The sequence below is a fragment of the Biomphalaria glabrata genome, chromosome 7 (assembly GCF_947242115.1).
Source record: "Biomphalaria glabrata chromosome 7, xgBioGlab47.1, whole genome shotgun sequence".
NCBI classification, from domain to species: domain Eukaryota; kingdom Metazoa; phylum Mollusca; class Gastropoda; family Planorbidae; genus Biomphalaria; species Biomphalaria glabrata.
In genome coordinates, this window is record NC_074717.1 from 29,062,178 (window position 1) to 29,311,182 (window position 249,005).

Here is a 249,005-nt window from a genome sequence, read left to right on the forward strand (position 1 = left end):
TATATTAATTTCGATCTAGATTTATGTTTTAATTAAAAAATATTTTTTTTTGTAAGCCTTAAGTGTAGTATTTTTAGATCTATGTTATTACAAATAAACAACAAGAAACTTACTTTTTTCTTTTCAAATCGCAGAAACTAGAACTTTATACGGTTATCCCCATATTGACCTATGAATAAGTTGGGTGGTTTGCAATTTCGCGGCTGTGTGTATGTGTTTAAGTTAACTTCTATTAAGTTTTGTTAAAGAGCTAATTGTCTCCCCTTTTGCCGCGTTATATCAATGTTTTCTAACTTATCCTCTCCCATCCCTCTTTTTCGTAAATTTACAATGGAACCACCAAAAGACGGGTGAGGGAAGGAGCAAAACAAAAAATAGGAGTGCCATCAAAGGCCCATGCCGACCAGCAAAATGATCAGGCCAAACACAGTCTCGAAGACATCAAAGAAATGTTGAAGGCCATGCCGCTCATGCATAGCAGAAAGTACGGTCTAACGTTTTACAAATGATAACACGTACAGTGTAGACCCCTATAGTGTATTTTTCTTGATATTCTTGTTGAATTTCAAACAAAATTAATTGTAATAATAGTTTAAAAAAAAAAAAACGTGTTCGGGCCTTTGTGTCTTGCTGCTGTCACTTTTTTTAAAAGTTGTCTGCATTTAATTTTTTTTTTATTTGGTCGTGACCAGACCGGCCCATCGGGCATTTGCCCGTTTGCCCATATAGCCAGTCCGCCCCTGCTAAACAGTCTAAAACCGCTAGCAGACAAAATTATATCAGAGGAATAAACTGGTTTTAGACAGGACCCAAACAAATCCTAAAACTCAGGATACTCTGAAACACCAACAGAATCTCGTTCAAGCATTGTTGATTTCAATGAGCCTTTTGACAGAGTCTGCCATGGAGCACTATGGGCCACAATGAAAACATACTAGATCTATCTAAATAAAAATCTAATTAAAATAATCTAAAACTTGTACGTGCAGACCAATTCAACAATAACATTGGGGAATTATTTAAAACCACGTTTTGAGTGAGACAAGGCTGCTCTTTAACAAACACTTTTCAATATCTTCCTTGATATGATAATGGAGGATGCTATTGAAGGTTATAAATATATGTGTGTGTGTGTGCCTGTGTGTGTGCCTGTGTGTGTGTGCCTGTATGTGTGTGTACATAATTAATCTTTATTACATTCTGACCCTTCATTCTTTCGGAAGACGTTTATTGTATCCTAGAATAGGTTCTTCGTGGAAAAATTGTAGATTCCTCGCTCTCACTAGCACTATTTTCGGTATTGAAAGCCAATAAAATGCGTATTCTGAGGTATATACAGTGCATAATGCGCATTATCCTGCTATTAAAAAGCTTTATTTCAAAAACCTAATCTGCTATTCTTACTTAGATCATCCCGCGCGGTTCGGCGCATTGGGCGGCAGCCTGCTTCCACAAAAATCTGTCACTGGCAATGTCTGAAGCCTCTTCCCACAGGATCTAGGACCTCCAAAAAAGTGTGGCACCAAGTTGTACTAGGATGTCCCTGTTTGCGCTTTCCTCGAAATGGCCTCCATGTCATCGTAACTCTTATTATGCGTAATTCATTTTGAACATGTCCCGCAAACCTTATGCGACGCTCTGTCACAACTTTACTAAGGGGTCAACTCCCAGTTCGGCATAGGATTTCCTTGATTGAGATCCGATCTCTATAACTGACTTTTAAAATCCGTCTTAGCCATCTTTGTTGAGCCACATTTAGTCTTTTTCAATTTCGGCAGATGACAAATCACTGCACTTTGTTAATGGAGCCCAGCCACTGGTAAAAATGTATAACCTCTCTTGGCTACGCTCTTGGGATTAGGTGACTGCAGTGGCGTCAATAGGCGGGGGTGGGGGTGCTGGCCTCACTGGGTGACACCCACCAGGAAGTGACACCCAAGTCGGAAAAAAATGCACTTTTCCAAAAGTTTCTACCTCTAATGTCTCTCACAGTTTAGTATCAACATGTCCTGCTTAATTTCATTCTATTTGACGTGTAATCTTCCTAGTATGAGAAAAATAATGCGTTCTGTCACCACTTGCCTTAGACGGCGAATGCCTGTGCGGAAAAAGATTACATTATCTCGGTATGTTATTCGTGGGATCCTTCTCAGCCATCACTGCTCAGTCTCCTTTTAGCCTTCCACGTCTCGAAGTTAGATGGCCGTTGGGAAAATGATTGTATTGATTAGGGTAATTGCTTTGCTTTGCAAGACGGCTCAAGCTTTCCAATCCGACATGCAACGCCATGATATGCATCTCCATTACTTGACATAACACTGCCTAAATAGGTGAACTTTTCTATTTCTTCAGGATCTATATGACTAATGTTGATGGGATACTGGGTAACCTGCACCCAATATGCATAAGTTTGAGGGCGTCTTTAACCGTTATCTCGTGTATACATTTAATTGTATAAGTAATGCTATGTCGTCTGCAAAATCCAACTCGGTTTGGTTTACGCCATGGGAAGCCGAGTGCAGCCTGTTTATTTCGTTGACATCGTCGATAGCTACAAGAAGAGAAATGGGAATAAGATGCACCCTAATCTCATAACCGTCTCGATGTTGAAGAATTCCACCATCTGTTGTGACACAAAAGCTTGATTTGTTTGACATGTTGCTGAATTTGGACAAATTGTTGCGAGATGCCTTATTCTCTTGCTATTTTTCAGAGTGGTTCCGAAGGAAGCTATCAAACTTTTTTTTTACAAAATAGATCATAATCGTTTATTGTTATTCCAGGGTTTGCTTGACGATGTTTCGCAGGACATAAATCTGTTCAGTGCTTGATTTGTCTTTTCAGAAGCAGCTGAGAAACACTAGTATACTTTAAAACCTTTTCCGAGAGGAGCTCTTAAAAAATCTCTAATAAAAAAATAGGTTCAACTCAATTTTTCTCAATTCAATAATTGTACATTTTTAAATTTATATACTAACTTTTGATAAAATATGAAAGAAACAACATTTTAAAATAGAATCAAAAAACATTTTCGGGTTTAACCAGTTAATGAATTAGCTAAAAGTTTTATTGTTCAACGTAAAGAAGCAAAATAAACAATAGTTGTTTTTTAGGTGGAGGTTTTTATCCTGGGGGGGGGGGGGGTGACACCCTGAGCTTCCCGCACCGGGTGACACCGACCCTATAGTGACGCCACTGGGTGACTGCAGATTGCTTTAGATTTTATATCGAAAAGGGAAGTTTTATTGTCAAAATCATCTGTTGGGGGGGGAGGGGTTAAACTATAAAATCTCTGGAGTTTTTTTTTTTTTACAAATCCAAAAGCCTTCTTAGCTACGCTCATGGAATTTGGTGACTAGTTTGCTTTAGAATAATATTGAAGAGAGAGCTTTTCAACCTCAGAACTCTCTGTAGGGAGATTTTAAACTCAAAAATAACCTTGGCTTGGCTACGCTAATATAATTTTTAATGTATAATTTGCTTTTTTTATATTAAAGAGGTATTTTTAAGCATCAAACCACGCTGAAATCGGGGGGGGGGGGGGGTAAACTTAAAACCCCCTTTGGCTACGCTCATAGAATTTTGAGTAATTTGCTTTTTTATATGGAAGAGGTATTTTTGGCTTCAAACCCCGCTGAAGGCGAATTTGTACCCAGTCCGCCCCTGGTCACAGTATATGTATTAAATAGATATTTGTTTAATCCCGTCTATAAGGCCTATACGTTTATTATGGACTCATATTTTATTTGATATTTATAGGAAACAGATAGGCCTACTGATTAGGGCCTATTTAATTATATTTTTTAAAAAGTATTACACTCGACAGTGACGTCAGTGACCTATAATTTGATTGGATTTGTAGTACAGAAAGTAGGCTGTGTCCTTTCAGTCTATTCACTCAACCATGTGAAGCAAGTTGGATTAGAACTTTTGGCAAGCTTCACCATTTCATTGAGGTGTCAGAATTTTTCACTTTTGTTTGGATTCCAAAATGTAGGCCTAGATCTGAGTCATGTAGGCCTCTCACTAGTTACCTACTAGTGATGTAGGGCCTACGTAGATTTTACACTCATCTCCAGTTCAAGACTCTACAGTAGTAGCTTATTTTAAGTCATTTATTAACCAATTCATAAGCCTTCAGGTCTCTCCAACACTGATCTAGAACAAGATTCTAACTTACATAACAATATGATAAATAAGCCTAGGAGCAATTAAATTTTGGAATCCAATAAAAAAAAATGTTGCTAATAGATTTTTCAATCCTAGAACTGGATTCTTCCGTGTGTATTTTAAAGCTACTAGACATACATTGATTAGATATTTCAACAGTGGCGTAGCTAAGGAATTTGCGGGGGGGGGGGTGCTTGACCTCATGGGGACCCTGGATTTTGACATGATGATGATGATGACATGAGATAATGGCGTAATATTTAATATAAAAACAAATTTCGGACACTCTTTTGGGGACCATCAAGTGAGGGCCCGAAAGGGGGGGGGGTTGTCAAATTTTGAGCCCACCCCTTTTGATTCGTAATTCTTTTTTTAAACTTGTATTTTCTTAAGCTATTCTAGCTTAGGTCTATGTAAGGCTAAAAATAGATTTAATTTAATGTTATCCATCGGTGACAATCTATTTCGATAAACCCTAAAGCTTTGTTTAGAGTTTCACGAGTTTATTAACATGTGGACACCATAATAGCTTTTTAAGGATAGAAATATAATCTCCAATTCTATTCCTATTTTGCGAAATTCTTCGTAATATTTTTAACGCTTGTGCTGTTTTTATTGTTAAGTCAGACAAACAGGAGGGGGGGGGGGTCTCAATACCTTGAAGCGAATGAAGATGAGATGGTGTGACTCATACAGTCGAAATAACATAGAAACTGGTTGATCCACATTATGGGGTGTAATGGGCTGCATGTCTGTTGATACACTGATGAGATGGGATATGAATGAGAGTGGCGAAGAACTGGTTATCCACTGTTGCAGTCAAAGCTTAAATGATAATTATGAATGTTCTCATGGAGTCACTTCTGTAGAATTCATGAGAAACACTAGAAAATTGTGTTTGTTACAGTGTACTAAGTTCCTGTGGCTAATGTAGAACTTTATTGATTACTATGTTCTCTTTACCCATTAAGAAATGTAATGGATTGTCAAAACATTTATATTTCTTTAGTGTGGTCGGATGGAATACAATGCTTTAGAGAAGTCTAATGAAATGGTTATGATTACCAAAACTGTTTGACATTTCATCTAATAAACCATAGCCATATTGGGGTGGACTTTGAGCATTTGTAGCTGATGAGGGCCACGTGGCCCAAACTTCTTTGTTTTGCTTGGTCCGGCAGGGTCACACATATGCATGTTCATTGTACCGGTATTTTCTATAATTAAGTGAGCCTGACAAAAGTAGTTTGAATATTGGTGATAGCTCATTTATTAGTTCTTTCAGTGTCCTAATGGTCCATTTGGCTTTGTCATCTAGGGCAGATTACTTATCTTAAAGCATTTATTAGTATTCTCTTGTTTAATTATTATAATGAGTTATCATCCTCTAATTGGGTTGTAACAGTTACAGTTTTTGTGCCTTCATTAGTCATTATTGTTTACATAGCAGTTATGATGTTCAGGTTTGGGATTTGTTTTATTTTTTAAATATTTTTTTTTATACTCTTGCTTGTTATTTTGTCTCAAAAAGCTTTTTGAACAAAGTTCATGCTTCTTAAAGAATTTCTTTGGTTCAATGTAGAATCTAGTATTAAATTAGAATTTAAAGTTGTGTTTCTTTGACAATTGTTGAGACTAAATTATCATAATTTAACATATTCAACTGGATAATTTTTTTATTATGTCCTGTTGATTTGGTGCATTTATGTCAAATATTAATTTATTTTCCCCCTTAATTAGTGAATTACTTTAACACTGTTTTGCTAAGTTAGTTTAGGTTTAATGTTAATTAATTTGAGCACTTAATACTTTCTTACTAGTAAATTATTTTTATTCTTAAGAGAACCTTATAATTTCATAAGTCCTTACAAACAGTAATGACTTTTCACTTAAATATGTTATAAAATATTAATAAATATATATGTTGTATGCATTTTCAGATAAATACGTTATAACTTGCTGATATATATTGTTTTTTTTGTAACAGTACCATTTAACCAATAATAATATATGTGAATTATAGTGCTCAAATGTAATCATTCTAAAATCTGTTTACAAACAGTACTTTATGCAAAAAGTATTTCTTTTTGTCATGTAAAAAATGAATAAAACTTATAAAATTTTTTTTACCTTAATGTATTTGGTTCTATCAGGTGGATGTTAACATAAAACTATTTGTGTGTGTGTTTAAACTGAAAAATGTTCACCATTTACTATTTCTAATTGTTCATTAACAAAAAAATAGCAGTGAGACAAAAGTTTGAGACCCTTTCAAATTGTTAACTTATTTCTTGAATGGTTTACTTGACATAATTTCTTGAAATTCATTTGAATGACTCTTCAATATTTATGTTAAAACTCTGAAAAATAGGACTTTTTTGTCTTCTTCTTGATAACATGCTATTTACATCAAAATAACACCCAATACAGATTGTTATGGTAATCACTTCTTTCTTTGTTTAATTTAGAATTTATTTTAATTTGACGACTGACACTAATGGAGAAACAGTTTTTCCTACCAGCACATGGGGGATAACAAATCTCTAGCTTCTTGATGTATCAGGCGTACACCATGAAGGAAGTGGTGATGTCGAATGTATTTTATTATAAGATATCATTTTGTGTGCATTTCATTAGCACTGCAGAATCAAACGTTCTAAGGTCTTAGTTTTTGGCACAAAATAATTTCAATATTACGTTCACTAAACAACTTGAAACTTATCTAAAAAAATACAAAACAAATGGGCAACTAACTAGTGTTAATAAAGATATTTGATACTAAGATCAACTGCCACACACATTGGATATTGTTAAATCAAAGCTCAATTCTTTTTTTTTAATTTAGTATATCATTAAAATGTCAATAGCCATTCTAAGTATTGTACTGGTACTTTTGTACAAAAAAATTAGCCCATTAACATGTCAAAGTTGCTATTTAATGCATGTCCATATAATTGTATTAAGCACTTGTATTTAGGAAATACTATGTTTAGTGAAACACTGCACAACAAAAGTCAATTGTCTAAAAACAACCAAGAAAAGGTCATTCATGGTTTCAATTTCAATCCATCAGATTATTTTATTATTACTTCGAGAAAAACAAAATAAACAGCAACATAGAGATAAGAACCAAAACAACCACATGCTCGTGTCTGTGCAAGGAAGAACTCAATGAAACATATTTTTTTTGAGTTTTCCACTCTATTTTAAAAAGTTAATGAACAGTTGGTGTGCCAGTCTGGACTCACTCATCTCACTCACACAATTTCATGTTGAATTATTCCTTAGAAGAGGGGGGGGGGGGAATTGGCTCTCACTCAAAAAAGTTTATACCATAAAAAGAGTCAGACAACATACATTAGTGACAATGTTTGTATATGTTTATATAAAATGATTAAAATATATTTATTTATCATACAAACTGTACACAAATCATCAAAGACTTTTTTTTTTGCCTAGTACAATGTCTAACTGTGAGACAAAGGCACAGATAAGCTTATCACAAAGTTACAAGTGTACAATAACTCAATACAGCACAAGTCCTACTTTCAGAGCTGTGTAAGAGAGGAGGATGTACAGATCAAAGTCAAACAAACATGACCTATATATCAAATACAAATCAACAAGTGGATATATAAAACACGTTTTGTAGCTTTCATTCATAACATGACATGATAAAACTTTTTTTGTTTGTTTGTTATTTAAAAATGACTCTTGAGATTGAAAATGAACAAAACAATTTGCAGAGATTTAAATGAACAATTTTAAGAGCATAAAATGAACATTAATGAACAAAAAAATTGTTTACCCTATAAAAAGCACAGATGATTGAACAAACAAATGATATCACAACTAACAAGTCAATGCAAGTTTGACCTACCGAAAAAAAACAACAATAGTATTTTTCTTTAACTAATGTGTGTGTTACATTAATCCTATTCAGAAAAGAGTAAAGAACCAGAAAAGCTCTAGGTCTTCTATTATTAAAAAATTCTCTTACTAAAGACTACTTCAAAATTAAAATTAATATCAACCAATTCTTTTGCAGAAAATAATGTTTTAAAAAATTACAATTCCTTTAAAAAGAAAAAAATATTTTTTGCCAATTAGCTTTGTACTCTTTACACCAGAGAGAATGGATCACAAGCTAATTTGGAAAGACTTTTCCTTTATGATGGGGGGAAAAAAATGGGAATAAAAGCTTAATTGCATTAATTCCTTGGAAAGACACCTGAATACATTTCACATGTAAGTGTGGATATACAATTATTTATAGGGCCTATACTGTATAGACCAGTAGATTCAATGATAGCAAAATAAACCATTCGAATTATTTGCCAGTTTTGATTATGTCTATACAGTGTATATATATATATCGTTGAAAAAAAAAAAAAAGGATTCAAAGTTCTTTTGCAACTTACCGTACACAAAAAAAATGAGATCAAATAGTAATTTTTTTTTTAAATAATAATAAATACAATGCTAAAACTTAAAAATTAATTTTCCCATTAAACTTGCAGATTTGATAATAAAGGCTAAAACCATAATGTAACTTTTATATATAAAATATTTTTGTTTTATAATTCAATATAATTAGTTTTAAAAAAGATGATAGAACAGAAATGCAAGATGATGAACAAAATTCCTAGATAGTGAACTCTACACTTTCCAAGTAGCAAAGATTAAAAAAGCAGCCAATGAATGCTTCACAAATTAGCTGCCAGGTGTACGTACGTTACAACGCCAAATAGTAATCATCACACAGAAACAAAAATTGGTGAATATGTTTTTAAAAAATTGACAATGTTCTTGGAAAACTCAAAATATGTAAGGAATTGTTTTTCTCAAGTAAAACTATAATGTTTATTTTCTTTTTCAATTTCATATTAAAGTTGCAATTCATTCAGGGAGATCTTTTTAGCGCACACTAAAAACAGATAACCAGAAATTTATGTACCTTTAGAAATCTGTAACTCAATTGTTACATCAAGCTGGCACTAATTTCATTATAAAATCATCATAATCACAGTCCAAAAGTGACACGAGATTCATAGTAACAGTACATATTTTATATATGTATAATATAGAGAGAGAGCAAGGAAATTAAATTAAATTATTTACCTTTTCATATTCATTTTTCAGTAACAAATATTTTTCTTTTTATTTGTTGAAAATAAATGTTAAAAATTAAAAAAAAAAAAAATTCTCTAACAAACAATTAATTAAAAAAATGACCCTAACAATCATAAAAACTATCTAAATCTATATGGTATCTAATCATTATTTGTTACAGACAATCCTACTATTGAAAAGACAGGTATATGTAAATATAATTATATATATATATTTTTATATATATGCATAAATCTTAAACAATCTCCTATACACCAGTCAAAAAATAAAATTATTATACAAATTTGCTTTTCTGGTTAACGATTTGAGGTATATAGCATTGGTTTACCTGTAAAATATTGAAGGAAAGATTTTTTCGAAATAAAAAAAAAAAAAAACAAACACTGTGAAGTTTAGAAGTTTCACCATTCTGTCACCGTTCCATAGTCAGCAAAGTAACTATCACAGAGAGTTGCAAACAGTAACAAAAAGGGGCTTGAAAAAAAAAAAGAATTTGAAAATTAAATTTTATCAATGAATCGATATTGCAACAATTTGTTGTTTTTTTCTTCATAGTCAAAACCCTGAAAATATTATCAAAGCAAAGAGCAGAGAAGAGAGGGGTTATCAAAAATATAACAAACCTGCAGTTAGTTCTCAAGAATCAAAAAGTCAAACATATATATACGAGGGTTTACAAATTTGTGTATATATCTCAAGTAAAAAGATAACTTTTTTTTTATCACATGCTGACAATACAAATGTTAATTTTTTTTTTAGTTTATTTTAGATATTTACATGCATAAAAAATGAAATGGGTTACTGGTTGACGAAAGACTTTATAGTGTGCTTCTTAAGCGCAACAGTCTGATAAAACAAAAAAATAAACATAGGGAGGTCATGATCATAATTGTTCACATAATAACCATTCAAGCTGTCAATAGTATTGCGTAAACAGTTAAAAAAAAAGAGAAACAATATATAATATATTAAAAAAAACAAGCTTTAGAGTTTACACAAAAGCATTTTTGTTTAAATACTTCTCGTAATGCCATTTTAATGTTGGATGTACTAGTCAAACAAAGATGAGAATTGACTACTAAGTAAAATGATCATTATAATTTATTAAATAGTATTCATAGAATAAGTTATGAAAACTGTACAGTAATTTAATTGCTCAAAGGAAAGAATTCTTAAGAAAAACTTTCGGAATAAATTAATTTTTTGTGACAGTACAGATATCAGTTTCATCAAAATACCTATATCTATATCTTAGATGGAACTAAAAGAGTCTAAACTATAAGAGAACTGTTTTCTTTAATGAACCTCTCTCATGCACTACCATTAAATGTTGGAATTGAAAAAAAAATTTTTTAAACTAGTTAGTGTGAAATCTCAAATTAAATTGCTGCCTCTCTGACTTGAAGATAAAGAAACAAAGTGTCAATCGGTTACAAAAAAATAAAAAGCTTACATCAACTCAGTAAATGTATTGAAAATGACGCTGGGACATCTTTTCAACGTATGATGAGTGACAGGATAATTGACAAAAAATAGAAAAATATAAGTTTCCATGTTGCTGAGATTACAATCTTCCCGAATGAAATGAAAGGCATTTTTTAAGGGCAGTTTATCACTTGTACTGTTGATTAAATGCCAGGCAGCATTATCTAATTGGTGAATTTTCAAACGAGTTTTAATGCTTTTTATTTTTCATAGGTTTATATATTTTTGAAATAAATGCTAATAACCTAATGATCACAGGTGAATAACAACAGATAGCCTGCATTACAAACCGTCGACATATTTTGTGTACAAAGTACATTTTTTTTTGTCCCTTTACTTTTTCAAGTATAAGTTTTATATATAGATACCAATTATTCTTTAACAATGCTATATTCTACATCTTTATAATAGGTTTTAGATAAGAAAATTGTCCGTGCCATTCTGGGCTGCCTTAGAAGTTAGCACCTGCTGGCTATTGCTGGCACCATCTTCCTCTTTAATCCTAGCCATAAATTCAGCAAATCCAGGCTCCTTCTGCAAGTGTGAAACTGCAACACGAGACGCCCTGACAAGCTCTGTCTTAAGCAAATGACAGCGTTGCTTGTAGAAATCTCGCTCTCTTACTGAAGCACTCAGCTGGCGCTTCAGATCTGCTATCTGCTGCAAAAGAGACTTGTTAGTCGTTTCAAGCTCACTCTTTTGCTGCATTCGTTTTGAACGACAGTTCTGAGCATAGCCTCTATTTTTTAGAGTCCGTCTTTTCTGCTTAAGACGCTGAACTTCACTTTTGGGGCAACCTTGTAATCGCCTGTTCAACTCTCTAACTGGTAACGAGACCAAATCATCATCATCAATTAGAGAACTCTCAGGGGACAATGGAGAACTAGGGGAGTGGGCAGAACTTCTTCGAGATTGCTTGAAAGATGTAGCTGAGCTGCTGGCAACACTTTGAGAATCATCCTCCACATCCAATTCATTATCCTCATCATAGTCTAAGTCAAACTCATTATTGCCACGCCCTGATAAATCTTGACTTTCTGATTTGACTGAAGGCGAAACAGGGTTGTGGTGATTAGCTGGCTCTAATGATTTTAACAGTTCATCTAAAGTGTTTGTCTTACCGTCTAGTTTGCCAGTTTCTGAACACTGAGAACCTAACTTTAAAAACCAGTCCTCGAAATAGCCTCTGTCTCCAAAGGTGCTGCCAAAACTGGATAACGATCGGGTGGGGGAAGGAAGCGAGGTCTGAGATGAAGGGTGAGGAGTGCTAGGGGACGGTGGGATGGAGTTAATAGGGGTACTCTGGGTGCTGCTGAAGTTGCTGCCAGTAACAGCTGACAATGTCGGGCTGTGGGGGACGTGTAGTTGGCCGTTGACCTGACCCGTGACCCCAGCACCAGAACAAGTCTGCTGCTGCTGAGGGGTTGCCGCACCAGTGCAGAGACCCAGCTCAGTTTTAACAATGGTATTGTGCAACTGGTGCAAATCGTGACCTTCCATGAAAAGATCGAAGCTCTCGATGTAACTTTCTGCGAGCTCGTCCATGTTCTTTTAGTTAATTTACAAGAACTGTATAAAAAAAAGGTCCAGAAAAAAAAAAAAACCTGGTGGTTGCCTCGCTCCCAAGACTAGGTCACTGTTTCAACTGTTAAATAAAAAAAAAACAAGGTCACAAAACTTTCACTTCAAGAATTTGTATTGAATAACGGATGAAATCCCTCTTGTTTTAAGTTAAATAGAATATCACAATCAATGAATAAATTGAAGCTGTGGTTTAAAAACTAGATCAAGCTAGAGCCAATACAAATGAAAACGAAAGACACTAACGGTTTCTTCTACTAGCTGTACAGCTCGTTAGTACCGCTCTGTCTGAGAGCTAAGGCAACGACAGACCAGGAGGGGATCCCCGTCGACTTTTATACCGCCGGCAACGTCACCAGCAACTATTTCAGGATCGATGTTAAGTTCAACCAATCGTTGGGCTCAGAAAACAATATTTAAGGCGACTTGCTCAAGGCCTTACGCGATAACGAGGTTAAGGTGATATATGCTGGTTTTCACCGGTTCGAGATTTTAAGGCATAGGCTACATTCATGTAACTTTGTAGTTTAATTTAAGTCCAGTATTTGTATTCCTACAAAATTTAAACAGAAATATCTCAATTATAAATGTATCGCTAAATTTATTATTATTTTTTTAATACAAAATTTTTAAGTTGACCTCTCGCGTTGATAACGTTTAGAAAGGACCACGAAAGATATTTCGATTTTCTGTTTTACCTCGACTATGAAAACCAAAGAATGAAATATGTTAGCAATGTTTAGTGAACAATTTTAAAATCTATTTAAATAGTCGTATCTGATTTGAAAATTGATTTCTAGAGTAACCGGCAAAAAACACGTGCCTTTGGCATGCGAAGAAATACGGCCTTACCCCTTGGGGTCGGCTTCGTTGATTAATAGACTAGTGATGACAGGATCATAATCTAGTTTAATCTAATGTTGGTATATGAACATAACCATTCTATTAACGAAACATGGCCCACATTGTTTAATGTTTTATTTTTTTTTTTAACTTTCTAGAACAGATTCGAACATTCTAGTCCTGTGCTGTCCAGTATGCTAACACCAACAGATGGGATCTACTTTACAGGTCATCGCTATTTATAGATCTGATTCTGTAACCCCCAGCTGCCGGCTTCAAGCTTAGCCTTTGATTGTTGGTCACGAGGATTTTTAAAAAAATACAAATTTTATTCCACCAACCACCAGCATACACAAATTAGAGATGCACGAATGAACGAACTTTAGTGACTATTGTAAAAACAAGGCATCCATAGAGGTTTTATGTAGATCTAGCCTAGCGTAGTGAAGCAGGTCTACATATTGACATTGTTTACTTTAAAGACTGCCGTACATCACTGTTGTGCCCAACTTCTGTAAAAGTTTAGAAAAAGATTCGTTTACATTCATACATTTTACAAAATAAATAATTAATTAAAGATTTTTTTTTCCATGGCCTATTAAAGAGAACATGTAAGATGGTGGGAATAATGAAAGCAATTTCGGAAATACCCGATCACTCAACACATCAGGCAGTGAAAGGAGTCACACGACACAACACATTACACATTAACAACACAGTCAGTGTCAGTCGCCACTCGTGCTCTTTTTTTTTTTTTATTTATTAATTATTTTGTTTTGTAAAGGCGCGCAACGCCAATCTGGATCTAGAGAGATTTAGATCCCAATGATTTGAACGCTGTTTCTTGATATAATAAATAATGTTTCAAGCCGGCCTTTAGGGTAGGCCCTATTTACCAAGCAATACTTCAATGCGAAGTAACAGCTGCATTGATAAGACCATTTTGGGCGCATATCCAATAACAAATAATAAGCATATTGGCTTAACTACGCATGTATACCTCCACTCCATTGCGCTTTTGAAGCTTAGCGTAAAACGATACATACACGCATTTTTTATTTTAAAAAAAAGGGGGGGGGAATTGATTAGCTTGAATCCGTCTCTGTCACTTTCTGTATCAACAACAAAGACGAGCACACATAGCCTACAGAGAAAATGATGCTCTGTTGCTGTTTTAATGTTTCTTCTAAAACGCGTTCTTATTATATAGATCTAGTAATGTTTTACTATTTAAAAAAAAATAAATCTGAAAATTCGATTGTAATGTAAAACAGTTCTGTACTTTTCTTTTAAATATTATTTCATCCTCGAATCAGAAAGATCCACCATTTGAAACTAAGCTAAGCTAATAACCTATACCAGTATTACTATAAATATTTTAAAAATTTAGCTGTTACACATAAACAGTAGAGTAAAAATAATGTAGATTATACGGACTCTCAAAACTTATTTAACTACAATGCTAACCAGATCAAGATATTGTAATATAAATTCACAGTAATGACATTTATTCTCAGAACAGAACAGAGGAATGATGGACATGTAAAGATACAGAGTTATAGAAGCAAGGCCGACATTCAGTGATTGGAGGCCCTAGGCGAAGTGAATGTCATTGCTCCAAATGAAATATTAAATCGATGCGAACCAAAAATATAAAATTAAAGACTTTAAAAAAAAGTACGCAATTTATTAAAAACCTACCTGCAGGATATACAGCATATCTTATTTTTTCCTCTAAATATTTTTTTGAGTCCTGTGCGAGGCCCTTATCAATTGGATGCTCTAAGCGGATGCCTACTTTGCCTATGCCTGATTAGGTTATTGACAAAAAAATAAATAAATTAACAAATAGGTCAGTGGGATCGTTTTTTTTTAGTGTATGTAACCATTTCCATAGAGGTAATGCTATTTATTTTAAAAGCTTTGGTTTCATAGTCCTACTAAATAGAACACTTCAGTTGATTTATTACAATGCATTTTTTTTACTAAAAAAATCTGAAAAATGTAATTTTTAAATAATTTAACAAAACATTAGATGCATTAAAAATGTTAAGGGATGACATTATTGTGGTATTGTATTGCACCATTATTCTAGAAGTATGACCTCATTCTCATTTCAAAAACTGTCTTGCATTAAAAAAAACACTTTCCATTGGGATTATACAATATATCAGATATTGAAATCTTCATCTTGTGAACACATTTTTCAATAAGCATTGCTGAGTGGTTAAGATCTTGGCTTCCGAATCTGGGTTCGAATCTTGGTGAAGACTGGGATTTTGAATTTCAGGATTTTTAGGGTGCCCCTGAGTCTGCCCAACTCAAATGGGTACCTGACTTTAGTTGGAGAACGTAAAGGGAGTTGATCATTGTACTGGCCACATGACACCCTGCTCATTAACGGTTGGCCATAGAAACAGTTGACCTTAACATCATCTGCCCCATAGATTGCAAGGTCTGAAAGGGGAAACTTTAATTTTTTTTTTTTTTACTTGCTGATGTTATAACACTCTAAACATGTTCAATATTATAGTACACGCCTCATTGCTCCTGCAGAGACTATGATGACAATCTTAAAGATTCAACAAGTTGAAGATGGAACCAGTTCCAATAAACATTTATTTTGAATTTTGTTGTGTCCACTTTTGTTGTAACAATAGTCTGAATTTTAACTCTGACTGCTATCCTGCAGGAGGTTTGGGAATGAACACAATTTCTTAAGTGGCATTTTCATATTTAAAAACTCCCCAGCTTATTGTGAGAATTATAAAACCCAGTTAATTGTAAGAGTTATTTATACAGTTTGTATGCATGCTGCAGAGGAAAGCACAACTAAAAAAAATCTTTTTATTGTACAAAAAACAACATTGTAATTTGTTTCAAAAGAAGTAGTGTCCACCCAATTTACATAGGTTCTTGATAGGGAGTCCTGGAGACATATCAATCCTCAGGGTGACAAGAGTATTCATAGAAGGTACTTTTAACTTAAACGATTCTAAAAAAGTCTTTCCAGTATCTAGAAGGCATCAGAACTGTATGTGAAGGCACAAGATATTTGGGAGACCATTAAAAGACAACATAAGATTTTGACATCTGCCATTCATTACAACCAAAGTCAAATACAATTCAATTATTGATGTGTATTTTATTCATTTTTCCACTTTCTATAACTTTTTTTTATTCATTGTTTTTTATATATAAAAACATTTGATAAAACAAAACAAACATAACCATATGATTAGAATAGAACACTTTATATTTAAAAAGAAAAAAAAAACAAGCATCATAAGCTATTAAGTAACCATTGTGTCTGTTAAATGACCTTCAAGTCAGCTTCAGGTTGGAATACCTTGACTCACAGCTTGCTATCACCTGCTGTCAGTTCATGTTCATTTCATTGCTATTAGTACATGGGAAATCCAATCACCAGTGTTTTTTATGCAACTCTCACAAATGACCATATATCCACAGCTGATTTTAAACAGTCTATTTAATAATTCCATTGCAATAAAAGTTTCTATAAGACAATCTGGCTCTATGCTTGGTCAGGTACTAGAGCACACAAACAAATGATGTTGGACAAAGCTTGAAAAGAGTTGTAAGAAATGATGGCAGGATGCCTTGGATGAGCACTGATCTATCTTTCCTTTGACAGCCCTAGAAAAGTTTCTGCAAACTAAACTACAGTTTAAGTCTAAGTCGAGTGAAATCTAAGTTAGGCCTGCCTAAGTTTTAGTCCTATCATATGTTGGACCTGGATCATAGCAGAGTGTAGGAACAGTAAGTATGAAACACATGGCCAGTCAGCTAGTTGACCAGTGAAATACACTGAAACTATTAAAAGGGTAAAAAAATATGTCCTATCAAGTGTAAACAAAAAGTCTCCTATCAAGGGTTGATAGACAAGTTTTCAACCAAGTTCCTCCACAATATCTGAAAAGATTTCTGTGACCGATGTCTTCTAAATCATGCCCAGAGTCACCTAAACCCAAAAGTATTAAGTTCATATAAATAGATGAATACCACCAAACTGGTTTTAAAATAAATTTTTATGACAATAAATTAAAGAATTTTTATTTTAAAAAAGTCTGTCCTATCTTTGTAATGTTAAAGACTAATTCTTCAATGTTTTATGAAGTGGATATTATAATTTCAAAAGTACTTATGTCTAACTCATGGACCAGTCACCTTGATGTAAGTGGTTATCAAAGTCTATACATAAAAAAAAAAAGACTTTCTAAGCTTTGATTTCTAATTCTTTGGGCAAACAAACTCCTTTGCTTAGGATGATACAATGTGGAAAAGCTTAGCAACAATCTTGTCAAACCTAAGCTCACAGATGAGTGAATGAATGGATTAGGAGGAAGAAGACTCTATAGACTATCTTCAATACTGAACAGAAAAGCCTAAACTTTTATATTTCAACAAAAAGCTTACTATTCCCTTTCTTGTCTTTTAATATTCAAGCAAGTAGCAGGGTAATCAGTGCTAAAGTGTTCCATCAGATTCAATTCAGAATTAAGGTCCTGTGTTATTTTATCACCTGAGGACAACAGTATATCCTCTTTTGTCAGCTACTAAAACTATTCATAGAAATAAATATAATGCACTCATGGCTCAACATTTGAAGGCAGTCCACAAATGGTCCTTACATCAGACACTTAAGAATTATTTCTAAACAATATGGACAAAACAAAAATTCCTGAGTTGATATGATTTTGATAAGAGCTAAGGCATTAGGGAGTCATGAAACAAAATTATCAAGTAGAATTACATGTTCTATACAATCAAACCTGATTCGCTCAAACTTCATGAAAACAAATGCAGTTGTCTAAAATTCTATGAAGTTCAATACATTGAACAAGATGACCAACCTCCAAAACAAACTCATAACCCAGGTTGTGAAACATATTAAATATAAATGAGTTTGATTTAACTAGGTTTGATTGAAATAACAATCATGCTATATGCTTAGAAAGTTATGAAAAAAAAATGAAATCAAAAGAATGAATATTTGAAAACAACCATTGGTCTAAATATTAGAATCAATGTTAATACAGCTCCAAATAAATTGTATCTTTCATGAAATATAATTAATACTTACCTTACATTCCATGGTGAAACATTGTTAAAAGATAAGTCCACATTTTCTGTTCAGGTCCCTATTAAAGACTGGAAGCCTAAATAAAATCTAAGCACTAAGTTTAAAGCAACCACTGAATACTATTCTTCTTTTACCATTTTCAAAATGTAAAGAGTTGGCCAACCTACATAAGTATTTATGCCAAACTAACCTGATAAGGCCTTCACCTAACATGGTAAATGATAAAAAAAATTAAGTAAATAAAAAATATTTTCTAAAAAAGTAAAAGTACATGAGTTCAAGAGATACTATTAACTAGAAACAATGAAGATATTTTTCTGTTAGAAACAAATCAAGATTTGTGGTTTATTTAGTGAAGTATTCTCATTAACAAATCAAGATTTGTGGTTTATTTAGTGAAGTATTCTCATTAACAAATCAAGATTTGTGGTTTATTTAGTGAAGTATTCTCATTAACAAATCAAGATTTGTGGTTTATTTAGTGAAGTATTCTCATTGTTGTTGCACTACACCCTCAGTATTTATCTGAGAGACATAAGATGATTCAAGTTTTATAAGAAATGATATCAAAGACATGCCACTAAAGTTGATAGAATACAAACAGTTTTCAACAAGATATGACAAATGTCACAAGTTACACATATGTGCTAAAACTAGACATTACATTCTATAACATTTCATCTCAAATGATCTCTGTTGTTTTTAATTTTTCTTTCTTGAGTTTCAATCCTTGTTTTCATGCTTAATTTTTTAGTGACTGACAATAACAATGCATTTGTTTGTAATTAGTAGAAAAAAAAAATAAAAGAGGTATATACCGGTACTAAAATTTACAAAGCTGCCTACAAACTTATAGAATGGCTATCACAGTAAGATTTCATTTTGGTTTTCCAAAGTAAGCTGTGACAGTCTCGCTTCATTTTTACTTCATTCTTTTTGATAAGTTTGCTTAGAATGGAGGAAGGAAGGAGTTATTTTGACTGAAGTCACTGACTCATTGAAATGACTTGTGCCTAACAGGTTATTCTGCTGTGTATTACCACTGGTTCCTGTAGATTCAGGCTCAGATTCATGTCTTGCCTTGTCAGTTGTCTCAAAAGATATAAATGATAATTGAGATAATGTATGCTGCTTTTTTGGTTCTGTCAACAAAGACATTGCGGGGGTAATTAAAGTGATCTCCTGGTTGGTCAGAGGGATGACTGCTGACTTCCTAGTTAATGAGCTTAAACTTGATGAGCTAGTACAATGAGATTTAGTGCTTTGATTCAATTCAAGAGCTGCTGGAATTACTTGGTTGGAATCAATGGTAATGTTGGTCTTGTCAATAGACCCAAAAGATATAAATGATAACTGAGAATTCATTTTTGTTTTGTCCAGTGGTAAGGAAGTTGATGAAGCTGTCATGAGAGTATCTTGTTCAGTCACTGGGATACATGATTGTTGTGTATCTATTAAACTCAAACTTGAGGAAATGTTAGACTGAGTTTCATAGAGAGGTGAGAGAAATGCAGGCCTAATTCTAGTTGAGTCATTAGTAAGGCTGGCTGTAGGCCTGCTTAGCAAAGACAGAAGTGATGAATGAGCTAAAGTTTCAGGGTTTTTTTCTTGGGGTGACACTGATGAGTTTATGGTGACTCGGGAATTATCTTCTGTGGTAAGCGATATATAAGATGGCTGTGCAGCTATTGGCTCAGTCCTGACTCCAATGAAAGGTTTAATTTCTGAAGTCTTTGATTCTCTCTTGGCCGGCACACTGTAAATAAAAAAATGAATAGATTAAAAAAAAATAATTGTGTATTAAATAAAAAAAAATCTTTCTGTCCTCTATTTAAATCCTGTTACAATGATGTAACTTAAGTGATACTTGGTGACACTGAACCTGAACAGACTAAATAGTTTTGATGGAACATATACTACTAGATAACCATGATTAGCATGGCATACATTAAAAAAAACAAGTTTTGTATAAGGGATGGGGGTCACAGCAGCAAAGTAGTAGCACTTGGATTAGCCAGATAAAAGATTTTGTACATCAAACCATTTTGCTCTGATGTTTAAGACAATTAAGGAGGTTTGCAAGTTAATCATTGGTCAAAAATCTACTCAAATGTTCTACTAGGTGTCCAAAGTTGTTTTTTTTTTTACATTTTAACATGCTTGTTGAATTCTTAAGATTGGTGTTGGCCTTAGCTGCAATGTAAGAGACTGTGACAGAGGATAAGGTTGGGAGAACCAAATCTCTGCCTTGCAAGGGCACTTCATTTGTTCGTGTGTTTCTTCATTTGAAAATGTTAATTATATCGCCTGGTCCTAATGTGGTAAACATATTCAATTGGAGTTAAACAATCTACCAGAATTAGATCTAGAGCTCCCCCATTTGAGAGGCAAGCATTGCCTGCCTTACAAGTACTGGTGTGTTTACTTTGAAGTGATTAAAACTACTTTTCTTGAGTTTACTTCTTTTTTGTATTGCTGGTGATAATTGTGTCCTGTTGTTAGGCATGATATATCATTTTTTTTAAAGCATTCCTATCATTGGGACAGAAAGGAGTCATTTACAAAAAGAAATTGTAATCACTGAAAGGCCACTACATGATTACCTAATTGAAAACCCATAATCTTTGCCATTTTGTTTTACATACAATGATCATTTTTATACAATGTTATAACTGCACTTAAGAAGGTTGTTTATAACATAAAATTTATAGTGCACAAGAGCTATGCAGCACAAACTATTACTAGTGTAATGTATTGTAATACTGTGAATGACTTACTCTTTAAAATAACAACAACTCATATAAACAATGAGTAAAATAGAAAGACAGTCAAGAGAGAAAAAGAGAAAGTGAAATAAAAAAAAAAAAAGGAAAAAAAAGGGGGAGGGGCAGTAAAAAAAAAAAGAAATAAATAATAAAAAAAAAAAAAGAGAGATGGCGAAAGAGAATCCCCTAGTACTGATATTTTAAGGTTAATAGATGCTAGCAGCTGCTCCATTTGTTGACAAAATGTGTGTGTATGCTCCAGCTGCTGGCTAGACCTTTATTCTGAGAAACAATTATAACCAGCCCCTCCCACACACAAAAGACAACTTGAGCTGGAGTGCCATTGTCATCTCTTAACAATAAATCCTTTCTGCAGTTGCTATAAATGTAACAGAATTTTGTTGCTAATGAGGCATAGACTTCCATAATTTCACTCATTATTTTTTTTGTTAAAGAAACCAAATATTAGAGCATATAACTTAAATATTTTAGGCTGTATATAATTTTTTAAAAATCTATTTAACCCTCTTAAGACGGAGCAATTTAGCATGTCTTGTGCCAAAAAGACAGAGCACTATTTCCAGCCTTAACACTTCTCTTACAAAAAAATTCCTAACAAATAAACTAATTACTTTACATACACAAAGCTATATATATTATTGAAGAAAAATGAATGAACTAATTTAATCTTATGGAATTTATCTGAAATATTAACATTTATTGAATAAAGCCAAGCTTATTTGCATAATTTATGCGCATACAATTCCAAAACAATACAGAATTATAAAGGTAAGAGTTTTTTAAGAAGTTTTAGGCTTGAATAAGCCCTAATACATGTCTTTAGAGAGACAAGGCACATTGAGATCCTTCAGACACTTCTATCACATTATTTTACTACTTTTCTCTCCCCCCCCCCCGGGTACCATGGAAACAAACACCTTCATTATTGTCACAGTGACAGTCACCCATTTATGACCCAGGGATAGTTTTTTTTAGCTCTTTGTTGTTCAGAAAGTTGGCATCATATTTATTAGTCTCCCTGACAAATGTTTGAACTAAATTGATAGTAAAAAAAAGAGAATAAAACGGCATATTGGGTGCTAATCCCTTGGTTCTCTAATGGGTCTTCTCTATCCAGCTACCCACCCTTACCTCTAAACCATGTTACCAATAATAGACATCGTCAAACCATACTAGATCTAGTATTAGTGTAAACTTAGATCTAAAGTTTTCCTCAATTCTGCTCTTATTTTTATTAATTCTAGCATATTTAAAATAAAATCAGAGTCAGTGAGTTTGTTTTTATCAATATCAATGGCTGATATGTTAAAATTTTCACCTCTCACTAGCTTACTTCAAAAAATCAATTTAAAAAAATTATCGCATTAAAACAGCAAAGGAAGCCGCCATTACAGTCTACTAATGTGTAAAAATAGTAAGAACTAATCTGATTGGATGATACAAACACTGGCAAGCCAATCCTTTGGTTGGAAACATCGCGGCCGATATATCGGCCGGCTTGTCTTTTTCGCCAAATAGCCTTGGGCCGATATATCAGCCGCGTCGTCTTAAGAAGGTTAATTACAAATAGCTGTTTGAAAAAAAAAAACGTTTATTAGAACCCATGCTAGTCTAGTCAGTCATGTTAACTAGATAGACCTTGCACTGTCTTGGTAACTTGTTGTTATGTTGGAATGTCACCCTGAAAGAAATAATTCTTAGATGTTTCGAAGTCAACATAGTAGTTTTCTTTTTTACTTAACAGTGAAACCTGGAGGCATTGATTTGGTGTAACAACTATGCCTAAAAATTTAGTTGGTGAACATTACCAATTGTAATAGAGAAGTCTAATTAAAGGGCAGTTTCTTTTATTAGAATTTTTAACAAAGTCATCTGTCACAGCACAAAACATTAATTAATGGAGACATGATCCAATACTCAGAGTCTAAGCTGAGAACTTTAAAAGTTTAATTCATGATGATGGCTGTTTTTTTTTTTTTTTTTTTTAATTGAAATTATTGGACATCTAAAAGTACACCACGTTCAGAAAAGAGACTTATTAGGTAACATAAAAGCAGTTGATTCTTGTAATGACTACATGAAAGCATTGTTTCTAATTGACCACACAAATTTAAAAAAAAATCAGGAATGGAAAAGTAAGAGCATGCAGTAAGGGAAATATTGATGATCAAATAATCTAATATATTTGAATTGACATGCAGTAAACCCATCTCTGATGGCCACTTCTGCACTACAATGGTATTTTTATAATTTAAATAATTTTCAGTAGATGCTAATAGGTAAACGTTGTCTATAATTTCCAAGTCAATTTTTTTTTCTTAAAGGCATTTGCTTCTTTCTAGTCTATGGGTTCCTTACTCTGTTTATGTGACATGATTTTTATTATACATTTACAGTTGCCAAATATGAGTTAGGCTCTAAGGGAAGCCATTAAATGTTTACCAAGAGAATAGGCAAGCTCTACATTCTACATCATCTTCCTAAAAGAATTTGTTACAGCTTACCCAATTTAAAATCTTATTATTGGTTTTATGGTTTAAGTTGCCAAGGCAATTAAATAAATGAATATTTGTATATTTTATCTTATATAGCAATATGTTTGAGGACAATCTGCCAGAAAATATGGGCCAAAAACACAGCTAGAAGAATGGATCCAATCTTGAATTATTCCACTGCCCAAGAAAGGAAACTTGAGACAAAAGAAACTAGAACCTATAGAACAATAACTCCAAAAAAAGTTTTGACCAGGTTCGGCATGATGGCCTATGATGACAGAGTTCAACATTTATTAGAACACTATCAATGTTATCAAAGACCTATACCAAAATGTGAATAGCTCAGTAATTCTAAAAAAAAAACAAAAACAAATTAGAGAAAGTTTTAGGACATCCATAGGTGTGCAGCAAGGATGTATTCTCTCTCCAGTTCTTATTAACATATCTCTGGAGCATATCATGATGGAAACTCTAGCTAGAAGGATTTACTTCTATCTTGACCATAAGAGGGCGGCCAATTTCCACTCTTAGGTTTGCAGATTATATAGACCACATTGGAGAAAATTCAGACCAGGTACAAGATCTTCGTTCAAAACTACAACTGGTACTTGAATATGGTTTTGAAGTTGAACACTGAATAGTGAAGCTGAAAGAATCCAAGCTTTTGAGAGTAAATGCAGCAGGAAATTGCTGGGTTCAGATAACAGGAAAGGAAGACAAATGAGTTAATACTTTTACTAGAAAATTGTGTTGGTAGTGGAGCATTCTAATAGAGGTCGTTTGAGAAGTTAAGAGCGTTCTGAGCAAAATAAACATATATGCCAACTATTTAAACTGTAGTGTAGCATGGGTATCGGATAGTAGAACATTAAGACATAGAATAAACTAGATTTGAAAAATTTAAACATTGGACAGGGTGAGCAAAGTGACACCATAATAAGGGTTCTTGGAAAACAAACATTTGAAAAATAAATTCAGCCCAACTTGATTCAATTTATGACATGAGTAAAAAAAAATGGTTTCTGAATCAGCTTTTGTCAAAAGCTAAACTACTTCACAGAGTGTTTTTTTTTCTATGACAATATAGCTCAATTTTCTCATGCTGCCAAATTTTTAGATGTATAATATATATAAATAATACATTTATTTAGTTATTTAAAATATAAATAATATTTGAAAAATTAAAAGATTTACCTAATGGGAGCTTTTTGCTTGGTACTGACATCGTTTTGTCGCTGTCTATGTAACATTGGACAGTTCACACCTCTGCGACAGGAACCAGTGTAAGAATATGTTGGGCAAACAAAGGAATGCAGCCTCTTGCACTGCAAAAAATGGTTTGTATAAAAAAAATTAAGGGAATACTTTCATAAAGTAATTAAAAAAAATATTTAAAAAAAAAATTGTAGTTTTTCATTTCTTTCTTTGGTTTGACATTTTCAAACAAAGTATGAACAATTAATTAAACATCATGTTAAAAAAAAAAAATGAAAATGTGCAATTAAATTGGTGACTGTTGGATGAAAAAACAAAATGGGACAATTCAAGTAGTTCTAAACTTTGAACATCCAATTATTGTTAAGGGTTTTGTCTGTAACACTCTATGATCAAATGTTTGTTCTCAGCATTTGTCAGTTTCTGGTATTGTTGTGTATTTATGTTCTTGTTGTGTGTTGTGAACTGATCTGTTCTTGTGTGTCAAAATGTCTTGGTGTCCAGGTCAGCTTGTGTGTGTATGTGTACTGTGTTATCGATGTGAACTGTTTTGTCATTCTTGTTCAATAAAGCCTAGGGTCAAGACATGTCTTCTTGTAGTGTTTCATTAGGTCATTACAGGTATCTTGTAAGTTGATTAAATACCAGTAAAAAAATCAAGACTAAGTTCCTGTGTATCAAACTGAACTTTTAGAGTCATGCCTTTAAAAATTTGAACTGTATCAATAGAGGAACTTTACATCATCTTCCCTACAAGACCTGAAAGGGGTACTTTACTTTTTGTATGTCTTACAGTATGATACCAGGTCAAAAACAAAAAGGTGGAAACAAATGAGGAACAAGTTCATGAAGCACCAAGTCAGGAAACATCAAGTCATTGTAAGAGATTCTATTTTGTGATAACAGTGTTAAAAGTATTTACAAACGATCATAGAATCAAAATAGTGAGGTACCTTATCACCTAATGAACAGAAACCATTCAAAAAGTCTTTGCAGGTGGGTGCATCAGGATTGACTTTAACATGTAGGTAGGGACAATCATCTCGTGAGCATGCGCCTCTGAGGTAGTACATACACACTGGCATTTTGTGCACAGACGCTTTATGGGAGAATGGGCAATTCACAACATCACATCTGCCGCGCAAGAACCTGTAAATAAAGAAAATATTTTCTGTATTTGACAACGTACATAATATAAATTAACCGGCCCATCTAACATCAAGTCATTACAGTGATAATGTTAATAAGTTATTTCTTAATAGTCACATCTATTACATGTTTCAATTGTAAGCTTCAACTTCAGTAACTGTTTGATAAACAAGGAATTTTGAGGACAAGTATTTTAGTTCAAAATAAAATCTATGGATATTTTTCACTTAAAATTGAACTACTTATTAATGTAAATTGATCTTACTTTGAAAACAGAAGCAAAAATATAGGTCTTTCAACAATAAGCTTTAAATAAAATGTAGTTATTTACTTTGATCTTCAAATTTATTTATGCCAGCAAAATGTCAACATTTTCAGTTCAACATTCTCAACCTTAGTAAATTTAAAGTACTAACTAACAACCCTTTTTTTTTTTTTTAAATATATTATATCTTCAAGAAAAATTTTGAGCAGCACAATGTTAACAATTATAACCAAAAATTGTCAGTGTTTCTATTTTACCTGGTGCATACAGCTACTTTTTGTGGGTCATGTAGGTATGGACAGTTGTCCCCTCGAAAACATTTACCAAAACGACCAAAGAATATGCAATGCTGTTTCTGAATCTTCTTCTTGTTGTCTTTTTTAAACTTGACAGCAGCGATGGCAATACTCCGATAAACTGCACGACTGTGAAATTACAAAACCAGTTGTTTTTTTTAAAAAAGTATTTTCTAAAATCAAAAAGGCAGATGGAGTTCAGTTTCTATGGACAACATGTTATTATTGCAGTCAGTTTAGCTCAAATGTAACACACAAGTCAACAGTTGGCCAGGGAGATGAATGAAATCTGATTGCTTCAATGGACTTTTTATTCTCAAGAACATCTTAACTGTCCAGCATTTGTTGTTGACAATGGGATATGAGTGCCAAATTAGTGATTAAAACAAAAATCTTTTCAACCCTATACCAGGAATAGAATCAGATATTACTAACTGATGAGACTTGGTTATTAGGTCCTATCAATAAACCAACCTGGCAGCAAGTCTTGCATTTTCATCTGATCGCTTCTGATCCAATGCTATTTTGTTTACATGAGCAATACTTTCATTAGAGTTTGTACTACTTTCTGTGGAGAGTTCAGAAAAGCGTGTGACTATATACTTATTTTGTACAGAGTGACATTAAAATAGAAAAGAAATTGAAATTTGTTATAGCCTTCTAAGTCGTTAAAGTAAGACAGACACACACAAAAACACCACTAAGAGTTGTCTTACTGAAAACAGCTCGGCTTAATTTTTTGCCCTTTGAATCAACATTAAAATGAACACCTTGTAAAGAAATTAATTTCAATTTTTGCATCTTCCAACCTAAAATAAAGAGAACAAAATTATTTGAGAAACTTCAGACCAAATTTAGCTTTAAGTCTAAAAAATATATATATTGCAAAATTGCTCACTTCTTTGGGGTGTGTTATCTTTGAAACTATGTCTGCTGCTTGAGTCATGAACAGATGAGAATGAAGTTGACCTTTTAATTCTGGTGAGTTGCCTTGAATTGGATTTGTACAAGTGATCTCCAATCTTCACCAAACTTTTGTTGTTTCTCTTTTGTTTAAAGTTTAAAGCAGACGGCCATGAAGACTTGTTTATTTTAAAACTACAGACAATGAAAAAAAAATTAAAGTATCTCAATCAAAAAGTTTACATATGTAATAATTTATAACTATTTTTCTCTTTGTTCAATTTCACTCATATGTCAGGGGCTTGAAGAACAAGGGGTAAACTACTTGGCTTCCCAACTAAAGATCATAAATTTGATTTTCAATGGAGCTGTGATTATTAATTAGGGAGTAAAGTAGAGATGGGAATCGAACCCAACTTTTAAAGTTCGGGTTCGGTTTGGTCAGATTTAAGTTCGAGTTCAGTTTGGTGACGAGTATAGATCGGGTTCGGTTAGGTCTAAAGTTCGGGTTCGGCTCGGTTCGATGTTATAAAATTATGTAATAGCAAAATTAAGTTATAAGGTTTTATACAATTTATCAGATAAAACACTTTAAGTTTAATTTTTACATAAAACAAATACTTTGCAACATATAATAGGCCTATGGGCAATACTTTTTCCAAAATAATGTTGCCTACATACATTTTAAGCATTGTAAAAATTTCTTAATGGAGATAGAATTGAAGATGCGGCATGTTTTCGCTCAAGTCGGCAAGTGGTTTAATTCTGGGCATGACTCGGCGCTAAGCGTATTCTAACCTTTTTCTCTTAGTAAGAAGAGATATTTTTTAAAAAAGGCTAATATCGATGTGCTTTCTTTCAGAACGCACTATTCACATAATAAAAAAAACAAATATTCTTCGTGTAAAGACGTCTCTATCGAGGATTTTATTTTCACAAATAAGTCGTCACTATAATAAATTGCAATATACGGAAGAAATTCGACTATTCTGAGACAAAAAATGCAGAAGAATCTCAATAGCGGAGATGTTTTAAAATGTTTTCTTCAAAACGTTTTGACCCATATTGTGCATATGCGCCTAGCAAAAAGCAGTCTACAGTTGACAAGGTCTTATTGGAAGATAAAATGACATCTCCTACTTAATATATTTTAATTTTTAAACATGTAATTATACTAATATTCAGATAAATTAAACTAAAAATAAAACTTTTTTTTCGACGCCCCCTCTCCTTGTTAGTTGGTCGTTGGTTTGTCGCTGACAAACAGGTAGTACAATTGAACCAATAAAGGCGTTTTATATTTTTACCGGTAAGGATAGTTTAGAGGGACTTCTTATGGTCCGTCAGTTACGTTGGGCAGGGCACATATCTCGTATGGGAGACGAACATATGCCAAAGACAGTCTTATTTTTTTTTTTTTTGTGAGCTAAAAGGTGGCCGCCATAACAGAGGCGCCCCACGGAAACGCTTCAAAGACCAGCTTAGGCGTCAACTTTGCTTAGCTGACATAGAAGAGAGCACCTGGTTACATGCGGCTTCAGAACGAGTCAGTTGGAGTTCACTCCCGAAGGCCGCGGGATACACATTTGAGACCAAAAGAAAATCTGCTGCCGAGGACAAACGCAGACGCGAAAAGAAAAACTAAATGGACCACCTGCGGACAGTGGTTATGCTTGCCCTGGATGTGGCAAAATATGTAGGTCACATTTAGGAATGCGCAGCCATGGGAAAAACTGCATTCCTCACTAATCTTCGGACTCGAAGACAAGCCTTATAATAACATATAAACTTAATAAACTTTAAAATAAAGTTCTTATGTGAACAACTCAATATAGCCTAACTGTTATTACAATATTCACATATTTATCTTTTGATAGAGATGTAATATTAATGAAATATACTGATATTTAAACGAAATATAGGTCAACGTCTTTACTCTTTCATGTCTCAAGATTGTCTGCCACACACACACACTCTATGACACCCCTTTTTGTCAGGAAGTTGCATCTCCCCATCCCCAAATTCAAGGTACTCGCCATCCCCACCCACGGGGGAGGACCCAAAGTTTGAGAAACGCTGCATTAAAAATAGTGATGATCAATAATGCAAAACAAAATAATAGTAAAAATATTCAGGGGCGTTGCTAGGAATTTTTCATCATTTGGGGGCCCGGGAGGGGCTGGACCTCTTTGAGGGCCCCTGCATTTTGCGTAATATTGAATATTGTAAAAAAAAAAACATTTGGGGCCCCTCTCAAGTGGGGGCCCGGGGAGATTTTCCATTTCTCCCCCTTCTCCCTCACCCTTGCTACGCCACTGATAATATTCTAATATGGAATACTTCAAAATTTTGTAAAAATAAATCACTTAATAGAAGATAATTAAAATTTATTTTAAACTAAAACACAAATGAATTTATTGTAGATTTATATCTACACTCTCTAATCGGCAAAAACTATTCTACTCTCAACTAACAGCCATCTCAAATAAAAGTGACAATATTTTAATGTTGACTTTCTACTTACTAGGAACTAGAGTCTAGATCTAGATTAGAGGGCGGCTATTCAACTCAAAACCAATATTGCAAACAGCCCGCGAAAATTCAAGGCCAGGAGGGAGTCAGCACATACGGAAAAACCCATGGGAACCCCAGCGCGCCGCTTTTTTTTTTCTTTTTTGTTTTCAAAATACCCCCCCCCCAAATTTTTAAAGTATAATGGAATCATTAGAATTTAAATAAAATATTTAAGTAATTTTTTATATTTTTTTAAAGCATAAATAAAAAAAAAGGATGTACAAATTGCAAAATTAGTTCGGTTAAGAAAAGGAGGGTTCGTTCGGTTCGGTTCGTACCAAGCAGTTTCAAAGTTCGGGTTCGGTTCGGTCATAAGTGAGGTTCGAGTTCGGTTCGGTTCATTTCCCATCTCTAGAGTAAAGGTGATAAGTTCTAGTGCAGGCCACATTACATCCTCTTTAATCATGTCCATTCCCCTCAACTGCTCCATGGACATATTGGTTTTAATGTACATTTTAAAAATGTCTTTCTTTTATCACATGACACAAAAATGTTAATAATATACACTTTCATTATGATGACTGTGAAGTCTACAACATTTCTGGTTAATGTTTTCTGTACTGTCCTAATGAGAGGCACAAAATATGTCTTGTGAAAATCCCAATTTAATTGTTATTTAACCAATTATAACAACAACAAAAATTCATTAGCAATGGTATTTGGATTAAAGATTTAGATATTCACTTTAAAAGAATAAAAAAAAAATTGTCCTATTATTAGTAGTAATAAAGATTACCACATAATGCTAATATACAAGTTTTAAAGTTGATATTGCTCTTGACAAACATCCTATAGTACAACCATTAAAGAGGCTTCTAGGATTAGTTGTTACAGCAAACAAAAATAGTGAAGTCATTCATTTTGAATTTGCAAATGCAAGAAAACTTCTTGTCTTCTCTCAACACAGACAGTGACACTTACCTTGCATATCTATGAGTACCCATAAACCCTAACCTCAGTTTTTGTCTCATTTTCAGCCTCCAAAAGTTATTAGCTTGCAGTGTTGGCCTTGACCATTTATAAAAGGAACCTGTATTATAATCTGAGCAAGATATAGTCATTATGATGTTTTTGTACCAATAAATAATATGAATTTGATAGGATATGTCTAAGAGAAACTAAGATTATTAGACAATTGTTTTAACTATTTATATACAAAAAGTCAATTTTTTAAATTGTTTGAGGCATGAAGTCTTTTTATGCAAAAGATGCTAATCTAAATAGTACATTTATTTCAAGCAGACAAAGCAAATTCAATAAAGAAACTATAAGAAACAAATTTACTTACAAGAAAAAGGAGCAATTCTCTTAAATGACTGGTTCCCCTGTACTTTCTTGCTAGTGCTAGTAGTAACTCTTCTGTCCAACTTTATCAGACCTCTCCCTCTAGATGGATCACTTCTGATTTTCTCTGGATTTCTTTTGTCCAACTTTAACTTATTCTTGTTGAATTTTGTAAAAGTACTAGAACGCGGAAATGAAAATTTATGATGCTGACTGGATGTGCCTTGATAGAAAATTGGAGCCTTTTTCGATGCTGATGTTGGAGAAATTCTTTTCAACTTGTACTTGCTAACCAGCTTTGCAGCACTTTGTATGATCAAGGGAGATTTTTTGAAAGAAAAAAGGTTTTGCTTTTTGGAAGCTGGGGTGGCCATTAAAGAGTTAGAGCCAGACTGAGAGACAAATGAATCAGATTTAAGATGGCCATTGATGGAAGGTGCCATTTTTGGAGCAGATGTTGGAGAAAGATGCTTTATCTTGTACTTGCTGACCAGTTTGGATGCATTTTGGACATTTGCCATGGACACTTTCTTAAGTTGAGCAGTCTCTGACTGTGGTCTCAGTGATGTTGAAGTGGGTACAGTGTTATTTGAAACACTTGATTGAGCATCACCATTTGCTGCTTTACGTGATGAATTTTCAATATTTTTAACAAGTTTGAATCTACTGGTAGCCGTATTTGAATTATGAACTGTAGAATTTTGTTTACCAGCCATATAAGCAATGTTTTCTGGTGAGATACCTTGAAATAAAACTTTTCTTACTACTGGCACTGACTTAGTTAAGTCTTCAGAAGATTGGGAAGAGAAAATAACCTTCCTTTTATTAGGGGAAACATACACAGGCAACTGAGTCTTACTGCTGCCATTATTTGACTGGGCGTCTGACAGCAATGCAACCTGACTACTTTTTGAAATACTTTGTACAACTGCTGCTTGTATTCTATCCACTCTTTTTGAGGGTACCGCCTGATGGTTGTGAGATTCAGGAACCAAGGCAGGTGGAATTTTTTGTTTAACTTTTTCATGGGCATGTTTTTTGATATGCTGTTTGTATGATGCTTCCTCACCAGGATGGGTTCCAAAATTGTGTTTATGAGTCCTATTTACTAAAGTTTGTCTACTTTGATTTCGATTAAGTCCTAAGTTATTTCTTGCTGAGATTTGATTTTGTTTGAATTCTATGTCATTTTTCATGTAACGTATTTTGAGTTCCATTTCTTCCAAATAATCTAAATACTTAACAAATGTTTTGGAAGTTTCATTGGAATTTTTCAGAGATGAGTTTTCTTGAACAAATGTTTCTTTAGATGGTTTTGTTGATATCTGAAGTCCTAGAGGCTCTAGAATGTTTAGTTGAGAAGTATCAAAAGTGGTACCTTTATCTCCTAATAAAACCAATCTTGTAGGCTCTGCCACTGTAGTCATTCTGTCTCCTTCAAAGAAATGCAAAAAAATGGTATACACCAGGCTTAAATATTTCAGTAAAAACAAAATAATTATTCTTTCTTTTAAGAAAAAAATTTACTTACCCAACTGATGGCAGTTGTTTATAATCATTAAAAATGTATTTAATAAGGTATGTGCATGATACAAAATAATTACAATATTCTTAAACAAAGTTTAATGGAGTCAAAACTCATTAATTAAATCCTTCACTTGTTCAGGCATCTTGAAGTACCAAAACCATCTTGTAACAAAGACATCTGACCACTCTGTTTGTTAAAACCATAATGATTGCACCTCACAGTGGGTGTATAAACCAGAATTGACCAGTACAGTGATCCCTCACCACTCTGTACAATGATAAGTACACTTAACAAAAATGTTTACTTTATGTACTTTAGTGAATAAATACTTAAATAAATATACAATTTCTATTTTGCAGATTCTCTGTTATTGTGTGCGTTTCTGCAACACATCTCCCCCAATATATGAGGGATCACTGTAAATTATATATTTAAACTGAATTGATTATTGTTTTTAAAAGAAACTCATAAGACTTAAAAATACTTTTGCAGATCATGATTCATGTAAATGGTTTTCAAAGAAAGATGCTAATTGTATAATTTTATATATAAAAACTAAAAACTTATTAAAACAAAATCTATACTACTTTGTGGAGGAATAACAATTCTCTTGAGCACTTTATCACCATTTAAACTTGACACGGATGTTTTGGCCAAAGGTAAGACCAAGCGATTTGAATTGGGCAACACAGATTCCATATCCTCACAGCTGCTTCCTAGCGTCAAATCAGAATCAGAGTAGCCACAATCCAGAGTGTTGTACAAGTGACCAAAGTTGTGCTGGCTACTTGAAGAGAAGTTGGGAAGTGCATATAAATGTATGTTGTTAACCCTAGTTAGGTTTTATGCCTGAGGATCAACTATTTGCTGAGCTTCTTTGTGTAAAGATTCTTTTTTGTGTAGAGAATCATAATTATCTGGCATTTCTCACTTGTCACTGCTGAGAAGAAAAAAAAACTAACATAAGGGTATTGAAACTTTTTTTTTAAAGATTAATTATATATGTCGAGAGAGGATGTACCACTAAAATATTTTAGAGTAGAGAGCAGAAATATAAATAAATTCCAAATAACAAAATTGCTTGACGGATGGTTAATACAAAATGTTTTTTTTTGTCAAGCATTATTATGACAAAGACATTCAAAAAACAGACAAAAAAAAAATTTATGTATGCTGACAACCAGCTCAAAATATTTATCATAATAAATATGGCTAAATTTAATATTACAGAGAAGGAGGCTAACAAAACAAAATATTTCATTGAAGGAGGCTAAGGATAACAAATTTGGTAACCATGAAGATGAGCGTCTTAAAGTAATGGAAAACGAATTTTAGCAAAAATAATTTTAAATACATTTAAGTAATGTTTTTAATAGATTTGGTTATAAAAAAGAGAACCTTTTATTTTATAACACTCCAAAAATGACTTAGCCACTGATGATATGTGTGCTGCTATTTGTTGTCAATATTTTGTTTTTGTGTTGTCACTAACATAAAGTGTTTTTTTATTTTGGATATATTTTTTTTTCTTCATATTTTCTTACAAGAAAGGGAGGTGTGTTGACTGAGTGGTAAAACTCTAGGCTTCTGAACCGGGGGTCCCAGGTTCAAGTCCTGGTGAAGACTGCGATTTTTAAATTCAGGATCTTTGGCCCCTCTGAGTCAACCCAGCTCTAATGGGTACCTGACGTTAGTTGGGGAAAAGTAAAGGCGGTTGGTTGCTGTGCTAGCTACATCACACCCTTGTTTACCGTTGGCCACAGAAATAGATAACCTTTACATCATCTGCCCTATAGACCACAAGGTCTGAATGGGGAACTTTACTTTTACTTATAAGAAAGGTTGCTGTTAGCGTGTATTTAAACGTATACAATTTATATAATAATAATAAAGCTTGTCTTCCAGTCAGAAGATTAATGAGGAATGCAGTATTTCCAGTAGCTATGCAGCCGCAGCTGTGACCTACATATTTTGCTACATCTAGTGCAGGCATAACCATATCTGCCGGTGGTCGATCTAGATTTTCTTTTGGCCGTCTACATCTATCCTCAGCAGAGGAAATATAACTATTGAGTCAACAAAGCAGCATAATGCTTTTCCTTCCTGGGACCAGAGTTCCTTCCCTCCTATTAGAGACAGCATCGAAAGCATAACAAAAATATCCAATTCCAACCTAACAGCGCTCAAGGAATTAGTGAACTAATTTCTAAAATTCCATTACCCCAACAACCAATGGGTCAGAGTCTACACAAATGTATCCTCCCAAAAATCCAATACAAACGGAGGAGCTGGCATACTAACTGAATGGCCCAAATATGGAGAAAGACAGGAAAAGTCAAATGCAACTGGCGATCTCTCAGACAGCCAAAGAGCAGAAAGGCAAGCACTGGAACTAGCAGCTACCACACTAATAAACTACCCATGTACACCAAACAGCCAAATTGTCTTTCTGACCAATGCCAAAACAGTCCTTCAAAGCCTAAAAAAACTCAGATACTTCCTATATAAACATTAACATCAACAGCAAAGAAACTGTTCTTCAATGGATTCCAGTACACATTGAATTAGAAGGCAATGAAAAAGCTGACATACTGACCAAAGATGGAAGAATGAACAAGCAAACTAAAATCCCTCTCTACCCAAAAGAAATGATGAAAATAATAGTATAGAATAAATGGGAATTGGACCAATTGCAAGAAAAAGGACGCCTATTATAAGCTATCTTGACATGACCAATGCATAAATTTTCGACTCAGAACCAAACACAACAGAATGAGATAACAAAAGTTCCGGAAGCTTAAAGTCGGGACAAGCGAAAACCTGCCCTTGTGGAGCATAACCAGAGAATTTAGACCATGTCCTTTAAAGCTGCATATTATATCAAAAGGCCTGAACAAGACTCTGGCCCTAAATCCCTCCTATAAAACAAAAACTATAAGGAGAACTGCCTGATCTGGCAACCACTGCACGGTTCATCGAAGATATAGGATTACTGATCTGAACTCCCCAACATGTAAAATGAGAACTGAGAACGAAGAAAGAAGAGGCTTGCATTAAGATTAAAGGTTGGGTGTATTAGGATTAAAGGTTTAAAAACAAAATACCCAAACGGAGAAGGGGGGGGGGGGGTGAATCACTGGGCATTGAAATTTATATAAGATTTAATAGAGAAGCAGAAGAAAAGTCACAGTCAAATATCTAGATCTAGACCTCCCCTCCCCTCTAGATAAATCTAGAGTCTGGATATAATAATTCTATTATTAGTATTATTAGTATTAATTTTTTATCGACTATAGACAGTATAGATACACAATATTATTCAATATATTATATAGATATAGTACTCTAGTAGATCTATATATTTATGACTGTATGTCTAGATAGATCTTTGTTTGAATAGTGGCAGATAACTTTTTAGACGACTTTTTAGTAAATATAAATAACTAGCCATATGTTACCCGCGGCCAGCGGGTCTTAATTTGCGTATCACTTTCGATGTAGTCACAGAGCGTTTTGTAAACAATTAAACGAAATAATAATGTTATAAATAAAGCGAATGCGGAATACGTGAATGTAAAAATATTATGAATGGAGCTATTTAAACAGCTAATCGACCTAAATCCTTTTTTTTTTCAAATAAAAACATTTGCTTATAGGCCTACATATATTTGATTAAAGTATGAAATGAATAGAATAGACTTTATTTAGTACCAGTTTATCTGTGGGGTCAGTGCATTTGTCTTGGTCTAAGTGTAGACTGCTATTGAAGAAAGTATTTTTTTAAATTATTATGTATAAAGTGTACGTTAATAAGTAGATTGAATCTAGACTTGACTAAGATAAGTATCATCTAAAGGCTACATTGATGACAGAGATAGATAGTTTACCCAAGCGGAGAATGATTGTGTACAGATCTATATTCTAGACTCTAGATCTACTTTTAAAATAAATAAGTTTTTGTTTGTTTTTGTTTCCATTATGTAATCTATACGTAGACAAATAGTACCTACCGATAGAAGTTAAAATGTTTTTTGTATAATGGTGTAGATCTATAATTAGTAAAGATATAGATCTAGTATACGTTTACGTTTTATAAAATGTAAAGTAGATTTTAGATCTATTTTTAAAATGTGTATTCTTAAGTAAAAGTATAGTCAAGTGAGTAAAATATTGAACTCTCAATGATCTAAATATTACGCAAAATAGAGTTTATTCAATTGATTAGTCAAAAGCCAACATCTGTTTTTAATTTTATTTAGAGCTGAAAGTTCATGACCTCAATACACATTGCCTTGGTGCATACTGCAGGCATATAGGTGACAAAATGCAATAAATATATAAATTAATTTTATAATCAAATCGAACGTGTGAATATAATTGTTTATATTAGTTAGTTTAATTTGATGTAGCTCTAGATTCAGAATCTAAACAATTTAAATGCCACAGTAGTCTAATCAATAAATAAAAACTTTGAGCCTATTATAGTAAAAGACTATCAACACTGTGATGTGAGCTTGTGTCGACTTGTGTGACTTTTAAGACTTATTTTATGTTTGCATGATTAGATGTGTGTTGAATGTTTGTGTTTTTTGTTTATTCATTTAATAAATTTCTAATACAGATGATATTTTGTAGTATTATAGTATAGTACAGGTTAGGATGGCCATTCTTGCCTATATAGCTGAATCCTCTATATTCTCTCTTTATAAATCTAGATCTATCTAGAAGGTCTATATCTAGGCATTTTACTTCATTCAATGTACCAAGTTCACTCCAAACATTTGCCCATTTATTCTCTATAAAAAAACAACAACAACAAACAAACAAATATAATATAAGATCATTTACACTGATGTCCAAAACTGGCTGTCTGAAATAAATTTTGGTAAGAAAATCTTAATTTAATTTAACACCCTATTTAATTTTTTTTTTGTATGGAATCAAACAACTTGGCTTATGAATCAAATAAATCAGCTCCAAAACCAGAAAAAATATTGCGGGCTCATTAGCATAGACTTAAGCCAACCAAAAAAATATAGCCTTAACCCTAGGAAGAGGTACATGGTCATAGGAAAAAACAACAACCTGACTCTGACTTACAAATTTGAAATTCTTTTATTCTTACATAATCATGATAATGATGATAAAAAGATGGCTAAATGATGACTTGATGAAGGAAATTGGAATAGAATCATTGGAAAATGGACAAGCACATTATGATTATTTATTATGATTATACAGCGCATTAGTTTCATATTAAATATATATAAAAAAAGATTTAATGATAAATTAATGACCACGGCACAAAAACAGCGAGTGTCCGAAATCATGTAAAAATGTAATGTCCGGATTAAATAAACTAAAGTTAAAGAGTAAAGACACTAAAGTCTGTAGTAACAGTAGATCTAGAAATACTAGAATTAGATCTAGAATCTACATCTAGTACTCTACTACTTGAACTAGACTAGTCTATTATATTAAATTATTATATTTTAACAGTAATAAACAGTAAATTATACCCAGATTCTGTATTGATTAATTCTAAATCTAGATTTGTCAAGACAAACACCAATGTAGATCTAGATCTATAACTAGATCTATAATATATCTATCATTAAGTGTCATAGAGTCTATAATGATATAATCTATCATCTAAACTTCTAAACATATTGACAATAACTTGCAATGAAAACATTAAACAACGTAAAAAAACAACTTAAAATAGGCCAAGTTTTTTCAAATATAGGCTCTTGAATTGAATCGAAACAAACAAAAATAGATGAGAGCTGCTAGAGTAAAAAAAAAAAATCTTACACAGTATCTAGATCTTGCAAAATAAATAAATGAAACATTAAATGTGAAATAGTTCTAGATTAATTCACGTTCCATACTCATACTATGACTAATTTAAAAATCTAAATGAAAAGTTAAAGTTTAATTTAATTAAAATAGACCTAAATCTAGACCAGACTAAACCTTTAATTTTTATTCCGCATTTAAAACACACAAAGCATCCATACGTTGTAAACAAAAAAAAAAAAACAAAAAAAAAAAACACGACACCTGTATATTTATGGGGAAAAAATAATTCTTTGAGAATGTATAGATCTAGATTCTAAATCATTGAATGAACAGAAATAAATAATAAAATTATCAAAAGTATTTTTTTTCAATCCAAACGTATGCCCGTTGTCCTGACCTAAACTTTAAATGACTTTAATTTTATAAACTTTATTATTGTTGGTTCCCTTTGATAAAATATAAAGAATATATCTAATCATGCAGTCATATATATCTAATTGTGTTTGTTGAAGAAAAGGTTTGAACCAAAGTTATCATATTATCAGTATTTATTTTAAAGGGAATATAAAATTATAATGACAAAATAATATAAATGGCCTTTTATTTCATTTCGTTTCCAATAGCTGCACAGGACGCCGAAATGGCTGTTACATTCCTTCCGGGAAAATTCTTGTTAGGGTTGGATATAGATTTAAAAAATAATGAGTATCGTTTTGGAAGTGGGATATCTTTTTCGATTTGTATAATTTAATGACATGAATACAGTGAAATAAATATTCCACATGTGAATCTAGATTTTAATGGTAAATTATATATAATTGTAGATCTAAAGATATTTATATTTAAAAAAAAAACTACACAATTATTAGATCTAGATCTAATTACAAATTCACTGTAATTCAGACAATTCAGTGTACAGTGTACTGTAATTCATGTCTGAGCTTGAGCAATTGAAAAATAGATCTAGATCTACTATCTAGAGTCTGGATAAGTCTAGTCTAGAGTTTAGATCTAATGAAATGAATTTTATAGGGTCGATCAAGCTCTATTTTGTCTATTATTTTATTAGTAATCTGCATCATATAAACTTATCTAGTCCTAAGCCTAAGCTAAAAATACTAGACTCTTACTACACTGAAACACTCTACACTTCTACACACTTATTAGTCTTAGTCTCTTAGTCAGTCTTATTAGTCTTAATAAGTTTAATTATGACAATTGTCAATTTTAATTATGGCAGTTATGCTATAGTATATTGCTATAAGTATAATATTTAGTCTTAGATTTTTTTATCATAGAGTCTATTTACTTCTTGTCATTCTATAATCTAGTCAGACTACATCTTGTAGTAAACTAAATCTAGATCATGTAGAAGGAAATGATAGTGAATATAATTATAAATCTAGTGTAGTTACTATATTCACCAATAATATTTATAGCCTATAGCATTACACATGGGCTATGCCCGTTGATTTGTTCCCAGGCTTTATATTGTTATTATGACCAGAACACCCCCTCCTTTTCTTTTTTTTTTATTTTAATATACGGGCCACATTTTAATGATCCAGCTAACACACTTTTTAGCCCATGAATTAGTGTATCTGTTACAATGAAATTTAAAGGCCAGCTCTCTTTCCTTCTCTTTCTCTTTTTTTTTGCTTTCTGGAACCCCATTTTGTTTTGTCTTAACCTGCACATTGTAATTTCTCTGAATCGACTTTTGACTTGATTTGGAAAGACCTGCTATATCTTATCTTATGTTACAAAATACAGATATTACTTCAAAAAAGAAGATTACATCCTTCGTGTCATGCATCTAGTCATGCATGTTAACAATGACCTCAATACAAGAGATGGGAGCGGTCAGGGTTTGAATAAGCGCGCAAACTGCATGAGCAGTCAGCCATACTGCGCCCCTAACACATACACACACACATCCTTTGGGTCTGTGAATTCTAGTATCACTTTTATTTATCTGCTTCCACTCCACCGGCCTACAACTAAAAGGTTAGTCCTACATACAATCTGACTTTTCTATTTATACTTTATATATATATAGAATGCTGCCTTTTGGGGAAATACTGTAAATAAAATACAATAGTTTGATAGAAAGCTTGCGTTTTTTTTTTTTTTTTTTTTGTGGTGGTCAGATTACAAATCTGTCAAAACCGTTTCTTAATGAGCACATATAGGAGGTAAAAACAACCTGTGTATGAAAATACACGGGAAGTGGCAGTCACCGGTTATAAGCTCAAATGCTCAATTGACGTAGAGCAGGGCACCAGGGGCCACTTTCGTCGGTGGGAGGAATCCTAGGATTCCAATGGACAGCTACCGCCCGCCTCAAGCTGGGCAGCCCCCAGCCAATAAGGTGCTGTCTCGTCATGCCTGTCTTCCTCGTTTGGGTACACGAGAATAGGACAAAATCTGAAAAGCAGGCACAAAGCCAATGTACTAGTCGACATGAAGAAAAAAAAGAGGAGCTCCACTCTTAAACTGGCCTATGGAATGTGCATACTCTACAAACTGGACTTAATGAAAACTTGCCAGACATAGAAGATGTCAGAAAATCTGCAATAATAAACGATGAACTGTCCAGGCTCAAAGTAGACATTGCCGCCCTACAGGAAACTCGTTTAGCTGACTCTGGTTCAATCAAAGAAAAAGACTACTCCTTCTTCTAGCAAGGCAAAGCCGAAAGTGAAGTAAGGGAACATGGCGTTAGTTTCGCAGTTAAGAACACACTGCTGAACACAGTAGAGCTGAAGTGCAACGGTTCAAAAAGACTCCTATCACTACGCCTTAACACATCTATTGGACATGTGACTTTGATATGTGCCTACGCTTCTACTCTGAGTTCCACACCAGAGGCCAAAGATATGTTTTATGACAACCTTTCATCTGTTCTTAGCGAGATCCCAACTACGGAACAGGTTATCATCCTCAGAGACCTCAATGCACGTGTTGGATCTGACAACTCTGCATGCGACAGCTGTATTGGGCATTTTGGGGTCGGAAAAGTAAATGAAAATGGACAAAGGCTCCTCGAGGTTTGCTCACTACACTCCCTCTGTGTCACTAATACCTATTTCAAGACTAAACCACAGCACAGGGTATCTTGGCGGCATCCTCGCTCCAAATACTGGCACCAACTAGACCTAATCTTGGTAAGACAAAAGTGCTTAAAATTTGTCAAGCTTACCAGGTCCTATCACAGTGCAGACTGCGACACAGATCACTCCTTGGTATGTTGTAAGATCAATCTTCTCCCCCAAAAAATCCACCATACCAAGCAGATTGGAAGACCCCTATCGGATGTAAGCAAGATGTGTCACCCTGATCTCCAGATACAGTTTGCGGAATCTTTTGAACGCGAGTATAAAAATATCTCTGGAAATACAGCAACAGAAAAATGGGAACACCTCAAGTCCACCATACAAAAGACTTCCCTGGAAATCTTTGGAAGAAAAATTACAAAACAAAATGATTGGTTCGACTCTAAAGCAGCTATTTTAGCACCTGTCATCAGAGCGAAGAGAGATGCACTCGCTACTTACAAGGCAAAACCTACCCAACACAACCTGTTAAGTCTGAAAGAAGCTAGAGCCAATGCACAGAGGACAGCAAGGATCTGTGCCAATGAATACTGGGTAGAGCTCAGTGAGAATATTCAGCTCAAAAGCCCAAGTGGGCAACATAAAAGGGATGTACGAAGGAATCAAAAAGGCTCTCGGACCCTCCCAAAACAAGTCAGCACCTCTTAAATCAACCACTGGGGAAATTATCACAGACAAGTGCCAACAAATGCACAGGTGGGTTGAACATTACTCTGAGCTCTATGCCACAACAAGCTGAGTCTCTGACTCAGCCCTTAAGGCCATCATACAATTACCTACAATGAACGAGCTAGATGAAACACCCACCCTTTCAGAGCTCAACAAAGCCATAGGCAACATTGCTGCCCGCAAAGCCCCCGGATGCGATGGTATCCCCCCAGATCTTCTAAAACAATGCAAAACTACTCTAATCCAACCTCTACACGAACTGCTTTGCAAATGTTGGCAAGAAGGTGCTGTGCCACAAGACCTGCAGGATGCTAAAATCATTACACTATATAAGAACAAAGGTGACAGAAGCGACTGCAACAATTACAGGGGAATTTACCTCTTAAGTATTGTAGGCAAAGTCTTTGCTGGAGTGATACTTCCCAGGCTACAAAAACTCGCTGATCGGGTCTATCCTGAATCACAATGCGGCTTTCGCTCAGGGAGATCCACGATTGACATGATTTTCTCCATCCCCCAACTCCAGGAAAAGTGCAGAGAACAAAGGATGCCTTTATACATTGCGTTTATTGACCTGACAAAGGCCTTCGGTCTAGTTAGCAGAGATGGCCTCTTTAAAATTTTACAGATAATAGGCTTTTCACCCAAGCTACTAAATGTAATCATATCTTTCCACCAAAATATGATGGGTACAGTGCAATTCAATGGTGCCAGCTCTGAAAGTTTCAATATAAACAGCGGAGTTAAACAAGGATGTGTCCTGGCCCCTGGAATACTATTTTCACTGCTAATCCACAACACGTTTGACAAATCCACCAAAGGCATCTATCTCCATTCCAGATTTGATGGCAAACTCCTAAATATTGCCAGACTGAGGGCCAAAACTAAAATCAGAGCCACCCTCCTAAGAGATATGCTATTCGCGGATGATGCAGCGGTAGTGGCACACACGCAAGAGGAACTTCAGTCACTAATGTCCCGCTTCTCTCAGGCCTGTAAAGAATATGGCTTGACTATTAACACGAAGAAAACAAATGTTATGGGACCACCTGCTACAGCACCACCCACCATCCTCATTGTCAATAACAAGCTGGACGCCGTAAACGAATTCTGCTATCTGGGATCCACAATTACAGATGACCTGTCTCTAGAAGAGGAGATAAAAAAACGCATAGGGAAGGCTGCCTCAACCTTCGCTAGACTGAGGCCAAGAGTTTGGGAAAACCATAAGCTAACTTCGGTGACCAAAATGGAAGTCTACTAGGCATGCATTATGAGTACTTGGACCACCTATGCAAAGGAAGAGAGAAAACTGAACTCATTCCATTTGAGATGTCTCCGTAGGATCTTGAATGTCACATGGAAAGAAAAAGTGTGCAATACTGAGATTCTTGCGCGATCAGGTATTCCCAGCTCTCAGACAATGCCGCTTGCGCTGGCTTGGACATTTTCACCGGATGGAGGACAAGCGCATCCCAAAAGTCATCCTCTATGGTCAACTCGCGACTGGCACGAGAAAAACTGGTCTCCCCCACCTCCGTTACATAGATGTAATAAAACGTGACCTCAAATCAGTGAACATCAATACTGACAATTGGGAAGACATAGCTCTAGACCGCAACAGATGGAGAGAGACAGTGACCAAGAAAGCTATGGACAGTGAAAGTACATGAGTCTCAGCTCAGGAAGAAAAATGTACAATCCGAAAAACGGCCAGTAAAAGCCACCTTAACCTGCGCTATCTGTGGACGGGAGTGTCTCTCCAAAATAGGGCTCCACAGCCACATGAGGAAGTGTGCTCTGAGATGAACCATAGTCATTCTACGACTGAAGGAGGCCAATGATGATAGGAGGTAAAAACAACCTGTGTATGAAAATTTTATATGAATCCCTACTACAGTTGATGAGATCTCTTGATCAATCAGTGGCATTTTAACATTTATTGTAGATTAAACTAAATAGATCTAGGCTTCTACTTATAGTGTGTATTAAAAATAATTGAAATAGAGTTATCTAGACTAAATTAAATATTTAATATCGTTTCCCATATATCTCTTTCTCTCTGTGGCATTTTACGTCTCAAGAGATGATCTTTTCCTTTGCAACTTCCTTGATACACAGCTGGTGGCCTCTTTATTTTTAGTATATCAAACTTCTTTTTTATAAATTCTAGCAAGGTCTAAAAGGTGTACCTTTACCCTCCCTCCCCCCTACTGAAAAAAAACCCCTTTAGTGCTCCCCTTAACCATCAAGGGGTCTAGGGTGAGCTGTAGTTTCCACACTGGGTTCTGGAAAAAGTTTTTTTTATGTAATAAAAAAGAAAAGAAATTTATAAACATTTAATTATATTTTTTTCTTTTGGAAATTGTGTTTCATAGATAATTTTAAAGTATTTTGTGTTGGAGTGCACATACATGTGTGTGTTCATCATAAGATCATCATCTTGTTAAGTAACATATCTTGTTAAGTAACATATCTTGTTGAGGAATGTTTTCATCATTCAAAAGTCATCAAAAAAAATGATACAACATTTGGGAGTAATGTGTCCATTATGACATAGAAGAAAATCAAGAAACATTCTCCTAGTGGCATTGTTTTTAATTGTCTTCTTTAAAAAGTTGTGAGTTACCATTTAGTCTGCATGCTACAGTTTGTTTGTTTGTTTGATTTTTTTTCCAAATATTTTTGTCACATTTATCTCAAGAGTATTTTGGAAATATCTTTATGCATCAAGGATGCTTTGTAAATTTACTTATAAAAGCACTAGTGGGTTACTTAAAATTCCAACCAATTAGGCTCCATATAGTCAATACTATACTCCTTGGATCACTTGATATGATCATATTGAAATAACATAAGGGAGCATACTTCTTGGACAAAAGGGAGGTCATACAACAAGGGGAAGTCTGAATGGATGATAAATGTTTATTTATAGGTGATATATTAACATCACAAACATTCCACCTTCAACATTGTGTGTTCTTAGCTCCATTTTTTGGTTGGAACTCTGTTTTAAAACTCTAAACATTGCTTTTAAGTTCAGTCACTAACAGTGCACAAGCCAGTGTGCGCCTTATACACTATGAATCATAAGATAATTGAGCCCTCTTTGTAATTAAATACATTTCTTTCCTATAAAATCAAGATATAAACTGAGATTCCTTTATTTAATTTTTTACCATACTAACTAGTTTTTCATTTTCCTAGATGTGCTTGGATTAAAAAAAACATTTATTACTGTCTCATTTTTTTAAAATCAGGGACTGAACTGAAGTGTGAAAATAAAACTGTACTATAAAAATGGCGGATGATTTAATTCCTACCAAAGATATTAGCAACAATGCTAACCGCAATTTACCTAATGAAGGTAACTTTGTTTATATTCTTAGGAGAAAAATGTCTGCTTACTTTGATTTGTTTACTATTTATGATTGCTTGTAAAGTTACTTGTGATTTTTTTCAATGGCTTTCTAAACACTTTTTAAAAATATCTCTAGTGCTGTATGAATTTTTATTAAGTTTAAAAGAAATAGTTACTGCAATATGATCCTTATCCTAAAACAATGTCTTACGTTTAATTTGATAGTGAAGTAAAAATATCTTTTATAAATCTGAATAAAAACACTTTTAGAAATGCTTTAAATCCCCTATTATGACTGACAGTACATGAAAAGTTGAAGCTGAATCATTTTTAGAGTGTTTACATTAATACAAGTTTTTATGTTCAAACATAATATGATTGTTTTTTTTTTCAATAATCTATGAAATGTTTTGAGAATTTTTGTTTTGATTGCAACATGTTTTTATTTGATTAGCCATCCTGAAAAAGTCTCAGGTTAGTAAATATTCCCGTGATGAGCTTGAAGACAAGTTTCTGCGAATGTATGAAGAATATATCATTCTTAAGAAACATGCTCGCAAGCAAGAAGATAAAATCAAAAGGTAAATAAAGTTATCCTTTCTGAGATTATGAAAATAAATAATTTTTAATTTTGAAACAATTTAGTTTAGTTTGAGAAAATTCATTTTTAAGCAATGGCTCTGTCTTATTTTTAAAGTATTCTTTATCTTTATAAATTATGCCACATTTTGATGTCATATATTAATTGATTGGTAATTTAATCTTCCCTTAATTCTGAAGAAATTCAACCAGAATCTAGTAGTTCTTCCACTTGTATTGATTATTCATTATTTCCTTTAGAATGGCTACCAAACTTCTCCGTCTTGTCAATGATAAAAAGAAATTAGAAAAAGAAGGTAAACTTTTGATGTTGTACAAACAGAGAACTAGAGAAAGATGTTAAATTATGAAACAAAATGTTAAGTAGAGTTCCAGTCCCCTTTATTTACATATACATTTCTCTAGATCAACGTTTTTCCTATTGCTGTTTAGGAAAAGGTGTCAGGAGTGTTGAAGTAGAAGAAAAGTTTGAAGAAATGACCGCCCGTATACAAGCTCTAGAAAAACAAAACAGCCAACTTAAAGAAAAGGTGACATTTTGTCTGTAACTTTGTTTTTTAAAGTACTACTTATTTTATTAAGCAAAGTAAAAGAAATAAAATAAGCTTAAACTAATTTGTAATTTTTTTCTTTCTATCTGATATATTCTCAGCTAGTAGCAGCCATTTTTTCTAAGGAGAATTTTAGTGAGATATTGTTTAGTTTAGTCAATACTTTAATATGTCTTCAGATATCTTCAGGCTGTAGCTCTATAGTTAGCTTTAGCTTGCACTTAATAAATGACTATTCCATTCTTATGTCACTGTTCATGGGTGAAAAATAGAATATTATAAATAATTTTTCTTAAGTTCCAATTATAATTTTGTTCTTAACTTTCCTTGACATTTTTCTTTAAAACCTTTTACTAACTCTTTTCATAGTCATTTCACCATTAGTCTAGTCATTCTAGATTAAATAGTCACCTATGCTCATCACTATCTGATTTTGGTCATAAATATTGCTCAACAAGTCTTCTAAGAATTTTTGTTTACATAGTTACAATTTTTTTTTCCCCCTTCCCTTTAATTTCTTCACTCTGACAAGACAGCCATGACAGCCAATGGGCCTTACATTGAGATTATCTTTTGAAGTTACTCTGTGTTGCTTCCATTCATACTTAGTATTAGGTCTTGCAGCTCTGTCATCAATTCATATATTATCTTCTGTCCTCAACTTAAATTGATACAAGTAAGTTATAGTACAGACTACAGTTCTTTAACTCTTTCAGTGCTAATTATTTTGATAGATTAATTTTGAACTTAGTACCTAAAAGGGAAATATATTAAAAATTCATTAAAAAATCGATATACTTAAAGATTTAACCTTTTAATTAAACATTTAATCCATATCCATAAATCCATAAATCACAAAACTAAACACATTTTTTCACTTCAAATTTCATATAAAAAAAAAAGCACTAAAAAATTTTATTTTTTACATTTTTCGGGTCCCGGGATTTTAACTAAAAATAGGAACCAAGGTGCACTAATACAATGTTGTTGTTTTATTTTTAAAAAATGTGTTTGTCCTTCATACTATTTACTACCATAACCAAGAACAATAACACTCATATCTGGAAAATTAAAAAAAGAGAAATATAAAAGTTTAACATAAAAAGATAGTGAAATAAATTGTATATACCTAGTTACTCACTGAGAGTATCACCGCACTGACCAGCGCTAGCAAAGTTACTTGCACTGAAAGAGTTAACTTCACTAGAAAATTACTAAAGGCCAATTTATTCTAGAAATTTTGGAAAATGTGTGTGTGTTTAGGGGGATATGCTATTGAAGAGTCAAATATATTTCAATTTTGCAGTTCTAAAAAAGGAATGTCAGCTATTGAATGAAGTGGTCTATGCACTGTGTTCTGGAAAATTTATTCACTGGATTTAGTGTTTAATGCATATGATCAAACTTAGGTTAATAAGACATATTGCCTTAGCTTCACATCTAAAGTAATAATTTTGAATTCTATTCTTTCTCTGTGTAGTGCAAAAATGTTTTTTGTTTGTGAAAAAAAGCTGCAGTGATATTAAATATTCTGTTCATATTACCAAATAAAACAATTATTAATAACTAATTGATAGTCTGACTTCTTCCAAAGATAAGGCACCAACAATTTCTAGGACAATTTTTGTGAGGGGTAATTTGGTCAAACAAACTCAAATGATTAATGCTCTACTTCTCTTTATGGGACTACACAGGACTAAATCTGTACTTCTCTTTATGGGACTACACAAGACTAAATCTCTACTTCTCTTTATGGGACTACACAAGACTAAATCTCTACTTCTCTTTATGGGACTACACAAGACTAAATCTCTACTTCTCTTTATGGGACTACACAAGACTAAATCTCTACTTCTTTTTATGTGACTATATAGGACTAAATCTCTACTTCTCTTTATAAGACTACACAGGACTAAATCTCTACTTCTCTTTATGGGATTACACAGGACTAAATCTCTACTTCTCTTTATTGGGTTACACAGGACTAAATTAGCCATTAACTCAGTATTTATTTTTCATTGTACAGTTAACACTAACTAAACAGATGGCTTCTGTTGGTCCTAAGAGAGGAACCTACACACATGTCCGTGCTGTGATTGATACAGTAAGTTTGTTCATTATTTTCATATTTAGAATCACTTCTGATAGTGGATGCTTGGGGTATATCCCAGGCTTCATAGTTGCACCCACATAATATTTGTTAGGGAAGACAGATAGGCTAGCTTGGAAAGAACACTTCTTCCTCCAGTGGGAGCCCACAGCACATTCTATTGAACAAGCATTACATATGGGGAGGATGAAAGAAAGGCTCCTCTAATCCATCTTGTCTGCCACCCTGTTCCTCATGGAGGGCCATATGCTGTGAGGATTGCTCTCTCTCTCTCTCTGTCAGTGACAGTACAGTATAGGAATATGTAAATATTATGAAAATATTAAACTCCAATGGTAATGGAAAGTTACTTGTTTTATGCTGTTTAATAATTCATTTTACCACAAGTTTCAAATTTCCTATGCTTGAAGAAGCTGCAAATGTTTTTCTTCTTCTTTGAAAATAACTAAATGTTATAAATACTGTTTAGGTCTCTATTTAGAGCTGTTATCTTTGAACAACATTACTATTCATTTTATTTTTGTCACCATTCTAAATTATTTTGGTTTTGTGTAAGTATAATTGTATCATTAGAAATACTTAGCTTTTTTTGTCTATTAATAAGATAACAATTAAATATCATATCTTTCACTTCATTTATTTTAGAATCGCATTCCCAGTAAACATAGTTCCACAGTACAGATAGACCCAAGAATCACTCACAAAAATTTGAGAGTCATGGGACCTCATCCTACACATGTCACAATGACCTCTTCTGAACAACAATTACTGAGAAGGTTTGTCACATAGTCTAGTTCTAAATCACTAGTATTCCTTTTATTATAGTACATTATCTAATATTTAAATGTTCTATATCACTAGTAGCTCTTTCATTATATTAAATCAGTGTTTCCCAAACTGTGTTCCATGGATCCCTAGTGTTCGCTGAGGCCTCAACTTCTGTTCCACAAACAACTGGATTAGTTCACTAGTAAGCCACCAGGTGAATTAACTCTCTCTCTAAAAATAATAGGCAAAATGTTCTGCTAAATACTCAGAATGTGTGAAGTTTTCTGTTAAGGATAAAGTTTGGGAAACACTGTATTAAATATATCATGTTTAAACAAGTTCTACATTAACAGTAGGACTTTGATTTACTTTATCTAATATTTAAACATGTCCTAAATCACTAGTGGTCTTTTCATTATATTAAATTATCTAATATTGAACCAGGTTATATGTCAAAAATATTTCTTGCATTATATGGGTTTCCAAATATTAATCTCTTAATTATACACTGCATAGGTCCTATTGTATATGAAATATTTGCTAAAACCATCAAAGTTAACTTTTATTTCTGGGAAGTTTAGCCATACCTAAATAATGGACTTAGACATTATGGATTTAAATATATTTATATCGATATAAAATTTTAACTATATAGAAATATTATATTCTGGTAAAAATTGCAGACTTATAAAATTGAATAGATTTAGTTCGAAATCAAATAATCATGTAGATTGATTTTGATCAAGCCACTCATAATTTTAAATGTCTATATAATTTGAAAATAAATTTTATCTTGCATCTTATAGCTCTCCATCACCACAGTATGGTCACAGTATTTTAGAAGCTACAAGAGCTGATAAAAATAGATTGTAAGTTTGGTTCACTATTTTCAGTTGTTAAATAAAGCATTATGCTTTTTATTTTAATGTTTAAAGTGCAATTTAAGTTGAAAGAGTCATATACATTTGTTACACATAAAACTAGGCACCAGATATTTTGTTATGTTGTTATAGAGAAGACCAACTGGCTCAGATGCGAGAACAGGTTCAAGTTTATGAAATGGAAATAGAGAATTTAAAAGAACAAAACAAACTACAAAAAGCTGAATTTGATGAGGACTTGTTGAAAATTAAACAGAAAATTACGACTGATCAAAAGTAAGCTTAACATCATTTTTTTAGTTTCTTCTTCTTCTAGCCAGTGCTTTGCTGCTGAGCTGTGAGCTCTTTAGCAGACTGTGCAAAGAAAATTAGTGTGCTGTTCTCTTCAGTTGTTCAACACTGTCATACAGGGTGTTGGTTATGTTAGGCTGTAGTGGTCATAGGGTCTGCCTAAGGTGGGTTAGGAAGGGGCATTCAAAGAGGATATGGTTTACGGTTTCATAAGGGTGGGTGATAATATTGTATTTTAACAGAGGTGTGTGTCCTGTTCTTAATTGCAAGATTGTTTGGCAAGGTCATTTTTTTTGTACATAGCTATACTTGTGTTTCCTGATGCCCATTGGTTGAGCCACTCCTTTTTGTGATTTTTGACTAACATTGACCTTAGGGTGTGGTAGTTAACAGGTCTATCTGGTTGTTCCATAGATGATCCTGCCTTTGATAGTTTATCAGACTTTTCATTTTCCATTATGCCAATGTGTCCAGGGATCCACTATAATGTGATGTTGATATTTAATTTTGACATCATCTGATGGATTATCGCAATTAGTGTTGTCAACTCTCTTGGGGAAGACCAAGAAGGCACCAAGACCAGCATTGATGCTGATTTTGAAGGCCAATCCATCATAGCTGTTTTTGGATAGCTTTCAATGTCTCAAGCATGCCTACTTTGAGCTCCACTGGATTTTATTCTTTTGTTATTCTACTATTTAATAAATGTCTTTTATTGGTTAAATGTTTGTAGTTAAGTCCAGGAGTTATGTTAAAAAATCTGGAAATTTTTTCTTTGTTGTTGGGTAGATAGTGTTTTTGGGCTAGTTCATAAGTAAGTTGGATCAGAATTCTTTACTTTTTTTGTTTGTTTTTCCTATTTCTCTGTATACAGGTTATTGCTCCCAAAACTTTTCTTGGATCAAGTCAAAACTTTACACAATTATTTGTTGTACCTAACAAAACAGGAATCAATAAAAAAAACAACCAATAAATTAATTAATTATTGGTAATTAGTTATTTTGTTTTGTATCAAAAAAGGGAAAATGATACTTATTGAGAGATATGGCTGTATATGTGGAGCTATTTCTCTTAATTTGTTTATACACATTTTTTTTCTCCCATATACCATTCTTGGTTGAAGTTCAAATTTTACATCATTATTCATAGTTGATGACAATACATGAATGAATAAAAAAAAAATTAGTTAATCAAATAGTGGTTATTAATTAATTTGTTTTATATAGAATTTATAATTTATGCAGTATTGAGATATGTGGCAGTGATTTTGTGATTTTTCTCACTAGATCAAATTAAAAAAAAATATTTTTGCTTGTTTAGGCCTATAGTTAATTTGTTTTGTTTTTTAATGCAATAAAATATTATCTTTTTTTTTTACAACAATGTTCAAGAAACTTTATTTCAATGCCATATTTTATTTTTTGCATTGAGATCTGCTTTAAGTTTTCTTCTTTTAGGGATTTGATGTCAAATAATACAAAATGAGTCTAATCAAAAAGCATTCAGAGACATTGATAACCAATAATGCACATGTAAATACTATTTTTAGGCACAACTTACAGGAGAATATTGACATGATCAAGTTACAGAGAGAAATAAAAGAGAAATCAACAGTGTTGACAGTGCTACAGAGTAAATATGAGCAGCTGGAACAGGTTAGGGTCAATATGATTATTAATTACATATTGCTATGACAGTGCCATGTTTAGACATGAAAAGGCCGTAAGCTATTTGGGGCCCTTTTTAGGCCATTTATAAGTTCAGATATTATATGTCTGTGTGAAATATTTCTCTAGGACCCTAAGCTAAAGCTTATGTTGCTTATAAATAAATCCTGCCCTGGGGCTATGAGTAAGGACTGTCAATATTTGTATGCTACAACATATAAATTGTTCTGAATTAAATGTGTTTGTACTAGGGGTGCACCGGATAGTACTTTTTGATATCCGGCCGGAGCCGGATATAACCGGATAGTACAATTAGATATTCGGCCGGAGCCGGATACCTACATGACTCAAACAGCTCGTTTTACTGAAGTTTTTGCAAATCTTCTATATAACATACCTATATTCATATTATTTTGTTATTTACTTTCTTACTTTAAACTCTATCACTGATTGATAAATTAAAATGAACAGCATTTTTTTTTACAGATATGCTTATCATAAACTAATCTTTGTAACATGAGATGGTGTGTGCGTATGTATTGTAAAGTAGAATGTGGGATAACTCATGCAGAATATATAAACATATATGTAACCAATGTAAATCTTTCAAAGGTAAAGTTCACTCTTGGTTTTATAGCGTAAATCTTTCTTAAGTACAATCTAAGTTGTAGCCTATAGTGGGTAGATGTTTGTGTTCATGTATTTGACACCATCAACTTGTCATTAGGCTCGTGTTTTAAAGGCCACAAACCGCTTCTGGTTTGTATCTAATACAGATAATGGCTTAGTAAATATCTTAAGTACAGCAAATTTGCAGCCGTATGCTGGCCATTAAATTTTGTACAATGCAAAACATAGCTGCTTCGGTCAAATGACTCATTCAACCAATGGGCAGTTAAACCAAAATATGATTCGGTGGTATTATCAGCTGTCCAAGTGTCCATTGAGAAAGCGATGCTTTTAGCATCAGATAGCATTTCACAAAGCTTTGAGGAAATATTGTCGTATATATCTGGAATAACACGCTCTGTAAAATATTTGCGACTAGGCACAGTGTATCTTTTCTCCAGTACTTTATAAAGTCCAATAAATCCAGACTTCTCAACTACTTGGTAAGGTTCCATGTCAGTTGCAATCATCTTTGCTATGGCCAAGTGAATGCGTTTAGCATTATCACTATTAATATCCCACAATTTAGCTTTGTCTAAGACCTCTTTAATCCCTGGTTGCTGCTTGTGTGTGAGGCTTGACGAATCACTGGAGCTCGTAGATTACTGGCACAGGCAGTGATATTACTTGATGCTGATTTCAATGCAGTCATTTCGTTGAATAAGTCTGGGTGTTTCGAGCGTAGATGACTAATCATAGTGGTGGTTGAGAAGTCTTTAGGTTTGCTGGTTTACCATGTGACAGTATTATTTTACAAGCATTGCAAACTGCTTTAGAGTTGTCCATTGTTTTGACATTAAAGTAACGCCATATAAGTGATGACTTTTTATCAGCCATTATTATTATTATTTAATTTACTAAATGCCCTTGCAAGCCACTTTTATACCCGTGGCTTGTGTAACAAAATACTTGTAGGGGTGTGTCCTGTAGTTCAGCGCTCTAATTTACATTTCTCTTCAAGTAAACAAACTTAGTGTCATCATCTAGTGACCTCTAGACAGTGTCAATATGTCTTAACAATTTGGTTTGTGGTCCAGACCCTTGATTGACAACCTATCTCAATAAACAAACTCATACCAGATTAACCTTATAGAGATTTGGCTTGTAGTCCCGCCCCTAATAAAAATTCTACTCCAAGTAAACAAACTCAGTTCCCTCATAAGATGTGACCTCTAGAAAGTGTCAACACGTTGACATCTGGCTTAATGTGGTCAGCTGCCTATCCGTGAACTCAATGTTATGGACTAAACAAACAAAAGGAGATGGGGGTTGCTCATCTCTACCTCTGGAGATATACCCGCACATCTAGACAGATTATCAGCGTGACGTACTTAAGGAATATTACGTGTTTACAAGACCACTCAAAGGTCAAGACAAGCTTTTAAAATGTGCCAGACATCGCTGCTACGTATGTAATACGAATTTATAATGTAAAGTCTAGCCCCCCCCCCCAATAACAAACCTAGTTCCCTTGTGTGACCTCTAGAGAGTGCTTACATCCATCGTATCTGACTTGGGGTCACCTGTCAATCAATGAACTCAATGTGATGGGCTAAACAAATAAAAGGGGAAGGGAGTTGTTCATCTAGAAATATACCTGGTTACATTAGAGGTGTGGCTCTTGTAGTCCAGCCCCCCCCCCCCTAATAAAGATTAACTACTAAGTAAACAAACTCAGTTCCCTCGAAAGGTGTGACCACTAGAGAGTGTCAATACGCTGACATTAAACCTACGTCCATCGTATTTAACATGTGGTTACCCACCCATAAAAAACTCAATGTGATGGACTAAACAAATAAAAGGGGGTGGGAGTTGTTCATCTCTACCTCTGGAGATATACCCGCACAGCTAGACAGACATCTGGTCAGCATGATGTAGTCAAGGAATGTAGCATTTTAACATGTTAACTAACTTTCTCACTCAAAGGTCAAGACAAATTGAATTAAAGTGCCAGCCATTGCTGCTCTGTATGTAAAGCGCATTTATGATGTAAAGTTTCATCTCTATTTATATTAAGTTATTAACACGCCTTGTCTTTATAATAAACGATGTTTGGTGTATATTCATAATGGCGCTATTTTTAAGCACATTATTTTGTTTTCATATAAACATTAATACATTCTATAACAGACAGTAATGGAACTAGGTCCACTTTATGCATATTAAATTATGTACTTTTTACTATCCGGTAGTGATATCCGACCGGAGCCGAATAGCACCGGATAGTAAAAAATGCCGGATATTCGGCAGAAGCCGGAGGGACTATCCAGTGCACCCCTAGTATGTACTGTCAATAGCAATTTTTATTTTTGTCAAAAGTTTTGTTAGAGGACATTTTTCAGTTTCTATATTTAATTTGTGTGTAATTATAGTTAGTGTGTGGCAGATAGAGTTAAAAATGTGTATTGAATTTGATTCTTTATTTTCTGTCTTCAAAGTTGAAATGAAACAATTATAGTTGCATTGAAAAAAATATTTAGTACTAATAAATATGATTAATAGCTATTTATCTAATTTTATTGCTGGTTGAGATCTTCATTATCAAAATTTGGCTTCTTGGAATCAATTTTGCATTATTCACTGCTATATATAAACAAATTTAATGATCCTTTTTATTTTCAAAGCTTTTTTTTTTTAAAAAAAAGGAATATTCTATTCCTTTGGACAGATTTATTCCCTTTTCTTAGAGTTTCTTTATCTTCACAATAACTTGTAGGATTTATCTTCACAATAACTTGTAGGATTTATCTTCACAATAACTTGTAGGATTTATCTTCACAATAACTTGTTATTTAAGCTGATTAATAAAAAAATATAAATGAATATTTCTTAAAATCTAGTTTCATCATATTTTAATATTTTTTTTAGGTCTTAAAATTTATATTTTTCCAAAGCATCATACTTTTAACTGGCTTAAACATTGATCTAAGAACACTGCCCAATGCCAATGTTGAACTCTATCCAACAGAGTAGCCGAACCGTTAAACAGGCCCATGAGCAGATCCTGAGAGAAATGGAACATTTGAATCTCCAGCTTCAGGAGGAAGAAAACAGGAATCTGACTTTGCAAAACCAGCTGAAGCTCTCCAATAATAATGAGAAGAAAGTCCTAGAGGTAAAATTATCTCTCAGCTCTGTGATATACTGCATTAACATAACAATCATGTACAAAATTAATAAGCATTGTTAGTTTTAAAAAAATTAAGCTAATAGTCTTATTCTATTGTGACCTACTCAATCTTTACTATTCAATAGATATAACTCCAACTCCAGTCTTTTAAACCAAACATTATAATTTTCCAATGTTTACTTAATGGGACTAACCCTTACTTTAAAAATTATAAATATACATTTTGGGGGTTTCTTAATATAGGATAGTCATCACAGCACAATACGTAACTTAACAAGGTTACAAAGACAGTTTGTGTGGAAACACAAACTTAAAATCGGCCCCCGAAGTGGTCCTTCCAGGCTGGCTTCAATATTTTCAGAAAGATCATCAAAATGAAATTATATCAAAGACAAATGAGAGATAAGAATGGAGAAAGAAGGTTAACAGATCTTGTGTAGTGCCCCAACGGTGCAGCAGATCAAAGGATAGGTGAAAGTGAATGTAAAGTTAGATGTGAACCTGGCCTAACTAGTTCCCCTTTCAGACTTGTGGTCTATAGGACAGATGATGTAAAGTTCATCTGTTTTGTGGTCTACGGTTAACGAGGGTGTCATGTAGCCAGCACAACGACCAACCGCCTTTACTTTTCCCCAACTAATGTCAGGTACCCATTAGAGCTGGGTAGACTCAGAGGCGCCCAAGGATTCCGAAGTTGAATACCCTTGTCTTTACCAGGATTCGAACCCGGGACCCTCGGTTCTGAAGACAAGTGCCTTACCACTCAGCTACCGCGCCTCTCCAGGCCTAACTGAAGTCTTATAAATAATTTAATTGTTTTCAAAAGGCTCAATCTCTTATTCGAATCCTCAAAAAAAATTTTTTTTTTAATTCCGCAATAAAAAAATGTTCAAGAAAATAAAGTTTCTAAGATTACTATTCATTTTAAGTTAGGTCTAACTTATAATCATACTATGAGCTTTTTCTCTTTAAAAAACTGCTTGCATAACTGATTTTAAAAATTAGATTTTTCGCTTTCAGGAAAAAAAAAGTAGCCATTGCATCAGAACTTTGAATGGTCTAAAATATTGTGATGTCGGATTTTCAATATCTTTTCTAGTTTACGAGATCTAAACGGGACGGACGGACAGATGGTTAGACGAACAGACATTTCACACAAAACTAATAGCGTCTTTTCCCTTTCGGGGGCCGCTAAAAAGTCTTTATTGACCACCTGATCATCCTAAGTTTTTGTTTTTTTTCGTAAGTGAAGAAAGTAAAATAAATTACTGCTATTGTTTTTTTATGTTTTCAGCTCCAAGAACAAGTGTCAGACTTACAAAAAGAATGCAATGTGTTGAAAGAAGCTAATGAGAAGCTGGTCAGCAGGTAATACTCCTCAAGACTGATAGTCTTTTACTCATCCTAGTTTACATTTATTGATGTGTATATGTGTGTGTGCTTTATATTTCAGTGTAACATTTATTGATATGTGGGTGTGTGTATTTCAGTGTAACATTTATTGATGTGTGTGTGTGTGTGTATTTCAGTGTAACATTTATTGATGTGTGTGTGTGTATTTCAGTGTAACATTTATTGATATGTGTGTGTGTGTATTTCAGTGTAACATTTATTGATGTGTGTGTATGTGTGTATTTCAGTGTAACATTTATTGATATGTGTGTGTGTGTGTGTGTATTTCAGTGTAACATTTATTGATATGTGTGTGTGTGTATTTCAGTGTAACATTTATTGATGTGTGTGTGTGTGTATTTCAGTGTAACATTTATTGATGTGTGTGTGTATTTCAGTGTAACATTTATTGATATGTGTGTGTGTGTATTTCAGTAACATTGATTGATATGTGTGTGTGTGTATTTCAGTAACATTGATTGATATGTGTGTGTGTGTGTATTTCAGTGTAACATTTATTGATGTGTGTGTGTGTATTTCAGTGTAACATTTATTGATATGTGTGTGTGTGTGTATTTCAGTAACATTGATTGATATGTGTGTGTGTGTGTATTTCAGTGCCTTTGACTTGGAGAGAGAGAGAGAGTGGAGGCAAAGAGAAAATACCTTGAAAGTTCAGATTGCTCAGTTAGAGGCTACACTCAAGTCTGATCTTGGGGAGAAGGGAGGTATCATTGACAAATATGCCATGGAGAGAGGTAAGCAGAGACTAAACATTTTTTTCTCCTTGGTCTCAGAGGAAAATGCTGTTAATTTCACCTGCTTATGAAATCCATTGTTATTGAAAAGTGATGTTTTGTGGTGGTCTACTAAGCAAATAGCAATCTTTAAATTTCCAAACTCAATTCCAGCACCATCAGGTTGTACACAGGGAACATCTCATTAAAAGAGTCAGTCCACAAAGTTGTTATTATCTTGGCTGTGAAGATTTTCTTTTAGCTCTACTTCAGAGTAAATTTAATTATATTTTCTGTGTGACCAGTGTTTGAGAATATTATAGTTATCAAGTGTTGTAAATAAAGAATAGATGTTTTAAACCTAAATATAAAAGTCATTACCTTCCATTATTGCTAGATGCTCATGAAAAACTGCAAGCTGAACACAGAGAGCTATCAGTGAACTATTACACCTTGAAAGAACAGATGGATGATTTAAATGAAAAGATGAAGTTTTTCACAAAGGTTTGTCTTAGATTGTACAGTAACATATTTGTTCAGACTTTCAATTCTAAACATGTTTCTAAATCTCTCTTTGACAAAAAAAAACTTTTCTGAAGTGTAACAAAAATTTACCTGATGCCCTCAAAAATCTTTAAGGCAGGACTAGTACTGACATGATTCCTAAGTCATGCTAGAGCAATCTACAATCTTCCAACTAAGAGCAGGGCACACACCTTTAAATTTTCACCATAACAGAATAAATCCTGCACACCCACCCCTCTGTAGACGATTGCACTTACCCCTATAAAACAGTTAATCATTCCCACTTTAAATGCCCCATTTCATTTCACCTTAGACAGACCCTATGACCCCAACAACCCAGCATAACCAACCCTCAAAAAAGCAGATGGGAAACAGCTGAAAAAACAGCCTTGGCATAGACTTCAAAAGCACTTACATCTCAACAGCAAAAGACTGGCTAGTAGAAGAAGGAGAAAAAGTAATTTCCATGGTCGAGAGTTAATGATGGCTTTAAGTGACCAACTTAACAAGCAAAGGGCTAGCCCCAAAAGATACGACTGCCTGGTCGTTCGGTATGCGTGCTGGACTTCTCTGTAGTCCCAGGCTCATACTCTGCCCACTGCCATACCCTGTAGTCCTGCTGGAGGTTTGGATTAGGAAGTAAATTATCTTCAACTCTCAGGGAACATGTAAAACATTTTACATATATAGATATAGGACTCAGAAACAGCCTAAAATTATGAGTAAAATTCCAATTTAGGCCAGCTTTGAACTCTTGATCTTTAGTTGAGTAGCAGTACTCGAAGTATTCCTTCATCATATTTTATACTGTATGAGTTAAGCATAGATGTTTCAATAAGTCCATAAAGATAATTTGAAATGTGTCATCCCCTTCACAGGAAAGTCAAGTTGATTTCACAGAGATAGAAGAAGCTTTAGTCTTGATCAAGCAGAAAAAACAGAGAGATCAGAGACCACCAGATTTCTTGCAGGAAGTGGAGGATGAGTTCCACAAAGGTCAGGGTTGGCTGGAGGATATACATGTCATCTTTATCTTTAGTTTCTTGGATTTTAGATGCTCTGAACATTTGTATTTACTGTTTGCCCCTGAAAAGTTAACTTTCATCTTTTAGTCCTAGTGAGGGTGTAAAAATATTAATAAATGTTTTAAATTTTTTTTTTGTAAATGAATTATTATAGACTATATATATATATATATATATATATATATATATATATATATTAGAACAGAGGTTCTCAACCTTTTAAGCTCAGCGACCCCTTTTTAAAATCCCCACTCTGCCTCGACCCCCCCACACACACACACACACACATACAGCAATAGAAGAGTAGACAATACCAATCCATATTTTCGGAGGTCTTAGGCGACCCTTGACAAATAGTCAATTGACCCCCAAGGGGGTCGCAACCCACAGGTTGAGAACCCCTGTATTAGAACATTTCTTAAACAAAGTAAAGACCAGAAGTAAATTTTAAAAATATTACTGGCATAAACTGATTTAAAAAAAGCACTTTTCATTTTCTTTCTTTGTTTCTAAAGATCACAAGAAAGCACTTCTTGAACTACAGGCTGAGTTTGCTGAAACTGTTCATGAGTTGGAAAAAACTCGTAACATGCTGATAGTCCAGCACAAGATCAACAAAGACTACCAGACTGAGGTCAGTTTGATCAGATTTACAGTTGAAGTTTGTTTTTATTCTGTTATTTTCTTCATCTCATCTCATCTCTGCCTGTGGTACCTTCTGGGGCATAGGCCACCAACCATCTTCTCCAGGCATATCGGTTCTGGGCTAGTCTCTCCAACTGTCCCATGTCTTGCCCATCTGGTTGGCATCTGCTTCCATTGTCTTAGAGTTATAGAAATAATGGTACATACAATGAAAATCAGCATTTGCATGCATTACATTGTTTACAGTTCTGTGACTTCTAAAATGGCACTTATCTTATAAATTATAGATGTTCTCTCAAAGAAGATAATTATGTCTTACATGAATCCATTGTCAGTCTGATCTTACTCTTAAACTTAGATTTATTTTTCAAACTTGCTTTCAGGTGACCCTGTCGACCAACAAATTGGATGAGGTTAAGAAAGAGTATGAGATGAAACTAGATGAATATGCCAGGTTGTTGGACATACGAGCTGCTCGTATCAAGGTCACTTTCTTAAAAAAAACATAATGCCTGCATATATTATCATGATAGAAATCACTGTATCAAAAATTTTTAAACCAATTTTATATTGGCTTTATATAGAAAGGTTATGGGCATTCTTCCTTTTTTTTCTTGATTATTTTATATAATTTATATTTTGAGTAGTATCTATAACAATAATTTTCCTAAAATTTGTTTGTGCATTCATGTATGTCATGTTTTATTTGTAGCTTTATAGTTAAGTTGTTGTTAGCATTGTGCTTGAAGGGCTTTTCTGTATCATATGTTGTCACAGAAATTGGAAAGTCAACTGCGTGATGTTGCCTATGGTACAAGACAGTATCGTATACCTCCACCAGATGATGATGTGAGGATTGGTTCATTTTTTTATCCTAATTAGCACCAATAAGAGTCATGTTCTATAATCATCCTAAGACAACATGAAGCTAGATATTCTTTAATTTGTCTCTCTCCTCTGCTGTTTGTCTCTATTCTCTGTTGTTTGTCTCTATTCTCTGCTGTTTGTCTCAATTCTCAGTTGTTTGTCTCTATTCTCAGTTGTTTGTCTCTTTTCTCAGTTGTTTGTCTCTATTCTCTGCTGTTTGTCTCTATTCTCTGCTGTTTGTCTATTCTCAGTTGTTTGTCTCTATTCTCTGCTGTTTGTCTCTATTCTCAGTTGTTTGTCTCTATTCTCTGTTGTTTGTCTCTATTCTCCACTGTTTGTCTCTATTCTCTACTGTTTGTCTCTATTCTCTGCTGTTTGTCTCTTCACTGCAGCTCCATAAAATTGGTTAGTTTTTATATCATATTTTACTTATATAACAATCATTTTGTTTTGTATCCAGGCTGAGTCAACTATCACAGATTTTGATGAGACTGTCAGTTTAGAAAGAGGGCAGAATCTTTTTGAAATTCATATTGACAAGGTGATGCATTTACATACACGAAAGTTCTTTTTAATTTTTTAAAAAAAGATACAAAGAATATAAGTCTAGCATGTATAATTATTATATTTAGAATATTTACATTCAAATAATGGATAATGTTCATGACTGTTGTCTTTATTGAGCCTATTTTCTTGAAGATCAATCTGTCAAAAGATGCTCTTGAGAAAATTGGAGATGAGGAACCAAATCTCTTCTGTACTTGGGAATTCTTTGAGTTTGAAATTCAGTCTACTCCAGTTGTTAGAGGAGCAAGGTTAGCTGACTGCTTTTGTTTCTGTAGTAATTTGTAGATTAATGTTGTTTCTTTAAATTACTTTTTTTTAACCCAAGTAATAAGCAGCCTATCATAAGCAAAGACTGTATAGCCTATCCTCTTTCTTTTCACCATTATACACATATGGGTATATATATACATATGTAGCTAATTGTATTAATGGTTGTCCACATTACCAGAACTTCATTAGAGTACTCCTATCATGCATTCAAATTTCCATTGATGCACATTAATTAAAAGTTGAAAATAGATGTATTTTTGTAGGAATTGATTACATTTGTGTGTGTGTGTCTACTTATCTGTTTATATTGTGCACTACAACTCTACAGACCTGTCTTTGACTTCACTTCCCAATACATCGTCAGAGTGGATGATTTCTTTCTACATTACTTACAAAAGGTAGGTCCATCCATAGGTCCATCCATAGGTCCATCCATAGGTCCATCCATATCAATTTTTTAATCTATCACATTTTGTTTATTTTCAGTTTGAAATAATTTTATTTTCAAAATTATTTTTTTTTAATTTAATCTTTTAACTCTCTGAATCCATGAAGTTAATTTTATTAATAAAGTTGACAAATGTTACTTTTAATTTACATATAAGTGAATCAAATTGTCTCCAATTCCTGTTTGCTTATTGCCTTCTAAATAAAAATAAAAAAAAAAATTTTTCAAATATTTTGGGGAGCTTCTGAGAGCTTCTGGGTTATTTAAATACAAGTAACCTTAAGCTCAAATGATTTAAGAGATTTAAAATATATATTTGGTTGCTAAAATATAAATATTGTGATATTGATTTTAATGAGCTAACTACTATGTTGCCAGGATTCCTGCACAGTGGAGCTACACCAATCCTTTGGCCAGGATTATAAAACCATTGCTGCTTGCCAGTTGGTATTTAGTGACATTTTTGACAAACTGCATGGCAGAATTCATGGCACAGCAAGTCTAACAGGTACATTTTACAATTTAAAACAGCTACATTTTCCTAAATAAAAGTTTCCTCAAGATTTTTTAAACCATTATTTGGTAAATCTTTATAACATAATGCAGTAGTCAGTAAAATAAGCAACTATTTTACTGTTTTGTCCATATACAGGCTGTATCCCTAATCATATAGCATGTGCTCTGGACAGTTGTCTTGATAGTTTCCAGTTCAAACCTTGCTCACCACCATCCCCCGCAATCCTCCTGGAGGTTTGGGCTAGGGGTGTAATAAATTCTGAAGGAACATCTGAAACATGTCAAACAAATAAATATACTTCTACCACAGTAAGCTCAAACAGTTATTAACTACTTACATGACAATCATAAATAGCGCAGGATTCTCTTGAGATAATAAACAAACACAAGCTGTATTTGAGTACACATTATCAGAAAAATACATCTGTTCTGTTCTGTTCTGTTTGAAAATACAATGGGTATCTTATTAAGTATTCATCATAGTTTGTTCAATAGTTGACAAACAGTTGCTTCAAAACAAATGTCTGACTTTCTTAACCAATGAAACCCATTCTTAAATAAAAAAAACAACATAGTCTATATTTTAAATTTCATTCAAACAAGACAACTGAGAAGAAAAAAAAGTATACTATTCTTTCTAATGATTCTTTAAAAATTGCTCAAAAGCATTGACTCTAAAATTACTAAAACACCTAAATAAGCTATGGTCTGAGTCATCCTGCAACACACAGTATTGACAAACTCTGTTAACAATACGTCATCAGTTTTCTAATTAACTTTTCACATTGTTTTCTCAAGCCTTACAAGGCACATGAACAAAGGGTTCTATGCAGATTTCTCTGTCAGATTTCTTAGCAACATTTCTTTCTCATTTATTATTGTATGCCAGAATTGTATTGAACTCTTGATAATTGTGTACATTTTATTACAAAATTCTTCTTGGCTCATTCTTTTAGCAGAGGAAGAAAACTAAGTAGGGTTCACATTCAGAACCATTCTGAAGACTGTTTATAGTGCAGAACACATGACAAGTTGGCAGCTATTTGATCTGCCAGCTTCATGGTTTTCTTTTCTTCAACTTTTTGTTCTTCAGCTCTTATGTGTTCCTTATTTTCAACTCTGCAGGAATCACTGATGGAGAAACTGGAATTGGGTATGGTACTATTGATTACTGGGTTCGGATGAGAGTTCCTATGGAACAGGCATTAAGGCTGTACAAGGTTTGTAATTAGATCGCAAAGACAATAACTGCAGCTACAGAGGTTTTGATGTAATAGTATGTTGTAGTTAATGCATTGCTTAAAATTTAATTTTGTACTCATTGATAGGAAAGAACAAAAGCACTTGGATACATCATGACCAACGAGAGACTGACAAAGCAAGCCCTGGAGGCATTGGATGAAACAGCTGCAATGCGACCTCCAGATAATATCAATGAGCTACATGTCAAGATCATCAGATGTTCCAGACTTCAGTCTCGCAGACCAAGTAAGCTAACTCTTCGACTTAAAGTTTTCATGACATATAGTCAAACTTGTTAGATCAAACTCATTGCACTGAATCCAGCATTTTGAAATAGGCAATGGTCTTGAATAATAATGTTTATATGTAGTTTAAATAATTTAAATTGTCACTAAAAATGGAAGTAAATTTGGTATTAAATACATTTTGTAGTGCTGTGTTATTTTAAATCTCTCTCTCTTTATCCAGATGTTCAGCCATCTCCGTATTGTGCCTACAAATTGCTAGACTTCCCTGACCATGACACCATCATCCTCCGGAACACCAACAATCCAGAGTTCAATGATCACAAAATTTACAGTGTCCCTGTGTCTGCTGAACTGGACCAGTATCTACGTACTACTGTGAGTATTACAAGAGTAAATTTTTTTTATTTATTTCCTGTGACTTAGTTTAAAATTACTAGTACATTACATACTACAGTTTTTAATAAATAATATTTGTCTGCTCCTTTTTAGAGGTCTAATAAAAACTAATTGATTTATAAATTTCAAGTCATTGGCTGAATTGTAGTCAAAAGACTCAGTATTGCATGTAAATTGTAGTTGTTTTATCTAATACTTGCATATTTTTTAATTTCTGGAATACCCACATAAATGTGCATTTGTCCATAATGACTATTTCAGTTTTTTATTATGCAAACAAAAGTTTTTAAATTAAAAATGAATAGCAAGCAATAGGAGTATATTGACATTCTGGTGTACATATACTTCATTTGTGACATATCCATTAACACCTTTTGGTTTATAATGTTTATAGAATACATTGATGGTTATAACAACAAATTAATTTTGTCATGTTTCAGAAGCTTCAGTTGTTTGTATTTGACGACACTGACCCGGATGTTGAGTCCTACTTGGGTTTGGCTGAGATACCCCTATTGCCTTTGGCACACAACAAGCCTGTCTCTGGAGAGTTTCAGCTGACCAGAGGAGCTGGTAATGCCCAGTCAGGGGTGATTGAGGTGGAAATGAAATGGCAGTACATATACCTTCCTCCCAAGCTGCCAAAACATGAACCTCAGGAAGTGAGCAATAGCTGTTTGTCAACCTAGCCTATATACTTTAGACATTAATTTAACATTCTTCCTGCAGACAATGACAAATCAAAGTAATTTTATATACTTAACTACATTACTATTTCAAGATTGAGCAATAAATGAATGAAAAGAATAAATTGAAGATTTGATTATTATAATCTTTATTTATATAGCGCTGTTAATAAACAGAATGTAGGTGCTCTGAGAACATAAGAGACATAAGAAAAAGAGTTAAAATGGCAAACTAAGCTAAATAAGTTTACAGCCCTTAAAGCTAATATAAGAGATCACACTTATCTAGTTATCCTACTTAGTACTGTGAGCTTGAAATAGAGAATACTAAGGAAACAGATTTTTACTGAATTTTATACTTAGATTGTTTTACTTTATTCTAAATATCCAGCCAGAAACAGCAGATGTAAAGATGCCACGTCCACCAGTTGACCATCCCACACCTGAAGAACTTGTTGGTCCAGTCAGACCTGAGGCACCACTGAGTCCCAAGAAACAGAGAGGGCCAACAGCTACATCCACACCCTTAGACAAGAACAAACTGAAAGCTGTTGAAGACCAGATTATTCCTGCTGGGGTAACTGATCACATTCAACTGTAGTAAACTGTGTTTAGAATAACATTTGAAATAGTAGTAGTAGTAGAGAAAGTTTATGGAAATAATATATAATAAGTAACATAATATACATATATAAATAAATAAATATATATATATATATAAAATATATACACATATATATTTATATTTATTCATTTATAGATATACTTTTGAAATATTTACAAAATTTCCTTTGATTTTATGGTTTATCTTTAAAAAGTAACTACAATTATAATAAAGCAGTGAATTGTATCTACATAAAATAAATTTCGTGTAAAAGTCTTTGAGTTATTTTTATTGTAACTTAAACCTGATAACACCATTTGATCTCTTTTTGTTTTCAATGTCTAGTCTCATCAGCCAAAAGCAGCAGCCCGGCGTAAAGTTCAAATATCTGAAGATGAAACTAATTACTCAGAGAACAAGTCTAATGCTGTCAATGACACAGTGTCTAGGGTGGTGTCAAATTTTATGCCAAGCATGTCAGAGTCATTGACTGACACTTTGCAAGGTAATTTGCTGAATTATATCTTTGGATCCTATAGTAACTAAAACTAAACTATGTTTGGAAAATGCATTGGTAGGCCCCTTATAGATAAAAAAAGAGTTTTTAAAAAGTTTGATGTAATATTCAAAGTATGCAGATATAAATAGTTCCATACTTTTGGCATTTGTGACAAAGTAAAATTTTAAACCACTAATGACGTTGCTTATATGTTATTAAATAAAAATGATGAGCACTCATAATGAGGGGTAATTTTTTTTTATATAATTATTTTCAGACCAGAATCATCACATGCCTTCTACTATATTAGAAGAAACAGGTAGAGTCACTAAGTCATTTCAATCACTTTTCATTGTCTATAGAAGGCAATGGTTTGTAAAATTTAAGTAGTAATGGGCTTGAATATCTGTGAACATAGTGATAAATTTACTTAGAATTTATTCCTAAATTGGTTTCTGAGATGATCTAATTTCAAGTCAGTAACTAGCTTCAGCTGGGGGGAAGTTTCATTTTACTAAGTTTGTATCAACTTTTATACCAACTCTATCTGGCAAAAAGCTTGTGCATGTTATTTCTCCCACACCCAACCTCGGATCAAGTTTAAATTTTGCACAATTATTTCTTGTATCTAGCAAAACAAGAATCAATTTAAAAAATTAACCAATTATCTTCTCTTATATAATACAGACATTACTTCAAAAAAGAAGATGATTACGTCCTACGCGTAATGCATTTAGTCATGCATATTAACTAATGACTTAAATTCTGCTAAGTCACTGGTTTTCCTGGCTAGCTCATGCAACCCATTCCATGCTCTTATAGCACTAGGGAAGAATTTGTACAAATTTGTGCTAGCATATGGGACGAGGAATGTGCCTTTATCTTTGTGTCTTTCCGAGTATTTTATTAGATTTTGTTTTTGTATTTGAAGATTATGGTTCAGAGTTTTATGTATAATTGCTACTTTACTTTTAAGTCTTCTATCCTGAAGGCTTTCTAAATTTAGTGATTTTACTAAAGGTGTTACTCTAGTCAAATGTGAATATTCGTTTGTTATGAATCTCACTGCTCTATTTTGTGTCTGTTCCAGTTTCTTAATGTTTTCTTGAGTTGAGGGGTCACAAAAAGAGGATGCATATTCTATTATTGGCCTAACCAGGGTTAAATAACATTTTAGTTTTATGTTCTTATTTGATTTATAGAAATTTCTTTTAATAAACCCTAATGCTTTATTTGATTTATTGATAGTTTCATCAATGTGGGGATTCCATGACTGTTTTTCATTTATTTTAACACCTAGGTATTTTGCGTTTTTAGTCTGTGTTACTGGTTTAAGATAAGTGGAATTAATTTGTTTTAGTTTTTTGTTACTCTTAATAACTGACATTTTCCTGAGTGGAAAGACATGCTCTAAATAGATTACCACTTCTGAAATTCATCTAATTCTCTTTGTAAAATTTCTGTATCTTGTGTTGTTTTTATTGTTCTATATATTATGCAATCGTCTGCAAATAATCTGACTTTTGTTCCTGAACTAATGCAATTTGGTAAATCATTTATGTAAATTAAAAATAGTAGTGTACCTAAGACTGTTCCTTGAAATACACCTGATTTTACTGTTACTGGTGTTGATTTAGAGCCATTTATTATTACGGTTTGTTATCTCCCTATCAGAAAATCTTTAATCCACTAATGCAATGGAGCATCAATGCCAAAATATTTTAATTTTTTAAGCAAACTATGGTGGTGAACTTTGTCAAAAGCCTTGGAAAAATTTAGTAAAATAGCATCTAATTTGCTCATATCATCTAAACCTTTTGAAAAAACATCAATTAGTCCTATTAGTTGTGTTTCACATGATCTATATTTCCTAAAGCCATGTAAGGACATTATGTTTGTCTAAATGGTTTATGATGTTGCTACATATTATGTGATGCTGGTAAGTGATACTGGTCTGTAGTTTCCTGGGTCAGATTTTTCTCCTTTTTTAAATAGGGGGGTGACGTCAGCTTCTTTCCTTTCCCTTGGTACTCTGTCCTGGTTAAGAAATGCCTGAAAAAGTATTTTGAACACTGGTGCTAGCTCATTGCTTAGTTCTTTGAGTAATCTAGCTGGAATACCACCAGGTCCAGATGCTTTATTTGGTTTGATGTTGGCTAATAGTTTTTGGATTCCCTTTTCTTGTACTTCTATATCTCCTATGTTGTCTACTTGGTTCAAATTAAGTAATATGTCTTTGTCTCCTGGTGCTGAGAATGCTGATGAAAAGTATTTATTTACGATGTTAGCTTTAGTTACTTTATCATTATGTGTTAAGTTTTCTTCTCCTTTTAATGACGCTATGCCTGTTGTTTCCATTTTCTTAGACTTAATGTATGACCATAGGTTTTTGTTATCTTTAGATATTACATTGTTTATGTATTCACTCTGCAGCTGCCTGCTTACTTTTTGGGTTAGATGTTTAATTTTTATATACTTTTTATAAACTCTTTCTGCCTTAGTTTCTTTAAATTTTCTGTATAGGTTTTCCTTCTGTTTACAAAGCTTCTTTAATCTATTATTAAACCAGCATTTATTTATTTAATTAGTTAATTAACTATTGATAATTAATTATTTTGTTTGATATCTAACAATGGAAAGAAATTGTAATTGACAGATGTGGTGGTATAAGTTGAATTAGTCCCCTTAAGGAGGCTTGAGCCCTCAAGTTCGAATTCAAGTCGCACAACATGTAAAACTATTGCTAATCGCACAGATTTATTAATAGTCTAAATCTATTACAAATTTAATTAAATGACTGATCCAAACTAAATTTTTTTTTTTTTTGTTTAAAGTTGAAAATGACTTTTAAAAAAATTATTTCTATAACACATATCCTTGGAGAAATGTAGTCAGTCATGTTAATTATAAATGTAACAATCACATCCAATCCTCAAGTTTGATGTAGACAGAGAATGGTAGACTTAGATTGACCTACTTTTTAGAACTTGAGATCTTAAAGGATTTTTTCAACATTTTTTTTTTCTCAATGCAGGAAAAGTGTTTTTTTATTTTTTATATCAATTGTAACCATTTCAGAATGAAGCATTTGAAAGACATTAAGTTAATATGGCGGTTTCTTATATCAATGTTGTATTTTTGATTGACAGCATCAAGATTGCCTAGAAAACCTTCTGTGGAGAGTGAAGAAGGTGAAGAATTACAGGCCAGACCTACACCTCCAAGGTCAAGTCTGCAGATGGAATCTGGATCTGAAGATGGTAATAATTTAATAATTGTAGTCCTTGGTTATAGAATTTTGTTTTCATTCTTTTTCATATAATAAAAATTTTATTTTGTTCTCATTATTTCATAGAATGTTTTTTTAAGTCAATTATTTCAATTAGATCTAACTGTCCCATCTAATTTTAGAATTTGTTTTTTTATTATATTTATATAATTGTTTTCTTTTTTTCACATTTTAAAAAATATATTATTTTATTTATTTTTTGCTTTATTTATATTTTTTTGCTTATTTTTATTTAATTCTCTTTAAAAAAAAAGTTTTTATTCTTTATTTCTTCTATGTTTGTCTCTGTAGAGTCTGAGCGTTCACTTTATGAACATTACTCCAAAGTCTCTTCCTACAGTATTCCTAAGCCAATGGTTCGAACAAAGTGGTTAACTGGTAGTAAGGATATGCATGTTGCATGCTGAAATATTTGTATTGCTTCTTGTTAAATAGTACAACTACAATCTAATGTCATACAAACCACATTTGAGATTTGTCTAATGTTATGTGCATGTAATAATGGCAATTTTCTAATTACCAAAACATTTAACCCTAAATCTATTTCAAGTAATCAACTTATAGATAGTTTTAATTGCATCGTAAACTTGAAAAGTATTGGCTTACATTTCATTTTACCCTGATAGTTTTAATTGCATCGTAAACTTGAAAAGTATTGGCTTACATTTCATTTTACCCTGATAGTTTTAATTGCATCGTAAACTTGAAAAGTATTGGCTTACATCTCACTTTGCCCTGATAGTTTTAATTGCATCGTAAACTTGAAAAGTATTGGCTTACATCTCACTTTGCCCTGATAGTTTTAATTGCATCGTAAACTTGAAAAGTATTGGCTTACATCTCACTTTGCCCTGATAGTTTTAATAGTATTGCAAACTTGAAAAGTATAGGATTACATCTCACTTTGACCAACTTCTCAGTTCAGAGTCTACCAATCATCAACAAATATCATTTAGATTAGCTAGTGATTTCAGAATTACATTTGTTTGAAGAGGTTTTGGAAAGTTACTTGCTTTGCTTTGTACTGTGAGTAAAACAGTATATTTATTTCACTGCCCGGTTAGTCAAATAGTAGTTGTTGTGAGTTAAATAAATTTTATCTTTTGATATAAAGCTGTTTTTTAAGTCTCTGCAATTAAAATGTAAATTATCAAGGTATTGATCACTAAAAGGCAACTAGAAGACCAAGTTGGTATATTTATCAAAAAGTATTAGTGGGCTTGTTAGATAAGATGCTCAACACAAAAACGCTTGTGATATTGTGAGCTATGGCACAAAGCTGTACAAACTACTGTATATTTAGAATTTATTTCATATATTAATGAGTCTAACTTTGTTATGATAGATTCATCTATGCTGAAATTGTTTTTCAAAAGTGCATTCTTAGAGCAACTATTGAATGGCCATCTGCTATCCTTAATCCTGTCTGCCTGACTAGCTCTGCCTACACTCTAAAATGCAGTGGTTGTTCATATTTATTCATCTAGTTAAAACCGAGCCATAAGTTTAATATAACAAGGTTAATCTCTGTAACATGTCTTCTGTCGTGGTTGGGCATTATACTGAATGTAGTTCAATTATTGCATGGTGGGTGTGATGTAAACAGTGTTGGCACACATTCAAATTTATTTCAACATTTTGTTGTTCAATCACTTATGTATTTATTCTGTTGTAGTCTGTCGGTTGTAATTATAATTTTTTATGTTAATGATCAAAGGAATTTTCCCTTTCCAAATTTTGTTTACAATTCTGCTCTTTTAAAGTCTATACATAGGCCTACATTTATATATATATATATATGCTTATGCTTTTATTTGCATATGTCAAAATGTGACATATAGTTTTGTCACTTACAGCCAAACATTTTTTTTTATTCCAGAAACTATGAAAGATGCTTATCTGAAAGTGAGTTTTTAAAAGAAACATAACAATGTTGCTGTTGAAATTAATCAGAGATTTAAATAAATTAGTTTCAGCTAAATAATGCATTGTAGAGAGTGTTTCATATGATTATAAATAATACATTTCATCTTTTTAGTGTTTATAAAATAAATAACATGTTTAACTTTTTAACTCTTTTTAGCCAAAATCTCCAGTTAGTTCCACACATGAAGATGAAGGTAAATAAAGTTTCATTAATTATTCCCATACAAAAGTTTGAATCAAATACACAACATTCATTGAATGAAAGTCTCTGAAATGTTTGCCTAAATTAGCCAAAGCTAAAAAGGAAAAACTTAAAAAATACTTTAACAAAAAACAAAGCCTATTCAGTGTACTTGTATCATTTAGTTTGGTTTAGTCATGTAATTAAATTTGTAATAGATCTAGACTAACTATAAAAATGCATTTTTAAAAAGCTTTTAAAAAGGGGGAATGATCTGAATTTGAACTCATGGCTCAAGCCTTCTCAGGCTACTTAAGTCAACATGTAATCCACTCTGCTAGTGGAGAGCCTTTGAATATGGAAGATTGTATAGTTATCTATTGTTTTAATAGTCTCGTCTATTTTTCATGTTGTGTTCACTAAGACTCAGTCAACAGTGTATAAAGTGGACTAATTCAGCTTATACCACCACTTCAGTCAAGTACAAATTCTTTCCCTTGAATGAGATACCAAACAAAATAATTAATTATCAATATTTAATTAACTAATTGGTTAATTTTTTTTTATTGATTCTTGTGTTGTCAGGTAAAAGAAATAATTGTGCAAAATTTCAGCTTGATCCGAGATAGGGTTTGGGAGAAATAATGGGTACAAACTTTTGACCAGACAGAGTGACTTGATAAACGCTTCGTAAAAACAAGTTTTGACATTGGTTTAAATAGTATGTAAAAAATAGATTGACTAAAAAATAATGTTTTGCCCCAAGTCAGACACTTTATGAAAGACTTCAGATAGTCTCATGTGATTAATGAACTAAGTCAAAATGTACAACATTTCAGGTTTTAGGGCTTGATATCTTGAAGGTCAAAATAGAGGATTAAGGATCATTATAAGAAATGTTTTGTTTATTTATTAACCACAGCTAAGCAAGTGTTCTTTTTAGAGTTTATTGATGACAGTCTGACAATTATTGAAAATGAATTTTACAATATGAACTTTATGCTTGTGTTTTTAGTAGTACTTAGTTGGTTGTAGTTAGTCATTTAGGGTCTACTAATTTCAGCTCAGTGTGAGTTAGGTTTTAAGCAGACCAAATTTCACTCCATTACCTTGTGTAGCCTCACTTATGACATGTTTTTCTCAAGACCTGAATAGACAGCTAATTTGTAACATTAGTTGTAACATTTTAATTATCTGCATCACATTAAGTGTTAATTAAAAAAACAACCTTTTAATTAGTTAATAAAAGTTAGAAAGGTAATTGTAAACTATCCAGTTGATTTGAGAAGCAGAATTGTGAGCATTGAGATGTGCATTATCCATATAGAGAATTTTTACTAATCATTATTGCATTATTCAAAGTAAAGTATTTATGGCTACTTCATTAGCAAATTAGGATTGTGTAATATGATTTATATATTCACAAGCTTAAAAAAGGCTATCAAATTGTTGACATGTACTTTAATCTAGGCAATATTGAAGAGGAAATTGAAGAGGACATTGAGGATGAAAGTAAACATGAGGTGGTTGACTCAGCCAGGAGCTCCGAAGTTTCAGAGACTACAGCTGTTGAGTCTGACAGTGAAGGAGTCATGCTTCAGATGTCATCAAAATCAAAGAGAAAAAGTAAACAAACAAAGGCAGTAAGTGGAGTTTTTTTTCCCCTAAGATATTTATATCAAAATAGTTGAACTCACATTCAAGAAGAACATTAAGGCCTATTTGTTTAAAACTTTTTTTAGATTAGTTTATCATTTTAGCTCTTGTGTTTATGTTTGTAATGTTATCACAGCGCCTTGAGCCTACATTTTGTTTGTTAACAGCGCTCTGTAAATTAAGTTATTATTATTAATGACTGATTCTTGTTTAGCCATTAGGTTTGCCTGGTTGGCTTGTCATTTGATGTTTGAAATTTTTAATAAATTGTAATAATTGGCAAAGAAGCTTATTCAATTCATCTCTACAATCCTGCTTTGGATAACCATTTATATTTACATTATACATATATCACAGCAAAAAGATGGAGTAAAAATGTCATTGTTGTCCATGATAACTAATGCTGTCTTTCAAATGTGTAATAAATGTAAGGTGAAATGTTCAAAAGTTGAAAATGTTTTGAGCACTTCTATTACATATAGTGCTAGTAATGACAAGTTGCAAAGTTTATATTTATAATTGAATAAGTATCATTCTAGTATCTGAACTATGTGCTTCTCACTATAGTCCAACACAGTGACTATAGTCATTGCAGAGTTATCTCTAGATGAAGACTCTCCACCTATGCTTGATGAGAATGTCAAGCAGTTGTTTGTTGAGTACAGGTTTTATGGAGTGGACCCGAGTGAGACAGAGACTCCATTCTCCTTGCCCAAACCAAAGCCCCATCAGCCCATACAATTCAACTTCAGTAAAAGTAAGTCATTGTTCTTTAGAAAGCTTTCATATAGGCCATTTCTTGTTTCCTTAATTTAGCAATTCACTGCATGTATAAACATTGTAAGTTATGTCTCTATGTTTCTACATCATGTTCTGCACAATGTTGATGTTTTCCAACTCTAGCAATCCCTGTAGATCTGGACACACACTATGAACGTAGGAGATACTTGGCCAGTATGTTGCTGCCCAATCATCCGGAGAAAGGGAGGTAATTATAGAGAAAACAAAAGTCTGTATTTTTTTACACATTCTCTCTCCACTTCCCATTCTTGGATCACATTGAAACTTTGAACAATACTCTTTGCCTGTGACAACACATGAATCAATAAAAAAATTAACCAATTAGTTAATTGATTTATGGTATTAATTTAATATTTTTAGGAAAAGGAAATAAATCTTGAAGTATTGTAAGATATTGTAGTAACTGTGCAGTTCTTTGCCTTAATAAGTATTTTTTTTTTATATATTTTGCTTGTTTAACTGTTTGCTCAGTCCAAAAACTTTCTCTCAAGTGTTGTGTAAAGTTAAATTGAAAGAAATATTTTTTTGTAATTTTAAAAGGTTTTCTTCTTTGAAGTAAACTTATGATAAGCAAAGTGGTGTTGGTGTTGATGTAATACTAGACTATTCAACAAAAAGAAATGTTATGATGGCCCACAAAATATTTGTGCAAGAGATTAAGTTATTGATATAAACAAACATGTCTTTTCCTGAGGTTATTGTAATTATCTTTAATATAATTGTGTAATTAGATAAAACATTTTGCCATTTCACGCTAATTTGACCTTAAGCCTCTTCTGCCCACTTTTCAAATCATGTTCATGGAGCCTGTTTAGAAAACAACTTAGAAATAACCCTCACAAGTTTATTCATTTTACATTAGCTACAGTCATTACAATTCCTACTATTAGCTGAACACTGAATGTGTATTTCGAAAATGGCTCTAATAATTTTCCTAGAAATTTGACAGTTTATATATACATATATATCTTTGGGGAAAAAATAACTACTTAATTGACCTCACAGTGAAAACTCTGGTTTGACCATTTTTTGTTTTCAAAAGATATACATCTTAAAAATAAATTTGACTCAAATATTACTTTGTATTCAGTTAAGAATTGAATAAATAAATAAGACATACTCAAACATTTTGCCCATGGCCTTGTGTAGAACTCATTAGCTGGTCTGTTAATAGAAGAACTTGATTAGGTAGAGCTCACTGGTAAAACTCCTTGCAATAAGGAAGCAGTACAAGAATAATTTGAATGAAAAATAACAGACCACCATCATATTGATAAAGAAGGAAATTATGTTACTTTTTATTAGCAGCCCTCGAAAGGGGAAAAGACGCTATTAGTTTTGTGTGGTTTGTCGGTCGGTCCGTCCCGTTTAGATCTCATAAACTAGAAAAGATATTGAAAATCCAACATCATAATAGTTTAGTCCATTCAGAGTTCTGATGTAACGGCTACTTTTTTTTTCTAAAAGTGAAAAATTTTATTTTTAAAATCAACTATTCAAGCAGTTTTTTTTCGTAAAAATACACCATTTTTACAACTATTCACTATTAATAGTAACAAACATGGGAGGCTATTTAGTAAGGGAGATGACTATTTACCATATTTTTAACACATTTATGCAAACGTCTTTAGATTTTTTGTAAAAAAAGTATTATTTGTACAAATGTATTGCTAAGTTAGGTAAGTTCTGTCATACTAGCTATTACATTTACAATAAAATGTTTACTTTTTTTTTTTTAAAGAGAAAAAATCTATTTAATATGCATATAAGTGGAACATTATTTAAAACAACAATTAATAAGTAGTTCTTTATATTATCGCGTTATGCATTGGCTGGTACGTCACATAACTAAAGGAATTATTTTTTTATTACGGAAATGTTTTTTTTTCCTTGGGACTTTGAATAAGAGATTGACCCTTTGCAAAACAATGAGATCAGTTAGATATATATATATATATATGACATCAGTTAGACCAGGTTCACATTTAGCTTCACCTTCACTTTCACCCATCCCTTGGTCTGCTGGACCATTGGGGCACCACACAGGATCTGTCAACCTTCTTTCTTCATTCTTCTTTGTCATCAGCCTTTGATAGAATTTCATTCTGATATTCTTTCTGAAAATATTGAAACCTGCCTGGTAGGACTACTTCGGGGGGCCGATTTTGAGTTTGAGTTTCCACACAAACTGTCTTTGTAACCTTGTTCATAATATTATAAACAAAGTGTGAACCATTCATGATATATCTATATGTCATTTGAAACATCTATCAGTGGCTGCATAAGCATGTGATTGTTGTTTTTGAAATAGACATTATTTTATTGTTGATTGACAAATGGATGTTGAAAGTGCAATGTGCTGCTGTACATTTCTGTTCAGGTTAAAGTTCACAGTTGTGTCTGAGCCCCCAGAGTCTACAGATCTCGAATGTGAGGATGTGGCTGTGGCCTATGTAGATCTCAGGAAAATGTTAAGGGAAGATAAAGATTTGAAAGAGCAGAATATTGAATGTAAGTACTTGTGACTTCACAAATAAACAATGGATGGTTTTATCATCCATTCCTGCTGGACACACTATATTGTAGTTGACTAATTTGAACTCCAAATTTTAAAATATAAATAAATCAGAACTTTATAGTTTAATGTATTGTTCTAAACTTGGTGGTGGCACAGAGAGGGGTAGTGGTGTGTGTGTAGTCAGCCGACGCAAATCGCCCCAGGCCAGCGCTAGACGAGCGGTCAACCGTGACGAGCTATTACGGTCAGCCGAGTCGAGTGTCAATAGGACAGTTCGGGAAGGATCGCCTTTGTGAACAGAGCTCAGGAGCGTCACGAGAGTTGTAGTCATCTGACCACCTAGAAACGTCGAGCGGCGTTCTGTCCGGTTCGAGAAGGCCAGTAGGGACCCTATATAAGAGCGGAGGTGTCGAAGTCAAGACGGTTCACGGCAGGGGTTCAAAGCCCGGTTCACTACAGTCCGGTCGACTACAGCACAGTTCAGCGGTGTGGTTCTGTACGGAGCATTACGACGGTTCAGTGCGGAGTACTGTCAAGTACAGTTGAGACGGCTGGCGTCTTGATCTTGGTCTGTGATCGAGTCCGACACAACGAGCCTAGTGTGTGAAGTCAGTCCTGAACTGTTGAACCCAGTGCAAGCCCGGAACGAGACGTTGAGGCCAGTGCAAGAGTTGATACGGCGGAACGGTGTTATCGGAGAGATATTTGTACAGTGTACGTGTTGCCAATTGTACAGTATTGGCTGTTATTTATCGACATTAAACTATTACGTTACTTTGGAGCCCTGAGTTGTCAAGTTCTTTAGGTTGGTGGTGTATGGTGCAGTTTGCAGAGAGCCTGGATAGTGAGATTCGTAACAGTATTTATCTTTTTAAAATTGTTTATTTAAAAAAATATAAACTGACCTATAAAGTTGTACTCAACCTCCACTGTGCATTATCAAACCACAGAGACTAGGGCCATAGGTCTTCAGCCTTTTTTTTCCTGTGGTGTGGCCTGTAGGAAATGTTTATGTCTGAAAAGGTTGGACAACATTGGGATGTAGAAACTAATTTGTAGATGTAACTCATTGAATCATTCTAGGCCCTACTCTATATCTGTTCACACACAGATGTTTAGTGAAATTCAAGTTCTGGAAATGGTTGGGTTTAAAAAAAAAAACAAAAATGGGTTTTGCATCTACAAAAACTTCTTTTATTTCGATTGGCATTGTGCACCTTTCACTAAAATAATGGTATGTTCTAAGGCTGAATAGATTCAAAGAGCACTATACACCTAGCCTGCAATATTACGATGAATATTAGCTGGTACTATCCCCTTAAGTGGTTCTTCTGGTTTAAGTATAATAATATTAGGTTTTAAATGAGAAACCAGATTTATGATCAGAATGTCGCAATCATTTAAGCCTATTTTTAACCTGTACCCTAGGTAAATGAAATATTCCTTATCCAACAATTTTATTTTCTTTATTTGTCTGTCACCTACTTGCAAGAAATCTTTGTTTTCATCTCATACATTTTTACAAAATATTTGATTACTTTACATTTTGGACAGTGCTGGATGTAGCTACAGAGAAAAATGTGATTGGTCACTTGTTGGTCACTGTGGAGTGTGTGGCTGTCATGAAGGCTGTACAGTCAGAAATGCAGACAGATGGCACAATTTAATGGCACCCATATCTTCATAAGATACAATATGTTGTCACTGATAGACAAATATCTACAAAGTAGAATCATAGCTGTCTTCTAGATTTGTGAAGACACAAAGCAATGTGTAGTGTTCCTTTATGCCAAACATTTGCTTCATTCCTTTTATCCATCCGTCCTGTTTCTGTTTTGAATCTAAATAAGTTCTTTGTTTCAAGAACAAGTATTTTTAATGAACTATGTCTTCTACATAATGATCGACAGCCAAAATACAATTGTTTTCCATTGTCTTCAATCATGAAGAAATAGTGCAGCTAGTACAATATATGCTTTGTAAATATCCATTTACATAATAGATCTAGATCTGTTTATCAATGAAAAATATTTTTACAAATTCCAACTGATAAATGCTTATAGCGAAGAATCCTGTTAAGTGATTATAAAATACATATCTTGAAACATGTCGATGCTTTTTTTTTCTTCAAATATTTGTTACAATTTGAATTTTACAAAGTTATAATTCTACCTCCAAAATAAAAAGTGATAACTATAGCATTCTGAGTTTTTTTTTCTCCTTTGTATCAGAAAAGTTCAGAACTGTTCCAATAAATACTTAACTTTGGGTCTCACTAACAAATCTTACAATAAGGTATTAGAATCAACAAAAATGTAATGAGCTCCTCCACCCTGGAAGAAAGGTTGTGCTCCTTCCATCCTCATGTTTCTCTATTTCTATTGCAATTGTTATTTGTTTTAAATGTTAGTTGTTTTTTTTCCACTCTCCCATTCAGTTTGACCATTAGTTATTAAAAAATTATTTGATTTTTGTGTATAACATAAAAATATTTAAAATAAAAAACTTTTTAATGCAGCCATGAATGGAAATCTTTTTTTTTCTTGTCTCATCTCATTTGTGTGTACATTTTACTAGGACGAATGTGCTCATGGTAGAATAGTTGTAGTTCTAGGTCAAGTGTAAGAAAACAACACTAATTGTGTGATGAGCACTCCAATATCAAGGTTGAAATAATATCACCATTGTTCAACATAAAATGGCAATGCCAATAAATGAAAACAAGAACATTCTTAGTTGAGTGTTATTTTTATACAACTGACATCAATTTTCTTCACACATATACACACACATGAATCTTTTAAACACACTTAAATTGGCTTTTTACAAACCAATGAAAGTGTACAATTTCTTTTCAAAATGGACTATGCTTAAATGTATATTAATGCCACCTAAGACTTCCCAATTCTAAAATATTGTAAATGTAACTTTAATGAATAGGAAATTGACTACGTGGCCTACTAAATAAGGTGTAATAAATACTTTTATTAGTCTACTATTTTATTGCATAGCTGTTTCTAAGCTGTTTCATTCTGCCAGTTAAAGCTGGAGCAATAGATATAGGTCATAATTTAAATACAAAAAAAATATATAACTTAGCATATACATTCATTAAAATGTTATTTCAACTTAGGTGTTTTGAACAATTACACTGACATTTTATGAACTAGACAACAGATGGATTTACATGGGATTTAGACACATTGAAATTGACTGATGCAGGCATTCTTATCTCCTAAGGTGCACAATAAGGAACACACATGTTTAGAAGTTTAAACCTCAATCTGAAATTGCTTGAGAAAACAAAAAAAAAACATATACCATATTTCAGTCACACTTTAGTCAACCAACATTCTAGAAATAACCAAGTAGTAATTATCAATTTTATTTTTTTTAAATGTATTTAAAAAAACAACAATTTTTTTATTTTATCATCACTCATCCACTACTTTATATATAAAATCTGAATATGTAGAGGCACAGACCTTGCTCCCATTATTGGGACATATAATACATTATATAGTGATTGTATCCAATTGACAGTGAAGTTAAAAGTGGATCTTAATAAATTGTATGTCATATTACACTGCTGCAGTTCTTTTATGTTTAGGAACTTTCCAAATTTTCACTGATTTTTCTGAAGTGAATACATTATTGTACTTCATATTCATAATAAATACCACAAGAAGAAATCTGCACTTCCACTCCACCAGTATTTTATTAACTGAGATTTTTTATAAAGTTCTAATGGAATATGAATATAAATTACATTTTGTTTTAGTAACCTGGGGAAAAGGAAAGCCAATGTTATTGTGAAAAAAGTCAAGGAATCACACTCATTTCCGTAAATGAAATGAAAATTTTGATGTTTTTTTGTTTTTTTTTAAGAATTAAGATTTACTTTAACATAATAATTTTTTTTTTAATCCAGAAAAAAGCAGGTAACTAACGAAATAATTCCTACTTATAACAGAAAATGTCACATATATCTCTCTATATATTAAAATAAAGAAAACTCTTCAGATATTATCAAAATAAAACAAAAAAGGTGCAAGTTACAAGAAACATCTATTGTCTGATCAACACCAGTTCATTTGACATTGTGACGTCAATGAATACCAATGCAAGTTGAGAGAAAAAGTCACAGTTTGACCAATAAATTATCCGACACCAAATTTATAAATATTACAGACTAATTGGGGGACAGAAGTCTAAACTTCATAAACAAAAATTTTTCCAGCACTCACTTAAATAAACAACATTTTTTGTTTAAAATAAAGCTAATTATACATAGCACTACCAATCTTCACATTTCATACACTTTTCTGTAGACTTGATGTACTCTACTAGCCATGAGAAACTCTTCAGAAAGCTACTTCACATTCTGTCAGACTCACAACACTTGCTCCATTTTCCCTATCCAATGAAGTATTTGTTCACTCTATTGTTAAATGCCTTGAAAGAAATTGGTTATTTTCTGAACACAGCCAAAAAACATAGAGTCTTGTCCATGTAGATGTATAGTCCAATAAATGCCAAACATTGGTTAAAGAAAGGACGCATTGCTAAAGTCTCAAATGTAATGATGACCTCAGAGGTACAATCCTCCACCTGACCATTCCATCCTCTGAAATACATATGGTAGTTTAAATAAACTTGATTATGGTTAAATATTATAAAGGCTGAGCTATTCTAAAGTAAAGGATCAACATTTACAGAAAGAAGCTACAACTACATATATTAGTATGATTCAGAACAAGTAATATAATCTTTTTAATGAGCACATTTATAGTTAAGTCTGACCTTTCTTTAACTACATGTTTCAGAGACATATAATATGAACACTTTAATAGAACAATTAAATACAAATTTAAATAAGGTTAACCATGATTCTTGCTACTTCTAAAAATATATTTATTTCTATTAGTGTCATAATAAATTGTAGTTGTATTTTTTTTAAACTAATAGACTCTGATCCACCACACTACAATGACTAAAGGAAGAAATAACTGAAATTTCAAATTTCGTGTTTCCTTATAATTACTATGCTTAGGGTATAACTTTAACATGCTTGAAGTAAAGAGTGGATAGCTTAAGGTGGTCAGTCAACAAAAGTCCACAAAATGAAGTAGTCACATTATTTATGTATGTTATGTATGTATGTCAACAGATGTTAGTTCTCTAGTGTATCCCGATGTACCAGCACTATGCAACCATATAGATATAAAGGCCTACTAGGTCAATACTGCAACAAATGATGTGTTTGTTTAGTCTAGACCTAGCTAATCTACCTGACTGCAGGCCCATGGTTCCATCTTAATATATATATAGTGTAAGAGTACATCTAAATGCTTGACTAACCATGCCAGTGTATTTTTTTTTCACTAACCTTATATATAAAACTATTGCATAAATAACAAACATGGTGGTCTTTTCATCATCAACAACACACACATAATCATGTTTTTAAAATCAGTGGGACACACAGCCTATTTACTTTTTAGGCAAAAAAAAGGGGGGGGGGGGAGGGGGGATGTGGATGAAAATATTATGGTGTTTTTTTTTTTAGAGTTCATTAACCAAATGCTCTGAGTAGATCAATAGAACTGTAGATCTAGACCTAGATCTACATAATAGGCCTACAGACTTAATCTATCATAATCTTTAGAACCATCCATCTAATGGGTGTACTTGTTGTTCCTGCTGTTTATAAATTATTGCTTGCCACTTATGCTTATAAAAGAATTAAAACCACTAAACATTGACCTACAACACTTCCTATTCCCCTTATCATCTAAGAGAAACTAAGTGAGGTGCAAGATGTAAACACCACCATCAGATAACAGGGAAGAAATACTGAACAACCCCAATTAATTCTTTAAAAAATCACAAGAAATTAGTTACAAATGGCAGTGCATGGTGTCCAATAATGAGAGAAGCAAAGAAGTTGAACAGGAAAACTAGAACACAGTTTAGTAAAAAAAAAAAAAAATCTGCCCCCAGTACCTCTTGAGGCTGAACAAAAGCTAACCAGTCGGATGCATGTGTGGGCAGTAATCCCATTGTCTGACACTTATAGACAGCCATTGCTAAGCACAAGATATTTCCAATGCAATACACAAGTTTTTGGAATGCTGCTTGATCTCCTTCAATACTTTTGAAAGCTAGAGGAAGAAAAAGTGTATTTTAAACAATTAGAAAAGTAAAAGTAAATTTAAATAACAAAACCATATAATATTTCTAAAAACATTTAAATAGAATTTTATACTTAAAAAATCAATTACACTGGGTATTTATTTAATGGATCAAAAATGTTTTTGGAACACTATTTCAAATAAGAAAACAAGATGAGCCTTGTTTTGCATTTGTCTGTTGGAAGGATATTAGTTGCTTTTTTATCCTATGTTTTACTAACTCCTATGTTCAGTTGTAGCAAAATCCCATTCACATAATCTTAAAAACTAAAAAATACTTTTAAAAAATGAAGAAAGTCATTTCTCACATTTGCTTTCCTTGAAATGTATCTCTCTAGTGTTTCCAAAACATTGAAAGATTAATTTTCAAATTGAATTTAAAACAAACAAATTATCAGTTTTTATAAGAGTATCATAATATTCTGAAAAAAAAAAAAAACTCAACTGTTTTGTATGGCTAACATTGCCTGGATTGGCCTGAAGAACATCATTCCCACCATCATAATTGGGAAGATTGAAATGGAACTTCCTGCCATCCACATAATAAACATATTCATTGGGACTTGTTTGATTGGACCTAAAGCTATATCCCATGAACGCTGTAACAACAACAATAAATTAAAATGCATTCATATAAGCTTGTTACTGCATATAAATTAATAGAAAACACAAAATATTTTTTAGCAATAATCAGTACATAAATCATATTATATTCATCTATAAAAAAAAAAGTATGGGGAAAGTGGATATGTCCACATCAGATCAAAAATTCTCTTATAAAATACACAAAGAGTTAAAAGACAACATTCTGGCACAACAGATTTAACATTCAGATATGAATGAGTTTGCAATGGACCACTTTCAGCTTTGATGACATTACTGCAAGTTCTGAAGTAATTCTGGATATAAACTCACTTTAATGATAAGACCAGGATCAGCTTCTTTAGGCTTTTCTGTTGCAACTGAAGAATCCATGAATCCTATTGGGGCAGGCAAATTTTCTGGTGGCAGAGGAACTAAAGCTCTTTCACTCCTCCCTCTGTGATGTAAAATGAAATGAGGAAATATAATTGGAAACTTATTCTGAGTTATAATTAACTTTAACTACAACATTGGTCAACATTGGCCTTAATTTTTAAAATTAGATCTAGATCTAAATCTAATACATTAGTCTTAAACTAATGACAGTAATGTTAATAATGTTAAAGCGCCACTTAAATGAAGTCTAAGAATCTAGTCAATCTGAATCTACTAGATCTAGATCTAGTGTTGCTAGTGGACTAGTGCACAATCACAAGTGCCACAACATCTAGATCTATAAACAAAAATAAGACTAGACCCCCATTTAAAGTAGATCTGCAAGTTGAAGGTGTGAAAGACTTTTGTCTTTGGCGACATGGGCTTCTTGGCACTCTGAGAATAACTAAACTAAGTCTACTAAGAATCCTGTATGTAGGGAGTTGAAATAAAAAATTTATACTAGAAAAAAAACAATTTTTTGCTAGTACATCATTAAAATACTATAAAAGAACTTTCCAATGATTTTTTTTTGTGGCCTTTTGACCTAACATTGGTTGACATTGAACAAGTAAGATAAGAGCGTCTCGCTGGCTAAGCCGGAAGAGAGACACCTCAAGATCAAAAGTTAAAAAGTTGGAATTGAGTTTCATAGACGATAGATCTACTTATTAAATAAAAAATTTAATAGTAGATCTAGCATTAGTAGTAAATTTCTAGCTCACAATTATCTCATTTCATTTATATTTATGAACTTCACTTGTTTAGAATGTAAATATTGATGAAATAAACAATTATCGGGTCTAGAGCTACAAGAAACGTCAGAGAGGTGTTGACAAAATAGCGGTGTTGTGATGGCAGAAAATAACAAAATATTTAAAAATTTGGACCAAAATCGCCTGAAACATTTTTTTTTCAAATGCGTTTTTTTTTAAATTGCAAGGTAAAAACTCTTTAAACAGTATCTAGATCTTTAGCTAATAATATCTGCTAGAAGATTTTAATTTCACTTGTTGATGAAACACAATATCTTCTATAAAAAAAATAATAAAAACTGAAATGTCCATTGAGGTCAGAGTTGTTTTGTTTTTTCAAGTTTGTAAGATGTTGACGATGGATCAATCTGAAAATTGATATAGCCAGACACATGATGTACTATTAGCAGGAAAAATATCAACATTGTAGGACTTAGCTGTAATGAGTATCAGTAAAAAAATTTATATATACTTTCAATGCAAATATTTAAATAAATAATTTTTTTCAAAACATTGTCAAAGACAAAAATATTCTCCATCATCAAAAGTAATCGAATTCACTCCTTTTAGCAATGATATCTTTACATATACTGAGCATTTAATCAATTTCAAACAAAGACCTATATAAGTATACAGCAGTAACGAAAACTCTGTCTCAAGATTTTACTCCATTTTTTTTACACGGGAATTTCACCTCCCTACAGTAGGGCCTACTGTATCATATGTACTAATTAGATATGTGAAAATCCGTAAGACCGAAGTAAAAAAATGGCGTCAAATTTTGAGTTCCGTTTTTCTTACTTTCTGTTCATAGGCCCTTGATTGAAATTGATTATGATTTTAAATCCATTGAATTGGTTGCTAAAATGGGTGAATATGGATACATTTTATAATGAGGAACATTTTTTTCATGTGGACTTTAAAAAAAAAGGTGTATTTTCTTACTTTTTTTAAACTTGAAAGTATACGTATTTTTATTTTTACTGATACTCATTTCAGGTTATGTTTTAGAACTTGATTTTTTTGTGTGCTAATAGAATATATATCTGGCCATATTTCTGCCAAGTTTTATCACGATACCTTACTCACTTTAATTGTTATCGATTATAATGTTGATGCATAAATTTGCACTGCTCCCTATGGGATTTTTTATTTTTTACTCTTTTTGAAAACTAAACAATTTTATGACTTAAATCTTGCCTAGGCTAGTAGATATAGCAATTATGTATAGGTATAAAAAGCTTTTAAAGAGTTTAATTTATTTCTTCAATTTTTTTTAAATTTTAAAGCGCATTTGAAAAATATTGTTTTAGATGATTTTGATCCCACTTTTTAAATATTTGGTTATTTTCTGTCATGGCGGAAAACAGATTTGCCATTGAAAATGCATTTTTGAATGTCAATATTCATTATCTCTGAATTTAAGCCACCTGTAACGTATTTTTTAGATCTGATACGTAGATCTATGTTTGTGTAAGCTTCATAAGCAACATTTTGTGGAAATTCGTTTTTATTAAGATTTTGTGCCCTTGTGAAATTCACCAAGTAGGCTATTCACGACAGAAAGGTTTTACTTATGGTTTTATGTGATCCCCTTTGAAAAGGTAAGAAACATATTATTTTTATAGTTATATGAAAAAAATTGCCTACTTATCATTAAAAAATGGTTGTTGTAAATGTTCAAGGAAAAAAAAAGTGAATTGAATGGTTTGTTTGTCTTAGATTTTTAAAAAAATAGCCTCGATGCAAATACGAAAATTGGCTGTCGCGAATGTACGGTTGCCGATATTTATTTATTTACACTTAAATATTACCAATTTTAATTAGGAAACACATATTTTTTTTTAGAAATCATATTGCAATATTTTCGTACTTAAAAAAGAGAAAAAACTATAAAAAATAATGTTTTATTACGTTTTTTATAAACCAATCGGAAGTGGTGTCGTCGAAATCAGAGGGCTTACGTTTTTTTAAAAACTTGTTTTTTCAATCATTCGCTCTGAATCCTCGAGAAAGAAACATCGCTAAAAGCGATCTCAGTCTGAACTATCCATAAGACAATATTTTTTATAATATTATCAACTATTAAGGTAATTATTGTACTTTAATACTACGTTGTCGCTTTCGAACAACCGATTTTCGAATAACCGGACATCGGCAATAACGCACGCGTGCTAAACAGGCTAAACACTACACAGCGTGATGCCGCATGGAGATCGATATCTTAATTTTAACTTATATTTTATAATCTAGATCTAGATTATAGAATACCTAGATCATCTAGTAGATCTATAATCTATAATAATAGAGATTAGACCTAGCCCTAGTCTAGATCTAGGGATTATATACTGTCTAATAGAGGCTAGATCTAGAAAAACTTCTACGGCGACTACGAGTGTTTTTTTCCTTTGTAAATTCTTTTTACTAACGCCAAGAAAACCAAGATCAGGATAAAGATTGGATTGTAGATATAGAATCTAAATTTTAGATTAAAATTAATTACGGTATTGCTAGATTAGATCTAAAAAAAATGCTGACCGGTAAAAAATCGAGTGCTGTATCACTTCCATTGTTAGATCTAGACTCTAGATCTAGACAGTAAAATCTAGATCTAGAGGTACTAGTAGATCTAGACTAGAGATATCAAAATAACGCAGATACTACATTTTTCTTTATCTAGACACTTGATCTAATAATACTTGTTATGTTTGTGATTTATAGATCTAGACTAGTCTAGATCTAAGACTAAATAGTAAATTCTAAATCTCTATAGATTATAGATTACTATAGATAGATCTATAGACTATAGAAGAATAGATCCACTTATCATCTTATGGCTTAAACTTAAGACATTGTTAAAAATAACAACAAACACATATAAACCAAATATAAATGTTATTTCTTTTCTCAGCAACATTTACAACAGATACAAAAATTGAGATTATTTGAGATAGTAAACAGAAAACACCATGCACTTCTAGCTTAAGCCTATTATTAGGTCTAGAGTCTAGACCTCAAATGCCTAGATCTAGAAATGATCAAGAACAAGATCTATTTATATCTTGATAATAATTCATTTAATATTAGAACTTTTCTAGTCTAAAATACATCTATATATTATACTGTATTTATGTAAAAAAAAATGAAGATAAATATATAAGAAAAAAAAAGTGACTTTTTATGGTAGGGTGGGCCGAAGAGGAGACTTATTTATTAGTTATAAATACATTTCAAAGTTGTTTGTTTGTTTTTTCAAATGTTGTATAAATATACTTTACTTTGTGACACAGTTTTAGTTTTATGTTAATAATATTGTGAATTTGTGAAATTCATGGAATATTGGACATATCTTCTGTGAATTTTGGATTTTTCAATATTAGGAGTAAGTGTGTTTGATCTCATTTTTTTATGTTAAATACTTGCCTGATGTTAATGAATTTACTTTTTTTGGATTCCTCTGTTCTTGGGCATTAAAATAGATACATATTATGTCAAAACTGATAATGGTTTTGTTATTCAGGATGATGATAAAGTATAATTTGCAATTTTTTTTTACCGAGGGGGTGGGGTCTGGGTAAGTGTGTTTGACCTCATTTTTCAAGTTAAATAATTGTCTGCTGCTTCTGATTTTATTTTTTTTGAATTCCTCTATTCTTGGGCAATAAATTTGATATATAATATGTCAATAATAGCCAATTTGAAATTGGTCAAAAAAATGGTCCTAAAAGTAGAATGTTGAGAACTCAATCTGTTTTCCGCCCCATCACAAAGCCGACATTTTGTCCACACCCCTTGACATTTCTTGTAGCTCTAGACCCGATAATTGTTTATTTCATCAATATTTACATTCTAAACAAGTGAAGTTCATAAATATAAATGAAATCAGATTTGTGAGCTAGAAAATTACTACGAATACTAGATCTACTATTAAATTTTTTATTTAATAAGTAGATCTATCGTCTATGAAACTCAATTCCAACTTTTTAACATCTTGAGCGGGGGGGGGGGGGGGGGCAGTGCCTAGCGGGCTGAGCGAGCTAGACGCTCTCATCTTCATTGTTCCATGTCAACCAATGTTAGGTCATACCACAAAAAAATCATAACTTTCTAACTGTTTAACCTACATTCATAATTTATACACCATTGGAAAGTTCTTTCAAAGTATTTTAATGATGTACTAATGAAAAATTGTTTTTTCAAAGATAATTTTTTTATTTCACATCCCTAGAATACGACTATTAGTCACTATTAGTACTGATTACTGACACTGTTACTACTGTAGTCTGTAGTGTAGTTAGTAGACCATTGTAGTGACACTGACAAAAGTAACTTAGTAGTCTAAGTAATCTGAGTAATCATGAGACAAATTAGAGCTAGATTGACCTAGATCTATTCACAGATCTACTTTGACTTTGACAAAGTAAAAGTGAATGTAAAGTCTAATGTTTGTCTTTCAACTTTCACTCTTTGTCTTTGAATTTTGAGAAAAACTTAAAAAGTTTAGTTACCTGCTAGATGGGACAAATTCTATTGCCCATTTGTGTCGCCTTTTAGACATTGTGTATATAATTAGATTTTAAATTGTGTGATAACTTAATGCGAATTATTTCGCAATCTAATCTAGGAGTCTAAGCCGTCTCAGTAGAAAAGAGTAGGAGTCTAGTTAGATCTAGAATAGAGTTTCTAGATCTTGATCTACGTCTACTTTAGTCGCTGCAGGCCTGTCTGTATTGATTCGTTTCATCGACACAAAAGAGTTCTATTAATTTTCAGGATCACTTACCTATGTCAATCTCAGATGTCCATCTAGTTTTCTAGTTGCCGTGGTTACAACTTAAGCCACCTAGGAAGTTTGGGTAGCAGGGCACACCCCTTCTAGCCAAGCGTTGTTGTTTTTTTTCCTGCGCTCTGAGCATAAATTCATTCTCTTGGCGTCTATAACACAATTTTTCTTATAGTAAAACGGGTGTAGGTCGAATGGAGTTAAAAAGGGAAGGGGTGGAGTGGGCCTATCTAGATGCGTTTTCCTGAATTACCACAGAAATACATCTCCTGGCGCAGTGGCGTAGCATCCATGGCGCGAAGGGGTTCAATGAACCCGGGCCCACGACCCTTAGTGGCCCACAGTACTAACCATGGTGCAAAGTGATTTATTGCGTTTGGGCTCATGACTCATGACCAGTTGGGGCCCACATGAGCCCTTGGGATGACACCAAACTGGAATTCATAGTTGCACTTTCGTAAAGGCCTTCCCAAAATATCATTATACCAAAGATTAAATTCAATACCTTAAACTGTACTAGAGTTTGTATAGGCCTACCAGCGGCCTAGACTGCTTTGATGTAAGGATCTGCTTCCTTTTATCTGGTTTATTGTAATGGCGGCTAGTGCTAATCATATTAGCATTGGTGGTGACAATTGTTGCCAGCTCGCCCGATTTTTACTAAGCTTATATCAAACTCACTCTGTCTGTTTGGTAAAAAGGTTTGTACACGTTATTTCTCTGTCACCCAATCTCTGATCAAGCTGAAATTTTGCACAATTATTTCTTTTATTACCAGACAACACAAGAATCAATACAAAAAAATTACTGTCACATCATTATTTAGTTGTATTGTGACATGGAATAGTTGTGAAGCACGGAATACACTTTATATTGGTGCTTAGGATGTTTCACGTGGGAAATAAGCATCCACATTTGAAATGTGGGCAAGAAATCTCGTTTTGGGAGATTGACCACAAGGTTGGAGAGTCAGTAGTCGCCATGTTCTTAAACTGTATGGAGGTCTAATATAGTTGGTTCAATGAGTATTACCAGTTGTGTACTTAGAATATTTCATTGCATATAAATGAATTTGTGAAACATAATATGTATTTCTTTATGGCAGGATTTGCCAGTTTAAGGTGTATTCTATTTTATGGTTAATAAAGTAAATGTCTGCTACTTGAAGACTTCATTGATTAGACCTAATATTAATATTTGTTGTGCTGTGCTAATTGAAGTAGACATACGAGATAAAAAGTAGTATAACAACTCAAGTGAAACAAGGCTTTAATTACTTTAATATGCATAATCAAATGTCACTCAATAAGAAGTGACAATTACCCAATTTTTAAATTAACTATTGGTAGTTACTTATTCTGTTTAGTATCTCGAACTAACGACATTTGACCTGATTGACACGAATACAAAATTTTGACACAGTTGCAAATTATTCAACTTTCGCAAAGCTCTATCTGTTTCTTTCTTTTGTTCTGCAATAAAAGAAGAATTGTCTCTAATTCTACAGAGAATACAGTGTAAATTACAACCTGTGTTATATACTAGCAACATTTATATATCGTATTCAGTTGCAATGTGATCGTTTGAGACTGACCAATGGTAATTGGTTGATCATAGTTCAACATCATATTTATATAAAATCTTCATTTAAAATTGATACGAATATAGAAATATTTGACAGAAAAGCAATGCAAAAACGAGATATCCCAAATTGCCAGGCCAAGGCAATGATAGGGATTTCAATATGAGTGGATAATAAAATGACCCTCAGGCATTGCTTCATCAAAAGCTCTGCATTATGTTTACCGTGCTAACCACAACTTATACTTGATCTTAAAGAATTCCGCCAGCCGTGTTCAAGAAGTTGCAGATCTCAATGACTTTGTATAAAATGTGCATAGGTTTTTACTCACAGCATCTCAAGATGGGCGCTTCTTGAATCCAATAGGGAGAATATAGTTTATAGGACACTCAAATAATTGTACCCTACAAGGTGGTCATCAAGGAATGATGCTCTAACTGCAATGAGATACAGATATTTTGATGTACCAAAGATGCTTACACAAAATACTTTCTGTTCCTTAAAGAAAAAAGAACGCCTGGAGGCTGCAGCACTTAGGGGAATATTAGATACTATTGTTCTGTACAGAATTGTGAGCGCAATCAAAGTTGTTTCAAAAATGTTGCAACGTGAGCATTAAGATCTACGCAAAGCTGCGAATCAACTCACTGTAGAAGATTTAGGCTGAATTTGGCGACAACATTTGAGAAATGACTTTTGAGAGTGTGAACATGAGGCTGCTGTAGTAGATCTTGGGATGTTGATCCTTTTTTCTTATTGTTTCACATGATTGAGGAAAGTTAAAATCTAATTTGATGCAGGGGCGGACTGGCTATATGGGCAAACGGGCAAATGCCCGGTGGGCCGGTACCAAATGGGCCGGTCTGGTCGCGACCAAAGAAAAAAAAATTTAACGCAGACAACTTTTAAAAAAAGTGACAGCAGCAAGACACAAAGGCCCGAACACGTTTTCTTGTTGTTGTTTTTTTTAATTCTTATTACAATTAATTTTGTTTGAAATTCATCAAGAATATCAACAACAAAAAATACACTATACAGTGTATGTGTTATCATTTGCAAAACGTTAGACCGTACTTTCCGCAATGCACGGGCGGCATGGACTGCTTTGATGTCTTCGAGGCTGTGTTTGGCCTCATCATTTTGCTGGTCGGCATGGGCCTTTGATAGCAATCCCATTTTGTTTTGCTCCTTTCCTCCCCCGTCTTTTAATGGTTCCAATGAAATTTAACCAAAAAGAGGGATTAGAGAGGTTAAGTTAGAAAACATTGCTATAAAGCAGCAAAAAAAAAAAAAAAAGGCGCGAAAATTAGAAATTAACTTTAACACATACACACAGCAGCGAAATTGCAAACCACCCTACTTATTCACAGCTCAATAGGGGTATAAAGCTATTCTTTCTGCGATTTGATAAGAAAAAGTAAGTTTCTTTTTGTTTATTTTTAATAGCATAGATCTAAAAATACTTCACTTAATTAAAATATTTAATAAAAAAATAAATCTAGATCTAAATCAATTTTTATACAATTATAATTAATGGCAAATTTATGCTTAGTAATAATAATAAGGCTAGTCTTCGAGTCCGAAGATTAGTGAGGAATGCAGTATTTCCCTTAACTGCGCAGCCCCAGCTCAGACCAACATATTTTGACACATCCAGGGCAAACATAACCATTGTCCGCAGGTGGTCGATTTAGATTCTACTTTCGCCGTTTGCGTTTGTCCTCGGCAGCAGATTTTCTTTCGGTCTCAAATGTGTATCCCGCGGCCTTCGTGAGTGACCTCCAGCTGTCTCGTTCTTTGGCCGCATTCAACCAGGTGCTCTCTTCTACGCCAGCCAAGGAAAGTTGACGCCTAAGCTGGTCTTTGAAGCGTTTCCGTGGGACGCCTCTGTTACATCGACCACCTTTTAGCTCACCAAAAAAAGACTGCCTTTGGCATACGTTCGTCTCCCATACGGGATACGCGCCCTACCCAGCGTAACTGTCGGACCAAAAGAAGTTCCTCTATACTGTCCATACCGGCGTTCGCAAGGACATCGCTGTTTGTAGTGCGGTCTTGTCACCGTATGTCCATGATGGAGCGCAAGCATCTTTGGTAGAAGCGCTCAAGAAGTCTAAGATGTTTCCTGTATAGTGTCCATGTCTCAGAGCCATACAGAAGGGTTGAGAGAACCACCTCCTCGTAGACACTGATTTTTGTAGGCAGGCGGAGCGATCTGTTCCGCCAAACTCTCGCCTGAACGCGTCCAAAAGCGCTACTAGCCCTGGCCAGACGGTTATCAACTTCCTTTGAAAGGCGTCATTTGACACTATACTACCTAGATATGTGAAGTGGTCTACCACATTAAGGGGCTGTCCGTTTACGGTGATCCTTGGGGCTGAGTATGTTTTATTGGGTGACTTCTGGAACATGACTTCTGTTTTCCCGAGGTTTATACATGGACATAAAGAGGCGGCAGCGTATGCTAATTCGTTTACCGCGTTCTGGAGGTCATGTTAATTGTGAGCTAGCAGGGCGCAATCATCGGCATAGAGTAGCTCCGTTATGACCATCTCCTTTGTTTTTGTATGGGATAGTAGACGTCGAAGATTGAACACATTGCCGTCAGAACGAAACCGGATATAGATGCCTTCGTGTAATCGATGCCTCATTAGACCCAGCATTACGCCAAAGAAGATAGCGAATAGAGTAGGAGCAAGTACACAGCCTTGCTTCACACCATTTTCTATTGGGAAGTGATAAGAAAGGGCACCATTGTGTCTGATCTGGCCTCTTTGTCCCACGTGAAGCTACTTGAGAATGGAAAGGAACGTAGGTGGGCATCCCAGCCTAGCTAAAATCCTCCTCAAACCATCGCGACTGACCGTGTCGAAAGCCTTGGTGAGGTCCACAAAGGCAGCGTATAGGTTTAAGTTCTGCTCTTTGCATTTTTCTTGTAATTGTCGCAGAACAAATATCATGTCAGATGTACCTCTACCGGCTCTGAAACCACATTGGCTTTCAGATAAGACCTCGTCCACTAAAGAGTGGGTTAGTCGGTCGAGCAACTTAGTATGAAGTCATTAATGATGAAAATTATTACAATAATTAAAATAATTTATATGGCGCTGTCACATCCGATATTTAATGAAAGGAGTTTTATATTTTCAATAATGGGACATGGCATATTCCTATACAAATGGCGTTTTTGAGAATATACTAGGAGGAAGCAAGAGTTTTTCACATTAAGTAAGTGCCTCTCTAACCGTTCTACTTTCTCTTGTCTTTTAATGGAATGGGTTGCCTGAGTCAGCCAGGAAAACCAATGATTTAGCATATTTTAAGTCACAGATCAACATACCTGACTAGATTGACACATGAAATGCGTAAGACGTAACAATTTTATTTTTTGAAGAAACGTCTGTAATTAGTAAGTAATACCAAAAAGCTTCAAACTCATTAGGCTGCTATTGTATTGTTTATAGTTTTCAGACTACATACATGTATAAATAGAATACATTATGTAATCCTACGAATGCATACATCCAGTTTTCGATGCGTTATCAAACTTTATATATTTTGTAGAGAATTAGGCTTACACCTATAATATAACAGATGGGCGTAGCCGGGAGGGGAGGGTCTTCAAACCATCATTTGCCTCAAACCTCATTGTCTGAAAGGGAAATTTTACTTACTGCCCAGTGCAACCAACTTAAGCAAACTACAGTCACCAAATTTCATGAGCGTAGCCAAAAGGGGTTTTGTGGTTTCCCTTCCCCCTCCAGTACAAAAAACTAAAGCATTTTACCATTTTCTACCAGTCGCTGGACTCCATTGAATAGCAGATTTGGTTTTTGAATTTTTTTGTAGAGTAATAGGTTAATTGCACTGTAGATACCTCAGAATATGCATTTTTAAAGCTTAAAATAACGGAAATAATTCTTTTCCCCTCCCACCGAAAATATATGACATGCCATTTGTGGGACGGTTTATATGGTAATGCCCGGGCCGATTTTGATACCCAGTCCGCCCCTGATTTGATGAGACTATCACTGACCACTGTAAACTTGTGAAGAGAAAAATTGAAGATACAGAGATAATCATTGTGATTTACCGATGAATCGATGTCATTGTTTCTCAATTACTAGACAGACCTTACGGACATAAAAATTGTCAATATTTTTAAGTTGTTCATTTAAGTCGTTTCATTTTATATGCAAACGATGATGCACACATGCGTCTTGTCTCATCTGACACAGATGGTTTTGCCATAGAATATTATTCAGAGATACAATCCTTGAAAGAAGCCTTCTATAAACACATATAAAGTCTGTGTTAAGTACTAAATTTTGTTGTTATATATACCATTGACAACTAGATTTTATCGTCAAGCTTTCCATTGTCACAGTATATGTGTTATTTCTTACTTTGTCACAGATTGTTCAGCTGAGCGGTTATTCTCGAAGATGCGACTGATCAAAAATGATTTAAGAATTTCTATGACACATGGAATGTTGGCTTCACTTTGTGTGTGTGTGTGTGTGTGTGTGTGTTTTCACTGAGGGAAAAACTGACTGGTTTTCATTAAGTAAATGTGTATAATAGGAAAAATGACACAAAGCATTTGTTTGTTCATTTCCTTTCAAACGCCTTCAAGTCGTATAATTCTATTCAGAAGTTGTAAAAAACATTGCCATTTAAGACACTATTACTTGATAGAGTCCGAACTGAATAAACTTAATGAATTATTGCTTATAAAAAAGGCACAATACTAACACTTGAATGTCGTTTTCTAAATACATTCAGATTAATCAAGTTTTTGGTCACACACTAAATTAGTCTTATTGGAGGGGGGGGGGGGAACCAAGATATTCTTGAACCCGGGCCCGCGGCTACTTTGCTAGGCCACAGTCCTGGCATAAAGATTGCACCACGGCATGGCCTAAATTGTGCCGATGTGCCAAAAAAACAAAATATCCCTATTCATTCTAGTATGAAATAAATGTTACAGATTAAAAAGAAAGTCAAATAATGACGTAGGCCTACGCAGAACTGGCCAATACTGTAATGCGATGATATATTAGGCACACACGTATGCGCTTGGCTTCTGAATCGAGAGTCTTGAGTTCGAAAACTAGTAATGACTTCAATTTTGAACTTTGGAATTTTTAGGAATGCCAACCTGGCATTAGGTGGGAAAAGTGAAGGCTTTGCTGGCCTAAGTAACGATCGTCATAGATGAGAACAATTAAACGACTTGCTAACATGGCTTTTCAAAGAATAAACAACGGAAGTGTTACGGAAGTAGATAACGCTTTAAAAGAAATCTTATTTCCAGTTACAGGAGTTTGTGTTCATTTATTTTCTAATTTTACTCTGTTTTTTATCCTGTTTTTTTTTTCTGTTTCTTTTGCCACAGGCCAAACACTCCTTGATGGGTGAGCCCTTTAACTGTACTCATTGCTTGAGCGGCACTTGAGCCCTTTTACTTGCCAGCTTTTCTGCCTTTGTTCAGATAAATTCTCAGACCATTTAGGTGCATGCCAAGGTGCGTTTTTTTGGCAGATTCCTAAACGTAGTCTGTTCAAGATAAATTTGTCTAGTCCTCCAGCGAAATTTAAATTAATTTTTATTATACTTTGAAAAAATTGTGATAGTCAAGCTAGATTTTTTCCGGTGCGGCCAAATAGCTAGTAGTTTTTTTCCAAAAGATGTACATTAACTGTCAAGTTTCTAGGAAAATAGTTAGAGCCGTTTTCGAGAATCTTATATGTATATATATATATATATATATATATATATATATATATATATATATATATATATATATATATATATATATATATATATATATATATATTTCTCTTCATGGCTCAACCATTCCGGACACCACCAAGAAGTCATGGAAAGATCACTTTTATTTCTGCAAGTCGGACTAGAGTTACCCCAAGTAATTTTAGAAGCGAAAAAAAAAAGGGGGGGGGAGAAATAGTAGTATTCACCAGTCACTAAATAGCAGGGCCGGACTTAACCATTATGACCAAGATGTCATGGAAAGAGAACAAGTAATCTACTCTGTATTTATCTATCTTCTAGCTATATAATTCTCTTCATGGCACAAGAGTTTGGACACCAAGTAATGGAAAGATCACTCTTTTACTTTTGCAAGTCGGACGGACTAGAGTTATCCCACGTAATGTTAGAGGCTTATATTTTGCAATTTCAGGAGTTTTCCAAGAGCTCCTGGTAAATCGATAGGATGCCGAGGGAAACCTATTATAGGTTATAAAATGGTTTAATTTAATAATTTATACAACTAGAATTAGCGCGGTCCTATGAAAATGTGGGACCCACTGCGGTCGCATAGGTTACAGTGGCCAAAGGCCGCTCCTGCAAAATAGCGGCGTATGCTACGCCGCCGGTGGACTAGTAGCTAGTAATTCTTTTTGCAAAGATATACATTAACTGTCAAGTTTCTAGGAAATCGTTAGAGCCGTTTTCGATAATCTTATCTATATTTGTAATTCTCTTCATGGCTCAACCATTCCTGACACCACCAAGAAGTCATGGAAAGATCACTCTTTTATTTCTGCAAGTCGGACTAGAGTTACCCCACCACATAACGTTAGCGGCGAAAAAATGAGGGGGGGGGGGGAAGAACAAGTAATCTTCTCTGTATTCACCCATCACTAAATAGCAGGGCCGGACTTAACCATTGCGGGGCCCTACGCGAAACAGATTGCTCATGGCCCAGTAAGGATACGGATAATAATTGAAAACTAAGAGTTTGTATTAGAAAATAGATTTTTATTTATTCTTTACAACGTACAGTATTACTTTACGAGCCTTGAGTGTAGCGAAATCACACAATATATCATAAAAATTTTGTTTGCTAAATAGATCAAGCTCAGTAGCAAGAATGACCAAATGTTTCAATCTATCTTCGATAATTGTTGACCTCAAGTAATTCTTCATTAGTTTGAGGCGCAAGAAGCTTCTTTCACTAGACATTTTCGGAGATTTCCAGGACTTGTTCTTATATTTTGCAATTTCAGGAGATTTCCAGGAGCTCCTGGTAAATCAGGAGGCCGCCGAAAATCTGTTATAAAATGGTTAAATTTAATAATTTAAACCTAGGATTAGCGTGGGGCCTATGAAAGTGCGGGGCCAACTGCAGTCGCATAGGTTGCAGTGGCCTAAGGCCGGCCCTGCAAAATAGCGGCGTATGCTACGCCGCAGGTCGACTAATCTTATATATTACAGACGTTACTTCAAAAGAGAAGATAATTACGTCCTACACATTTGATGTGTTAATCTCTCATGAATATTAATCAGCGACTTAAACTCTTCTCAGTCGTTTATTTTCCTGGCTGATCGAGGCAACCCATTCCATTGTTTAATGTCGCTATGGAAGAAGGAGCACTTGAACGTATTTATCCTAGTATATGGGATTAGAAATGTGCCTGTATCTTTGTGTCTTTCTGAGTATTTTATTAGGTTTTGTTGTTCTATTTGTATCTTATAGTTCAGTGTCATGTGTATCATTGCTACTTTACTTTTTATTTTTCTGTCCTGAGGTGTCTCTAAATTTAGTGATTTTACTAATTAAAACAAAACGATATAAAAAAACTTGTTTAAGGGGGAAAATTCCATACTTACAAACCATATATCACAATATTGTATGCTACATTTCCCTTTTTCGATATCAAACAAAGCAATTAATTACTAAATATTAATTAAATAATTGGTTATTATTTTTTTTATTGATTCATGTTTTGTTAGGTACAATTAAGCATTTAATCCAAGAATAGGTGTGGGAGAAATAACATGCACAAAATGGGACCAGACAGAGTGAGGGAGTGAGTAAATATAAGCTTTTTTTATTTATTTCTTTTTGTAAAAAAAAATGTAAGAGCTATTTTCGCTCTAAGCTGTAGCCTAGACACAAACTTCAATAGAACATTTGCACCAACTTGAACGTGGTTTGTTTCACTTGGGGGTCACGTGGTGTCATGTGTTTTGTTTCTCTCTTTACACAACCTCACGCGCTTGTCGTCAGTTTTACACATGAAAACAGTTACACACACACACAAACAGGCGAAATTAAAAGGACCCAGAAGTTTCTAAAGATTTAGTTTTCTGTATTGTTCCCGTCACGCTTACTTAGTCATTGTTTGTTGGGCATTTTTTTAACAGTTAAAACAAACAGTTCTTCTCTCTGAAGGAACAGGGTTGACTACAAAAAAAAAAAAAACAGCAGTGGTTCTTACTATTTTGGTTGTGAAGTCAAGAAAAGTTTCAGAATCAATGGCGCATCGGGAATTTCTGGTTGTTTTGTAAGGAGAATTGAATAAAAAAAAAAGCAATTAAAACAAAATCGATGAAAAAATGCAAACATACAAGAAGCTTACACGATATCTACTTAATAATCGATTGTACAGAAATACACGATATCTACTTAATAATCGATTGTACAGAAATACACGATATCTACTTAATAATCGATTGTACAGAAATACACGATATCTACTTAATAATCGATTGTACAGAAATACACGATATCTACTTAATAATCGAAGTCTTGTACAGAAATACACGATATCTACTTAATAATCGAAGTCTTGTACAGAAATACACGATATCTACTTAATAATCGAAGTCTTGTACAGAAATCAAGAAAGTTACTCAGTCAGAAGTCGAACTCAAGCTTCCACGTGAGCTCTCCAAGTACTTATGAAATAGAAGATTTTATAGGCTAGTGTTAGGGTTAACTTTTCCAATTCTCTACACAAGGCCTATATGTCCACTTAGAGTAGAAAATTTTCTATATAAAACAAATAATTAATTACGAATAGTTTATTAACTAACTAATTAGTGTTTTTTATTGATTCATTTGATGTCATTGGCAATGAATAATCGTGCAAAGTTTGTAACTGGATTTGAGAATGGGAACTTGCAGAATTAACGTAATTCCACACAGACGGGACGGATCTTGGTAAAAAAAAAAGTTGGGGGGTTGAGTGACTTACTACTTAACAAATCGTTATGGGAATAATTTTTGTGCAGATAACTCCGGCATCGCCGGTCCCAAGCCAGGATAAGAAAGAAGAAGGGTTTGGGGTGGGGCTATCGACCCTTTCCTGTAAAGCGTCAATTACTTCAGAAACAGAAAACTTTGAAAGTAGAGATAATTTTATATGTGTCGAGGACGGCCAATTCCCGATGACGGCGTTGAACCAAATCCGACAGGACGTCCAATGCCCGATGCGAGGTAAGCCTTTTGAAGCAAAACCTAATTGGCACATGAAACGTAAGGACCATACTAAAATGCGGTAAACTGACCCAAGTTTTAAAAGAATTCGATCATGCCCTTAACCGAATGGGCACTCGTCCCCTGAGTCAAATGGGGACCGAATGTTGTATCAGATTCGTCGGACATATCCGTAGACAAGACGGAACACGTTTGCCACAGGCAGAAATGGAAGCCGAAAAGAGAAAACAAGGCCGTATTACATGGCGTCGCAACTTCTTAGAAGATCTAAAATCTGTGGGACCAGCTATGAAGAAGCTGTGGAAGTCGTCTGGGAGCGATCTCAGCAGAGAAAGCTTGCCGCCCTAACAGCGCGGGAAAGTCTACGTCTTGGGGCAGATCGGTATCTTTGTAGTTCCCCTTACCAGTCACAACCCTACCCCGCCTGCGCCCCTGGCCACTGCTCATTAAACAATATGAAGAGGAGTAAAAACATTTTATAATTTGCCTTTTCAAATTGATTGATCGTGTTCGATAAACTAAAGAATGGTTGATGAAGTTTTAATATTGACAAAATGATTTTCCAAGTTTTTTTTGGCCATAAAATCAAACTGTATGGCGCTAGCGTATATCTACAACACTACATAATAAGTAACATACACATCTAGAAACTCGAATGTAAAAAAAAAATGTATATAAAAATACAGAACAAAAATGTTGGTAATGAATAATTTGAGAACATCTGTAAAACTTGGACCAAAGTGCACTTTTAGTAACGACTCAACTTTAGTTTGTGCTGGATTTTAAACGGCCACGGATTTTTATCTTAGCATCTAGTGGAGACTAGAAGACAAAAAAAAAAGAAAAAGAAATGGAACTAATTGAGCGCGTACTTCAATATGTGTTTCTATTCTTTTGTACACTGCTCGGTCTGATGGAGCCTGGAACTGCACAGAATTTCACATTTCGTAATGCTATATTTTGGTGTCATTTAACTTATAAGCGTCTTTCTAGTAGAGATAACGACTTTTTGGACTATGATTCTTTTCAGTACCGAAAATAGTTTGTTTTTTTCCACTATAAGACTTTGTCATAAACACAACAGAACGATACCAATGCTAAATAGTTGCAATATTATGGTCCAAGTTGTATGTTGACAATATACATCAATGTATCTATCTTTTACTTTAAAATAAATTTTTTTTTACAGCAACCAGCGTTTTAATTATTTTTTAAAATAATCATGTAAACATAGAAATATTCAACTAGATTTATCCAACTTTCTTTCTAACTTTCTTCTAACTTTGTTAAGAGAAAATCATAGATAATAGGCCTACATGTAACGACAGATTTCATTAATACGAATATTGTTTTAAAAAACTCATTTTAGCTCACTAATAGGCTCTATTCATCTACATTAAAAAAATAATTTAAAAAATGTTTTGTCTTGCAAAGTTGTGCTTTTTCTTAGTAATTTGATTAGATCTATATGCACACAGATCTAATCAAGACATAGTCTGCACATTTTTTTATGTAGGATATATAGGTTTAAGTATATACATTTTTTATTAAAAACAAAACCACCGACTTATGGCTGCCTGGTTGTGCGGCATGCGCTTGATTGTCGTTAGGACAACTCTATGGTCCCTGGTTCATGTCCTATCCGATGCCATCCCCCCACCCCCATAGTCCTGCGGGAGGTTTGGACTAGGAAGTAGATTAACTTCGAATCTGAAGGAACATCCGAGACATGTAAAGAAATTAATACACAAACAACATTCGAGATGAAATATCTAACTAGTTTAACAGGAACATTAGTCTAGATTGAAACTTTGGTTGGTGTAGGAAGGAACAATCTTTTTAAATGAACGTCCATAGTTGGAACTTTCAGTTGGATTATAGAGCTATCTACTGGACCTTTAAATAGAGGCATAAGTAATTTTATTTTTTATTTTTTTGCTTTCATTTGATAGCTAATAGTAGTCGATGTGATCCATTGATGTTGTATCGTTACGGCTCATGCAGAGTTTTGACTTGTGCTAGAAACGAGAGAATCCTACCTGGCAACTCGTACTGTGATATCTTTTCTCGGCCAGCTGGTCGGCGCTTAGTGCGGTGCATTTCTAATTTACGTAAGTTGATAGATGCGTTTTTTTTCCTTTATTTACGTTTTCAGTGTTAGTGAGAAAGTCTATATAATTGTTGATACTATAGTTGTTACTTGGTAGAAATCGGGCCTAATCCGAGTTTCTTTGTTAATTTGTGTAAACCACGATGATACTATGTGTTTGCAATCAGACTTTTAAAAATGCGATCTTACAACCCTCACTTAGCTATATAGGCATCATTTTTACTTTCACAATCTAGGCCTTTTTTACACTCATGTCCGTCAAGTTCGCCACGGCTAAAGATTTCTGCAAGATTCCGCCATGTTCTCAGAGTTTCTTCCTACTTGTTGATCTACTCTAATACTTAATATTGAAATAATTTAAACCTAGTTGAAATACAAGGTGTGCTTCAAATTGATAAATTAACTATTTACAAAAAGTTACATATGTAACTGTAACAGTGGAAAGTCTTTTATTTTGTGTGACGGCCATCTTTATCTATTTGCTAGCGTGTTGTGCGTATGGTGGAACGTGCAGGCAGATCTGTAACTCGACAGAAGAACGTTTCGCGTCAACCACAGAGTGCAACACGAGGGTTGGTTTCTGCTGCATTCCCAAAAACGTCCTCGTAGCCGGACCAGTGACCAACACGAGTTCTTCAACAGTGACTCAGCGTCAAGGAAGTGAGCAACAGCTTTTAGTAACCTATCACAATCATGACTATCAGCAATCATAATCTCATAGTAGCCTATTAGCTGTCATCATCTTTTTGTAATCTATCAGCAATCGTATTCACAGATAAACTATTAACAATCATAATCTTTTAGTAACATAGCTATCTTAATCATTGAGTAGATTATCATCAATTTTAATTATTGAGTAACCAACCTATCACCAATTTTATTCATTGATTAAGAGTAAGATGCGTTATTGATCCTTATTGGAAATTTGTTGTCACTACAAGACACTTTTCTCAAGTAAAACAATAAAATTCCACAATTTTTTGTTTGCGAACAGAATGAAAGCAATCACTGTTTAAACGTCAAGCTCCAGTGCGTGGAAGGTAAAGAAAAATATTCAATTGTATTTTCTCATTATGTCTTGTGTAGTGGCGGCTCTATTCAGTTGACTAGGACGTTCTCTAAGGTATGAGATTGGGTGTTGGGGAGGGCATGCAAGTTCATTTTATGCAGATAAATGAATGAGAACATGCTGTTCTGAAGAAAAAAAATTATACGCTCCTCCTCCGAGGTCGAAGATGAGTACAACCTCATTTCCTATAAACACGAAGAGGTCTGAGAAACCCGATATTCGCCTCTAGAAGAAAATGGAAGTTGGAAATGTGGCTTGCGCGTTGAAACATTTTTTCAGGTGACGGAGATTTGTGCTGCGTCAGGCTTACTCTCTAGTGGCCCCTTTCTGGCTTCCTCCAGTGGCAGAGTTTAACTGGAATTAGTTTGGCGTGCAGTAGTTTATCGTATGCTCTACACATTGACTACACTCCCTACATTGCTCATAGCGCTCCACGTTTGATAGGTGTCGCCTTGCAACATTGCATTTCAGATAGTATGGTACACATGACCAATACATTTTGATTTAAGGGGGAATGGTAGTTAAAATGCATATTAAAAAAAAACAAAAACTTAGCTATTTATGTTTTTGAATGTTTAATAGTAAAAGTCATGTTGCCTTTGATGCAGAAAATCGAGTTCAAATACATTTGTGTACATTTTTGAAGAAACAATATATTTATTTTTAAAACAATACTTGCAAGAGTCCAATGGAACTTTCCAAAATTATTCATACTAACACTTTGTTCAAAATATATTGATCAAAATTAAAATAAAAAGGAATTTTATTTTAGAATCTTTTTTTCGCATGCTTATAAAAATGTATTATAATTATTAGTTTTATATTGCATTGCAAAACCTTTTTTTTTAGTATTGAACCAAACTATACAAGATGTAGGTCTAAAATTGGAACATAATATGATATTTTAGACCTTTTCTAAACAAAAATAACTGATTTATTCACCGAACCCATTTAATACGCAAAAACAAAAATTCTAGCAAATAAAAAAAAATTTCAACAGTCTAAGCGATATAAACGTATCTTCTTTTAAAGCGATACCAAAGTCTCATGTCAAATATCTTTTTTTAAAAAAAAAACAACGTCTGGAACCTACAAGATAAGATGTTAAAAAATTATAAAAGTATAAACTTTGTGAAACAAGGTAAACGTTTACAAATATCCTCAAAATAGTTTTTAAAAAAGTCTTTTTTTTTTAAATGGAATATCAGAAAAACTACATTTGTTTGATGTTGAATGTAGATACTCATGATATAAATTAGTGCTAAGTATTTTTACACATTCGAGATATGCACTTGAAAGAATTAGTCTTCTTCGACAAACATAACTTAGTTCCACACGAACTCGTGTCACTTGTATATTGGTATGAAAAGTAATTATCTTCTTGTAATTATTCTAACACAGAGTCAACTATTAACAAATATCTTTGTTATTTTAGAAAACGATACAGTTTCACATGCTATAAAATATGAATAGTTTAATGTCCCCCTTTTACTATTGACCCACTCTCGTTGCTATGAAAACTTTATGAATGAGATTTTCTTGCTGAGCAATAATAAGTTCTGGTCTCTTTCTTTTTCTTTTTGCCTCTAAACTTTTGTCTTTTTTTAGATTTTGAAACAATAAATTTCTGACATGAATAACTGTAAGCCCAAGCTACCAAAATTAAACTAAGAGACTGTCAATGTTGTTCCTATTTCTACACGATTTCCCCCCCCCCCCTTTTTCAAAAAAAAAGTTTGTTTAGGGCACCATGCCTATATTCTAGAATGTTTGCTTTCCTTGGAATGTTTCGTCATGTCTGACACCTCTCAGGTAGGATGTCTGTTGTCAGCCGCTCATAAAACGGCATCAATTAGTCATCAACAGTGAGATCAAGCTGCTGCACTTACCCTTACAAGAGGATGGAGTTGGGTTGGGAGCCAAAACTGTAAAAAAAAAAAAACACCAAGAGACGTTTTCAAAAAGGGACAACCATCATGCTGTGGCTTTTCATCTGTAGAGTTCGCATTTTGTCATTTTGTTTTTTGCGGAGCTCCTCTGTGGTCGTTTATTTGCTGGACACTGTTTTCTTGTAATGGCGCTGGAGAAAATTGATTTTAACCTGCAACAATAGAGAAGAAATTATCAGTCACTTTCAGAATAGAAGAAATAAAAATACTAACCAGATTTTTTTAGTAGAATATAGTCTCCTGGGCTAAGTTACCAGCCTTTCGGCTACCAAGAGTCGTTTTAAAATTTCACTTCGTTTGACACAAGATGTCTCAGTGCCGTGTCATTTTGACATGGTTTGTGCATTTTTTATTGGGACACTGTACGGTGCCAGAGACTAAAGTTCATTGTAGGTCATGCAGTCTCCATCACTTACTAAAGTAGTATAGCCACAACACTTTTGCAGCGTTAACCTCCATCAGGTCAGAAGAAACAGAATGATTGTAAGACCAGTTTCTTGTACCAATCATCATGCCATGCCTTCCCTTTCTTTATAGGACCGGATATATTCTTGATAAGGCCCTAAGCTATTTGAGATATGGTAATCAACACAAGGCAATTTATTCCTTTGCTTTTCTTCAAATCTGTATTTGAGAGGCCGCCAGGCAATTGTTGCCACCATATGAAAATCAACAGCTAATACAGTGGTAGTTTCTATAATAACTCCAGCGCCATGCTTTGTTTTAATGTGTGGCCAAGAACTGTCCAAACTAAAGGTAATGTCAACAGTGTCTTCATCCCTTGTTGTTACTTGGTGATTCTTGTCCTCATCAGTGGCGCGTCTTGTCCTCATCAGTGGCGCGTCTTGTCCTCATCAGTGGCGCGTCAAAGTCTGTATTCAAATGTATGTATTTGATCGTGTCTCTCAGAACGTGCACCGATACCAATTCATGACTACTATCAGATCTTCGGCTCTGAACTTGTAGGAGAAGCATTTATTTCAATTAAAAAACAACACACGACTACGTTTGACAAAAACGGTAACACATTAACATCACAGGTGACGACCAACAAACTAGAGTGCGTTATAAAAACACGACTACAAATATTAACTCTAAATTCACTGATTACATTATATACTAACACTGAATACAAACACGATTACAAACACTAACAGTGAACACAAACACGATTACAAATACTAACAGTGAATACAAACACGATTACAAATACTAACAGTGAATACAAACACGATTACAAATACTTACACTGAATACACTCACAACGCAGTCCACAGATCTAAGTTCATGACTATTGGAGGTCACGATAAACTAAACAGTGTCAAGGACTCTCCATTGAACGTCACTGTTGCCAACTACAAAACAAAGGATTAATACTGTTTCAATGCCTGGCAGGGAATCCTCATATCGAATCTCCTGTATTACTTTTACTACTTAAATTCTAGTTAGTTGCCCATTTATTTTGACATGAGATGAAGGTGAGAGAGTGAAAGTCTAATGCTTTCACCATAATAAATTGTGTGTGTGTGTGTGCTACAAACGTAAGAGCTTAGAACATTTGTTTCGGCAGTTCTACAATTTTGCACACACATTTTCCTAAACTTTTTTAGAAACCTAGCTTATCAACACTAACTTTAGATTAGCTTATCAACACTAACTTTAGTTTAGCTTATCAACACTAACTTTAGTTTAGCTTATCAACACTAGCTTTAGTTTAGCTTATCAACACTAGCTTTAGTTTAGCTTATCAACACTAACTTTAGTTTAGCTTATCAACACTAGCTTTAGTTTAGCTTATCAACACTAACTTTAGTTTAGCTTATCAACACTAACTTTAGTTTAACTTATCAACACTAACTTTAGTTTAGCTTATCAACACTAACTTTAGTTTAGCTTATCAACACTAGCTTTAGTTTAACTTATCAACACTAACTTTAGTTTAACTTATCAACACTAACTTTAGTTTAACTTATCAACACTAACTTTAGTTTAGCTTATCAACACTAACTTTAGTTTAGCTTATCAACACTAGCTTGAGTTTAGCTTATCAACACTAACTTTAGTTTAGCTTATCAACACTAACTTTAGTTTAGCTTATCAACACTAACTTTAGTTTAGCTTATCAACACTAGCTTTAGTTTAGCTTCTCAACACTAGCTTTAGTTTAGCTTATCAACACTAGCTTGAGTTTAGCTTATCAACACTAACCTTAGTTTAGCTTATCAACACTAGCTTGAGTTTAGCTTATCAACACTACCTTTAGTTTAGCTTATCAACACTAGCTTGAGTTTAGCTTATCAACACTAACTTTAGTTTAGCTTATCAACACTAACTTTAGTTTAGCTTATCAACACTAGCTTTAGTTTAGCTTATCAACACTAGCTTGAGTTTAGCTTATCAACACTAACTTTAGTTTAGCTTATCAACACTAACTTTAGTTTAGCTTATCAACACTAACTTTAGTTTAGCTTATCAACACTAGCTTTAGTTTAGCTTCTCAAAACTAGCTTTAGTTTAGCTTATCAACACTAGCTTGAGTTTAGCTTATCAACACTAACTTTAGTTTAGCTTATCAACACTAACTTTAGTTTAGCTTATCAACACTAACTTTAGTTTAGCTTATCAACACTAGCTTTAGTTTAGCTTCTCAACACTAGCTTTAGTTTAGCTTATCAACACTAGCTTGAGTTTAGCTTATCAACACTAACTTTAGTTTAGCTTATCAACACTAGCTTGAGTTTAGCTTATCAACACTAGCTTAAGTTTAGCTTATCAACACTAACTTTAGTTTAGCTTATCAACACTAGCTTGAGTTTAACTTATCAACACTAGCTTGAGTTTAGCTTATCAACACTAACTTTAGTTTAGCTTATCAACACTAGCTTGAGTTTAGCTTATCAACACTAGCTTGAGTTTAGCTTATCAACACTAACTTTAGTTTAGCTTATCAACACTAGCTTGAGTTTAGCTTATCAACACTAGCTTGAGTTTAGCTTATCAACACTAACTTTAGTTTAGCTTATCAACACTAACTTTAGTTTAGCTTATCAACACTAGCTTTAGTTTAGCTTATCAACACTAACTTTAGTTTAGCTTATCAACACTAGCTTTAGTTTAGCTTATCAACACTAGCTTATCAACACTACCTTATCAACACTACCTTATCAACACTAACTTTAGTTTAGCTTATCAACACTAACTTTAGTTTAGCTTATCAACACTAGCTTTAGTTTAGCTTATCAACACTAACTTTAGTTTAACTTATCAACACTAACTTTAGTTTAGCTTATCAACACTAGCTTTAGTTTAACTTATCAACACTAACTTTAGTTTAGCTTATCAACACTACCTTATCAACACTACCTTATCAACACTAACTTTAGTTTAACTTATCAACACTAGCTTTAGTTTAGCTTATCAACACTAGCTTATCAACACTACCTTATCAACACTACCTTTTCAACACTACCTTATCAACACTAACTTTAGTTTAGCTTAACAATTCTAACTTTAGTTTAGCTTATCAACACTAACTTTAGTTTAGCTTATCAACACTAACTTTAGTTTAGCTTATCAACACTAACTTTAGTTTAGCTTATCAACACTAACTTTAGTTTAACTTATCAACACTAGCTTTAGTTTAGCTTATCAACACTAACTTTAGTTTAGCTTATCAACACTAACTTTAGTTTAACTTATCAACACTAACTTTAGTTTAACTTATCAACACTAACTTTAGTTTAACTTATCAACACTAGCTTTAGTTTAACTCATCAACACTAACTTTAGTTTAACTTATCAACACTAACTTTAGTTTAACTTATCAACACTAACTTTAGTTTAGCTTATCAACACTAACTTTAGTTTAACTTATCAACACTAACTTTAGTTTAATTATCAACACTAACTTAAGTTTAACTTATCAACACTAACTTTAGTTTAACTTATCAACACTAACTTTAGTTTAACTTATCAAACTAACTTTAGTTTAACTTATCAACACTAACTTTAGTTTAGCTTATCAACACTAACTTTAGTTTAGCTTATCAACACTAACTTTAGTTTAACTTATCAACACTAGCTTTAGTTAAGCTTATCAACACTAGCTTTAGCTTAGCTTATCAACACTAACTTTAGTTTAACTTATCAACACTAGCTTTAGTTTAGCTTATCATTACTAGCTTGAGTTTAGCTTATCAACACTAACTTTAGTTTAACTTATCAACACAAACTTTAGTTTAACTTATCAACACTAGCTTATCAACACTAGCTTGAGTTTAACTTATCAACACTAACTTTAGTTTAACTTATCAACACTAACTTTAGTTTAACTTATCAACACTAACTTTAGTTTAACTTATCAACACTAACTTTAGTTTAGCTTATCAACACTAACTTTAGTTTAGCTTATCAACACTAGCTTTAGTTTAGCTTATCAACACTAACTTTAGTTTAGCTTATCAACACTAGCTTTAGTTTAGCTTATCAACACTAGCTTTAGTTTAACTTATCAACACTAGCTTATTAACACTAACTTTAGTTTAACTTATCAACACTAACTTTAGTTTAACTTATCAACACTAGCTTTAGTTTAACTTATCAACACTAACTTTAGTTTAACTTATCAACACTAACTTTAGTTTAACTTATCAACACTAACTTTAGTTTAACTTATCAACACTAACTTTAGTTTAACTTATCAACACTAACTTTAGTTTAACTTATCAACACTAACTTTAGTTTAACTTATCAACACTAACTTTAGTTTAACTTATCAACACTAACTTTAGTTTAGCTTATCAACACTAACTTTAGTTTAGCTTATCAACACTAACTTTAGTTTAACTTATCAACACTAGCTTTAGTTTAGCTTATCAACACTAGCTTGAGTTTAGCTTATCAACACTAACTTTAGTTTAACTTATCAACACTAACTTTAGTTTAACTTATCAACACTAGCTTATCAACACTAGCTTGAGTTTAACTTATCAACACTAACTTTAGTTTAACTTATCAACACTAGCTTTAGTTTAACTTATCAACACTAACTTTAGTTTAACTTATCAACACTAACTTTAGTTTAACTTATCAACACTAACTTTAGTTTAACTTATCAACACTAACTTTAGTTTAACTTATCAACACTAACTTTAGTTTAACTTATCAACACTAACTTTAGTTTAACTTATCAACACTAACTTTAGTTTAGCTTATCAACACTAACTTTAGTTTAGCTTATCAACACTAACTTTAGTTTAGCTTATCAACACTAACTTTAGTTTAACTTATCAACACTAGCTTTAGTTTAGCTTATCAACACTAGCTTGAGTTTAGCTTATCAACACTAACTTTAGTTTAACTTATCAACACTAGCTTTAGTTTAGCTTATCAACACTAGCTTGAGTTTAGCTTATCAACACTAACTTTAGTTTAACTTATCAACACTAACTTTAGTTTAACTTATCAACACTAGCTTATCAACACTAGCTTGAGTTTAACTTATCAACACTAACTTTAGTTTAACTTATCAACACTAACTTTAGTTTAACTTATCAACACTAACTTTAGTTTAACTTATCAACACTAACTTTAGTTTAACTTATCAACACTAACTTTAGTTTAACTTATCAACACTAGCTTATCAACACTAGCTTGAGTTTTTACACCGGATACACCAAAACAGCGTTGCTATTTATAGTTTTTCAGCCATATATGAAAATCTCCAATTCAGTTGAACCATTCTAGTGACCATTTCATTTCATAACTTAAAAAAATATAAATCTTTATAACAACTTTAAAATTGTATCTATTGTTGTTTTATTTTTAACCAGATCTAGAGTGTGGCATCAACAATGCTGTGGCGCCTCGTATTGTGGGAGGAACTGTCTCCAGACCCTCAGATTGGCCCTGGATGGTTCGATTTGTTTTCAGGCAGTCCCCAAGGAACATCTGCGCTGGTGTCCTCGTGGATGACGACACTGTGGTCACTGTGGCTCATTGTGTGAATGGGTAGGTCAAAAAGACCATATATTAATGACTGTTTCATTGAACTCGAGTTTGGACAGTGGATATGATGAAGTCAAAGATTGTCCACTTTTTCTGTTATTTTCACATTCATGGAGTCACCGTTTTCTTGTTCTTCCACTTGAAAGAAAACAATTTGTTTTGTTTTAGCTAAACTGAACTAGTAAATTTTGTGTGTGTTAGGTCGTACGTTAGCAAAGTGGCAAGGGAAGTGGTTTATTGATGCCGATGTCTATACGTGATCTCATCTGTTTTTGTTTGCTGTTCTTACGTGATCTCATCTGTTTTTGTTTGCTGTTTTTACCAGGTCTCGACAGCATTTGTTTTGATGTTCTAACGTGATCTCAACTGCGTTTGTTTGCTGCCTCATGCGTGATCTCTTCTGCTTCTTTTTTTTTTTATTTTCCCGAGTGGGTTGATGTTTAGTTTTTTCTGCAGGCTGGCACTAGGATATCCTTTCACCTTTGGCCTTCAGGGGCTAATAGGATCCTCATGATACTTATCTTCTATATTGTAATTTCTGTTTTATTTTACACCATTGCTCGTTCTTTAAACAGCCAGCGCTTAAGGTTTTAAGACTTAGCTATACAGTAAGAAAGGCAAAGTAAGATTGAAAAAAGTCTTCATATATAAAACAATAGCGTAGTCATAGAGAATTTATTTCTACACTGAACTGGTGAACAGAAAACAAGCCTTAATTTGTATAACATATACTAGTACTTTTGTACGGTGTATGTGACCTAGTTTAGTTTAGAGATTATGTTAGTTTTGTAGATAAATACATTGTGCTTTATATTCAGCGACGGTAAAAGTAGTGACGTAGTCAGACAGACGAATGACGTTGCAGAATAGGAGTACACGAAAGAATATGGCTAGGGCTGATAGAAAGAAGGATATTGCTAGGGACTATAGAAAGAAGAATATTGCTAGAGACTATAGAGAGAAGAATATTGCTAGAGACTATAGAGAGAAGGATATTGCTAGAGACTATAGAGAGAAGGATATTGCTAGAGACTATAGAGAGAAGGATATTGCTAGAGACTATAGAGAGAAGGATATAGCTAGAGACTGTTAAGTAAACGATGGATAGTGAGACGATCATCCCCATCTGTAAATAAATACCAGCTAAATTCTTCATCTGTCTTGATCCACGATATATTATTGTTAGTTGTAATAACCCTTGGCTAGTATGAACTCGCGCAGTAGAATAAGTGAAGTAGTGTTTTAGTTAGACAACACACAACATCCAAGTCAGGACACTAGTGTATGTGGCCATTGTGGGGAGGTAATTTGGCAAGGTCATAACACGAGGAGTCTGTCTCGGCAAATCAGTCCATTCTTTTTATTCGTTCTATCCTGTTCTTTTACGGATGTTGTCTGTCTGCAGACTTATATGTATTTGTATATATAATAGTTTTTGATCCGATTTTTTTTTCTTTACATGTGCAACTTTGATTCAATTATATTAGCACATTTTCCCAAACAAGAAAATAAATTTATTTCCCTTGTTCTACCGACTTATAGTAGAAAACAAACAACAACAATAACTTTACCCATTTACATTTTATGAACAACTTGTTTGATGTCTTAACAAAATACAAACTAAACTTAATAGATTTGCTGCCAATCAAATGGACGTCATAGTGGGTGACCATGACATTGGCAGAGTGGATCCAGGAGAAGAACTGGTGCCGGTCAGTGGCCTTGAGATCAGCCGAAACTACGTACCAGGCACACGAGGTAAGTACTGGTGGATCATTGTCACGTGGTGTACGACGTCAAGGTACCAAGAGAACTGTAAACAGTAAGTGTATTTACACATGTCATTCTAGAAGTTTCGAGTTTCTACACGGAAGAGATATAATCTAAGGGAAGAGATTGTATTTGGTTTCCAGTAGAAAACATCAGTCTGTTCAGTGTATACGTTTCAAGTATCATGTTATACCTTCTAACGGGAATTAAATATTGACTATGAATTATAATGATGATAATCGATGATGACTGGGATTTTGAGTTTCGAATTTTTTAGGGCATCCCTGAGTCCACCCAACTCTAATGGGTTGGCCGGACTTAAGTTTGGGAAAGTAAATACGGTTGGTCGTTGTGCTGGCCACATGACTGACAACACGCTCGTTAACCGTTGGTCATAGAAACAGATGACCTAAAGGGGAAACAATATAGTGTATAATGTATAATGTATACAATGTTTTCATGGTTTGTACTCGATGATATAGTGTATAATGTATATAATGTTTTCATGGTTTGTACTCGAGGATATAGTGTATAATGCACTAGCGGATCCAGAACTTTAGAGTGGGGGGGGGCGATTTTTTTTCCAAACCCTAACCCTAACGCCCAGTAAACCCTAACCCTATGCATAAACGTGTGTACAGAACACACACACACATATATATATATATATATATATATATATATATATATATATATATATATATATATATATATATATATATATATATATATATATATGAGAATTTTAAAAAGCAGCATTTCTCAACCTTCGGCGAAAAAGTGGGGCAACGCTATAAGGTTCCCTAGTGGGGTTTGGGGCAAAGCCCGACAACAAAAGCGTTTTCTTGCATTCTTCACTGCAGAAACGCATTCTCCTGACATCTACAGCTCATTATTCATTAATGAAGTTCGGGGCGAAGCCCCGACGACAAAAGCATTTTCTTCTATTCTTCACTACAGAAACGCATTCTCCTGACATCTACGCTTATTATTCATCAATGGAGTTCGGGGCGAAGCCCCGACGCTAAAAGCATTTTCTTGTATTCTTTACTGCAGAAACGCATTCTCCTGACATCTACGCTTATTATTCATCAATGGAGTTCGGGGCGAAGCCCCGACGACAAAAAGGTTTTCTTGCATTCTTCACTGCAGAAACGCATTTTCCTGACATCTACAGCTCATTATTCATCAATGGAGTTCGGGGCGAAGCCCGAAAGGACAAAAGCGTTTTCTTGCATTCTTCACTGCAGAAAAGCATTTTCCTGACATCTACAGCTCATTATTCATCAATGGAGTTCGGGGCGAAGCCCCGACGCCAAAAGCGTTTTCTGGCATTTTTCACTGCAGAAACGCATTCTCCTGACCTAAAGCTCATTATTCATACTATTAAAAAAAAGGACCTTTTGAATAATATTGTACTTGATAGATATTCTAATATGAATTTATAGGCCCTTAATACATTGCAAATAAAACCGATTTGTTCCTTGAAAAAATAAGATACCCCACATATTTAGATTTTGGCTTTGAGGATCGACGCCGAAAAAAAATTATTCGATAGATAATATTCAATAACATTGTAGTATAAGTTGTGAGTTATAGACCCAAATTTATTTAACTAGAAAAATATCAGATTGAGTAAAGGTTGGGAAAAGGCGACTATAAATGTATTTTTTTCGGTTTAGAACTCATCTCAATCATGATTCTTATACTGAAAAATTTCGTTTGAATTCGAACTTTTCCAATGCAAAGTCTTTCTTAAAAATAATTATGATAAATTCATGTGAAATTACATAAACTCTGGAAATGGGAGGGGCAGTAGAATGAAAACGATTAATCCTCGCTCCTTTAATAATTTCTGCTAAAGATTGCATTTGGCATTAAAGAATAAAAAAAAAAGTAGGGCGACTCGATATTTAATTTATAGTATATATAAATTATATTAGTGGCAGATTTTTTACATTTTGTAATTTCTAAACTAGAATACTAAAAGAAAAAGTATTGGTTTGTCTGATGGGGGAAATGCAATTGCATATATCGCCCTTCCCACCTGGTGCAACCTTTTTTCATTTAAATTTACTAATGATAAAATTTGAGATTAGAGTATGGTACGACATAATATACAATGGGTTCACATATCAATACGTAGTTTATATTATATAGATATTCAACTAACTTTGTTCACAAACTATGATTCTTCATAAAAATAGGACCGCCCCCCTTCCCCACTCAGAGGGCTAGAGTGGGAAGGGCAGTACATGCAATCGCCCTCCCCCCAACCCCACCGAATCGACCAAGATACCAGAAAGGGAGCGACATAATATAAAATTTATAGATTAATTCAACTAATTTTGTTCACAAACTATGATTTCTCCATAAAAGTAGGACCGCCCCCCCCACTCAAATGGTTTAGGTGGGAAGGGCAGTAGAGGTATTCGCCCCCCCCCCCCACCCCAAACGGTAAACAGGGAACGACATAATATAAAGATCGGTTAAAATATCAATAACAAGTTTTAATCATATAGATATTTAATTGATTCTGTTAGCAAGCTGTGATTTCTACAAATAAATTGGACCGCCCCCCCCCACTCGAAAGTGTATGGGGGGGGGCGGGATTGATACCATTGCCCCCTCCCGACCCCACCAAATCGGTCAACATACTAGAGGAGGGGGCGAAAAAATAAAAAAATAGGTTGAAATATAAATAATTAGTATATATTATTAACATAAGTAATAAATTTGTATACAAATTGTGAGAATTATATACTAAAATTCGTCCGCCCATCGCGTATTAAATAAAAGTGTGCTGGTTGTTGATCCCGTTAGGTTGGAGGGTGCCTGACATGTAAATAAGTTTGTTTTCGATCTGCGCGATGGGCACTAACACTACGGTCTCCCCTTTCCCATTCATCTTTGCCTGACATCTCCGCCCCCTTCCGTTTTCCCGCGCTTTTACACCAGCGTAGCTCATTTCTTTTCTGCCTCGATAGAGAACAACATCGGACAGATAAGATTACTTAAGACTATTTTGTGTTAATTGTTTTTTCATTTTTTGTTTGTTTTGTAGCTGATGAAGGCCTCGTGGCCCAAACGTCCTTTGTTTTACTTGGTCCGGCAGGGTTACATATATGCATGTTTTTCGTATTTTCTATACAGTCGTTTACCCCGGCAGCAGTAAATCTTTGTTTTTTTTGAGTCTTTGGACATTAGGTCATCAGATTTAACTTGATGCTTTGGACATTAGGTCATCAGATTTAACTTGATACTTTGGACATTAGGTCATCAGATTTAACTTGATACTTTGGACATTAGGTCCTCAGTTTGAACGTTATATAATATAAAGTCATAGTAACCAGCCAATTCCTTTGTAACAGTCAGTCAGTCTTAGTTATCGGCATAGATCAAGTTGTAATCCGTTAATCAGACATAAATCTACTTTACACACAATGTGAACGTTAAGAAATCGAGGCTGTTGAATATAGTAGACGAGACTAAGACCTTAATTAAATAGGTTCCTAAGTACCATGATAGTAGTATTCAAAGTGATTGTTGTCAACAAGTTTACTGACATAAATTAAAGTGAAGAAAAACAAACAAACGATGTGATAACTTGAGCACTGATTCTTGCCTCAGGCTTCAGGAAATTCACCCACTTTGATATTTCCATTGACTTTCGTCCTAGTGGTGCTGTGAGTCCACTTTTCCCGGTTAGCAGCTGTTCTTAGCAGGATATCAAGAAAGTGGACGGTCCATTCTTTTGCATTGTCCAGCCAGTTTTTCTTTGAACGACCTTCGTGCTCTCTCCACTGTACCTTGAAGGATGACTTTTGACAATGAGATATGTCTTACAATATGACCCAACCATGTCCAGACTTAGGATTGGCCACACCTACATCACGCACTCTTTTGTACTGAAGAGAGAGGAGCCCCCACTTTGCGAGTACTGTGACTCTCGCCTCACCGTGGAACATATCCTCGTTGATTGCCCCAGATACCAGGATGTCAGGGCGAAACATTTTAGAGCCACTAATCTAAAAACACTATTTAATAATGTCGACCCTGGGAAGGTACTGGGCTTTATTCGGGAAGTGGGGCTATCTACGAAGATCTGATTTCTGAATTTGTGAACATGCACTATTTACATTAGATTTTTACCAAATATTTAAATTTTTACTACCTTTACTATTTTAACTGTGAATAGACCTTAATTTTAATTATATGACTGTATAGAATCTGGCCCTTGTTGTTTAGAGAGAGAGTAGTCCTTAAGGGACTGCAGGCACGACATGGCCTAAATTGTGCCGATGTGCCTCAAATCAACAAATCAAATCAAATACAATATGACCGAACCAGCTCAGCTTTCGTCTCTTTACAGTTTTGAGTTCTTCCTTTTTTTTTTTGTCAGTCAGAATGTTGACTGTAACTGAGTGTCTCCTTTTCCTGGTATGTGATACCCAGCTATTTCCTGGTATGTGAGACGCAGCTATTTCCTGGTATGTGATACCCAGCTATTTCCTGGTATGTGATACCCAGCTATTTCCTGGTATGTGATACCCAGCTATTTCCTGGTATGTGATGCCCAGCTGTTTCCTGGTATGTGATACCCAGCTATTTCCTGGTATGTGATACCCAGCTATTTCCTGGTATGTGATGCCCAGCTATTTCCTGGTATGTGATGCCCAGCTATTTACTGGTATGTGATGCCCAGCTATTTCCTGGTATGTGATGCCCAGGTATTTCCTGGTATGTGATGCCCAGCTATTTCCTGGTATGTGATGCCCAGCTATTTCCTGGTATGTGATGCCCAGCTATTTCCTGGTATGTGATGCCCAGCTATTTCCTGGTATGTGATGCCCAGCTATTTCCTGGTATGTGATGCCCAGCTATTTCCTGGTATGTGATGCCCAGCTATTTCCTGGTATGTGATGCCCAGCTATTTCCTGGTATGTGATGCCCAGCTATTTCCTGGTATGTGATGCCCAGCTATTTCCTGGTATGTGATACCCAGCTATTTCCTGGTAGTATTTGCTCTCAAGTTTTGAATATTTCTTTCCGTACATTACTGGTACTAGGAAATAGATTTAACGAGATCTACTATGAAGAGAGAACAATAATCTATATATATATATAATTAAGAATAGTTCGACTTTCACAATCGACAATTTTCGAGATTTAAAAAAAGCGAAAAAAAAGAATTTTGAAGAAAAAAAAAGTTGTTCAATAGTTGTTTTTTTTTTAAAGTGGTTTAAAATGAAAACAAAAAAAATATACTCTCCCCGGCGGGGAATCGAACCCCGGTCTCCCGCGTGACAGGCGGGGATACTTACCACTATACTACCGAGGAGATGTCTATATGTGTGAAAACAAAGGTACAAATGTCTATTTGTGTAAAACAAAGGTACTTATGTTATAAAGAGATCAAAATGGAAACACCGCTGCTATAAAAATAAACAAACAAAAAGTATGACCCGAAAGAGTTGCAATCAACGATGCACAAGGTTCTCCCATACAGCGGAGCGAGCATTGCTGGTACAAGGCATTTTATATTCTCCCCCTCAGGAACAACACAAAGTATAACAGGCCTAAATAATAAATTAATAAATGTTGTCCTACCTCAACTATCATGTTATACCTTCTAATTTGAATTTAATAACTCAATTTGAATTATAATGTATATTATATAGTGGGTGCGCACAACCTTTTCATGCAATGGGTTGCCTGAATCAGCCAGAAAAAAAAACAACGACTTTGCAAAGTTTAAGTCACTATAATTAACATGCAGTAGCCTACAGATAGCTCGGTAAGCTGGCTGGTTTACCAGTGATGGGCACTCTTTTAGGGGGGAGCAAGCCAAAAAACTGAAAGGAAATAGTATATTGTTATATTTTTAATATATTTTTAAAAAATTAAACCAATGCTTATATAGGCTATAGCCTACTAATGCGTGTTACGAATCTCCAAGTGTTTTGAAAAATATAGGCCTGAGCTTGTCATAATGCTGCGGCGTAGCTATTCTTAAGAGTGAAGTTAAGAGACCCCTCTTCTGATTTTTTGATAACTATGTCTAAAAAATAATTCGATTATTATATCAACATTTAGTATAGGCCTACAACATGCATAGGAAGCAACTCAAATGGAATAGACGACAGAGGGTTAAACGTACGATACATAAAATATGTTAACCCTTTAAGTCCTACATCTTTAAAAGCCCGAAACAATGGCCATCACCGATAGTGATAAGCGGGCCCAATTAGTAGCAATTGGTCAAATCGGCCTATTATGATGCAGATCCAGTTACAGACACAAATGAAATTAATGGTCATGGCTATTCACAAAGTGGACACAATTATAGACTACACACTCTAGATCAGTGTTTCCCAAACTTTTTCTTTAATTAACGGAACATTTTGCACATTCAGAATATTTAGCGGAACACTTTGCTTATATTTTAAAAGTGAGATTACTTCACGTGTTGGCCTACTAGTTAATTATTCTAATAGTTCGTGGACACACCTCTTTAGGCCTGGTGGAACACTAGGGTTCAGCGGAACACAGTTTGGAAAACACTGCTCTAGATCTATATGTAATATGTGCTATTCTTTCACCAGGAAACGACTTTGCTATTGTCAAGTTGGCCAGGAAAATTCGTTTCACTACGACTAAACAACCCGCCTGTTTGCCTGATCCCAGAATCCCTATTCTTCCAGACAACAATCCCAACTCTCAATGCTTTGTGGCTGGCTGGGGTGTGGACGAAAGTGGACGAGGTCAGTTCATAGAGTTGTTTCATAATCCTTCCTTCCTTGGCACCCATATTCACCAGTAAAATTTCTAACAAGACAAAGACCGTAGAAATTTGATTTTACAGTAATAAAAAGCGTAAACCTTTAAAAATTCACAGTTTTTCAAAACTTTCTATATTATGTAGCAAAAGGCTAGTTATAGTTATCGACTATATATAGGAATCTTCGAGACCTGATGTAGTTAATTTGCAAAGAAAACAAAATAATTTACTAATATGCAGAAATACGGGAAAGTGAGCATTTTAAAATTTTCTAGCATGAAGGCGAATCCATTAAAAGTCCGAAAATATGAGCTAAGAATGTTAATAAAGCATATAGAAATGTTTGTAGGGCTACACTGTTCAGCACTTTCTAGAATCAAATCTCTAAGCTCGATTGTAGCTCAAAGGAATTCTTAAATTATTATTGTTGGCAACCTTGATCTTAGACTATAGCGTCCTTGACATTGTTAGTTGTGTCTATTTGACAATCTCTCCCAGCTTCTTGTCATTTCTTATGTTGTTTCATATATCGCCACCACCGCTTTTTTCTTTATCTTACTGTTGTGTGGCTTATAGTAGGCTACTTCAACTGGATCTTCAACACCAAAGTAGGACATAATTATCTTCTTTGTTGAAGTAACGTTCTGTACTTATAAGAAAAGTGTAATCGAGCAGAGTTTTAGTGTGACAATCCCTAATACATAATAAGGTTTGATCATTTTAATCTTTAAATACATGTAAAAATAATCGTTCTTTCCCATAGTAAGTTCCCAGCTTAGATCTGCTCCAGTGCAGTTGATGAACCTGAGTACCTGCAACACAATACTGAATTCACTTGGCGGGAACGTCACTCATGTTCCATCAGATATGATCTGCACGGATACGTCAGCAACAAGGACCGATGCTTGTCTGGTGGGTGACTTGATGTAGCGATTGATTGATGGATGGATGAATGGATTGTTGAATCATTGAGCCGAAATCGATTCTTTTGAATAGTGTCTTGTAGTAACAGGTAAAAAAGTATGTTTTGGTATTCAATCTTGTCAATACATGAAGATTTACTGTTGCAAAGATATAGTATAAAGAAATCCAATGAACATGCTGGACCAGAAAAAAAAAGAGCATTTGGACCACGAAACCTTCACCAGTTACAATTAAAGAAACAAACTAAACAATGAATATAAATTAGGCTTACAGTCCCATGTTGTGACTATCGAGGAAGAAAGGAAATCTCCATTAGAGGCTGGCTGAAGCATCAAATTAAAATACAAGACAGACACAAAGGCGCAGAAAGAAATGAAAAAGTTCAAATACTGAAAATAAAGGGGGATTAAAAAAAGAATGCGCTAAAAACAATACACTATATTTAAAAATAGAAAGAAAGATTTAACGATACCTAGCTGGCCACAAGTGTTCAAGTTTTTATTTCATGCTTTTCAAGTACTCTATGTGACCAGTGACCACCACCAGCGGCACGGATACCATCAAGCAGATATAAAAATTTCTGCCAAATGCACTTCAGGATTTCACCGTCCGCTGTGTTGATTGCAGATGTTATTCGATCTTTCATGTCATTGGTTTCTATTGGCAACGATGGCACAAACCCTTTGTCTTTAGCATACCAATCATGAGAAAGTCGCACGCAGTGACAAGCCAAGAGCAGGGAGAGCAAGGTCTTCTAGTACCTCGCCAACCTTTGATCCCCCGCGTTTGGATTGGATGAGCAGAAGGTAGAAAAATCTACAGCGAAAAATCTGAAAGATACAAACATGCAGGGCCGCCGCCAGGGTTGTGGCCGCCTGCGTGCGAAATTTTAAAATGCCGCCCCCCCCCCTTTTTTTTTTTCTAGAAAAAAAATTCATTAAGACTGAGCTGGACACTGTTCCAAAAGTGGCATTGGATTAGAATCTATTTTTATAGGCCATTTTATTTTTCCCTTTATATTCGCACTGTTGTTGTACCCCTCAAGTACAACTATGAATCATGAATCTTGCACTAGGAACAATTTCGGATATACGTACTCACAGAACTCTAACATCTTGATGTTGTTTTTTTTTGATAAACTTTAAAAATCTTATCTCGCTCTGACTACTAGCTCTTGTATTTGCGAGGATGAATTTTGGAGAGATGTGCATTGGTCGAGAGGCCAAGTGCGCTTGAACTTGGCTTGGCTTTGCTACCTAGAAGGGGGCTCGAGGTTCGACACCCGACTCGGGCAGAGTTGTGTTTACTGAGCGCCTAAAGGCAGCACGGAAAACCAACTCCTAGATACCCCCTCCCCCACACTGGTCCACAAATGAGATTGGACCAAAAGCGCCCTGAGCATGCTATAAGCATGAAAGTAGCGCTACATAAAAGCTATAATAATAATCATCTGACATACACGGATTCAGAGGTGCCTATAAATTTATCCAAAAAATGAATCAACTTAGCGCTGAATATTTTTCTTGAGTTTAAAGAAAGTAAATAATCCTAAGTACAAGTCACTTAAACAATGACTTGTAAGTAAAAAAAAAGGTAAGGCAGTGTTTCTCACATACCCGGGTGGAGACTCCCTAGCTGACATTTTCGTTTAAGCCCACAATAGAAGTTAGAGCCCAGAGGAGCGATGTAGGCCTCGACAGTGAGGCCCTTGAGTTTTTAAAGAATATAATAAAAAAGAAAAGAAACTTGGTCATAATTTTGTAGGTTTTATTTTTCCTTCATATTAATTGAACACTGTGTATAGACTCCAAAGTGACGTCATGAAAGTTCACTAAAACGTTGTTGTGTTGTTTTTGTTTCGGACATTGCCTACATCATTTTTAAGTGTTGTAAAAAGTTATTCCTGGAGATAGAATTGAAGATGCGGCAGGTTTCCGCTCAAGTCGGCAACGGGTCTGAACCTTTTTTGCCGTCCCCCCCTCCTTGTTGTTGGTCGTTTGTTGGCTTGTAGCTCCAAACAGCTAGTACAACTGATCCGATGAAGGCGTTTTATACTTTTTAATAAATAAACTTTGAATAACTTCAACAAACTCAATTTATAATTGTTATTATTCACGATTTAACTTGAGATGAAATATAGATCTAAGAGTAATGAAACAAACTGATATTTAAATACAATCTAGCTCTCAAAAAAGATAAAGTCTTTATTCTTTCATGCCTTAAGATCGTCTCACATTTGTACTAGGTAAATTGATTTCATCGTCACTGTGTAACAACCAATCAATCACTTAACCTCTTCTCACCAACGCTTAGGAAACACACACACTCCATAACACACTCCATAACACCACTTTTGTCAGGACGTTGCGCTCTCCCCCTCCATATGAGAGGAACTAACCCCCCCCCCCCCCCCCACTAATGAAAATGTTTTTTTTAAATTACCAGTAATAGATCTACTCACAGAGCGGGCCATTGGACTCAAAACAAAAATTACAAACAACCCGCGAAAATGTAATGCCAGAAATGAGTAGCGCTTTTGGAAAGAACCCGTGGGAATCCCTCGGCCGCTGTTATATTTTATTTGTTCTAGTTTTCAAAATAATTTCTTATGTACGAATTTCGTTTATATTTTCAAAGAAAATTGGAATAATTAGAATTTATTTAAAATATTTAATATTTTGTTATTTAATAATTTATTTATTTTGTAGAAAGCTAAACACATTTGTGTTTTTCTTTTTCAGTTTGATGATGGTGGAGCTCTGACTTGCCGTGATGCAAATAGCCGCTTCACTTTGCTTGGTCTAGTTTCTGAGTATACCTGTGGCAGTCTTCCAGCCGTCTATACAAGAGTAGACAATTACACTTCTGCTGTTTTGAACCGATTATAGAAAACTGGGAAAAAATCACAATGTATTTTGTATATTGTATAGTACATTTGTATTATCTCCCCTTACGGGTACCTAGAATAGCTCAACTGCCTCAATATAAAAAATGATAAATATGTTTCAAGTTTATGTACACAATCCATGATGATATTTGTTAAGTATTTAAGCACACTTTTATTACCATATTTGTTTAAGTATCTAAGCACAGTTTCAGTGATGACATTTATCTAGTGCTGAAGCACACATTTATTACTAATAAAATTTGTTAGATGCTTAAGCACACTTTTAATGATGATATTTGTTGGCTGTATCTGAGCACTTTTTTAGTGGCCACCGATAGGGGAAAAGACGCTATTAGTTTTGTGTGGTTTGTCTGTCCGTCTGTCCATCCCGTTTAGATCTCGTAAACTACAAAAGATAGGGAAAATCCGACATCATAATATTTTAGACCATTCAAAATTTGATACAACGGCTATTTTTTTCTTTTATGAAAACGAAAAATCTAATTTCTAAAATCAAGTATGCAAGCAGTTATTTCATAAAAGTACACCATTTTTACAACTATTCACAATTAATAGTAACAAACAAGGGAGCTGACTATTTACCCAACAAATACAGACATTTTGCCAAATTTTTTGTTTTATTGTCATACTAACTACTACATTTATGCTACAAAAAATGTTTCATGTTATTTTTAAAGAGACAAAAATCTATTTAATATGCATATAAGTGGAACATAATGTAAAACAACAATAAGTAGTTTTTCATATTATCTTGTGAACTGCGGTATGCTTCATACATAGACGAAACTCTTAACTAAAGGAATTCTTTTTTTTTACGGAAATGTTTTTTTTCTCTTGAGGCTTTGAATAAGAGATTGACCCTTTACAAAACAGTTAGACCAATTAGATAAATCATTATACGACATCAGTTAGGCCAGGTTCACATCTAACTTCACCTTCACCTATCCTTTAGTCTGCTGGATCGTTGGGGCACCACACAAGATGTCAACCTTCTTTCTCCATTCTTCTCTGTCATTAGCCTTTGATAGAATTTCATTCTGATATTCTTTCTGAAAATATTGAAACCTGCCTGGGTGGACCACCAAGGCCGAAAGTGATGATATTGTTTTGAAAGTTTCCTGAGAGATTTTCATGCGCGAACCCCCCCCCCCCTTATTTTTAGGCGGTATACTAGATCTAATAATAGACACATTGTGAATTTATAGGCGGCATACTATATCTAATAATAGGAACATTGTGAATTTATAGGCGGCATACTAGATCTAATAATAGACACATTGTGAATTTATAGGCGGCATACTATATCTAATAATAGGAACATTGTGAATTTATAGGCGGCATACTAGATGTAATAATAAGCACATTATGAATTTGCAAAGGTTTGAGGACCGTAAATATATTGACTTTTTACAAAATCCAGTTTAAACTGGTATTTACATGACTCCTGAAGTTTTTATTTGGGCTTTGCACATACCAATATGTTCCTGCATTTTTATTCAAATATAATGCATGCAAATAGGCCTACTCAAATGTAATACATAAACTTGAAAGTAATGGGTACAATAAATAATTGTTTGAAGTTTAAACCAAATTAGGGAATTCGTGAGGGTGAGGAAGAAACAGCGCAAACAATTATTCAAGGGGACTAACCCAACAAATTAAGCCATATCTGTGAATACTGAAGTAATAGTTTCCTTGTTGCTATTAAACAAAATAATGAATGAATTAATGAATTACAATAGTCTAATTGGTTAATTTTTTTTTATTTATGTCTGTCTATGCCAATGAATAATTGTGCGAAGTTGCAGCTTGATTCAAGAATGGGTGTGGGAAAAATAACATGTACATACTTTTTACCAGACAGACAGACTGACGAGTGAGTTGATATAAGCTTTGTAAAAAATAAAAGGCTAGATTTGTAACTAGAAAAACATAAAAATTACTTTAAAAAAATAAAAACAAAGCTTATACGAAATGTAATTGTATCAATTATTTTGGATCAGTCATAGTCATGGCTCACACCTCCTTATGACATATGACTATAGAAGTTACGCATTGTTTGTTTCAAACCTACTTTAAAGTGGAAACATATAAAGGGGACTAATTCAGTTTATACCACCACTTCAGTCAAGTACAATTTCTTTTCTTTGCTCAAGATACCAAACAAAATAATTAATTAACAATAGTTGTGCAAAATATCAGCTAGATCCAAGATTGGGTGTAGAAATAATGTGTACAAACCTTTTACCAGACAGACAGAATTGATATTTGTTTTATAAGAAAAAGTAAGTTAAGTTCCTTGAAGACTATTGTCCATACAGAAAATATTTAGGTCACTTTCTTTCCAATGGTTTAAAAGTGTGCTATGTAATCATAACAACCATCAACCGATTTGACTTTTTTTTCCCGCTTGGCCACTTTAGGACTTAGAGAATACAAACAATTCAAGTAAGTCCATAGGTCATACTAATACTGGTTCCATCAACAAGATTTGAGCCCATGTCAATCAGATTGAAAGTCAGGTGCTTAATAACTTGATCACACATTTTAAAATAACAACACATGAATGCCCTCTAATTCAATCCAAAACAAAAATTGTAGACCATTCAACAGACACTTCTAAAACATACACACACACAGAGTAAAACAAAACATGAAAAAAAAAAAGGAAATACTCAAGGTCTGATAATTAAGTTCTTTAATGCTGAGATGTCACACATGTCATTAGCCTGACATCACAGGGACACACAAGCCTTTATAAATGACAGTGCTAAGTACAGTGGAAATGTCAACCCCAACAATTGGACACTTTGATTTGTTAAAAACTAAATGCCAGAATTAAGTGGAGAATAGGACACTAAAAAGACAAACTGGGGAAACATTGGAATTAAATAATGTCAATACAAAGGGAAAATAACTGTGAACCTAAATGAAAATGTTTCTCATGAGAGAATTACAATATGAAATATTTGGAAAATGATTTATTTCCCTTTTTTAAACGTTTTGACAAAACAGTAATTCTAGAAAGCAAAAACCAATGAGTTTTTAGAAAAAAATTTCTCCCACTAGTAAGTGAATATTAATTTACCAGCATTTTAAAGATTGCTAAATTGCAGCAAAATAAAAACAATTAGGATCAAAGCATTTGCTATAATAATTATTACATAATTCACTGAGCTCTATATTTTTAGACACCTTTATGGTTAACTGTACTGGAAATAATGTAAAAAGCTAAATATTTAATCATGTTGTAGGAGCATTTAGCAATTGACTGATACTGAAATAATATCATTTGTATATATTTTGAAATTAACTACTGGCTATATCTTGAAGTTTCTGAAACTGCATATTTTTTTAAACTGTATAGTATACCAATATACTTCTAATAAATTTAGTATACTAATAGAACACAATTAATGGCTATGTTAATTTAACACAAATGAATTTTTTAAGGGAGTCACAAGTCCAAACATATTTCTATTTCCAATACTTAGATTTCCCTTGGTTTTTCCTTTCTCCACAAATATCAAGGTGGCTGCTTCAAGGTTTTATGGGTATTATGTTAATTTTAAAATCTAAATACCAAGATAATTCTATATAAATTCAATATAAAACTCAGTGGATATATTTTATTTTGCATGTGTGCAGTTATAGTTTTTTATAGACATGATTATCAATAATGAAAATGTTGATTAACAAAAAAAATATTAATAAGTTATATTAAAACGATGACATCAAATTGCATTGAGCATATTACAACGATCCTTTTTAATACAGTGTTTACACATTTGGCAAATTGTTAATACACATGGCTCACAATCATAAACTTAAAGAAAAAAATAACTCAGCAATTATTTAAAAAATCTGTCCATCTATTTACACCTTTCTCTTCAAAAAGCATGCCTGTAGTTTGCCTGGTGATAAACATAAAAAAAATGCCACAAGTGTATTTTCTATTGAAGGCTATGACAAAATATATATATATATATAAATGGGCAGCTTGGTAACAAGAATATATCTTTGTTAATTCATGAGGTAGATAAACCTTCCATGGCTGATTAATATCATCAGTTCAACCATATTTAATCCTCAAAATAATTGAACAAACACTTTGGAGAAAGAGGGAACTATAAGACCAATTGCAACAATCTAAGCACAGGATTTTACTCGAGTGTGTTGGAATTATCAAACATGTTTCTCTAACAATAACAAATAATTCTGTTAAATAATAAAACTGACTCTCTACTTGAGAGAACTAAGAAGAAATATATCAACTGATAAAAAAAAAAAGCAATAGTGTCTGCTACAGACTTAGCAACAAATATCTAAAACAAACAACAAAAAGAAAGAAATTCTAGAAACACATATTAATACTACAAAAAAAAATAATAAAGAGGCACAACTTTAGAAACTAATTATAGCCCTATTTTGGTCAATTCTAAAGGCAAACAAGTGAATTATGATAATTGTAAAATGACTTAAATTCTGTATCAGATTGTACACACTCAGAACAGCATTCAATTGACTCACAAAGAAATTTAGTATGAAAAATTTCCCTTTGCACAAAACTGTTTACTTAATATCAATGTTGATCTTGTAGAATTATTTTCTACGAGTAAGCGAAAAATAAATAAATAGCTTTTACTTGATTTAAAAAACAACAACAACAAAAAAATATGGCTGCTTTATAACCAAAATTTTTATTTAGCAAATTTAATTTGTTTCCTTAAAAGAAAAATCTTGAAACAAAGAAATGATGTTGATATGGTTTGATAGCCTATAAAATTGTAAGGAATATGGGAGCTGATTTTTAGCAATAAGCAAAGTAATTTAATTTATTCTATAACATTTTGATTTTTTTTTTTAAATTAAAACTAACAACATTTTGATATTATTTAGGACTTTCTAAAAAAAAAAACTTTCTAAAAAAAAATTTAATAAATTGATTAGAGCACAAATTTAGTTATGAAATGTTTCCCGGTATGTTTATTTTCCTCTGTTCATTCTTGAGAAAAAAAATGTGAAATAACATTTCAGATATTGTTTTATTTGTTTAGACCTAATTACTTGATTTTATACTGTTTTTTTTCACTACATTAGAGCTAAAGAAATTTAAATTGTTTTAAAAATAAAAATGTCAAAATTCAACATTACATAGCCAATTTTGTTTTGTCATTTTTTTTATTTAGAGCAAAAACAAAGTAAATTTTAAATATTGGAACAGAAATTGTGATTAATGATATTTATCATGTATTAGCCAGTTCATGGAGTCTATCAAATAAATAAACTAATCACAGCACACAGATATATATATATATCTTTCACAAAAAAAATTATCTAGAAAATATTGTAAACAATTGGCCATGTTGAATTTTATCTACGAATCAATATTATAAAGGAAAGCGCCAATAATGAAATAAAAACATGATATTCTTAACTTGTGTATCATTAAAATGAAAAATTAATTTGTGGATATGCTTTACCCTCAATAATTTGGCAAAATGATTAAAATGGAGGAAAATGCAATTTTTCATTAAAAATATTTTTTTTTTTTATATAAAACTGAACTGGATACAAACAAATGATCAGAACTTGAACAAGAGTTATCCTTTGTAGTTCAATTCCAATCCATATTCAAGGGAGATGAATTAGCTTCCAAGAAAATAAACACTAGCATGACTTTGATAAAAAGAATGTAGTGCATGATTAGTTGTATGTTTTTGTAAGTTATGTTGACATACTCATTTCTATACATTTTAAAAAGCTTTTTTAAGCTCAGTGACCATGACTTTTTTTTTGTCTATTACTATAATTTTGTCCAATATCAAATGTTGTCAGTGAAGACAAAAGTGAAACTACAAAGAAATATTACAAGTCTCACTAAAATACTGACTTTTATATCTACGCTATGGAAATGTGTTAAATAAACTGCTGGTACATGGACTAGATAGAGTAAGTGGTGGTTCCCACTGTAGATAATAATACTGTTTAAAAAAAACACTGTTTCTAATGAATATCTTGGCCCAGAAGGAAGCTCAAGCCTCATGGTAGTGGTGATAATGGTGGTGGTGATGGTGCTCATGAAAATGATGGTGTTCATGTCTCTGAACCACCAGACGCTCACCATCCATATCCCAAGCATGCTCTCGCTCTATCCACTGAGCCACCTGCTGCATGGCAAGGTCATGGTCCTTCTCTCTATGCCGATGCCGCCTGTGATAGTGAGGGGAGATAGTAGCAGGCACATGGCCAGGCAGGCTCACTGGTCTAAACCGGTTGTGTTTGTTTATGGAGAATGAGGTAACCTGAGGGTCTTGTTGTACTAAGGGTTTAGCAGATTTTTTTCCAATGTTGATTTCTTGAGGGTCAGAGGATTTAGACCTGAGGTGATCTATTTTAGTGTTAGCAGGTTTACCAGCAAGTCTTTCACTCTCTCGCTTGACATTATCACATTTGTCTGAGTTGATATTCAGGACAGCATCGCATGGGTTTAATGCTCCCACCTGCCGATTGTCACATTTGCCAGAGTTGCCAATGTCGTGTGACCGTGACCTATGCTGGCCAGAGCCTGTCCTCACGCAGCCTGAGCCTGCCACAGGAACTGTGGGATTGTATTGAAACTTTGAGTTGTCCACCCCAGCGAGGTCGAGGTAATAATTCCTTCTGTCCTGACTCTCTTTGGGCCTGTCCTCCTGCTGTTCACCCAGGACAATCACAGTTGAGGATGTTGGGAGTGTAGTCAGGGCAGCACCTGCAGTGATGACTGGGCAGTGTGCAGCTGTGGTGCGATGTCGTCTCTTGTAGTGGTGCTGACCTTCATTTCTGTCACTATGATGTCTCCTGAAACAATAAAATAAAATAGTGATACAAAAAAAATAACAATGATAAAGTACATTATAGTTCAATTTATTTTTTTTCAATGTTTGTTAAGTATGTTATAAAATTGTACTTTTTCAGACAACTACCATAAAAATAAAAGAAGTAAAAATGTCAAAAAAAAAAAAGAAAAGGTAGTTTTACAAATCTTAAGTTTATGAAACAGAGAATTTCATTGTGTTGATAGTTGCAAATAAAGGTATTGGATGAGTTCCCATGAACTGGTTAAGATGGAGATGTAAAAGTTCTATTTTTTTTTAAATCTACTTTTGAAAAAAATTTGTCATTGGTTTAAAATATTTTAAAATCAAAGTTCAAGTGATAAATTTAGTTGGTTTCAAGTGATAAATTTAGTTGGTTTCAAGTGATAAATTTAGTTGGTTTCAAGTGATAAATTTGGTTGGTTTCAAGTGATAAATTTAGTTGGTTTCAAGTGATAAATTTAGTTGCTTTCAAGTGATAAATTTAGTTGCTTTCAAGTGATAAATTGTGTTCTTATTCTTTCATTGAAGCAGTATTTTCCTACCCTTATTGACTTGCACTTTTTACAGGTTGAGATTGAAGAACATTCAATATTTTACATTCTGGATGAAGTATAATGTACAGAAGGTCTACCTAATGTTTTGAACTACCTTTAAATATAAAGCTTTAAGTCCCTTTCCAATAAGGTTACAAAGTCATAGCAACATTCTTAACTTTACATCTTGTCTTAACATCTAATTATTTCCAATTTATAGGCCTAATTATATATCAATGAGCTGACCTGAGTTGTTTAATTTGATTTCTTTCCATATTTTCATGTATCAAACTCGCCAGTTCCTGGTGATCAGGCACTAGACTCTTTCTAGCTATCTCCTCAGGCTTGCAGCTCACTGCCTCCAGTGTGGCTAGACCCAAAACCTGAGCCTGATTTTCATTAGTGCATTTAATTTGTGTCCTCATCAAGTTGTTCAGCTTGGAAAAGTCCCTGACTTTATTCTTTGGTGCCTTGTTTGTGTTCCTGCATCGCTCTGAGGATTTCACATTGCTGACTCGCTGGATCTCTGCAGTGCAGTCCTGGCCCACAGAAAGACGCAGCTTTAATGTTTTGGCTCCATTGGGAGGAAGTTTAATGGAGGAGCCAACTGCATCATATAAAGCTTTCAACAAACTGGCCAAATCCTGAAAAATGACATGAAATTATATCATGACATGAAATTATATCAGGTACATAGCAACAACAGTTAAAACTATCTTCAAGCGAAATAGAAACTTCCTACATTAATATGGTGGATGAGTGGTTAAACCAGAACCAGGGGTCCTGGGTCCAAATCTCGATGATGACTGGAATTTTGAATTTCGAGATTTTCAGGGCGCCCCTAGGAGGCGCAGTAGCTGAGCGGTAAAGCGCTTGACTTCCGAACTGGGGGTCCCAGGTTCGAATCCTGGTCAAGACTGGGAATTTTAATTTTGGGATCTTTGGGTGCCTCTGAGTCCACCCAGCTCTGATGGGTACCTGACATTAGTTGGGGAAAAGTAAAGGTGGTTTGTCGTTGTACTGGCCACATAACACCCTCATAAACCGTATAGACCACTAGGTCTGAAAGGGGAACTTTACTTTACAGGGCGCCCATGAATCCACCCAACTCAAATGAGTACCTGACGTAAGTTGGGGAAAGTAAAGGCGGTTGGTCGTTGTGCAGGCCTCATTACACCCTGCTCATTAATCATTGACCAAAGAAACAGATGACCCTAACATCATCTGCACTACCGTAGGGTCTGAAAAAGAAACAACTTTTTTTTTTTACATGAATACTCATACTGTTAAGTTTTGCCTATTTGTGTGGCCAAAATTGACCAAGTGTTCTGTGACAGACACAGTGAACAACTGCTGTGATTGGAAGTTAAAATAAATATTAAACTAAGATGGTGTTATGGAGTGTGTGTGTGTGTGTTTCTATGGTGACGGTGAGAAGAAGTTAGCGATTGGTTGGTGGCCATGCAGTGTGAATGATGCAAGATAAGAGGATAAGGGACAATGTCGTAGGCTGTCTTGGTTAGGGGAGACGACTCCAGAATTCCAGTGAAAAAAAAAACGAATTTTCGTAGTGAGTTAGATTTTATTTTACATTATTACTAATGTCTATTAGATTGATTTCAACTCATCTCATGTTAAATATGTCTAGATTGTAATACAAAGTTATCATTAGTTTTGTTCACTTAGAAGTTATTCACGTTTAACAAGGTAAAATATAAAACGTCTCCAGCGATTTAGTTGTCTACCAGTTCAATGCTAGCGATCAACGACCGTCTACAAGAGGTGGATTTTGAAGATAATTTACAATCGCAGTCATCGCCATGGATTCTAAATAAAAACCCAGTGATTGATCACATTTAGCTTCAGTTTGTCATACACTACAACAGCAATACTTGACTCTATCTACATGTCATACGCTACAACAGCAATACTTAACTCTATCTACATGTCATACGCTACAACAGCAATACTTGACTCTATCTACATGTCATACGCTACAACAGCAATACTTGACTCTATCTACATGTCATACGCTACAACAGCAATACTTGACTCTATCTACATGTCATACGCTACAACAGCAATACTTAACTCTATCTACATGTCATACGCTACAACAGCAATACTTGACTCTATCTACATGTGATACGCTACAACAGCAATACTTGACTCTATCTACATTGTCATACTTGATTTTTTTTCTCTGTTTTTACTTTAGATTTTGCTCATCATAAAAATATGGCATAAAAATCTTTCCTTCCCTAAAGTTATCTTTCCCTGTCTCCAACAACGCCAAATTGAATCTGATCACATGAGAAGACTTATGGGACACAGAAATACAACTGGCATTGAACTGGAAATATTGCCCTGCCCAGTATTCGAGCTGGTTCTCTTCCTTCTTTTTTATGTTCACCCTATCTGTTTTAGGTGATAGCTACGTAAAACTCCAGGGGCCTTTCTCAGCGTGGCTAGTTTACAATGCTTAATAACTAGCCCCCCCCCTCCCCCTTCTTTTTTCCATTTTTTTTTTTTTTTTTTTTTACATTTTCAATCAAATCATGTGTTTGTTTTTTTTCTATTTGTTTTGACAATATTTTTAGTTGTTTAGAGACGAGGCTGGGATGGGGGAGTGTTACAAACAATAAAAAACAAAGTGCTAGAGTGTCATGACGTCACGGAATGAGCTCACCGCACCAGAGAGAAGATCGCTGGTGGCTAATGACAACAGGGCATTTCCGCTATGGTCAAGACGAAGAAGAAGCCGAACACTGGATTACATACATAGGCAAGGTGTTAATGCTAACAAAGTGCCAGATGTACACAGACTGTGACCCAGAGAGCGTATATTGTGAACTAGCTACCGGCGAGATACTTGTATCCCATTGATGCTTAGATAATATTTTTTATTTGGACACGATCATAAAAAGAGATAGTTGCCCTGGGAGGCCGGTATGTTGCCCTGGGAGGCCGGTATGTTGCCCTGGGAGGCCGGTATGTTGCCGTGGGAGGCAGGTATGTTGCCCTGGGAGGCCGGTATGTTGCCCTGGGAGGCAGGTATGTTGCCCTGGGAGGCCGGTATGTTGCCCTGGGAGGCCGGTATGTTGCCGTGGGAGGCAGGTATGTTGCCGTGGGAGGCAGGTATGTTGCCCTGGGAGGCAGGTATGTTGCCCTGGGAGGCCGGTATGTTGCCGTGGGAGGCCGTTATGTTGCCCTGGGAGGCAGGAATGCACTTTGAATACTACTACTTCTATCTAAAAGTAGGCCATATTTTAGTAGAAAGAAATAGAGTAGCGGGTACTTGTACATTTCATCTCATTTTTCCTTTTCAACAAATATTTAATATGCATGTTTTAGTTTATAAAATGTAATGTGGAGGTAACACCCTGCACTAACGCCAATGCAGAGCTACATTAATAGATAAACTACCAGCAGACACTTCTAGATCACCTCAGTGTGTTGCCAGCCCTAAGATTTGAAGTATTGGCGCTAAAAATGCGAAAAAAAAAATAGTAAAGAGAGTTCGTTAAAAAAAAAAAAAAGTATAGTTTCTGACCCGTCGAAATTCGGATATTTATTTTTTATTGTGGGGGCCCCTTTCTTGCGGTTTGCTCTGGGCAGTAGCCCCACCTGCCCTCCCTTAAATCCCGATATGTCTCTATTTCGTCACTCTTTAACAATTTTTTTAAGTTTTCATTTTGAAGTTTCTCACAAAAGAAACCCAAAAACTGTAATCAAAAGCAGTTAAGTTGTGTAGAATAAAGAAGCTATAAGAGACGGGAAGAAAGTAGCGATATAATCAGTAGTGCTCACCTCCTTTGTTATCATACCATGTCCATCAAAGTCATACAGTGTGAATGACCATTCCTGCTTGGAATTCTCAGAGCCTTCCAACTGGACGCCGCACTCGATCTCCTGTTATCAAACAAGTATTAAGTTTTATTCATATGGAAAGATTGTTTGTGTTTTTAGAAAATTAAACACAAGAAATAGTAGCACATATCGATAAAACATATTACCACTTTGTGATGTCACTTTGAAACACGGACATCAAATCTGAATGACAAGAATACACAGACACAGCAGGAAGGATACACTCAAAGACCCCCCCCCCCCAAAAAAAAAAAACAGCATATACTACAGAATGCCAGTATCGGAATAGTGAACACTGACTAATTAAATATCAGCAGAGACATCGATATAATATCAACAAAAGGTAAAGTCACTTATAAAAGCTATTTTATGTTAGCTTAAAGCCAAACAGATCTGCCTGTATTATCCATCACTTTAGCTCCTGCAGCCAACAATCATTCACTTTAGCTCCTGCAACCTACAGTATTATCTATCATTCACTTTAGCTCCTGCAGCCAACAGTATTATCTATCATTCACTTTAGCTCCTGCAACCTACAATATTATCTATCATTCACTTTAGCTCCTGCAGCCAACAGTATTATCTATCATTCACTTTAGCTCCTGCAGCCAACAGTATTATCTATCATTCATATTAGCTCCTGCAACCAAGAAAAAGTCTACAATTCTCCGGACAATTAGTTCAGAACTAACCGCCAGTATTACCCGAAGTGACCAAAGCCTTTAGTCTGATGATGACCACCTTCCCGTTAGCCCAATCTCCATTGTTGAGTTCCAAGTCAAAAGGCCAATGGACTTGATGCACTGTGCTATCGTGTAATCGCTCAAATTAAAGATAATAATGTCATTAATTTCACAGATAATCGCCGCACATGGCAAGCGGCTTATAATCCGGGGTTTTATCTTCACCAGATGCGCTCAAGAGTTTTTTCAAAACTAAAAAAAAAAAGCGGGGGTGGGGGGATTGTGAAATAAGGTCAGATGAATCATGGGCTGGCTAGTTTGACACTTTCCAGCCTCCCCCACGCTTTTTTCCCCTGGCCAGTTCTCGGACCTACTAACCGGGAAGAATCGATACCTCTTTTATTGTGATGACTAACCTCTCATGGCATGCACCTTGTGCATTTTTTTTAAAGTTTTTTTTCTTTTTCTGTTTCCCGCGGTCTTTTTAAATTAAGAAAATGTCTAAAAAATGCGCCTGATTCTTGCAAGGTGTCTTGTTGCACATTTTAATTAACAGGTATAATGTTGTTATTATTTAAAAAATGCTCAATGTTTAATATGTCTAATTAGCAAGGATTGTAAATTTTAAAAAAAATTGCTATTTTATAAGTAAAGCAATTACGTTGATTGGTGTACAAACTCTTCACAGTTTAGCGGCCCCCGAAAGGATAATAGACGCTTTTAGTTTTGTGTGGTCTGTCTGTCCATCCGTCCGTCCCGTTTAGATCTCGTAAATTAGAAAAGATATTGAAAATCCAACATCATGGTATTTTAGACCATTCAAAGTTCTGATGCAACGGCTACATTTTTCTTTTCTGAAAGCAAAAATTTTAATTTTTAAAATCAACTTTCAAGCAGTTTTTTCATAAAAATACACCATTTCTACAACTATTCACTATTAATAGTAACAAACACGGGAGGCTATTAAGTAAGGGAGACGACTATTTATCATATTTTTTAACACATTTATTTAAACGGTTTTAGATTTTTTGTCGAAATTTTTTTTTTTTACATTTGTATTGCTAAGTTCTGTCATGTTAACTACCACATTTACAAAAACAAAAACAAAAAAAATTTTTCAAAGAGAAAAAAATCTACTTAGCAAGCATATTAATGGAACATAGTTTAAAACAACAATTAATAAGTAATTTTTCGTATTATCATTTGAACAGATGCGTAATAATGTGAAACACAGGACACATTACTAAAAAGGGGAGTTAGGGGTTAAACCAACCAAGTGGACAGACACATTCACGCATTTACACAACAAATACATAACACCCAAAGCACGAGAAGTGGCCTACAGATTACTCTTCGGGATGACCCCAATAAAAGGAAGACTCTCAACTACAACAGGGTCCAAATATACCTGTGTAATTTGTAAAAAAAGAAAACCAAAACCCAGAGAAACACTTATTTAGTGAATGTGAGCTGGTTGTGGAAGCAAAAAAAAAACAATTTGATGTAGAAGCTTGTTGAGATATGAGGTTATGTTGATGCTCAATATTAGAACAACAGAAGAAGAAGAATGACTGTAGAGAATGTAAACGTCTGCAAGGTAGTAAGAAATAATATATTTGTATGTAGACTGCACAGGTATGCACAATACGGATAGTGGTGGTATTTTTTCAATATTCGTAAAGAAGTCACTATATCATTTAAGTTTCTACTTTCACTCTGATTGTTTCTATTTAATTACCTATTGTTGACATTCTCACCACATATATTTTAAGAGCCTTAAATTTCAAAAATTTTCATTATATGCTATTGGAAAAAAATAACGCCATATACAAAGAAATTTAAAACGTTAAAATATTATGACAACCTAAATGTAATTATATGCATTGCTATGTTTTGCAATCATTGTACTTTAAAATGTAACTACTTAATTTGTACGCTTACTAATAAAATATGCATCTTTTTGTTAAAAAATAAATAAATAAATAAAGCCCAATAAAGAGGCCAATAGCCCAAAAAAGAAGCTAAGCCCAAAAAAGAGGCAAAGAAAAGAGGCAAAGGCCCAAGGATTCCTAGGATGTAAACAGCTCGACAACTGAAGTCAAAAGCTAAAAAGATGAGGTATCCTAAAAGGGGAGATTTTTTTTTTGTACGAAATTTTTTTTTCTTGAGCCTTTGAATAAGAGATTAAGAGATTGACCCTTTATAGAGCACTTAGATCAATGAGATAATCATTCTATGACATCAGTTAGGCCAGGTTCACATCGAACTTCTCCTTCACTTTCTTCAATCCCTTGGTCTGCTGGACCGTTGGGGCACCACACAAGATCTGTCAACCTTCTTTCTCCATTTTTCTCTGTCATTCGCCTACGACAGAATTTCATTCTGATGTTCTTTCTGAAAATATTGCAACCTGCCTTTTTTCCTGCCTGGGTTGACCATTTCGGGGGCCGATTTTGAGTTTGTGTTTCCGCACAAACTGACTTTGTAACCTTGTTTATTTTATTTCCATCCTACTTAAAACAAAATTGCTGTTATCAAGTTAATTTGTCGACACAATTCTCCCTTGTAGAGCAACACATTGTCCAACCAAAAGAAATATTTCTAATGCTGTATTTTGAATACATTTGAATCACAATTAGATCAGTGAAGTTTTTTTTTTCTTCTAACGTCCTTGTGTTAAATACATCAAATATCAGACAATTAGAGACAATTCAAACAACAAGTTCCAGACGCCAGAGAGATGGCGAGATAGTGAAATGGTTCTTTCTTATCGAAATGGTTCTTTCTTATCTTGAGTTGCTGAAAATATAATGGTAGAAATGACTCCTACATATTAACAAGCCCCCCCCCTCTCCCACGTTTTTTTTTTCTTTTTGTGTCTACGTCTCTCTCTCTCTCTCCCTCCCCTTCCTCCCTCCCTCTCTCTCCCTCCCCTCTCTTTCCTCCCTCGCTCTCTCCCATTTCTCCCTCTCTCTCCCTCCCTCTCTTTCCTTCCTCCCTCCCTCTCCCTTCCCCTATCTCTCTCCCTCTCCTTCCCTCTCTCCTTCCTCCCATCTCGCTATCGCTGTGAAGAAATGTTCTCATTTCTTGGACATCAAAATAAAAGGAAACGTTGGACCTATGAATTCTTCCAGATCAAGATGCTGCCAGGAGACACAATTTACGACCATTTTGTTTCTTCCGTTGTGGAAGAGGAGGAGAAACCCGGGGGGGGGGGGGAGACACATATACAAGGAGGTGACGAAACAGGAGGGCAAGGGCGAGTAAGCGCGAACCATAAAACAAAGAATTGGAGAGAGGAAGAACAAAAAGTCAAAGAAACTGAGAGAACATTCATTCGAAGGAAAAAAAGAAGAGCAACAAAATTCAGACATAAATATTCCCCTTTCCCCCAGTTTTTTTTTTTTTGTGTTTCGATTCCAAATTAAAACTAATAGCATGGCTAACTTAACGCCAAATATTTTTTGGCTGGTGCTCTGAAGCGAAAACTAATTAAATAAAATATAATGTAAAAACGGATAGATGTCCATTTTTTTTTTTTAAAAGGTCATTCTTATTCTATAAAATAAAACTGTTTTTTTTTTAGTCTTATGTTTCTTGTAGTCAGCTGATTACAAAATGATTTCGTCAAATGTTTATTTTCAAGCCACAGTGTACTTAGCATTTCATCATTTTTGACCTAACATGTTGTGTCCTATCACTTCCCCATATCATGTTATCTACGTCCTAAAGCATTCCTTAAGAGAACAGTGGTGAGTTATTTAAGTCACTGCATCACTCCACAGGCCATTCAATAATTGAACAGGTCGGCCATGCACTCATAAAATCAATCATTCATTCGCCGTAATTCATTTATAGTCAATCATTCATATAATATAGCCACACTTTATACCTTCATTACTACAGTCAGTCTATTAGCTACCGGTCAACCTTCTGGTCATTAGTTTGTCACGTAGTCCATTGATTCATTTGTTTCCAGTCTACCCGCACAACATTCAAAACACAAGCGCCCTCTAGTGTGTCTGTCTGAATGCCACAAGACAAAGATTTCGTAGGAAGGTGAGGGTGAGATAGAACTAACCACACTTCAGTGATAAGGCTGAGTCCAGACCAAAGCCAAGAAGTAGCATATACTCACTGATAAAAGACAACAGTAGCTAGAAAACTCCTTCCTTGTAGCTTCCATATCTGCGACCATTCACCGAAAGATACCGAAAATTACATTTATCTAATCTCAAACTACTTGTCGACAGTATGTTGTCTTTTTTTCTTTTTTTTTGGGTCAGGAAATAGGGTGGTGTGGCTCAGACACCGATGTGGTAGGTAATGACATGCGTTATTCCAATACCTGATATGATAGGTTCTTTTTTTTTTCAAATACTAAATGTGTTAGAAGAGATTGTTTTCTTATTCAAGTATAACAGTCTCCGAATAGACGATATCTTTAAGTGATGTCTCAGAATAGACAGAACTTTATTTCGCGATAGTTTCAAAATATTTGATCGTTATAATTTCTTGTAACAAGATGATCGCCTACTGAAAGATGTTAAAGTTAGGAAGATTTCAAAGAAAAAAAATATCAAAGAAGAAAGACTTGGCACCTAGACTTTCAAGAAATCAACATGATCAAATAGAGTCGTTTTTACGGTTCAGAAATCAACCATCAATAGTTGGAGATTCTAAGTCTTCTAGCTGAGGCGGACGGAAAGGGGGGCGAATGGGGCAACCTCCTCAGGTCGCGCACTTTCGGGGCCCCGCGATAAGGAGAATCTTTTGTCCCCGTTAGCCCGTCGTACAAATATTGGTGGCTCTGATATGACACTCGTTGAGGGCCCCAAGAACGGCTTAGGCCGCCTCTGCTTCTACGCAGCTTTCTGATGCTCATTGCAGTTTTAGCCAAGGAAAAGTAGCAAACTGTTCTTCTCCTCTGTTCCACACTGCCATACACGTTACGCTGGCTTGTTCTCCTCTGTTCCACACTGCCCCACAGGTTAGGCTGGCTTGTTCCCATCTGTTCCACACTGCCCTACAGGTTACGCTGGCTTGTTTCCATCTGTTCCACATTGCCCTACAGGTTACGCTGGCTTGTTCCCATCTGTTCCACACTGCCCTACACGTTACGCTGGCTTGTTCCCATCTGTTCCACACTGTCCTACAGGTTACGCTGGCTTGTTCCCATCTGTTCCACACTGCCCTACAGGTTACGCTGGCTTGTTCCCATCTGTTCCACACTACCCTACACGTTACGCTGGCTTGTTCTGGTCTGTCTTGAGGTGAATTCATTGGACTTACTAGGGGCACTCAAAGACAGTTTCGTAAGGGTGGACGCAGAGTCTACAGAGGGGTGTGTGTTTGGGGATTATTCTGTTGGGTTAAGAGATAAATCGCATTTGATCTTAAAATTCTGGTACGCCTTCTATATCCTAGAAGAATTATATGATTATGAATACAGATAAGTGCAAGTCGCCTAGACCACACGGAATTCGTCTTCATTTTGATTTTAAAAAGGCTTGAGACAATCCTTTGAGGCAGATAATCAGCGCGCGTAGAATAGGACAGTGGCGCCCTCAGACTTTCCTTATCCTTAAACCCCTCCCCTATCGAATTTCACTTGACGCCGCCTCCGAGTAGCAGACGTGTGACTGATGAGTAGGTCTACAACTTCCCTAAGATAATGGTCATCAGTTTATCTCAGGGAGAGCGCGCGTGAGAGAACTCATTGCTTCGCAGTTAACCTTGTGACCTCACGTAGGTAGCGTCGGACAATGAAAAAGTTTTGGGTAGGCGTTTGTCTGGGGAGTCAGGTACTGTGAGGTGTCCCACTCCAAAAAGACGAAGATGAATTGAAGGTGGGATGACTGCAGCCAGACATTTTACCGGAGAGGGGGTGGGGTGGATTCCAAGACTTTGATATTTCGCCTTCCTGATCTTCCCCACTCCTCCACACAATCGCCTTAAGTCTCTCACACATACCTGGAAACAGCGTTTGATCTATAATTAGACTCTGACTTGACAGGCAAGTATGCTACCTTAAATATCAGGCGCTACGAATCTAGTAAGTTCTACGCGCTTATCCCCATACAGCCCCCACTCTCCTCAAAGCGAGTCTTCGAATTCCACCCCAGCCCCCACTACACCGAAACACACACGCACCACCCAAAGTTCAAAGGAAAACCAGTTATCGTCTGAGCAATCAGCAATAATTACAGGCTGTCCACGGGATGAAAGTGCATGCGCAACAAAAGACCAAAATGACTTTCAAAGAAATACGAATTAAAACAAGTTGAAATAACAAACGCGCCCCCTGGTGGGAAACAATGCACAGAGCAAACTCGGGTATCGATCAGCGCGCTTCGCCGGCAAACAAGTGACAAGAAGCACGAATATTGACTCCGGGTAAATTGTTTTTCTTTCTTCGTTTTCCGAGCAAAGAAATGTAATATTTGGCGCTGAAACGTCTTTTGAACTGGGTACATTATTACAAATAATATGATAATAATTTTCAGGCTAATGCTTTTATAAAAAAAAAAATACATGTATGCTGAAGCATTTGGTCAAACAGTTAATTCGTAAAATACTTCAAGTGGTGGTTAAGAGGAAGTGGCTACAAGGGTTCAAATCCAAAAGATGGTAATTGAGGAAGTTATTTGGTCCACCCAGCAGTGCTGAACAGACTTAGAGTTAGAATGCCTATTTGCAAAGGTATAGTAAGAGTACTTCACGATGGACAATCGCTTAATTTGAACAATGATGTAACAGTCTGAAGTTCATAGGTGATTCGAAACTAACTGGGAATTTTAACAATACATTTGAACACTGCTATCGTATTTGTCTTTTCTTTTCGAAGTTTAAGATTCGTTTTATAAAGAATAAAATACAGAATAAAGACAACAGACAACGAAGACAAAGCGACATGGGTAAATACGGGGGGCAACACAATGAAACCCTAAGAAAAACCCAAAAACTATAACAAGAGAAAGATTGGGAGAGACTAAATAGATAAACTAAACCATGTCAATGACGCCATAGTAAAAGATCGCGAGTGCCAAGTAAATAATACTAATGACGTGGTTGGCACTACTGACAAAAGGACTGGGATACAGTGCTCAATATTAGTGCAAGATTAATTAAACTAGTTTGCTAATCAATACTTTCTATTCTCTACACCGGATACACCAGAAACTAGTGATTTATAAATTATCTTTCATAGATACAAAGCTGCAATTCTTTAGGAAGTTTTTTTTTTTTTTTTTTTTTTTTTTGGGGGGGGGAGGTCTTTTTAAAGAAGGTTTTTTTACTTTATTTATTGTAATGATTCGTTTATGTCACGTGGTATAAAATCGTGTTTATAGACCCTAGAGGTATAATTCAAACCGTTCTGTGCAGAGTGGTCAAGATAATCCAAGGAAACCGCTTGGCTCCTGCAGTGTGATTGAATAAGTCATAATGCCTAAAACCTCCTACCGATGAAGCATAGAGAGTATCAAATAGCCATCTGGAAGTTTCTTTAATTCATGAGCACATTTCCTTCTGTCGCGAGCGCTCACCATTTCTACCGCTACAGGACACGACGGGGCGCTGAGAGTTTTATCCACTTCTCTCGGGAGGTGGGGGGGGGGAGGGGAGGTGCGTTGGGGCGATACGACAAAGGACGTTTTGAATGAAGTTGTATAACATTCATGAACTGTGGCGGACCGGAGAAAGAACGCCAGATGAAAATACAAAGAACCGGAACCGGCAACTGAAAAAAACAATGGGGGCGCGGCTACGCTGAATTATTCACCGATTTTTTGATGGGACTACTTGACTTGTTTCGGTGAATTGAAAAAAAAAAAAAAAGTTAAAACGGTAAAGCGATATAAGGCCAGTAGAATGAATGCCTGACATATTGATTCAATCATCCACATGAAATGCTCTTTTAAACTTATTGTGCGAAATGACGTCATCAAAAAAAAGGGTTTTGTTCTAAAAACTAAGCACGGGGAAGAAAAGAACGATATGTGTTTGAGAGAGAGAGACAGACAGAAAGGCAGGGAGAGACAGACAGACATAAAGGCAGAGAGAGAGAGAGAGACAGACAGAAAGGCAGAGAGAGAGAGACAGACAGAAAGGCAGGGAGAGTGGTTTGTATGTGTCTGTGGCTGTCTGAAAACTTGATGTACTTGCCTGTCTATTCAGAAAATGAACTACATTTCATTCACTTCCGGTTAACGCGATATCTCAATGTAACAATGATCCAACACATTTCGATTCCTCAACAAATGTAGGAGGCTGTCACAGCGTGTGTTGTGGTGCCGGGATTTCACTTGAATTAAAATAGTCGAATAAATGACGATCTAGGATTCACAATAAGATTCTTAGTTAAAACACAACTCTGGAACTTTATTTAAATATAAAACGTAAGTACAGCTTATGTACAAGTTACAGATCAACAAGCACAAGTAACATTACAAAGGCTTTAAATCAGAGCTCTTAGAAAACGCGACTGTCTACTAGGAAATTTTTTCATCGACTGGCGTTCTTTCTACTCTCGTCAATTCTCTGGCGCTAAAATGTCTTTATTTATTTTCAAATCAACCAATAGATTTGCAACATCGTAATTACGTCTCGGGTAAAACCTGAGGCGCTGTCAAGGATCTAGATTTGTGGGGTAATTCCTGAGGCTCAGTCAAGGGTTTATATTTCTATTTACACATAAGCTTTTAAATGTGAAATATACAAATAAATCTATAATGGCATCTGTGACAGAGGCTATGAGAGGTCCATTAAAAGTCAGGAACCTTTAAAAATTAGATTCCCCACAATTGTCTAGAACCTATAAGAATTAGATTCCCCACAATTGTCTAGAACCTATAAGAATTAGATTCCCCACAATTATATAGAACCTATAAGAATTAGATTCCCCACAATTGTCTAGAACCTATAAGAATTAGATTCCCCACAATAGTCTAGAACCTATAAGAATTAGATTCCCCACAATTGTCTAGAACCTATAAGAATTAGATTCCCCACAATTGTCTAGAACCTAAAAGAATTAGATTCCCCACAATTGTCTAGAACCTATAAGAATTAGATTCCCCACAATTGTCTAGAACCTATAAGAATTAGATTCCCCACAATTGTCTAAAACCTATAAGAATTAGATTCCCCACAATTGTCTAGAACCTATAAGAATTAGATTCCCCACAATTGTCTAGAACCTACAAGAATTAGATTCCCCACAATTGTCTAGAACCTATAAGAATTAGATTCCCCACAATTGTCTAAACCTATAAGAATTAGATTCCCCACAATTGTCTAGAACCTATAAGAATTAGATTCCCCACAATTGTCTAGAACCTACAAGAATTAGATTCCCCACAATTGTCTAGAACCTATAAGAATTAGATTCCCCACAATTGTCTAAAACCTATAAGAATTAGATTCCCCACAATTGTCTAGAACCTATAAGAATTAGATTCCCCACAATTGTCTAGAACCTATAAGAATTAGATTCCCCACAATTGTCTAGAACCTATAAGAATTAGATTCCCCACAATTGTCTAGAACCTATAAGAATTAGATTCCCCACAATTGTCTAGAACCTACAAGAATTAGATTCCCCACAATTGTCTAGAACCTATAAGAATTAGATTCCCCACAATTGTCTAAACCTATAAGAATTAGATTCCCCACAATTGTCTAGAACCTATAAGAATTAGATTCCCCACAATTGTCTAAAACCTACAAGAATTAGATTCCCCACAATTGTCTAGAACCTATAAGAATTAGATTCCCCACAATTGTCTAAAACCTATAAGAATTAGATTCCCCACAATTGTCTAGAACCTATAAGAATTAGATTCCCCACAATTGTCTAGAACCTATAAGAATTAGATTCCCCACAATTGTCTTAAACCTATAAGAATTAGATTCCCCACAATTGTCTAGAACCTATAAGAATTAGATTCCCCACAATTGTCTAAAACCTATAAGAATTAGATTCCCCACAATTGTCTAGAACCTATAAGAATTAGATTCCCCAACAAAACAAAAGTCTGGAAGATGAAACACGACTTTCAATCTGAAAAGACTATTTTTACTCCAATATGGTACATTTTTAAACACTGGTAATTATTTTATGGTGAATTTTCAGACATGCAGTGATGACTAGAATGAGTCCCCCCCCCCACACACACACACACACGTTTTATTTTTTTTTTATCAAGATGCCGCGCTCCCCCCCCCCTCCCCCCTGAATAACGTTGCACTATATGATGCTATTGTCTTCAATACAAATGTTAGCTTCCATCGAGATTCCAGTCTTTAATACAAATGTTTGCTTCCATCGAGATTCCAGTCTTTAATACAAATGTTAGATTCCATCGAGATTGCAGTCTTTAATACAAATGTTAGCTTCCATCGAGATTCCAGTCTTTAATACAAATGTTAGCTTCCATCGAGATTCCAGTCTTTAATACAAATGTTAGATTCCATCGAGATTGCAGTCTTTAATACAAATGTTAGATTCCATCGAGATTGCAGTCTTTAATACAAATGTTAGATTCCATCGAGATTGCAGTCTTTAATACAAATGTTAGCTTCCATCGAGATTGCAGTCTTTAATACAAATGTTAGCTTCCATCGAGATTCCAGTCTTTAATACAAATGTTAGATTCCATCGATTGCAGTCTTTGATACAAATGTTAGATTCCATCGATTCCAGTCTTTAATACAAATGTTAGATTCCATCGAGATTCCAGTCTTTAATACAAATGTTAGATTCCATCGATTCCAGTCTTTAATACAAATGTTAGCTTCCATCGATTGCAGTCTTTAATACAAATGTTAGCTTCCATCGAGATTCCAGTCTTTAATACAAATGTTAGCTTCCATCGAGATTCCAGTCTTTAATACAAATGTTAGATTCCATCGAGATTCCAGTCTTTAATACAAATGTTAGATTCCATCGAGATTGCAGTCTTTAATACAAATGTTAGATTCCATCGAGATTGCAGTCTTTAATACAAATGTTAGCTTCCATCGAGATTGCAGTCCTTAATACAAATGTTAGCTTCCATCGAGATTCCAGTCTTTAATACAAATGTTAGATTCCATCGATTGCAGTCTTTAATACAAATGTTAGATTCCATCGATTCCAGTCTTTAATACAAATGTTAGATTCCATCGATTGCAGTCTTTAATACAAATGTTAGATTCCATCGAGATTCCAGTCTTTAATACAAATGTTAGATTCCATCGATTCCAGTCTTTAATACAAATGTTAGCTTCCATCGATTCCAGTCTTTAATACAAATGTTAGCTTCCATCGAGATTCCAGTCTTTAATACAAATGTTAGCTTCCATCGAGTTTCCAGTCTTTAATACAAATGTTAGCTTCCATCGAGATTCGAGTCTTTAATACAAATGTTAGATTCCATCGATTGCAGTCTTTAATACAAATGTTAGCTTCCATCGAGATTCCAGTCTTTAATACAAATGTTAGATTCCATCGATTGCAGTCTTTAATACAAATGTTAGCTTCCATCGAGATTCCAGTCTTTAATACAAATGTTAGATTCCATCGAGATTTTAGTCTTTAATACAAATGTTAGATTCCATCGATTGCAGTCTTTAATACAAATGTTAGCTTCCATCGAGATTCCAGTCTTTAATACAAATGTTAGATTCCATCGAGATTCCAGTCTTTAATACAAATGTTAGCTTCCATCGAGATTCCAGTCTTTAATACAAATGTTAGCTTCCATCGAGATTCCAGTCTTTAATACAAATGTTAGATTCCATCGATTGCAGTCTTTAATACAAATGTTAGATTCCATCGATTCCAGTCTTTAATACAAATGTTAGCTTCCATCGATTGCAGTCTTTAATACAAATGTTAGCTTCCATCGAGATTCCAGTCTTTAATACAAATGTTAGCTTCCATCGAGATTTCAGTCTTTAATACAAATGTTAGCTTCCATCGAGATTCCAGTCTTTAATACAAATGTTAGATTCCATCGATTGCAGTCTTTAATACAAATGTTAGCTTCCATCAAGATTCCAGTCTTTAATACAAATGTTAGCTTCCATCGAGATTCCAGTCTTTAATACAAATGTTAGATTCCATCGATTGCAGTCTTTAATACAAATGTTAGATTCCATCGATTGCAGTCTTTAATACAAATGTTAGATTCCATCGATTCCAGTCTTTAATACAAATGTTAGCTTCCATCAATTGCAGTCTTTAATACAAATGTTAGCTTCCATCGAGATTCCAGTCTTTAATACAAATGTTAACTTCCATCGAGATTCCAGTCTTTAACACAAATGTTAGCTTCCATCGAGATTCCAGTCTTTAATACAAATGTTAGATTCCATCGATTGCAGTCTTTAATACAATTGTTAGCTTCCATCGAGATTCCAGTCTTTAATACAAATGTTAGCTTCCATCGATTGCAGTCTTTAATACAAATGTTAGCTTCCATCGAGATTCCAGTCTTTAATACAAATGTTAGCTTCCCTCGAGATTCCAGTCTTTAATACAAATGTTAGCTTCCATCGAGATTCCAGTCTTTAATACAAATGTTAGCTTCCCTCGAGATTCCAGTCTTTAATACAAATGTTAGCTTCCATCGAGATTCCAGTCTTTAATACAAATGTTAGATTCCATCGATTGCAGTCTTTAATACAAATGTTAGATTCCATCGAGATTCCAGTCTTTAATACAAATGTTAGATTCCATCGAGATTCCAGTCTTTAATACAAATGTTAGCTTCCATCGAGATTCCAGTCTTTAATACAAATGTTAGATTCCATCGATTGCAGTCTTTAATACAAATGTTAGATTCCATCGAGATTCCAGTCTTTAATACAAATGTTAGCTTCCATCGAGATTCCAGTCTTTAATACAAATGTTAGATTACATCGAGATTCCAGTCTTTAATACAAATGTTAGATTCCATCGATTGCAGTCTTTAATACAAATGTTAGATTCCATCGATTGCAGTCTTTAATACAAATGTTAGCTTCCATCGAGATTCCAGTCTTTAATACAAATGTTAGCTTCCATCGAGTTTGCAGTCTTTAATACAAATGTTAGCTTCCATCGAGATTCCAGTCTTTAATACAAATGTTAGCTTCCATCGAGATTCCAGTCTTTAATACAAATGTTAGATTCCATCGAGATTTTAGTCTTTAATACAAATGTTAGATTCCATCGATTGCAGTCTTTAATACAAATGTTAGCTTTCATCGAGATTCCAGTCTTTAATACAAATGTTAGATTCCATTGAGATTCCAGTCTTTAATACAAATGTTAGCTTCCATCGAGATTCCAGTCTTTAATACAAATGTTAGATTCCATCGAGATTCCAGTCTTTAATACAAATGTTAGATTCCATCGATTGCAGTCTTTAATACAAATGTTAGCTTCCATCGAGATTCCAGTCTTTAATACAAATGTTAGATTCCATCGATTGCAGTCTTTAATACAAATGTTAGATTCCATCGAGATTCCAGTCTTTAATACAAATGTTAGCTTCCATCGAGATTCCAGTCTTTAATACAAATGTTAGATTCCATCGAGATTTCAGTCTTTAATACAAATGTTAGATTCCATCGATTGCAGTCTTTAATACAAATGTTAGATTCCATCGAGATTCCAGTCTTTAATACAAATGTTAGCTTCCATCGAGATTCCAGTCTTTAATACAAATGTTAGCTTCCATCGAGATTCCAGTCTTTAATACAAATGTTAGATTCCATCGAGATTTTAGTCTTTAATACAAATGTTAGATTCCATCGATTGCAGTCTTTAATACAAATGTTAGCTTCCATCGAGATTCCAGTCTTTAATACAAATGTTAGATTCCATCGAGATTCCAGTCTTTAATACAAATGTTAGCTTCCATCGAGATTCCAGTCTTTAATACAAATGTTAGATTCCATCGAGATTCCAGTCTTTAATACAAATGTAGATTCCATCGATTGCAGTCTTTAATACAAATGTTAGCTTCCATCGAGATTCCAGTCTTTAATACAAATGTTAGATTCCATCGAGATTCCAGTCTTTAATACAAATGTTAGATTCCATCGAGATTGCAGCTCAAGACTCTTGAGTAAATGAGTCAAGCACTTTACGTCCAAACTTTATGTTCTGTCGGTGTCTAAGGGATAGAAATAAATGTTTCTGGGTTCGGGTTCGCGTTCATTCAGATTTCATACTTTGAGCTCTTTCAGGTTTTCATTCCAATGCTCAGATCTATACATTAATTGGTGTCAAATTTGATTGTACTGACCACACACTGTCATTGTACACTGTTGGTCAACAGAGCCTGGACATCAGTGACATAGACTAGGATATTCCACCATTAGTTAAAAGAGAACTAAAACACCAGATGTCAAACAGATTGTAAGTCTTGATCCCAACGTTACTATCTGTACACTAGGTGTCGCTCCAAGGGGAGTGTTGGGTTTCTCTAGATTCTATCTTCACAGTGGAACAGACCTTCTAGCTAGAACTTCTCGTAAATTTCATAAAAGCTTCCAACCCCTATCCCAGCTTACAAAGTGATACATTTTGTTATTGTAGTTTTTTTTTTGTTTTTTTTTTTTGCCTTGCAATGATGCTTACAGAATCAAAGGACAAGTAAATATAAAAACAAAATACTTTAAAAAACAACAAAGATTATATTTAGTATAGTTGTATCAATTAGTTTCGATCCGTTACGTAATTAAATTAGTCATCGATCTAGACTAACAATTGAAAAAAGCATTTAAAAAAACAAAAAAGGGGGAATGACTTGAATTCGAACTCATGGCTCAAGCCTTATCAGGTTTCTCAAACCAACACGCTAACCACTCTGCTAGTGGAAGATTATTTTCTATAGTCTCGTTCTATTGTTCATGTTGTGTTCACTAAGACCCAGACGAAGACATATAAAGAAACTAATTCAGTTTATACCACCACTTTAGTCAAGTAAAAATTCTTTCCCTTGTTTGAGATACCAAACAAAATAATTAATTACCAATAGTTAATTAACTAATTGGTTGTTTTTTTATTGATTCTTGTGTTGTCAGGTAAAAGAAATAATTGTGCGAAATTCCGAGACTGAGTGTGGTAGAAATAACGTGCACAGAATTTTGAGCAGACAGACATAAGAAATGAATTAATATAAGCTTTGGAAAAAAGCAGCAATGACACAGGTGCACTTGAAACAGCATATTGGTCCCCAGAGAGACTTGCAGCTGTCATACTGAAGCTAGTTGCGGTCAGTTGAAGATAATTGTCTGTTGGATGACGAGTGAGTGCAAGAATTTATTTTTCAATAATTTCCACAACATCTGTTGGATGCAGGGCCGGTCCTAATAATTGCGGGTCCTATGCGAAATGGATTGCGCGGGGCCCATTCTGGGTAGGAATAAGGATAATATGAGCAAATATTATAGTAAATCAGTCTAGATTTAGATCTATGTAAAAATAGATCAAGATTTTTCATTCTAATTATAGATTTAGTTATATAGATCTAAATATGTAAATAAAAAAAAATCGCTTTTGATTTTTTAAGAGATCGAGAAAGGTTTAGATCTATAGTTATATAATTCAGTGAAGTTTTTGTGTATTTTGCAATTTCATGAGATTTCCATAAGCTCCTGACTCCTGGGAAATAAGGAGGCCGCAGAAACCCTGTTAGAGGCTATAATGGTTTAATTTAATTTATCGGGGTGCCCATAGGTTGCAGTGGCCTAAGGCCGGTCCTGGTTGGAGTGAATGCAAGAATTAAAAAAAAAAATAATTTCAACAACAGAGTTTCCATTGTCTCTTGACAGCTTTATGTATCCCAGACACAATATTCTAAATACATAATCCGGCTTATCAACAAATAACACAAAAGTCTGCTAAACTTATACCAGTTTTTGTTTGTTTTGGCCTTCGATTTATCCCAGTTTTTTTGTAGGTTCTGTCTAAATATTTTTGTACAATAGGTTTCTAGAAATCAAAATAACGTCAAGATTTAGATCTATGTAAAAATAGATCAAGATTTTTCATTCTAATTATAGATTTAGTTATATAGTTCTAAATATGTAAATAAAAAAAAATCGCTTTTGATTTTTTAAGAGATCGAGATAGGTTTAGATCTATAGTTATATAATTCAGTGAAGTTTTTGTGTATTTTGCAATTTCATGAGATTTCCATAAGCTCCTGACTCCTGGGAAATAAGGAGGCCGCAGAAACCCTGTTAGAGGCTATAATGGTTTAATTTAATTTATCGGGGTGCCCATAGGTTGCAGTGGCCTAAGGCCGGTCCTGGTTGGAGTGAATGCAAGAATTAAAAAAAAAAATAATTTCAACAACAGAGTTTCCATTGTCTCTTGACAGCTTTATGTATCCCAGACACAATATTCTAAATACATAATCCGGCTTATCAACAAATAACACAAAAGTCTGCTAAACTTATACCAGTTTTTGTTTGTTTTGGCCTTCGATTTATCCCAGTTTTTTGTAGGTTCTGTCTAAATATTTTTGTACAATAGGTTTCTAGAAATCAAAATAACGTCAAGATTTAGATCTATGTAAAAATAGATCAAGATTTTTCATTCTAATTATAGATTTAGTTATATAGTTCTAAATATGTAAATAAAAAAAAATCGCTTTTGATTTTTTAAGAGATCGAGATAGGTTTAGATCTATAGTTATATAATTCAGTGAAGTTTTTGTGTATTTTGCAATTTCATGAGATTTCCATGAGCTCCTGACTCCTGGGAAATAAGGAGGCCGCAGAAACCCTGTTAGAGGCTATAATGGTTTAATTTAATTTATCGGGGTGCCCATAGGTTGCAGTGGCCTAAGGCCGGTCCTGGTTGGAGTGAATGCAAGAATTAAAAAAAAAATAATTTCAACAACAGAGTTTCCATTGTCTCTTGACAGCTTTATGTATCCCAGACACAATATTCTAAATACATAATCCGGCTTATCAACAAATAACACAAAAGTCTGCTAAACTTATACCAGTTTTTGTTTGTTTTGGCCTTCGATTTATCCCAGTTTTTTGTAGGTTCTGTCTAAATATTTTTGTACAATAGGTTTCTAGAAATCAAAATAACGTCAAGATTTAGATCTATGTAAAAATAGATCAAGATTTTTCATTCTAATTATAGATTTAGTTATATAGATCTAAATATGTAAATAAAAAAAAATCGCTTTTGATTTTTTAAGAGATCGAGATAGGTTTAGATCTATAGTTATATAATTCAGTGAAGTTTTTGTGTATTTTGCAATTTCATGAGATTTCCATGAGCTCCTGACTCCTGGGAAATAAGGAGGCCGCAGAAACCCTGTTAGAGGCTATAATGGTTTAATTTAATTTATCGGGGTGCCCATAGGTTGCAGTGGCCTAAGGCCGGTCCTGGTTGGAGTGAATGCAAGAATTAAAAAAAAAAATTTCAACAACAGAGTTTCCATTGTCTCTTGACAGCTTTATGTATCCCAGACACAATATTCTAAATACATAATCCGGCTTATCAACAAATAACACAAAAGTCTGCTAAACTTATACCAGTTTTTGTTTGTTTTGGCCTTCGATTTATCCCAGTTTTTTTGTAGGTTCTGTCTAAATATTTTTGTACAATAGGTTTCTAGAAATCAAAATAACGTCAAGATTTAGATCTATGTAAAAATAGATCAAGATTTTTCATTCTAATTATAGATTTAGTTATATAGATCTAAATATGTAAATAAAAAAAAATCGCTTTTGATTTTTTAAGAGATCGAGATAGGTTAAGATCTATAGTTATATAATTCAGTGAAGTTTTTGTGTATTTTGCAATTTCATGAGATTTCCATGAGCTCCTGACTCCTGGGAAATAAGGAGGCCGCAGAAACCCTGTTAGAGGCTATAATGGTTTAATTTAATTTATCGGGGTGCCCATAGGTTGCAGTGGCCTAAGGCCGGTCCTGGTTGGAGTGAATGCAAGAATTAAAAAAAAAAAATTTCAACAACAGAGTTTCCATTGTCTCTTGACAGCTTTATGTATCCCAGGCACAATATTCTAAATACATAATCCGGCTTATCAACAAATAACACAAAAGTCTGCTAAACTTATACCAGTTTTTGTTTGTTTTGGCCTTCGATTTATCCCAGTTTTTTTGTAGGTTCTGTCTAAATATTTTTGTAGAATAGGTTTCTAGAAATCAAAATAATGTCAAGATGTATCCTTGCAGAAATGTTGTTTTTTTTTTCGCATCACAAAAAAAATAAAATAAACAAAGAAAGTACAGTGCTAAATCTAAACAAATGACAAGAGAACAATGCTAAATCTAAACAAAAGATATAAATAACAAAAGACGATCCTAAATTAAAATCTAAACAAATGACAAAAGTACAAGAGAACAATGCTGTACCGGAGAACTTTGCTAAATCTATGACAAAAGTACCAGAGAACATTGCTAAATCTAAACAAATGACAAAAGTACCAGAGAACTTCGCTAAATCTATGACAAAAGTACCAGAGAACATTGCTAAATCTAAACAAATGTAACAGATAGCAAAAGACAATGCTTGTCAAGTGAAACACTTACCTCTATGTTGACTTTATCACATCCCTCACGAATGTGGTCTAACTTGGAAGTGACTGTGTCTAGTTTCTGGGGTGGCAGCTCAACTAGAGAGTAAATTAAAAAAAAAAGATTAGTCACCAAAATCAAGTTAGTCATTATTAAATTGACATTTTCCCATGTACTATCTTTAAATAGGCCAAAGGCAGATATCGTGTATATCTGTTCTGGATGTAGATCATATCTAGGAATGTGTAGCCACATTGATATACTGCACTCCTCCTTAATCTTCGGTCTGTGGTGAAGGCTGGAATTTTAATTTCTGGACCTTTTGGGCGCCCATGAGTCCACCTAGTTCTAACGGGTGCCTGACATTAGTTGGGGATAAGTAAAGGAGGTCGGTTGTTGTGCAGGCCACATACCACCCTCGATAACCGCGGGCTACAGAAATTTGTGAACTATACATCATCTGCCCTGTAGATCGCAAGGTCTGAAAGGGACTTCATCAGATCTTTCAAACGAAACATTGTGACGTAAAAACACTTGTTTTCAGAAGATACAAGAGCCTACACGTGATCATATCCAGCTTCTTTGATTGGACAGAGCAAATTATGCAAAGTAAAGGGTTAAAGCGCAAACATTACGATTGGTTGGGACAATAAGATAAAACTTGTAATGGTGGCACTGCGACTGTGACAAAAACTCTCACCACTGACCCTGGCGTATAGGCCTGTATGACTTGTCGACCTGTTTTATACAGTGATAGAAGAATGTTTTTATAAGGCCAAGTTTTTCTTGTTTCTTCTCATTAAGACATAGTCAATTATTTTAAATGTTGACTAAAAGTCTGTTGACGTCTACAATGAGATGAACACTCCCATCCACATGAGCAAGTTAAGAATGAGGTACTCTTTCAATATTGCGTATGGCTGTCATAAATGGGTGAACCCTAGTGCTATAAGAAGCAGTCTTTTATTTTATTTTTTTGTTTCGCACAGAGTGCAATATAGTTTTTGTCACGTGACCTTCGAGTCTGCTACTTTGAGAACAGCAGACACAAGAACACACTGGCGCGCGTGAATGCACTGACTGCAAAGCTGAGGCTCCCAAAGAATACAGTGGAGAGTTGACAATGGAAGAAAAAAGAAATTGTAGCGTGAGAATCAGGAATCAATTGCTAGCCGCCATTGTTTGGGTGTTCAGTTCAACCAGTGATACGATTTGTAGTACTAGTGTGTGTGTGTGTGTGTGTGGTGTGAATGAGTACGTGAGAGGGAAGCGTGGTGTGTGTGTGTGTGGTGTGAATGAGTACGTGAGAGGGAAGCGTGGTGTGTGTGTGTGTGGTGTGAATGAGTACGTGAGAGGGAAGCGTGGTGTGTGTGTGTGTGTGTTTTACGAAAGTAATTTTCTTCTCTTGGTTTTGTTGTGTGTTACTTGTGTAGTTCACTTTATGTTCTTATGACGTGGTCTTGTTAAGCATTTATGTCCGAACAGAAAACGGCTAGATTGGACATACTAACCTATATACATACATAACATTTACCGGTACATGAACAAAATACAGGGAGGGAAATGGAACATAACTTAAATGGACATTATGGATTTCTTGAGAATGGCTGGAAACTGTTTGTGTCTGCCTGTCTTTGGTATCGCCATTTTTATGAAATAAAGAGAAAATGAATAAATGTTTGTGTCAAAACAAACTATAACAAAAATGACTGACAAGGAGTAAGGTCATATTGGGAAGTACGACGCCCGGTACCTCTCCAGAGCCCCAGTCGTGCAGTACCTCTCCAGAGCCCCAGTCGTGCAGTACCTCTCCAGAGCCCCAGTCGTGCAGTACCTCTCCAGAGCCCCAGTCGTGCAGTACCTCCCCAGAGCCCCAGTCATGATTGAGTCGTTCCTTGCTCGCCTCAGTCTAACCCTTTTTTCTGTGTAAATGTGTGTGTGTGTTCATCAACTTCATTATCATTATCATCATCTGTCCATTGACTTTCGTCGATGGGTGCTGTGACAGTGCGCTAAATCAAATTCCTCCACATTACCCGCTCAGCAGCTGTTGAAGAGAGAGCCCCCCCCCCATTCTAAGTTGAAAGTTTAAAATGTATCTACTCGTTGAAATTGTTCTTTGTAAATATTGTGTCAGGACTTTTTACACAAATATATTTATCAAATAATACAAAATGACATATTAATCCTAATTTAATTTTAGAACATTCCCAGCTCCGTGCCACACATTTCTAGAACGCTTTGCTTGAAAGTCAATGAAGAAAATAAAAATGCAACAACAACATTTGTATTGTTCCGCGCTATGTCTTACGCAGATAAGCCAAACGAAGGCAATTCTCAAATAACGAACTCAAATAACACCGACGAAAGGTCAACAATAGAAGAAGGTCAACGCTGATAGTGAATGTCGAACTAGACGTTTAATAAGAAGGGAACAGTCGAATGTGGTCAAGCTAAATCTCTACGTCCATAAACCTGCCTCTCTCTGAAGCCTTCAGAAGTTCTCTACTCTGTTCACATTTCGCTCTCCTTCCTCATATCCTGGTCTTGTGTTTACAAGTCCCCCGTCATTGTCTCTAAGTCAAAACTTTCCCTTTCTTTGAAACAAATAACTAGTTTCTAATCGTGCCAAAAATTCTATAAACTTAACATTCCAAAAGACAGAATCCGTTATGTGAAGACCAAAGATGAATGCGCTTTGGGCTGTCTTGAAGGTCCTGAGACCTAACCTGGCCCGCTGACATTCATTTGATTCACGCAGAAAGGAAAGGACAAAATCATGTCTGAAGAAATGTCTGATCAGTCAGTCAAAAGTGATTTAGTCCTTCTACATCACTCCCTTTCTTTCTTATTCTTTATCTCTCTTATTCACACACTCTCTTCCTCTCTGTCTCTCTGACTATTCTCCCTACCTCCCCCCCCCCCAAACAAAAAAAAAAAGTCGTATTCTCTTTATTCTCCAGATTTTTGAAGAGATTTTTAAAATGTGGGAGAAATAACAATAAAATCCCTGACCGACAAATATTCCCAATCTGTTGGTTTGGCCAGCAGAGTCCTCTTCACAATTCTGCTGGACAATTCAGAAGAGTTTGCGCTTCGCTAACTCTGGCCTGGTGACGTCCCTCGACCAGAAATATATTCCCACCCGCCCTGGTCCCAGTTTGTCCAGAGATCGTTCCGTGTGACAACTTGACCTCCAGTGTTAAGAATGTCCCACGTGACAAGTGCCCTCTAACAGACCGCACATTGCACAATAGATGTGGTAGTTGCCCTCACGCACCCACATCCCGTCATACATAATACATTCAAAAAAAAAAACCCACTTCCATGCTTCCTCTCTTAAAAGCCCTTGTTCAAAAAGTACTGATGGAGTTATCTGTCCTTGATTGTCCTTCTGTGAATCTGAATCAAAAATGGCATCACGCATCTTCCTTCTTAGTGGAATAAATAAATAAATGATTCGGAGATCGGTCGTGTGGGGACTTGTCACATTCAACTGGCAAAATTACGTGGAGGCTTAAGGTAGTCCAACATTCTTTCTCAAAGTCGTAATAAAAGCACACTTACGAAAACAATGGGACAAAATATATATTTATAATTTATATCCTATTTATATCTTTCTTTACAATGAGTTGGAGTAAAACTTGAACACTTTCAATAAAAACCTAACAAAATATTCCAAAGTGAACTTGACCTTATTAAGATCCTCTGCTCAGTTCATTTCTCGCTTGCCTTTACAAATGATCTCTTACTCACATGCCTATACAAATTACCTCTGCACACTGGCCTATACAAATTACCTCTGCACACTGGCCTACACATATTCTGTCCACAATTCCCAAAACAGGAAACAGAAGTTTAGATGTGAGCTAACAAAGAACAGCCTGACAACTGTAAGAAGTGTTGTAAACTACAGAATATAGCTTCAACTCAACGTGAGTACATTGTGAGATAGACAGGGATGTAGAAGGAAATGAGCAAGTATTTGTAGAGTATGAGATTAGGCAAGTATTTGTAGAGTATGAGATTAGGCAAGTATTTGTAGAGTATGAAATTTAATTAATGAGATTTTTTTTTTAAATTATGGGAGTATTTTTTTATTTAGATTTTTTTAAAATTTTGAGATATTTATAAATAGGAGATTAGGTGAGAACTCTGTAATTATAAGATTAGGCAGGAATTGTAAATGTTTTAGCGAAAACTGAAAATTACATCATAACATGAGAATGAGATTTTTTTTTTTGTCTATTATAAGATTAGAGAGAAATAGTAAATTATATTATTAGGCAAGATCTTTAAATTATTTGATTAGGTAAAATTGTAAATCGTGAGATTATTTTTTTGTGTGTGTTAATTACAAGATGATCAAGAATTGTAAATTATAAGACAAGGCCAAAATGGTACAATATTGACTTAGAATGTGAGTCAACTTTTGAAATAGAAGACAACTACCACGTTTTCCCTATTGAATAACAAATAATTGGATTTCCACTTTGACATTGAAGGTTCATCCCCACCAAGCAAATCAGTTTAGCAGAGCATACTACAACTGTATAGGCCTCCAAGTTGGCACGAATCCATAGTTCTCATTTGTTATTCAGTCAGTCCAGTCACGTGGCTCTCCCCGGCATTCTTAAAAAGAATTAAGGAGGAAGAAAACTGACCAGTTAGATCGACCACACAGAATATAAAACAGTCGTCCAGGATACGGGCTACAATGACCTCAATGGCTTGATTCCAGTGATAACGGATCTTGTCGGTCAGTGAGTGGACCCAGTGAGTGGACCGCGTTTCCGGAGAGGTTAGTTGGTGAGTAGAGAAAAGAGGGAAACATCGAGTGGACACGGGAGAGGCTTAATGTGCGGGAAGATAACCTCCATAGAAAAAAATTATCTGCCCCTGTCAGTGGTATCAACCTTTGACCTGTCGTAAAGCCCTCAAGACCAGGGAAGATAACGACCCCACAGGATTTAGATCGAACCAGTTCGTTTATTTCCTGGCCACAGTTTAACTCTAGGTTCAAAGTTTGCCACATTGGCCTATAAGTATTTCTCAAATGGAATGTATTTTCGACAAATTATTTACGTAAAGACAAATGCTAGATATGCATTGTTACGACTCGGCGCTGCGCACCGCAATCAGAAAGCGCGCACCATGCAGACTTGAACTGAAATGCTGTATTTTTTTAAAAATTATTCTTAAACCCTGTCCTCCCAAGAGGGAGGTCATCGTACCATTCACCGCCATTATAAATAAACATCCTCATTTCCTTGATTACCTCCCGTTTTACCTGCCTAGGTACATCTCTCTCTCTCTCTCTCATATATATATATATCTATATATATATATATATCTATATATATATATATATCTATATATATATATATCTATCTATATATATATATATACATATATATATATATATATATATATATATATATATATATATATATATATATATATATATATATATATATATATATATATATATATATATTGTTATGACTCTACATTGCGCACTGTCATTTGGCGCGACATTGTGTACCAGAGGACACGATAGAGAACAGAGGAAGGAAGATGGCCGATGATTAGCGATGTAAACAAGAAGGCCTGAGCTGTGATTCTAAGTTTGACTCTAGATGTAGTTTATAATTGATTATTAAACGTTCTGTTTTATATCACTTTCGTTGAGGTTAATTGCTAAGTTATAGCAATATATACATATGCGTGTTAAAGGAAAATGTACACTTTTTTTTTCTCAACTTAATATTTTAACAAGATTCATAGATAGATAGATAGGTAGATAGGTAGGTAGATAGGTTGGTAGATAGATAGATAGATAGATAGATAGATAGATAGATAGATAGATAGATAGATAGATAGATAGATAGATAGATAGATAGATAGATAGATAGATAGATAGATAAGTAGAGTAAAGGTGTGCCTTTCAGACCCTATGATATAAGGGAGTAGTAACAGTAGTAGTAAATTTCATCTGTGTCTATGGCCGACAGTTAACTTGGGTGTCATGTATTCAACACAACCGCCTTTACTTTCCAAAAGTATGCCAGGCACCCGGTAGAGTTTTGTGTAAAAAAAAATTCGAAGTTTAAGATCATTGTCTTCACCTAGATTCGAACTCTATGTAAGTATCTAGAATTAACACAACCCGTTTCAAAGCTATACAAAGATAAGTTTTGAACACAGACACGTGATTATCTCTCGATTAAGTGGTGGGGTGAAAAAGAAATTATATATGCATACAGGCAAGGTCAGTGAAGGTAAGAGGCAGAAGGATACATTTCTATAAATAACTAAATGACATGTAGCAGCATGCAGCAGCACACGACCTGAGATAAATCCAAACAACGCAACATCCCCCCCCCCACCCCAAGCCAGTCCACACCTCTGAGCTATTGACCGAGTCAAGTGTTGGACATAACAGAATAAATATTCAGGTCCAAGTGTCGCGTGCAGAGAGCTGGTTGGACAGCACGGTGTCCTGCAGACCACCACTAGGGTTGAGCCCTTAACATTGCTAAACTAAAAAAACGTTTTCCAGGATAAAAAAAAAAATAATACAATTCTAATAAGCGCATTCGTAATCGATGCTTACAAATAGCAGTTCTTTTGTGATTCGAATATATCTCAAACAGACTTGTTTATTTGTTGAGCACAATAATGACATGTATTGTATCGTATTATATTGTACCTGTGTACGCGTCAATGTCCCTAAGGAAGTGTAATCAGGATGTTTATTTACACATTGCATGGTTGAAACTTCGAGTTTCTACAAACAAGAGTAATATAATGAAAGGGAAATAATTCGTTTCCGGTAAGAGTATATTCTTGAACTTTCGTTCTGAAAAGCTATACATAGAGAGAAGACCAGCTTATTTTAGGGTCTGAAATCAGTCTGTTAAGTTCATAATTTTCATGCTTGATGTCTACTTTTGTGAATTTATTTTAAAATGTGTTACTGCTTCATACATAGCATGCTCTAGTTTTATGTTTTAAACTTGAATATTAAAGTATTTGAATTCGTAATAGAATTAATTCAACTCAATTTATTTTCCCAAACCGTATATTAAAAAAAAAATACATTCTGTAGAATCCTTCTATCTTTCGTTTATTTAACGGGTTAATCGTAATAACATGTGGTGGAAGTCTTCAAATATCTCTTCTAGATTTTAGCCGAAATGCCAAAGGAAAATGATCAGCACGCCTTGACGCAAATCAAACACTATAAAGATCAAGGGATAACTTTAATTTTTGGTTACTAACAAAAGGATAAGTCTAGAATTAGATCTGATCTGCTCCTTGTCTTTTGGTGCTGAGACATTCGTAAGGGTGCTGAGACATTCACAGGGGTGCTGAGACATTCTGAGGGGTGCTGAGACATTCGTAGGGGTGCTGAGACATTCTGAGGGGTGCTGAGACTTTAGTAGGGGTGCTGAGACATTCGTAGGGGTGCTGAGACTTTAGTAGGGGTGCTGAGACATTCGTAGGGGTGCTGAGACATTCTGAGGGGTGCTGAGACATTCGTAGGGGTGCTGAGACATTCGTAGGGGTGCTGAGACATTCGTAGGGGTGCTGAGACATTCGTAGGGGTACTAAGACAGTTCACGTAACCGAATCCCTCCAATCTTTCCGGTCTTAGACATCTAGATTTTTAAAATTGTAACTTTACCTAAAAATAATTTCTCGTTCCAAATTGCCGAAAATGTGCGATTGATCCCAAGTCTACATATATAGGCACGTGCCTAGATCAGTATATCGAGACTAGACATCATGAGATGCAACTTGGTGCAGTTGTTAACCTCCTTCAGCTGTAGAACGATTATGGTTCATCTCGCACAACTTTTCCATGTGACTTTGGAACCCTATTTTGGAGAGACACTTCCGTCCACATATATCGCAGGTAAAGGTGGCTTTCGCTTTGGTGGTAGAGGAGCCAGACATTTTTCATTCCTCCTAATCCTTGCATATTAAAAGTCATTTCAAGTCTGTCTCCTAACCTTTGCATGTACGTTGTAATGACTCAATAGTAAGATGCGTACAAGTTGGGTCAATCGGGGATTCCCTTAGTGACGCGACGGTATATTAAAAAACTTAGAACGGAAATAGGTAAGAGACAGACTAACGGACGAGAGAGAGAGAGACCTGTTGTAGTAACACTTAGGAAAAGACGTGTTTTCTTTAGCTGACGCCGTGGACTGTGCCCTTCTTATTGGAATAAATTCCGAATAAATGTTATATTTCTAAAAGGCAGGATTAATTTAGTATATCTGTTCTGTTGTTGGAGTTATTTATATTTTAGAACTCGCGACTGTAAATAACATCATTTCAAGTCATATTAGATTCACAAGCAAGTCAACAGAAATAATATCTTACTCAACAACGGGCACACAGACAGCAAGCAATCACTTTTTTTTTTTCGAAAGTTCCTTCTGTTCAGATTAGTACGAAATTTTAGAGATTTAAAACTGTACAAAGTCAGTGATTTTCTTGGCTTATTCAGGAAATCGGCACCGTGCACATGAAAAGATTTCCTAAATTAGTTAGTCCTAGCATATGAATTAATGCGTCATAACATGTAGCAAGCTGTGGGCTGATAAAGGTGAGGTTGGCGGGGGGGGGGGTGTAACAGTATAGTAACTGAATATATTTCATTTGTTGTTGCGGCACATTTTAATGTCAGTGATAAGTCGACCCCCCAGGTAATGGAAACGAATATCAGCAGATCGCGAGCCACGATGTTTCACCAGATCACGAGCCATGATGTTTCACCAGATCACGAGCCATGATGTTTCACCAGATCGCGAGCCATGATGTTTCACCAGATCACGAGCCAAGATGTTTCACCAGATCGCGAGCCATGATGTTTCACCAGATCACGAGCCAAGATGTTTCACCAGATCGCGAGCCAAGATGTTTCACCAGATCGTGAGCCACGATGTTTCACCAGATCGCGAGCCATGATGTTTCACCAGATCACGAGCCATGATGTTTCACCAGATCACGAGCCATGATGTTTCACCAGATCACGAGCCATGATGTTTCACCAGATCGCGAGCCATGATGTTTCACCAGATCACGAGCCATGATGTTTCAGCAGATCGCGAGCCACGATGTTTCACCAGATCGCGAGCCATGATGTTTCACCAGATCACGAGCCACGATGTTTCACCAGATCACGAGCCATGATGTTTCACCACATCGCGAGCCACGATGTTTCACCAGATCGCGAGCCACGATGTTTCACCAGATCGCGAGCCACGATGTTTCACCAGATCACGAGCCATGATGTTTCACCACATCGCGAGCCACGATGTTTCACCAGATCGTGAGCCACGATGTTTCACAAGATCACGAGCCACGATGTTTCACCAGATCACGAGCCATGATGTTTCACCACATCGCGAGCCACGATGTTTCACCAGATCGCGAGCCACGATGTTTCACCAGATCACGAGCCATGATGTTTCACCAGATCGCGAGCCAAGATGTTTCACCAGATCGCGAGCCAAGATGTTTCACCAGATCACGAACCACGATGTTTCACCAGATTGCGTGCCACGATGTTTCGCCATGCTTCACACGTGTAAGATACCATTGTTTCACTTGCACTATCTTATTAGCGCCAATCTGGACATACGCAAACGCACATGCATACTTGCATGACATTTCTGACAAATAGGCCTACACACATTCACACGCGAGAAACAAAAAAGAAGGGACCCCACACATTAAGCTGCATTGACAACTTAGACTCGTGTTTCACTAGCTTAACAGAAATGTCAGATTGGTGAACATTCCATTTGTTTTCTTGGAATGACTAGATCTAGATCTACTTCATCCAAAGTGCAAAATGTCTAATGCAGAAAGATGTCTAATGTAGAAAGATGTCTAGTGTAGAAAGATGTCTAGTGTAGAAAGATGTCTAATGTAGAAAGATGTCTAATGTAGAAAGATTTCTATAAATATGATATACATAATATACATTAAAAGAAAGAAAAACAAAAGTGAAGAAACTAAGAGACCCTCATGGTAAACATTACATAAAGTATTTCAGGACTGATTCCAACTTTAAGATGACGAAATAATGTTTTAAAACAACGCTTTCAAATAGTGATATTTAGATACAAGTTTGTTTCTAGCTAGTCTACAGTGAGATTAAATGTTGCAGAAACATTTGTACAAAATGAGTTGGTCAAAACACGGAACAGCAGCAGAAGTACAAAGTAATTCATAATACTCTAGGGCTAGTTATTGTTTGAAAAATATTGTTTTCAGTGTCTTCTGTTCACACACACACACACACACACACAAAAGAATGTCGAACTACAATGATGACATTTTCTTCTGGTTGTTCTATTGAAAAATAAAAATGTCGCTCACTAGAGAATCTCATGTCTTTATTATTGTCACAAAAAATGTACACCAGAGAACATCTTGTTATGTATATATATATATATATATATTTGAACAGCTTTTGTTTCTTCAAACATTGCTAACACGTGATCAAGTTCAATGTCATGACAAGTAAACTCTTATATTTGTGACACACATGATTATCAGGTTCACCAGAGATCTTTCCCATTGCACAGTGCGGAGTTGAAAGAGAGCTTCCACGTCCCTGTCGATAATCCATGCGCCGTTCCTCAAGAGACCGTTACACTAAAGGCGAGTCCTGCACGGTTAGCGTGGTACAACATAGGAAAATGGCGGAGTTCCCGGTGTACTCGGCCTTCGGCTATGCATTCTAGCCCATGTGCCCAGAGTGCCAGATATATAGGAAATAGCTATGCTTTACATTGGCATTCCAGACAGAACGGTTGTTCAAGCAGATTTACATGCCTAGAGCTCGAAGAGCCTTAGGCTCAGCTTTTTTGACAATCAAACGGTTACTATTGAATAGAAATACTGTTCCGAGAAACATGTTAATTTAAACAAACAAAAATTCGACATGTCACAATTTGCCTGAAAGCAGCTCTAGGATTCACAAATTGGTGCTGCCATTTTGTTTGTTAGTCTTGGGCTTGGTTTCCGTGCTTAGGGCTGCGAAGCTGATAGAACATTTAGGGCCCATGGGGGAGTAACTAAAGCTGAAAGAACATTTAGGGCCCATGGGGTAAGTAACTAAAGCTGAAAGAACATTTAGGGCCCATGGGGGAGTAACTAAAGCTGAAAGAACATTTAGGGCCCATGGGGTAAGTAACTAAAGCTGAAAGAACATTTAGGGCCCATGGGGTAAGTAACTAAAGCTGAGAGAACATTTAGGGCCCATGGGGTAAGTAACTAAAGCTGAGAGAACATTTAGGGCCCATGGGGTAAGTAACTAAAGCTGATAGAACATTTAGGGCCCATGGGGTAAGTAACTAAAGCTGATAGAACATTTAGGGCCCATGGGGTAAGTAACTAAAGCTGAAAGAACATTAAGGGCCCATTGGGGTGAGTAAAGGTTCGGGCTAATACCGCGCTTGAATAAATTGTCACGAATGAAAGCGTGGAGTTGAGTCTGGCATCTAGCGACGCGAATACCTACGTTGAATAAATGATCACGTTGTAGATGCAGCCTCGAGATCAGGTCAAGCATTTTATTAGCAACGCCTGTCAACGGTAAGCAGAAGAGGCTTTGTTTTGAGCCTTAGAGTGGAATAAAGAAATGGAAAGTCTAAAGGAGGAGAGTAATTAGAAAGTCATGCTTAGTGAACTTATAATAGAATAATTGTTCCGACTAAATATAGACTGTTGTAAGGTAGTATTAAGTATAAGTATAAAGTTTGATTATTTCTATGTTTTTCTTTAGTGCTGGAAAACTTTGAAACTAAATTTAAAAAAAAATTGTAATATTGTATAATTTGATCGTACAAATTTTGAATAGTATAATAAATTGGCATACAGTACCACACCTAAAAACAATGAAAAAATCATCTGTCAGAGACTCAGAATACTAAGCTCCAATGGATAACACATAGACTACACAATGTTTTCTCCCTTTATATATTTTCCGATCTAAATTTAGATCCTTAAAACAACAAAAACTGTGCAATACAAAATTGTATTTTTTTAAAGCTGCCTCGGACTTTCATGAGCTATTTAAAACTCTTACCACTCAGTGGCTTCTGTACCAATAAAGTATCTCAACAGTCTCCGTTATACGTGTCTTAGTACATGAAAAGTAGGTTCATTTCAACTACAAACCATAAAATGACAAGCGCAGCAGATATTGCATCCCTTTCCATTTAAGCAAGGCTGGAGTTGTTGTTTTTTCCCGTAGAATACATAGTGTCGTCAACAATCTTCCTCCAGACCCCCACAAACGCACCCAGACACACAAAAGGTCATAGTACTATTATTGAACTCACTTACCTCTTAATGGTGAGGTGTCACTCTTCTCTTCCAGGCATATGGATAACTCCTGAAGAAACAGAAACACGAGAATTAAAATGACTGGAGATTTTAAATAAGGTTGACACTAAAAGTTTAAAAAAAAAAGAAACAACATAGACACTAGAAACAAGAAGAACCGGGGTTCTATTCCACAGTTTTAGCACCTTCTACAGAGGTGAAAAGTGAGATTGAGCATGTACACAGATGGTCTTTTAGAAACATGTATATGGAATATATGCTTACTGTTAGGGTGAGATATTATTATTATAATTAAATGAATTATATTTTTAGAATAGTTTATAGAAATGCGCACTTATCTTATCTTATAAAATACAGACGTTACTTCAAAAAAGAAGATGATTACGTGAAAGATATAATCATACTAGCACACATTTCTGACAACTGAAGCAACATACAAGTTCAGCGATTTCAACCAATGACTGACTCAGTGTGAAATCCGTACAGAATGCGTACAATAAAATAGGCCTACCTCTGAAAGATTAAAGCTTCCTTCCACAACTTAAAAAAAAGACAAAAAGACGCAATTAGCCAATGAACTAATTCATATCATCATATCAGGTGAGCGTTGAGTCACGCGACATTTAAAATGCAACAAGATCAAACAACCTGAGACATCTGTCAAGCACATCATTAGAAACAAGACAAAAAACGCTGCACACACCTGGTCGAACAAAGGGAAAGGTCAAGCAAAGGTTAAGTGATGAATGAGATACCTGTCACGCGCCAACTGCGCTGCGATTATTTCTCTCTATATTGCGAGAGAGGAACATCCATATCTAATAACATTGAAATAATGTTTTAGGAACAATTTAGTATGGTCAGTACATCGATGAGGAGCAGTCTCGTCTAGCATGTGTTTAGTAGCCCTGGGGGGAGGTGCTCAGAGGTGGAGGATAGGCCGTGACCTTCGTGAATTTCAGTTCTGCCCCATTGCCCTTGACAGAGGATTATTTGTGCGCACTAGGTCCAGCTGCGTCCCGTGCAAATTAAAAGTTTTTGGAACTGCTTCTGGTACTGATGATCGTTAGTGTCTGGCCACTTTTGCTTCTCGCCAGGCTTAGAAGGGCGTCTTTAAAATCAGATCAAGTCACAGGCGAGAGCTTAAATGACAAAAATACACTTAGCAAGGTATCTGAGGAACAATCATTTGAAGTGACAAATTTGGTAAGTCACCGCATAGTTCCTTAATTAATACCTAGACACTAAGAATACCTTTGATTCATATGACGATGATGCGAAAAAATGAATCCAACGTCAACAAGTGATGGTCAATGCTTTCCCTTACGTCCTCCACTAATCAGCTTCTATCGACAACAACTGGTTTTGTTTCCATACTCACACACTGTTTTATTGTCTTGCAATTCAATAGGTCAGAACTGGAGGTGGACAGTGAGAAATCGGTCACCCGAATAATTTCACTGGTCATTTGTCTTCAGAAACTAGAGAAATCTCAATAATGGTAGGTCGCGATTCTGTAATACATCAGCACTGACCAGTGATCAATTGGATCTTCTGCGTCATTAGGACTATCAGGCTGAAACACAATCTTTTTAACTGAATGAACTCTTAGATGGACGACAATGTGAATATTCATGAAACAAACACCGTACTGGTTTAACAACCATTTGTTTTTCTACCCATTTAGGACAAAGAAAAGTTGAAATAGAGACAGTCTTTAAACAAAAACAAACCCACCGTTACCATAGTGTCAAATTGGTTTTCAATGCTCTGTTCAATCCGACGATTCAATAGTGGTCTAAGGCACAGACGATTTGGCGCCAGTGGGTGTCACGTGACCAGCACAAAAGCGCCACTGTCTATAAATTCCAACACAAAGTTTGCTCCGTGAAAACTGTGGGTCTAGGGACGGACTAAAGTCGTGAAAAAAAACTGTACTTAGATTCGAACCCCAGACCATAAACTCAGTAGCCTTGTGGTGTACGTCTACCGCGCCTGTAATTATTTGTTAAGTATTGATTTCAAATAGTTTCTGACAATATTTTTTTTTATACGAGACCGACTTAAAAAGTCATTATACAAGTAAAATCCGATTGACCAATACGACTTTGCTGGGACCGCATACCAGTAACAGCCCGCAGTGCAAGATTTTTTTGCACCATATTAAAAGAAAAAAGCTTAACGCAGAGCGGTTACCGGTACCACCCGACAGCTTCACATTATCAGCCCTCCGGATACCACAAAGAGCAGAGGCCGGCGCCCGGGGGAGTGACAACAAGCGATAGAACATCATCTGTTCATCTGGTCGAAGGTATTCGACGTTCCGCCTTCAGACCAGGCGCTGGCAGCCTCATGAACACATGCGACTCTCAGACATCTGGACCTTGTCTTGGAGAGAGATTCCTTCTGGTTCCTTAACATCACGTGTTTCAGATATGTTGCTACAAAAAGGGGGGGGGGGAGGGATAGGTGTGAACACCGTAAACTCTGCAATCAATGGCTCTTCATATAACTCTTATGACAAACAGATTATTTTAACACACTCGGTGTTCGGAATGAATTCAACTCGTACGCATGCGCGAGGCTTGTTTAGATCAAAGTACGTGAAAACATTGTGTGTCCGGGGAGAGTATTAATACATTCGTTTTACCAGTGCCGGCCTTAGATAATTGGAGGCCCTAAGCGAAGACATTTGGTGGCCCCAAAAGAAACAGAAAGATAAAAATATAAAGATAAAAAATTAAAATTAAGACATTTAAAAACCTAATGTGCCCCAACAATAACTTTGGGCACATCTTTCGCTATTTCCTATTGTTTTGACACCTGTGCGAGGCCCAACACATCGGACTCTAGTACAAACTGGCGTCATTGTTGATCATTTTGACTGACTGGAGGGACAGCAAGAGCATATCTAGCCGCAGCAAGCCTACCAAACAAGGTGGCCGACTTCAAGCCCGAGCTGAAAGTAAGAGACCCCCGCGATGTTTGCTAGTTGTTTAAACGAAAGACTAGTCATTACTCCTGGTTTTCATCTTTGATGTTGGGTCGTCAACAACTGAAATCAAAAGAAGAAGACTTGAGTAAAATAGCCTACATTACAATAGTTACCCAAAAAAAAAAAAAACCCAACAAAGTTTACTTTCACAAAGTTGATGCTCTCCCAATCCAACAACATTGTAAATTATCCTGTGATTTTGGATAAGACATACTATTAATAAGTAGATGTATTGATTCATTATCATGATAAAGAAAAATATTCATACCCCCTCTCTGATTTTTAACGAGAGCACTTTGTGTGTCAACGCGTTATATAAGTATGTGCTAATGCCAGTTTGTCAATACCAATGGTAATGCCAGTGTGTCAATACCAGTATGTCAGTGTCAGTATATCTATATCAGTGTCAGAGTCAATGTCCATTGTCGATACCAGAATCAGTGTCAGGTCTCAATACCAATCATCCAATGTGTGAGAGCCAGTGCCAGTTTGTCAATGCCAGTGTGTCAGTTTACGACGCTGAACCACAGTTGATGAGAAAAGAAAACAGCAGCTCCCAACGTGGGGAAAAAAAAAGGGGGGGGGGAGAATAAAAAAGTGAAGGAGAGAATTGATGACAGAATGTGTAAGAGAGAATTGATGACAGAATGTGTAAGAGAGAATTGATGACAGAATGTGTAAGAGAGAATTGATGACAGAATGTGTAAGAGAGAATTGATGACAGAATGTGTAAGAGAGAATTGATGACAGAATGTGTAAGAGAGAATTGATGACAGAATGTGTAAGAGAGAATTGATGACAGAATGTGTAAGAGAGAATTGATGACAGAATGTGTAAGAGAGAATTGATGACAGAATGTGTAAGAGAGAATTGATGACAGAATGTGTAAGAGAGAATTGATGACAGAATGTGTAAGAGAGAATTGATGACAGAATGTGTAAGAGAGAATTGATGACAGAATGTGTAAGAGAGAATTGATGACAGAATGTGTAAGAGAGAATTGATGACAGAATGTGTAAGAGAGAATTGATGACAGAATGTGTAAGAGAGAATTGATGACAGAATGTGTAAGAGAGAATTGATGACAGAATGTGTAAGAGAGAATTGATGACAGAATGTGTAAGAGAGAATTGATGACAGAATGTGTAAGAGAGAATTGATGACAGAATGTGTAAGAGAGAATTGATGACAGAATGTGTAAGAGAGAATTGATGACAGAATGTGTAAGAGAGAATTGATGACAGAATGTGTAAGAGAGAATTGATGACAGAATGTGTAAGAGAGAATTGATGACAGAATGTGTAAGAGAGAATTGATGACAGAATGTGTAAGAGAGAATTGATGACAGAATGTGTAAGAGAGAATTGATGACAGAATGTGTAAGAGAGAATTGATGACAGAATGTGTAAGAGAGAATTGATGACAGAATGTGTAAGAGAGAATTGATGACAGAATGTGTAAGAGAGAATTGATGACAGAATGTGTAAGAGAGAATTGATGACAGAATGTGTAAGAGAGAATTGATGACAGAATGTGTAAGAGAGAATTGATGACAGAATGTGTAAGAGAGAATTGATGACAGAATGTGTAAGAGAGAATTGATGACAGAATGTGTAAGAGAGAATTGATGACAGAATGTGTAAGAGAGAATTGATGACAGAATGTGTAAGAGAGAATTGATGACAGAATGTGTAAGAGAGAATTGATGACAGAATGTGTAAGAGAGAATTGATGACAGAATGTGTAAGAGAGAATTGATGACAGAATGTGTAAGAGAGAATTGATGACAGAATGTGTAAGAGAGAATTGATGACAGAATGTGTAAGAGAGAATTGATGACAGAATGTGTAAGAGAGAATTGATGACAGAATGTGTAAGAGAGAATTGATGACAGAATGTGTAAGAGAGAATTGATGACAGAATGTGTAAGAGAGAATTGATGACAGAATGTGTAAGAGAGAATTGATGACAGAATGTGTAAGAGAGAATTGATGACAGAATGTGTAAGAGAGAATTGATGACAGAATGTGTAAGAGAGAATTGATGACAGAATGTGTAAGAGAGAATTGATGACAGAATGTGTAAGAGAGAATTGATGACAGAATGTGTAAGAGAGAATTGATGACAGAATGTGAGAGAAAGAGAATAAAAGATGGAAATCGAAAAACAAAAAACTAAGAACTTACGACAAAGAAATGAAAACAAAGAAGTGAAAACAAAGAAGACCAGAAGATGAGAGTGGCCCAATTGTAGGGCCGTTTCAAACAGTCAGAGAGAAACAAATCGTTTAGTTCGACAACGTTTTGATCTTTCCATAGAACAACTCAAACAAGCCCCCCCTCCACACACACACACACTTATCGTGAGGCTGACACGTCCCTTTCGGGGATCACGGACAGAGTACTGTGCGGCTTACCGGACCGACAGGAACGAGCTGTGAATGACCACTTAGCACCTCGGGGGCTTTCTTTTATCTTAGCCGCAGCAAGCCTACCAAACAAAGTGGCCGACTTCAAGCCGGAGCTGAAAGTAAGAGGCCCCCGCGAGGCCGAGGGACATTTGAAGCAATGTTTGCTAGATGTTTAAACGAAAGACTGGTTTTCATCTTTGATGTTGGGTCGTCAACAAATGAAATCAATCGAGTAAAACTTGAGTAAAATAGATACATTACAATAGTTACCGCGTTGATAGTTCAACAGATCACCGAGATTAAGATCTAGTATCAAAATTATTTATCCATTTTATTTTAATTGCGTATGATTTGTATACATGGTGTAGTGAAGTGATGAGATTTGTAATGCGAAAAGTGAATGTGGGTTGGTTCCACGGTTGTTCACCAGACATCTCGTTCACACCACGATTCGTTCACCAGACAATTGGTTCACGATAAATCGTTCACTAGATAGTAACATATTGTTAATATTATATTCTCGTCGCGCATTTAATTTGTTTTACATTTAAAGTACATACAGGGGATTGATGGTATTATTTCCAAAATAAGAGAGGAGAGAGAGAGAGAAAATAATAATCTGGGAGGGTTCACAAGTTTCAAGATAAGTTTTTTTGTGAATCAAATAGTACTGTGTGTAGTCATGATTTCTACATGAGTCATTAAACTGTTTTATTTCATAAAGTGAACTTGTGTAATCTCTTCCGCTAAACAACTCCGGTAAGACATTGAGACCTCAGATTTAACATGTGTTAGTACAGACACGTATTTATTACCGAAATCCATGGTAACGATCCAATTGAAAATGGAGGTATTATGAATCTTTTAAATTGTCGCGTTAATAGGACAATCACTCTTATGTCGCCTAACAGTACACTGTGTAATAGCCAATGGGAAGAGAAAAGAGTTAAGAGAAAAGGACGAGACTTACAATGAGAAGGACATGGAAATAGAGAGAAGGGGACAGAGAAAAAAGAACATACGTACGTAGATGGAGAAAGAAAGAAAGTGACAGAGGAAGAGACAGGAAAAAAGAAATAGATACAGCAACATACAGAGAAAAAGAAAGAAGAGAGAGAGAGAGAGAGAGAGAGAGAGAGAGAGAGAGAGAGAGAGAGAGAGAGAGAGAGAGAGAGAGAGAGTTACATATCTAGTGGAAGCCATGTTCAATGCACGCCAACAACACACACACACTCAAGAGGTCCTCATGAAACTTCTAATAAGTGTTGACATAGAAATGTTCACTTTCGACCTATCTCATTCCAGGATCTCCATTGAAAGCAAATGTCCATAGATTAACGACCCTAGCCCTATACATATATAACATAATCAAGGGATCATTGCTCCCTGTATCTAGACAATCGCGATTGGCCAGTATCCACTACGTCAGCTAATTGTTCCTCAAACCAGCTAGTTTCGGCGAAACGAACAGCAAGAAAGGTCACCGGCTCCCAGATGACCTGAGCTCCAGAAATAGCCTAAAGCTATTGCATGATGCACCCTGGCATGGTCGATGCTCTGGCTTGCCAGATACACTCAACAAAATCGGCCAATAAAAGTAATTAGGGAAACATTGGTGGGTGCGGCAAGGAGGGGTAGTTAAACACGTGATCTATAAACCTCACCTTCTATCCCTTAGTTTGTTGGGGCAACACACAAGATTTGTCGACCGACTTTCTCCATTCTTTTGGCTTGAATAAAACCTCTATCAATGGCAGGCCCGTCCGTTCTTATATGTTGTCTTTCCATCGCTTTCTCTGTCTGCCTCTTCTTCTTTTTCCTGGTACTGTTCTCTGAAGGAAAGTCTTTGAAAGCTCCGAAGACCTTGTAACATGGCCATAGAGTTTTAGTTTGTGTGTGTGTGTGGGGGGGTTGTTATTGTTTCTTTTTTTTTTACAATAATTAGCAGGTCATCGTGGAACAAGCTCTAGTAACATGTCTTAAATCTCTTCTTTTGTGATGTGGTCTTGAAATGGGATACTAAGGATCCTTCTATAGTATCTCAATTCCATTGCTAGGATCCTCCTCTCTAGCTCTACAGTCAGCGCCCAAGACACGCAAGCATATAAGAATGTTGCCATGACCAGGGAGCGCATCAGTCAGATTTTAGTATCGAGGGCTATAAACTATAGATCTAGACACTAATTAAAACGGGAGGGGGGTGGGTTGATAACAATTTTCTCCTCTACCCTTAGCCCCGGACAATGCATACTGCATCTTTCTTGCTGGTTTCTACTTTCTAAAATATGACTACGATAATTGACATGAAGATCTTTCTCACTGGCTATTTCCTTACTGAAGATCTTATTGGATTTGTTCTTCCTGGTTAGATTTATGTCCCCCGAACCCCATTTTCTGGACTGACTTTTAGTATCTCTAAAACTTCCAACTATAAAGACAGACAGACAGACAGACAGACAGATAGATAGATAGATAGATAGATAGATAAGATAGATAGATAGATAGATAAATAGATAGATAGATAGATAGATAGATAGATAGATAGATAGATAGATAAATAGATAGATAGATAGATAGATAAATAGATAGATAGATAGATAGATAGATAGATAGATAGATAGATAGATAAGATAGATAGATAGATAGATAGATAGATAGACTCAACAAACAAGAATGTATCCACTAACTAACAAAATAAACAAGACGACACAGGTCTGTGACTGGCTGTTGTGACACAAAACACGCTAACTATTGTTTTGGCATTTTTTGTCACGACGTCTTCTTGGCTTACATTCTAGCGCCCTGCACCTCCCGCCCCCCTCTCCTTTCCCACTTCCATATCACTACATCTCTAGTAACTCAGTAGTTAGCTGACAAACTTTTTTTTCTCTCCGAAGGAGATGAACTAGGGTGGGAATGTCTCGTTTTTACCTGGCCAGTCGGCACGTTCCTCAAAGATCAAAACACGACATTTTTTTTAAAAGAGCTGGTATTTCAATCACTCCTCATCCAAGGTCCCTCCCTCCTCCCTCCTCCCCTTTGTGTTCTTCTCGTTTCTTCTTCTCCAGACTGGCAGCTCATAAAGAAACATGTAGGGTGGTCGCTGCAGAGAATGGTGTAACCAAAGTCAACCGTTGTTTGGCACAACAGCTAAAAGGATTGTTAAACTATGCCGTCAACAATGGGGATGGCAACTAACACTTACACAATGCTAAAGTACACACTGACAACAACAACAAAAATAATTAGGGTTTTGTAGTGGGGGGAAAGGGAGAGAAGCTAAAGCCATAGATGTAATATACAGTGAAGATAGAAGAATGGAGAGAACAACAAGTACATAGCGTCTTGTTCTCCCGTCTTTTAGTAGCTCATTGAAAACTTAAAGTGCATTCCTGTCTGGGCGCAATTGTTAGGATAGCTAGGACCGGTAGGAGGTAGATCTAGTGTCCGAGCTAAATTAAATTAACTCAATCCCCCATGACGTCTCTGGCCATGTCGCCCCACCTCCCCCATTTCTCCACCACTGACTGCACGCGCGTTCGTAAGGTCACGCGAACACTTCGGTATGAAATTAAAAACGATGAATTCCACGCTCACTCCCGGGCAGATTCTAGACTGTTTCAAACGTAATTAGTTGATGGGGAACAGGGTGTGAGTATGTGCTCATGAACACACTTGATAGGGTGTGAGTAGGTGCTCATGAACACACTTGATAGGGTGTGAGTAGGTGCTCATGAACACACTTGATAGGGTGTGAGTAGGTGCTCATGAACACACTTGATAGGATGTGAGTATGTGCTCATGAACACACTTGATAGGGTGTGAGTATGTGTTCATGAACACACTTGATAGGGTGTGAGTATGTGCTCATGAACACACTTGATAGATATATAATGCATCGTTATTTGGGAATGGGGGGGGGGGCGCCAGTTTAAAAGTGTTAAAAAAGGAAAAGGGGTTAGGCGGACGAGGTGATGTGAAACACCACAGTGCTCAAGTGCTCAAGAGTTAATTTATTTTACTGTTACACTCACTCCACTTGCACTTCAAACTCACCCCTGGCGCCAAGGTGTTGCTATGAGCCAACGTATGTTCTTTAGTGCGTGATGACTTATAAGAGATGAGCGCAGTTACGATTCCAGGAAATATTTCAAAACCAAATACTTAGAAAGTGGAAAACCACGCATTCGAGCACAGTTAATTTTGTCGTAGATATACATAAATACATATATACATACGTCTGTGTGTGTGTGTTAAGTAACATGGAAACATGGCTGCCTGGTCGTGCGGTTTGCTCGCTGGACTGTCGTTTTGGATTTATTGATGGTCCCGGGTTCAAACCCTGCCCGCTCCCATCCCCCGTCGTCCTGCGGGAGGTTTGGACGAGGAAGTAAACTATCTTCAACTCTGAAGGAACATCCGAAACATGTAAAACATTTTTACAAACATCTTTCTTTGTCTTTATTGAACTATATACCCCATAGGCGTACCTTCGAAAAAGTTCATTAAGGAATCGGAGCGACTCTCGTCTCAATTGCCCCCTTGACCATTGGAAGGATTTCTCATAACGTGGACCGGGAGCTCTTCACCAGAAGTCCTATCTGAAGGTTGCACAACGGCAGCAGCTATTACTTCTGTTGGGTCGTGGTATATACAAGACGTGCATAGGTGTACACAAGTCAATAGTATTTCATTACGCTAGTGAATAATTCTTCTCTTCCATTCGTCAAATAAAAAAAAAACAAAAAAAACAACAATAAGTCAAAGTCTATTGAATAAGTCTTCAAGAGGTCTGGTAAAGAAGTCTGAGTAGAATGCACTAATCCTATTTCTTAATAGTCATTGTATATTTCAAAGGCTGAATGTACTTCAATGTATCGAAAAGAAAATTTATTCGATCAAGATTCAAACCAAGGACCTTGGCAGATGATTTTTCTATATTACCGCCAAAGTACGTATAACACGCGTATCATCAACGCTGGGGGATAAGAAGGGATGAGTACATAAAGAAAGGGGAACACACACACCCGAAGGGCGATTCTCGCCAAAAAACATTGTGTGTATAGTATAAAGTTAATGTCAAGGCGCTAAATGCCTCATGAACCCAGCTGTAACAAGGTTACAAAGACAGTCCCGATGCGGTCCGCTCAGGCAGGTTAATTAGCAGCTTTAGGTATGTCCAGAAAGAATATCAGAAACTCGACTCTGTACGTTTGATTCTACAATTAGTTACAGCAAGTACAAAAAAATATAAAACTTTGATGTTGAAATGAGGAGAAACCATAAACTGAACATGAAAGCTTATTAACATGAAGACATCAAAATTGTTTTCCAATGAAAGCTAAATCAAAGGGAGGTAATGATATTCAGGGAGGCAATGACAGGAACAAGGGGAAAAAACTGCTTAGAGAGAGGGGGAGAGCCAGGGAGATACACAAACACATAGCACTCGTCCCTTCATTGACCTATGCAATGAAAACATTAGTTGGAAAAGAAGAACCTCTGGAACAAATGGGGGGGGGGGGGAGGGGACGAGGGATAATTCGAACATTTCCCGTCAAACAAATCCTGGCATGAAGATCAAAGCGAGGCTCAATGGCGGGAAGTAGCCAGATTAAAAGGGGATCTCCTCTGACATGCCAATCGCCATGACGATTAGCCAGGTTGGCTTACACTTACGGCAATCCAAGGGTAAACATAATGAAATCTGTTGACGTACCGACTAAACAAGTTATAACCCAGACGTGCCGCCAGTCAAATCGTCCGCACAAACCGCACACGAAAATCTGGCCCAGATCAGAGATCTAGTCTTGTTTTAAAAAACGTGTTATATGACAAATAAAAGGGAAAAAAAAAACACTAGATAACAAAAGGTTTGTGTTTTCAAACAAACTCATTGGCGGCTCAGACGCCCTGCTCTTTAAATATAGTCCTGGAGTGGATACATGAAAAATAATTGAAATCCTGGAAAGAATCCGATAACAACCGTGGTGGCACAGCGTATGCGCCGCCTAGAGTAAGACAACCCGTGAAATAGGAGCAATGAAATTTCAAGATCTCAATGCAGATAGGGACACGGCCCCATTGGTGCGGCGGTCATGATTGGTGCATACTTTGCTCGTGTCTAGCCAAACTGATTCCCAATGTTCCCACTGTGGGAAATCATGAATCACTGGAGCATAATTTGTCTGTGTCCCTGGCTTCGAGAGATGATGGCATAATAACTAACACATTTATAGGACCGGAATTCAGTGCCTTAGTACATATAGAGGGTTAGAAACAGGATAGAGAGAGAAAGATATATAAAGGAAGCGGGAGGGATGGGTTCGAGTAGTATGTACTGTTAGGCACTGAAATACAAAGAATACAATGTCAATGGACGCATGTATAGAAAAGAGACGATACAGCCCAGCGGACAGCCCAAGTAACAGCCCAGCGGACAGCCCAAGTAACAGCCCAGCGGACAGCCCAAGTAACAGCCCAGCGGACAGCTCAAGTGTGGCCCCAATGAACTATTAAAATATTAGCACAGCAGACAGTCCAAGTAACAGCCCAGCGGACAGCCCAAGTAACAGCCCAGCGGACAGCTCAAGTGTGGCCCCAGTGAACTATTAAAATATTAGCACAGCAGACAGTCCAAGTATCAGCCCAAGAATCACCCAACATGACAGGCCTAGTTTTAGTCCAGCGGACAAGCCAAGTTTTGGCCCAGCAAACAGCCTAAATATTAGCCCAGTGGAAAGACCAAGTATTAGCCTAAAGGCCGAAAGTATCAGCGCAGTGAATAGACCAAGTATTAGCCCAGCGGATAGACCAAGTATTAGTCCAGCGGATAGACCAAGTATTAGTCCAGTGAATAGACCAAGTATTAGTCCAGTGAATAGACCAAGTATTAGCCCAGCGGATAGACCAAGTATTAGTCCAGTGAATAGACCAAGTATTAGCCCAGTGAATAGACCAAGTATTAGTCCAGTGAATAGACCAAGTATTAGTCCAGTGAATAGACCAAGTATTAGCCCAGCGGATAGACCAAGTATTAGCCCAGCGGATAGACCAAGTATTAGCCCAGTGAATAGACCAAGTATTAGCCCAGCGGATAGGCCAAGTATTAGTCCAGTAAATGGACCAAGTATTAGCCCTCGGTCTCTAAATAAAAGAAAACTAATTTGAGTTCATGTAACCCAGGGGTTCTCAACCTGTGAGTCGCGACCCCATTGGGGGTCGATTGACGATTTGCCAGGGTCGCCTAAGACCATCGAAAATATGGACTGTTTTTGTCTATTCTTCTTTTGCTATATGTATGTGTGTCGGGGGGGGGGGTCGTGGCAGAGTGGGGGATTGTAAAAAAGTGGTCGCCGAGCATAAAAGGTTGAGAACCGCTGATTTAATCGAATATGAAAAAAGGACATTTTAAAAAGCTGTTAATATCGAGAATGTGACACACATGCAGGCTACATTTAGATCTAACCGAAGAAGATGACATCGAAGACCTTTCAAACTACATGCAACATTTCTTTTTAGTCCCGTCCATTGGTGCAGGAACAAAACTGAAACCTGGAGAGGGTTGCTTTTTAAAGGTGATGGAATGAGTGAGACGATCCATTGTGGATAGGGAATACTCAATTCAAAACACACAAACACACACACTTTATAACCAAACACACACATTTCTAGAACAGTTGATGATCTCCAGACGTACTTGTACAACTTGTGCAATTGGCTGATCATCAAGTGAAACTTTGAAAGAGTTCGAATGATTGTCCCACCTGTACCAGGAAAGTGAAAACAATTGGACGAAAAGATCGAGGAAATGATACCCTGGGTTGGATGGCTTACAGCTGGGTTTAAAATAGCCATGAATTTGTGTTGTTTTTTTTTTTGTCTTTTGTTGATATTGTTACGAATGAACAGTGACAGTTAGAGGTCACTACGTTTGACCTCGGCGAGATGACACTGCAGCAGGTATCCTCTGGAATCGACATGTATAAACAACAACAGGATGTGATGTTTCCTCCCATGTTGTTCCAGAGGGTACTAGCAGTGTTTTTGCAACAATAGACAAGCGATTAGGGACTCTTTATAAACCAGAGAGTTCATGTGAAAAGAGTCAGTACAGTCGTCGATACTGTTCTCTACTGTGCGAGACAGTAGAAGAGAGTGGACTTGAGCCGTTACAGTCGATACAGTCGATGTAAGACGTATACGCTACATGTTACAGTGACGAATTGTTATAGTTATAATTCAATAAAGTTATTTAAAGCTGAAAGTTGAGTCGTCAAGTTCTTTGCAGTGTTTCTTTTATTTGTGTGCCTAGTACATTTAGCCAGAAAATCAGAAATACGTAACAATATCATCATTAGGCTATAAAAATTAACGGTGAGTGTCGTGAGAGGGAGGGAGAGAGAGAGAGAGAAAGGGAGAGAGAGAGGAAGAGAGAGAGAGGGGGAACAGAAAGGAAAAGAGGGAAGAAGAGAGAGAGAAAGAAGAGACAGAGAAGGGAAAAGAGGGAGAAAGAGGATATATATTTAAAGAGAAACAGAGAAAAGTTAAAGGGTCAGAGAGGGAACAGAGGAAGATATGACATGAAGATCTTTCTCACTGGCTATTTCCTTACTCAAGATCTTATTGGATTTGTTCTTCCTGGTTAGATTTATGTCCCCCGAACCCCATTTTCTGGACTGACTTTTAGTATCTCTAAAACTTCCAACTATAAAGACAGACAGATAGATAGATAAATTATAGATAGATAGATAGATAGATAGATAGATAGATAGATAGATAGATAGATAGATAGATAGATAGATAGATAGATAGATAGATAGATAGATAGATAGATAGATAGATAGATAGATAGATAGATAAAGAGAGAGAGAGAGAGAGAGAGAGAGTATAGTTATTCAAAGATAAAAACAGCCAAACATTTGTATATTTGCAAGATGTGTGACTTACGTGGAGAACTGAACTGATTTTGTTTCCATTGGGCATGGACTAGATGTAAATCGAAATGGCGGACACTTCCTCCATACTTTATACCCGATCACAAGAGATTTACTTTTCATAACCAGAAAGTTACAAAGTTTGTAGAAGTGAGAACATTTTCATATTGTTTACAGACAAAAATACATACTAATATATAAGTCTATGTCTCTCCTTCATTGTACGCGCATGTGTAGATGTCTGTGAAAGCGAGAAAAGAATCAGGAGATGCTGGTGTGTAAAACACTAGAGACTAATGAAAGTTAAAACAATATTTTTAAAACATTGAAAAAAAAAAAGAGAATTGACATGATTTCAAAATAGATTATTCTTTACATTTAATAAAAATGTCCAAAATGCAGTTTTGTCGACATTTCTGTGATCTATGTTTAGGTACAAAGGGAGGATAATGTATGCTTACCCTCCCTTGTGACTCACTAGTCAGTTAAAAGCAATAGATATCGTGGGATTTACTTTTTCTTCTTCCATTTTAGATCTTAGCGCGTGTTTTTTTTTCCCATCTTTCCAAAGAACATAACATTAGCCGACAGTGAAACAACAGTCGAAAATACCCCCCCCCCCTCCTTTTTTTAGCCCAATGCGAGCTATGTCTATAAAAGATATATTTAGCACCACTGACACAAATAACGAAAAGGGGATGGGGGGGATCTACGTCTTTGCCAAAATAAAAAAAAAACACACATTACATTTCTTGAAGGCTAATGGAAGACCTAGATTTGTAATACTGATTCCAGTACAATCCTAGATAGCAGCTTACAAAATATAGGATGCCGTTAGACTCTGTGGGGCTGTTTACGCTGTCGCTTCGATAAGGAAAGAAATGGGAAGGGCGAACAACTCTTGTCTCTCTCGAACAGCTTTTTTTTTCTCCCCCCCCCCCCATTTTTTTCCTTTGTTTTTATTTGAGCCTAGCGATGAGAGGTGATTAGGTGAGGGGCAAACTTCACTAATAAATAAACGTTCGATGAACTTGGTTAGGGGGAGGGGCGAGAGGAAGATAGAATCGATCTCACGTCAGTCCCAGGGAAGACTCTGGCGATTTATCGGAGGTTCTGGTACGCTCTGGAAATTTCGTTTGAGGTGTGCAGGTTAACATTAGAGAAAGTACTGAAACAACAAGTCAACTTTCTGTTAGTTATGTTCACATTCTAGTACTGAAACAACAAGTCAACGTTCTGTTAGTTATGTTCACATTCTAGTACTGAAACAACAAGTCAACTTTCTGTTAGTTGAGATATGTTCACATTCTAGTACGGAAACAACAAGTCAACTTTCTGTTAGTTGAGATATGTTCACATTCTAGTACGGAAACAACAAGTCAACTTTCTGTTAGTTGAGATATGTTCACATTCTAGTACGGAAACAACAAGTCAACTTTCTGTTAGTTGAGATATGTTCACATTCTAGTACTGAAACAACAAGTCAACTTTCTGTTAGTTATGTTCACATTCTAGTACCGAAACAACAAGTCAACGTTCTGTTAGTTATGTTCACATTCTAGTACCGAAACAACAAGTCAACGTTCTGTTAGTTATGTTCACATTCTAGTACTGAAACAACAAGTCAACTTTCTGTTAGTTGAGATATGTTCACATTCTAGTACGGAAACAACAAGTCAACTTTCTGTTAGTTGAGATATGTTCACATTCTAGTACGGAAACAACAAGTCAACTTTCTGTTAGTTGAGATATGTTCACATTCTAGTACGGAAACAACAAGTCAACTTTCTGTTAGTTGAGATATGTTCACATTCTAGTACTGAAACAACAAGTCAACGTTCTGTTAGTTATGTTCACATTCTAGTACCGAAACAACAAGTCAACTTTCTGTTAGTTGAGATATGTTCACATTCTAGTACGGAAACAACAAGTCAACTTTCTGTTAGTTGAGATATGTTCACATTCTAGTACTGAAACAACAAGTCAACGTTCTGTTCGTTATGTTCACATTCTAGTACTGAAACAACAAGTCAACTTTCTGTTAGTTGAGATATGTTCACATTCTAGTACGGAAACAACAAGTCAACTTTCTGTTAGTTGAGATATGTTCACATTCTAGTACTGAAACAACAAGTCAACGTTCTGTTCGTTATGTTCACATTCTAGTACCGAAACAACAAGTCAACTTTCTGTTAGTTGAGATATGTTCACATTCTAGTACGGAAACAACAAGTCAACTTTCTGTTAATTGAGATATGTTCACATTCTAGTACGGAAACAACAAGTCAACTTTCTGTTAGTTGAGATATGTTCACATTCTAGTACTGAAACAACAAGTCAACTTTCTGTTAGTTGAGATATGTTCACATTCTAGTACTGAAACAACAAGTCAACGTTCTGTTCGTTATGTTCACATTCTAGTACCGAAACAACAAGTCAACTTTCTGTTAGTTGAGATATGTTCACATTCTAGTACCGAAACAACAAGTCAACTTTCTGTTAGTTGAGATATGTTCACATTCTAGTACGGAAACAACAAGTCAACTTTCTGTTAGTTGAGATATGTTCACATTCTAGTACGGAAACAACAAGTCAACTTTCTGTTAGTTGAGATATGTTCACATTCTAGTACGGAAACAACAAGTCAACTTTCTGTTAGTTGAGATATGTTCACATTCTAGTACGGAAACAACAAGTCAACTTTCTGTTAGTTATGTTCACATTCTAGTACGGAAACAACAAGTCAACTTTCTGTTAGTTGAGATATGTTCACATTCTAGTACGGAAACAACAAGTCAACTTTCTGTTAGTTATGTTCACATTCTAGTACGGAAACAACAAGTCAACTTTCTGTTAGTTATGTTCACATTTTAGTACGGAAACAACAAGTCAACTTTCTGTTAGTTATGTTCACATTCTAGTACGGAAACAACAAGTCAACTTTCTGTTAGTTATGTTCACATTCTAGTACGGAAACAACAAGTCAACTTTCTGTTAGTTATGTTCACATTCTAGTACGGAAACAACAAGTCAACTTTCTGTTAGTTGAGATATGTTCACATTCTAGTGCGGAAAAAATGGCGTTTAAAAAAAGGTGTCTGGTTCTCATTAAAAAAAAACGCCAAATAAAAAAACTTAATAAAAAAGTTTACTTAAGAAGAAGAAAAAGAAATTACTGCCACATCTCTCAATAATGTAGGGTTTACCCCCTTTTTCTAAATAAAAAATAATCATCAATAACCAAAAAAAAATAATTAACTGGTTTGGTTAATTCATGTATTGTCATAGACTATGAATTAATTGTGCACAATTTCAACTTCATCAGAGAATGGGAAAGGGTAGAGAAAAAAAAACGTGTACAAGATTTGTGCTAGACTGATAGACGAGAAATAGTGAGAACCGTTGAATTGAGAAATCTTGCAAACAGTTGAGATTAGAAGCCTTGTAAGCGAAATAGTCACCTTGATAACGATACGTACTGAGACGCCTTCCATGCTCTTCTCTACGTCATATCTGAGGTGCGTACACCGAGTCAGTACCGCTGAAGGTATTACCCAAGTTAGAAAGTTAACAATTGCGAACTGACGCTAAGACATTTCCCAATGTCATGTTCCAGATGCAAACTGTGATGATATATTTTTTTTGCCTAATTTGTGACGATTTTATATTTACGATTGTGTTACAAAACAAGGCTTTTTTGTTTTCCTTTGTGTATATACCATTGCACAAACAGAATCACTTGTAGGGGAAATATCAAATCATTCAATACACTGAAGAAACAATACTTCTTTCTTTTTCAAAGAACTTCTTCAAAACATTAATTTCAATAATTCACACTACAACACTACTTGACATATATTCCTTACAAAACCACTGAAATAATAAATCCACAAGGTAATAGCACTTCAATCTACTGATACAACTGAACAACTCTTCTATCTTCTTAACTTCAACTTGACTTTCACTTATAATTGACTCCAAAGATATAAAGTACTCAAAGACTTACTACCATTTATGGACCAGCAACAACTGTAGGACCTGTGACAGCTCAAGGACCCCAACTAACTCACCATACCCAAATGTATACCTTTATAAACAGTCTTTTCTAGAATCCCAAAAACTTCTATATTATTAGCTATGACCTTCTAGAAACTGCCTTTTTTTTTTCTTCTGATCTCTTTCTCTGATTGCTTAGTTATAATTACCACATGCTTACTCATAAGACTTTATTTTTACCTCACCTTTTCTAGATAGAAGTAGAATGAGGTCACAGTATCCATTCGTGACACAAACATAAGACGCTGTACAGCTGAAGGCATAACCCATTTAGAAACTAGATAGATTTCAAACCATCGACTCGACGACTCAAAGACTTTCCCTCACAGTTACCTCATCACCATTCACAGTGAAATGGTAGATTGAAAAAAAAGTATAGCGAGCGAACTATTCAGTAATACGCATGTACTTTGGGAATATATACCAAATAGTTTACTCTCTAGTTTCTATAGAGTTGTACGTTTTTTTATTTGGATTTGGTTTGAAAGTACAGGCAGACTGCGCTAACACTTAAAGCATGAGTACTAGATACCTCTCTATACTGAAAGTACAGGCAGACTGCGCTAACACTTAAAGCATGAGTACTAGATACCTCTCTATACTGAAAGTACAGGCAGACTGCGCTAACACTTAATGTATGAGTACTAGATACCTCTCTATACTGAAAAGAATGTAGAAAATGAGATAACGATGGAAAGATGAAAGCAGAACAGAGGGCACCCCCTCCCTCCATCTTCAGAATAAAGGAAGAGAGACAGGGGGAAGTTCAATTTCACGTTTATTTAAAACTATCGATCTATTTCCGGCTTTAACGTCACTTCCGCTGTATTTGTTATCCCGTTAACGTGGAACGTTTGTCGTCTCGTAGTTTCCAAAAAAAAATAAAAAAAAATGAAAAAAAAAAACAAAACTTCTTGGACCAAAGCCCTGGCTGCACAGGTGGCCATTAGATTCAGGTAGAGGCGAACAGCAAAGTGTCGAGTGTGGACAATACAAACGGTTTATCTTCGCTCTTTGAAGTTTTCGGTGAGGACTTTTGTGTGTTCAAGAAAGGGGGCGGGGCTACGTCAATTAAGCGTCCACTTTATGAATGAACATTTTATGCTTTATCAGGTTTGTTGTTCCGGTCCAGAGATTTTTTGTTTGTTCAGTGAGAACGTGGGGGGAGAAGATGAATTATACTGGAATAAAGATCATATCTCGTCAATATAGTTTCGAAAAGAGTTGAGTTTCCCAGTTGGTTTGTTATTTGAAAAAGTCTAATCAAAAGAAGAGGAAGTTGTTTGCCTTTTCTTCTTTTTTGTTTTTTTTGAGACGCCCTCATTTTATCAAATGTTGCAACTTTGCAACTTAACAACTAAAATACGATTGAGTTGGTCATTAAGAGTGTGTGGGAAATGAACCTAAAAATGCAGGAGAAACAAATATAGCCTTCAAGCCTTGACCTACTTGACTAAATGCGGACACTTGAAAAAGTTGCCAAAGAATGATTTTTAAAATGCAAATAATTTAGAGATGAAAATGATCCCATCTTTTTTTCAACAAGGTCACTAAAAGTGACTACAGGATAGGATGCAACAGTCAAATCTAATTAGTAATAAAATAGTTAATAATTTGATTTCATTCATTCCGATATAACTAACCTGATCGGCATCTTTTTTTTTTTTAATGTCGTAAAACAGAAGCCTCTGTGTGACAGAAGACAGCCAATCTTTACCCAAAATATAACCCATTTTCCAATCTGACACACACATTGTCTACAAGCAGCCAAGATACGTAGCGCTACGCCACTAGCACCACACGTAAACACGTGATCATCCCTTGACCGTAGTGTCGGCCTCAAGGAAACGTCAACGTTTTTGGAAAGAAGCAAATTTTTGGGGAATACGATACTCCCTCTCCTCCTTTCACAGTCTCTCCACTCATCACAGAGATAAGCAAGAGTGAATGCCGTGGTATGAGACAGAGATAAGCAAGAGCGAATACCGTGGTATGAGACAGTTACAAGAAATGTTTGTGAGATAGTGGTGGTTGGGGTTGGGGGGGGCGCAACATGATTTGAGGAACAAGACCAATGACAAGTTCCAAGTAAACAAAACCTAACATAGTAACAGGTCAGTTCCCAGCAGGTCACACATTTCTCTGTTTGTAAGGAAGTGTGTTTTCGTTTGTATAGTATAAACATTTTTGTTTAATTTGTTTAGTGACTGTGATGGTGAAATGTAGCGAACAGTGCAGTAGGAAGACTCCCTCATGGGGTTTGTTGCATTTCGTAGACGTCACAGCCGACTCACAGCTAACCTGAGCTTGTAAAAGTAAGTGTATTACTCCTTTCAGACCTTGCCATCTGTAACCAAAGGAAACAGCAGCCTGATTCCATTTATTCAACCAGCACCGTTGTGATAGAAAGTGTTTGAGTGTTTGTGTGTTTGTATAGCCTGCTGATGTAATTTTTAGGACTGCCGCATGTGTGTGTGTTTATATAGCCTGGTGATATATTTTTTAGGATTGCCGGCATGTGTGTGTGTTTGTATAGCCTGGTGATATATTTTTTAGGATTGCCGGCATGTGTGTGTGTTTATATAGCCTGGTGATATATTTTTTAGGATTGCCGGCATGTGTGTGTGTTTGTATAGCCTGGTGATATATTTTTTAGGATTGCCGGCATGTGTGTGTGTTTGTATAGCCTGGTGATATATTTTTTAGGATTGCCGGCATGTGTGTGTGTTTGTATAGCCTGCTGATGTAATTTTTAGGATTGTCGGCACGTGTGTGTGTGTGTTTGTATAGCCTGCTGATGTAATTTTTAGGATTGCCGGCATGTGTGTGTACGTGTATAGCCTGCTGATGTAATTTTTAGGATTGCTGGCATGTGTGTGTGTGTGTTTGTATAGCCTGCTGATGTAATATTTAGGATTGCCGGCATGTCTGTGTGTTTGTATAGCCTGCTGATGTAATATTTAGGATTGCGGGCATGTGTGTGTGTGTTTGTATAGCCTGTTGATGTAATTTTTAGGATTGCCGGCACGTGAGTGTATAAAGAAATGGTGAATGGCTTATGAAAGACAACGGAAACGGAAATACATATGAATATTGATTGGAAGGAACAAGTAGGCTAGAAGTGAGTTGAGATCTAGTTTTCAAATCGCTTCACATCTTGTGTAACTTTATTCTTATACATTTCTACAATAATAGTAAAAACCATGTAAATATTTGTGAAAGAAAATCATATGAATTATGTTTAAAATTCTAGTGTCTATAGAGTTTTTTTTTTCAAATATAATCGAATCCGGTTAAGCGGATAACCGGTTAATCGGACCAGTCACTTATTTTGGACGAATCCTCAAGTACCGAACAAATCCTATTAACTAATCGATTCCGGTTAAATCGACCAGCCGGTTTTTAGAACCAAAACGATCGCGACCTGATGTGGTCCGATTAACAGGATTCGACTGTTTGTATCAGAATTAAGTTAATTACTACCCCTGCAGGGCTAGGTTGGATGAACTCTATAGACTCACTATAGAGCTACATCATAGCCTCTACTAAGACTCTACTTAAACAACCAGGCATCATGTTGCGTCATCTCTCGCGCGCGAAAAGAACTTGAAAAAAAAAAAAAACAGCATCGGGGGAGCAGTACTTTGGAAGGGAGAAGTGGTGGAGATCTTGGATATCATACCCATTTACCTTTCGTAGACCAGGAGCTGCACTACGACTCCCTGTCTACGGACATGTCAACACGCGTCTTGCAAACACCCAGTGCAACGCCCTCGCATAGCTCCAATTAAAATCCTCTTCAAAATCTAAACTTTTTTTTTGTCTACGCGCTCCTCCTAACCAACAAAAAAAAAAAAGTAAAAAAAGAAAATAAATGCTACTCAAACATGTTAACGTCCCGTCCTCCTCTACTCAGTCAACATCTCAGCACTCGTCATTGTGCAGCCACATTGTTCGAAAGACACTGTAGCCACAATAATTCAGTACAGTTCACTCACCTAACGTCCGCCCTAATTCATTATGATGGGACCTTACTTATGGAATAGTTGTGTCAAGGGAAAAGGGGGCGGCAAAGGAGATGAAATTGGTGTTGAAGCACTGGAATAAAATTATCTTTTGAAAATGTGAGTCTGTGAGGAGGCGTGCTTTTTGAAAGTTTGTTTTCTACATGCAAATTAGCAAAAGCTATTCTACCACGAATTGGCAAAATACGTAGGTCAAGTAATTTTACCATTATATCTTGATAATGGATAATTATAATTTGTATTTTAATTCTTAAACGCACCAACATAGGTTTTTTTGTTCTTAGCTTCTATAGATTCTGAAGACGGTTGCCTTCGGAAGAATCCCTGTTACATCGTTTGACATGTGAGGACATGTATCTACAGCCGGTAAACAGGACAACCAAATGAACAATTTCTGGGTAAGCATGATATTACTTGTCGTGAGAGACCATGATATTTGTTTTCTTTGTTTTTGACAATGTAAAACCCTTTGAACTAGTTCGATCATGTCGGATGTGAGTACATGTGTGATGGATGTGTACGCTCTCTTGTCTACAACAAAAAAAAAAACAAGCTAAAGATCCTGAAGTATCAACGATTTCTGAACAACCTTATGGACAACTTTAATCGTTGTGAAAACATTTAACTTACTTAAAAAAAAAATGAAAAGAAAACCAAGAAAGATGTCAATCAGACAACTAGTTGATGTAGCAATTGTTGGGCAAAGTGGCTTAAAGCTGCTCATTGAGTGTGTGGTAAAGAGCAGAGAATATTGTGACACACAAGTTTTAAACAACTAAAATTTTAAAAAAAATGTAATCCATTCCTACTTGATGAGCTGATGGTGGTCTATCCTTTCTCATTCTTTTTATTTCTTGCAATGCGTCAGTATTTCAAGTAATTCAGAAGTCTTTCCTGTGAGCCTTGCTCAATCAAGCTCCTCCTTCAACAGTCCTGCCAATGATCTGACATGGTAGGACTGGAACTTAAAAGTCTACATAAAGCGGTGCGTAAAATGTTCAAGTACGTCTATTCATTTAACTCTTTACTGGATACAAGCATTTGAGTCGAGAGCGGGGATTCCCACTGAAGCCGTGTGCAAAATAAGAAGTCGAAAGCCGAATAAAATTTCAAATGATTCTATTTTTGAAAAATTATAACGATCAAACCAGAGCTTTCGGTGTGTGGCTAATTAGGTAGCCCCCCCCCCCTCCCAAAGGTATAGTAAACCCAAACTGTAAAACTTCTAGGAAAATCGTTAGAGCCTTTTTAAAAATACCCGTTCAGTTTCAAGTCAGGTCCACTCAGTGTACTTTGAGAATAAGTTTGCAATCTAATAGGTGAAATTGTAAAAAAAAAAAAATAATAATAATTTTAGGGCCGGGTCACTCAGTGTGAGAGTATGTGTACCTTTAGTTAGGCTTGTCGTTAATTACAAGATTCAATAGCAAATAATATTAATTAAGACATATTTTTTAAAGCAGTGCAGCATGTAGATGTAGATCTAGGCTCTAACTCGTTCATCCCACTAATCAAGATGCAGAAGGCATTGAATGGGCGCGCATTATGAGCTAAAAGATCTGTAAGAAATGCCAACGTTTTGGCTTGAAATATTTGCTAGTCTTACATTTCTTTTAATAAGACCTCCCTCAATGTCATCTATATTCTCGATTGAAAGCCCATGGGCTTAAAAGATAAACGTGTGGCGTGTGTGGGAAGGGAGGGAGGCGCCGACTAAGGGAGAGTAATGAGTGACTAAGGGAGAGGAATGCGTGACTAAGGAAGAGAGATGAGTGACTAAGGAAGAGAGATGAGTGACTAAGGGAGAGGAATGAGTGACTAAGGGAGAAAGATGAGTGACTACGGGAGAGGAATGAGTGACTAAGGGAGAGAGATGAGTGACTAAGAAAGAGGAATGCGTGTCTAAGGGAGAGAGATTAGTGACTAAGGGAGAGGAATGACTGACTAAGGGAGAGGAATGACTGATTAAGGGAGAGGAATGACTGACTAAGGGAGAGGAATGACTGACTAAGGGAGAGGAATGACTGACTAAGGGAGAGGAATGACTGACTAAGGGAGAGAGATGAGTGACTAAGGGAGACGGATGAATATTTTAGGTTGAGAACAAGACAGTATGATGGTGTCAGACGTGACCTTGTGTCAGGACATTCAAATTAAGAGGTTAAGGGAGAAGGGGCTCACACCGTTTTGGCAATACATGAAAGACGAAGCCCCCCTCCCCCGTCTTTGAAATGGTTTCCCCTCAACCTAAACGACACTAAAGATGCTAAGTCTGAGAGCAGACAGACATGGTCAGAGAACAGAAGATAGATTAAAAGAACAGAAACAGATCAGCAAAACAGAGAAATAGATCATCAGATCAGAGAAATAGATCATCAGATCAGAGAAATAGATCATCAGATCAGAGAAATAAATCATCAGATCAGAGAAATAGATTTTAAAAGATTTGATGAGATGTTTTGCCAAGAACATTATAACGAGTAGAATACAAACTTCACATATAACACACACACACACACACATACATACATACATTACACACACACATACACACACACACATATACACACAAAGGGACGCGAGAAAAGAAAACGTCGTGGCTTTCCAAATAAAAAAACCCATGACAGACCGGAAACGAGTAAAAAGTCAGTGTTTAAACATTGAGTTCTTCCAACAGTCACGAACTCCAGTCCCTGACTTGATGCAACTGTGTTGAAACACTGAAAGGCAAAAGAGAAATATAAGATGTCTTCTGATGGTCTTCTTCTTAAAGACAACATCCAAAAACTTTGTCAAGGAATTGAGGATAAGAAAGACAATCAGTGACGTTTGAAAGAGACGAGCCCTCCATAGATCTGAAGTAGTCTGAATTGGAGAACCTTTACCAGCGACGCTTCTGTTTGTCTAGATCAGTGCAGCCCTTAATACGTGTGCCTGTAAGTGTGTTGAGAAGTCGCAGATGTCCAGTTTTCACAGTAACGCGACCCGTGACATATGTGTTGGAAATGTGTATGGCCACAGGGCCGAAAGAGGTTGGCCATTCCTAAAATACATTATGTCAGTCATGAGTGAGCATTTTGTGGTTTAATCTGAAAGTATGAAGGACTCAATTGCATTGCCATTGCAGTTACAACAGGACATTTTCAAACTTTAGTAGACCAAGGACGGGGGACGCGACATCAAAAAGGAGGACATGACCTCGTTTTGTCAGACCTCTGGTAACCCATCAACGGTAATAGCTACAAGATACCAGCCATTTTCACAAGGCTCACTCCGTCCGTCTGTCTGTCTGTCCGGGTGGATTCTTTTACAATTTGTTTCTGCCGTTTCCCATTCTCGGATCAAGTTGAAATTTGTCACTATTACTCATTGTCCATGACAACAGATGAATAAAAAAATTAATTAATTAATCAATTACTAGTAATTAATTAATTTTGTTGTACATAGAAAAGGGAGAATAAAACTTGAATATTGATAGATATGGCAGCGATTGAGCGGTGCTCTTCCTTCACTCAATATAAACTTTGTTTTAAACAAACAAAAATAAATCACATTTTGCTTGTGTGATATGCGAACAGGCAGACGTGGAGTCTTGAGCGACATGCCCTACCAATTCTCTTCGTCCCTTCCTAACGGGTCAGTCTATGAAATTCAAGACACATTAATTGTGTGGTGAAACTGTCGGTGGTTCTAACACATTCCTGCGTGGCCCACAGTCCAAACATACCCGTCTAATTCGTTGTACTTAAAATTTTTAAATTATCGCCATAATGTTGGAGAGGCACTGACTTCGTTAGTGTATTATATTAGCTTTTTCCTTGAAGCTAATTATGTTTTGTTTAATCATCTCAAAACGAGTAGAAGTTAAAAACATTTCACGTAATGAGAAACAATATTGTTGGAGATCTAGTTATTGACTACAGCGACACTGAAAACCAAGAAAGATATTAGTGGACAGTAGAGCTGGCTGTCAATACAGTAGTTCTGGTATAAGAAATTAACCTTATTTCAAACATGTTCCCAAGTAAAAACATACATGTTCTTTATCATTGAATTTAACAATAAAAATCTTAAAACCTAAAAGAAGTCAAGTATAGTAGATTGAGATATAGTTTTTAGAATCGTGTATAGATTCTCTTATCTCACTTTCCATTTCTTTGGAGGAAAAGTTTGTTTTCTTTGGGGGGGGGGGGGGGGGGGAATTTTTTCCGTTTTCTCTAACATAGACCACCTCCCCCCCCCCTCTCACGCACTTTCTTTCCCGCCATCCTTGAGCTGACTAAACAACAGACGCCATGTTCCTTCCATCTTGGTTAGAATTTTTGTTTCCTTGGTTCCTGTGTTCACGTCAGAAAAACAGGTGAGAACCAGCCCCCCCCCCTGCTCCCTTTCCAAGAGGTAGCACGGGATGTCACGTCTCTGGATCCAAGGGCCAACAACCTGTTGGTGAATAACTGAGATGAGTTATCTGAACTTTGATCTTGGTCTTTCGTTCCTTCTCTACCTATGTCCCTTCACACACACACACACACACATGAGCGCACACACACTAATGTGGCGGTTATTTTGAGTAACAATGGTGAGTGGTAAAGTGAGTGCAGGGGCGTAGATAGGAATTTGCCATCATTTGGGGACCTTCATTTTGCGTAATATTTAATGTAAAAACACTCATTTGGGGGAGCCCCCCTCAAGTGGCGGCCCGGGGAGTGGGTCAAATCGGCGCCTTCAACATAGGGGTCACGGAGGTCACGGTCAAATTCTCCATTCCCACCCCCCACCCTATCTACGCCATTGAGCGAGTAGGCTGAGGTGAAGCAGAAGATGGAGGCAGCTGAAGGATGTCTCCTCTGAGCACTAAATCCACAAAGTTACCACCCAGACTAGAACCTCAACAGAAAGGGGAGCCCTGTTTAAAAGACGTTCCGTGAAGCTTCAATACGATGGGAAGGCCACGAAAAGGATGGATGGCACGAAAGCCACACAAAACAAACCTCACACATTGCTACAGCCACACAAAACAAACCTCACACATTGCTACATAGATCTTAAGCTACGTTTCGCCAGCTACCCATCCATTGTAAACTACACTGTGATTATGGAATGAAAAAGTTCTTTATATCAACATCCCCGAATTCGATTAAGTAGCTTAAGTTTAAAACCCAGAGATTATGTTATATTTTTAAAAAGTCACGTCTAATTTTAAGAGGCCAATATGTAGATCTATATCTATTTTCAAAGACTAAATGCAAAAATGAAAAGCCACACCATATCAATGGCCTTGGTTTTAAAACTTGACTTTTTAAAATGCCCAAACGCTCCTTTTAAATTATGAACTATATCATAGATTACAATGAAAAACAAAGTCACAGACTTAATACTTCGATAAGAGCGTCAGCACTGCTTCGTTAGTCAGTACAGTTTTTAAATGTGATTAGCTCTTGTATTTTTTTTTAAATAAGCTCTTGTTGCTTAGGATTCTATAAAATGTACATCGATTCGCCCGGGACCCCCCTCCCCCCTCCGCGGGTCCCCTTTCCACACAATACATGGTGTGACGTCAGGCACACTTATCATTTGCCAAATCTTTCGGTCTAGAAATAAACAACTGAGTTATTTCCCTTTCAGCGAACCCCCCCCCCCCCCAAGCCTTTTTCTCTGTTTTTTTTTTTTCTCACGCTACCTCCTCGCTTCCCATCACTTAATATTATTATTGAAGAAGAGATCTAGAATTACAACACAAGCACGCAACACCAACAAGAAATTGACCCCCTCCCTCCTTTTATTTAACGCACATCTTTTTTTTTTATTCAGCAGACGATCAACAAAAACCAAACAACGAAACTACAAACATACGAGTACACTCCCCTTGGCACCCAGCTCCATATTAATATTTTATTCATGGTGCAATCTGAATGCCAGTTTTCTTTCTTTCTTTCCTGCAACTACATTATGCCAATGATTATACTTTATTTTTATTTCTCCAAAAGATCACTGTTTTTTTATACTTTCCTCCAGTTCAGGTGTAGTAACTGGCTCACTGTAAGGTTATCGGTATTATTAGGCCTGCATGAGATACTTGGGGGGAAAAAAACACAACATTTGGATTCTTTTACCCCATTTATAAGATTGCTGGTCTTCGTATCTCATCGCGGCTACAAAATTGCAATAGACGAGAGGGACGAATAATTATATTGAATAATATATTAAATATTATTGATTAATACATTAGCCTCGTTTTAAACGCAAAGGTCAAAATTTAATTGAACGTTTTATTACATTTGTTCAATTAAACGTCGACCACAGAATGAAAGGGAAAGGACTCAATTACATGACCGGCCTACCGTACCTAATTATGCAACTCCAGGAAAACCAATTTATTTACCACTTGTTTTTCAAATAGTAGATGCCCCCCACCCCCATATTTTTGTCCAATAAAGGTACTGTAGCATACACCCCATTGACATATAATCCTATGAAAAAATTATTTCAATAAATTTTCTAAAGTTCCAACTTGAACAGTCGTGAAAACAACTTAAAAAAAGCATGCAACACCGCCATCCACTCAAAGGAAAAGTGTTCAGGTCTGTCCAGCTGATCACATTCAATGAGTGGATAATGAGGGAAACAAGAACATAAACAATACTTTACAAAAAAAAAAAAAAGCTTATTCAAAGTGTAATTGTATCAGTTAGTTTGGATCTGTCATATAATTACATTTTTAATAGATCTAGCTAACAATAATAAATCTGTGCGATTAGAAAATATTTTTACCAATTGTTTTTGTTTAGAGCAATTTCATGCTTTTAGCTTTCTCAAGTGCTCCCTGACCCTATCACTTCTCCGGACCAGTTTGGAAAAAAAAAAGGAGGGGGGGGGAGAGAAAGGAGGTATCTGTGTGAATGTTACAGTGAACGACTTTTAAATGAATTTTAAAAAACTTCAACACTCAGGGCTATAGGTACAATTTCTTTCTCTTGTTCTATACCAAACAAAACAATTAATTACCAATAGTTAATTTGCTAATAGATTTATTTTGTAATCGATTCTTGTTTTGTCAGGTACAAGAAATAATGTGCAAAATTTCAACTTGATCCGACATTGGGTGTGGGAGAAATAACGTGTAGATAACGTGAAAGTCGTCGGCCCTTTTTTTTTTAAACCACTTACAGATTTCCTAGACACAAACTTAGAACGAGGTGACCTTTCCTTTCGCGCCACTAACAACGCCAGCCAGAGGTGCAATTAGCATTTTCATTATCTCGCTTAATAATGTTTTTATCTTCAGTGAGTTGGGGAGTGGTGGAAGTCGTGTGAGGCTGCACAATCCACTGGCAAGATTTCCTTTCTCACTTCCGGATTCCAAACATTTCTTTGGTCATGAAAATACACAGACAAAACGAATACACGACCTTACGTCATAGATCACATGACTGTAATGTTTAAAAATAGATCATATAGGCATATCACGTGACTAACACTGTTTTGTTTCTAGCATGACTTTATTTATTTTTTTTTATTAGCAGTAACAGCCACAGGAATCAATCTTCCAACAACTATGACGAACCCAAAATTTCTAATCGCTTGTGTGTGTGTGCGCGCGTGCGATGTTGACAACTTTAAGGAAGGGAGTACAACAACATACGCCTCTGTAGAAGATTATTGGATAACTTTTGTGGCATGATGACCCAAGCAAATAAAAGCGTCCAATGATTGCGGTTATTGACAGATCTACTTCAAATATGATTTATTTGCCTGTAAAGATTCATTTAGGTCAAATTCGCTCTCCTAATACAAACCGTAAAGAATCAAAGTCCACTATTTCTTGTTCAGTGGAGTAGCTAGGATGGGGGCGGGTTCAAATCCTCGGGCCCCCACTTAAGTGGTCCCCCAAATGTCTGACATGAGTGTCCGAAATTTCTTTTTAAATTAAATATTATATAACTCAAATTAATTAAATTTATATTAAATATATATAAATAATTATCTCATGTCATGATGTCGAATGTCAAAATACAGGGGGCCACAAAAGAGGTCAAGCCCCCGGGCACCCAAATCCCTAGGTACGCCACTGTTCTTGTTATAAAATTAACCATAAAGAACCACAGGTAAATATTTGTTCTTATAAAACTAACTGTAAAGATTCATTTAGATATAAAATTTTCACTGTTGTGTTGATTTGTTTTTGATGCAGCGAGAATGACGTGACAGTCGCAGCAGTTTAAAACCTTGCATCTTTTCTACTCATCCATATTACTCAAATTACATATTACGTCACAGATGGTTCATTGTAGCCAGGTAAAAATCTACAAAGCTCTTTCATCTGGAACCCAATGTCTGATATATCTCTGATAGAACTTTTTGTTTTTTCTTAACACTAAGTTTGATTGCTTCGAGTTTCCAGATGGAAGTATTTATTTAGTCGGACACTTGGTTAATGACTTCGTTTACGTTGCTAAGATCCAGACAATCATCTAAAATAGTTTAATGAATGAGATGGGCATTAGCGCGTTGTAAGAAAGGTCATGCACAGGACAAGGACTACCGTAAGTGTTCCTTCATCACACTCCAATGAACTTTCTTTTTCACATGTAGAGTGCAAGATTCAGACAACTGAAACGGAAAGTCGGAGGATATAGAAGAAATACAACCAAAAGTCCTAAATCAAGAAGAAGAAAAAATGGGGGGGGGGGGGAGTAGAATCCAACCGAGTATTATTAATAATAATAATAATAATAATAATAATACTCTTTTATTGTCCGTACAGAAATTTGTCTTACAATTTGTGCATTACACCAAACAAAAAACATTATAATTTAGAACTATAACAAACCAAAATGTACATTCACACATTCTATATGTTTCAAGTACACCAATGAAGTCAGTATTTAATGAGATCATAGTGCATCCTCTAGCTCAGTGTTTAATTTCTTCAAAGTGCATCCTCTAGCTCAGTGTTTAATCTCTTCAAAGTGCATCCTCTAGCTCAGTGTTTAATCTCTTCAAAGTGCATCCTCTAACTCAGTGTTGCATGTGTTCAAAGTGCTCATATTCTAGCTCTACGCTCAATGAAGTCTCGCACTAATAAGATTGACCCCGGGTCAAACATCGACCGATGACCAACTCGGTGGAAGGGCTGAGGGGAGGGGGTGGCGGGGTGGCATCACAAACTCACATCATCCCTTTCCGTTAACCCCCTCCCCTTTCCTTTTTTTTCCCCTCTCTCTAGTACCATCAGCTGGTCAACTAAAAATAGATTAACTGACTGTGACGGGAGAGCACGATCAAGTCCCAATGAACGAAAGCATGCAGAACATATTCAAACTTCCAGGACCAAATTTAAACCGTTAAGATTAAAAAAAAAAATAATTGAAAAAGGTGAAAAAATAAATGTGCAAAATAATAGTCCGAAAGACAATTTCTCCTTCATGATGATGACTATTTGTTGGGGCGACTACTAATAATTAAATTAACAATGAATGGTAGATGGGGAAAAATTTACTAACCAGCCTCTATTCCACACAAACCCCCAAAATTCGGGTTACGCCCTTGTATAAATAGCAACGAGCTCTTTGGTCTAAACTGCCCACAGGTCAGCGTTCAGGCCTACTATAAGGACTGGTCTCGATTAGCTCAAGACTGACACGGAAATGACGTCACTAAAGATTGCTCACAAGTTTGTGACGCTAAGTGGTGCATCATTTAAATGTGTATTGCTCGCCATTTAAAAAGAAATGCAGTTTTGGACATACCAGAGAATAAATCACGTAACAAAAGACAGGTCTGTTAATATGCATGCGAGGTGAGGTCGTCCTGACATTGACATTATACAACGTCTAACAGAACTTAATCTCAAAATATCCTCGGCTAAAATGTATACCACTTGAAATAAGTTGCCCTGCAAAGCTGCCCCATCGCTATTTCAATGTCTGAATGGGGTACTTGACTGGCTTACTCCTCATGACATTAAGAATGACGAAAATATTTTGAAGCTCATTTACCAAACAAAATGTATAATACTAACAAAACATAGCATCAGAAACTACTACAGATTTCAAAGACACCGCTTCCGGTTTTAGGTGACTAACTTTTGCTATTTGTTGAACGTCAAGATGTAAACAAAGAAGACCAATGTTAGATCATCAATTAATTACATAAATGTCACCTTATTGCTGACATACGTGTCAGAGTAGCCTTCACAATCGATATTGAACACAATAGTTTTATAGTTCAGTGTAGCAAAAAAGTAAAATTACAAAGAGAGTTTGTATTATCCCGCCAGATCCACCCTTAGACAAGGAATATTCAAGCCATGGTCAGGTATTATTGTTTTCATTGATAATTGATTTTAGTTCTGCTTTATTCGTTATCAAGGTAATTACCAACATACATAGAATACAAACAAGGGTCACGTGCCTAGTGTGTTGACCTGCGTTTAAGAGGCACAAAACACACACATATTTTTTTTTCCTTAACTGAGACTCACTGAAAAAGCTTGTCTGAGAATGTAAAACTGTGTGTTGATATTTAAACCTAACCTAAATAGACTTAACCTATATACTAGGCAAAGTTCATCAACTTTTTCCTAAAACACACAAACTTATATCAACCATGATAATATACTTCTGTAGCCCCCCCCCCTCTTTGCATCAACCTTACTCCCTTTCTTCCATTTTTGAACCCTCACCCCGCCCCTCTCTCTCTCTCTCTCTCTCCAACACTCTGCCTCTCTTCTTAACTCCCTGAAGTCGAGCTAAATATTCACTCACGTCTCGGCCATATCGCTAAGCAAATATTATCTTTGGCGTTCTTCACTCACGACGGACAAGAGGACTCAACTCGCCTCTCAGGTAAGAAACAGAAATGTATTTTCCAGAAAACTTTCTCATCAAGACAGCAGCTCGTGACCCCATGAGGATTGAACCCTTGAATAAAACAAAAAGTTCTAGATATAAGTGAACCAGCACCTGAAGTTCAACACTGTTCATCCCGAACAGACCTTTTTTTTTCCATATAGGGGAAGTAGGGGAGATAATAATTTAAGAAAATTGGATCAGAGTTATCGATCATGAATAATGAATTATAATGCGCGAAACAAGTTTGACGTAGCTGACAAAAGGTTGTCAAGACAGCCCAGTCTTTTTTTCCCATACATTTCACACCTCCCTTTCTCCCTATGTGTTTACACGTCCCTGCTAATTCTTCATAAGCACAGTGCTATCATTAGAAACCCTGACAAGTCGTGGTTGATATAAACACGGATCATCATGGCTAAGTCCTGACGACAGAGAGATGTCAGCAGGTGACTGGGTATCGTCTGATGAGCAACTGGAAACGGACTAGACTTCTGGAGTTTTGTGTTGGACGTGAAGTATTTAAAATAGCAACAACTCTGGTCTGGGGGCAGCACTGAAAAGTCTTCTCACAGATACCCCCTCCCCCACTGGTCCACAACTGTGATTGGACCAGAGCGCTCTGAGCATGCTATAAGCATGAAAGTAACGCTATATAAAAGCTATAATTTAATTTATTTATTAACTTGAACTACGATAGACCACCTCGTGACCTCTTCAGAATGTATTCAACCTACACAAGTTACCACCAAACCATCCGCCCACCTTTCATCAGAAACTTGCACACACACACACACATACACACACTTCATAACTCGGGATCTGGAGACGATGTCGCAAGAGTGATTGAAGTAGAGGCAACAGTTATCAGAGTCGAGAAAACAGTGGGCTGGAGTCGGGACAGCTTTGGTCTGAAGAAGTGTCAACAGTGGTCTGGGGAAGAGGCTACAATAGTAGTGTGAAGTCGGGTTACGCTGTGTTCGAAAGTCGAGCAATCATGGGTAAGCAGTGTTCTAGAGTCCGACTACCATGGTCTGAGGTCGGTAGGGGTACATACAGTGTGGTGTCTGCCGTGATTGGGTAAGATAGAGTTAACAACAATGCAAACATCACATGACTTGGTAAGATAGAGTTAACAACAATGCAAACATCACATGACTTGGTAAGATAGAGTTAACAACAATGCAAACATCACATGACTTGGTAAGATAGAGTTAACAACAATGCAAACATCACATGACTTGGTAAGATAGAGTTAACAACAATGCAAACATCACATGACTTGGTAAGATAGAGTTAACAACAATGCAAACATCACATGACTTGGTAAGATAGAGTTAACAACAATGCAAACATCACATGACTTGGTAAGATAGAGTTAACAACAATGCAAACATCACATGACTTGGTAAGATAGAGTTAACAACAATGCAAACATCACATGACTTGGTAAGATAGAGTTAACAACAATGCAAACATCACATGACTTGGTAAGATAGAGTTAACAACAATGCAAACATCACATGACTTGGTAAGATAGAGTTAACAACAATGCAAACATCACATGACTTGGTAAGATAGAGTTAACAACAATGCAAACATCACATGACTTGGTAAGATAGAGTTAACAACAATGCAAACATCACATGACTTGGTAAGATAGAGTTAACAACAATGCAAACATCACATGACTTGGTAAGATAGAGTTAACAACAATGCAAACATCACATGACTTGGTAAGATAGAGTTAACAACAATGCAAACATCACATGACTTGGTAAGATAGAGTTAACAACAATGCAAACATCACATGACTTGGTAAGATAGAGTTAACAACAATGCAAACATCACATGACTTGGTAAGATAGAGTTAACAACAATGCAAACATCACATGACTTGGTAAGATAGAGTTAACAACAATGCAAACATCACATGACTTGGTAAGATAGAGTTAACAACAATGCAAACATCACATGACTTGGTAAGATAGAGTTAACAACAATGCAAACATCACATGACTTGGTAAGATAGAGTTAACAACAATGCAAACATCACATGACTTGGTAAGATAGAGTTAACAACAATGCAAACATCACATGACTTGGTAAGATAGAGTTAACAACAATGCAAACATCACATGACTTGGTAAGATAAAGACAGACGTCACAAAACTTGGTAAGATAGAGTTAACAACAATGCAAACATCACATGACTTGGTAAGATAAAGACAGACGTCACAAAACTTGGTAAGATAAAGACAGTCATCAAGTGACCTAGTGAGATAAAGACAGACATCAAGTGAGTTGGTGAGATAAAGACAGACATCAAGTGACCTAGTGAGATAAAGACAGACATCAAGTGAGTTGGTGAGATAAAGACAGACATCAAGTGACCTAGTGAGATAAAGACAGACATCAAGTGAGTTGGTGAGATAAAGACAGACATCAAGTGACCTAGTGAGAAAAAGACAGACATCAAGTGAGTTGGTGAGATAAAGACAGACATCAAATGACTTGGTCAACTTACCGAAAGGGTCTCATCCATATTATAATTGGCCAAATTAAATCCAGTCTTGTCCTTCCATATGTTGTCCTGGAGAGTTTTGTTTAGGTTGGTGCTAACATAGAAACACTCTGGGGAGCAGGGAAGAAAAACATTACCATTTTTAGCACACTTTAAAAAAAATGGAAAGGTGTGGGGGGGGGGGAGGGGGTCTGGAGGAGGCGTGAAATGTTTTCTTCAAAAGAGCGTTTTATATCGATCTTGTAACCGACGCCTCTAATTTCATTTTTTATTTGTTCACATTGCTGACCATGTCGACTTTGCTTAGTTACTATAACCACAACCCAAATACAACGTGATTTAATAATGTTAATATTTCTTTGTCCAGCCATTTCTATGTCTTGACTTAGTGTAGTTTAAAATGCAAACATCAAAAAGCTAACTACGTCTAAACTAGCATCAGGACAAGACTGTTTTCATGTTTGATAGGTTAGCTGGGTTTTTTTTTAAAGTATGTCTGTTTGGTTTTGTTTGTTTTTTTTAGTATTGTCTTTTCACGTAAAAGTCACTGCTCTCTTTGGAAAACAATTTTCATTTGCGTTTTTAGTTTAAAACTAATATAGGTAAAAATATTTTTAGAAGCTATTCTTTTTTTAACTTTTCTTTGTTTTCCCAACACGCAGATAAACAAACACGTGCGCGAGTTCGCGCTTTCAAGATTTGTGAGTTCTGTTTCTTTATTTCCTGTGCAGATTTTTAGTTGGAGATAATTCTTACATTACACTTTACTGTTCATTTGATCTTACTCCAGGAATGCGCGTGAGACTCTATTTTAAGCAACGGAAATTACTAAAAAGAAAAAAAAACACAGCGCTATATGGGTTTGAAAGTCCTAAGGGGGGATGGAGGAACAGCTTTGGGGTTGGGAAAGAAGGAAACAACGTCTAGGGCGGGGGGGGGGAGTTCCTCCGTGAAATGAAAAATAGAGTATCGTAGGAAGGGGTTAAAAAAAAAAAAAAGTAGAATGCGATGTTTAAGATTTGACCATTTGCTAGGGGTCGCCTTAGAATTAGACCGTCGGAAAATTGGCGGGGGGGGGGGCTATTTTTGAACGGAAGTTTTGTTTTTCGTTTTGAACGTGTTGTAATAAGTCTATTAGTAATAAGTCTATTTGTAGCAAGTCTATTTGTACCAAGTCTATTTGTAGCAAGTCTATTTGTACCAATTCTATTTGTAGCAAGTCTATTTGTAGCATGTTTGATCTGCATTGACTTTTATAGTAGTGAAGGATAGAGACATGACTTAGAGTACACTAGTATCACACAAATTATGAAACGATTGTCAAGCGTCAATAAAATGAACTAAAAAGTGGGGGGTAACAAATGCGTCATTTGTAATGAAGTTCTCTCTGCCATATGTATGAGGCCAAAACAAAGCTCCGGTAAGGACATCCAGTATTTTAGTTTTTTAATGCTGATTAAGATCAGAAATCCAAACTTGACTCGGGTGGCAAGCACCATAATTAAAACATAGCAGACCTTGAAACTTTTTTATTTGGTGGCTCTCACAATTGCCAGAGTTATGAAACCTCACACCTTTACCAAGGAGTTAATTTGCCAGCGACCAAAGTCATTGTTCGGGTTATGATTGGAGCCGAATTCTTTACTAAATTTAGTAAAATTTCATTATCTAATAACACTGTTCACATGAGAAAAAAAATGACATGTCTGCTGACATTATCAATCAGTAATTCAGGAAATGATATCTAATCCATCTCTAATATTTAGCATCCAGATTGATGAATCCACATACGTTGAAAATTGTTCACAACTTGTGTTTTTTCTTGAGATATTTACACAAAAGCAATTATAAAGATTAGTTTATATGCAAACTTCTTGAAATAAACGAACAAATTTATGGCTGGGGGTCGTCCGCCAAGTGAAAAATTGTATTAGGGGATCGCGGAGCTATAAAGGTTGAGAACTGCTGATGTAAAGTTTTCTTTCAATTCTCTTTGCAAAGCCAAAATGCTAAATCCCCACGTACATTCACACACACTTAGTCATTGCAACTTAATTCCAAGACCAACGCACAGTCACACAATAATTCCCAGGGTAACAAAGACACACATTCACACCTAGTTATTCCCAGGCTAATCTCCTTGTATCCAAAAGATCAGGTAAATATCTAGAGCTCATGTACGATATCCTTGTTTAGTCCGATAAGTCTCGGGGATAAGTTGCTTGTTTCCGGGTGCCGTCAACCTTTTCGTAAACTACGGGCTGGCTGGACGCGGGGTAGTAGCCTTTGTCTGATGGTTAAACATGTTCAGGCATGACATTGCCTTCAACAGACCTTTACCTTTTTTAAGGCACTTTTTAAGGTACATGTCTAGCATAAGAGTAAAAATCCACAAAAATTGAGAAAAGGGGGTTGGGCGAAGAAAGAGAGAGAGAGAGAGAGAGAGAAAGAGAGAGAGAGATAAGAGAGAGACAGAGAGAACAACAATATAGTACCATGGCTTCGCATTGTCGTTGTGGGAATGTCCTTTGCAAGGGTTACAATACTAATGAATGTGATTTTAATGTCGTTTTAATGAGTGCATCCAGTGCAGATCAAGTAGTTGAATGGTGCAGGGCGGCGGTACCAGCAGTAACATACAGTGGCGTGTCTTCAGGACGTATGCTGCTTTGAAAGACATTGACAACATTCTCTGGTGACAGCCCTAACAAAGGCAAGTTTCGCTTGCTCTAATTTTCATCTTATCGATTAAAAAAAAAAAGAAATCGTTGAGAAGTTTTGTTTTTCGTTTTCAGAAATATAGAACAGCAAGGTAGCCTCTGGGGTCTCATAGCCAAGCGGGGAAATGAATATCTATGCTGTGCTATGCAGAAAGGGCGCCGTTAAAGGAAACATTTTGGACAACTGTAAAGTTTTGTGTGAAGGGTGTCCATGAATGCGCAGTCAGTCTCAATATGCAACAAATGGTCTAGTTAAACATTTAAATAGAGACAAGACTATTCCGTAGATCACCTGACATTGAGGACAAAGACAAACACATTCATTGTCAACATTTGTGTAGTACACAAAGAGGAATGTCTCGTGTAAGTGTGTCACTTTGCAACGTGTGTAGTAGAACGAGGGGACACCGTTCATCATGGTGCACAGGTCACAATAACAAGAAATGTGTTTAGGAATGACAGTGCAACACATACCTGCATCGGAGGCCATGCAGACATTTGTATTTTTAACTTGTCTACTTCGTTCTGTTAGAAAGGAAAACGGACATCTTGAAAAGTGAGGGGAAGTCAGGATGGGGTCTACTCTTGGTCATTTAAAATACCAGCATAGCGGTACTTGTGGTCACACTACGGGCAGTTGAGGTGAAGGACGTTGTTTTGTATGGGTAACGGCTACTTAGGATGCCTTGAGGACACACTGACCAACTGTCAGCAAATCCATGTAAGCTCGGACGTTCCAAAAATCCCATACTAAAATGAGATCCGAACTCTAACTCTGTTCGAACTCAAGTATGTATCACTTGGCCACTACGTCCAATGTCAGTTTCGCTCTGTCTAATGTACACATGAAATGGTTGACCAGCAAAGTGGTTTGCTTTCAGCGAGGCATGTCTCTCTTTCCAATAAAATATGGTCGAGTGTAGCGCCTCACATTGTCAACGCACTATCTGAGTTTGAACACCACTACCGTTATGACATGTTGAATAAAACTCGACCTGCTTTAAAAATGTGTAACCTCTTTTTTTTTATACAATAAAATCACTAGTGTAACTTCACAAAGAAGAAATAATATTAATCAAATTGACGGTTTCATTCATATACAGGGGTACATAGTGTCGTGCGCGCGGGAAATTTTCTTTGCATTTAATATTGGTGTTTTAGCGTATAGGAAGTAGTTTCTTTTAAGTGCGTTTTGTTGTCTAGAATATTGTGTGTGTGTGTGTGTGTGTTTACGTCATCCTTAGTTCCCGCAAGAGAGAGAGAGCTTCTTTTGTGAGCTAGGTAGCTGGTTATTTGTTTCCCCCTTGTAAGGGTACGTAAGTACATAGTTTTATTAAGTAGGCTGATCTTTCGGTACGGGTGTCGCTATTGAAAAGTTCTTTCTTGTAGCGGCATCGCTAGATCTAGGTTTTCTTGTCGTTTCAGGGTGTTAGGCTTTGGGCTATGGGAAAGTGTGTCGCCTTCCCGCCCTTGGAGTTTTGCAGTAACTTGTTGTTGAGGTGTAGGGAGTTGAGGTTACGTTGGGCGCCGAGATGGAGTGTGAGCGTGAAGGTGTGTTATGTAAATTTATTGGCGTGATATTAGACTAATTATTAATTCAATGATGACTTCAATGATAGTGATGTATATGTAAATATGTTGATAACTTATAATTAATTATTATTAAATATTGTTCATATTGAAAACTGTTGTTATTCACTAACTGTTCAGTTGAATAACTGTTATCCGATGTTCGTATGTTACATGCCATTACCTTTAGGTTCTTGTGTTAATCTGTTCAGGCTGGGGATACGGGACCATCATATCATACCCTACTTAAGCGACTAAACCCACCTGACACATAGGAACTTCAACTTTTTTTTAATATTACAAATTTATTTATTTATTTATTTTTACACGATACTTTACTTCTCTCATTCCCTACCTATCTTTTCCTCACTCTCTTTCCACATTCATCCAAAATAAGAATTTCTTGAAACAAAAATATTACATTTTATGGGAACAAAATTACAATATTGAGATATATAGCTGAAACTGTAAGTTCTTTCCCACGGATAAGCTTTTTTTTTAAAGTTTTTTTTAAATATTTTGCTTGTTAACTCATACTATCTGGTCTCTTCATTTCATAGTATTCCATACAAGAAAGTATAACAAACTCATGAACTGGACCGATTTTATAACAAGATTACAAAGACAGTTTGTGTGGAAACACAAACTCAAAATCGGCCCCCGAAGTGGTCCACCCATGCAGGCTTCAATATTTTTAGAAAGAACATCCAAATGAAATTATATCAAAGACAAATGAGAGATAAGAATGGAGAAAGAAGGTTGACAGATCTTGAATAGTGCCCCAACAGTACAGCAGATCAAAGGATAGGTGCAAGTGAATGCAAAGTTAGATGTGAACCTGGCCTAACTAGTTCCCCTTTCAGACCTTGTGGTCTATAGGGCAGATGATGTAAAGTTCATCTGTTTTTGTGGCTTAAGGTTAACGAGGGTGTCATGTAGCCATCACAACGACCAACCGCCTTTACTTTTCCCCAACTAATATCAGGTACACATTGGAGCTGGGTGGACTCAGAGGCGCCTAAGGATTCCGAAGTTGAAAATCCCAGTCTTCACCAGGATTCGAACCCGGGGCCCCCGGTTCGGAAGCCAAGCGCTTTACCGCGCCTCTCCTGGCCTAAATAAAGTCTTATAATTGATGTAATTCTTTTTCGAATGCTCAAAAAAACAAAAACATTTTCGCAATAGAAAAAAGTTCACAAAAATGACGTTGACAAGATTACTATTCGTTTTAATTTAGGTCTAACTTATAATGCATACTAATTAGCTTTTTCTCTTTAAAAAAATTGCTTGCATAACTGATTTTAAAAATTAGATTTTTCGCTTTCTGAAAAAAAAAGTAGCCGTTGCATCAGAACTTTGAATGGTCTAAAATATTGTAATGTCGGATTTTCAATATCTTTTCTAGTTTACGAGATCTAAACGGAACAGACGGACAGACATTTTGCACAAAACTAATAGCGTCTTTTCCCCTTTCGGGGACCGCTAAAAAATGAAAAACAAAGCATTTCAGCAGGAAAGACATAAAATGTTAGAGCAGTCAAATAGCGGAGAAAGTTTCTTTGCTATTTCTACACTAGTCGTTTTCTTTAGTTTATTGTTTTCTCTGAAATTTGTCAGTTTCGGAGTCAATCAATTTCCGGAGCTACACAAAATTCTTCATCTATTTCCTCAAGTTTCCATTAAGATTAGTTGTACCTTCTTTTTTTAGCATAGCCAATCCTTTGTCTTTTATTATTTATTTATTAGCCAAGTTTCTTTTACTTTCCCCTATCAGATTGTTTCTTAATTCCTACCACTTTCCATCCCCCTCTCCCCCACCATTTTGTTTTGAGCCGAGTCAAATCTCAACCTAAACCGCACATTTCACCAGTCTAAACTCTGGCTCCTAAACCGCACATATCACCAGTCTAAACTCTGGCTCCTAAACCGCACATTTCACCAGTCTAAACTCTGGCTCCTAAACCGCACATTTCACCAGTCTAAACTCTGGCTCCTAAACCGCACATTTCACCAGTCTAAACTCTGGCTCCTAAACCGCACATTTCACCAGTCTAAACTCTGGCTCCTAAACCGCACATTTCACCAGTCTAAACTCTGGCTCCTAAACCACCACGTTATCCGCACAACCAGACAGTGACCGAAATAAATACAGGCCACACAGACACGCACAGCGAAAAGGGGAGGGGAGGGGTCTTGATGGCCTCCACCCGAGTCGAAAAGAAAAAACAATAGAGGTTGACTCACACTTGCAAGGCAGCGCCATCACTATGGCGTAATGGGGATCGGAAATGGGGTGGGGGAGCTCCAGAGAATGAGAGGAAGGCGCCGGAGGGAGGGATGGCGCCCTGTGTTGCAGTGCTGAGACATTGTTTCTGGTTCGTTTTCAAAGCGCATCCAAGGACAGAAACAAGTAGCCACAGAGAAGAGTTCTAAACAAAAACTTTCTCGGATCTTTGAACGAACAAAAAAATCATTATTTTTAAAAATTAAGGAGAAATCGGGTTGTTACAGTTTTTGCAAAAGGAAACATAATGGCGTTAAGTGTCAAGTGAAGAAGTCCAAGGAGATAGGTGAGAAATGACGTCATTCGTTGTTTAAAAAGTTATTAATTAAGACTGGACCAATCTGAAGAACTTACATTGCAATCAACCATTCTTTTGGTCGCTACTCGTTCAATAAGATATTGCTAGAATGAGATGTTGTTGTTGTTGTTTTATCTAGATATGCTGAGATATATATATATATATATATAAAGAAACTTCTTCAAGATATAGATTTATATGACACTACTATTTAAAAAAAAAAAATAACCTTAAAACAAAACGAACACGGTTATCCCTTGAACTTTGTAGTGGCTGATTCTCGCCACGCGACAATAGACGCGCTAAAGCACTCACTGATATTTTCATATAAGAGCTAATTCAGTGAATCTTTAATGACAGACTTTGCATAATAAAGTGAGCGACTAAAAACCTTTCTCGTTCGTCTAAATATTTCTATGTCTACGAGTCGATGAAACAAAACATGAATTGTTAATGCATTGAAACAGATACATGGCAAGGGAGAGCAACCATGATCGTAGAACGAATTTTAAGCTTTGTCAACAATCTGCTCGAGGTAGATAAAGTCTATCAAGTCATTCTGGGAATTAGTTGGCGTCCTTGGCAACAACAAAGACAACACAAAGCAAATAAGGTTTACTGTTGGACTGTATGATGTGTGTTCCTGTGCTGCTCCTTAGAACTTTGTTCGATGTGCCCAATTCGTGCAGTAAATAAGATCCACATTAGGAGTTGCAAGTCTAACCAGTCAGTTGAAAGAAGAGAATATTAAAACGAGGGTATAGACATTCCTTTCAGCAGCTTATTTATTACAACTATATTCCACAATCATGAGTACACTCTAGAGTTGCAAGTCAGTTGCTTGTCGTGTTGTACCTCAATACTTTCAATTTAAACCTTCCATCAGTTCATTTTTAATTGTGTCCTTTTATCTGAAGTATTCTGTGTGTATATTTATTCTAGGATTCAAGTTTGTGCTATTAAAGTATTCAAAGTTTTAAATTGAATATGTGCTCGATGGATCTCGGCTACCCTTCAATTTTACATTACTAGGGTTACATCTACAATCTCTAGAACGTAACCACCACGCAACACCAGCACGACAAGTGACTTCATGTCTAGACTTTGCACTGGGACACGAAAAAGAGAGACCGTTCATCCCCCTTCTTTTAACCTCTTCTATTCTCTCTCTATCTAGTACCAATCTAAAATAGATCTTTTTCTAGTTGCTCTCTGATGGCAGTCATCACCTGGCTATTTACTCCCCCATTATCTCAGCCCTCGGGATAACATCCCAAGACCAACCTAAACATCCGCCTCGCGTGCTTCAATTCAAGACGCGAGAAAAAAAAATGTAAACGGGGAAAAAAATGATGCCAGTGTTTTGGACCATTCTGGAACTGGGTGTTTATTACAGGCACCAAACAAGTGAAGTTCCGATGAGGTCCTGGCGTAGCAGTTGTATTTCATTGAAGGTTGTCGCAGTGACCTATTTAGCCAGTCGTGTTAAAACAGAGGTTAAAAAAGAGGGGAGGGGAGAACAATGTAGTTTTATTATTATGTTAGAAATGAACGAGTAGTCATTCTCTGGCGCTGCCAGGGTCGAGTTTCGCTAAAGAGAAACAAAATTCATCGTAGTCCCTTTAACAGTTTCCACTGAGGAATTTTCTGGTGATGTGGCAGGTCTGCAGCAGTACCGCCTTCTGACAGGCAACGAAGATGTTCCTAGGAATGTTAAGGGCCTTGAAGGTGTCTGTGAGGTCAGTTGTTATTATCCCCTCGGTTGATATAACAATGGGGTATATTGTTATTTTGGACAATTTCCATAGACGCTTAATCTCCAAGCCTAGGTTCCCATATTTTCTTTGTTTTTCTATCTCAGTTTTTCTTAAATTATGAGACAGTGGTACGGCGATATCGATAATGGTAGCGGTTTTTTCTTTTTTATCGATGAACAGCAGATCCGGGCGATTGAAATCTACCGTTTTGTCGGTCAGAATAGGCCTATCCCAGTACAGCAGATGTTCAGTAGACTCGAGAACCTCTTGCGGAGAGTATTTATAATAAGGGGGAGTGTCCTTACCGATCAATTTGTACGTCAAAGCCAGGTGTTGGTGTATTAACTTTGCAACTTGGTTATGGCGACCTAGGTAGGCTGATTCTGATAGGGCTGGACATCCTGCCATAATGTGTTCAATCGACTCGCCCACATTTCCACATTTTCGGCATTTGTCGACAACATTGAGTTTCAGGATATGCTTCTCGTAATTTTTTGTCCTGATTACTCTGTCCTGTATTGCTGTAACAAAGCCTTCTGTTTCAGGGTAGAGATGACCTGCTTTGAGCCATGTTATGGAAGCAGCCTTGTCGATGTTGTCCCCATGTAATGAAGCCGGAAATTTTCCGTGGAGTGTTTTTTCTTCCCATTGGCGAATCTCATGCCCTACGTCGTCCAAACCGATATTGACATCAGCATTGTGTAGGTTCAGAGGGGTTGCATCGGAGTCGTATTTCCGTAGGAAGGAAACTAATTTATTGCTGGAGGCGAATTATTATTATTATTATTATTATTATTATTCCTTAATTGAACTAATATTTCCCTACAAACTTACTGGCAAGAGTTTTAATAGTTGTTTTTTTTTATTTCCATGTGATTAATACAGAGTGTTAGTTAAAAGTAATCTTTAAAATTATCTTTTTTTTTAAAGCAAGTAGCATAGACCTGGGCCAAGTAAGTAGCAAAGACTGAGTCTAGTAAGTTACATAAAATGACGATCCAATGAAAAAGCATATGCTTTAGCCACGTTACTAGCACAGACTGAGCCAGTTTCGCACCCCAGACCAGAGGCAAGTAAAGGATCTTACTCTGCCTGGAGATCAAATCTTCCGTCACTGTTGTGCTATGTTATGGTTCCTGCATTGAGAGACAACTCCTAAAGACATTGCACAGCAAGGCAGCGGAGGTTTTAAGATCCAAGTCGCCTTGATGATTAGTTTTACTACGCTAAAGAACTTCTACCAGGGCCTTAAAAACAAAACAAAAATTTAACTCAAAATAATATATCTTTTTAAAAGTTCAATACTTGTTGTTGCTGGTTGTTAAAAAGAAATTTACAATAATAATAATAATAATAATTTTATTTATAAAGCGCTGTTAACAAACAAAATGTAGGCTCATGGCGCTGTAATAACATTACAAACACAAACACGACAGCTAAAATGACAGTTAATCTAAAAAAGTTTTAAACAGATAGGTCTTAATGATCTTCTTAAAAGTGGTGTAGCATGTTGTCTGTCTGAGATCAAAGGGGAGTGAGTTACAAACCTTTGGTCCGTAAACTGAAAAAGCCCACAGACCGTAGCTTTTGAGGGAGAAACGTGGCACTACTAAAAGCGTTGAGTCCATTGAGCGCAGGGCTCTCTGAGGTACATATGGAGTAATCAGTTCGCTAAGATACAAGGGCATCTCGTTGTTATATATACAATGCAGCAAAGCAACTATAAGTAAACCCATTGTCTAAATGTATTCAATTATTCTTTGATAACTATTTCGTTTAGACGTTAATTTGTTTATAAGCATCAATCAAATATATATGCCATGTTTCAAGTTTAGTAAAACCTTAAAAGTTGATTTTATTTCTTCGTCACATTTTAAATCATTAGCAAAAAACAAACCCCATTTGGGCAGTTGTTTGAGACAAACATATATAAAAAAGCTAACAAGATCCTCGAAATAAAGAATCACCCTTTGTGTCAGGATTTTGTGATTTTACCATCACAAAAGAGATACAAGACACCGATAGCAAAGACAAACAGACACAAACACTCTTTTGTTTCCCTGGCAATCAAATCATTAAATAGGAACAATCTAATATAAACTTTGTCACATGTAAATTATGAGTGAGTCTGGTGTGAATGTTCATTTTGGTTTCTTATAGTTATAATGTTTTTTGTTTGGTGTAATGCAAAAATTGTAAGACAAATTTCCTTACGGATAATAAAGATTATTATTATTATGTTAGAAATGAACGAGTAGTCATTCTCTGGCGCTGCCAGGGTCGAGTTTCGCTAAAGAGAAACAAAATTCATCGTAGTCCCTTTAACAGTTTCCACTGAGGAATTTTCTGGTGATGTGGCAGGTTTGCAGCAGTACCGCCCTCTGACAGGCAACGAAGATGTTCCTAGGAATGTTAAGGGCCTTGAAGGTGTCTGTGAGGTCAGTTGTTATTATCCCCTCGGTTGATATAACAATGGGGTATATTGTTATTTTGGACAATTTCCATAGACGCTTAATCTCCAAGCCTAGGTTCCCATATTTTCTTTGTTTTTCTATCTCAGTTTTTCTTAAATTATGAGACAGTGGTACGGCGATATCGATAATGGTAGCGGTTTTTTCTTTTTTATCGATGAACAGCAGATCCGGGCGATTGAAATCTACCGTTTTGTCGGTCAGAATAGGCCTATCCCAGTACAGCAGATGATCAGTAGACTCGAGAACCTCTTGCGGAGAGTATTTATAATTATTATTATTATTATTATAATTATTATTATTATTAAATACTTTAGCTCGTTGAGATTCTCTGTCATGACGTCATGATAAACTATTTCTTTACATTGGTATAGAGATAGACTATTTCGTATTGGAATTGATTTCCAATCAAGAGATTTATCATAAAAAAATAAGTTTTCGGTTTATTTTAATTTTTAAAATTTAAACATCTACTTTAGGGCTAATATTATTTAAACTTGAAATAAATAAACTAAATAATAGTAAATATATATTTATTTATCCTTCTGTCTCGGAAGACATGGATGCGCCCAGAAAAGTCACCAGTATTTGGTTTCAACTTGAGACGAGGCAGAATCTGGTGTGACTGACTAATCAAGCAAATTCTGGTGCGGCAGAGTTTGCCACAGTTCGTAAATGTGTACGCATCTGTTTTAGAGCTAGCTGATAGGGCAGCTTTCTTTTTATTTCTCCTGACTAAGGCAGCTTCGTTTCTTTTTTCTCTCGGCGAGGCTCGTACCAGCACGCACTTCTCATGTCTCGCTTGCAGACATCTCTATAGATTAGTCTTGGGCCCCCCTTGGGTCTGACTCCCTCCGCAAGTTCAGCTATAGGGGGTGTGGTTAGAAGCAGTCAAAAACAAAAAGCAGGAATTAATCAAATGGGATTTAACGCTCGTGTCGCCCTCCTATTTTTAGATGTCCATTTGTTTTGTTACCTATTTGTTACTGTGCGCAACAAACATTCACATTAAACATTCGTTGCCCCCAAACAATACAGCAGGCATTGCCCGATGCTTACCAATGTTTCAAACAACAGTGTTCGCATGTCACCGTTACATCAAGTTACAAAGTAACTGATAAACCTAGAACTCTCCCACATTCAAAGGCAAACAAAACAAAGCAGAGGAGACAACGGCCTGTGTGAGTAACAACAGTACAAAGTAGTGCCCAGCTCGAAGACTTCCAACACGTGGGCGATGAAGAAATAACACCCCCAGTCCTTTCCCCTACCCCCACTTCTCTTGGCTCGAAAGGTAAACATGGTTGGTGGGCTCCTATAGATAAGGTAATTACTAGAGGGTAATTTCTAACCTGTATATTGTAATTAACACGCGATAGCCCGAATTATCGTTATCTAGACCAAAATAAAACTGTAGGCGATACGTTTATGGAGCTGCACAAAAACAATAAAGATTTGATTTGTTTTGAGCCTAGAGAACGTTGCGGTAGTTATTCAGGGTGGTCTTCTTAAAGTAGACATTCGGGTGGATTCTTCTTGACCAATCCAACGTCTCTATAGAGAACTCTTGAATTTAAATGCACGGACCTTTGTCTGGTGCCCTCTAGTAGGCGATAGGTTTAAGATCACCTATATCATAGAATGAGAATTAAGAGAATAGATCACTGACCTATACCATCAAATTAGAATTAAGAGAAAAGATCACTGACATATGCCAAAAAATGAGAATTAAGAGAAAAGATCACTGACCTATACCATAGAATGAGAATTAAGAGAAAAGATCACTGACCTATACCATAGAATGAGCATTAAGGGAAAAGATCACTGACCTATACCATCTAGAAAGAGATCGCTGATCTGCACCATCGAGTGAGCTAAAAGTAAAAGATCACTGACCTATGTCATCGTGTATGCAATAAGGAGACGTTCACTGACCTAGCCATATGGTAAGCGCTAAGAAAAATATCACTGACCTATGTCATATAGAAAGAAAAAAAGGATGTGTCTACGGTTTATGCAAGCGCTGCCATTAAGTCGAGGGCAGTGTCTATGACAAAAATACGAAATATGTAAAATTCTGGCGGGAACTTTACACAAAAAAATCCTAATTACTATTCAATGATTATCTATCTCTAAACGTAGGTAAATATTTCACGTAGAAATAGATCAAGTAAGAGATTTCATCATTAAAGGTCAAACATATTCATTGCGATGGACTGTCCGTGTTTCGTTTTTTTGTCTTATTCGAAATTTACATTCAGTGGCGTAGCTGTGGTGGGGGAGGGATGAGAATTTGAAATCCCCTCGGGCCCCCACTTGAGAGGGGGGGGGAACCCCAAATGAGTGTTCGAATTTATTTTTTACATTAAATATTACATATTACGCAAAATGCAGGAGCCTCCAAAGAGGACAAGCCCCACCCCCCACCCCCATCGGGCCCCCAAATGATGGCGAATTTATAGCTACGCCACTGCTAGGCATGTATACTAAGAAAAATGTTCTGATTTCTAGTGATTATCGCAACTTTTTTCTTTCCCTGTAACTTGAACTAATTAACAACCACGTGATAATCTTCTACGAATTAAAAAAAAAAGGTCTTTCATCAAAATTCTACGATAAATACAGATCTGCCACTCGTTCTTAAAGAAAAAAAAATGCGCGCTCTGACCTTCCAGGAACTCGGTGACCTATAATAATAACACGAGAGAGGTCATAAACAGCAACCTACAACGTTCAGTTTTGGTGCGCTATCGCTTCCTCCCACTCAGTTTACTCACACACTTGATAGCATTCCTCATTCATTATTTTCTGTCGTTCTTAGGGGTGAATCAGGGTTGGGGGAGTGGGGGTATATTACATGCACGTACTCCTATGATATTCTAGAGTTTAGGAGATAGTGTTATGTTGATTGTTAAAGTGCATGTAATCAGAAGTGAAGTGTATGTAAAGAATGTAATCAGAAGTGAAGTGAATGTAAATAATGTAATCAGAAGTGAAGTAAATGTAAAGAATGTAATCAGAAGTGAAGTGAATGTAAATAATGTAATCAGAAGTGAAGTAAATGTAAAGAATGTAATCAGAAGTGAAGTGAATGTAAAGAATGTAATCAGAAGTGAAGTGAATGTAAAGAATGTAATCAGAAGTGAAGTGAATGTAAAGAATGTAATCAGAAGTGAAGTAAATGTAAAGAATGTAATCAGAAGTGAAGTGAATGTAAAGAATGTAATCAGAAGTGAAGTGAATGTAAAGAATGTAATCAGAAGTGAAGTGAATGTAAAGAATGTAATCAGAAGTGAAGTAAATGTAAAGAATGTAATCAGAAGTGAAGTAAATGTAAAGAATGTAATCAGAAGTGAAGTAAATGTAAAGAATGTAATCAGAAGTGAAGTGAATGTAAAGAATGTAATCAGAAGTGAAGTGCCTGTAAAGAATGTAATCAGAAGTGAAGTGCATGTAAAGAATGTAATCAGAAGTGAAGTGTATGTAAATAATGTTATGAGAGGTGGAGTGTACTTAATCAAGAGTTCAGTGCGTGTTAATAATGGTTAAATGCGGAAAGGTTCAGGTCAGAAAAAAAAAAAAACTGTCATCACGGAACATCTTCGGTTACAACACAAATCAAGCGTTGTAATTTTTGTTTGGATAAAGAGATGATGTGTCACGTGGTACTTCACGTGTGATACATATTGCCTCTTTTTCGTCTACGAGTCTACGGAGTGGTACAAGCGCTGGGATCAATGCAGTACTGGACTGAAGTTGGAAAGTATGGCAGCAGACAAGACATGTCCGATGTTTGGTGACCACAACCACCAGATAGATAGAAGCTAGCACTTCTAGTCAGACTTTGAACTGGCCACTGATGGCAGCCCACATCGTTAGGATCCGTTACAAGTGATTCCCGATGCGGACATAGCATGAAAACCATGAAGAATATCGAACACTTTGGTCTCAGAACGATGAGTGCTACAAAACTTCACTAGTGTACATGAGCGTGGTAGACCTAAAACTGGTGCTAGTGGGGGGGGGGGGGGGGATGTCCTCTAAAGTACAAAGACAAGGAAAACTAAAAAAACAAATGTCAGCTTCCGATACTGTAACAGACTGTATAGTATGAAGTTTTAGCTGGTGCATAGAGAACTAAGGAGAGTGTTTTGGTTGAGATTTGCATTAAAACAAATAGATAAGTTTAGAGTCACCAAGACAAGACATACTAATAAAAAATGTGGTTCACACTTTGTTTAGACACTCTTCTGGTGAACAAGGTGAACAAATGGAGTGAGGCACTAGGTCCACTTAAATGTAAACCAAGGGAGTGAGGCATTTGGTCCACTTAAATGTAAACCAAGGGAGTGAGGCATTTGGTCCACTTAAATGTAAACCAAGGGAGTGAGGCATTTGGTCCACTTAAATGTAAACCAAGGGAGTGTGACTTTAGGTCCACTTAAATGTAAACCAAGGGAGTGTGACTTTAGGTCCACTTAAATGTAAACCAAGGGAGTGAGACACTAGGTCCACTTAAATGTAAACCAAGGGAGTGAGACTTTAGGTCCACTTAAATGTAAACCAAGGGAGTGAGACACTAGGTCCACTTAAATGAAAACCAAGGGAGTGAGACACTAGGTCCACTTAAATGTAAACCAAGGGAGTGAGACTTTAGGTCCACTTAAATGTAAACCAAGGGAGTGAGACACTAGGTCCACTTAAATGTAAACCAAGGGAGTGAGACTTTAGGTCCAGTTAAATGTAAACCAAGGGAGTGAGGCACTAGGTCCACTTAAATGTAAACCAAGGGAGTGAGACTTTAGGTCCACTTAAATGTAAACCAAGGGAGTGAGGCACTAGGTCCACTTAAATGTAAACCAAGGGAGTGAGACACTAGGTCCACTTAAATGTAAACCAAGGGAGTGAGACACTAGGTCCACTTAAATGTAAACCAAGGGAGTGAGACACTAGGTCCGCTTAAATGTAAACCAAGGGAGTGAGACACTAGGTCCACTTAAATGTAAACCAAGGGAGTGAGGCACTAGGTCCACTTAAATGTAAACCAAGGGAGTGAGACTTTAGGTCCACTTAAATGTAAACCAAGGGAGTGAGACACTAGGTCCACTTAAATGTAAGCCAAGGGAGTGAGACACTAGGTCCACTTAAATGTAAACCAAGGGAGTGAGACACTAGGTCCACTTAAATGTAAACCAAGGGAGTGAGACACTAGGTCCACTTAAATGTAAACCAAGGGAGTGAGACTTTAGGTCCACTTAAATGTAAGCCAAGGGAGTGAGACACTAGGTCCACTTAAATGTAAACCAAGGGAGTGAGACTTTAGGTCCACTTAAATGTAAACCAAGGGAGTGAGACACTAGGTCCACTTAAATGTAAGCCAAGGGAGTGAGACACTAGGTCCACTTAAATGTAAGCCAAGGGAGTGAGACTTTAGGTCCACTTAAATGTAAGCCAAGGGAGTGAGACACTAGGTCCACTTAAATGTAAACCAAGGGAGTGAGACACTAGGTCCACTTAAATGTAAGCCAAGGGAGTGAGACTTTAGGGCCACTTAAATGTAAGCCAAGGGAGTGAGACACTAGGTCCACTTAAATGTAAACCAAGGGAGTGAGACTTTAGGTCCACTTAAATGTAAACCAAGGGAGTGAGACACTAGGTCCACTTAATTGTAAACCAAGGGAGTGAGACACTAGGTCCACTTAAATGTAAGCCAAGGGAGTGAGACTTTAGGGCCACTTAAATGTAAACCAAGGGAGTGAGACACTAGGTCCACTTAAATGTAAGCCAAGGGAGTGAGACACTAGGTCCACTTAAATGTAAACCAAGGGAGTGAGACACTAGGTCCACTTAAATGTAAGCCAAGGGAGTGAGACTTTAGGTCCACTTAAATGTAAACCAAGGGAGTGAGACACTAGGTCCACTTAAATGTAAGCCAAGGGAGTGAGACACTAGGTCCACTTAAATGTAAACCAAGGGAGTGAGACACTAGGTCCACTTAAATGTAAGCCAAGGGAGTGAGACTTTAGGTCCACTTAAATGTAAACCAAGGGAGTGAGACACTAGGTCCACTTAAATGTAAACCAAGGGAGTGAGACACTAGGTCCACTTAAATGTAAACCAAGGGAGTGAGACACTAGGTCCGCTTAAATGTAAACCAAGGGAGTGAGACACTAGGTCCACTTAAATGTAAACCAAGGGAGTGAGGCACTAGGTCCACTTAAATGTAAACCAAGGGAGTGAGACTTTAGGTCCACTTAAATGTAAACCAAGGGAGTGAGACACTAGGTCCACTTAAATGTAAGCCAAGGGAGTGAGACACTAGGTCCACTTAAATGTAAACCAAGGGAGTGAGACACTAGGTCCACTTAAATGTAAACCAAGGGAGTGAGACACTAGGTCCACTTAAATGTAAACCAAGGGAGTGAGACTTTAGGTCCACTTAAATGTAAGCCAAGGGAGTGAGACACTAGGTCCACTTAAATGTAAACCAAGGGAGTGAGACTTTAGGTCCACTTAAATGTAAACCAAGGGAGTGAGACACTAGGTCCACTTAAATGTAAGCCAAGGGAGTGAGACACTAGGTCCACTTAAATGTAAGCCAAGGGAGTGAGACTTTAGGTCCACTTAAATGTAAGCCAAGGGAGTGAGACACTAGGTCCACTTAAATGTAAACCAAGGGAGTGAGACACTAGGTCCACTTAAATGTAAGCCAAGGGAGTGAGACTTTAGGGCCACTTAAATGTAAGCCAAGGGAGTGAGACACTAGGTCCACTTAAATGTAAACCAAGGGAGTGAGACTTTAGGTCCACTTAAATGTAAACCAAGGGAGTGAGACACTAGGTCCACTTAATTGTAAACCAAGGGAGTGAGACACTAGGTCCACTTAAATGTAAGCCAAGGGAGTGAGACTTTAGGGCCACTTAAATGTAAACCAAGGGAGTGAGACACTAGGTCCACTTAAATGTAAGCCAAGGGAGTGAGACACTAGGTCCACTTAAATGTAAACCAAGGGAGTGAGACACTAGGTCCATTTAAATGTAAGCCAAGGGAGTGAGACTTTAGGTCCACTTAAATGTAAACCAAGGGAGTGAGACACTAGGTCCACTTAAATGTAAGCCAAGGGAGTGAGACACTAGGTCCACTTAAATGTAAACCAAGGGAGTGAGACACTAGGTCCACTTAAATGTAAGCCAAGGGAGTGAGACTTTAGGTCCACTTAAATGTAAACCAAGGGAGTGAGACACTAGGTCCACTTAAATGTAAACCAAGGGAGTGAGACACTAGGTCCACTTAAATGTAAACCAAGGGAGTGAGACACTAGGTCCACTTAAATGTAAACCAAGGGAGTGAGACACTAGGTCCACTTAAATGTAAACCAAGGGAGTGAGACTTTAGGGCCACTTAAATGTAAACCAAGGGAGTGAGACACTAGGTCCACTTAAATGTAAACCAAGGGAGTGAGACTTTAGGTCCACTTAAATGTAAACCAAGGGAGTGAGACTTTAGGTCCACTTAAATGTAAATCAAGGGAGTGAGACACTAGGTCCACTTAAATGTAAACCAAGGGAGTGAGACACTAGGTCCACTTAAATGTAAGCCAAGGGAGTGAGACACTAGGTCCACTTAAATGTAAGCCAAGGGAGTGAGACTTTAGGTCCACTTAAATGTAAACCAAGGGAGTGAGACACTAGGTCCACTTAAATGTAAGCCAAGGGAGTGAGACACTAGGTCCACTTAAATGTAAGCCAAGGGAGTGAGACTTTAGGTCCACTTAAATGTAAGCCAAGGGAGTGAGACACTAGGTCCACTTAAATGTAAACCAAGGGAGTGAGACACTAGGTCCACTTAAATGTAAGCCAAGGGAGTGAGACTTTAGGGCCACTTAAATGTAAGCCAAGGGAGTGAGACACTAGGTCCACTTAAATGTAAACCAAGGGAGTGAGACTTTAGGTCCACTTAAATGTAAACCAAGGGAGTGAGACACTAGGTCCACTTAATTGTAAACCAAGGGAGTGAGACACTAGGTCCACTTAAATGTAAGCCAAGGGAGTGAGACTTTAGGGCCACTTAAATGTAAACCAAGGGAGTGAGACACTAGGTCCACTTAAATGTAAGCCAAGGGAGTGAGACACTAGGTCCACTTAAATGTAAACCAAGGGAGTGAGACACTAGGTCCACTTAAATGTAAGCCAAGGGAGTGAGACTTTAGGTCCACTTAAATGTAAACCAAGGGAGTGAGACACTAGGTCCACTTAAATGTAAGCCAAGGGAGTGAGACACTAGGTCCACTTAAATGTAAACCAAGGGAGTGAGACACTAGGTCCACTTAAATGTAAGCCAAGGGAGTGAGACTTTAGGTCCACTTAAATGTAAACCAAGGGAGTGAGACACTAGGTCCACTTAAATGTAAACCAAGGGAGTGAGACACTAGGTCCACTTAAATGTAAACCAAGGGAGTGAGACACTAGGTCCACTTAAATGTAAACCAAGGGAGTGAGACACTAGGTCCACTTAAATGTAAACCAAGGGAGTGAGACTTTAGGGCCACTTAAATGTAAACCAAGGGAGTGAGACACTAGGTCCACTTAAATGTAAACCAAGGGAGTGAGACTTTAGGTCCACTTAAATGTAAACCAAGGGAGTGAGACTTTAGGTCCACTTAAATGTAAATCAAGGGAGTGAGACACTAGGTCCACTTAAATGTAAACCAAGGGAGTGAGACACTAGGTCCACTTAAATGTAAGCCAAGGGAGTGAGACACTAGGTCCACTTAAATGTAAGCCAAGGGAGTGAGACTTTAGGTCCACTTAAATGTAAGCCAAGGGAGTGAGACACTAGGTCCACTTAAATGTAAACCAAGGGAGTGAGACACTAGGTCCACTTAAATGTAAGCCAAGGGAGTGAGACTTTAGGGCCACTTAAATGTAAGCCAAGGGAGTGAGACACTAGGTCCACTTAAATGTAAACCAAGGGAGTGAGACACTAGGTCCACTTAAATGTAAACCAAGGGAGTGAGACTTTAGGTCCACTTAAATGTAAACCAAGGGAGTGAGACACTAGGTCCACTTAATTGTAAACCAAGGGAGTGAGACACTAGGTCCACTTAAATGTAAGCCAAGGGAGTGAGACTTTAGGGCCACTTAAATGTAAACCAAGGGAGTGAGACACTAGGTCCACTTAAATGTAAACCAAGGGAGTGAGACACTAGGTCCACTTAAATGTAAGCCAAGGGAGTGAGACTTTAGGTCCACTTAAATGTAAACCAAGGGAGTGAGACACTAGGTCCACTTAAATGTAAACCAAGGGAGTGAGACACTAGGTCCACTTAAATGTAAACCAAGGGAGTGAGACACTAGGTCCACTTAAATGTAAACCAAGGGAGTGAGACACTAGGTCCACTTAAATGTAAACCAAGGGAGTGAGACTTTAGGGCCACTTAAATGTAAACCAAGGGAGTGAGACACTAGGTCCACTTAAATGTAAACCAAGGGAGTGAGACTTTAGGTCCACTTAAATGTAAACCAAGGGAGTGAGACTTTAGGTCCACTTAAATGTAAATCAAGGGAGTGAGACACTAGGTCCACTTAAATGTAAACCAAGGGAGTGAGACACTAGGTCCACTTAAATGTAAATCAAGGGAGTGAGACACTAGGTCCACTTAAATGTAAATCAAGGGAGTGAGACACTAGGTCCACTTAAATGTAAACCAAGGGAGTGAGACACTAGGTCCACTTAAATGTAAACCAAGGGAGTGAGACTTTAGGTCCACTTAAATGTAAATCAAGGGAGTGAGACTTTAGGGCCACTTAAATATGAACAAACACGTTTAATCTACATTAATCTACATATCTGGAGTGGCCAAGTCGAACCCATAGACAACTCTTAGTATCTGGAGTGGCCAAGTCGAACCCATAGACAACTCTTAGTATCTGGAATGGCCAAGTCGAACCCATAGACAACTCTTAGTATCTGGAATGGCCAAGTCGAACCCATAGACAACTCTTAGTATCTGGAATGGCCAAGTCGAACCCATAGACAACTCTTAGTATCTGGAATGGCCAAGTCGAACCCATAGACAACTCTTAGTATCTGGAATGGCCAAGTCGAACCCATAGACAACTCTTAGTATCTGGAATGGCCAAGTCGAACCCATAGACAACTCTTAGTATCTGGAATGGCCAAGTCGAACCCATAGACAACTCTTAGTATCTGGAATGGCCAAGTCGAACCCATAGACAACTCTTAGTATCTGGAATGGCCAAGTCGAACCCATAGACAACTCTTAGTATCTGGAATGGCCAAGTCGAACCCATAGACAACTCTTAGTATCTGGAATGGCCAAGTCGAACCCATAGACAACTCTTAGTATCTGGAATGGCCAAGGCGTTAAACGTTGTCCATTCATGGAGTAGATTTCATCAGTTCCCTTTTAACCCAAGAAAACTAGATCTAGGTATTAAACAACACAATTCCTATTCAAAATTGGCTTCTTGGTGTCAAGGGTCATCCAGATGAGCCGATACTTTGTGTATTAACATCATCATGAGCGACACATTTGTATAGTATTAGTATTATTAATGTCAGAGTATATATGAGTATTGAATAGTCTAGAATAATAGTCTAAAGATGTGTACATGTGACAGTGTAGTCTACGTTTTGACTGACTGAGCCTGGCCAAATGACATCTGCACGAGTCAACACACATACTATACATTGTATACAAACACGCTGCATATTAGCGTTAAGAACATAAGTAGACCACGTGACAGGTTAATGACACCAAGGAGAAATAACAGAACACTACTCCCTCCCCAGCTTCTTGTAGTACTGTTGCATAATACTTGTGACCAATTGGTGGAGGTGTTTCACTTAAAGCTAAGCTTACACCAATCCAGCCAATCAATAGGCCTGTTACAGCGAAGCACATGTGTGACATTGCAACTAAAGCCGGAAGTTTCGGTACAGACCATCGGTCAGACTCAACGTGCGAGTGTGTGTATGTATGTGAATCATCTCCAAATATCAGAGGCGTAGATGACCAGCTGAGGGGGGGGGAGAGTTGGGTGTCTGGACCTCAGCTGGTGTAAAAAAAAAAGTTTCGAAATGTCCTATTTTCAATGCATGCTAGTAAAAGTCAAGAGAAACTGTCATTGGAGCATATGAATGAACTAACACAAGAAAGTAATGCTGTTGACAGATGTGCAGTCTACATGAAACATGAATTACCAGGAAGTCGATAAAAATGTTTATTTTACTCTTATGTTATTATAATACAATAAAATAAAATTGATCTTATATTACTTACTTAAAAGTAAACTTGTGTGACATGATGGGTGAGCTATGGGTCTGAATCTATGTGTGACCTGATGGGTGAGCTGTGGGTCTGAATGTATGTGTGACATAATGGGTGAGATGTGGGTCTGAATGTATGTGTGACATAATGGGTGAGATGTGGGTCTGAATGTATGTGTGAAATAATGGGTGAGCTGTGGGTCTGAATGTATGTGTGACCTGATGGGTGAGCTGTGGGTCTGAATGTATGTGTGACATAATGGGTGAGATGTGGGTCTGAATGTATATGTGACATGAAGGGCGAGCTGTGCGTCTCAATGACAGTGACACGATGGGTGAGCTGTGGGTATGAATGTGTGACATGATGTGTGTGCTGTGGGTCTGAATGTATGTGTGACATAATGGGTGTGGTGTGGGTCTGAATGTGTGTGTGACATGATGGGTGTGCTGTGGGTTTGAAAGTATATGTGTGACATGATGGGTGTGCTGTGGGTCTGAATGTGTGACATGATGGGTGAGCTGTGGGTATTAATGTGTAACATGATGGGTGAGCTGTGCGTGTGAATGTGTGACATGGTGTGTGTGCTGTGGGTATGAATGTGTGTGTGTGACATGATGGGTGAGCTGTGGGTATGAATGTATGTGTGACATGATGGGTGTGCTGTGTGCACGAATATATGTGGGACATATCTCATTTTTTCCCTTTTTAAAATATTAATTTGTCTTATAAAATGCCGAATACAACAAGTTCAAAAGGTGAGACGGTACATATTAGGAACAACTTGAACTTTATTCGTGACGATAGGTTAACTATCACTTTTCAAAAATAGGATCGAATTGCTGTTTTTATAAAATACTTTAGCCTAATGAAAAAAAAAAAAGGGGGGGGGGTCGACTTACAGATTCATGTGATTTCAATTATCACTAGATGGACTACTCTGCCTGCACATCGCATGTTTGTGTAGAGTGACCGTGTTTTTAGTTCACTGAGAGACGTACGTGTGGTCAATGTTGTTTATCCATGGATCATGTGTGTGGTGTGTGCTGTCGCGACCACCAGATGGACTGCTCGGTCCCCAGCGTGTCAAGTGTGTGTGTGTGTGTGAGCAGAGGAAATGTTCGCGAGACAGATGAGGGACCGGATGAGGAACAGAAGTGTGGGAAAGGGGGAAGGGTTAAGCAGAACAGATTTTTTTGGGGGGAGGGAGGGGGGATATATTGGGCATGGGAGCCAAGGCTGACAAGGCTCACTTTGCTTGGACACAATACTGGCCGATGAAGACAGCAGATGAAAGAGAAGAAGTGACCAAGAGTGCTGTGACCTGAAGTGTCCAGAGACAAGTGGAGGTCACGTCGTTAAAACGCCACTCCATCAGCCACTCCATCACTTGCTCCCCCCCCCTCCAAACATACACGGCTAACCATCTATCTAGGGTGGTCAACTGCTAGCCATTTACTCTTGGCTTAGTCTGTAGCGTGAGAACCTTCGTGTTGGTTACACTACATTACACACACACAACAAACGCACCATAAAGATACATTAAATAACTGAAGCATAGTTTCACAGGCTTAGAAAATGAAGACTGATCTATATCCATCTAGCACTGACTAGGTCACATCATCTAGCACTGACTAGGTCACATCATCTAGCACTGACTAGGTCACATCATCTAGCACTGACTCGTTCAGTCTATCACCCTCCAGCCCTGATCATATCACACATCAATCTAGCACAATCTATTTACAGTTTTGATTGTATCACTCTTATACTTTGATCTAGATCTGGATACTGTGTAGTGATCGCTGTGTGTGTACAGACATTCACACAGACATGACCAGCGTTTCACCACACAATTAGTCCAACGGTTTCACCAATTATCTCGCCACCTGGAAGTAAAATTCCAGGGGACACAGATTTGTTGGGGGGTGGGGGTGGGGGAGATTGAGTGCCAGTTATTCCGTTGATAGTGATTCGTTATCTGACCATGATTATGTTCCGAAAAAAAAATGCGATGCCAATATTGAATCATTTATGCTATCACCAACCTCCCAATCCTATGATTTCCAACATTTATCAACACAATTCTATTGTCACTTAGATCTTTTAAGTAGATTCCAAATTTTCAGAACAGTTACACAAATTGTTTTGTAATATAACTATTTATAAAAAAAACTTTTTATTCGATCTAGATTCTCAATCAAGATAAAAAACTTTAAATATCAAACTAGTTGTACTAGAGCCTGTGACTAGTCTAGCTAATGTTAATATGTTATAGGCTATGCCCCGCTAGGCCTATATGCTCCTGTATCTAACAAGAGCCAATCACACAAAAGATATAAAATTCAGGCCTGTTTGATATGGTTTGAAGATATTGTTTGACATGTTTCGGAAGTTCCTTAAGAATCGAAGATTATTAGGCCTGCATCCTAGCTAGCCCAAACCTCACACGACTGGGTGGGCGTCATGCAGGGTTGGAACGCGACAGTCCACACACCAGAGCGCTTACCACATATCAGATAGCCATCATATAGTACTTATATCTAGTATATGTCTTTTTCTACTATCTAAATTCAGAGTCTAGATCAATACAGAATCTAGATTCTAATAATTTGACACATGAAAATTTAGTCTTACTATTGAATTGAATGTAAATCTAGATTTTCCTAAAAAAAAAATATTTTTTATCTAGAAAATTCTAAATCACTTTTGATTTAGTCTTCTAGACCTAAATTTAGATTTGATATAGAATAATATACATTAATAAATATTTTATTATAAGAGATTGATCTAATAATTAATATTTAATTTTAATAGATCTAGATCTACTTTTAGACAATTTAGTACACTGTCTACATATTCTATTAAAAGTATTATACATCTTAAGGACTAGATCTAGACTAGAGTCACTCTAGTCTAGAGTCTAGTAGCCTATATTGCCGCTATATATTGTCTAATGTAGATCTAGACTAGAGTCTAGTAGCCTATATTAGGCTATATAACTATATAATATATTGTCTAATGTAGATCTAGTCTAGAGTTGTATGGTAATCCTGTAGATAACTCGACTAATTAACTTACCATGTTTACTCTGCAGTTTACCCATAGTCAAGATTGGTTATCCATTACTTGAATAGAATGTTCACATGGTATCCAACTGTCTGTGTTGTGAGTGGAACTACTTCCAAAAGTCAAAGAACAACACTGCGTGAAACTGAACACACACAGAAACGTCCTAAGCTCGTTAGATAGACTCGACGAACTATCCAAGTAATAGGCGAGTAAACACACACACACACTGTTAGAAGTGAAGAAAACTAAAAAGACACAAAAACAACAAAAGCTTAACTTCTTTTTTTCTTCTTTCCTCTGGGTCTGCTAGACTCGAGTTTTAATCCACCACCACTCAGCGCTGAGAAATTATTGGCACTTCGACAAACTTCTGTTGTTTTTTTCCCTCGACGTACCCCTCGTACTGTGTAGTCAGACACAGCGAGCTCTTTTAACTACGCGGCGCTGTTCTTCGTGTTTGCCGAAAAAGAAAGGGGCGGGGCCTAGCGTCGACCTTCTCTCTCTCCCTCTCTCCCTCTCTCTCTCTCTCTCTCTGCTCGCCCCCCCCCCCTCTTTCTCTCTGTTTGTGGTGGCCATGCATTGTGAATGACATCGGACAAGTCAGTACATCCCAAAACAGTTTCACTGCTTCAAAGAAAATACCGAAACTTAAAGGGGGAATAAGTCACAAAGTTTAAATGTTCAGTGTCACGCCAGACAAAGATTATGACACATGCATTTCAATAGGAATTCAATACAATTATCGCCCTTGAACTAAAACCCTTGATTAATGCGGGACAGCAGTCGTAGATTTCAAACCTTTCGGAAGCCATGCTAGCGCCGTTTTATTCTCTACAGGAAACAGGAAAATAAATATTTTTTGTATTCTAAGGTTTCCGTTGTACCTAATACGTGGAAGCTTGTGGGTTCAAACCCCGAGAAAACAAATTCTCTTCAGAGTATCAGATCTCTAGATCTTCAGTTTACAAGTGAATGGTGATGCAGGATATTGGCTACATTAGCTATAGATTAAGGCCCCCACCCGTGGACGGTCCTCCAAAATATTGCTCGATCGAGTTTGTTATGGATGAAAATGACGTGTCCCATGTCACAAAATTAACAAGGGCATTAATCCTATCTACCGTTAGTCGTCCTATACATCACTATATATATATATATATATATATTGTTTTTAGAAGAGACATACATAAGGATCACATTGGAAGGTGTAGCTAGGTGCTGGTAAGAGTGTGATATAGAGCTTCCCAGAAGCTCACAATTCTAAGTTTAGCTCTCACTCGAAACTTTCGCTTTCAAATAAATTATTCGATCATTCTCTACAAATAGCATCTCAGTTCGGGGTAACTGTCTTTCCAGCAACAACAACAAAAAAGTCCATGTATAGCTCTATAGAGGCATTGAGTGCAATATTTCACATGACCACGCAATGTCGCAAACCCAGTTGCGACCTACATATTTTGCCAGAATTGATTCGGACTAATCCGTGGTCCGCGGGGCTCTACTTAAGATGTCTTTTTTGTCTTCTTCGACTGTCCTCGTCAAAGGTCCTTCAATGAGTCTCAAATGTGTGTCCTGCGACCTTAGTGAGAGTTGTCTCGCGGAGTCTAGGTCTACCCACACTCAACAACAAAATATTGAGTCATCCACCCCCAATGGTTGATTCAATGAAATTAGCAAGTAATAATTCATACATACAAACATATATAGACAACGTAGAGTCAGAGTTACAGTTTAGCAAGAGAAGGCTCTAGTCTAGACAGAAGGCCCTTACATTCTTTTGAAGGCTTCAACAAAAATGCAAGTAACTATATGAATAATTCTCTAAAAGATTGTCTTAGTTGTGCCAAAAGTACTACTATTTTGTTGCGGACTTTTCCTTCTTTTATTTAATAGTCTTTTTTTTTCAAAACTTCTTTTAAAAGTGAGGCACTGGGCGACTGCACAGTTAGTGTTACCGTAAATGGGGCGCCGTGTATGTAGTTATTTAAAAAAAAAAGATTTTAAAAAATTATAATTTCCCCCCCCCCCCTCTCTCTCTCTTTCTCTCTTATACACACACACACACACACACACACATTGTCTCGTGCGAGAGATTTGTCCTCGACTTGATCGTGCGCATCCGGGATTATCATTAACAAGGGACACTACCAATGAAATACGAATGTTCTGTCGAGTTATTTCCCTTGCTAAATCGCGCAGATAAAGATGGTTGTTGTGGTGTTTGGAACACACACACACACAAAGATTCACTTTTTATTTTTAAACGAGGAAGGGGGTTGGGCGGCACTACTCTTCCATCAAGCACTCATCATTAATTGAAACATTTTCTTACCGCTGAATTCTTTTATTTTACCCCTGGAATAGTCAAAGCTCACTTCTGCTTTGATTTGCCCTCGTTCTGATCATTCCCGGCTCCGAGCAGCTTTCGTTTTGTTACACGCTCACTAAAGAACACACACACACGCGCGCAAAAAGATCTTTTCTTTTCTCGCTATGGCGATGACTATCATCAAACGAGCAATACTTAGTTTTTTTAAGTTGATCTTCGAGGCCTAACCTGGTTATTGCCCTTAAAGACAGCGCTGGTATTAACCCGTCAAATGGTCTCCCTTTGTTCTCGCTTTGATCTTGGCTAACAATAAAGACAATGCGAATCAAGCCCCATGTCCCTAGCCACTACTTCTCACTAGCCTCGTGCCAGGCGGCAATTCACGGATTTTCCCGATTTTGATCTTTCGGTTTTTTTTTTTGTTTGTTTTTGTTTTTATGTGATCTTCGGACGACATATTCGCTTTGTTAATCTAATGGGAGACAATCAGGAGAACTTTTTATGTGTACCTTAATGTTATTGTAGTCCTACCTCGATAGATTTAGGAGCAACTATTTACCCTCCACCACCACCACCACCACCCCTACCCCCCTTATAGCAGCCACTCTTTCATTAACAAAAATGTGTACACCTTCCTCCACAGATTACCCAGAAGCTACGCATAACCCATGAATGGGTGGAGACTTGGGTCTAGATAACTTGAGTTTCTGTTAAATTTTATCAGAAACAGTATAACCTTCTCAGATCTTCTTCAGCAGCCACAAACTTCCTAAAACTTATAAGGTTCCCCGTCAGAGAAAATGAGCAGGCCATTCAAGACTTCAGGATGTATCAGTTATTTGTCACCCCCACACACACACACACACACACACACAACACTCATCATAGATAAAGGACACATTATTTAGCCACAACATTCTTAAGTTCCTTTCAGAATTACCCCCCCCCCCCCGAATGTTAGAATTGAGACAGTACAAAAGCTACATTCGCTGTGGCATCATTCAGTCTTTTCTTGTGGGTGGTTTCAGCCAGCCTCGATGGATAACTGGGCAGCAAATGTTTCAAAACAATTGTTATTTGTCAAATGGATCAGTGGACGATAAGCTGGTGTACACATTAAGATAAAGAGCCTATTTCAGACGTAGTTATACCTACAATCTATCTCCGCCTTCAAATAGAGAAAATAATTCGTTACTAGAGCAGCACTTAGATATAGGGAAATCTACATCTCTGTCTGTCTGTCTGTCTGTCTCTCTCTCTCTCTCTCTCTCTCTTATATAGGGAGAAAGCAAGAGAGAGAAGGAGGGGTGATTAGATAGAATCATGAATTAGTAAAAATGTTACAAACATTAAAGATTTAGAGAATAACGTTTGCTTGAGTTTGAAAAAAAGAGAGAGAGAAAAAAAAAAGTCTTTTGATACGATGATAAAACCAGTTTGCTCGTTTGAAGCCTACGATAGCGTGTTACGCGTTTGTTCCGATTCATCTCCCACAAGCCCCCCCGCCCCTTACACACATCAAAGGCACGGCCTGTCTGTCATCTCCCCAGGTCTAAGTGTATAGATAAAACTGCAGGAGGGATGACCGGGGGGGGGGGGGAGTCCAGGCTCACCACTTTTAGAGCATCATTGCAATGGCTAGGTGAGGACATCCCTCGGGGTGGGGGGTGGATACAAAGTGATGAGGGGGGGGGGTGGATGGTCGTGTTTGGCTGTAAAAAAAAATTAAGGGGGTGGGCGGGGTAAGATAGGTTGAACCTGTCACTTGAATGTTCACATCAAAAACAAGAGTGATTGATCTTTTAATGTCCAGTCCTTTGTGCATCAATAAAATATTTGTTTGGCGAATAAGGTTATCGATAATCTATCTATCTAGCTATCCGTCTATCTAACTATCTATTTTATAGACATATGATCTGCATGTCTAGGTTATGAAAATAAAAGTGAACATCTCTTAACACCATATGTGTCGGTTGTAACTAAGAATATTTTCTTCGATATAGAGGGAAGTTTATGCTTCTGTTACAACAGATAGACATCATACAATAGTATAGGCATCATACAATAGTATAGGCATCATACAATAGTATAGACATCATACAATAGTATAGACATCATACAATAGTATAGGCATCATACAATAGTATATCCTGTATAAACTTTGGAGGATTTTGTAATCTTGAATTAAAAATAGAAGAACAGTTTGCATGCTTCATTTGAAGCAAGAAGAACATTAAAAATGTTTTTGTTTTTTTAAGACAATACTTCCTTTATTGATTAATAACTAATGAATGTTAGATTTAAAAACAATGGAACATTTTTACCAAGTCCCATCCCCACCCCTCCCCTCTCTCGTTATCTAGCCAAATTTAAATTTATTTATTCCCCCTCCCCCAGCCCAATGTGACCAAAGCGCTAGTAATATGTTCCAACAATATGTAGCAACTGTTTAATTTCCAAGAAAATCGTCAGAGCTGTTGTCGTGATCCGCGTCCACTTATCCAGGTTTTAGGCTTTGTTTCCATGAAGTTACGAATTGAATAGAGGTATTGTCTATTTCCAAATATGAAATATTTCAGCTATAAAAAATTAATGTTTCAGTTATAAATAAGAAATGTTTCAGTTATAAATAAGGAATAATTCAGTTATAAAAAATGTTTCAGCTATAAATAAAAAATGTTTCAGTCCTAAAGAACAAATGTTATAATTCTAAAGAAAATAAGTTCTCAAACCAAACCATAATTTTTAGCGGCCCCCGAAAGGGGAAAAGACGCCATTAGTTTTGTGTGAAGTCTGTCCTTCCGTCCCGTTTAGATCTCGTAAACTACAAAAGATATTGAAAATCCGACATCACAATATTTTAGAGTTTTTAGACCATTCAAAGTTCTGATGCAACGGCTACTTATTTTTTCTGAAAGCGAAAAATCTAATTTTTAAAATCAGTCATGAAAGCAGTTTTTAAAGAGAAAAAGCTAATTAGTATGCATCATAATTTAGACCTAATTTAAAATGAATAGTAATCGTGTAAACTTCATTTTTCCCAATTATTTCATATAGGAAATATTCATAGTATTTTTTTTTTTTTAGTATTCGAATAAGAGATTGATCTTTTTCAAAACAATTAGATCAATTATGAGACATCAAGTTAGGCCAGGGGAGGCGCAGTGGCTGAGCGGTAAAGCTTTGGCTTCCGAACAGGGGGTCCCGGGTTCGAATCCTTGTGAAGACTGGGATTTTCAACTTTGGAATCCTTGGGCACCTCTGAGTCTACTCACCTCTAATGGGTACCTGACATTAGTTGGGGAAAAGTAAAGGCGGTTGGTCGTTGTGCTGGCTACATGACACCCTCGTTAACCGTAGGCCACAAAAACAGATGAACTTTACATCATCTGCACTATAGACCACAAGGTCTGAAAGGGGAACTAGTTAGGCCAGGTTTACATCTAACTTTACATTCACTTTCACCTATCCTTTGATCTGCGGGACCGTTGGGGCACCACACAATATCTGTTAACCTTCTTTCTCCATTCTTATCTTTCATTAGTCTTTGATATAATTTCATTCGGATGTTCTTTCTGAAAATATTGAAGCCTTCCTGGGTGGACCACTTCGGGGGCCGATTTTGAGTTTGTGTTTCCACACAAACTGTTGTTTGTAACCTTGTTTTCTGGTCATTTCCTTTTTTGATTTTGTAGCCATTGAAGAAATTCATGATCTTTTTTTTTTCCTGATTAAAACGCTTGTAGACGCGAGCTATTGTCACGGATCTTTTTAGCCGCAATGGTTATTATTATTATTATGTTTTTATTACACTAGATCTAGATCCAAGGCGACGCCTCTGTGGAAACACCGGTGGCCCACATGAAGACGAGCAGATAGAGAAGTTTCTCAAGCAGTCACAACAAGCTAGCCCCGAGACACATTAATCTTCAGCGCTCTAGTCAGGGACGGAATAGAGTCCTGGATTAATAGGAATCTAAATGCGATAACAGACAAAATGTTATCATGGTGGAATCAGCTCGGGACAGAAAGTCAAAACTAGGAAACAGGCAGGAAGGAAGTTTGGTAATCCAATAGAGAACTATGGGAACTAGTTGCTTTCTGTTTTGTTCGATTCATATCATTATTTTATTTTTTTTATGTAGACGAATAGGGGGGGATTCAAAGAAGAAATCATTTCTTTGTCACAGAGAGAAACTTCAAAGTTAAAGCCGCTCATTAAAAATTAACTGTTTTTTTGTTTCCTTGTGTTAAAGTGATCCTTCCTACTCCTTCCCCCCCCCCCCCGGTGTTTACGCTGTCCTTTCAGCCACCCCGCACCCACCCTCCATTTCCTCCCGCTCCGAATCTTTCGATAGAGTGATAATTGCAGGGTCCATGACGTCACCGTTTATTTGATTTCCTGCAAACCACTGACCTAACTGGTTGAATTTTTCTAAAAAAAAATGGTGGAGAATACTTATTGACCTACTTCATCAGGAAGGCTAGCAAGGTTGGGTTGGGTGGGCGGGGGGGGGGGGGAGAATGTACCATTAAGGCAAGAAAGTGTTGACCATTACCAGGACACACACAAACAGGTCCATGAACTCTTTACATACCGTATTATTTGATAGGAACGCAGACATTTTTATGACTACAATTTTCAACAAGTGTTACATTATTGCTTATGCCAATGAGACCAAACCTTATCTCGGTACGTGATGTTTTGGCGCAACCGTTTTGGCGCATGGGGCGTTTTGGCGCATGGGGCGTTTTGGCGCGAGATATAATTTGAATATGATTTAATAACCGCGTAGCTTTTATAATAATGATTATTTCACTCTAGTCTAATGTTGTATCTATTGTATGAATTTTAACACCACCCAGCGAATTTTTTGTTTGTTTGTTTCCTTTTTTATAAAGGCTTTGATTTTTTCATGACTATATAAAAAGTCAGATTCCTGAATAGTATTGACATGCTTCCCCCCCTCCCCTTTAATTATATGTTATTTATGCTAAGCGCACTGTATGACATTCTTCGATTTCTTTACAAAGACATAAAAAAAAAAAGAATTGACATTAGTTTTATATCCGAACAAGCTAAGAGACCTTTAAAAGATATATTTTGACAAATTGGGTAGGGGTGATTAGGGTGACACACCTCCCCTTCACCACTGGCGGATCCAGAACTTTGGAGTGGGGGGGGGCGATTTTTTTTCCAAACCCTAACCCTAACGCCTAGTAAACCCTAACCCTATGCATAAACGTGCATACAGCATATATATATTCGATTTATGAGAATAAAATAAGACTGTTTCTCAATCTTCGGCGAAAAAAAAAAAGAAAAAAAACCCAGTCATGTTGAGGCCTTTCTCTTGCAAGCTTGGGGGCCTGGGAGAGCGCTGTAAGCTTCCTCAGTGGGGTTCGGGGCGAAGCCCCGACACCCAAAAGCGTTTTCTTGCATTTTTCACTGCAGAAACGCATTCTCCTGACATCTACAGCTCATTATTTACGCTAAAAGCGTTTTCTTGCACTTTTCACGGCTGAAACGCATTCTCCTGACATCTTCAGCTCATTACTTATTAGTGGGATTCGGGGCGAAGTCCCGACGCCAAAAGCGTTTTCTTGCATTTTTCACTGTAGAAACTCATTCTCCTGACATCTACAGCTTATTATTCATCAGTGACGTTCGGGGCGAAGCCTCGACGATAAAAGCGTTTTCTGACATTCTTCAAGGCAGTAACGCATTCTCCTGACCTACTGCTCATTATTCATTCTATTATAAAGGACCTTTTGAATAATGTGGAAAAATATTCTAATACATTGCAAATACAACCAATTTGTTCTTTGAAAAGATAAGATACCAAACATATTTAGATTAAGGCTTTGAGGATCGCCGCCGAAAAAAAAAATTCGATTAATAATATTCAATAAAATTTGAGCATATATTGTGAGTTATAGTCCTAAATTTATTTAACTAGAAAAATATGAGATAGAGTAAAGGTTGGAAAAATTCGACTAGGAAAAGATTATCTGGCTTTTGAACTCATCTCAACCGTGACTGTTATATTGAAAAATTTCGTTTGAATCATAACTTTTCCAAAGCAAAGTCTTTCTTAAAATAGTTATGATAAATTCATGTGAAATTACACAAACTCTGCCTGGAAAGGGGAAGGGCGGTAAAATGAAAACGATTAATACTCGCTCCTTTTTATAATTCCTGCTAATGATTGCATTTTGCATTAAAGAATAGGGGTTGGGCGACTCGATGTAAGAATTTACTTTATAGCATATATAAATTATATTAGTGACAGATTTTTCAAATTTTGTAATTTCTTATATAATACAAAAAGAAAAAGTATTGGTTTGTCCGATGGGGGGAAGGTGATTGCATGAATCGCACTTCCACCTGTTTATATTATATATATATTCGACTAATTTTGTTCACATACTATGATTTCTCCATAAAAGTAGGACCGCCCCCCCCACACACACAAAGGGTTTAGATGGGAAGGGCAGTAGAGGTATTCGCTCCTCCCCTTCCAATCGGCCAACAGGTGAACGACATAATATAAAGACCGGTTAAAATACCAATAACAAGTTTTAATCATATAGATATTTAATTGATTCTGTTAGTAAGTTGTGATTTCTACAAATAAATTGGACCGCCCCCCCACTCGAAAGTTTATGGTGGGGGGGGGCGGAATGATTCCATCGCCCCCTCCCGACCCTACCAAATCGGCCAAAAAACTAGAAAGGGGGGGGCGAAATAATCTAAAAATAGGTTGAAATATAAATAATTAGTATATATTATTAACATAAGTAATAAATTCGTATACAAATTGTGTGAATTCTATACTAAAATTCGTCCGCCCCCCTTCGGGGGGGGGGGTTGGCCGAGTGTGGGGGGGCGATCGCCCCTACAGCCCCCCCCCCCCACTGGATCCGCCAGTGCCCTTGACGCAGGTAAAGTCAAATGAAGACTAGACCAGTACCGAATATTGTTCGTTGGCGTCATGCGTCTGGCGATCATGTCCTTCTGACTGGTCATTACCTGCGACACCAATCCCGCCCCCTCTCTTCTGGGCACATTTCACTTATTGCTCATACTCTATCCTACACCCTTTCCTCTCTCACGGGTAAGACGATAATCTGTTTCTAGCACTCCTCTTGACATCCCTAGGTGCGAATTTGTAATCCGTAATCTTTAATTCCGAGAGCGGCCTAGGGTTTTAATAACTTTATTTATGCACGCTTACTGTGAAGAATGGATGGCTGACAGGCCTTGTGTAATGTTAGTCAATCTAACAATAATTAAATAACAAACTTAAATACCAAAAATAACTGACAAAAATATCTCTTGTTCTGTACATGAAAAATACGTCTCAACACACTCATATAAAATAAATGTATCATTCTTTTGGAAAGAAATAATAGAATAAACGTAAATAATGTCACCAAAACATTTCGCGCCAAAACGACCCATGTGCCAAAACGGCTGCGCCACAACGACCTTCGCGCCAAAACGGCCGCACTAAAACGGTTGCGCCAAAACAGCATGCTCCGCCTTATCTAAGCCCTTTACTTGGTGCTATCAGGTCATCTAAGCCCATCACTTGGTGCTATCCGGTCATCCAAGCCCATTACTTGGTGCTATCAGGTCATCTAAGCCCGTTACTTAGTGCTATCAGGTCATCTAAGCCCATTACTTGGTGCTATCCGGTCATCTAAGCCCATTACTTGGTGCTATCTGGTCATCTAAGCCCATTACTTGGTGCTATCCGGTCATCTAAGCCCATTACTTGGTGCTATCCCGGTCACCTAAGCCCATTACTTGCTGCTATCCGGTCATCTAAGCCCATTACTTGATGCTGTCTGGTCATCTAAGCCCATTACTTGATGCTGTCAGGTCATCTAAGCCCATTACTTGGTGCTATCCGGTCAACTTACTCGATTACTTGGTGCTATCCGGTCATCTAAGCCCGTTACTTAGTGCTATCAGGTCATCTAAGCCCATTACTTGGTGCTATCCGGTCATCTAAGCCCATTACTTGGTGCTATCCGGTCATCTTAACCCATTACTTGATGCTATCAGGTCATCTAAGCCCATTACTTGATGCTATCAGGTCATCTTAACCCATTACTTGATGCTATCAGGTCATCTAAGCCCATTACTTGCTGCTATCAGGTCATCTAAGCCCATTACTTGATGCTATCCGGTCATCTTAACCCATTACTTGATGCTATCAGGTCACCTAAGCCCAGTACTTGGTGCTATCAGGTCATCTAAGCCCATTACTTGATGCTATCAGGTCATCTAAGCCCATTACTTGCTGCTATCCTGTCATCTAAGCCCGTTACTTGGTGCTATCCGGTCATCTAAGCCCGTTACTTGGCTCTATCCGGTCATCTAAGCCCATTACTTGGTGCTATCCGGTCATCTAAGCCCATTACTTGGTGCTATCCGGTCATCTAAGCCCGTTACTTGGTACTATCCGGTCATCTAAGCCCGTTACTTGGTGCTATCAGGTCATCTAAGCCCATTATTTGGTGCTGTCCGGTCATTAAACCCCATTACTTGGTGCTATCAGGTCATCTAAGCTCTTTACTTGCTGCTATCCGGTCATCTAAGCTCAATACTTGCTGCTATATGGTCATCTAACCCCATTACTTGGTGCTATCCGGTCATCTAAGCTCATTACTTGCTGCTATCCGGTCATCTAAACCCGTTACTTGGTGCTATTCGGTCATCTAAGCCCATTACTGGTGCTATCCGGTCATCTAAGCCCATTACTTGGTGCTATCAGGTCATCTAAGCCCATTACTTGGTGCTATCCAGTCATCTAAGCTCATTACTTGGTGCTATCAGGTCATCTAAGCTCATTACTTGGTGCTGTCCGGTCATCTAAGCCCGTTACTTGGTGCTGTCAGGTCATCTAAGCTCATTACTTGCTGCTATCGGTCATTGTCGCAACTATCTACGTAGTTGTATAGTAAAAATGTACACTATCAATCTAATAGAGTAGCTTTTATCACTAGGCGATGACGTCGTTTGCGCTATTTTATTTGTGTGCTGTATTAGTGTTCTCCCCTTGTGCTTCGTTGTAATTTTGCATATGACGTCATTTTTTTTTTCTTTTTGATCGTTTGGTACATTGACGCTAGAGCCAAGCTGTATCTTTGGAGTTCTTTTATTCTCCATGTGTCTTCGTTACTGGATAGCCTTAGCGTTGGTCTTGGTATATATTCTTGAAGGATTATTTGACACCTGTTTAGGGTGAGTTTTATTTCACATTGTAAAGTTATTTTAATATGGATTCGGTCGTATTCGTATTTGGAATTAGATTAGAAGATTAGAACTTAATTAGAAGAATCTGCTATTGGTCAAGTCTGAGGTTACAGGTTTCTAGTCTCAGATTTCGTTTCAAGTTTCAGATTTCAGATTTCTACATTCAGTCTTGGCGCTAGATTGTGACGTTTTGAGTTTTGATGCTACCATGAACTCTGGTTATCTTCATTGTTGGTGAACATTCGTCTCCGATAGAAGATACTTGTATTGCCTTGAACAGTTAATATGAAGTGAATTGATCCTCTTACAGAATCTTTGGTTTGAAATGTATATGGTATACTATAAGGTGATTATTTCTTTTGAATAATATTTAATCTCTTAATTGATCTGTATTATTCTATATGTACTTGTATTCATTTATCATTCCCATTAGTCCTATATCATTTCATTGTATAAATCTCATTGGATTAAATTTATAGTTTAATTATAAATCATCCTACACCTCGTTTATTAGTTTATGTACAACTGGGTGTGGGTATGGTGTGACTGTCGGGCTGAACTTGGGACTTATAAAATAAAAGTAATAATAAATTATAAATTACTTATAACACACACGCACATTGCAATTAATATTACTTTTAATAGCTAGACAATTTAATAATTTATTAAAGAAATCGTAAGACCCGACAGTCATCTAAGCCCGTTACTTGCTGCTAATCGGTAATCTAAGCCCGTTACTGAGTTTTAAAAAAATAATTAAATTGTGTGCACCGAGCGTGAAGTCAATTGATTAGATAAATATAAGATAGAACAGACTAAAATTTTTGGACCTGAACAAGTGTGTGCGAATAGAGGGCGAATTGAGGGCGAGGTGGGAAATACACTTCTGTTCCCGACGTGTGTCGTAGGAATGTGAATGGAATGAAAGTTGACCCCCCCCCTTTTTTTTCCATCTACTCCAACCCTGCAACCCCCTCCCGCCTAAAAAAAGTTTAACATAAAATACAACAATTAGTAGAGGCCCAAGTTCCAGACACTGTTTTTAAAAAAAGATCCCCCCTCTCCATTTTTAAAATTTAAAACTTTTAGTGAACGAAAATTGAAGGATATTAATTTTTCAGAAGTTAAGTTCATTTATACAGCCCCCCTCCCTCCTAATCTTTTTGAGATGCACCCCCTGCACTGCTCTTACACAGCACCCCCTCCCCAACCACACCTCATTCTCTCATCATCAACACCTCCGTATTCCAGCCCCCCCCCCCTCTCCCTATGCTCTGACACGCTACTCACGAGAGCGGAGGCGCATACACTCACACACGAGCGCGCGCATTCAGATATCGTCTGCTGCCGACAGAGCCCTTTCCACGTCTGCAGGCAAGGAGCTCGCTAATCACCGAGAGCTTCAAAGAAAGAAATGCCGTTTGATGGTGGTCTCCCAGGCTGGACTTCAAAGGGTCATACGCTCGGCTACAGTGCCAAAGACCAGAGATATTGATAGGAAATGAAGGACCGTTCGACGATCACAGAACATATCGATCTGGTCGGACATTCTGCTTTTCTTTTAGCTCACAAATTCATTTCATTTGTTGCATATAAAATGTGAGCTTTTTTTTTTCTGGCATTTCTTGATTTTTTAACGAGATTTTTAAAACAACACTTAATTATTGTGTAAAATAATAATAGCAGTAAACTGATAAAATTTAGATTACATTGCTTTAAGAAATTCAGAAGAGAGAAACAATATTGTAGGTGTAATAAATACCTTGATTCATCATTCAAGCGTACAGCATATACTTGCTATTCAAAACGACGTACTCTATCTCTCTCAACTAGTGCACTCAACGTTGGTTTTGAATCAATGCACTGCGCAACGTTTTACAAAGTGCCAGCCAAGTGCTGACAAGAGTAGCACCTAGTCACTAAAGGTATTTTTTTCAAGGGACAAACAAATGTTGCATTTACATAATAGTTATAATGAAATGTTTGAATAGAAACGGAAGAAAAACATCATCTACCTATGTTTCAATGAAGTAATGGAAGTCATTTCATCTTCTAAGTAAGACTTTTCTGAATGTAAACAGATATCGCGAAAGGTGTCTTTGACACTGGCGGATCCCGGGGGGGGGGGGGGGGGACGGACAAATTTTAGTAAAGAAATCACACAATTTGTATACGAATTTATTAGTTATGTTAATAATGTATACTAATTATTTATATTTCAACCTATTTTTAGATTATTTCGCGCCCCCCCCCCTCTTGTTTGTTAGCCGATTTGGTGGGGTGGGGAGGTGGCAATAGCATCAATCCCGCCCCTCCCCCACCATAAACTGTCGAGTAGGGGGGGAGCGGTCCAATTTATTTGCAGAAATCACAGCTTGTTAACAGAAGCAATTAAATATCTATATCAGTGATGCCCAAAGTACGGCCCGCGGGCCAGAACCGGCCCGCGATGTGGTTCCATCCGGCACGCCGAAACGTCGGCACAAAAAGTAGAAAATCCTCCCCCTTTAAAAATAGTTGTAAATGTATCTTTACCTTCGTTAGGGCCTTCACTTGTTTCTCTGATGGATTGGTACCATGACCTTTAACGAGTGTGCGATTTTGAGCTTGTGAAATGGAACTCTGAATGTAGAAACTACCACAAAAAGGGAATGGATCTTTTTTGTGGAACATAATAAGCCGACATATTTGATTTGTAAAGAAAACGACTGGCTGTTCTCAACAAAAACAAAACAAAAAACAAAAAAAAAACATATACAGCGGCATTATAAAACAAATATGGCGGCCTTCTTGGTTTGAGCCGCGTCTCAAAGATTGGTTAAACTACGCCAAGAGATTGGAGGACCGATGAGAATATTTACCGAAAAGAGACAAGAAAATAAGTTGGTGGTAAAAGTAGCTACAATGTTCCTCATTTTTAAGTGGAGAAATGAAAATGAAAGTTTTAAGACGCGTAAAAAATGATAGACTTTAACTATCCCATTAACTAATGTAAGTACTAGATCTAGATCCAATAGTTTCAGATAGCTTCAGGTGAATTTTGATTTCAATTTTCGTACTTTTTTGTTGACGTGGCCCTCGACACGCGTTTCGAAAGTTAAAATGGCCCGCAGGTCGAATAAGGTTGAGCATCACTGATCTATATGATTAAAAATTTGTTATTGATATTTTAACCGATCTTTATATTATGTCCATCCCCTGTTAGCAGATGGGGTGCGGGGGGGGGCGAATACATCTACTGCTCTTCCCATCTAAACCCTTTGAAGGGGGGACGGTCCTACTTTTATGTTGAAATCATTGTTTGTGAACAAAATTTGTTGAATTACTATATAATTTTTATATTATGTCGCTATCCTTCTGGTATCTAGGCCGATTCGGTGAGGTGGGGATTGGGTGATTGCTTCTACTGTCCTCCCCACTCTAGCCCTCTGAGTGTGTGTGTGTGTGGGGGGGTCGGTCCTATTTTTATGGAGAAATCATAGTTTGTGAACAAAATTAGTTGAATATCTATATAATATAAGCTACATATTGATATTTGAACCCATTTGTATATTATGTCGCATACACACTCTAATATGAAATTTTATCATTAGTAAATTTAAATGAAAAAGGGTTGTACCAGGTGGGAGGGGCGATACATGCAATAGTCCACCGCCCATCCGACAAACCAATACTTTTTTCTTTTATATTTTAGTTAAGAAATTACAAAATTAAAAAAAGAGTGTCATTAATTGAATATATATATATATATATATATATATATATATATATATATATATATATATATATATATATATATATATATATATATATATATATATATATATATATATATATATATACTTTAAATTAAATTCTTATATTGAGTCGCCCCACCCCTATTCTTTAATGCCAAATGCAATCATTAGCAGAAATTATAAAAAGCAGCGAGGATTAACATTTCTACTCTACTATTCTCTCCCCTTTCCAGACGAAAACATGACGTTTTAATACAGGATAGTCAAATAAGGCAACAGAGTTTATGTAATTGCACATGCTTTACATAATTATTTTAAGAAAGACTTTGTTTTTGGAAAATTTTGAATTCATAAGAAAGTTTTCATTATAAGAGTAACAATTGAGATGAGTTCTGAACCCAAATATTATTTTCCTAGTCATCTTTTTCCAACCTATACTCATACTGATGTTTTTCTTTTGTATAAATACATTTGGGACTATAACTCACAATATATACCAAAATTGAAAAAAAAAGAAAAAAAAATTAGTGTAGAACCTAATTGGTCTACTTCATTTCTCCTACCACTTCCGAACTTTTTTGTTTAGAGCTTTGAATTATAGTTCTGTAATAAAACAAAGTTACAAACATGCCTATTGAACAAAATGTACCACTTACAAATAAGCTTTTTAAAAATATTATTTTCAAATAATTTTTTTTTCGGCGGCTATCCTCAATATCCTAAATCCTAAATATGTGGGGTATCTTATCTTTTCAAGGAACAAATCGGTTGTATTTGGAATGTAGTAAGATCCTATAGATTCATACTAGAATATTTTTCAATTAAAACATTATTCAAAAGGTCTTTTTTAATAGGACGTATATAGAGCTGTATGTCGTGCGCGCGTGAAGTTTTCTTTGCATTTAATACTGGTGTTTTAGCGTATAGGAAGTAGTTTCTTTTAAGTGCGTTTTGTTGTCTAGAATATTGTGTGTGTGTGTGTGTTTACGTCATCCTTAGTTCCCGCAAGAGAGAGAGAGAGAGCTTCTTTTGTGAGCTAGGTAGCTGGTTGTTTGTTTTCCCCTTATAAGGGGTGTTAGGCTTTGGGCTATGGAAAAATGTGTTGCCTTTCCGCCCTTGGAGTTGTGCAGTAACTATTGTTGTTGAGGTGTAGGGAGTTGAGGTTACGTTGGGCGCCGAGATGGAGTGTGAGCGTGAAGGTGTGTTATGGAAACTTATTGGCGTGATATTAGACTAATTATTAATTCAATGATGACTTCAATGATAGTGATGTATATGTAAATATGTTGATAAGTTATAATTAATTATTATTAAATATTGTTCATTTTGATAATTGTTGTTATTCACTAACTGTTCAGTTGAATAACTGTTATTCGATGTTCGTATTTTACATGCCATTATATATATATATATATATATATATATATATATATATATATATATATATATATATATATATATTGTCACGTACACTATGACCATATATGGTAACAGTTTCGGGATTGTTTGCCGACGTAGCTTGACATATTGACATAGCTGGGAAACATTAGACTGCAATGATTGGTTGGTCTGGGAGGGGTAAGTTGTTGATCACGTGATTACGAGCTGAAACCCGGCGAAGATGCAAAATAGCCTCAGTCGTGTGTATAGATTTGTAGAGATAAGATCTAACTTGTATGTAGTTAAGAATATATATTTTATTCGTATCAAGACTTAGATATATTATTGAATAGATCAGTTATTCAAGTACATTTAAGCATTGTAACTATTTGTGAATAGTGTTTTCAAGTTATTAATTAAAGTAATTGTTTTTGGACGAAGAGAAGTTTCTTCATTGAATTTAGAACGTACTTAGATCATATTTGTCAAGTAGTAACTCCTAGACCTAGATGATCCTCTTATCAATTGGCAATATTCTGTATGATCGTATTATCAACATAGATCTGTCTACTTCTATACGATCATCTTATCGAAAGATCATTTCAAGATCCTCTGCAATCACGATTATTGATGGTACAATATAGTTCAAGTCTGATCGTGACAGTAGCACCATCTTAGATTGTGACATCAACACCATTGATGATCGTGACATATATATATATATATATATATATATATATATATATATATATATATATATATATATATATATATATATATATATATATGCTGTATGCGCGTTTATGCATAAAGTTAGGGTGTACTGGGCGTTAGGGTTTGGAAAAACAAATCTCCCCCCCCCCTCCCCACTCTGAAGTCCTGGATCCGCTAGTGGTCTCTCCCAAATCTCTTGCATCATTCTGTTGACGACTTTCGTGTGACTAAAAGCATGCACGCTATAAAGTCTCCTTCTTACAAGGATCACGATCATTACAGACGTATATGTCGGCAATGTATGTCCTTCTATTGTAGTATTAGTCAGTGTCGCACTATTCTTTATTTAACTTAATGATGAGGTTAACTTGACTCGAGTTTTATTTTTTTTTGTTCATTATAATGAAGTATGCGCTGATTTCTTTGGATCAGGATGCAGGAAAATGCTTGATGCCACTGCTCCATCAATGACTTCGTTGGGTCAGCTTATATATATATATATCCTCTATGAACAGGTACAAGTTTAAGAGTCACTAATGTAGTGTAGTTCCGTATGAGATTAGGTCTTGCTCATTTGCAGAAGGTTTTAGTAACATAAAAACGAGTACTAAGTATAAATGTTCATGTCACGTGTTCTTTAATAAACCAATCACAAAATACATTCGGATAACAACATTTGTTCACGTTCAATCTGATCAATCAGTGCAGCAGTACGTTCTATACAGACTATAAGACAAAATCAATCAATTCTTTGTTTATGTAGCCTGGTCTTAGTTTCTTTGAGCTCATATCTATTGAAATAGAGAGAAATCGTTGAAGATAAATACAATTTATAGTATCCACTTAACGCGTTTTTATAGAGTATGTGTGTGTGTTTCTATGGTGACGGTGGGAAGAGTTTAACTATGTAGTGTGGATGATGCAAAAGAAGCGGTACGACCGATGACTCCAGATTGCCAGAGTGAAAAAGACATGTTTTTGTAGTGAGTTAGTTTTGTTCAAAATAACATTTTATATTATTCCTAAAGTCTACAACCTACATTTATTTCATTATATCTCAAGTTGATTTTGTCTCTATTGTAATAAACGTTCTGTTTAGTTTTGTTCACAAAGAAGTCATTCAAGTTAGTTCAAGTTGTATAAGTTCATCTATAATACACAATACAAGCGGTGTAGTCGTCTACCAGCAGTTTGGTGCTTCAAGTCAACCACCGTCAACAGCATGGAGAAATGTTCTTCAGTTGTGACAGGCTGCGTCCTCTAACAGATACAAAGAATATTCTGATCTATATTTAGTAAAGTAAAGTTCCCCTTTCAGACTTTGCTATCTGTAGGGCAGATGATGTTAAGGCCATCTGTTTCTTTGGCCATTGGTTAACAAGCAGGATGTCATGTGGCCAGCACAACGACCAACTGCCTTTACTTTCCCCAACTAAAGTCAGGTACCCATTCATCGAGATTTGAGCTCAGGACACCAAGTTCGGAAGCCAAGCACTTAACCACTCAGCCACCGCTCCCCTCCTACCTATATTTAAAAGTAAAAAGTAAAGTTTCCCCTTTCAGACCTTGTGGTCTATAGGGTAGATGATGTAAAGGTCATCTGTTTCTGTGGTCTACGGTTAACAAGGGTGTCATGTGGCCAGCACAACGACCAACCGCCTTTACTTTTCCCTAACTAATGTCAGGTACCCATTAGAGCTGGGTCGACTCAGAGGCGCCCGAAGATCCCGAAATTAAAAATCCAAGTCTTCACCAGGATTCGAACCCCGGTCCCCGGTTTGGAAGCGCTTTACCGCTCAGCCACCGACCCTTCTTACCAATATTTAGTGTTCACGAAATGCCTGTTTACTTTGTTATCATCGCCACATTGTCCGAAACTGCTGTTGGCGGGTAGAGCGGCTAGAATTGTTCCATTTCATTTCCCTAGACGTTTAATTTTGTTTACTCCCCTTCCCCCCGTGGTGTGCTGGCACTTGACAAGGGTGGAGACAGCAGTGTATGAGACAGACATATTGCTTCTATTCCTTAAGATTTTTTGCCTAAAAATTTCGTGCAACAGTTAGACCCAGGCCTCTATCACTCGGTCTGATATTCATGGTATTTTGGTGAAACTGGTTCTTCGCAGCTCACAATAACTGCGCTGGTTACTGACCAGCAAAATGATAATCGTACTCTAATGGAAAAAAAAACAAAAACGTTACGGCACTGCTACAACTTTAAAACTTAAAATATATACATGTTTTAAATTATAATTTGAGAAATTTGAATCTTTCAGGCTCTGTTTGTGATTGCCGGAAGTGGAAATAAATATAAGCAATCCTCTACCTATAAAATGCTTCCAATTGACATGCGTTTCAAATAGCCTTTGAATCTCAGTCAACTCCTGACCTTCACGTGTGGTTCAGATATTGGGGTCCGGCGGAACTGTTATCACCGTCAGGAGAAGGGGCAAAGGTGAAACTATGGATGGGCAGGACACGTATGAAGAATGGAAGACCACCGCATCCATAAACGACTCTTGTATGGCCAACTAAGCGAAGGAAAGCGCTCGCATGGTGGTCAAAGAAAGCGCTTCAGGGACACCCTCAAGGCTTCTCTGAAGGCGTTCTGCATAGAGCCAGCCACCTGGGAGACAGAGGCACATGACAGAGCATCATTACAGCGCGCTGTGAAAACTGGCGCACATGTTGCTGAGGAAAAGAGAAAGCTGGCAGAAGAAGAACGCCAGAGAAGAAAAGCAAGGCCCACGACACTAGCTCCAGCTGGAATAACCTGCCTAGTGTGCGGCCGAACATTCCGGGCTCACATAGGTCTCACCATCCACACGAAGAGATATCAAACTCCAGTGCAAGGCCCTCGGCCCCCCCTGGATGACAAAGTGGTCATAATCGA

General features: G+C 36.0%; 6 protein-coding genes and 1 non-coding gene across 11 annotated transcripts; 2 read left to right on the forward strand and 5 right to left on the reverse strand.

The window, feature by feature from the left end:
• Window positions 1-9,778: 9,778 nt before the first annotated feature.
• Window positions 9,779-12,671, reverse strand: LOC106069780 (transcription factor MafB-like). The gene is made up of 2 exons (XM_056035793.1): window positions 12,616-12,671; window positions 9,779-12,433 (listed from the first exon to the last, which is right to left on the reverse strand). The coding sequence occupies exon 2, from the start codon at window positions 12,331-12,333 to the stop codon at window positions 11,203-11,205; it is 1,131 nt and encodes a 376-aa protein (XP_055891768.1). The 5' UTR covers window positions 12,334-12,433; window positions 12,616-12,671; the 3' UTR covers window positions 9,779-11,202.
• Window positions 12,672-16,337: 3,666 nt separating this feature from the next.
• Window positions 16,338-38,488, reverse strand: LOC106069767 (zinc finger CCCH domain-containing protein 3-like). 2 transcript variants are annotated; one of them, XM_013229516.2, is made up of 11 exons: window positions 38,331-38,488; window positions 33,438-33,751; window positions 31,288-32,718; window positions 30,921-31,041; window positions 27,421-27,620; window positions 27,239-27,331; window positions 26,997-27,090; window positions 26,484-26,651; window positions 25,766-25,961; window positions 24,792-24,922; window positions 16,338-20,072 (listed from the first exon to the last, which is right to left on the reverse strand). In XM_013229516.2, the coding sequence occupies exons 2-11, from the start codon at window positions 33,508-33,510 to the stop codon at window positions 19,244-19,246; spliced, it is 3,336 nt and encodes a 1,111-aa protein (XP_013084970.2). In that variant the 5' UTR covers window positions 33,511-33,751; window positions 38,331-38,488; the 3' UTR covers window positions 16,338-19,243. The 2 variants fall into 2 exon arrangements, with proteins under 2 accessions (XP_013084970.2, XP_013084961.2); XM_013229507.2 differs by having other exon boundaries at window positions 33,399-33,751.
• Window positions 38,489-39,015: 527 nt separating this feature from the next.
• On the forward strand, window positions 39,016-80,502 carry LOC106069752 (protein fantom-like). 4 transcript variants are annotated; one of them, XM_056035791.1, is made up of 39 exons: window positions 39,236-39,416; window positions 44,777-45,018; window positions 45,659-45,765; window positions 46,214-46,340; window positions 46,600-46,655; window positions 46,792-46,889; window positions 48,937-49,014; window positions 49,666-49,796; window positions 50,595-50,657; window positions 50,802-50,945; window positions 52,510-52,615; window positions 56,265-56,411; window positions 57,721-57,794; window positions 58,437-58,576; window positions 58,953-59,059; window positions 59,959-60,076; window positions 60,621-60,739; window positions 61,134-61,235; window positions 61,528-61,599; window positions 62,078-62,158; window positions 62,317-62,432; window positions 62,783-62,852; window positions 63,281-63,410; window positions 64,544-64,638; window positions 64,747-64,906; window positions 65,129-65,283; window positions 65,745-65,966; window positions 66,382-66,567; window positions 66,940-67,099; window positions 67,371-67,412; window positions 70,243-70,353; window positions 70,674-70,763; window positions 72,262-72,287; window positions 72,466-72,502; window positions 73,960-74,132; window positions 74,713-74,902; window positions 75,049-75,133; window positions 77,327-77,457; window positions 79,019-80,502. In XM_056035791.1, the coding sequence occupies exons 3-39, from the start codon at window positions 45,699-45,701 to the stop codon at window positions 79,129-79,131; spliced, it is 4,122 nt and encodes a 1,373-aa protein (XP_055891766.1). In that variant the 5' UTR covers window positions 39,236-39,416; window positions 44,777-45,018; window positions 45,659-45,698; the 3' UTR covers window positions 79,132-80,502. The 4 variants fall into 4 exon arrangements, with proteins under 4 accessions (XP_055891765.1, XP_055891766.1, XP_055891764.1 ...); XM_056035790.1 differs by lacking the exons at window positions 39,236-39,416; window positions 44,777-45,018 and adding an exon at window positions 39,016-39,130; XM_056035789.1 differs by lacking the exon at window positions 44,777-45,018.
• A 1,303-nt stretch (window positions 80,503-81,805) lies between these two features.
• On the reverse strand, window positions 81,806-90,156 carry LOC106074967 (ER membrane protein complex subunit 4-like). Its single transcript, XM_056035794.1, has 5 exons — window positions 89,939-90,156; window positions 84,574-84,697; window positions 84,104-84,257; window positions 83,471-83,628; window positions 81,806-82,091 (listed from the first exon to the last, which is right to left on the reverse strand). The coding sequence occupies exons 1-5, from the start codon at window positions 89,986-89,988 to the stop codon at window positions 82,056-82,058; spliced, it is 522 nt and encodes a 173-aa protein (XP_055891769.1). The 5' UTR covers window positions 89,989-90,156; the 3' UTR covers window positions 81,806-82,055.
• An 11,690-nt stretch (window positions 90,157-101,846) lies between these two features.
• LOC106070779 (chymotrypsin-like elastase family member 2A) lies at window positions 101,847-126,295 on the forward strand. Its single transcript, XM_056035475.1, has 8 exons — window positions 101,847-101,992; window positions 102,998-103,156; window positions 103,642-103,815; window positions 112,005-112,182; window positions 113,813-113,937; window positions 120,555-120,713; window positions 121,494-121,642; window positions 124,396-126,295. Exons 1-8 carry the CDS (start codon window positions 101,896-101,898, stop codon window positions 124,540-124,542), a joined length of 1,188 nt encoding a protein of 395 aa, XP_055891450.1. The 5' UTR covers window positions 101,847-101,895; the 3' UTR covers window positions 124,543-126,295.
• Window positions 119,219-119,290, reverse strand: Trnad-guc (transfer RNA aspartic acid (anticodon GUC)). The gene has a single exon. It is a non-coding gene; the product is annotated as a tRNA-Asp (tRNA).
• A 950-nt stretch (window positions 126,296-127,245) lies between the features above and the next one.
• LOC106070766 (protein naked cuticle homolog 2-like) lies at window positions 127,246-229,119 on the reverse strand. The gene is made up of 7 exons (XM_056035474.1): window positions 228,695-229,119; window positions 203,228-203,334; window positions 167,429-167,477; window positions 155,069-155,151; window positions 135,766-135,867; window positions 132,202-132,599; window positions 127,246-131,402 (listed from the first exon to the last, which is right to left on the reverse strand). The coding sequence occupies exons 1-7, from the start codon at window positions 228,717-228,719 to the stop codon at window positions 130,598-130,600; spliced, it is 1,569 nt and encodes a 522-aa protein (XP_055891449.1). The 5' UTR covers window positions 228,720-229,119; the 3' UTR covers window positions 127,246-130,597.
• Window positions 229,120-249,005: the final 19,886 nt, after the last annotated feature.

Bases quoted from the DNA above. Each gene is read 5' to 3' on its own strand.
- LOC106069780 (XM_056035793.1), bottom strand. From the start codon at position 12,333: ATGGACGAGCTCGCAGAAAGTTACATCGAGAGCTTCGATCTTTTCATG.
- LOC106069767 (XM_013229507.2), bottom strand. From the start codon at position 33,510: ATGGAATCTGTGTTGCCCAATTCAAATCGCTTGGTCTTACCTTTGGCC. The intron at 26,652-26,996 runs GTTGGTTTATTG...GTAATTTCACAG, and splicing joins AATGCAAGACTTGCTGCCAG to TCGTGCAGTTTATCGGAGTA. The intron at 24,923-25,765 runs GTACCTCACTAT...CATTTTTTGCAG, and splicing joins TCTGTTCATTAGGTGATAAG to TGCAAGAGGCTGCATTCCTT.
- LOC106069752 (XM_056035790.1), top strand. From the start codon at position 45,699: ATGGCGGATGATTTAATTCCTACCAAAGATATTAGCAACAATGCTAAC. The intron at 74,133-74,712 runs GTAAGTGGAGTT...TTCTCACTATAG, and splicing joins AAAGTAAACAAACAAAGGCA to TCCAACACAGTGACTATAGT. The intron at 77,458-79,018 runs GTAAGTACTTGT...CATTTTGGACAG, and splicing joins GAAAGAGCAGAATATTGAAT to TGCTGGATGTAGCTACAGAG.
- LOC106074967 (XM_056035794.1), bottom strand. From the start codon at position 89,988: ATGTCTAAAAGGCGACACAAATGGGCAATAGAATTTGTCCCATCTAGC. The intron at 84,258-84,573 runs GTGAGTTTATAT...TTGTTGTTACAG, and splicing joins ATCCTGGTCTTATCATTAAA to CGTTCATGGGATATAGCTTT. The intron at 83,629-84,103 runs GTTGAGTTTTTT...TTCTTCCTCTAG, and splicing joins AATGTTAGCCATACAAAACA to CTTTCAAAAGTATTGAAGGA.
- LOC106070779 (XM_056035475.1), top strand. From the start codon at position 101,896: ATGGAACTAATTGAGCGCGTACTTCAATATGTGTTTCTATTCTTTTGT. The intron at 103,157-103,641 runs GTAAGTTGATAG...TCTATTTGCTAG, and splicing joins GCGGTGCATTTCTAATTTAC to CGTGTTGTGCGTATGGTGGA. The intron at 112,183-113,812 runs GTAGGTCAAAAA...TAAACTTAATAG, and splicing joins GTGGCTCATTGTGTGAATGG to ATTTGCTGCCAATCAAATGG.
- LOC106070766 (XM_056035474.1), bottom strand. From the start codon at position 228,719: ATGGGTAAACTGCAGAGTAAACATG. The intron at 155,152-167,428 runs GTAAGTGAGTTC...TTTACTCTCTAG, and splicing joins TGACACCTCACCATTAAGAG to TTGAGCTGCCACCCCAGAAA. The intron at 132,600-135,765 runs GTGAGCACTACT...GTCATTTTTCAG, and splicing joins ATGGTATGATAACAAAGGAG to GATTTGGCCAGTTTGTTGAA.